This window comes from Abramis brama, assembly GCF_963993115.1.
Source record: "Abramis brama genome assembly, chromosome: 17".
In the NCBI taxonomy this organism is placed as follows: domain Eukaryota; kingdom Metazoa; phylum Chordata; class Actinopteri; order Cypriniformes; family Leuciscidae; genus Abramis; species Abramis brama.
In genome coordinates this window covers 7,063,115-7,346,477 of record NC_139979.1, presented here as the reverse complement: position 1 = coordinate 7,346,477, position 283,363 = coordinate 7,063,115, and the positions used below count along the sequence as shown (strand labels likewise).

Here is a 283,363-nt window from a genome sequence, read left to right as displayed (position 1 = left end):
AAGTATAGTTGATTCCTGCATTAAACAAAGAGAATGTTCTTCCATATATGCATCATATCACCCAGTTATATCGCCATTATATCAGTATGTATTTTTTTATATATATTTATAATGTGCGTCATATCTTAATCAGCTTTAAAGTAAAAATAATGATTTTATTGGCCACAATTCCTATGTTACTGCATCTCTAATGGTATAATGCCCTTTTCACAAGATGTAAAATAAGTCTCTGATGTCCCCAGAGTGTGTATGTGAAGTTTTAGCTCAAACTACCCCACAGATATTTTTATATAGCATGTTAAAATTGTCACTTTTTGAGGGTGAGCAAAACTGGTTTTTGTGTGTGCCCCTTTAAATGCAAATGAGCTGCTGCTCCCAGCACAGAAGGCGGAGCTTCAAGAGGTTGTGTCCTTTTACCTAACACAGACATGCACTGGAAATTTCAAAAACGTTTGGCCTTTTATGTTCAAACCGGAGTCAGACAATGATGGAGAGACTCGAGAAGAAGTTACAACATGTAGAATGTGACAGGACATTTCTGAATGGTTAGTTGATGAATTTATAGCTGATGTGGAGTTAAATCTCTTCTAGTCATTGATTAGCATATTCTGTCATGACAATCTATAAATCGCGTTCCTGGAGGAGGGGTTTATGTAAATTCTTGGGTTAGTGATGTCACTAACCCGGGAGGAATGTCTTGAAGTCCCTATTAGTCGTTTGTTGTAGTCCTTAAAAAACGATTTCTATAAAAACAAATATCTTCCTTTGCTTTGAACTTTGAGCATTGTAACTTTGCAGATGTTGTTTATCCTCAAACAGCAACATTACACACTAACTAAAGTTAGAAAAGTGAAATCATAATCAACCACTCCTTTAAGGTGAATAGATGAAACTTTTTTTTGAAATTGTGGGGTGGGGGGTGGGGACAGAATGGTCCCATGAAACACGTGTCATGTATCCCATGTTTTCTGGGGGCAACCGATAGGGTTTGGTAAACAAAACAAACCGACATTTAATGTATTATTTAAAGAAAATCCTGACCTTGGCCATTGGTCTTCTGTGCACAGCTGCATGACGTACTGGTTCGTGAGACTATTAGCACCACAGTTCACTCCGACTCGGAATACAAGTACATGAATTGTATTTCTGTTACTACAGTGTGCTAAGTTCTAGTAAGGGTGCATGAGTAGTTTAAACAGCCATCTAATATATGTTGGTGTAAGATGATGTCCCCCCCCCCACACACACACAAACTATGTCCTTGGATGAAACTACTTGATAGTGATTGTTTGAGGCAAGGAAATGACCCAGAGCAGTTAAACAGGGTTTTTCCTGTGCAGACAGGGCATAAGTTGACCGATAAGCCCATCACACAGTCGATAGAGACACCTGACTCTGCAAAAGCACAGCTATTATCTGCTAATGGCAGAATCCCACATGAACACTCCCAGAGAACGAGGAGGGCATATCTGTGAAAGACGAGCTAATGCTGTGTCACTGAGAGACACTAAGGTTTTAGAGAGGAAAAAATAATTTCTTAACCTCAGAATGGTGATCTGATTCATTAAGTGATTCACAGAGGAAAATGCTAATGAAGAGATTTGTGTCATTTAGAGCAAAGGTGAAAGGCTGAAATGTTAAAGCTCTCTTATTAATAGGAGAATGAAACCTGCTTAGTGACACAGAAGGGAGTTTATGATCCATCTACAGTTGCTTTTATCTGTCACTGCTTTGTTTTATCTGTCACAGTCATATATTATAAATCTTTATTTATGCAATCAGAAATGTCTTTAAGGTAATAGTTAGAAGTTATTTGAATATTCACATTCACTTCAGCATCACACACACACACACACACACACACACACACACACACACACACACACACATAATATATATATACTATACATTTATTAAATTATATATATATATATATATATATATATATATAATTAATAAATGTATATTGTATGTATACATTTAATTATTTTCTTAACTTTATATATATTATTTCCGAAAATAAAGTGCAAGATAAAAAATCACCGCTTGAAGTTTAGACAGATTTGTTGATTATAATGGGAGCAATAGCTTTTGATAGTTTTTTAGCGCAATTTTCCAACGGGCAAAATTGCGATTGTTAACTCATGATTTCTGTTCTGTCTGTGCGCACCAATCTTGCACTTCTATCTCCTCCTCAACCAGACCACCTAGAGACTTCGGGTTTTCGGCATTATGTTAAGGAAGGTCTAATCTCGGGAACGCACAAAAAAAAAAAAAAAAACATAAAAAGATTTACTATCTCTTAGTGTTGTGATCCCATGACGTCAGAAAATTGCGCTAAAACACTCACTGAGTTTTTATTACTTGTTTGTATATGCATCTCAAGACCTTTGTATCTGATGTTAATGATTCCTAGTTTACCTCCTAGTTTTTCCACTCCACAACTGCCTTTTCCTCTGGTAATGTGTGGAATGGTTGTCTTCTTCCGGTTGTTGAGTAATGCTTCGTCAGCTTGTCTCATGAGCATCTCACCCTTTTATTTATCGTCTTTATCCTGATGGTTTGGTCATGTTTAATATATCAACCCCATGACCTTGCGTGTTGTTGACCTCAGCAACAGGGCAGTCCTCTCATCTGATTCATTCAGACACAAACTAGAGGGGCAGTATCGTCCTGTTCACCATATGGCACATGCATCTGTCATCCGCCTCACACTGCAGCAGGGGACATGAAAACATGTCCCTCTTTGGCCTCTGTAGCGTCTCTCAGTGCTAGATGCTGCACAAAGCGATTCATAAGTTTCCAAAGTAAAAATGTTAATCCTTGCAATCATTCGTCAAAATATAGTAAATATATTTTTCAATTGATGTCAGCCCGGCTGAAAATAATTTGAAGCCAAATAACTAAGAATATACAGTATATTTACAGATAGCTTATTACAGTGTAGCTTTTCTAAAATCTTTCACAGTAAAAAAATAATAATAATTTATTTAATAAATTATATATTTAACAATAAATGTATGTTTTTTTAATAATTATATTTTTTACACTTCTGTTTTACTGTATTTTTTATCTCTAACTGACCGACCCCAGTTTGAGTTCTAACTGACCGACCCCAGATTTTGAACAGTATAGTTTATTTTATTATAATATAATAATATTATTATTGTTTATATTTATTAATAATAATACAAATTTAACAGGAATTTAATTATGGTTAATGTTAAGTTAAAAAGATTAAGGCAGTTATAGCAAATACAGATATTAATAAATTAAAAAAAAGCACTTTTGAGATACATTGAGGTGCTCCCAAATTTATTGTAGTTGTTTGTGATGCCAAACTTATTCTCTGGATATACACAAATTTAATTTGTAATTATGAAATGAAAATCTAATATTGATATATACAATTAATTGATCTTACGCGTGCCGGACAGTCAGGCTGATAGTGTTGGGGGTGGGAGATTGTCTCAGGAACACCCCACCCCCTCAACATCCTTAACACACTTTCCAAAAAAAGAAAGAAAGTGTGCCAACCCCCAACCTGCTTTCTATTCATGATCTAGTCCCCAAGAGAACACACACACACCCTCCTCTGATCCAATACAGAAAACCCCATCTTATTTTAAGCCAATACATCTGATAGGCCATCTGCGCTATACGGCTAATCCTTCACAAAATGCTGCTTCTCATACGCGAGTATATGGGGGGTGGAGCGGAACAGCCTCCACAGAAACGAGGTCTGTGTCTCCCTCATCTTTCTTATCTAGTGCACTGATACTCCCCACTGGCAGCATGCGTGCAGGAGTGTGGTGTTCCTGTAGCTCAGCTGCTAGAGAGCATGGTGCTTGCAACGACAAGGTCAGGGACTTATAAATGCCTGATAAACGTGCCTAGTAAGTCACTATGGATAGAAGTTTCTGGCAAATGCAGTGATTTAATTGTTAAATATTGGAGTTGTTGGATATTTCATGTCAGCTTTTGTTTAATGTCTTGAGACTGACTTTCCGAAGCAGCATCCTGAATTAAATGGATCCTCATAAGTGACTGATTTAAAGGGATAGTTCCTCATGTTGTTCCAAATCTGTATGAGTTTCTTTCTTCTTGAATGCAAAAGAAGATATTTTAAAGAATGTTGGAAACCATACAGTTGATGGCACTCATTGATTGCCATATTATTTTTTTGTCCTGCTATTGAAGTCAATGGGTTCCGCCAACTGCTGGTTACCAACATTCTTTAAAATATCTTCTTTAAAAAAGGTCCAATGTCTTTTTCCTAAGTCACTTTCAAATTGAGCAGCTTTCTGTTGGTCGTGGTAAATTCAAATTTTGTGTGGGTACATTTTCCACCCTCCTGTGAAAATCCTTATCGCATGGATTCCCGTTAAAATTACTGGATTTTTCCTACAAAAATTTCCCAAACAATGGTAAAATGTGACTGCACCTTTAAAACACTCTACATAGGCAGCAATGCTGCATATAAAAAAAATAGTGCTGGAGAGAAGCAACTTTCATTTGATTTCAGAAGAATTTGCATGAATTTAGTGTGTCCCTATGCTTTCGAAATTGTACTCTAAATACATAGAACACACAAATATTGGGTAAAATATTGGATACCCAATTGGTTTAACCAATATTTATTCATACAACTTTTATTGAATTATAATCAATATTTTTTGCTTGCTTTGCTTTTTTATCTTAATGTTTTTCATGTTATTTTGACAAACATATTCTAACCTCATCTTTTGAGCTTTAATAGAAATATAACATTTAAGCACAATTAAGTTTAGCTTCATCGCCATGTAAATAAATTTGTGATGCTTCTAAATTTGGGGACAAAATTACACCATGTATTAGATGAATAAATCAGCAAGTTACTAAACACTATGTCTAAATCATATTCAGTGACCTTCACTAATTATTGATTTGGACAAAAATATTTCAAACCTAGAAAACTTTGAATGTGTAATGTTTTCATGTTTATTATTGTTTGCTAATGTAATGCAGGGATTCCCAAACTTGACAAAACCTAAAATATCAAATATCAATCATTTTATTTTGATAAGTTTTTATTTTAAAATAATTTATTCACTTTAATTAAAAATTTGTATGATTTAATTAATCATTAGCTTTTCATCAACTCACAATCCCCCTATAGTTATTTCATTAACCCCAGTTTGGGAAATATTTTAAACAAGTTAGATCAAAAGTAATATAAAAGTAATATAAATGTAGTCAGAATACATTACATTAGTAATCTGCCCAGCACTGTCTACAAGTATGGTTTACCCAAGCAAAGCAATTGTGTTTTGCATTTCAGCAAATCGAAGCAGAAAATGTCATTCAATAAATTGCATTTTAATAAAAAGAGCATTCAAGACATTAGTAGTCCATATACTATGTAAAAAAAACATTAATTAAAAGTAACATTTTGCAACAGAGCTTTGCAGAAAAAGGTTTTTAAGACATTAGTGTTTTTCTCTTATTTCATTAATGGAACATGTGACTACATAACAGTAAACAAACATTACTGTGAGTTACATTGCAGTGACTTCTCTGGTGCGGGACCTTTAAAAAGCAACAACAAAAACATTTGCACTAAAAAGAAAAGACTGGAATGTAACGTGTTTCATTAAAGGTATGTTGCTCATGTAAGGCTTATTACTACACATAAATCACAAAGTGGAAGTACAGTCTTGATAAGAGTAGTTAAACTTTTCAAAGGCATCAGGCAGAGACGAGTAACATGAGTTAAACTACAAGGTTTAAACTCTTGCAAACTCTTCTTCAATGTATAAAAATACACAAAAAAAGAGTCCCTATAATGTCAGTGTTCATTTAGCATTTTGACCAAGTTTCTAGCAATTTCAAACATAATAATAAACACAGCAGGTAAAAATTATTTATCCTTCACATATTGTCATGTAACAACCACACAAAGCAAAAAAACCCCATGATGTTCAGGTATTAGAACAATAGAGCAACGTATTCTCCCCGCAAATGTGGAACTTCATGGCACTGACATTAATAATCACATTTAAATATTAGTATTCATATTCATTAAGTTAATACAGTGCTTAACATCAACAATAAGTTCAGTGTTAGTATTGAGGTTTAAAAGCATAATAAAGACATCAGGGTCAAGAAACATGAGCAAAATTATTTTCTGTGTAAATCAAACAAACCAGTCACACTAAATTGAATGCAACATACTGAACAGAGTATGAAATTATGAACAGTTTACACAGAAATGTGTTTTGCTTGTGTTTTAAGAATAAAGCACATTAAGAAAGTGATGCTCAACTTCCTAATTCCACTTGTGTTATTGCTTTTATGACCATTCTTCCCTTTTTTGGCTATTTTCAGTGCTTATAACTAAGAGGCACCTGCTAGATCCAGTGAATAAAGGCGTTTATTTCAATAATACCATTTTGTTCACTTCAAACTTACCATCACAGCTATTTTCTCATTTCTAACGAATAGAAAAACAGTAACAGATTGACCTCTTTGATTTAAAACAACTGTGAACACCCCAACTCAGTGTCAGTCTGTGAGGACAGGAATGTCAATCTCAATGCCTGACATATGGGAGCGTGTGGAATAGCGGTGCCCAGCATACCTCTGGGAGGGGGCGTAGCTCTGCGAGGGGGCGTATCCCTGAGAAGGTGCGTAGCTTTGAGAGGGGGCGTAGCTATATGCTTGTGAAGCTCCAACTTCTGAGCCATAACCGTCAGGCATAGACATCTGTTGCATATAGATGTGGGGTGGCATAGGCTGTGTCGGTACAGGTTGGTACCCCTGTGCGTGGACAAAAGCGGGGGCATCCAAAACAGCTGGAGGGAAGTTCTGGGGAGCGTATGTCATGGGAGAAGGCAAGCCGTTGGTCATGAGGGGCTGTGCGGAGGGGCTGTTGGCCATTAAGGGCACTTCAGGGAGAGGTAGCCAGAAGGGTGAAGGCAGTTTTTTACACATGCAATACCACATGAACATCAGCAGAGCAGCTAAGATCAGACCACCAGCGCTGCCGATGGCCACATACACCCCAAACTCAACGGCAAACAGATTTTCGTAGCGCTCGTTAAGGTTGCGCGTGTGGAACAGGAACCAGACGGAAGGTGGCATGGCGATGGCCCCACCTAGAAACAGAAGCATCGCAGCTACTAGGTGGCAGCCTGAACTGTTGACCAAGCAGCGCGAGTTCTTGATGTCATCAGGAGTTTTGGAGCAGCAAGCAGTTTTACACATGCCAGTGAGACAGAGCAGAAGAGCCAAGCTGGAAAACAGCAGACCTGTGCAGAGAAGAGGCTGACGTCAACATTTAAGAATAAACTTGGGGCCCTATGATTTCCACGATACAGAAAATGTGGAAGGAATTGTGGAATACAGTCATTAGTGGCAAAATTTGTCAAGCTGTACACTTGTGATATGGACTTGTAATTGTCTGTGAATATTAAATCACAAAAAGATTTAAAAATGAGGTCTGCATGTGAATGTGCGAAACTGCGGCGCTCATTCACACAGACTGTAGTTTTCTACTACTACACACACGTTTTCAGTGTCTGCCATTTAACTTTGAGGACAAGAACACCAGAGCTACTCTCGAGTCCCTGCACCTGCATTTCACCATTTCATTTGATCAAACTACTGTCACACACTTACACTCAAAGGTCTTCAACTGCAATCCACCAAAATAAGTTGTTTAACTTTGAGAAAAGTATAGAAAATTATGACAGTAATGTATTACTGTTGTACAGTAGAATGTACTTCTCACAATAATTACAATAATATTAATACAGTTAAAAAATGTTTTAAGGAATATCACAATTTTTAATTTATTTGAAAAAAAAAAAGTTAATTGTTTTAATTTAAACAGTAACCGGTTGTGCAGCAACAGTTTGCCAACATTTTTTATTTATTAACATTTTATTTGATCTTATTTATTTTAAAAGATGAATTATGCAATCATATGACTGCCACTATTTTTGATAATAAATGTGTATAAGATCATAAACAGAATCCAGAAAAATGCAGACATAGGGACATTTCATAGGGAACTATTATTGTTAAAATGTTAATAAATTATAATTTTATATATTGCTACGTTTTATGAATTAAAAAGATGAGACATCATTTTGATTAAAAAAAGTATATTAAACTATTAAAATGGAATCCAGAAAAATTAAAAGGTTTAACACACACTATAAAGTCACTGAACACATCATGAGCACCTACCAGCAGGTAAACAGAACTGTAGCAGTCTGAGGTCCAACTGATCTACTTTAGAGTACCAGTCCGCATCAAAGTAATAGCAACCCGTAGAACCATCTCGCTGCACACACTTGGTCCACAGGCCGTCGTACACGGTCACGTTTTTGGCATTGCGGTTGAAGGTAAGCAGGCGTGTGGTTCTCCACTGAGGAATGAGCGTAGCGACGGTCAACCCACCCACCGACAGCATCGCCACGATGAAGGCGAAGGCATTGGTGGCGTGAATGTCACGACAAGACATGGCTGGAGTCAGGAAAAACTGGAATCCTTGTGGGGAAGAGATAAGAAAGTTCATTGTTAATCAAGAAGAATGAAGAGAGAAAGGGTAACATGTCTTGAGTCATTTGCAAAAGTTTGCTTACAAATTGAAAATTTAATTAGGCTACCAGTGCATGGAAATACGAAAGGTGTACTGTACTGCACTGTTGTATAAGAACTGAACTGAGCTGGACGATGACATAATTTTTTGCAGAACTGCTTTATAGATGAAATTAACTAATTTAATAACTGATGATCTTTACAACAGAACTGAATCAACACTGAACTGACTTGCATTCAAAATGCATAATTTTCCTGTTACCACTGTAAAGTTGCTTTGAAACAATCTGTATTGTATAAAGCCCTATATAAATAAAGGTGACTTGATTTGACTACTGGAAATCTTACTGTAATATACCCTCCCTCACAGACATACAGTAAAGATGAGTCAAAAAGGGTTAAGTGATGATTGCATTGCTTAAACATGTGTTTAAGTACGAGTGTGTGTATATAAGTGTATGTAAGTTATGTACCTAAGAGTAGAGTGTATGTAGACTACAATAAATGTCTCTGAGTTTATGTACAATAGACGTGTACTCCGTATATGGAGAGTAAATGTATGTCTCTGTGTAAATGTCATTACAACAATAGATGTGAGACAATCGCATCTCTGTCAGGAGTTTCTTACTGAATGTATCAGTTTATCACAAACGATATATTACTTCTATTGAAGCTATTTTTTCTGTATTTCACGAGCTCAACATTGGTGTTTAGGTTTACAGTTTGTTTTGATTCCAGATATTGTTTGGTTATGATTTATTCAAGAGTATATTCGAGCGCTAACGTTAACTAGCTCATTTCAGCTAACTGCTAACTTTACGATACAACCTGTTGCTCATTAATTTAATCTTAATGACGCTGTCAGGACCAATATATCTCACACATACCTGATTAACAGTGAATTTTAAATGACTCTTTTGGTGATATAACAGTCATTTTAACACACAATCGGTGATCCTCGGCGGCCCCGTACCGTCGTAATGTGCTGTGTTGTGTTTATAAGGACTCTCAGGAGCGCGCAGAACTCACTGTGCGGGTGCGGTGCTGCATGACGTCACGTGCGCGCTCACATGTGTATATATACATAAGCTGGATAAATATCGCAAAATAACTGTGCGAATCATAGAGTGGCATTTAAAAAGGCAATTTTGTTGTTATTTTCAACGACGCAGTCTGGAGTTTCTTCTCGCTTAAATCAAATTGTATTTTGGCGCCTGCAAAAAACGGTAGTCAAAATGTTTATCTTACACTTCATTTTTATTTATTGCACCTTACTTTAAATTGTCTTGCCCATTTCTATACAATAAACTTGCTGTCAAACTTGTGAATACTTCTCAGGGTGGCTATATATTTGGTTATATTTTGATATACATTTGGGTAGGCCTACAATTTTGGATAGCCTACAAAAGGTCTTTTGGGTAAAATAATTAAACAGCAAAAATGTTACATACAATATATTATAAATATTAAGCATTTGTTTAGGCCAACAAAAATTGCAGTTAATACATTTGGAAATCTGACTGTTGCTTTATTAAATGTGCTCTCTCTCTTTCTTATACAGATTGAGCACTGTGCCTCATCAAATTCACTAAGTGTTATGTGGGAGTATTTGACACATAATCATATTTCCTCTCTGTAGGAGGAGGTTCATGTGCACATGATTTATCAGTCTCATAGTTTGGATGCCCCAGAGGACTTCATTTCTGCAGGTATGGACCATTCTCCTGTTCAGGTTTCAATCATTATATATATATATATATATATATATATATATATATATATATATATATATATATATAGCATGTATAGACTATAAATCAGGGTCCATGGGGGATCATTAATAAAGCAAAATTAGTCAGTTTAGTTTGCATACACTCTGTGTTCAACTGTCCATACTGATAGTTAATGTTTGTTTAAGTTCATCTGGCAGAGTCACCATTCCAGAACCCTCCACTGTTCAGTGCCGCCCACAGGAGGAAAAAGAGACAGGTGTGTGTACTGTGTTCAAAACACTTGTGGGACATTGTGTGTGTCTGAGTATTTATTCTGATGTGATTTCAATGCTGTTGTAAGTTCTGCTATCTCTCTCTCTCTCTCTCTCTCTCTCTCTCTCTCTCTCTTTCTGTTTCTTCTGTCTATCTTTTTCTCACCATCTCTGCTCCTCTCATGAAATATTTAGAGCAGGGCTGTATGGCAGTAATGTATAGATCAGCTGTTCCTCTGCAGTAACCATGTTTTGCATGCTGCAGGGTGATGATATGAAACATGTTTGTCACTAGGTTTGGGAGTCGAGAACAGTTCTAATTCAAATAGAAGGACGTGATGTTTATTCTGCATTCTTCTAATTATGTTGATGGAACGCTATAACAAAATCTGAATAAAATTGCAGTATGCGCATCTGTGCCACTTTAAACTTTGCTGTTGTCATGAAAATGTGTTGGTGCATGTCAGACTGAACATGTGATACATTGTTTTTTGAAATTAAAAGTTCTTTTTGAATTATTATGCTTTGTTAAGATTTCATAACAGGCTGCTAATAGTATTGAACGCATTAAGATTACTTTCCACACTTTTTAATTGTTTATGTCTTCTTCAAAACTACTCAGAATCATTCATGTAATCATAAGAGAACACAATTGATTCCAGAGCTCATCCCTTGTCACTATCTCAGAACTCATCAGAGCCTTAAACTACAGGAAAATAATGCACAATGTCAAATTTCTCACACAGATATCGCGGAATCCACGGAGTGTTGCAGATGAGACCAAATATGTAGAGCTGATGGTCATAAATGATCATTTAATGGTAAGATAAATGACAGTCCATGATTGACCTAATTATTAACCAACCTAGATAATCAAGTCCAGTGTTCTATGCTATTTATAATTGTTTCTTTTTCTTATGGCTGTAATGCATTCATTTTATTATGCATTCATGTTCATTTTCCCCCAGTACAAGAAGCATCGCCTTTCCGTTGGACAAACAAACAACTATGCCAAGTCTGTTGTAAATATGGCTGATCTGGTAAGTTGCTCATATTATATACATTTAACAGTCTTTTTTTATTTATTTTAATTATGTATGGTTTTATGCCGGGTTCAGACTACACAATCAAAATGTCAGATAGTCACTGTGTAAGATTATGGATTTGACTCTTAAATCCTTGTTTGTGTCATGGACAAGAAACATATCACAACCAGATATAATGACCAGTCATCGCTTGCCAACTTGTGTGATGTCATCGAGAAGGCGGAACTAGCAAGAATGGCTACCGAAGCGGCGTACTCACCGGGTAGCTGAAGCGCCTCCGCTATCGTTCGCCAGTATTTATCTATTTTCACTCTGTCATGGTAGTCCGTCGAGGAAACATCATAAAGGCAGGATTATTGTTGCCATTGCTTTTCCTCCATTGCATAATTCCACCTAGCAACACCAATACCATTGTCTTTCTTTCGTTTCGCCATGTTTGAAAGCTATGTACGCAAGAGCTTCTGTGCTCCTATTGGTCAATGTCACAGATGTGACTAAACCTGTTGTGGAGGACAGAATATCCATGCTTCTGTCGGGATGTTGTGAAGCATTACAGGTCGTCCACTATGATTAAATACGATAAAACGATTGGAATGAGATAAAACTATCGATTCTTGCATCCACATGCACATACGACACCCTACGTCAAATGGATCGTGCCAAAATCAGGCTGATATTGTGGTCTGAACCCAGAAGAACAAATAAACAGATAATATTATAACTGCAGAAGACTGATCCTCATCAGTTTCTCAAGACAAATAGAGCAGGCTGACACTCTTGTCATGAGCGGCTTTATCTGCTTGTTTGTCAGTCTGTCTGCCCTTGACAGTCCCATAAACATTCCTCCATCTCTCTCTCTCTCATGAGAGACAGCTGGCATTTGGCTGCTTCAGCCTGTTGTTCATTATGTCAAAATGAGCTCTAGAAAGAAAAAGATCCATCAGTCTGCAGTCGTCACATGTGTCCTTTGGATTCAGAATTACATGGAAGAGATGCAATTCTTTATTCACCTGTTGTTAATAAAGACATACTCTTTTTGTATCTTCAGTATTTCAAAGAGCAACTCAACACTAGAATTGTCTTGGTTGCAATGGAAACGTGGGCGGCTGACAACAGGTTTAACATCAACGATGACCCCATGGTGACATTACGAGAGTTTATGAAGTACCGAAGAGACTTTATTAAAGAAAAGTGTGACTCCGTTCACCTTTTCTCGTGAGTTATAAAGAAAACACACACACACACATACACACAGCAGACATTATTTTTATGATCAAGTGAAAGGACATGAGTTTTCTGTCTGCCTCCAGGGGCAACCGTTTCCATAGCAACTGGGGAGGAGCTTCATACATGGGCGGAGTCTGCTCGCTCACTAAAGGAGGCGGAGTCAATGAGGTTTGTGGTTGTGGTTATGGAAGATGCTTTTAAGTAATGAAAATTAATCTGTTAGTCAGTATCAAAGGTATTTTATTTGGGTGTTTTTTTCTGATTTGTTAGTATGGAAAGGAAATGGCCATAACTCTCGCTCAGTCACTGGGACAAAATATTGGCATCTTTTCTGATAAGAAACGCATTTTAAACGGTGAGTGTTCTCTTTTCTTATTCTAACCTTTATATTTTTCATGCGTGTACTTTGGCAGTAAACACAGGAGTACTCACACATACAGACTCTCTATTTTCCACCGTAATCCGTCTTTTCCACACAGGGGAATGCAAGTGTGAAGATAAATGGTCTGGCTGCATAATGGATGATGTTGGGTAAGTTTCTAATAAAGCAGATTTCCCAGATCTCCTAACATACAAAACTCACTTAAGTTTTGAGACCCTATTGGAAATGCATATTAGTCTTACTAAAACAGCCTGTCATGCTTTGTGCTGAGTCTGTGTTCCTGTGTTTTGTTGCTTTAATAACGTTACATTAAATGTAGTCAAAGTAACATTGTTTGAAATTTGTGCCACTCGCTGATCCATAACGCTTTCTGTCACATCAGATGTTGTTAACTGGCAGCAAGTAAGAAACTGAGACAGATTTAAATGCTATTTCTCATGAAAGTCCACTAGGTGGCAGTAAATAATTTGGCATCTCAATTTCATCTGTCTCAGTGCTTATTCATATCTGTGTCCTGTTTTCATTTTCATGGGAACCTCACAGACTGCTGATGGGTGGGCAGATTAGCAGTACAGTCTGTGAGGGTGAATCTCACAAAACCTTCCACAAAATATGCACATTTCAGAATCGCATTTCACCCTATAATCAATTCTTATTACTGTAATGCCAAAAATAACCTAATTCTTATTCCTGTTTGTGTATATATATATATATATATATATATATATATATATATATATATATATATACATATAGATATATATAATTGTTGTTGTTTTTTTTGGGGGGGGGGGGTTATATTAGGGTAAAATAAGACGTTTTTGTGAGACTGACCAATGAACACCTCTGTAAAATTAGAACACAATATCCTCAACATTTAATGAGAATGAGAAAGTGTTATTGATCATATTAGTCCAATTTTCTATTTTTGGCTATTGATTGCTATTGATGTTGATTCAGCCATGACATTTCACATGTGGACACTGACATTTCACTGTTCATGATTCAAATTCATCCTGGATCTTTTTAAGTAATCTTAATATTCACAAACCGTGTTTGTCAGTGTCAAAGTGAAAAATCGAATGATCAGATGTAGCAAAGCACAACTGATAATTAGTATTTATGCCTAAAATAGTCAAAAATGTTCACAATGGTCATGCGAGAAATGCCGTGATGTGAGGTGATCAGATAAGTGTGATGTGATAAGTGTTTGTTCATGTCACAGTGTGCGTCTGTGTGTGTTGGTTTGTCTTTATCCATGTGTTTTAATACCTTTTGCGTTTCCCCTTGTTCCCGAATGGGACAGCAGGTGAGCAGACGCTTGGCTGTGTCATGCTACTCGCTCGTGTCCTGTCGACCAGTCAGCTGCTGAGTCACTTCAGCCTCGCCCCCCTCACTCCATCTAATAGCATTATGGCCTTAATTTTATTCAGTCAAGAGTGCAATATGGCGGAAGTGCATTATGTTGGAACATTCTGCAGTTTCCTGTGTGCTCTCTTAAATTTTTTCACTGGTTTTTAATTCGACCGACAGCTCATAGTGGGACATGTTTCATTAAGAGGAGATTTTTGGGATTCTCTCATTTTAAAGGGGTCATATCATGCATTTTTAATCTTTTATTTTGTTCCTGAAAATATTAGCTAAGGTCTTTCAGTATTTTTCACCCTCTCTCTGCCCCCTAAACATTTTTGGGGGGATTTGTTGTTAGGTCCAATATAGTTTGAACTAGCCCATTATTAAATAAAAGCCTTTTTGCAAAAAATGTGCCAGAATAAAGTAGATGAACACATTGGCATCCTTGTGTGGTAATAATAACCATGGAAATTTCATAACTTGCTGTTTTTGCAGCATAGTTTAAAAATATATATTTTTGTAATGTAGAGGAGGTGTTGAGTTCCGAAACATATAGTAAGTAACTCATTTTTCGTGATATAACCCCTTTAAACAGTTTAAAACTGTCTGCAGTCATTCACACTCAGAACAGAACAATCATGATTTCACGCTAATGCCTAATGTCATAAAGCCTGCGTGAGACACACACAGTCTACCTTCAAACACAAAACTCTTTTATAATACAATTATATAATAAGAATTTTGATGACAAAAGTGACTGACACTTAATGGCTTACTGACAGGACGTTAGCTGAAATTCACACCAGCACTCTCAGTGTGTGTTCACCCTCCGTCTTGCTGTGTGCTTAGCTTCTCAAAAAAGACTTCTTCTCTTCACAAGTCATGTTTCAGAACACATTTATTAGTCATTAACTTTTTTTTTAAATCAATGCAAACATTTCCACAACTCCTTCAAACTTGAATATCATTTGTAGAAGTTCATAAACTGAGAGAAAAAGTGTTGTAATCACCACACTAAGCTAAGCTCTTTCTCACTATCAGGAGAATATGGGACTATTGGGACAAAAAGTCCAAACTTCTGAGTATGAGAAAGTCCTCTGGTTCCAACATGCACATATATATGTTGTAGTTGGGTTGTTTTTGATGTATATATCCATCATTTCCTGAAAGCTACAGCACACTCTCACGGCTCATGTTATTAACACCAGTATCAATGGCCTTTCAGACAGACACGCTCATGTTGATCTGTCTCTCCATTGATAGATGTTTTGATGAGTTTTATTTTCCGTGCAGCCTGCATGTCCGATCTGATCCACTAACTCCAGTGTTAATGTGGCAGGATATGTTGTGTTCTCTGTTTTCCCCCTTTAAGTTTGTCTTCCTGCTGTTAAAAATCCTGTGAAAATGTCTGCAACACTTTAAAATTAATTACCAATGCTCGAGCAGGTAAGAAAAGGTGCCCTGATATTCCAGGAACACACTCAGCGTCTGGTAAATGAAGAGTAACCATTTGTAGAAGGCATAATGTGAGAAATGCACTTATTGATTTGCAGCCTGCGGTTAAAGCTTCCTGAAACTGCATTGTTGCAGATTGTTACAGATTGGAATAGTGCTTACTGCTTCGCAAAGATCTCTGCAGGATATTGAGGGCAGCGACCCGGCTGATACAGGCTAAGCAGTATTCAGCGTTCTCCTGATACTGTACGATTTAACCATACAGCCACACCTGCAAGTGGAAAAAAATGTGATTTACATCAAAGGGAGGGTGTAGTGGATGGATAGCAAAAGCTATGAAAGTGTCATCAGAATCTGAGAGGATTTGGGTAATTTATTTGGACCAGAGTTTCCCAAACTAGGGTTCGGAAACTATGAAGGAACTGCAGGGGGTTTGTGAGTTAATTAAAAGATTACAAAATAATTAAATCATAAAAATAAGTCATTATGAATAAATACTTTTTTAAAGAAATCAATCAAAATTAAAGGATGAAATATTTTATTTTCCCTGCATGTACTGTGACCATTAACCGACATCAGAGAACCATGAACATGCAAACGTGTTAAATTCTTGAAATATTGATTTAAAATCTAAGGGGGACTTCAAGTAAATATTTAATTCAAAGTGGTTCGGCTGGCAAATAAATTTGGGAATCCTGGTTTTAGAGCATGGATATATATACACAGATTCTATAATTAGCAACTGTTATTTATATATAATGCAATACACAGCACATCCATCATATTTAAAAGGTCAAGATCTGCCTGTAAACACATGACAGGGAATTGACAGATTCTTCCATTTTCACCCAATTTGGTTGTTGTGGTCCTTGTGTTTGTATGGTGTGTTTTGTTTGTTAGTCTGAGTCCTGCCCTCTGCTGGTCTGAATGAAACCGAGTCAATAGCCACTGACAGCCAGACTGATGTTTACATTCAGCATGACCAGTTCATGTTAAACCTATTTTCTATCCCGAGACCATCATTTTTAGCAGTAATATGCCCCGTTAAAACTTTTCCACAACAGTGACCACGTTTACATAAACATTTTGATTTTGTGTCATGTAAACGTGTTTTAACTTGATTGCCATAAACCAATCTGCATAAGGCCCCTGTAATAATCAGAAATGGTATACTTTTTATTTGGGATTGGAATATCCATATTCATTTACATCTACACATGGCCAAAAAAAAAAAAAAAAAAAAATCCTCTACTGGTAAGCACTTCCAGTATTTCCATACGTGAGTAGTGGGAAAAGCTTGTCAATTTTTTGCACAGTAAATGTGAATTATGTGCATGTAAACGTGGTTACTAAGGTAAGAATAGTTGCTTTTCAGTATAAGCTCAATGTGAATTTGATAGTGTTACAAACACTCATTTTTATAGCCTGTAAAATATGGTTTCAGCTGCTGTATCAATCAAAGAAAATTAGGCATTATGACTCTTGTGCTTTGTGGTTCTCTGTAACAGCTTCTACTTACCTGAGAGATTTTCTGACTGTAACGTGGAAGAGTTTCATGATTTTCTGAACAGTGGAGGTGGTGCGTGTCTCTTCAACAAACCTTCAAAGGTAAACCCACTTCAGTACTGTCTGAGTTCATAGCATTTACTTTCCTTAGCACACCACTAAGCCCAGATAGAATCTGCACCCACAGAACTTCAAACAAAGTGCCACAGATTTCCACAAAATTGGAATGCTCTTTCACAAAGTTTTAATACGTACACTTTCATTCAGGAAGTTTTTTTTAAAGAAATTTGCATTATATTGATCATAAGTGACTGCAAATGCTTATATTCCAAAAATGATATTTAAAATAAATGCTGTTCTTGTGAACTTTATGTTCGAAGAATATCAAGAAAAATGTGTCATGGTTTCCACAAAAATATTAAACAGCACAACGGTTTTCAACATTGATGATAATAATATGAAATATTTCTTGAGCACCAAATCAGCATATTAGAATGATTTCTAAAGGATCATGTGACAATGAAGACGAGTTGTTCAGTTGTGTCAGTTGTATCATTATTTTAAATACACACGCATGCATGTATATAGTTAAGAGAAATTTGTTATTTATACATAATATAAATTATGTATAAATATAATATACAGTATATACATGCAAATATTTCTTAAATATATACATGCATATTTGTGTATTTATATATACAAAATAATTATAACCAGTACACACACATTTTGGATGCGATTATTCGCGATTAATCGTTGCCCAGCACTAGTATATGAAAATAAGTAATATATGTGAAATAATATTAGTGCAATAAATGGTGCAAAATAACAGAGTTCTCTTTTCTCTCTCTTTTTTTATTTTTATTTTATCTTCTGTAGCTCTTGGATCCTCCAGAGTGTGGAAATGGTTTTGTGGAGGCAGGAGAGGAGTGTGACTGTGGAAGCCCAGCCGTGAGTGATCTTACATCAATATCATGATCACAATAGTCTGACTGTGCTTATGTAATCTGTTTTTTTCTTCTTCTTCTGTCTCTATGCAGGAGTGTGCTAGAGAAGGGGAAAACTGCTGCAAGAAATGTATGTTGACGCAGGGAGCCAAATGCAGTGATGGTCTCTGTTGTAAAAACTGCCAGGTAGGCGCTGAGTCGTACAAGAAAAATCTGCAGCCTTCTGTTTGTGTGATTTTTAATGATCTTTGTGCTGTGTCTGTAGCTGGAGTTTATGGGTGTAATTTGTCGTGAGGCTGTCAATGATTGTGACATACCGGAAATGTGCACTGGGAACTCCAGCCAGGTGAGGGCACAACACATCCTACAGCAGTAGAAAATAATGGACTAATACAACAGAGTCTATCCTGGAACAACATTCCAATCAACCAATCAGATTTTAGGGAGAAGTTATGGGTAGGGGTAGGGTTAGGACTAAATTTTCAGACAGAAATGTTGTTCCAGGGTCAACAAAATATGTTGATTCAGAAACATGTCTTACTTGGCAAAATCACGGTGACCAGCAGCGCATATGACATATGAACTATATAGTGCATACTGCATACGTTTAAAAATAGCAGATAGTGTGACAATATAAACATGCTCTTTTACTTTCCTGTAGTGAAGAATGTTTAATGGTATATGTTATATTTATAGTGTAAATAACTTAATATATTTTTACATTTTACAGTGTCCTCCAAACCTGCACAAGATGGATGGGTACACATGTGAGAAAGACCAAGTGCGTTTTTAAATATGAAATATATTCTAAATATAGTTACAGTTTATATTATGTGACCTATTTTTGTTCATTTGATCTCATTTCAGGGAAGATGTTTCAATGGCAGATGCAAAACCAAGGACAGGCAGTGCAAGTACCTCTGGGGAGAGAGTGAGTGACAGTTATTTTAGTATTATTTATATACTATTAGAGTATTTATTTATATTTTGAATTTGCTTTTATTTTATATTTTTAGTTTTCATTTTAGTCTTAGTCATTTATGTCCTTTTGTCATTTTTGTTAGTTTTTTTTTAATATTTCCATTTAGCTTTCAGTTTCAGTTTGACATTGAAGTTAGCTGCCAAGGCAACATTTAGTATTTTTATCTAATTTAGTCTTTCATCTAATATATATATATATTCAATCACTAAAAACTATTTTTGTGTGGTTCTGGTGTGATTATGATCTGATGTTTATGTTTTAAAAGAAGCAACATCGGCTGATAAGTTTTGCTATGAGAAGCTCAACATTGAGGGCACAGAGAAGGGCAACTGTGGACGTGACAAAGACACCTGGATTCAGTGTAAAAAACAGTGAGTTTGACCGGCATAAGAGGTTACTCCATGATAGTAATGGGTAATGAATTTCCATGACAGGTTCATGTATATAAAATTACACTTAAAATATGATTTAATTAAAAAACAACACAAAAAAACATTTTTTGTTATACTGGTTAAAATGCTCTTCACATCCTGATAGAAATCAATAATAGAAGTGGTCTAAATAATAAAACATGTACATATATCTTCTGTGGAAGTCTCAGGACCAAAAAAATGTTCAATCATTGCATTCGGTCCGAAATGAATCTGCAGCAGTCAGGTGTTAAAGTAATATTGTTTTAAGTAAGATTATTTTAATTACTAGTAGTGATCACATTTGAGTTAAGTCATTAAAGCATGTCAAGGATGTGTAAGATCATTTAACTTGGAACAGAGATTAAAAAGTGTGCACATGTGTGTTTTCAGGGATGTAAACTGTGGATACCTGCTCTGCTCCAACATTTCTCCAGCACCCAGACTAGGAGAGTTACAGGGAGGTTTGACTTCTTTCTCTGTGGCCCAGCACAGCGCCTCACTGGACTGCAGGTACAGTCAGAGACACTCACTTCAGGTTTCTATGTGTTGATTCATTTTCATTGATTCAAGTAAGTGTGAATGTTTCAGTGGAGGGCATGTGCTGATTGACGGCGACACTGATCTGGGATACGTAGAGGACGGAACGGCATGTGGGACGGATCGCATCTGCTTTAACCACAAATGCCTGCCAGTGCAGGAGTTCAACTTCAGCACGTGCCCTGGCACCAATGAAAGGGTGATCTGCTCCGGACATGGGGTGAGAGATTATGTGTGGTGTGAACGGGGACAGTTGTGTCACCCGCTGATCCAGCTTCAGTTGAAATGATGATATGACCTGAAACATGCAATAGAACAAAGCTAAAAATACATTTTGACAAAAAAAACAAACAAAAAAAACATAAAATGTGTATAGTTAAATATATTATATAAAATATATTATGAATATATGAATAATAATAATAATAAGACATTAATAATTTATCCAAATTCAGTTAAAATAAACATTTTAAGTAACTTTTAAATAGCCTAAATCAAATTTTATTTTCTTCTCAAATCATGGTGTGGGTCGGATTGAACTCCTCTAAAGGCCGTTTTTTTGTTTAACACTAAATGTGTGTTTAATGCCCCTAATATGTATATAAACAATACACTGATTCAAGTCCCTGCATGTTCTGCAAGCAAAAGATTTAGTTGAAATGCTGCTGAACAATACTGTGGTATCTTTGTGTGTGTGTGTTGTAGGCGTGCAGTAATGAGCTCAGGTGTGTGTGTGACCTGGGCTGGGCAGGTGAGGACTGTAACTCCACCTCTCCTTTGAGTTACCTGCTGGTGCGTCCCACAGCCAAAACATCAGGTAGGCCAAACTTCCTCTTTCCCTTAGACTTCACACAGAACCAGTCAGAGTTCCACTACTCAGAGATCCTTTACCAGCACGCATTACAAAAAAGCTGATGACAGAAGACATGGTGGTTATGTGTAAATGCTCCAGCAAGTTTGAACTCTTCATTACCAAAGTTGCAAGAATCAGAAGAGGTGCCATTTCTGAACATATTTAATAGGTCATTTCTATAAAACAAATAACATATGTCAAAATGAAACTAATAAGCCATGTGATGCAGTGCATTACAGCGATTTTACCACTGATAAGATGCTTTCTTAAGCACAACATGAAACCTTGGCACCAGCAAAGGATTTTATCATTTTAATTTATTTTGTCAACAGCATAGAATTTCTTGATTATTTACTAGACATTTTACATAAGATTATTTCTTACATTAAATATTTTGGTTAGGTTTGGGTTTGGTTAGGCTAAATTTGATGGTTCCTGTTATTGAATGTGAAAAAAAGGATAGCAAGATATAATTATTTCATTTTTCATTAGTCTGTTATTCTTCTGTTCTATCATATTCATGTTCAGCAGTTCATTCACCACTCACACATTTCACACGCTTTTAATTTCTCTTTTTATTTTTCTGTTTCATGGCTTTTGTTTATACGCACTCGTTCTTTGTGGACAGGCTCATGTCTTTTGCTGGAGTGACAGTGAGTTTAGATTTGAGTTGTTGTTTCTTGTTGTTTCTTCTCTGTCGTTTTGTCATTCACTCACCCCATTGTTCCTCCGTGTTTCTGTCTGAATGAAAGCTAACAGTGTTTATCTGCTGTGCTGTGTTGTTATAAACCTCGTCATATACCCTGTTTCATGGATTTGATTTGTATGGATGCCTTTAACTTACAGCCTCCGTAAAGAGAAAGTCTTACATTTTTATCTTAATCTTTTTTCTAGTTCCTGTCTCTGTCTGTCTTGATTCTAGATTGATTTTGTCATGCGGTCAATCGGACAAAACAAACAAAATGCTAAATCAAACATAAAAATGAATCATGTTTACATCCAGATTAGTTTTGCTTTGTCCAGATGATTGCAGGTCAGTGTTGTCTGCTAGTTGCCATGGCTACAGATTAACCATTCTGTTCCTCTGACAGGCATCGGAACTACTAACATCATCATCGGGGCCATTGCTGGCTCCATCCTGGTCCTTGCTCTGATTCTAGGCATTTCTGTGTGGGGATATAAGTGAGTCACATGACTACAGATGTCTCACTAGCTGAAAACATTATTAAACTTTGCCTAAAGGGATAGTCCATCCAATAATGAAAATTCAATTATCATTTACTCACCCTCATGTTGTTCCAAATTTGACTTTCTTTCACTGAAAAATCATAACATACAGTTTTGGAACAATATGAGGGTAAGTAAATGAAGACACTGTCATTTTTGAGTGAAATATCCCTTTAAACTGGAATTGTACATACATAGATTTGTAATTTTATTATGATTTTTCTCTTGATGTTTATTTTGTTAATTGTGTTTTTTCCGCTCTCCCCATGAAGAAGCTACAGACAGCGTCAGTATGTTGAATCTGATGTACATCGAAGATTCTGTCGGTTTGTCCAGCTTTCTCTTCATTTTATGAGTGTTATTTTATGTGTTGTGTGAAGGAGTGGAAAGTTTTGAAATATTTCTAAGGCTATTATTAATGCCCATACTTTTGGATTAAGAATTTGAACAAGCACTTTACCCTGCATTTTGGCATGCAGACTACCGTTCAAAAGTTTGGGTAGATATGATTTTTTATGTTTTTGAAAGAAGTCTATTATGTTAACAAAGGCTGCATTTATTTGATCAGAAATACAGCAAAAACCGTAATATTGTGAAATATATATATTTTTAACTAACTGTTATGGCATAGCTGAATTTTCAGCATCATTACTCCAGTCTTCAGTGTCACATGATCCTTCAGAAATCATTTTAATATGCTGATTTGCTGCTCAAGAAACATTTCTTATAATTATCAGTGATGTGCTGTGCTTAATATTTTTGTGGAAACTGATGCATTGTTTTTCAGGATTCTTTGATGACAAAACAAAACAGGATTTATTTGAAACTTTTGTTACATTATAAATGTTTTTACTCTCTTTTGATCAGTTTAATGCAGCCTTGCTGAATAAAAGTATTAATTTATTTTCTTTTTTTAAACATACTGACCCCAAACATTTGATCGGTAGTGTTTATATTTTCCTAAGTGATCATATTTTTGCTGGTGGACGATATTCCCAGCCCAGTTTTCAGATCAAACTTTTTTTTGTTTGTCAGTCAAATGCCCCCGGGTGATTACGTGAAGAAGCCAGGAGACGCGGATTCTCTCTACAGTGACATGCCGCAGGGCGTGAGCTCGAACTCTGGAAGCAGCTCCAAGAAGAGGTCTGCTTACCTGTCTCACTTCCAGATCAACACCTGCTCTTTCACCCCCTCTATCCCCTCCATCAGCCAAAACATCTCTCTGTTCGGCTTCAGGTGTGCTTCATCTCCATCTTCATCTTCATCGCTATCGCTTTGCCTGCTTTGCTAACAAATAGTGGAACGTTTATTTTAAAAATAAATAGGAAAGTTTAATTTGAGAGCTCAAAAGACTTGAACTTGGAGTTTTCAATTATGTTCAATTTAAGTGTCAACTTTGTCTCAGATGTTTCTGTGAAAATAATTTCTAGGCATAAGACTTAAAACTTCTCAGAGCCAAAGTCACCATTTGTTCTGGAGTTAGTCTCATCACTGTCTATGATATACAACTGAGAGGTTAAAGTGATCTCCTAAAGAGAGATGTGTTTTTTTTTTCTTTTATTCATGCTTTTGATTGAGCTCTATTATTTAAAGTATGAAATAATTCCTGTTTTATTTGGCACAGACTTTTTTAAAGTTTATAAAGTGTGCAGTTCCTTCTACGGGATGTCATTTTTACTGAAGACTTCCAGGTTTTTATTACTTCCTTGATGAGTTCTCCGCTGCAGGTTTGTGCTATTGGCTCAAAATGCTGTAACTGTCTGTTTGTCCCTCTCTTGGTTATTGTCAAAGTCTTATCAGGCTCTAGTACCACTAATACTGAGGCAGTAAGTAAGTCAGTGTTCTTCATGGTGTGCCATCTCCATGATCTCATGCTCATCTCACTCATCTCAGTGTGTTTGTTCTGCTCATCACAGTTTTGCAAATCATTCCTGCTTCACAGTATAGCTCTGCAACTTGAATATGAATATACTGTAGTTATAATTTAAGAGAGAACTTTAAAGAAGTTCATGATGTCACTTGGATGATGGTGATGTCTTTAAGGAATTTGACTTTTATTTGAAAATATATTGCCAAGTTTTCCATATTAGAAGTTTTGCAGCACCCAGAGACATGAGAAAAATTATCCCATGTTCACTTAATTATGATATTGTGATAAAAGAAAGCCAACTTATATGAGTTCTATCATTAATAACAGTGAGTTTAACGATTTAACGTTTAACGTGAGTTTAATGTTATCCAATATATTAAGACATACACGATAGGAACATTAAAATGTACTGCTAAGTAGGAATGACCCATGTGACGTCCCAGCCATTTGTTTTCCTCATACAGAACCCTTTTAATCTCTGTAACTGCATTTGAGGAATTTAAAAGACAATTTCTCTCTTCTTTGGTCTGAAGATCTAATGGTCTGTCTCACTCTTGGAGTGAAAGAATCCCAGATGCCAAGCACATCTCTGACGTCTGTGAAAACGGACGACCCAGGAGCAACTCATGGCAAGGTAACACATCCATAAATGCATCAGCTCTAAATGACAGAGCTTGCTTCAGATTAATCTCAGCATTCATATCACATGTTTGTCTCCTCTGTCACTGCAGGAAACATCACAGGTACCCGTAAGAAGCTCAGGGGAAAGAAGTTCCGTCCTCGCTCCAACTCCACAGAGTAAGAGATTTAGTATTGAAATAGAGACATGTCTTCTTTACCGTACAATGAGTGATTAGGAAACACAGGGTGGATGTTGGACTTTGCATGGAGTCTTAAACTCTATGACATGTATCAGTACTGCAGCGTGTCCAAGATGAATTTGTTCTGTGTTTGGTGTAAATGCTGATTTGTTTTTGGTGTGCATTGATGTGTGCATTGGTTTAATCTCTGGAACGAACAGCAAGCCGAAACTGACCTGCACGTCTTCATCTGTATGAACACAATATACACTCAGATTCTGAGTTCAGCTTGACGCTTGTTTCTGCACTTAAACTCTCCTTTTTCAAACGCATGTGACAAACTGACCACAACTAAAACAAAGAACAACATTCAGCTGACCTACACAAATACTACTACTTTATTTTGTAATATTCGTTCAAGTCTCAACTCAAGCAAGACATTCAAAAATGCATTAGCAAGCGGCGTTGCACTTCTGTGATGTGCTTTAACGTTGAATAGCTTGATGGTTGTGGAAAAGTTCTTCTGCTAAATTTAAAGGAATAGTTCACTCAAAAAATAAACATTCTCTCACCTTTACTCATCTTCATGCCATTCCAAACCTGAATGACTCTTTTCTGACGCTTTTACTAAACTATTCAGTGACATGGGGCTGTTAAGCTAAAAAAAAAAAAAAAAAAAATCAAAGTAGCCCAAAATGCACTATATTTCAAGACATCTATGGCCATATGAAATGAGAAAGAGATCGAAATCCTTTATTGACTGATAACCTTCACCTCTGCCATAGCTCTTAAATCTAATGCGCACATACACATATTCAACCTGTGCCAGGTTGATGTCAGTGATACCAAACAACAATATATGCATATATTATATACATATTGTATATATTTGAATATATACGCTACTGTTTAAAGTCTTATGCTCACGAAGGCTGCATTTATTTGATCAAGACATGATCTTTCAGAAATCATTCTAATATGCGTATTTGGTGTTCAAGAAACATTTCTTTTTATTATCAATATTGTAAACAGTTAATATTTTTTGTGGAAACAGTGATTTATTTTTGTCAAGATTCTTTGATGAACAGAAATTTCAAAAGAACAGCATGTTGTTTAAAAGCCCCTTTCCCTGTTCACTTGAATTGTATGTAAAGGGACATTTTGCTTTGTGTTCCACTGAAGAAATAAAGTCATACAGGATTGCAACAACATGAGGATACGTAAATGATGACAAATTAAAAAAAAAATCTGTGAACTAAGGTCAATTGGATGCTGATGTTACAGCAGCTGTGTTTTGTAGAGTCTTCGTTTTGTTTCGTCCAAAGCGAAAAAACTTGATATGATATCTGTGTAGGTGCTGTAGTCTGAGCTGTTGTCTGATCTCTCACCTGCATCTTGGACCATAAAGAATGTCAGTGCTGCTGCTGTCTTTTACCAACTTCCTTCTTTCTCCTCTTTCTCCTATCTCTCCTGTTCTTTATCTTCTCCCCCCTCCCTTCCCTCTCTCTCTCTCTCTCTCTCTATCTCTCTGTTCACCATTGCTCCTTCCCCATCCTCCTCCTGCAGGTATTTAACCCCTTGCGTCAAATCAGAGTATTATGTAACTAAATGGGTAGAAGATGTGAATAAAAACACTGAAGGACCTTATATTAGGTACAAAAACATCAGACTGCATTATATCTGTCCCCTATCCATCAGTTTCCCTCCTCAGTTGTTTTTTCCCCTGACCAAATATCATTTTTCAGAGATGAGAGCTGAGCGTTAGGGTTTGCAGAGCACTCGCTGGCAGATCCTCTCAAAACCATTCATTTTGATGTATTTGTTTCTTTTTGATCTTCTAAACGTGTATTTTTCCATTCCAATGTGTCATGAACAGCTACAGTAGAAATTTAACTGCAATGTAACATTTTAAAGGAGTGCATGAACATTTCTAAAATTTCAAAGATGTACATCCAGTGTTTTGTAATCATGAATCTTAAAAGTTTGTCCTTAGAAATCTTCCTATCATACATCCCAATATAGTCATATAACTGACCACTTGTCTTTAAAGGAGACGGAAGGCATTTGTTATTCAGTAAATCATTTGATGTAAACATCAGTAACCATGAGATGCAAGTATCCATGCCTTTGATCATATCACAAAACCAAGATCAGATTTCACCCCAAAATCAACAGAAATAAGAAACGGCCCATTAAGGATTTTGTTGCATTGTGACATTATCTGAACATTATGAATACAAATAAAGACATTTAAAGATCATTTAAAATTAGTAATACTCAACATATTTTTTTCTTTGGATTTTGGACTGAAATATGAGATTCACCCAGGTGCTCTGTTTAGGTTTTTGTATTTGTGCATCTGTGTGTGTACATCAAAAGACCAAACCAGACTCATTGATTGTAGTTAAAGCTCTTGTGTTTGTATGAAATTTGTATTGTATTCCTCGTTCACGGTTCTGTCCCTCTCAAACTCAGTGTCCACTCTCTGCATGCCGGCTGCTGCTTAACTTGTCGCTTTTGCACTCTATGATGTCATCAACGGATGGCTGCCATGTTCTCTGTGATGATGATCACTTGTGTCTGTCCTGATCACCTCATCATGTCCGCCATGTTTGTAAGCCCACATGACGCCGGGTATGTTTGTTCGTTAAACATCCCAAAAGCACTGCATTGTGCTTGCATTATCAGCCCAGCTTCACTCTCCAGTAAGAGCCAGTGGGTATTTTTGTGGCAAGGACTGATGAAGTTAGTGATTTTGAATGATGGCTTGCCGTGGATACACTCCCTCTGACCTCTTCAAGAGGTCAAAGGTGACAGCTCCATGTTTGTTCTGGATCTTGACGCTGTTATCCAGTTCACACACTTCAGTACTAATGTCACATCTCTCTGATCCCACAGGACTCTGTCACCGGCCAAATCGCCCACCTCTTCAACGGGCTCCATCGCCTCCAGCCGGAGATACCCCTACCCCATGCCTCCCCTTCCAGATGAAGAGAGGAAGGCCAACAGACAGAGTGCCAGGGTAAGACTTATCATACGTAAGCCTCTTTTTATCGTCATTCAGCACATTGCAGGTGTTCAGGATCAAAATATTTAGACAATTCCCAGAATTATGATTTAGCTCTTTTATTTCTCAGTGATCTATCACACTACATTTTCTACACTATAATGTGGTAGAGAAGCTACAGAAGCACATGCATGAAATTTAGAGGTTTTACGATTGTCTGTCCACAGAAGCACTTAGTTGCAAGTAAACTAAATTCACAAAAACGTTGTAAGAAAGAAGTTAAAGTGCCCCTATTATGCTATTTTAAAGTTTCCTAATGTTGTTTTGGAGTCTCCTACAACAGGTTTAGGTGCATCAAAGGTAAAAAAACTGTTTCATTTTCTCATAATATACATTTGCACATCACCACATTTTCAACGATTCTCAAACGTCAGATGAATCAATCTCTCTAAATCCCTCCTTTCCGCGAGCTACTCTGCTCTGATTGGCCAGACAGCTCAGTCTGTTGTGATTGGTCTACCACATACAGCACACGTCGAAAACAAAAACGCCCATTGCCATAACAGCGTCAGCTGTCCTGAGGCTTCCTACACCGTAAACTAAACACAGTAACGAACAATGACGTCGATTTTACCATATCAATCCGAGCGCGAGTCCGATGATGAAACACTGGAAGAACTATTGAACCCGAACCTCCATCGCAAGGATGACTCGAGCAGGACGTTTCTCAGTGATAAGCTACTCAGTTTGAGGAACATTATGAGATGTTACAACTGTAATTCCTCACCATCAACATGAACAAGTGCATGTCCATCAACAAACCGATTATTTTACTTGTACTTATTTATTTACCGAGTATTTTTCTAATTTATTGCGGTGAACGTGGAAACTGTATCAATAACAGTGCATACATTAGCCGAGCTCTAGCGTGAATGACTGATGTAACATAAACGTTGGTAAAACAAATCTGGCTCCATAACTTTATATACGGTGCACTTTCAGATTTAAAACTTTGCAGATGTTTTCATTCACAGAGCTATGTTACACACTACATGAAAGGTCATTTTCAAAAATCCAAAATAGGGGCACTTTAAGACATTTTTTAGAATTCTAAGTATAGAATAAACTTCTAAGAATTCATCTTAAGTGCAATTTTTTGAAAAGTTCTCAAATATTTTCCTAGGATCATCTTATTTTTACTTTGGCAAAAAATGGCTTTGGTGTTATCTGATTGTATATTGGTTATAGCATAAGACTCGCTGATCAAAAACACCTCAAAGGCCGTCTTACGGTAATAATCATAATAAGCGAGCACACTTTTTTCATAGTGACTGGCTTGACAGGACTTCAGAGGCCGGATTTACGAAAATCTTCTTAAGAAAGAAGTTATGAAAATGAATGTAAGAACGTCTTTTTTTCTTAAGAAGAAAATGACAGGCTTTGGTGTTATCTAATTGTATAGCGGTTCTTGCCGAAGCCTGATCAACTCAATGAAAACACTCGAAAAGCCGTCTTTTAGCACTTTACCAGAATAATCATAATAAGCATGCTCACTATTTTCATCTCTACTGGCTTGACTGGAGTTCAGCAGTCTGAGTTGCGTTTTTTTAATGCTTAACAGGTAAACAGTAATTTTTAATGTGGCCATATATTTAATAAGTGTATATCTGCTATAAGTTCATGTCAGCAACACTAGCACAGAGATGTCAAACTCAGGGGCCGTTTACACGACTCCATTTTCAACTAAAAACAGAATTCTTTTTATGCGTTTTGGCTGTTCATTTACACGACAACAGCGTTTTGGTGGCCTGAAAACGCAAACTTTTGAAAACGGGTTTCAAAGTCCCAAGTTTTTGAAAACGACACCCTTATCATCTCTGTGTAAACTACAAAAACACTAATCTGTGAAAAAGGTGATGTCATCCACATGCTAGCCTATTAATTGTTTAGTCTATAGGCTTTTTTTTTTTTTTTGAAAATGAAAGGATACAGATATTAACAGTAATAAATAAGTGTGGGGGGTGGGGGTTGGGGGGGGCATACAGACATCATTACAAGTGGTTATAGGAATTACACAAATCAACACAATATAACATTTTGTCATCATGAAAAATTAAAGGTTCCTTACAACAGACTCAAGGATGATATATGTTTTCAAAGTCTTTGTGTTAAAAGGTTTTGACATTTTCTTAAAGGAAGTAAAAAGGGACTTTATATCAGAGGAGAACATTCTAAAATTGGGATTACAGTGAATGTTTCTGGCTTTGTGAAGATTAAATTCACCCTGCAGACAAAGTAATAATACAGTATTATCAAGATTAACATCCTTAGAATGAAAATCAGACAAAAGAATTATAGATTATTTAATTTGTGTCTATAGGCATGTGCACTGTAGTAAAAGGATGCTTATGTGTGCAGGCGCATAGTCTTTCTTTGCAAAGTGACATCACCAACTACTTGACTTGCATGTATAATAGTGTTTTATTCATTTTCTTGGATCTGTGTGAACGGAGATCGTTTTGATAAAGTCGCCATCTGTACACAGAAAAAACGTTTCCGTTTTTAGTACATCGTTGTCGTGTAAACGTACCCTCAGTTCCTTAAGGGCCACAATTAGCTTCAACCCTCACTAAATACACCTGAATCAGCTAATAAGGGGCTGCATCCGAGATTGCATACTTCCCTACTATATAGTAGTACTCACAAAAGAATAGGCAAAAAGTACCCGGATGACCTACTACTTCCAGCGAGATTCTGAAGTGTGCATACAATGGACACTTTACTATCCCATGAGGCCACGGGAGAGGATTTATGAATGGCAGTGAAGTGACATACAGTAACTGACGCTGGTAGGCCACATGATAATGACAACATGGCGAATGTAATATGTCCAGATTACATTCATACTACACACACTCATACTTTATAGAACATACTTTTTTTAGCAGTCGTGTAGTAATTACTTATTCAAAATAAGTACCTACTCAAGAGAGTATGCGATTTCAGACGCAGCCATGGTCTTCAGGTTTACTAGAAACTTCCAGGCAGGTGTTTTGGAGGGCAGGACAGTGGCCCTCCAGGAGCAGAGTTTGACACATGTACACTAGAATATAGATGACCTAATAGCTAAAAAACCTTAATACTTCAATTGTGTGTATAACAAATTGAATTCGTTCTGAAAAGTATATGAATAGTTGTTTTGTTAAATAATGAGTCAAATTTACTAGCATGTGTTCATTTTGTCTTTTGTCTGTTTGTTTCAGCTGTGGGAAACGTCAATATAAAAGAACTCCTCGAAACTGGTCTGCAAAACTCCGTAAGGATTTTCCTCTGCTTTTGTATGAATGAGAAAATGAAACCAGTAAGAAAATAAGGAATTCAAATGGAGAAACAAGGGACTAGTGAATGGAAGAATTGGGCGTGGTCTCCTCCGATGTCTGTTCAGTATTTGTGGCATGGAGCCGTCTTACCCTGGATGTTGAGGAGTGCGGCATCAGGATCATATTCCTGCTGTCATTCACAAACAGGACTCAGGAACATGATTTCATCACGATACAAACCCAGAATGGCAAACAACAGAGACAACAGCAGCCACTCGTGCCCTCATTAAACCCTGCCCCCTCTCGTGACCCCGCCCACACACCGCCTGGCCCGCCTCCAAACACATGCTGTCTTGTGATTGGTGCCCTTGTTGCCCCAGGTGCAAGAAGCTCATGCAGGAGCAGGAAGTAAACTATTGTTTTGAACGCACGCTGCCACTGTAGAACCTACTGCTGTATGCATGAGAAAACATGTTTATCGATTCGATTCCTTGTAGTGTAACGATGTACAAATGATTTTAGATCTTTCACTCAAGGGTGCCGCATGTATCGAAGGACAGCTCCGTAGGCTGGTAAGATTCAATCACGTTTGAAACGTCCCCCCCATGTCCGCATCACCAGAACATCATCCGGCCCCGTTCATATGGTCACCTTTTCTCAGAGAATTTTGTACATATGTCATATAATTCAGAGTGAAATGTGAGATTGTAGTATTTTTCGGTTTTAATGTTTGGTTGTGGAGAGCGTGGCAGAACTTTTCTTCTGCTTTAGAGTGTCTGTCCTGTGATCGTCTTGCTAAATTTACAGAATCCATCCCAAGCCTAGTGCACGCTACAAGACAGAAGCGCCGTTTCATGTTTTCTGTATCCGTCCCAGATCATAGCGCTCTTGTAAAGTGAGCACTTCTACTTCAGATGGGGTTGTTGAAGGTGCTATGAAAATTTTTAAAGTCGTGATGAAGCGGAAATAGCGACAGATCTTTTGTTCCGCATTTTGACATATATCCGAGCGTAATAGATTACAGAAAAAGAAAACTGTAGGGCGAGAACTTGGTTCTATCGATCGGTTGCTGATTGGATGGAGGCAGATCTGAACGTGAGCTTGCACTCAATTGTAAGAAAGGGGCGGGGTTTAAGCAGACTAAATGATTGGGAAAGTCTGGCTTACGTCACCAGAGAGAAGTCTGTCAAAGATGGAGTTATGACATTTTAAACATTAGTCAAAAATTATTTAAAAATGAAACATGCATGGAGGAATCATTCACAATAAGATCAACAACATACATTTAGAAAATCAAATTTGAGTTCGTAACAGATGTAGTTGTAAAGTGCTAGCATAACAACACAAGAGAAAATGAAATGTGCAAAGGACCATGAGCTTCTGTTTTGTAACGCGCAAGAGGCCTTAGTTTGTCCCTGTTGGTGTTTCAAATGCGTTTATTTTCCCTCATATTCACAACCGAATGTAATTCTTTCATTTACTCATTGTCATCCTCCCATGTTATATATTAATTCTCTCGTAAGCGTAAGGAATGTGATTTTAGCTGATTGTTTTGGGAACTTGGCTTCTTTGTGATACATGCTGCATTCATAAAAACGACAGGAACAGATTTGCGTATCACCTATCCACCTTATTTTTTATGTAATAGGAAAAATGAAAACTTGAATGTGCAAGCAGAAATGGCCTTGGTGCAATCCGGTCTCAACTGCTTCCAGATCTTTTAACAAAAACAGCACAGCTAACAAAATGTTTTGCTTATGATCCTATTAAGCTATGAAAACATTATTTCTGAATGTTCAAAATGTCAAGTTTTCAAAATCATTTACAGAGAACATTCCCTGTTCGCTGGTAGTCCGTTATGCTGCTTCATATGGCAAACTGGTATTTGTTATCATTTTATTTTTAATTCATTCTCGTAAACACTTGTTTGCAGTGCAAATAGTTTTACAGTTAACTGCACACTTAGTTATTCTTGTTTACCCGATGATGATTCGGCCGTCTCGCACATTCACCAAATTTTTTTTTATTTTTAATTAAATCCTTAAAAAAATATTTCTGTGTTGAAAAAATTAGGTGGATAGAACGAACGTCGGAATTAATGTCTAATTCAGAATCACAGATGAAATAAATGGCTGTCACGGGCTACACAAGTGACTGAAACTAATTTTATCAACAACAAAAAACCTGGCGATGTGTGAATGTAAGACTAAACATATTTCCTTTGATGAATTAATGAGATTTATGGAGGAATCAATGTTGAGATTTGTTTTAAACATTCTCCCTGAATAGCATTTATGTAGACTAGCTGTTGTGAACCCATAATCAGTTTTCAGATTCTTTGGTAGATGTTTGTTTACAGCATGACACTCTTCTACACACTCTCTCTGGTCACGTGACCACTCGGTCTTGATCGATTGCCTACTTCTGGTCAGTATTGTATTATTAATGGCAGTTTTCATTTGTACATAGTCTGCTGTGCGGTCGACCTGTCGGCACTGATTTTTGCACTCTGCCTGTAATCCACGAATAACGTCCCGTAACACCGCCATGATGCATATGAAGTATTTTTAAGGTAAATTTGTAAAGTCTTTCCCTCCTCCCCAGTATTAGTATGTACATATTTAACCCCAACAACGATTAAGTGCTTTAGAATGATTAATGCCGCGATAGGTTTTTGTGCAAATTAAGGTTTTATTTCATTTCAGGTCGCCTTTGTACACGTCGTGGGACGCTTGTCCTGTTTCCGTGTGATTGTATTTGCAGTTTCCGTGCAAAATTACATTATATGTAACCATCAGGACTAAACTCACACAAAGAACATTCAGTTGACAATAATTTAATGTAGTTTCTTATCGTTTGTAATAACCATCTGAAGCAATACTCTGCTCACTGTGACCCTGACCTGTCAGAAACAAATGCACATTCGTACTGGAATTAAACATCAGTCGAACCCGAGTCTGATGCCAATTGTCATAATCAATGCATCAGGCATCTCAGCGCATTGATCCCTGATTGAAGGACACAACCAAAATATCAATGAATGTATTTAAGGCAAATCATATTAAACACAAGCAGAACACCCACACACATAATGGAATCCAGGACCGCGTTAACTTTGTTGTTTTTCCGCTGTAACGTCTTTATCAAGTCAGCCGTTGTCACACCCTGTTGTTTCTCTTCTGTTCCTGACCGTGTACACAGTGTTGGTATTCATAGATTCTTCATGGCTATCATTTTCTTTCATTGTGTGCTGTACATAGACTGATAATTAAAACGATAAAAGCTCTTTTTTTCATACAGTATCCATTCAGTATTGTAATATATTTAAGATAAAAGTAAAACTTTCATTCAAATCATGTCTCCTGTGTTGTGTACAAAAAAAAAAAAGCTACAGTTTAATACCCCTTAAGTTTTAGTACCTCAAAAGAATAATTCTGAGTCTAAATTCTGATAAGGTGAGCCAAGGATATTCGCAAAAAAAGGAAAATCATATGAGGTTGATGTTGCCATCATTTTATAAAAGCAATAAATCATGAGAGGCTGTGAGTTAAAGTGATTCATTCTTCGAAAGTGTGCTAAAAAGTTGTATCAAAACATACACATATGGCATGTATTACACCAGCAGACAGACATCTGGTCAGTAACAGCTACAAAAGATCAACATGTTTAAAAATCGAAATGTTAAAAATGCTAATTACTCAATTTCATTAGTGCTTTAAGAGAAAGATGAATGATATCAAATATGATTTGACATTATGAGAGGCATGTTTACAGCACAGTCCTGAATTCATCGAAAATGAAACTCGGCACATGAGCCTCTGCCACCTGAAAAGGGGAGAAAACCAAAACTATAACTATTACTCATGATTTATGATGTGCAATATTTGTGTCTTTAAAGAAAATGAATACAACATCTCATGGCAATATGCCAATATTTCCTACCTTTCTGGGCAGTTTAGTGTAACGCACATAGTCCTCCAGAAACATTAATGCTCCGACTACATCTGAAGGCATGTCTGGAATCTTCTGACTGTAGGGAACAGACGCTGTTAGACACTTCTGTTGCTATGATGCCGAAAAGTACAGCATTTATTTAAAAAAGCTTCTCCCCTCAAAACCTGCAGATTCCACTCTAAAATCAAAAGAATAAATTATACCTTGCTTTAAATGAATATCAATATCACATTTTTATGAAAATTAAGCATATTTTTAACACCATAATACGCTAAAAAAGCAAATTACTGTAATGCCAGATAGTACGATACAAAAATAATAAATATAGTGTAAAATAATACAAAATATAGTACAGTTATAATGTAATAATTAATATATTTATTTTACCATCTATCTATCTATCTATATTTATTATTTTTATATCGTTTTACTCTATATAACTTGCCCATTTAAGCATATTTTTAATACCATAATGCAAAAAACTAATTCTCATATTTTATATTATTTTAAAATAAATATATTAATGATTACGTTATAACTGTACTATATTTTGTATAATTTTAAACTATCTATCTTTAGGTGTATTTAACTATTACATCAAAAAAATAAGTACAATGTACTTAATTGTGTTCATGTTGTATAGCAAAACACTTTTGCTGCTATTGAGCTGGGATACGGGTAAGGTTAGGGACAAGTTTGGTGGTATGGGTAGGTTTAAGGGTGGGTTAAGGTGTAATATAAAGTGTAATCAAAAAATCTTGATCACATTTTAGATTAGGGTCCAATTCTCACTATTAACTAACTATTAACTATGACTTTTGCCTCAAACTTATAATTATTGCTTATTAACAATTAGTAAGGTGGTTGTTCAGTTCAGTTATTGGGTAGGATTAAGGGATGTAGAATATGGTCATGCAGAATAAAGCATTAATTTGTGCTTTCTAAGTACTAATAAACAGCCAATATCCTAGTAATATGCATGCTAATAAGCAACTAGTTAATAGTGAGAATTGGACCTTAAACTAAAGTGTTACCAAAATCTTAATAGTCCTAAAATAGTCTTTATTTTATTCAATACAAAATATAATTTCATATTTTTCTGGACATTCTCTGGTGAGATTCACCCTTCTATCGTCACATAGTGAAGAGAGGTACCTGGTGCACTGCTCCATTATGGAGCGAATAAACTGTCCAATCAGAGCCAGGAACTGTTCTGTGTATCTGGAGTGAAACTGTTTGAGCAGCGTCAGGAGACCCAGGACCAGAGGAGCCCAATCCACGGGATCTGCAGCCTTCCTGCACGTCATCCCTGTGGAACCAGCCCAAACACAGATCAAACCCACACCAGGAGGAGCTGGAGGCTTTACATTTACATACACTACGTTCAAAAGTCTGGGTTCAGTACGATTTTTTTTTTTTTTTAAGAAAGAAATGAATAATTTGATTGATCATAAGTGACATTTTACCATTTTAAATAATTTCAAATGCTGTTCCTTTGAACTTAGAAAGAACTTAGAAAGAAAACAAAGAATAGTGAAAAAAAGAATAGCATAAGAGAAAAAAATTCTTTCAAAAACATAAAAAAATCTTACGGACCCCAAACTTTTGAACAGATGAAAAAAAAAAAAAAAAAACAGTTACAGACCTTGGGTTTTATTGTACTGCATTTTTGGCAACTGTGCGATGAGGAACAGGAAGTTCACAATGGGAAAATAAGGCAGACGCTTCGTCGTGATGTAGATCTGAAAGTATCAAATTAATAAATACAACAAAATGGTGGTTGATGTTAACAGGTCATTTGGGCCTATCTGATAAAATAATCACTGACATGGAGAAATGAATATTTCTCATATACATGACTCACTTTGTTTAGTGGGTTGTGGATTCCGGCCGCCTCCAGATAGGCGGTGATGTCGTAGAGCAGGGTGTTGTCGTCTTTGGGATACGGCAGCGATGGATCCTGGTAATGTGCTTCGATATCGGACAGCAGAGACCTGAAAATGATCACACTTCCATTGTAAGTTGTCAAAACTAATCCAAGTACAAAGGAAGGAAGAAACATCATCCCAACCCACTTGTTCAGATTATCCAGTGCCGCAGCGAGGTGTTTCGAGTCAAATTTACAGGAGTAATTCAATTCGTTGGCGATCTGCTGCCTCAAGATCTGCATCTGACCCACCTGTGAAAGTTTTTCAGCATGAATATGCAAAATCAAATAGAAATAATGGATGGAAAAACAAATGTTCAAAATGAAGTCTCAGAAATAAAAAGAAAGCAACACCTTCATGATGGCTTCCAGATAAGACGCCCAAATCTTCTGGGTTTTGGCCACAGCGTTGGCGTAAACTTTGCTTGCATTTGCTGAATATTGATGCAGAAAGATAAATATATTAAGAACATGACTGTGGGAATAAGTGTCAGGCTTAAGGCCCGGGTATACTTCATTTTCCACGTTCCGCTCCGTCTCACGCACACAGGCATTTTAAAGCATACTCCTTTGGTTGTGAGCACGGGAAGATGCGTCCGACACGTGCGCACTATCTAGTGGACTTTGTTTTCAAGTGCGCCATTCCAAACAAGTGCACCCTGCACGCAGATAGTGTGCACGGACCCTCTAGATTAGTGGTTCTCAACTCCAGTCCTCGGGACCCGCTGCTCTGCACATTTTGTATGTCTCCCTTATTTAACACACCTGAATCAGATCATCAGCTCGTTAGGAGAGACTCCATGAACTAAACTGAGTGTGTCAGATAAGAGAGACAAAATGTGCAGAGCAACGGGTCCCGAGGACTGGAGTTGAGAACCACTGCTCTAGAAGAGCAGATGGCTGAAGTATACTTTGGGCATTTTGGAAGTGCATCAAACACACATACCCACAATCCCTTTGACAGGATTGACAGCTGTCAGCAGAGCTTTAAACACGTCAACCACCGCTTTGTCTTTCAGGATGTTCTTCTGAAGGACTGTCAGGAAATTCTGCAAAGGAGAAACAAAGACAGATTTTTTATTATTTTTTAGTATTGTTTATATTATTATTATTATTTAGATGAAATTTATTGTGATGAGGGGATTTCAAGGTATTCACTAAATATTTATATAATTATTTGTACAGACATTGATTGACTTTGATTCAGTTGGCTTTTTGATTCAGTTACGACTTTTATGATTCAGTTTCTGAAAGGAAGCTTGGAAGCCTCAAAAACTCAGTTACTCTTCACTCCCATTATAAAGCTTGGAAGAGCCAGGATATTTTTTTTTATATAACTCTAATTGTGTTTGGCTGAAAGAAGAAAGTCATATACACCTAAGAAGGCTTGAGAGAGAGTAAATTATGAGATCATTTTCATTTTTGGGTGAACTAACCCTTTTAAGGCCCTGATACACTTCAAGCGAAATTGAAGAACGAACAAACTTGTGTGACGTCATTTAAAAAAAAAAGAAAAAAAAAAAGGCCAAAATGAAGTTCGTTTAGTGTTCGTCTCAGGAGTTCAACATTTTCTTTCCAGAAAACCCTTTGAACTACCATTGAACACACTGGAGAGCTGCTTTATAGTAAAAACTGAAGTTGTAATTCTAATGGAAAGAGACACTGACACTATTTTTTCATGTCTTGTATCTTTTAAACAATCTATTGTATAAAATACTGTATTAATAAATGTGCCGTGACTGATGTGAATTGCAGAGCCTGTGCAAACATATCCACATCACTACAATCAGATGCTTTCTTAAGTGCTGTTTTCTCACCGTTGTCATTTTTGTTGTGTTTATAATGTTATTGAGAGGAAAGCGCGCAGCACACGTTATATATTTCAATATACCTTGAAATCGTACATTTTTATGCAATTCGACTTGATTTGATTCGTTCAAATCATTGCATTTCAGTAGAAATTGAACACAAGTTTCACCTGCAGTTCCTTCACGATCATGAAACACAAGAGTCGGTCGAGTCCGTTCAGGCCGAAGGTCCCCAGCGTGTCTTGAATCTCAGAGAAGAGTCGGTTGTTGGTCACTTCGTGATGCGTCCTCAAATCGTACCAAGTGTTCAGCTGGTCAATGTAACACGTCATTCTGAGAGGAATAAAGACGAGGAACATGACATTTCTCCAGACTTTTGGCATCTGGCCGTCAAAGCATCAAAAGTTTGAAATAATCACTTTTGCGCCGACTTACTTTGGATCCGTGATCCTCAGGATTTCCCTGCAAAGGCGTCCAATAAACGTGGCGGATTCATCAACAGACGGATACTTAGGAATGGGAATGTGGGTGGACTGGTAGACGCTTTGCCAGTCTTGGATCTGAAAAGAACCTCTTTAAATCAACACTAGAAGTATAAGCTACCAATGAACAACAAAATCTGAAGTTTAAAAGAAGCTCGATATGAATAAGACGCTAGAAAGACCAAGACCTTCGTCCTGAGGAAACTGTTACACTCCTGCTCTACGTTGTAGTTGATGATACGAGACACTTCCTCCTGCCAGATCTTCAGTCCGTAGATGCTCACGTAATCCTGAATATATTCAAATGAGCGATAAAACCCATCCATGGTGGCGGCCATTTCCTTCAGCTTTGGCATCAGCTCACTGGGCTGAAAGAGAAACAATATGATGTTCTAAAACACAAATGACAGAAATATAATTGTTTAGCAGGGCAAGATGAAGGTTTGCTCACTTTGGCTTTGGGGTTGAAGATGAGGCCTTTGTGCAGAGCGTAAGCGACACGTTTGACCAGCTCTTTCCTGATCCCGTCCTCCAGAAGCTGCTTCGGATCCACCTGAAACAGACGTGATTTCATGGTTTCCGAGCTCTCATGGTGTAAACGTATAAAAATGTGTAATACTCCATAAACATAGAAATAAGGAGAAATAATAAAAAAATCCACCCTATTACCTGTAATTCTTAATGCAAATTTATGGTCTGCATCAGTGCAAAAAGAAAACGCTGTGATCTATCAAAAATGATCAACGTGTAACATTCAGAGAATCTTTAGAGTACCTTGATAATGCCGACAAGTGTGGTCTTCATCATCAAAATACCTTCAGTGAAGACTGAGATGGCATGAGTGAGTTTAGCCACCTGTCAAATGAAGAACGGCATCGAGTTACTTTATTTATTATCATTTATAAATAATTACACAAAATAAATCTATACAAGAACAGCAACCTGTTGACTCAGGTCTGAAACATACTCTAAGTATGTGAACACAAACACCTCCAGGTTTTTACACAGGCTTGATTTTGTGGAGAATTTTGCTGAGCAAGTTAGTTATATAGAGTAAAATAATACAAAATATAATACATATAAATATAGAGAGTAAAATAATACAAATACATAATAAATATAAATATATAGAGAGTAAAATAAATAAATAATAAAAAATTATATATATATATATATATATATATATATATATATATAAAATAGAAGAATGGAAAATATAATACATATAAATATATAGAGTAAAATAATGCAAAATATAAACATATGTAGAGTAAAATAAATACAAATATATAAAATAAAATAATACAATAGATACTACATTTATAATATAATAGTTTTTATAATCAGCATAAATCAAAAGCAGCATCAAAAAAATACTATACAACATTTATCAATAAATTATGGATGTGTGAGACTATTCGACTGGTCAATTAAACAATACCGCTGATAATCTACAGGTTTTGTGGAAAAAAAAAAAACTTAATAAAAAACAAATAAAATATTACAATTGACTAACTAAAATGTCATGTCAATATTTCATAACTTTCAGGGCAAAGGCGGCATGTTTATAGTAAGCTTCCTAGATAATATCACATCTGGTTTGATGGCAAAGACAACCGAAGGAAACACTATCGCTTATTACAGCCACATTCAAGAACTCAAATGTATCTGTCGTACCTCGTAACGGGCACTGAGTTGAGAGTAGTCCTTCAGTTTGTCTTTGTCCAGACGTGTGGGCACCTCCATAATGTCATGGATCTGCAGTTTGATGATTTTGGCCAGCGAGGTGAACATACTCTCTGGAATGATCTGCAGTACCTGGTAGGAAGCATGTTTGCATGAAACGCGTTTAAAGAGATATGGAACAAATACAGAGACATAATAAAGTGATTTCTTCTCCAAACCTTTCTAACATAAGCCACCAGCTCCCCGGAGTAAAACTGAGACACGCTGAGCAGATCTGGACTGTTGACCTGGTTGATCCGTAGAAGAGGCAGATCCAGCGCAGACGCCAGCTGTTCGTGTTCACAATGAAGAGCAGATTCAGTTAGAAGTGGATATGTTTCTGGTGTCATACATTACCAGGCCAGTCTAACTCACCTTCAGAAAAGTGGCTCTGAGTTTGGTCACCATCGAGGGGTTTGCTCTGATGCTCTCTTGCATTATTGAGGTGAAGCTGTGAGAAACACATTGGGATAAGGAACTTTAAAGTGGCACCATTGTGCTTTTTCAGATATCACCTTTCATGTAGTGTGTGATATTGTTGTTTGTGAATGCAAAAGGTCTTTAAATTTTCAAAGATCAAAGTGCCTGATAAAGAGTTATTGTCTATCAAAAGAAAGGACCGATTCTGAACCGCCTGAAACTAGTCGTCATCGATTTCAGTCTAACTTTCTGCAAGAACCTATGTTGATTTGTAACAAATTTGCATAATGGTAGCCCATGGTCTTCATTGGCTGCCAGCAAACAACATCTACTTTGACCCGCCCTCAAATACTGTAGTTGTAGCTGACGCCTGGAAGAGTTTGGTTCGTGTTGTCGACATGTCGACATGTCGCACGCAAAGCCCGGCACACACCAAGCCAACGTCAAAGAACTAGCGATGACAAAAGCTGACACATGTCTGCATCTCGGCCAAAAAGCTGTGCTTGAACACACCAAAAGGACTAAAAAGGCAACTGTCAACTAGCACATGTGTTCTGCGTCTGCGATCTGTCTATATCAGTCTATATCAATAGTCTATTTTCGTAATTCAAAAAGAGAAACCGAAACTAGGACTACAGAAATACAAACCTTAAACAAAGCAGTGATTGCTTACTATTTTGAATATCAATCACGCGGATCAATTTCTTCATTCCAGTCGGCTTATGTTATTATGAAAAGTGTGTGCATTCAAATGCTCAGGTAAGATTAGGTAACATTTTAACTACCATCTTGACTTCTTTGCTCGCTTTCACCACTTTCGCTTTTATTCACGTGCACTGACTCACCAAACTAAGCTGAACAGCCAATCAGAGTTCTCTCTCTCACCGACGGCCAGACGCCGATTCAACATGGTGAATCGGCACAAAAACCCTGACTAGAGCCAACAGTGCGGAACCCCCCCCAAAAAAACCCGAAGCTGATCGACACTGAAAAACGGCCCGACATTGCCCAATGGCCGAAAGTCAGCTTGGTGTGTTCTGGCATTAAAGCTATTGCAACAAACCTCCAAAACAAAATTATAAATCTTTAAATAGCATAATTGGGGAACTTTAACCTTAAATGTGTGAGAAAACAAAAAGAGGCCAATGTAACGCCAATACCTGTCAATGATCTGCCAGGCGTAGGACAAATCCCCCACAATCTGCATTGTGATTAGCACCTCTTCTTTGATATTGATGGTGCGGATCATCTGATGGAGGAACTTGCGTGTGTCCGCCAGGAACTGACACACCTGCAGGTTCGACTCCAGCTGGTGAAACTCTTGGACCTTCCCAGAGAAACAATTTCATGTGAAATCACTGAAGAGAATCACATCACAGCACATGTTCAGATGTGTTCGTACCTCCACAAGAGCCTGAATGAGCTGCACAGTCTTCCTGCCAGCAGCGGTCGAGTCCTCGTAGTTCAGGGACTCGATCTGTTTGGAGATCTCTCTGAACCAGGCCTGAAGATTCTCTGATAAACAAATCAATGCATGAGCAATAATGTCTACAGTGCCTTCTGCATGTTGTGGTTCTGCATGTTTACCGTTTTTCTCCACCCTGGTGAGAGGTTTGACCCCAGAAAACACCTCGGCCAGCTCCATCATTCTCTCTGATCCTTCCTTCTTATAGCTCTCCCACTTGAGCTGCTTCTCTGCCAACATCTGTTTGAACATCTGCAAATCACGCAAACCGAGAGAAATTAATAATGAGAGGCTTCTATGTGAGATCCCATATCAAAATACAGTACCATTCAAGTTTGGGGTCGGTAGTCTCTTATGCTCACCAAGGCTGCATTTGTATAATCAAAAATACAGTAAAACAGTAATATTGTGAAATATTATTACAATTTAAAATAACTATTTTCTAATTTAATATAATACAAGTAATTTATTCCTGTGATCTCAAAGCAGAATTTTCAGCATCATTACTCCAGTCTTCAGTGTCACATGATCCTTCAGAAATCATTCTAATATGCTGATTTACTGCTCAAGAAACATCTATTATTATTATCAATGTTGAGAACAGTTTTGCTTAATATTTTTGTGGAAGCTGTGATAGACTTTTACAGGATTCTTTAATGAATAGAGTTAAAAAGAACAGCATTTATTTGAAATAGAAATTTACCATTATGTCTTTAGTGTCACTTTTGATCAATTTAATGTGTCCTTGCTAAATAAAAGCATTAATTTGTCTAAAGAAAGACAAAAATAATTTACTGACCGCAAACTTTTGAACAGTAGTGTACATCTAGAAAATGTTATCTTGCATGAAAGTTAATAAAAGTCTTTACTATGGATGGCTATATTGGCCTCATGGACAGATAAATACACAAAATCTGTAAGTCCACTAGACAAAAATACAGGGTGGGCCATTTATATGGATACACCGTAATAACATGGGAATGGTTGGTGGTATTAAAGTCCTGTTTGTGGCACATTAGTATATGTGAGGGGGCAAACTCCTCAAGATGGGTGGTGTGTACTAATATATACTAATGTGCCACAAACAGGACTTTAATATCACCAACCATTCCCATGTTATTACGGTGTATCCATATAAATGGCCCACCCTGTACATTGTAATAAGTCGGAACAGGGTGAAGGTCTGAGCTGAGATTGGTAGATATGCCCTAGGATGAATTACATTTTTACCTTTTTGTCTTAGGTTACAGATCAAATAAAAAAATAAAAAGAAACAAGACTTCTAAACCAACAAAATAAGGAACAGTGACGTTTGAGCTGAGGCACATCTTTCAGATTATTTCGAGTTACCTCTTTGAGTATGAACTCAAACTGGGCCGTGTCCAGCAGCAGTTGAAACAGGATTTTGGGATTGTATTTGGAGTCATTGATAATTTGCTCTTTGATCTGACGCAGTCTCTTGTTGTTTGGATCATAAGCTTTAACAAAAAACAAAAAAAAACAACAACAATTACTCATAAAAGCATTTTAATGCATTATATCGACCAGCAAACTCTACAAAGGTATAATTCCTTTCAAATAGATTCAGTAATCAAAGCTCAAAACATTTAAACCAATGGTTCTTAGTCAGGGGTCTAGGACCCTCATGGGGGCCCTCCCCACAATTCACTCCCTCAACAACTGTCATTTTTATTTAAGCACCAGAATTCCTATGGTTTTGAAAGACCTGGATATTTAACTCTTTCCTCGCCATTGACGAAATTTTTCGTCATTTATGAGACAACGATTACTCGCCATTGACGGAATTTTCCGGCTTTCCGTGTACGTTAGGGGGCGCTATTATGCATCTTCTGAAGGAGTAGAGAATATCCAGATCAAAACACAGGCAAAAAAGCAGCAGAAACAAGCCATAAAAGCATTGCTTATGTACATTATAGTCTTTGAAAAAATACTTTTTACGAAACTTACCCACATTCAAGTGTGATAAAAAAAGAATGCATGAAGCTAGAATAAAACGTTTTTTTGTTTGTTTGTTTGTTTAAAAGCAGAGGCTCTGTTCTTTCTTTTGATATATTGCATTTTCAGATATTCATACAGCAAAATATTCTGGGGGCTATGAAATTTTTGTCAAAATTATTATTTTTTTAACTGCTGGTGGTGAAAGAGTTAAGCAAGCCTGTTATTACAAGTGTAATTTCTAAACCTGGAAATGTCATGTCCAATGTCAATGTCAATGAAACTTCCAGAATTGTGGAATATACTTCTTTTAATTATCTAGAATTATTAAATACACTGCCCGGCCCAAAAAAGTCGGGCAGTTATTTCAATCAAGAGAATCAATTTTTGGTCAAGATCTTGTATTGAAACACAAGAGTCCAGCACTCTGTAAAGTCTCCTCCAGCACATCCCAAAGACTCTCAATGAATTTAAGGTCTGGACTCAGAGGTGCCAATTCATGTGTGAAAATGATTCTTCATGCTCCTCCCAACCATTCTTTCATAATTTGAGCCTGATGAATCTTGACAATTTCATCATGGAATATGGCCATGATACGTCTTCCTACATGGTTGTTTAAGAAATGAAAAGCTACACACTCCATCAATTAGGGTTAGAAGAACTGTTGCCAAACATATAACATGCTAGAAACATAATAATCACTGCAATGATGATCCAATCATAGACTCTTAATTTGCCTATTTAAATCCAAACAGTGAAATTTTTTGCCCAGGCAGTGTATAATAAAAATATATAATTATATAATTATTTATTTCTTTAAATATATTGACACTACTAGTTTCTGTAAATAAAAAAGGTTAAAAAATATTTTGTCATTACAGCAGAAGCACCAAAAATATCTGGTCTTTGAAAATGTGGGTGTCTTAGTCAAAAAGGTTGAGAAGTGCTGGGTTGTTGGCTTTATTGGCCTCACCGGACTCTGCAGTGTGCAGCATCAGCCAGCGGATGGCAACGTTACAGTCACGGAGGCAGTTGAGCAGTTTGGGAATGTTGTCCAGGACGATTTCTTCTCTCAGGAATCCCTCCTTCAACAACTGCTGCACCTGCGGCCGCAAACTCTCCACACTGGCAGCGTATCGACCGGCCTGAGACGAGAGAACTGTGTGTGAGCCCAGAGTGACTCTGGTTTAGACCGAACATGTGTGTGAACGGGAACAACACAGGTGACTGTACCTGTTCTCTGATGTTGGCTGTCTCCAGCGTGTAGTTCAGGGCTATTTTAGCAGCTTTATATGGTTCCCACGCTTCCACCAAGTTCACAGTGATCCCCATGTATATGCTTATAACCTGAAGATTTAAGGTCGATATTGCAATATAAACATATCACGCATATAACATTTTCATAACATCAGTAGTGGTAAATGGAAGCTCAAGCATCCTTGCTAGTAATTCATTTTTGGGTGAACTATCCCTTTCATAAAGTCTTCTCACCCAGTTGTCAGGGAAGTATTTGTCCACGATCTCTCTCATCTTGGCTTGTTGTGTTTGCAGGATGGAGGGGGTGAAATATAAGCAGACACACAGCATGGCGGCCTGTGTGGCCAGCGCTGTACTCCGGTGCTCCGGCAGAGGATACGCAGAGACCTAGAACAGATGAAACATTGCACATAACATGAAGCATGATTAAACATGAGTTATCTGCCTAAATGAGGGGTTTTCAAACATACTGATCCCAAAGACCCCGATATGTGCGGGACCTCCTTCCAAAAATATAAATATAAGCCAGCATTTTTATGCATAAAGAAGACAAATGTAGAGAAAAATGCAAAATGTATTAACTAGAAAATATACTTTCTATAAAGTTTTTGTATTTTATCTGTCAAAATATTGAAATAATTTGTCATTATCAAATGTATTTAATTTTATATTATTTTATATATGTATGTATTTATTTATGTATCTATTTTTGCATTTGATGTCAATAGAAATAAAAAAATCATTATCAAACTTATTTTATTACACACACACACATAAATGTTTTTACACCTTTCCTCTGAACATTTGTCAATACAATTAAATAGTTATTATTTTCAAACTTATTTTATTATTAATAATTGTTTTTTTGCACTTTTTTTCTTTTAACTTTTAGATTAAGTAACTTTATTGAATTTTATCAGTCAAAAGAATAAAATAATTTTACATTATCAAACTTATTTTATCATTCATTTTTCTGTATGTTTAAAAAAATGTTTTATCTGAACCTTACTAATTAATTTTTTGTTTGTATGTCAATAGAATAAAATTATTAAACAATCTAATTTATTTTACAATTTATTAGTGCTATTTTACTTTACTGTTTTGTTTTTTTTTACACCATTTTTTCTGAACTTTCCCGAGGAGCCCCTAGCTCCCTCAGTTTAAATCACACCACTGTCTTGCCTGGTTGTAAATGTCGTCAGAGCGGAGGCGGCCGATCACCATACTGATGAAGGTGGTGCTTATGGGAACTCTCTGGAAGTAGCTCTCGGGGTAGTTGGGTGGCCGTTTGGCTCCCGGGTGACTGGAGTATCCCGTGCTGCGCAAGAGCTTGCAGATGTCATCCAGGTTGGAGTCGCCCGAGGAGCGGGCAGCGCTGGGCAAATGAGAAATAGTGTTTAATGTGTTCATTCAGTAGCACCTGGACGTGTTTGTCCATTTGATGAGATAAATCATCTCATCTGAGCTGCTTTCAGATGACTTGAGTAAAAAAAAAAACTCTAAAAAATGCAAGAGTGCAAGGCAAGATATTGTCTTACCTGTATCTGTAGTAGGACACCAGCATCCTTTCTCTCACCTCCCCCTCCATCTTCTGATCAATGACCAGTAACATGACTCCATACAGGTACAGAGCCTCACACTGACAGAAATCACATGCATTACTGATTTACTCCATTAACTCCTTTTTGTTTTATATTTAGTGAGTCAGAAATTTACCAGGAGCTGTTTCCCATCTTCATTCAGTAAAACAGTTTCCAGTGTTTGTTGAATGTAGACCCCTTCATTGAGATCATCCAAGTACCTTCAGAGGAAGCAATACATTTCTTTAAATTGAATAAATAATAATAATAAGATTTGATTTGGAGAGAAATCAACTAAATTATGTCAAATAAATAAATGTATATTTGCTCCAGCAAAACTAATGGTGCTGATTTGCTTGTTGAATTTTCCCCTCTTTTTGCTAAAAATGTTCACTATTTCAGATACGTTGCGTTTGAAAGCAACACACCTTATCAAGTCGACAACATATTTATGGACACTCTCAAAGGCCAGGTAGAACCGCGTCAATATTTCTATGTTGTTTTCCCGAAACTCCTCATCCAAATCCTGCAGCTCCGGCTTTGCTTCTAGTTTACCCTCATAATACTCCTGACCCTAGAACACACAGATTCACATCAGAACCAGCTGCTTACTGCAAATCTTTCTGAGCATCTTGGAAAGATCAGATCCAATTCATTTATGATGACATAATTACAGATGACAATGAGAGTACCTTAAAGTAGCCGAAATCACAGATTATGTCTCCATATTTCTGCTGGTCACTCTTGTCTTTGAGTCTGAAAACTGCAGGAATGAAGTCTGACAGTCTCAGTAATTCTGCTATGATGGCGTTTCCTCTGGACACAATCCTCAGGATGGCCTGACCACACAGGTTGTTCTCTGCCAGAAAATCCACCATGATGAGGAAGAAAACAGCAGATCTGTTCTCTGATCATTCAGTCTCTCCTCAGTGATGGCCAGATCTGATGACATTCAATAAAAAAAAAAAAACATTACTTTTCCATACTAACCACTTAAATGACTGCTTTCATTACAGATTACGGTGATTTTACATAATTCTAACCTCAAATTATTTTCCCCATAACATATTTCAATAACAATCTACTGTTTATTTCTCAATCTGCGCTCAAACGGCATGAACGCACTAAATATGGTTAACTATAAAGTGATGCACTGTAATAGCCAAATCCACATTTATACGTTTATATGACTGAATTATGTTTTTTTGATTTTAGATTCTGGTCACTCACCCTCTGCAGTACAGATCAGACACTTCCTGTTTACAAATCACGTGGGTGTCACGAGGGGAGCTCATTGGTCGCTCCGCCCAGCGCTGAGGGCTAAATGGCTGCGTACTGGTCAACTGCTTCAAAATAAAAGTCTCACGGTTGACGTTTAAACATGTTTATTTGAGTGATTCTTCAAATAGGTAAACATTTGTGTGCCCTAAGAGTAGGGCACTTTATGCATTTATAATTAAAATTAGAATAATTGTACATTTCATTGTCCTTACGCAATAATCATTTCAATTAATTTGGTATTTATCTGTAATTTCATTGAAATTTTAAAGAATCACTCCCCATTTACTGCTGTCATTATATCAATCAAAGCATTTTACTGATTTTCTTTTCAAGAAAAAGGTTTTGGTTTGAGTGGGTGAAAGAAAACCTAAATATTCAGATATTTAGAGTATTCTAAGAGTATTAGTATTAAGTGCCATTACCAGATTTATTTTAATAAAGAAAATACTAATAATTTTGCTTTTTATATAGAAATTCAAATCGAATGCTAACTTGTTTTAACAAGTCCAAAAATGTCATTCCCATACTATAAATACATAAAATAACACATTATCCTCTTGCTGCAGTGTAATTGCTTACTATATACAACAATTAGGCTAAAATATGTTCCATGTTGTTCTCCCAGAAAGTGATGCCATTAGAGCGACTTATGGAAAAGATCAACTTTGAGGAGAAAATGAAAAGCAGAGAGCATTTTTTCATCCAAATTTATTGTGTTGTCCTCAAACAAGTAGAAAATATATATTTAGTCTAAATCAAGCAAAAGCCTATTAAAACAGTTCAATTAAATTAAAAGCATTGCACAAGGCCTATGGCTCTTGGAAATAAAGCTTTTTGCCACCACAGCGGCATCTACAGATTTTAAGGCTCAAATCACAATCCATGATGGTTCCAGATCTGTATTATTATTATTATGTGTGTAAAAATCTGTGTTTTACAGAGCCTAGAAACAGACTAATCTGATAACCATTTAAGAAACACTGTCGTTATTAAACGTATTATTAGTGACTGCTGAAAGGAAGCAAAACATACAACTGTGGTTTGATTCTGCACTAATACGCATTCAAAGCAAGATCCCAGTAAGCTTCTCAAACTCTAAAAAACATGAAAGGATCAGTTGTTAACAGTGGAGAGGACACATTTTCCTAAGTTTAAATGTGCTATTTTGTTCAAACAGTACTTACCATGTTCACAGAGGCACATTTGACCTCTTGTCTATAATACACTACAGTATTCACAGGAAAATGAAGGTTGCAAGCAAGTCAATTAAATGTTCACCAGAAAAAGAAAGAAATCCAGGACGTAAAACCAAAAATAAAACATAGAACTCTTAAAATCTGAGAAATATCTCAAATCACAAAAGAATTATTTGAATGATCACCATACAAGCAACCCACTCGTGTAGAGGTGAAATTTATCACTATAAATACAAACTTATAAAAAGGCTTTAAAACTACTAGTTGAGCATAAAGGTATATGTACAAACTGAACACTTTTTTCCCCCATCCTAAATGTCGGATACATGCAGATATAATGGAGATGGTGAATGTCTTACGTGGGGGTGCGATTTTAAAAGTACCAGTAATAGTGTTGCTTTCATGCAGAAATATTAAAAAAGCAAACTCAAATTACACCCACATGGTAATTATTCATTAACAGTTCATGTTTAGTCCTATAAAAGCAAGATATTAATAGAAAACAAAAACACATTTTCCTCAAAAAAGCAAGAAATTCTGCAAAGTCATAGAAATGGAAAACATAACACTTCATGATTAGGGCAAATACACATTAAGTTCTTAACATGATCATTTGAAATTTGTCAAGCAAATGAAAGTCCCCTTTGCCTGCAGGCTTATGAACATCTCTGACAGCCCAACAGAGGAGAAAGCTGAGGGAGGTTTCACTTTAAAATTAATAAACAGCAAATGACAGCCAAAAACAAGAATTCCCCATGTTCCCATTGAATTTAAGAAAACACTTTAAAACTGTCCAGTTGAAAAGCTGCAAAACAGTCACATCTCCTGTTTATTACAACCACTGACATTTTCATGAAATATTTTTAAAATATTAGCTGTTATATTTTCAAGTCAGATGGACTACAGGAACATCTACAACGTCCTGTTGGGATGTAGTGTGCTGTATGTCAGATATACACTGCCAGTATATGGATGATAAAACACTGGGAATGAGACATAAAACACTTATGTGTCACTGAATTTTGAAATTCGATTTGAAATGTTTGGTCTTGCCCAACATAAAAAAGGTGGCTGGTTGCGTTTTAAACACCGTACATCACGGTGGTTGACAAAGTGCCTCGTGTCCATCTGATACAAAGTATTCATGCATATTCCCTCAATAAGCTATTGTGTTCATTGTAAAGGGAACCATAACATTCAATACTATACCTTTGGCACTAAGAATTCTCCAAATAACTGCAAGCGAGAAAAGCCCCATTAAAAGCCCCTACAGAGAGGCCTAGGATGTCTTTGCATGTACAAGGGATAAGGTGCATAACCAATTCTGGTAGGCATAAGTTCAGATTGTATGCATGACATGGTCAAGATTATTCAAGGGCTCTTGAGTTATCGCTGCATTTCAGAACCACAGAGAAAAAACCCTGTTCATGTGCATGATTTCTCAAGTTTTTAGTGAAACCAAACATTCTGACCAAAAAAAACAACAACATTATTCTCCTCAATGTTTATGCTAGAAAGAACTTGTCAAACCTTAATTAAAACTATGTACAATATAAGCAGAATTGGTGCAGTGGTAGAGGGCATGTAGTCGAGACCCAACACAGTCATGGTTTTACACTAAGGGCCATTGCTCAGAATAAAGCCAATTCAGACAGATCACTGACCCTCGGACATTGATAAAGTTTTTCGAACGCTCTGTGGAGGCTCCCAGGAATCGCTGTCATCAGTGTCGTCATCATCGTCACCTTCTTCATCTCCCAAGGCAGAAGGTCCTTGCTCTTCAATTGCCGTCTCATTTTCACCCAGTGACTCGTCCTCTTCCTCATCTTGTTCCTCATTTCCCGTTTTATCTTCAAATGGGTTGGTACCCATTTCCTCCTTCCGACGAATCTCAGCAAACCACTCTCTCACCTGCTCGTAGCTCATGTTAGACTTGGCGACGAGCTCATCCAAGTCCTGTTCGTTCAGAAACTTGTGCTTCAAATAATATTCCTTCAAAATATCTCGTGCAGACTTAAACCTGATAGGTAAATTCTTCTCCGATTCTGTGGGCTTCTTCGCTTTTCTATTACGGGTTCTCCCCCAACCGCGATTCCGAATCCTCCGTTTTCTGTTTTTGTTGCCATTTGTTCCTCCCACATTTCCACTTTGATAGTAAAAATACCACTTCAAGTTGCCGTTCTTCCAGGCGTAGCGTGTATCGCCAAACCAGTTGACGATGTAGGAGCGAGGCAGTCTACTCTCCTCAGCCAGCTGGTCGTATTCTTCTGCCGAGGGCCACTGGGTCCGAACGAACGCAGTTTTTAGAACATGAAGCTGCTCTGGAGTTTTTTTAGTAACCTTCTCTTTGCTTACCCTCTTCCCACCAGGTGGAGTTTGGCTCCCCTTCTTCTGGGAAGATTCACCATCTGCTTTTGACTCTGAGGAATCGGGCACAGGGGCTTTTCTCTTTTCTGTGAACCAGGCGTCAATCTCTCGTCTGGTAAGCTTTGTCTCGGCCCTTAGCCGGCTGAGCTCTTCATCAGTTGGTGTGTCACATTTCTGAAAGCTTTCCTCTAGAACCACTAACTGCTCCGGTGTCTTTTCCTTAAACTTCTGCAGGGTAAAGTCTGGGAAGGGGTTCCAGGTCTTGGCGCGCGTCTCCTTCTCTTTGACAGGTGATGGTGTTGGAGACTGTGGCGTTTCGTCACTGGAGTCGATAACAATGGTGGCACTACTACTACCCCTGGGATTGTCGTTCGGGAGGATGGTGTGGCTGTTTTTAGAATTGCGCTGGTTGTATCGGGTGTCACTGAACCACTTTTTAATCTCACCTTTAGTGAGGTTGGTCAACTTCATTAGCCTAGCTATCTCAGCATCAGTAGCAAACTGATTCTTCAGATAGCTTGCTTTCAATTCAGCCAGCTGCTCCTTGGATTTCTTCGGGCGCATGCCAAAGTGATCGGCACTGAGTGCAGAGTTCTCCTGAGGGGTCAGTGATGGGGGCTGAACCGTAGTAGCTCTCTTAGTTTCACTGAGACCTGGGCTTATTTGATTGGTTGCGATCTTGGGAGTCTGACTTTGATTGGGCATTCCGGCTACTGTCAGCGTTATCGGGGTGGACACTGGGAGGTTGTTGGCTGTTCCAACCTGTGTCAGAACCAGACCTGGTTGCCCCACAATCTGGCAGGTTTGAAGAATAGATTGCAGGCCATTAGTGGCAGAAAGATGATGGGCTGGGATGACTGTGATGGTCTGGGGAACTGTGTGGACTGTGCCATTAAATTGCTTCCTCCTGGCTTCCTCAACCTCTTCTGGGGTCCAGCTAACACCATGCTTCAAACGCTGAGCTGAAAACCAGATCTTTATCTGCTCCTCGCTGAACTTGGTCTGGGCTGCAAGTCCCATGATCTCAGACACCGACGGGTAGGGGAACTTCTTGTAAATGTTGATCAGGACTGCATTTGAGTCCATTGCAGCATTATATGTGGGAATGCTGCTTACTGGAATTAGAAGTTGAGCTTGAGCGTTCTGCTGGGCCTGCAAGGCAGAAAGCACCTGGGCCAAGCCGGCCGGAAGAACCGTCGCAGAGTTCATAACCAGCTTCTTCTGATCTGCTACCGTAGGGTTTGAAATATTGACGAGAACGCTGGGCTTTATGGACTCCGTGAGCAATGGGCTCATGTGTTCTGCTGCCATGGAAGAGCCCATCACTGATGCTTCCAATGGCTCCAGTTCCATCTCACTTTCAGCCATTGTCTCGCTTTCACTTGTGCCTTTTAGAGACATAGCTATTCTCTTGGGTTCAGACTTGCTTTTCATTTTCATTATGGGAGTCTTGCTGATAGGGATTCCAGTAACTGAGGGGTCATCACTATCCTCCATCTCTGTCTGCACAAAACCACCTTCAGTGGTCAGATCAGAAATGGGCTGCTCTAGTGATGTTTGACCTGAGCGTTTTCCTAAAGAACGACAGTCCTCGCTCGAGAAATGACTCCCCTCATATTCTGTAAGCACAGTGAAAGGATCATTTTGATTAGAGTCAGTATAAGTACATGACAGGAACAGATGCTTAGCAGATAAGTAGAACAGCACTTCTGACTTGTTAAAGTAAGTTTTTTTTGTCCTAACCAGCAGTGACTGTCAACAGCGATGTGCGACAAGAGGTTGCTTTATATTTTTTGTTGCAATGTGATAGGTAGCCCTTTCCAGTGCCCACAGTGTAAATCTCACTGGTCCAAAATCACACTCAACATAGTTGTATATTAACCATCAATAAGGTTTTGATTTTGCAGCATTTGTGCTTTCAATATGAAAAGAAAAATGACTTGCACTTGGTATGGACAGAGTGCTTTTCTGAAAGGACATAAAAAAACTGCCTTTAGAAGTGAACTTCACCTGTCTCTGTTTCCATGGGAACCACTGCTCCCTCAGTAGGACCGTCTGCCATACTCTCGGCTCCTTCATTCCCTTCCAGGGCCTCCATATCTGGATCTTGCTCTACAACATCTGACGGAAGCACCATGCAGGGGGTCGTGGACTTCCTTCTGCTCGACATTGTGCTTGTGAGTGTGAAAAATATAAGCTAGCCAGAACCTCCAGGAGGTTGAATTTATATGCTAAATGTTAGTCCCATTCCAAGATTTGAGCTCAGCATCCTGAAAGATACAGAGAAACAAAAACATACACAAGACACTGGTTATAACACAGGACAGTTGACAGTTACCCACTAGATCAAATTACTGTCAAAAATGTAGATAAGATAAAATAAACAATTCTTTTAGATTAAATGCTAAACAAACACTGCAGAATCTAGGGAGCACTTTACAGTAAGTATGTTAACACTAGATAAAACATCTGTAAATGTGAAGTTGTGAACCGTTTTATCTGTTATCTAACATTTGATATATTATTTATCTATAGCCCTATAGATTTAGTGCCACTGCAGACCTACAGCTGTCTGATATCTTTCTTTTTTTGCTAAATAATATGTAGCTTACATTAAGGCCTGGTTTCACAGACAGGGCTTAGATTATGACAGTTATTTTGGTTAATTCATATTACAATACATTATTAACATTAAAAGTTATATATATTAACATTAGTTAATGTATTAATAACTAACATTAACTAAAAATTAACAGTACAGTATTCAAAAAAATTACCAAAGTTGAATAACCATTGTTAAAATCTAAAGTCACCACTCACCAGTATGATAGGCATCATCACTGAGCATGACAAAATTGTGTGTTTAGAGTGTTCCCTTGCAAACACTGGGGCAGTACCATATCAATATACAAGCCCAAATTTCCATGGAAGCATGTTTACCAAATTGCCTTTATGTACAATGTTACATCAATATCAGCACCATAGTATATATCAAAGTACTATGGTGTCCCCAAATATCAGAACTGTACCATGATTCATTGTACATGTCTGGTACCCCAAGGTTATTAAAATTACTATGGTATTACCATGTTACAAAGTATAAAAACAAGATAATACCATGCTACTTTGTTAGTGAGGGAGCTTCAGGGATGTACTGGAACTCACCGGCCGCGGGGTTTAGTGTGAGATCGCGGCTCTGGGTGCGAGTATCCTTCGGCTCGGCTGCAGGAAGAGCGGAGGCGAGGCGGACCGAGAACCGCCGCGGGTAGAGGGGGAAAACCCTGGATGGACAGGACAGATGCCACGCTGATCGGATGCTTCTCTCTCTGATGACTCAGCTCCTCTATTATTTTGCCGGGCACGCCGCGCGGGTGTTTTATTGCTCTCTCAGTAAACACAATAATCATCTGCGCTCATTTTAATGGCAGTTTTTAATGATCATCAGGCGTCACCGCTGTCAGTGTTATACGTCGTGACATCATCGCCAGGCGACTCCTCGCCGTCACGTAAAATCGGCGATAAAACAACACGTTTGCACGTTAATTGAGTCAAGACACTCACAGAGGACTTAATAGGATCCAATTGCACATACTTGTAGACTTTAAACCTCTCTATAAACTAAGAAACCCGAGTACTGACTATAGAAACGTACAAACTCCAAACCGTCCAATCAGAGTAAACGTGCGGTCACGTGACCCTCATACATCTCTTCGCAGATTCAAATGGAATTTTCCCCATGTTTCCTATCAGCACTATTTAGATTTCATCAGACCCAGAAGAGCAGAAACCACAAGTGATTACAACACCCAACTACTTGCAGTACTTTAGGACAATAGTATATATTGTACCATTATAAAGTCATGTTTGGAATGACAACCAAAGCGAGACAATGAGACTTGTGATAAAAGCTTTAATATGCACTCAAAATGCACAACACAAAGTCAGGACTAAAAGAATTAGCAAAATATACTTTATAGACCAGTAACTTCTTGTAAGAAATATATTGTAGTTTGTTTATTAAGAAAACTAGAAAAACTCCTCAACTTCTTTTGACATCTCCTGGAAAAGAAAAGAAAATACACATTAAGTAGGCATATAAAGTAATAAGCCTTTTAAATGTGAAAAATTTTATGACTCAACTAGATAGTTTTAATCTACTACTCAATCAACAGAAGAGTAAATTAGTAAGACTGGAGGACGTGTTTCTGCATTATCAAAACATACCTGTATAAGTGCAGTTTTGTCGTAATCTTTCCTGTGTCTATAAATGCTCTGGCACAACAGAGCATACAGTTTCTCCAGTTGATTGACCTCATATCCCTCTGTCATGTCCACAACTCTCTGTAAAAGTTCCTGAATCGGGAACGAAAACCAAACAGAGTCTAAAAACACCCTTCCCAGTCTAAGAGTCGAGTCAACATGCACACTACAAGGTCATCGATTACTTATTGTAATTGTTTCTGCAGTTAGATAAAGATATGTGGCGTACTTTCAGTTTGTTGTGGTCCACGATAAGAGGCAGGGTCTTCTGCTCCAGTATCTTCATGGCAGCATCCACACTGATGAGACTCTGCTGTTCAGCCTGGTTCTTAAAGCCTCTTGTCATCCGCCTCAGTCTGAACTCTGAAAAACCCATGCAAACTCAATTATTGCTTCATGTTCATTAGGGGTGTAACAATACACGCATTCGTATTGAACCGTTCGGTACGAGGCTTTCGGTTCGGTGTTCGGTACGCATTTTCAAACCAAACGGTTCGTTGGACCATTTTTCCTGCCGACCAAAATTTCGTTATTTCAAATGTAGGCGGGTCACGCGTGGCAAGCGCGCTCTGAGACGCTGGCACGACCACAACATTGTCCAACATCAAATGGCAAACGTAAGGTAAGCGGAACGAAACTGAGCTACTCGTTATTGTGTGGTTGACGGACCGTTTATCAGTTTGGACCAGTGCAGCGCGAGCCGATCTTGATCAAGCGACACTGTTACTACACAGCGCTAAGAGATCCAGTAAAGAAATCATTTGAATTCGCCACTTAAGTAATAACATTGCTGCGAGATCTAGTGAGAAACATTCACATTTCTCCGTTATTAACAGATCAAACAGTGCGTGGAAGCCTGGAAGAAACACTGTGCCATGAATGAACTATCCAGTGTCCACAGATCTGTAACATTTACCATGGATTTACTGTAGTAACACTAACTGCAACCATGGAAGTTTGGCAGGAATAGTAGGCTATAGTAACATTATACGTCGGTTTTATTTTGACATTATGAATAAAATTGCTGCCCTCAAATGTTAATCTGAACTAAAATAGACCTTTGTTTACTACAATATTAGGTTACATTTCATTTTTTCCAAGGAGCTGTTTTGTTTTATATGCTCCTAAGAAGAGTCTAGTATAGCTCCATCATTGCTCAAAGTAAAAAAAAAAAAAAAATCATACTTTATTATGTTAGTTTTAATTACATTTTGTAAAAAAAAAAAAAAATTCTCTGGCATTTTTTTTTTTTTTGCTGAAAAAAAAAAGAAAACGTACCGAAACGTGACAAGTGTATCGTACTGAACCAAACCGTGAATTTTGTGAACAGTTACACCCTAATGTTCATACAAACACAACTGTTAGAATATGCTAAATGGTTTTGTGATTTACTGACCCATTCCACTGCTGTCCTCTGCAATTGGCTCTGTCCTCTTAGGTTCAGTGTTCTCTGATGCTTGGACATCATTTTGCACATCTGTGACATTATTCTGGACCGTCTCAACACTCACAACCTCATCCACTCTAGAGGTTGTATTGTCAATGTCCCATCTCTCGGAGATGTTATTCTGCACTACCTCCGTGGATTCTGTGGGCCCTTCTGCACGAGCACACTCATCAGCCTCCATTGACTCACATTCAACATCTTTCATCTTCTCTGGATCTTCACTCTCAGCCAGTTTTACATCATACTCTTCTTCATCCTCCTCTCCATCCCCTGATTCTGCTGTGTTAGGGTTGTCTTTAGAGTTCAAATGTGAGCAAGACTTCTTTCTGCGGATGAAGCCGTTTTTCCATCGGCTTTTCCTCTTCTTTTTCATCTGTGAAGCTGTGGATGCACAAAATATTTCACCTGTAGCCTGCATAGAAGAAAGCCTACCAATCTAACTTGATGTCAAAAGTACCGTTAAGATAAGTTAAGCATAAGCCACTGCTAAAAATGTTAATAATAAATCAAACAATATTGACAAGAAAGACAAAACCACTTTCTTGGTCTTTATTACGGGCTCTTTAAATGAATTACTAGGCAATATTTTTATAATTTATTTGAAACATACTAGAAGGCTGCATGTCATTATTTTAATGTTAATATTTCACTTTAAAATGTATTACAATAAGGCATGTAGCATTCAAGCATTTTAACAAGTATATTATCAGCTTTTAACAAGTACATTCACAGTGAACATTTGAATCTGTGTTGGTGCTGCCGCTGACCCAGAGAGAGCAGTTGTCATATGGGGTGGGCTATATACTGGTAGACACGATTAACCGGTAGAAATTTGTCAGTATTTGTCGGTAGAGATTTTGGACTATTGTCTCTATCGTGGTTAGTGTTGTCAAAAGTGACATTTTAAAAATGTGACGATACCAGCATTTCCCCCAAGCATTTTGAGCGTGTTGAACGGATTCTTAAACAACTGATTCACAGAGCGCTTACACAGATACACACGGGAGCATTTGAAAGCAGGCAGCTATCAGTGGATATATTAGGGATCTGCTGATAGACGCCTGCTTTCATTCAGAATCGTGGGAGAATAGTGATCTCTATTAAAAAAAAAAGATTTTTTTTTATTTTTTATTTAACCAGATCAATTGTGCAGCTCCAGATGAGAGTAATAAAAGACTCTCCAGCACTGATGTCTGGAATTAAAGCACTGGCAGTCACCTGTATTAATTCCTGTTTGACGTGATGCAATCACTGCTGGTGCTGCTGGCACAGGTGTAGCATCTTTACTGGGTGCTGGATCACTCATCTTCTGCTCGACTGTAGCGGACATCTTTGGCAGCACGTGGTAGTAGGCAGGAGTGAACCGTGATGAGGTGGAGCCTAAAAATAAAATATTATAAAATGTAAGTGATGCATTCACAAATATGATCATATTCAAATATGATCACTCCAATCCAAATATGATCCCACACTAAAAATCAATGCAGCATCACTGAAACCTCGTTTGATGCGAGACTCCCTGATCTCAAGACAGGTCTTCTCAAAGTCCTCATCTAATTCATCTCTGATTATGGCATGTACAGTGTCCTTGAGAGCACAGGCACGGTGTCTGATGAGCCGATCTATTACAAACACAAACATCATAGAAATTGCATAGTACACTACAGAAATCACACAAATGGCATGCAAAACACACTTGGAGAATCATAACGGATAGTTCCAACTCTGAAATTTAAATAGATATGCTTTGAAATAAAAGCCAAAGCTGACAATCCTTTGACCACACATTTATTGAGCCAAGCTGAATAGAAACTGTGTTCAACCCACATACTATTCAGTGGTTGTCACCAATGTTCAGTAGATAAACCACACACATATATGGTTCCTTGCCACTGTTGCCTTTGGCTTGCTCAGTTGGGGATATTTTGGGGATATTTAATTTTATTCTATCAATCAATAAATTCCACTAGAAACAAACCTTGTTGTATTATTTTATTTTAATTTAATACTGTGAAGCTGCTTTGATACAATCTGTATTGTGAAAAGCGCTATACAAATATACTTGATTTGATTTGATTTGATATATACATACATACAAAATATATTACCATTACAATTCCCAGCCTACCTGAGGGGTCTCTGTCTGGATTGTACTCAAGGGCGTTCTGCCAAATCAGATCCACATCATGCAGGTAAGCCGCCACGGTTTCATACTTGTGCAGATCAATTTGGGAGAGAACTGTGGACAAGTCCATGGGCTGTTTGATGACTGTAGTGTAATCAGGAACCTTTCCCAATGAAAACCACATGACTTCAGTGAGGACAGTACTGGTTCAGCAATATATAAACAGCTAGAGAGAGTTGATTCAGAAGAACTGTGGGACTGAAAACTATCTTACCTCCTCGATGTCCACAGGCTTTGTAAAAGCCTTGAAGCGTTTGTCCTGAGCCAGTCGGTTGGTGACATCTCGCAGGAAGAGGCGGAGTTCCCTGAGCGTGTTCTCTTCCTGCTCTTCTAGCTTCTGCATCTCCTGCTCAGACAGCTGGCGGGGAGGCGGCGGAGGGGCCACCGGTAACACCTCTAGTGCCTGGAGGACTGAGAAGGAGAAGGTGAGTTATCACAGGTGTGCATGAAAACACTCCACTAAGAATGTGAAAAACACCACAAAAAACTCACCTGCTTTTCTCTTAGATGCTGGGGCTTTAGCAGCTTGATTTAAAATAAGATCCTCAAAAAATCTGAGCCTCTCCTCCCGAGAAGGAAGTGGAACATTGAACACCTCACCATACTCAACATGGAAAAGGTCCTGCACCTTTAAACAGGTAAACAACAAAAACAAAAAACTGTCATACAGTAACATTACAGAAGATAAAATATTTCATTCAGTCTTTAGGCCAAACAAGCCCCAATACTGGTTTATACAGTTCATGTGGTACCTCAGGATAGAGCTTTTGGTGAGGAAAGCTGCATGTGGCGAGAAGGAGGCAGGGGAAGAATGAAGGGATGTCCTGCAGGAGACTGATGAATGTGGCCTTCAAAGTGGAGCTCACGGTGTCCCACCAGCGCTGGATATGTGGAATATACAGAATACTGGGAGTGGTTCTCCTCGCCTCACAGAAAACCTGATGTATAATACAGGTCGATAGTCATTTCATAAAACAAATTCATCGGGGTGTATCTTGAGCTTTTGTATAAATTCAGTGTGTTCACCTGGGCACAAGCCTCCTCTGCGGTGGCTGAACTGACCCCATACAACACAGCAATATCGAGTGTGTAAACAGTGAACTTCTCCAGGGCGTGAAGAATAGCAGGAGCCAAGTGTGAAGTCTGACCAGAACCTGATGTCCCACAGAGTAGCAGTCTGGGTCTGAATGAGGTGGGCTGCTGCAGGGCATTCCTGTAATACAGGTAATGAAAGAAATAAAAGCAGGTCAAAATTACTTAAATTATACCATAGGCTGAATACTATGACTAGTGAAAACGTAGTTACTGAACATGTTTTGGAGTCTGCAGCTCTGTTCAAAATACTAAGTGAGTGACCTCCCAAGACAGCATAATAAGGCATCATAGGCATGCTCCTAACATAAAGAGTCTTCCAAAAACTAAGTAGCAACACAAAGTCGCCTTCTAAGATACTATCTTTTTTTAGGGAAATCCTAGAATGCATTACAATGAAATAATCCAAGATGGCACAACGACAACAATAATAATAGTTATTATTATTTGAATAATAATCTAATTAAAATGTAACTATTTTACCCAATGTATGTGTTATTCTGCATAGGCATGTTTAAAAAAACTGTTGTTGAGGATAAACTGGATCTGGTGGGTTTTTTTAAAGAGAGAGAAATGTCTAACATTTTTAGAAAAGTTGCATCCTGTTTTTAAACAAATCTGTAACTACACAAAACTTTATGGCAATATCTTTTATTTCATAAGGCTTTCCTGAGAACTTTTATCTGTATACAGTGGATGATACCACATATAAACAGTTCAGTCAAGAAAAGGGAAATTGTGTACTTCATTTGACTCATGTTTATCCCTTAAACTGGATATCAGGAAATTATTTACTACTATAAAACATCAGGCTTATTTTTTTATATATGGGGAAGCACAAGAAACATTTGAAAAGTCAGTTTTCTGCATTTCTAACCTTTTCAGATGAAGAGCAGATGGAGCAGGCCCAGTATTCTTCTGGCCTTTATTACTAGAGCACACGGAGGACCCCTCATCTTCACTCTGCAGTAGATCCTCTAAGATGTCAGACACACCCCCTAAAACAATATTTACTTGCATTGATGGCATGATTAAGAATTTCAAAATACAAACTACATTTACAATTTCTGAAAAGAAAAAAGTTGAGTGGCGTCTGCCCGTGCAAATGTGGCATGATATAATGTGTTTTATGGTTTGAGTTCTACAGTGTTTTGCAAATACTTAAGTGTTCTTATAGCTATGTAGAAGGGAGATAAAAATAGCAAGCTATCCTTACCAGCATCTCTTTTCTTCTTGAGGCCTTGCTCTACATGAGGAAAGAGTTTCTGCAGCATCTCCATGGCGTTATTGAGGACAGAGCTCAGCAGGGGTTCAATAACAGGGGTGAGTGCTTTAGCTGGAGATGCCACTGCCCTCTGTGAAGCCGGAACGATCTTCCTCATGGCTGAGAGGAAGTCTCGGCCACTCACGCTGATGGACTCCACATCCAGCAGAAGCTTCTGGGAGGAAGCATAGATTTGGGGGTAGCACCTGCGCAGGGCGCACAGAGCTGATTCTGCACACACGGCTTTGATGTCTGCACCACAGTAACCTAGGAGCACAGGGAGACATAGTTTTGACTACTGGTATAAAAATCAAGGATGAAAGTATAGTTCATTCTAATAAAGCACTGCCCACTTAGACAGGACAAGACAGTCTGAGGTCTCACTAAACGGCAGAATTTAAAGTACTAAAGAGTGAGAGTACTAGAACAGCAGAATGTTACATAACATTGCTACCCAAAACCCAAACACAGCAATACCCAGGTCCTGGGGGTGTTGGAAAGCTCGAGCATCTGTTTTAGCACTGAGCAAGCTGAGACAAAGGCAAGCTATTATTTGAGATGCGCTCATCAGGACGTTTAACATAGTAGAACATGAGATGCTCTTACCAACACACTTGTCAGCCAACTCTTCAAGAAACGCATCAGACAGCTGTGGGTCCCACTGCCTGGTATGGATCTTTAAAATATCTTTGCGAGCCTACAAAGAAGAAACAACGTCTTGTGGGTTACCCTAAACAAAACACTCACTGCAGTCAAAAATAAACACTGAATAAGTCATTCTACAATAGAGATCCAAACTCTCACCTCTCTGTCTGGTAAGCTGAAGAGAAACTCTCTGTCGAATCGCCCAGGCCGTCTGAGCGCAGGATCGATGGAGTCCAGACGGTTAGTGGCTCCAATAACAACCACCTCACCACGGCTGTCCAGCCCGTCCATGAGAGCCAACAGGGTGGACACGATGGAGCTTTAGAAACATAACATGGAGGTTTAGACAACAATCAACACAAACAAACGATTCAACATTAACAAAAGAATAGCAAAAAGCACCTTTAAACAAGAAATATATACACACACACACAGAAACGCAGACTAACACACCTGTGTATCTGGTCCTGCCGGCTTGACCGAACAGGTGCGATGCCATCAATTTCATCAAAAAAAATAATTGATGGACGCATCTGGTATGCCTGGCAAATAAATGGCAAAGTTCCTTTAAATCACACAGAGACAAAATTAGGCATCAATGAATGACCATTTTTTAAATGAAATGTGGGGAAACCTGGTCAAACAGGAGGCGGAGCTGTCTCTCAGACTCGCCCACCCATTTGCTGAGGCAGTCTGCCCCTTTCCTCATAAAGAACGACACCTTCTTCTCGCCTTGACTGCACTCATTTGCCAGGGCTCGAGCAACCAGAGTCTTTCCTGTGCCAGGAGGGCCGTAGAACAGACAGCCTCTGGAAAAATAATTCAACATGCGTTCTGCCAAAGGTAATATTCAGCATTACCTCTCATTTTTGCAATCTGTTGGTTAGTCATCCAAATAGGCATTTTAATGTGAATATTTGTCAATATCACTTTTCAAACCTTGGAGGCTGAATCTTGAACTTCTCAAAGACTTCAGGGTAGAGTAAAGGAAACACAACCATCTCCTTCAATGCGGAGATGTGTTTGCCCAAACCCCCAATGCTGTCAAAGCGCACCTGCACATGGAAACCAGAGTCATATAAAGGTCTTTACAATTTTTGTAGTTCAAGTAAAACGGCAAGCACATACCGTTTGATCAATTTGCATTGGGTCAACATCTGCAAGACTTGCTCCAATTTTAATCCTGTCCTTATGGATTCCCAACAAATCCTCCTTCCGTAAATTCATAGGGAGGCATCTACAAGCAAAATGTGATTAAACGTTTAGTTTAATAATCGCTTTCAAATATTTAAAGACTACAAAATCTAGATAATGATAATAATAATAATAATAATATCTAAGAAACAACTATTACAGAGTAACAACAGATATAGCTTCTTTATTGTGTGCACAAGAACAGGTGTTGTATTTCAGAGCTGTTTGATTGGTCACGTTTGCTATGCAAGACTTTAAACCAAGTCTTAAGACAGGGTTTTTCCTGCATTGAATTTGTTTGGCAGCCGCCAAAGTGAGTTTTTGTCCCGCCAAAGCCTTATTTGATCGGTGAGTGATGTATGACTGCAGCGCTTGTGACAGGGCGCATGTTACTGAAAGAACGAGCAGAGAGAGAGCTCCGGATGTGAGGTGAAACCAGAAACAAAGTGCAAAGCATGTTGTTGTTAGCTAGCTAGCTGACTATTAAACTATTATAGCCTAAAACTAGACTATTAGTTGAAATAAACTTTACTGCTTCTTTTTTATTATACTTTTTAATTTTGAAATGATTATATACCAAAATAATTATCAGGTCTAGCAAAGAAGGATTTTATCTTACAAAGCTATGAAATCCAGTGGTAAAATCACACTTTTTTTTTTAAAGAGGGCAAAGAAAGGATGACAGTGTCTGTCGGCCGCCACCGAAGACCATTTTTGACCCAGGAAAAACCCTGCTTAAGCATAGCACCTCTAAAATAAAAGCTTTCAGCCAGAGCTCTTTACCTGTTTATTGACCTGCTACGACTCTTACTTCTCCGTCTCTCAAATTTCTCTTCATCAGATGATGATGATGATGATGATGTGGAGTCACTACTATGGATGGCATGTCTTCTCCTAAGATGAAAACAAAAGAACAGAAAGATTGTTTTTTAGACTATCATAAAACATTCACATCAATGAAAAGTCTAAACTTTCATAAAATACTCTACCACCTCTTATACCCTAACACTTCTTTCCAAAACAAACTAATGTGCACAAAACAGATTTGTAATTATTATATTAGTGTGACGTATTGTAAAGTGGCATTTGTTGTCTTCACTTTGAAAGCCCCTTAATTTTCCACATGGAGATCTAGTGAGGCTGTATGAATGCTTGGCTTACCCATCACTCTCACTCCTGCCTGAACTACAGCACGAGAAACACAAAGATGAGTGGGACTGAAATTATAACATGGAAAGTGCAAAGAAGGGGTGTGCATTTTGATAAGACTCTAATGCTGCGTTCACACCAAACGCGAATCTGCGTCAAAATTCGCGCCTGCCGCGTCTAGTTATACGCGTGACCACTTTGTGTGCATTCGCGCGTCAAGAGTGAAATTGACGCGGGTAAAATCAAAAGTTTGAAGCGAAATTTACGCGCGTCAAAGGCGAAGTCAGGGGGCGAAAGTTTCTAAGCTGTTGGCGGCCATCTTTTTTAGATGTTTATCGAGCATTAGCAATAGCATTAATCGAGAGAGTCACCGCTCTTATATGATCTGAAGAGCAGAAACAGCTGCGTAGGGGACATCGTTGCTGTACTCGGGTCCACCAAAACCTCCAGAGGGTTTCAGGAGTTTCACAATTTGCTCCAGGAGGTAGGTTTGGTGGACCTAACGGTGAGGACGCTGACGAGGACAGCGTAGGCCGTATAAAGCCTCGGCCTCGAGTGGTCGCTGCCTGACGAGCCTGCGCTGTAAAGCCCGGCGCGAGGTTCACCCTCTCCCGCACCTAATCTGTCATTTATTTTTGTTTTGATAATAAATGGAGGCATCCTCCAAAAGTGAAACCTGTCCTGTTATTTTTTTTGAAAAGTTTTTATACACTTAATTGTGTTTGGTGTCTTTACATTAGATTAATAAAGTTTCATATAGGCTAATCTAGAATAGATATGGAATAAATAGCATTCAATACAAATGAGTAGGCTATCTCTCATATTGAAATCGAGTTTTTATGTGAAAGATTTGCTTTGTTGTGCATTTTAGTCATATTACAAAATAATTTATTGAGGCCAAACATAAAATAACATTAAACTGTCAGTTCACCACGTGACAGCAGCAAGCAGGCAGGCTCCTGATTGGTTAACGCGGCGCGAATTGACGCAGAAGTTCAGATTTTTCAACTCGGGCGGCAGACGCGAATTCGCGTCAAACGCGTGATGCACAAAAAGCACAATTCGCGCTTAACGCGCGAAACGCGCCAGACGCTCAATTCACGTCTAGTTCGCGCGAATGAGGCGAATTCGCGTCTACCGCGCCGCGCTAAACGCCTCATTCGCGCCGCAAGACCTCCAGACGCGCGTAAACGCGTCTTACCATTGACTTAACATTGAAATCACTCGCGCCAGACGCATATTCGCGTTTGGTGTGAACGCAGCATAATACTCGAATACTTGAGATGGGATGTTGGCTGATGAAGCGAGTTCCGTCTTCTTGTTTTATTAACACAATGTCTTTGGCAATTGCACTGTGGCTTGCTGTTCCTTCAGCATCTTGCTCACATCTGTGTCTCGTTTTTTAAGACAGGGTGTCAAACATAGCGCACTTTCAAATACGAATCAAGACCCTGTCAAGCCAAGACTCAAACTGATAATGTTGAAAAAGAAATTGAAGAGAAATTGAGGACTAGTACTGACCTGGTGCTCCTCCTGTTGTTGTACAAGCCCCTGGGACTTGAGGAACTAAATTGATATCTTCGTCTAACTGGCGTGGAGTGACGTTTAAAAAAGATGCTCTGCTTTTTTGGCTCTGCAATAAAAAAAATATAGTAAAAAGGAAAATACTAAAAGGCATGAAAGGCAGAGAAAAAGATTTAAGCAAATTTAAATCAGGGATGTGTATATCTGATATGTATAGTCAGTGCATGGTCTCTTTAATGAACTATTACACACAAACCTTTAAGAGGCGCCTGGTAACGCACAACAGCTTTCCTTTGTCGGAACTCATAGCGCTTTCCGTTCTCTTCTTCATCTTCATCCTCGTCATCATCTCCCTCATCATTTTCTTCTTCTTCCTCTTCCTCACCCTCTCCATCCTCCTCTTGATCACTGTATTCTGGGAAATAATTACAGGTTCAGGCCAAGCAACATGCTAAACAAAAACCAATAATATTTTGTGGTACATATGCAGTAAATTATTACCATTATTACACCAAACATTTGTACCTTTATCACATGCCAAATAAACAGGGCAGTGATTAGACTTATTCATGTCTCATATATATATATATATATGTCGCAAAGTGTTTACTTATATTTGTGTGTGTGAGGCGCAGGTGCGATCAAACAGTGGAAACATAAAAACATACTCCGTCATTTTGTTTATACAGGACATCATTCAAACTGCAAAGTGTTTAAGTTACTGTTAATTAAATATATTAATCTGAAATGTAGCAAATTAATTTTCAATTCATTCAGGTACAATTACCAATCATATCTCAAGGTCTTTTTGTCTTTTTATTCATTTATTTAATCAACTAATTATATAAAACTATTGTCAGTGCACTACAAATAAACTGGTTCTATGCCTTTACTTTATTAATAAAACTTATTTAAAAAATACAAGGCTTAAGTAATTTATTTTCCTTTGGTGGTACAGCCTGAGACATGCACAAGCCTTCTGCATTTTTGTTTTGCTTTTCCCTCCATTGTACCGAACTCGTAGCGAATCGTGATGTCCGAACCGAGGTATGAACCGAACCGTGACTTCTGTGTACCATTCCACCCCTAATATGTATTAGGGATGGAACGGTACACAGAAGTCACATTTTGTTTCACATTCTGTTTTATAATTTGAAACCTAATAAACCTGTGTATAGCATTTTTCTTATCTTTCAATCCTTTTTTTTTTTTTTTTTTAAATATGGTAATGAGTGTCCAAATACATTTTGGAGCTAACGTAAATGTTTTTGTTGTGGGGCTATAGATCCACCATTGACGCAAAACAACTGCTAGATAAAGGTGCAGTAAACACAAATTCAGGATGAGACAATAAATAAAGCAGGATTAATGAATTCTGATCTACAATCATCACCATTCTCCTGGTTGTCTGAACTCTCCTCCTGTCCTCTGACTGAAGGTTTTGTGACCCTCTTCCTCTTTGTTCCAGAGTAAATTATCAAATTCTAAAAAGGAGCACAAAAACAGTGAGTTAAGTCCTGGCAGATCACAGAAGTACAGGAGGAGTCAGTGATGAAGATCATGATGACGCACCTCCTCCTCACTGTCTCTGCTCCTCAATCTCCGACGCATCTTCTGCATGTCATCCATCTTCTGAAGCACAGCCTCTGCAGTGCTAAAACAGACGAAAACAGCCACTGAGAACCAAGAACCACAGAAATATCCACACACAAAGCCAGTTGCACATCTGAGTCTGAATATAAAGGTCCAATGTGAAACTGGTTTATGTGAATCTACCACATGTTAGACTTCTGATCATCAAAATGGGAAAATCATAAAATGTGATTTAAATGAGTCACTGTCCTTATAAACAGAAATATAACAAGAGTTTTCTATATAAGTGCATACTTTGTGATGAGCCTGTCATAGAGGACCGACTGGTTCCTGGTGTCAAGCTTATATCTTGTGATTCTTGAGCTACGCCTCACAGCACTGTCTTCTTCTCGCCTTTGAATTTGAGCACGCAGGCTTCGAGAAGTAGGAGTTGATTCCACCTCATCTAAAGAAAGTAATGGATTCATATTTAGCAAGCAGCAAACCAACAGAACTGCTGTCTGACGTTTATCAAATACTCTAACGTTCCCACCTGTGTGCTCATCTGCCGATCGCTCCCCATCTGCCTGAAATCTTGGAGATTTCCTATGAATTAATGAATAAATAAAACAATATACAAGTTAACAAATTGTGTACCAAGTACATTCAGTATGTAAGATGATTTTTTGATTAAACAATTAGAGAATCAGAAATGAAACCATCACACAGACACACACACACCTTAAATTCCTCACACTTTTCTCATCTTTTGGAGGGGATTTTGGAGATTTGCTGTTTTGTCCATTCATATCAGCAAAGGTGACTACATGTCTTCCTCTTTGAGTTCTGCCCCTCATGCCGTTTTCCTCCTTTACAGACAAAAACCCCTAAAATAAATATATTCAATGTATCATAGCAGTGTCCAGTAGAATGACATGCTGTTCTCTATATAGAACTATTTTTAAAAGCTATATAAGTTACTGACAGGAGCTCATATATCATGATTACATTATACATTTGTAATTGTCAAAAGTGTCACACCACAGATATAACTTAAAGATTTACAGGTGATTAAAGTTTATATATTGTTCACTGTGTCACGTTAAGTTATGGATTGATATTTTTCATTGAGGTAAAACTTCATTGGCCAATAAAACGGAATTCTGATTTTGACTTGTCAACTAACGTTACCCATTTACATGTATCCTCCTGCACCATGTAAATTATTACCTGTGTATTTCTGAGGTAAACATTGATAATCACCTCATCTGTTTTTGTTTTGGAACAAGTCGCGCGCTCATGCAGTTCATTCAAGCGTCTCGCGCTCAATTTAAGCGCCAACTTTGTTTTGATAGAGCAAGAGATTTACTGTAGGTAAACAAACAAATTACTGACATATTTGTACTAGTAACGAAGAGTTATTAACTCACATTGGCCGGACTGTCCTCTGCGCTCGTTAAACTGTCATCATGGGCCTTTTTTAGCCGCGCGGACTTTCTCTGAGGCGGGTTCAGCGACAGAAACTCCGAGCTCGAGTCCATTTCACCGTTACTGCGTAACATCACCATCTTTAACGAGCCTTAAAAGACCCCCAGACCATTCACTGTCAACCTCACTTTAAGCTGTGTTTGTCAAGACTTTAATACGCCGAATGCTTTGAACTAGAACACATCGTTTTGAAAAGGCACTAGTCCGCTCCTCCTTGATTTCTGGCGCCACAAACGTCACTTACAGTCGAATGACACAACGCAAATACGAATGTGCTAGCGAGACAGAAACTAGGGCTGTTTATGCGAATGACCGCCCTACCAAATCCCTTGTTTCAAATATAACGTGTTATTCAACTGGATATGAAGAAATTATAGGAGAGAAATTGCTGGACCTTTCGATGACAAAACCTTTGAGGGTTTTATCTGTGCAAGTAATACGATTTTGCGTAGGAATACTGTTTGGAAGGTGTACCGACTCATTTTTGGCGCGCCATAAGTGACGCGAGGCTCAAGATTCTGATTGGCTGACGCAGGCCAAACCCCGTCTTAAGCTTGTTTATTAAGGACAGTCGATCACAGAAATCAGATATTTGTCGCCATATATAATCTAACTTTTATTTCAGATTAAAGTTATGATATAAAACAAAGAGTATATTCGGTTACATTTAGTTGTTGACTTTTGCACAAATCTAAAACATTCCACAGTAGTACAAATGGAAACAGACGACAGGATTTCAAAAGACTTGTTTATTTTTTTCCTTCCTAAACAATACAACTTTAACTTATTTCCATGCTTTAGATTGCTCAAACAAACAAGTAAGTACTAATGAAGTTGGACTGATGAAGACAAGATAATCAGTGCTCAATCTACAACAACTTGTAAAAGTGATATTAAACAATGGCAGCCAGATAGTCTTTCACCTCCGCTGGGGTCAGTCGCCTAAATCCTGCTTCATTGCAGATTCCCACCTCAATGTTGTCTTCTGTCATTTGACCCTCAAAGCTTTCCTGTAACAAAAGTATTCATAGATAACTTTGATGTTTGACATTTTAGAGCACTGGCAAATAAAACGTCATGCTTTGTGACAGGTGCAGTTTCAGTCAGTATCAGTATAGTTTTATTTAATGCCATGTCAGCATCTGTGGCTTTCTTCATGGCAAAAACTGAATTACAAAAATACAAGAGTGACATATACACACACAAAAAAAAAAAAACAAGCAGAAAAAATACAGCAATTAATATAACATTTTTTAACATTACAAGATTTTTAACATTAACATATGATAAAAATTCTAAAACCTTTTCTGGTAAAATCTAAACAGGTCCTTTAAAATTCTTTACCTAATATGGTGTTAATGGTCAAAACAATTACGTTAAAGAGAAAAGTGAGGTGCATCAGCTCAAATAAATGAGGAATACAGTTAATCAGTTCCAAAAAAAGATTGAATCCATTATTTGGCAATAATATCATAACAAGGGAATAAGTAATTTTTGTAAGAAGATGGTTAAAAACTAAAAAAAAATAACATACAAAAAAAGGCACAAAAATTATATTTTTTGGAGGGAGTTATGCCCTCTGCGAGCAAAGTCAGTAAGTTTTAGTCTAATGCCAGAACATTAACTAGCATTTTAGAGAAAAATAAAAATGACCAGAACACAACTTGAACAGACATAGCTGGGTTGTCAATTATTACCTTAAGAGTCAGAATAGCAGTGTGAATCGCATCTTCCAGTTCCAGATCCTCATTGTATCTGAAATAGGAAAATGAAGCAAATGAGAGGCTGTGTGTTTAGAAAGACTAAAAAGCTCTTAGACTTGGACCATGCATGTACATTCTATACCTTTTTTCAAGGAATGTTTTCCCATTCACATAGTTCTTCCCCATCGCTGTGGCTTTCCATGCAAAGTATGCTCCCTTAAACAGATCAAAGTCCATCTTATTTTGTGAATATAGTACATAATAAAGAGCTTACATTTTTAACAGATAATTTATTTAAGTTTAAACTGGATTGCAGTAATACAATAAATATAATTATAACACCAAAGGGAATAACATACTGAGGGGTCAGACTGGAAAAGGTATGGGCGGTCTTCATCCCAGCCAGCAATCAGGAGTGACACCCCAAAAGGCCGAACTCCTCTGTGTCAAAACAAAAAAGCTGCATGTTATGCCATTGTCGCTTTGGTACATGCACGTCAAGCATCTTCTCAAAATATTGTTTTACAACACTGCAAAACAATTGTTTGAAGTGCAACTTCCAGAATAATTGTAGAAGTGGCGATGTATCACGCATACCCTGATTGTGTGTACTCCTGCATAACAGAGGCCACCCTCTGAACAAGCTGGCCTGTAGGAATCGGCTCCTGATAGACCAGGAAGTACTGCTGAGCCAGCTTTCGTGCCCTTCGCACCATAACCCTGCAGATATAATTAAAATCACCATAATGAACAATTCTTGTTTTTTTTATGGAATATTGCAGCATTTTTTTTAACTGACTAATCAGTGCACATCACTTTTTTTAACTTCTTGTGACCTCTTGCAGCAACATCTCTTCTCTGATGTCATGTTTACTGGAGCCAGGGTGGGACACATGAAATCACAGCAATAGCAAAACCACAACAATCCAATCTATTCCCCATGGACATAATCAAGTCCCGCCCAAATTGTTTTCTTGTTTGAGAAGCTGTTTCCCTCGGATATATGTCACAATAGGGAAGAAAAGACTATTGCAACTTCTGTTTCATGCCAACTTTATCAACTTTTTTAAAACAAAAAATCTCATTGAGCTTCATGTGCTACATGTTAGGAATCATTATTACGTAGTGTTAGGTCATGCAGGCTCCAAATCCATACCTGTAGTCTGGACCCATGCCACTGTAGACCATACCGATGTGTTTGGTTATGGGCTCTACTTTGTGAACACTTTGCTCATCGTATAGTATAGATTTCTGCTTCTTTTCTGTAGCCAGAACAACACCGTTTGAGGCTGTGAAAGAGAAATGAGGATGAAATGAAAGTGAACATTCAGTGAATGGACACAGTTTAAAAAGCTGTGATTTTCTGTCAAGAAGGCAATTTATAATAAGCACATAATGAAACCATAAAGTTTTATAAACACCACAAATTTCAAGACACGCCTGATAAATACAAGACACGCCTGATAAATACAAATATATATATTTTTAACCTTTTATTCCAACCGAAGGAGCACCGGCTGCTACAGCTGCCAGGGCATACTCAATCTGGACCAACTTCCCTGAGGGGCTGAAAACACAAAAATAAGATTATAAAATGGTCCGTAAAATGTCACACATGATGAGTGTTCTGTTTTCAGTTATACTATATTTAAATGACTAAGGAAACTGATAATCGTTAACTGCAAGCTTACTTATGTGCATTAAAAAGTCATATAAATGTGTATATAAAATGAACAGTTTCCACGATGATACACTGAAAGTGAAAGTAAAATCAGCAAGTTCTATCACAAAGACAAAACTGAGCCCGAGTCTGTCTTTTAAGCACTCCTGAGAGTGTTGTATTTGTTGATCTGGGAAGCATTATTGTGTTTAGTTCACTCTATGCATGAACGTTGATGCTCATGAATGAAAGAAGCACCCATCACAAACACAGTGACTCTGCATCAGCGCTCAGATAATAAATTAACGCCTTTAACTGACAAAACGCTCTCCGTAAACCTCGAGATTTGCGATTCGCTAAAAACACACACTCGTTTAATATGATGAATGCAATGAATATGATAAAATCATGATGTTAATTACCTGAAAGTGGTGAGGGAGAAACTGTAGCCTCTGTCTGCCATGGCTGTGTGACTGTTGGGGAAGTGACGACACACGCTTGCTTGATCTGATTGGTTGAAAGAGGTACTAGGGTAACTCAATTAATTGTGGGTATTGTAGGCAGCTTAAATATAAGTTTAAAATAATGTTGGGAGTCACATTCTGTTTGCCACTGAGTATTTAAAACCATAATTAAAATATGTATTCGTTTTTTTGTTTTTCATTTTCCGCTCTCACCCGCTCAGAATGAAGCAGAGTTTTTATATCGTTGTACTACAGATCCCAGAATGCACGGGTGCAGAAGAACGCGCAGGCGCAGTGGTTCTTTTTGAGCTGTGACCGTGAGGATGTTTGGTCTGTACATGTTGGGTTAAATTGAAATAAAATACCGAACACAATGTCATTAACGGGTTTACTTCAGTTTGTCGGTCGTTCTCTGCAGCGTCTGGAACTTAGTTTATCGCAAGCGGCGGGATTTGACCGCTTCGGTGAGTGCATTTACTGTAGTGTGTCATGTGTGACACTACTCCACTCATATCACTGTAACGTTACGTACAGTTATATTACACTGAAGCTTAAGATCATTTAACAGTTTGTTTTTCTTTTATTTACCTGTGTGTTGTAACATAAAATATAGAGTTTGTTTTTAATGTCATAATCTCTGGTGTTGTATCAAGGAGACACATGGCACATCTGTTGTGTTTTTAAGGGAAGGATACAGTACATACGATAAAAAGTCTCTTTAATCTGAACATTACGGTGTTTAAAATATACATCTTTTTGTCTTAAAATAAATAGTATTTATTAAATGTATAATGCAAATTAAGCGCATCTTTATGTGAAATGTGGTTGGTAATTTCAGGGGGTTTTTTTAAGGTTGTTTATTTAAAAAATATATTATTTTTATAATAATTTAACATATTTAAAAAATATATTTATATCACCTTAAGTCAAATGTAAGCCCAAATCTTCTTTTTATAAATAATAAATGGACAGAGATTAGGGTAAGGTATATTTGTGAGCATGTCTTAAAAATAATTTGAGTAACTCAGTTTGATTATTTTATTAATCTATCAGTCACATAAACCTTTTCTTCAGGTCCAGCTCTGGCAGTAAATGGTCCTGGGATTTTTCCTCAATCCCATCACAGCAGTGATGATGAAAACGCTCAGCCCAGTTTCTTGGACAGTATCTTTTGGATGGCCGCCCCTAAAAAGAGACGAACCATTGAAGTAAATCGCTGCAGAAGGCGAGACCCAAGTAAACTGATAAAAGTCAAGGTAAGAACTCATTGATTCCCACTAGACTAGAGCATGGAAAAAATTAAAAGAGCTATCAAGGTAAACCTGTGTTGTAGAAAACAGATGTCTGTTTAGATGAAGAGCAACTTATCCTATTTTTTCCTTCTCTCCCAGTACAACATTGAGCCGTGTTCAGAGTGTGGCAACATGAAACTAAAGCATACTCTGTGTGGATTCTGCTATGAAAAGGTCAGGAAGGAGACGGCAATGATACGGAAGCAAATCTCCATCATGGAAGGCGGACCTCTCAACACTCCTGCTGTAGAGTCTGTTGTTTTGTATGAAAATGAAACGCCCTCTGATGCAGATAAAGACAAGAGAATAGTAGAACGCAACAGGAAACGTCCATATTGGTTTAGCATGTAAATGCAGTGAAATAAATACTTTTGTTAAATAAAGATCACAGTTTCAGATTCGTGAATGATTTTGTGATTATGCTTCAGTTCATATTTTAATAGTTCAATAATAAATTTTTCAACTTTCAACTTCAACCTTTTATTTATATAGCACATTTAATAGCAATGTTGTTGCCCAAAGTGCTTCACAGTTATAACAAAAACAATAAAACATACACGTATAAAACATTTACCGAGCCTAGCAAGTGAAGGCATCACTACACACTCTTAGACATACTCCTCACACAACTGTATAGTGAGATCAGTGTAGAGAGAAAGAAAACTAAATAAAAATTAAAGCTGCAAGCAGCGATGAAAGGGCCCTCGCACTCGTGCCATCATCACTCAGTGGCTTTAGGAAGACAGAGCATGGTTGGGCAATGTGCATTTAAGGAGGTATATATAGTAAGTAAAGAAAACTGTTGACTTTCAATCAGTTTGAGGTTGCCAGTGGGGGACTAGTTCACCACAGATGTCCAGTTATATATATATATATATATATAAATGTGTGTGTGTGTATATAAATTATATATATATAAATGTATATGAATGTGTGTGTGTATATACATTTCCAAACATTCTTTTTGCCATTAATTGTAATAATCCAGTGAGATTTGTGTATGCACAAGGAGTCTGACAACAGCCAGGATGATCTGATCTCACCATCATCGAGTCCGTCTGTGATTACATGAAGAAACAGAAAAAACTGAGACAGTCTGACTAAATCCAGAAGAACCGTGGGAACGTCTCCAAGATGCTTGAAGAAACCTTCCTGCAAAGCTACCTGAAAAACTATGCGCAAGTGTACCTTGACAAAAGCCGTTTTAAACGCAAAGGGTCGTTACACCATATATTGATTTGAATTAGTTAATAGAAGTTAAAATAAATTCAATTTGTGATTTTATTTTTGAAAGCATTCTCACTTTACAGCATTTTAACACAAGTGCCAGTACTTTTCACAGTACTGTAGCTTTGCAGGAAGGTTTCTTCAAGCATCTTGGAGACGTTCCCGCAGTTCTTCTGGATTTAGTTTGTCTCAGTTTTTTCTGTTTCTTCATGTAATCACAGACGGACTTGGGCCCTAATAATCCTTAGGAAAACAATAGGGCCTTCGCCCTTTCAGGGCTTGGGCCCTAATAAACGGAGCAATTCCAAGAGGGTCCTCACAGCATCGGTGCTCGGGCCCTAATAAGTTATTACTACAATGTACAATACCCTTTACTAAAAGCTAAGTTAAAAAGATACATTTTCAACTGAGACTTAAAAATATCTATTATTTGAACTTGCCGGATATGAAGGGGAAGATTGTTCCACAGCTTGGAAGCCACAACTGAAAAAGCTTGGTCACACTTTGACTTCTTTTTAGAATAAGGGACTGCCAAAAATTGGTTTGTTGATCTTAATGTCCTACCTGATATGTAAGATCCTAAAAGGTCAGCAATGTAATTTGAGGACATGTTATGCAGTGCTTTAAACCCCATTAATAAAATCTTAAAATTGATCCTGTACTGAACCGGCAGCCAATGAAGAGAGGATAATACTGGAGTAATGTGGTCCCTTTTTTTAGTGCCAGTCAGAAACCATTCTGCACCAGCAGCAGCTGAAGACGGCATAGTCGACATTGACAGCAATCCCTGCATAGAGAGAGTTGCAGTGGTCCAGTCTTGACATAATAAAAGCATGGACGATGACCTCCAAATCTTTAAAACTAAGAAAGGGTTTTATCTTAGAAATCAATCTAAGATGATAAAAACTATTCTTTACAACATAATTTATCTGTTTATCAAAGCTTATAGGGATGAGTCAATTATTACACCAAGATTTCTCACACTATCTTTCACTGTCATTTCTAATGGAGCAAGAGTACTAGCTATCTTCTCTTTGAATTTTGGTTATACCTTTGTTAGTTTATGTTTGATAACAGTCCTTACCTCAATTCATGAAACATTTTAGTTTAAAGATGAGATGTCATTAATATGTCATAAATATGTCATTTAAATAGTACACGGCTAAAGAGGATATTGTTCATATTACTATAGAAAATTATATAAGATAAATAAATACAATAATTGTAAACTTTTTTTTTTTTAAAGGAAAAATGCAAAAAGAATACTATGCCATATTGTGAAGTCACAGTTACCCAGTAAAGATACTAACTGAAGTATTTTCTATACAGAAGATCAATACTAACTGGTTATTATCATACACCTATTGTGGAGGGTATTAATGGTCAAATAAGGGGTGAAATGAAAATAAAATCAGAGTGTTTTGGACCAATGTGAGGCAGAGCCTGGAAGCTGATAATTATAAATACAAAAGTTCAGTCATGAAACTCTAGATGGCACAGGCTGAGAGGTCCTTAACTCAGCATGCTTGCAATCACATCATTCTCTACAGGGCACAGCTGATTGGTTCCTGCTGTATCAGTAGCCAATGAGCTCGCTGCTCAACCTTCAAATATTTGGACAGCTTTTTCTGTAGTAGTAGTCGCAGTGTACTTTCAGACTCCCTCCACCTGTATAGATCTGCTACAGGTAATTCATGTATTCTATATTGTACAGCAGTAGCATGTATGTCTTACTCTTGCTCACAGCAGCATGTCTGTGTGTGTATTGGCTGTAGAAAATCCTGTACTTGCTCTGTAGCAGCAGCAATAACAGCAGCGTTGCAACTCTATTCCACCAAGACCAAACATATCAACATTGTCATATCCATTAAACACTCAGAAAGTTGTCATGACATAAATGGCAATAAAAGGTACATGACATGAAAAAACAATGTTATCATTATCACGTTTAATATCAAAACACCATTATGTTGATAACACAAAAATCAAAGTATTTCTTAAAAAATAAAAAAAAGAAGCTTTATTACGCACAGCAAAGCTGCAGAGATCTCAGTGTAATTAAAGGAGGTTTTTGTTAGTTGAAACTATTCTGCGCATCCCCTGCGCAGTTGCGAACATCTAGAATCTCAAATACGCAGCTCTCCGGACTATACCAATATGTTGCTATATTTTAGGGGTGTTCAAAATCCAATACAGTTGTATTTCTGTAATTTTTGTAAATAAAGATGGATCTATGAACATTTTATAACACGTATATACATAAACAGTTATTTTAAAGACTACTTATACTTGTATACGATGCGTTCGATATGTATATTTTAATAATAAACGTATTCAACTCCCTTATGAAATAATAAATGGATGTTGGGTGTTTTTAATGGAACATTGCATAATCGTCCAGGCTCTCTGGATCTAGAAGCACTTCATGCACAAAAACTTTTGATTGTTCAAGGTAAGCAAATGAAACATGTTCACAATAGTAAAATGTGAACATATCTATTGTGCAATCTATTGTTAACTGCCGGAGAAATGCATTTATAATATTTTTTAGGGTTGCAGCTTTAGCAGTGTTGTGTTGTGTACTCTTTATTAGAATATAGTTTGATGTATGCAGAGCAGTGGTTTGTGTGATGTGTGGCAGATGCACGAAACTGTGACAAAGCACCTTACTTCACTTTCTGATCAGAGTTTCTCCATGAACGACCTGAATGATCCTTCTAGATGGAATATTAGACCAGAGCCAGCCGGAAATGACGGGGGCAGATGGAATTATGCCCTGCTGGTGCCCATGATCGGACTGGCAGCATTTCGTAAGGGGTCTTTACATGCTTTTCAAAGTCATTCACCCTCACAAATGTCTTGAATGTTTGTGTGCTACATTATACTGGATAATCCACTTTATAGGTTGTATCTGTAATGAAATCTGGGTTTATGAGAGGTTTGTAAAAGCAATCCATCAAGTAAATTCTACAGCTTTTCACACAGTATTACCTCTTTAGTGTATCTCATATGTTAACAATTATGTTGTATCAGATTTTTAATTAACAATTTAAAATTCACAGTCTTTCTCTTTTTTTCTGTTTTGCCTTATAAGTTTTAGTTTTAGCAATTTTTGTACTTAAACTTATTTTAGTCAGCTGCCAAGGCGACATTTCTTATTGAGTTTTCAACTAGTATTTATATTTTATTTGAGCTTTTTTTGAATTAATCATTTATTTTAATAATACTTTTTTTTCTTCTTTTTTTAACATAATGGTAATAATAATAATGAACATCAACTACCAAAACACACCCAAAAAAAGGGGGAAAAGAAAAGGTCAGTTCAGATAGCTACACATTAAGAAGAGTTGGAAATAGTCATGCATACAAGAGAAGCAAATCATATTATAAAAAGGAGTAATTTTGGAAAAACAGTAAATTATTAAATGACTAATGGTTTAGTAGTAATAATTGTGGGTGAAAATAAGTTCAAGAATCAAGCTATTTTATCTCTTTCTACCTCATTCATTATATTACTAAAATCAAAGTTTGAAATAAAGGATATATAGGGTTTCCAAATATTCTCAAAAAAGACAGTTTACCTTTCAAAATATATGTAATCTTTTTGATTGATAAACAAAAGGACATATTATTGATCCACTGTACGATAAATAGCTAGAAACCCCCAAAATAAAAATTTCTGGTTTACAATTGAACCCTTTTTAATAGTTTCAGTTAACAATAAAACTGATGTGTACTGATATATGTAATTTGTTGTAGATTTTAGATTTAGAGTCATATTCTGTTTAAATTGTTTTGGTCACTCTTATGAAAGAGTTTTTTTATTAATATATATATATATATATTAAAATCTCTGTGGGTGTTTTTTCAACTAGGTTGGATATGGACTCGAGAATCACAGAGCCAGATCCAAGGTGTGAAGAACAAGTACGATTGCGACATGGCAGCCATCAGCAGAGACCTGGAGCTGAAGTACAGGGAGACGCTGAGGGAAAACCAGCGGACGGCAGCACACCTGGAGGTGGAGCTTGAGAAGGAACGCCAGCGTGTGCAGGGCTTCAAGAAAGCCCTGATCTCTCAGAGTCAGCAGCTCATGGAGGAACGGAAGCAGCTTCAGCAGGAACGGCGGGATCTGGATGTGGAGAAGAAGCACCTGCTGGAGTCTGGCGTGGCCGGGGTGGCGCTGCGGAAAGCCCTGCAGCGAGAGGAGGACTGGCAGCGCAGGGCTCAGGCTCTGCTACAGGAACTGGAGGTTCAGCTAGTGGAGAGGCAGGACGCTTTCTGCAGCATCCTCATGCCACGGGAACATCGTCTGGAGATTGAGAAGAACCTGCTGCTGAAGGTGGCTAAAAACCCGGCGGGTGCCGAGCTGAACCTAGAGGACGATCTCAGGGACATTTTTAAGAACGACAGACACTGTGCAGATTTACTGAACATGGATAAGCGCAGGAATGGGAATTTGATGTGGCTGTATCTCAGGTACTGGCAGCTGCAGGTCACCCTGCAGAAACACAAGAGGGCAGAGGAGACGCTCAAAGGAGCATCGCCATCCTCCAGCAGACCTTGATGCAGGACAGTTGATCTTTATGAAAAGAGACAAGTACGATTTTCTTTCCATAAATGTTTTCCTAATGTTATCGTCATGATTTATTTATCAGCTATGCCAAACTTTTTCAGGAAACCTGTTGAGTCCTTGACAATCATATCATAACATGTTTTCTTTCTCCTTTTTTGATCAAGTAGAATGCAGAAGAATCAAATGGTTTCTTATTTGTTGCATTACTTATGAACTTCAGAGGATTAATTCATTCTCAATCTAAAGATGGTTCATAACTAATATGTACCACAAAAATAATAATACAATAAATGTTTTCTGAAAAGAAATATATTAGTTTATCGACTCAGGTTTCTTTTTTTATTGTGAGCCATAATTTCATAAATGCATATGAAGGAAATGTACAGTCAAGAAAGCATTTATTAATTGCATTTTTTTCCAAGAACTACTAACTGTTTTGAACAGATGTTGATCGTCCATCAGAGATGTCTGTCCTTGCAGTTCATTGTAAACCTGCTGAGAAAGAGCAACAGCTCATTAATTTATAATCAAACATATACAAATTTAATTACATTTCATTCAGACCTGTGCAGTGTTGACATTTTATTCAGGATCAAGATCATTAATGTTTCCCCAGTTTATCCTTTTTTGCGAAACTATTTAGCATAATCAATTAAATTTAGATGCTTAAAGGTGGGGTATGTGATTTGCAAAACGGCCTGCAGATTTTGAAAAAACACAACTCAAATGGTCCTACCTTCTTTCCTTTGACTCCACCCATTCAAAGAACATGGACATGGATGGGGGGAGGGGGGTATGGTACGACCGTTTGATTGACACACTTACTGTCCAATGATTCTAGGTGGTCTTGGAAATGATTGGCTGGAGTTTTTCGAGTCCTGCCCGTTCCACAGATGATTAAATTGCTTAATTTTCATTTCAGTGCTTCTAACTCAGTGGCTGTAAGTGGGTTAGGAATAGGATTTCAAGTGATTTTGAAAAAATGGACAAAAAAGAGAATTACATACCCCACCTTTAAGTCACATTTAGAAAATGTATAAATGTTACTGCATTACATATCATGCATTTACTGTAAATAAATAAACACTTCCAAATAATTTAACAATAAAATGTTTCAAATGATAAAACGGATATGATTCATAACGGGCATAATATTCATAAATTGTGGCCTGGTTTCACAGACAGGGCTTAGACTAAACCAGGATTAGTAGGCTACTTAGTTAATTTAGGGCATTTAAGTAGCTTTTATAAACATGCCCTGGAAAAAAAAGAAAAAAAACTTTACTGGTGTCAGTGTGTATCTTGAGACAAAAAAAAAAATGGCACTGACATTTAAGTAGTTGCTTTCAGTTCAAACAGCTGATTTTAGTCATGGATTATCTTAAGCCTTGTCTGTGAAAATTACTTTTTGTGGCCTCTGTATCCTCCTTCCTTAAGGTTTCTCAAGTAAATAATATTTGTGAGCATATGGAGTTAGAAGGCTTTGGAGTTAAAGTGTGTGTGAGGTCACCCACCATACTTGTCATCGTATCCATGTCCATGATGGCAGACAGCTTTCATCAGCTCATCACTCTCGTCGCTGGAAGCGAAGAGCGTCTCGTGGTGGAGAGATGAGGCTGGACGCTCTGAAGTCTGGACTCCTGGGTTGGATTACCAGAGGTTTATGTTGGGTAATGGACGAGACCTCTCTCTTCTGAAGGCAAACTCCATTTAAACTAGTCTCAGTGTTCATGGCGGGCGACGGCTCGCGGGTCACGTCAGGCTGTGTGGCGTCTCTGGGCACAAATAGTGGTATTGGGAGAATGTTTCTGTAAGGTAAACGATATTCCGACATCGGCTCCCCTTCTCTCCCCATGCGAATCCTCTGGTTTGGGAATCGTCGCACCGTGAAATGAACCACCTGCTTACGTTCGTAGCTCTCTTTTCTTATCGAGTCCTTCTCAACTAGTGTCATCCTGTGAAGGAGGACTTGTGAAAGTTAATAAGTAGTAAGTAAATTCTGAGCAATGACCAACTTAAAACATTTTGTTCACAAACTCAAAATCACACTTTAATCGTACAAAGTTCCTCAGAAGAAACAAAGAAATTCACTTCTGTTCAAATGATTGGGGTTACTACAATTTTTATGGATTTAAACAAATTTAACTATTCAGCAAGGATGCATACAATTGATCAAAAGTGACAGTAAAGACATGTATAATGTTACAAATGTTTTTTGTTGTTGTTTTTTGGTTCGTTTAAACGGTCTACATCAATGAATCTTGAAAAAATGTATCATGGTTTATGTAAAAATATTCAGCAGCACAACTGTTTTCAACATTGATAATAATAAGAAATGTTTCTTGAGCATCAAATCAGCATATCAGAATGATTTCTGAAGGATCACGTGACACTGAAGACTGGAGTAATAAGAAAGAAAGAAAGAAAGAAAGAAAGAAAGAAAGAAAGAAAGAAAGAAAAAGAAAGAAAGTCAATAGAAGTTGTGTGCTATATTCCAAGTCTTTTGAAGCTATACAATAACTTTCTGTGAGGAAAAATCTGAACTGTCACGCCAGGGTTGAAGTGATGCACTACTTTGATTTGCAGCAGAGAAAAAATATTCAATGAATAGCAACAAATGTTTGGTCTGTTCCTCACAGAAATCTTTGAATATGTAGCATGAGTGATAAGGACTTTTATGATGATTTTGCTGGGTTTTTTTTTTTTTTTTTTTTTTTTGTCCTGGATGACAGTCCTGATTACTATTAACTGTTGATAACAGCATGCAGGGTTGGAACAACAAGGGCAAGTAAATACAGATTTAGATTTTTTGGGTGAAGTATTCCCTAAAATCTGCAAAGACAAAACAAAGTCAGAGACAGAAACGCATACTTATATTCTGGTCTGGTCTCCATCAGTAGGTCTAACCAGGTGGCCTCATATGATTCTCTGGCAATCTCATCAGTCTCCTGGAAATCACTGTAGGAGTTCAGCAGATATGACCTGGGCGTCCGGCTCAGGCAATGCATCTCATCCAGTGAGCGGTCAAAACAAACAAGCCAAGATAAGAACGTTATCAGTCAGATCTTCTGATAAAGGCTCCTACTTCCCTCCTGAGTGTGTCTGTGTCTTATAAATAGGGGTTGTTACTATTTTTACACCCTGTCATCATGGCCACGGTAGTCAGCTCAGATTGGTGTAGTTTGACGAGGTGGGAAAATGACTAATACCACGACCATTTCACTGAAATGCAATACTCACATCTTCACCAGGAGGTCAACAGTGCCAACAATGTCCTATCTGAGCTCAGATTTCCTGTTGTATGTGCTTCAAAACATAACGGTTATTGCTGATAGCAACAAAACTAGATGTTGGCTGCCATGGTACCTTGCACTAAAAACAATGCATGTTGGTGCCAATGTTGCTTTTTAAAAGTATGCAATATACAGTATATGTGGTATATAGTGTACAGGTAAAAGCAAACAAACAAACAAAGCATCCCTGATATTCTGAAAAAGTAAAAATAGAAGAAGGTGCAGATATTTCTGACACTCATGTGATGTCAGAGGGTCCTTGTTGTCTGTCTCGGTTGTCAGCACCTGTGCCAAAGCCACAAGGCATTATTATCTCACATTGTGGCATTCAGAGCAGCATGCCATCTTCATACACCAGTCTGCTAGATTCTTGTGTTGTAGGTGAGACGTGTAGTCCATCACTCAGCAGTGTGAACAATACTTTCTTGAGTTACTGATGAAAGAGGACGTGAGGATTCCTGCGGGACAATGTTAAATTTGGCCTCGACGTGCATCAACCTGTTATAAGTGATGTTCATGGCCGCCGCCATGAGGGGGCAGATCTAATTTTGTGCCCCCTGCACCCCAGAAACGAGATCGATTTTAACCCTTTGACGCGTACAATTACAGTGGTGCAATTATAATATTCAGTGGGCAACAGGGCTGAAGGCGCACCGGGGTAAAAGGCGCATTTGACTTTATTCTCTTTTAAACCACTAAATGGCACAAAAATTCAGCTCAGCACTTTTCTTAATAACCGCTTTTGATGATGCACATGGAAATTTGATGATTCTGCACTAATTTGATCTAATATTTAATGTTTTTTTTTTTTTTTTATGTTGTAGATTTATGTAGCAAATGAGACTCGATAAAAATGATTGCCTATATTTTGAGACAAATGTCTTGTTTATGATTTTCAGTTATGTTCAAGGTAATTAAAGAAACCGTTTTTCAATAACGGAAGAAAATGTAAAAGTATGGTATTTTGGGTAAAAGACGCCCCTGCTGTTGGAGTTAATGGAACAATAATTAACATGATAATAAACAGCCGGCTGACTTTTCCATTTGTTGACATGACATGGTTAGATTCAGATGGTAAATATCATATATTAAGTTGGGTGTCCACCACAGAGATAATCAACATATTTATAATAAAACCATCATACTTGTTACTACTGTAAAGCTATGTTAAATTATTATTGGATCTCATTCAATGCCTTGAAATTATTTTCTGTATTTTTAAAAGGAACATATTTTAATGACAGTGTATTTATTGAGCAAAAATTACTTATTTTATTTATCAAAATAAACCAAAAATAGTACAAACTTTGCTACACTGTAAAAAATGTCTAACCCTCCCAAATCAAAAATTTCAAGTGACCGATAACATCTAAATTTTTCAATTGGCCCAAGTGAAATTCTTGTTGCAATAGTCTGTTAACATTGGCTCAATGAGAAATAATACGTCAGACTAATTGAAAAATGTAGATGTTATCGGTCACTTGAAATTTTTGACTTGGGGATGTAATTTTTTTTTACAGTGTAAAGTGATTGTTTTGAACAAGTATTAACATAAATAGCCTATATTAAAATTATTTTAGTAAAATTATTTGTATCAATACTTTGTGCCTTTTGCCCCATGCTGGTTTTACCCCGTGTGTGGGGTAAAAGGCCCCCCTTGTCACTTCATCAAACTCATTTTGACCCTAATTAATCTTTTTTTAAATCATGTCATGTAATGGGGGCAATGTTTTTTCTTTTTCAGTCAGTCACGGTTCAGACTGTTCACAGATATGAAGTGGTTAGATTTTAACACATTTATAATGCAGAACTAGCAGGCTAGGCCTAATATTAACCATTTTTTATAGCTAAAATATTTATATTTTATAAAATATTTTTTACCCTAAAATTGCTTTAAAATCAACGACATATGTCTAACCAAGTTGTGTTCCAAATTTGAAGTTGATATCACTAAAATTGATCTATTGAAGCTATGAAATCTTGTTTAAGCATAATTCCATAAATAGCCACCGGCGGGTGACACCCACATTCCTTAGAAATGTTTTATGCGTTCTCCTGTAACAAATTAATGCATTTAATAGACGCCCTCTACTGGAGAAACTAAAAACGTCCTCAATACGCTGACGGCTACAGCAGTTTGGCCACATGTAGGAATAGGAATCACTGCATTAGATAACAAGTTACCAAAACGAGTCATGCCTTCATTAGTCTTTTATATAAAATATATTTATTGTTTTGATTTTAAACCAGACAAAAATATGAACAGCAACATCTCCTATTAGGCTATATTAAACATTTATAATATAATAGGGCCTGTATAATATAGCCTAATATTTGCCTTATCTCACTGTTCTGATATTTTACTTTTATTCCATGTTTCATTTTTAAAACATACATTTTTAATATTATAGTGTATGATGGGACTGAACGATAACTAACCATTAATACAGTTTCACGAGTTCACACCACTAGCGGCGCCAGGATTTTGATTGTAGGTGGGCCTCCAGAAAACTGGATGGGCCAGTTAAAATAAGCCAAAAAAAAAAAAAAAAAGGGGGTTCCGCTTCATCTCCGTTTCAGCGCTTTTTTGCGGCACGTAGGACAGCGACTCATAGCCTACCTGAATTTAATGCGTAATACAGGTTTAAAAAAACCCAAAAAAACTTAAACAGGAATTTTTTGTTGCTTTTTTTTAATAAAATTACAATTTAATTGAATGTATTGTTTAATAAAATGATAGGCCTATTATTTTTAGTTTATTAACAGCAGCAACAGCTGTAAAGATGAAGTTGTCGATCGTCATCTCCGTGAACGCGCCTATAGAGAGAAATGCACATCATGGATTGCATAATCAGAGAGTAGGCCTAGCCTTTTTCTTTTCGTTTTAAATTGTTAAAAAGACATTTCAAGCTTTAAGATATATTTCATGTCTGTGAGGCATATGCTGAGTTTCGTTAAGTTAGGATTAGATGCGCTCCTGTTCACGAGCAATGCAAGTGACCGCGCGGGCGCCTCTATGATTATATTGTCTGTCTCCTATATTTATCCAGGCAATTGGTTGATAAAAAAAATATTAAAATTAAGATACAATTTATACAAAACGAAATTCACTTAAAAAAGGCCTTTCTAACTTAATTAAGTGGTCAAAATCATGTCTGACCCGCTCCATGTCTCTCGATATTGCGTATCCTATCTTACTCGTGCGGTTCACTTTTCATAATCAACTTAGATGAAAAAATAACATTATAATATTTTAACAAATATGAAACTAAATGAGCTTGATGGCTACAACACATATAGGCCTACAGACTCTCTATTTATACAAATTGCTGCACACTAATTTTATTCTGAATTTTGCACACAAGGCATTTGTTTGTGCATGCATAGTAAAACATATCTGCAACATTTATCAAGTTCACTGATAATTATGCGTGCATTTATTATTATCTTAATGAATAATGTAACAAGGACGAATGAAGGCTAAACTGCGTTGTTTGTTTAGAATGGAATGGATCGCAAATAGATCCGAATGAAGGAATGTACAAAACCATAGTAGAAAATGGGTGGGCCCGGACCTAAAATGGGTGGGCCCAGGCCCACCCGGGCCCAATGGTAGCGCCGCGGCTGGTTCACACTTACATACAATTAGAGGGGGTAAAGTTTAATGCGTATTTGGCGTGCTGTCCGGGGGGAGGGCTCTGAGCTCGGAGTTTGGCCCGAACCCAGAGTACTCCCCCCCGTATGTAAGTGGTTAGGACTAGAAGTGTGGAGAAGGGGTGGTGGAGGGATGCTGCTTAACTGTCAATGGATTGAGGTGAGACTGCTGAATGTATATATACCTCTTACCCTTGATTGCTGAGTGCTCTCCACTTGTGTTAATTATCTGAATGTGCTCCTCCCGAACTTTGTTAATAAAACATCATATTGAGACGCTCAAAATCGCCGTGGTTGTTTCCTATGATAGTGCGCATTCAAATAGAACACGCAGGGTTTATAAGCGCGTGGCATTCTTTCACACTTTGTGGGTTTGTTGTAGTGGTCGAGACTCGAGAGTGATTTTTCAAGCTTCCTGTTATGGTTCCTGCATGACTGCCTAGTTGTCACAGCTGCCTCAGAAGCTGTTCAAATGCCATATCTCGTCTGCCCCAGTGGCAGGGGTTCATGTCATGGCTGCCCCAGATGTTCCTGCCACAGATGTCCGGGTATCAGAGCTCCCCATTTCATCCACCCTGGTGTCGAGATCCATTTTGTTTATTCTGGTTGTCCATCCAGCCAGTAAAAGCAAAAAAAAAAAAGAAGAAGAAATTAATGTTTACATTTCATCATTTTGGAGACTCTTTAACCCAAAGCTACTTATGCAGGTAAGTAAAATCGGGAAACAGTAAGTATTTTAATAGAATTGTTTAATATTAAGTGCCTTTTGACTGTAGGCTACCTCATTGTGATGGAACCACGAGATGTAATCTCATACATTTACTTATTACTGTATTACTCGATGTAAACCATTGAAAATAGTAAATCGTAAATCTAGAAGAAACAGCTTAGGCCTATTTCTTTTTTTTTTTCCAGAGCTGTATAGTGTTCATGTGGTAACGACATAACACAGCCCACATTACAAAAAAGAGAGTTTAAATGTGTTTAATTCTCTCTATTCATTGAAATTACTGGTATAGAATAATGATAAAGACACCGCATCTAGACCACACTGAGACCACATTTCTGCTGGTTCCTCCCTGACTTGACAGAGGCATTAGGCAATTACATGCAGGTTTAGATGACTGCAATGATGCCAACATCCTTTTAAAGCCTGGAGTGGAATGTTGACAGTTTGCCGAGAAATGCCAGCGATGCACTGAACGCAAGGTGCAGCATCAGATTTCTGTGGCCTGAGCCAAGCCAAAGCACTCGCCTGCCCTGAACGCTTGCTGCAGCGAGTTTCCCCTGTAACAGGACCCTGTGGAAACTGCAGCTGCAATACCTGCACAGCATGATGGATGAGAAATGCCCCTCAAACACAAAGACACTCACACAGATCATAGGTTTATATTGAGATACAGTATACAAACACTGCATTGAGCATATAAAAGAGCATAAAAGAGCAGAGAAAGGTCCAGCTTCTCGCATGACAATAAAAAATTATTTTTGTGACCTCATTTTATCTTTTAGAACTTTAAGTGGCATCTGAGGGTAAGTATTGGAAACTGAATTGGTTGCAATGGAACATTATTGATATATGAATGCCGAGCCCCATGACCATAGTGACCCACGATCCAGTGGAACTATATGAGAGAGCATGTTTCTTGTTATTAGTCATCCGTTTACTTCACTGAAAGCGTACAAGGAGGAAACAGCTTTCTTATATCAGAGTTTGAACATGTTGAGGTTGTAATATTTAGGTAACTGACACCAGAACAGTTTGTCCTCTGGGAAGTCATTTGATTTTGACACTAGAGGATGCTGCTGCACATGGTTGTTTATTATGACAGTACAATTACTACATTAAATTAACAGAATATTAACTGATAAAACTTTTTAAAGTTTAATTTTGGGTTATTTAATAAAGATAAAAGAAAAACAATAGCAATATATAAGGTATATGCACTCATGTCTGCTAAAAGAACACAAAATGAAAGCAGTGTATGTGTGAGACTCTCCTACTGACATCATATTTAGGTTATATTGCAAATTCATGAATGGGAACATGGGGACATCAACCAGCTTGAACCAACATAAACCAGCTGGACACTTAACTATCCATACAAGTGCCATAATATACACAACAATAAAAGACAACAAGACATGATACAAAGTGCCGTAATATACACAACAATAAAAGACAGCAAGACATGATACCAAAACTGCAAAGATGCAATCTACATGAATCTATGTCCAGAGTCCCAGACTATTGTAAAGATGATTGAAGTGAATTATTACATCCCTGTTATGTTTCAAATTCAGTTTGATAAGAGTAAAGAAAGATGATAGAAATGAAACCCCAGCAGTTATAGCCTACTGTTGTCATAGACAATATTTTCTATCATTTATATAGGCTACAATATATTTTATTGTTACAACTATTGCGAATTAAATATGATTATAAATGATAGGCTACTATATATTGTTTATAAAAATGTATTTCTACAATTATGTATTAACTGTTAATAGCCTACTAATGATAATATTTATAAATAACTTGCAGTTGTAATCAAATTGTAAATTAAAAATATATATTTATTTATTTTACTTTTTATAGTCCAAGCACAATTTAAGGATAGTTTAAGACAATTTAAGACTGAAAGAGTTAACGTTTGTCAGTGGGAGGAGAAAACAGGAAGTGGCCCCAAACCCTTTAAACCCGTCCAGTAACTTCACACAAACACACACGCACCCTTGTGGGTCATGACCATAGGACATGACACCGCTTCATGATCGAGGCGAATGAGCGAGCATGTAAACCAGACTGACTGACTGTCCATTATCATCACCATCATCCAGGAATCTTCAGCATTTCCATCATCAGATGCGCGTGTGATCACTGCGGTGGAGGAACCGCAGCACACAGACTCCAGACATGAGTACAGTAAACAGTGAGGTGAGTATATTACCGAGTCTCAAAACCTACTGTTCCCCACTTACTGTAGATTTTAAGTTATTATAGTCGCGTTCCAATTTTGAGGTGTCTGTTATGCCCAAACAAGGGGTCTACGTAGGCAGCACACTAGGCTTTGAGGCACTACCTGGTCTTTAGGCTATATGTAAGTTTTGAGCTGGTTTGTCTTGCAGTGTGTTTGCGTGAAAGTTAAGAATAAGGTGTCTTTTATGCTCGACAGTAACCGCACCAGAGCTACAATAACACTGATATTATTGACATAAATGTTTTGTTTATGTCTAACACGGAAGCTGCTGTGCTGGCGTCATAACGGAGGTGAATACAGTGTACTGCATACTGCGCAGTATATGCTGCTTATTATTTAAAAAACAAAAACAAAACAGTACACACTGACACAGTATGCTACGATAAAGTTTTAATTCTCACGTTGAGAAAGTAGTTTGCTACAGTCAAATATTGTAATAAAATTTGCATAATGTATTCACTAAATGAGTCAAGATGTTCTGGGTGTTCACAGTTGAAATGATGGTTTGTCCCATCGTACCCAACGCACTGTGGGATGTCTAACATACCCTGCCTTCGAATATGCCTACTTCTCTACTAAATAGTAGTATGTGGGGGAAAAAAGTAATGAGAAGTAGGCTATGTTGAATTTGCAACCCATGCTGAAATGTACCCAGATGACAACTTCTGTTACATCCAATGCATACTTACAGTAACTATCCCATAAGGCCAAGGTAGAGGAGAAGTAGGCGTCCGAAAGCTTAGGCAGCTGACTTCGTTTGCACACAAAGGTACCTCACAAAACTAATTTCGGACAGACTTCTGAAGCAGCGTAATGGTTTAATGATCTACAACAAAAAAGAGAGTTTTGGTGATAACTAAGCGAATGATTAATTACTTCAATAGTAATTCCACACTAGAAATGACATCAAAAGTGGAAAACGTTGGTCAAAAACATATATTTACACACAAACTGACCACCAACCACAACTTTCAGATAGCTCAACTGTCACAGAATGGAAAGCAAAGGATTGTGGGATATCAAAGGCAGTGGAGGATACATCTATGCTGCCTACAAAAATCAATCAGATGAAGGTATCTCAGGAGATAGGAAGTGAAGCTAACATTGAATTCGGGCATCGCAGCCGTGAATAACAGTGATGCAGTGTAAGTGATGCCATAGGTCACATGACAATGACAACATGGCTGATGTAGTACGTCCAAATTGCATTCATAGTACACACACATGCATACTATATAGAACATACTTTCTAATTAAGTTCCTCTTTAAATGTAGTATCTACTCATTATTCGTTTTAAGACACAGCTATAGTAATCATTATTGTTTTCTGGTTAGTTATTTACTGAAATGATCAGCTGTAATATTTTCTGTTCCTCAATTGGCGAGATTTGACTTCATCATGATTTTAATCATTGATGGGGAACAGCCATGTGATTCACTTCTCTGTGCTCGAAACCTAAGGATATGTAAATAATTTTCAGTGCTGTGGTAATGCCAGGGATTTACTCAGTGACCCACTTTATGAGGTGTGACCAAGTGTGGTTTTGGGCTAATCAATAGTGATCTAGGACATTTTCATAATCCTATTCTTGCCAAACATTGATTCAGAACATTTCCTAATAATTTCTAATAATTCCTGTCACAAAGGGGTAAAAGTTTAAACAGTGAAAAACAGTGCAAACTCACTGGTGAAAAGAGAATGACATGGCAGGAAAAAAATAAAATACTGCTAGTGTCAGCGCACGTCACACGTGTCCCGCCGATCAATACTGACTGCAGAGACAGTGGACATTTAGGGCAGTGATGTTATCCTCATTGACTGTGTGACAGAGGAGACATAAATGTAAAGAGCACAAATGTGCTGTGGATGAACGTCACCATTCTTTCCACCTCACGCTTTCCTACTGTTCTCTATTTTTCTGACCTGTCTAGGCAGGCGGGGGGAGTGGGCCCTCTAATCCAGCTTGATCCTGGATTATGTTGTTATGACTTTTTCCCGTTTGAGATTTGGTCGCCCATGCGGGACGTGAATATCGACTAGAAGAATCTATAAAGCGGTGAGATCATACTGGGTGGAATCTAGATCTCTCCTGCTTCCTCCGGACCAACTTGTTTGGCGTCACACTAACAGGGCAGGTCGAGCAGGTTTTGAGTTGGTGTACACAACACAAATGAGATTAGGCAGTCGGCTAAATAGTCTCTGACTAACAGTGAGTTTTTAAATGCTTCTCTCTTGCGTCTAATTCTATTGCAAATTGACTTCGGAATGGTGATTTTACATTTCTGCACAAGCTTTTTCTTTCCATTGTTGCTCAATTGCAGTACGTATATCTGCGTGCAGCGGAAACTTTTCTGACGTTGCAAACTATCTGCCTCAGCTGTGTTTGTTCCTCTCTTGTATTCTTCAGAAGCATGGAGGACGTCACATCTCTATTTCTGAAGTTTAAGGGCTAAACAACAACATAAGGCAGGCATGGAGGCAGAAAGCACCATGATCCACTGCAAACTGTGCCTGACCGACTGCCCTGAACTGGAGACCACCACACTGCAGTCCTGTAACTGTGTGTTCTGTGTGCAGGTAAGAGAATTGCTGAATAAATCTATCTTTAGCTTTAAAACTGAGGTGTAGTTTCATGCTACAGAATAGGTAGTTGTTTGTACATAAATTACGTAAGTGCTAGTTCTATATGGAAATGATGTCTACATAGATCTCGCCATAAGCAGGAGGTTCTCTCTAGCCGTGGTCTTGGTTATTAGCACAAGGTGGTCGTGAAAGGCAGAAATACAATAAACAAAGCACAATAGTGTTCAGTCTTGCAGAGTGGGGGATGTTTTCTTTCACATGCCGTTTAAGATTAGCCAAGACTAGCCTGTTCCTCCTAACATGTTTTGTTCCTCTGAAACAAATCTTGTGGGTCAGAAATCTTTTGACTTTTTGTGGTTTAAAGCTGAAGTGTGCATTTTTTTCAGTGTTTTCTCCTAACTTTCCATTCAAAGATTGATTCCCCTAATAAAAAAAAAAAAAAAAAAAAAAAGCGCTAATACTGTAAATCAAAATATTGTTTCATCCTGAACATGGATCATTCTGACCAGGTTTATTAAAGTTAACTTAAACCTTTAAAAAATTATTACTTAAAAAATAAAAAAAGTTGAAATAAAATAAAATAACCTATTTTAAAGTCCCCCCGTAGTCAATAATCTTTGACCAAATTTTCCTGTGAAAAATGTCTTTATGCCTTAAAATAGCTTGAATGTAACTCTACACCCTTGGTTAATTTAGTATACGCGGAACCATGAATATGCTAATTCATTCCCGCCTCCACTCACTCGGCCAACTTACTGAGGTAAACGCTACACAACGGTATCGCTCTTTACAACGTCGAACACATAACGGTAATTAATATGATTAGCCTTTTGCTTGACTACTTTATCAAACAGTTAATAATGTGTTGCTAATGTTACACAAACCATGTTCCCATTCGCCATCTCAGAGTCAGACAGCTGCCTTCTAACAATCATCAGAAACACTTTGAACAACTCAGAACGTCAGTGGAGAAAGGCATATAGTTCATCATAACATCGTAATATACATCATACACCTGCTATATTGCTAAATCTACCTGATTTCCATATCCACAGAAAAATATACTGAGATAACCTGGCTTCTCTTGAGACTCCTTTGCTAGTTCGCTGTTAATGATATGCTAAATCCTGCTAAAAAGCGCTGATGACATGTGATGTCTGCGTCAGCCGGACCGAATGCAATGATTGGAGAAACATTTTATGGTCCTACGCCTTCCACAGACGATATACGTATATGCATATAAATAATGCATTTAGATCACTTGACCTCGTGATTGCTATCTGGATGTGAAGAGACTTTCAGCTAGCATAGCAAAAAATGTTTCTGGAACAAATTGCCTACCCTGCCTTTAACTTCATGTACTAAAATAACTGAAATGGAAATAATTAACAAGAAAACTATGTAGACTGTATATTTAGAAAAACTATGTATTTAAAAAGAACTAATAAAAATGACAAAAAAAATGCACAAGAAAATAACTATATCTTTAATCGAGTTTTAATATTTTTATTTTCATTTTAAAGTTTAATAAAAACTATAATAGTATATCAACCAAAATATACTATTATGATCCCAGAAATCACTGATCCTGGCACAGAAAAATTGCTAAAATGTTGCGGATCAAGACTATCTGTCCAAACAAAGGATGACAGAGGGAGTTTTTGAAAAACAATCTTTGTGTATAATATATATATATTTTTTTTGTTAAATAATATTTGGTGCCACTTCAGATAATGACCTCTTAGCAACCACAGAGAAGTCACAGCTCTCATGTCTTTGCAGTGTTTAAGACAGTATGTCCAGCTGGCTATTCGGGGAGGCGCAGGCAGTGCCATCACTTGTCCTGATCCGGCCTGCAAGAACACTGGAACTCTGCTGGACTCTGAGGTACTTCTGTCTGGCTCACTCTCTCCTTCTGTCTCAGTCAACAACAGTTTCCAGTTCTGCAGATCACGCTTCAAATATTGACTGCGCAAATGCTGCTGTTTACACTGACAACAGAAATCCTTCCTCTACCAAGCATCTATTTTAGTCAGTAGGGCTTTACAGAAGCAAACATCACAATAACTATTGTTCATACTTTGTGTGAGGGGTCTGTTCAAATCTTAAACCCCGAGTACTAAACTTCAGGGTATTGAGAAGAGGTGTTCTGTTACTTTTCTAAGCAATTAGACTTACAATTTACCTGTCAGACTGTCACTTACATTGAAGGAGGATCCTATATCTAGGAATTACACTACTATTCAAAAGTTTTAAGATTTTTTAAAAATGTTTGAAAGTCTCTTATTATTTCTTTGATCAAAAATACAGTAAAACAATAATATTGTGAAATTATTATTATTATAATTGTTTCTGGTTTAACATATTTTAAAATTTAATTAATTCCTGTTTTCAGTTTTTTTGCTCAATTTTTTGAGTGCTGCTCAAGAAACAATTCTTATTTCTTTTGATGTTGAAAACAGTTGTGCTGCTTAATATTTTTGTGAAAACCATGATACTTTTTTTTTCTTCAGTATTTTTAAATGAATAGAAAGTTACATAGAAATAACAGCATTACAAAAGAAATATCTTACAGACCCCAAAATTCTGAAAGGAAATGTAAATTAACTGAGACTAGGGAGTTGGCTCATTTGACTATGCCCTAGCAACCACCCAGAACACCCTAGCGACCATATAGCAATCTGTTAACAATGACCGGGAAGACTTTAGCAACTGCATAACAATGACATTACAACCACCAACAACGTATCTCATAAATTAAAATAGATCAAAAGTGAAGGAAAAAATCCGTCTGGGCTTGTTTAGCCTACATTTTCGTTTTGCTTTCGGTAACCACAGCATTAGTCTCAAGAACACAATGGCTTTATTTATCATGTTTGTTTCCACAAATCCCAGTATTATTTTCCCCTCATGACCTTAACCAACCTGCTCTGTGAACTTTACTTACGCATCAAAAATAAAACTACAGTGATTCAGCAGGGGTCTATGATTAAACTGGCCTCTGGAAAAATATTCATATGATTTATAATGTTGAGATATTCATATACATGCTAAAACACTTTTTTGTATTTACAGTCTCTTTCATGTTGTATATATATATATATTTTTTAACTCAAAATTAGTACTTCCTTTGCTTATTTAGTATCTTTGTCTGGTTTTTATTTTGCGATAATGACCAGCTGACATAAGACCTGATTTGCAAACATGATGTGCTGTTCACGTGCAGTCAGCTGTACGTTCCAACATCACCTGAATATAAATTCATACCTTTCTTTGTACAGCTCACCTCTTTTGCCCCCAGCGATCAGGTCGAGCTCTATCGGCGGCTCCAATTTGAAAGAGGTACGTGCTTATGTATGTATGTGCCACTTCCCATAATCCCTCTTGATGGGTAGAGTTACTGTAACCATCACTGGCAGGAACAAGCCGTTCTAGATAAGCGTTAGAGAGTGATAAAGGCATAGTAGACTGTATGTATGTCAGTCAGTGGTTCTTGTTGGTTTTAGCTTTATTCTGTTGTTTCTATTTCTACTTTAAAATATAACAAATGAAAATTAACCAACAGTGAGTTATGACCAAAATCAGATCTCTTTGACTATGACCTGTCCTGTGACAGCCGGCCTTTGCTCAGATTCAGAGGAAAAAAAGAAGTGAAGGATGCATCTTTGCTGCCTTTCAAAAACTAACCAGATGAAGGCATATTATGCGAGATATTACATTGAATTCAGACATGACTAGATGGCTTGCTATCTCAGGGTACATTTACATGACAACAGTGTACACAAAACGGGATTTTTTTTCCTTTGCGTTTTTCGCGTACAGACGACAACATTGTCAAAATGATCCCCGTTCACATGGATCAGCAAAAACTATTAAAAAACGCTGTATTATTCACACAAGGCCAGTAGTTGGCGATGTCACTTTGTAAAGAAACAGTTCTCGCCTATAGACTGAACACGTAATACGCATGCGCTTGACGTCACCGTTTTCACAAATTCACGTTTTGTTAGTTTATACAGAGATGATAACGGTATAGTTTTTAAAAACTTGCACTTTGAAACCCGCTTTCAAAAGTCTGCATTGTGTCGTAGATTTTTACCTAAACCTAACTAAGTCCCATCTCATCTGACCTAAGTCTACCGGGGCCGTCTCCAATCGACGATCTCCCTGGGCCGTCTCCAATTGACGATCCCTAACGTCTCCAATCGACGCTGGCCGTCTCCAATCGACGATCTCCCTGAGCCGTCTCCAATCGACGATCCCTAACGTCTCCAATCGACGATCCCTAACGTCTCCAATCGACGCTGGCCGTCTCCAATCGACGATCCCTAACGTCTCCAATTGACGATCCCTAACGTCTCCAATCGATGCTGGCCATCTCCAATCGACGATCCCTAACGTCTCCAATCGACGATCCCTAACGTCTCCAATCGACGCTGGCCATCTCTAATCGACGATCCCCCTGGGCCATCTCCAATCGACGATCCCTAACGTCTCCAATCGACGATCCCTAACGTCTCCAATCGACGCTGGCCATCTCTAATCGACGATCCCTAACGTCTCCAATTGACGCTGGCCATCTCCAATCGACGATCTCCCTGGGCCGTCTCCAATCAACGATCCCTAACGTCTCCAGTCAACGCTGGCCGTCTCCAATCGACAATCCCTAACGTCTCCAATCGACGCTTCAATATATAATCTATTTCTCTAAACTATCTCACCTGCTGCACAGCAGAAATTGACAGACAGACTTCAGCAAATGTCCTTTGAGTTCTTTATTTACGGCCGGGAGAGTACTCAAGCAATTCTCAGAGAATCTCACCCAAGCAAAAGAATACATCAGGTTTTATAGGACAAAGACAGACACATCAAAATAAAATCAGCACGACTAACATGTCACCTTCTATAAATATGATTGGTTCAATTGGTAAAGCAAGCCCCTCCCTTCTTTACCCTCTGTTACTGGCATAAGCAAAATCATCAAAAAAACATTGTAAAGGGTTAACAGTCAGTTGATTACTTAATATATATCATGACATAATGCAGGCAAAGAACAACGTTTTGGTGACATTGTGTTCAACCTTTATCAAAAGGTTAGTAAGACCTGACCTAAAAGAAGAAGTCAAATTTAGTTTGTCATATTGTTAGACCCAAAAGAGAAGTCAGGTTAAAAGTTTAACAGGTTGAATTAAGGTTAGAAGTTTAACACAGGTTAGCTCTAAAAAATTAGTTTACTATTCACCTTATTCCGGAAGTAGCACTGGGTGGCGCCATCCGCGTAATCTCACTTCCTGGTTTAGCTACTTAGCGCTTTGTTTGCCCTGGTCCAATCTGTTACTGTCTTGATATAAGTAGATAGACTATAATATTATAGCCAAATGCGTTGGCCTATGGTTATTAACAACTGCTGCAACGTACTAAAGTACATTTCACTTGAAGCTTTTGAAACAATGCCACAATCAAATTATTTAATAGCTGTGTCTTTCTAATAGCTATTACTTAGTTATGAAGATGTGCACAAACACTACTACATGTAAAGTTTGAAACATTATTACACCACAGTTTGTTTGCTTAACCACCAGATACATTTGCAGTGTATAGCCAACAGATGAGAAAAAAATAGCCACGAACTGGTGTAGAAAGAAAGTAGAGCCTCAACTAGATGAACAAGAGGGTAACGTTAGCTTAGCTAACTGCTAGTTGCAATTTCTTATGGTTTGATCTCTAACACAAGTAATGGCTGTAAAATAAATCCAGCGACTGAATTCTAGAGGACCATAGCTTTCAAACAAGGTATAGCATGTGTATGTGTCCTGTAGTGAGACCATTACAACATTAGATGTTTGTGGCTAATGTAGGCTAAACACTACACATCGGCCGGGCTGCGATCAGACAGGCAGACGGGTCATATAAACACCTAAAAGTCGTTTAAAAATTACCCCGAGAAACAGTGCATTGCTGTGCTGTTGGTACACACGTACATAGCACATTTGGCACAAATTAGCTTATCTTATGTGACATTTTATCAGTGAGACTTCTCTGCAGTTCTCCTCGAAATTGAATGAGGGTCCGCTAAACCGGAAGTTGGTTTACAACGGAAGTACTGGACAGAAGTAAAAGTGGGCGGGGCGGAATAAGGTGAATATTATTTATTAAAAATCCACCACAATTGTCAGGCCCCCAAAACACCGTTGTCAAAAAGCTTATGTTTTTCTTTTTTAGTTGAAAACGGTGTCATGTAAACGGCCCCTCAGACTCTCATGTCTGCAAAGGCAAACATTAAGGTTTCGAACACAAAAATGTGCTTATGGCAACTAGTTGTATATTTTACAATCAGAAGAGTCACGATTTTCTGTTTTATCATACAGTTCTAGTAAGAGAATGCCACTGCTTCTCTGAGTCTGGGTTAATGTTGCTGGTTTGTGTCTGCCAGGCTCCAGCTCGGCGTTTAGAAGAACTGTAAACAATGAGCTTATTCAGACGGCAGCTTCATGCTAGCCATCGTCTAGACGGCCTGTCATGTCGGACAGAATGTGTGAAAGTGAACTGTATTCGCAAGAGACGGCGAGAAAGCCTCTGATTTCCTGTCTATTGACAGTAAACCTCAAAGTAAAAATTGTCAATGAGGAAGTGAATTTTGCAAGCAAGTACAATGTCACTGCCAGAATGGGACGGTTTTTCCTCACTCTTTCTTTCTTTCGGTCTCATTCAGGAGTTCAGTTGGACCCCAGTAAGGCTTGGTGCCCCGTGCTGGCCTGCCAGGCCGTGTGCAGTGTGACGCCCGGTAGCGAAGGCAAACCGGTTCCTGTGCCCTGTCCCGTGTGCCATGCCGTCTTCTGCTGCGGCTGCAGAAGCGCCTGGACAGACGCTCATTCCTGCTCCCAGCACCAGCCACTGATGACATCATCAGCAGACAGGTCAGTGCGACCCATTTCCACACCAACAAACGAGTGCTTATCACTCATAGTTTGGCGTAAACATGCTCTGTCTGTGGTCTCTGCAGTGAAGTGAGCAGCGCTGACACTGATGCGATGATTAAACAGTGTCCTGTGTGTGGCGTCTACATAGAGCGCAATCAGGGCTGTGCTCAGATGCTCTGCAAGAGCTGCAAACACACCTTCTGCTGGTACTGCCTACAGAATCTGGACGTAAGTGACGACACAAAGCTTTTTGGACTCTATGACAATAGAGATAACATGGTATTCCAAACGTACCATGATTTTTACCATGATTTTTATATAACAGGACCACATTAATGTATATATATTTTGAAGATGGTACCATGATTATACCTTGATTTATTAGATTTGTTTAATTTTTTTTGCTCGTTACTATGGTACCTTGTTTTGTTGGACACTAAGATGGTGTATGATATAATAATACTAATAATATTTGTTGTATTACACTATAAATATATAAATATAAAATGATCTGTTGTTAATGATAATAACGATAATTATGATAATAATGATAATTTACAATAATAATAATTTTAATAATAATTCTAATAGTATTCCTTTTACTATCATTCAAATGAAATACATGTAAAAGTGAAAATAAAAAATGGATAGATAATAAAATAAAATAATCTGTTGTTAATAATAATAATAATAATAATAATAATAATAATACTTTTATTATTGTAATTATATATCAAATATTTGTATGAAATATTTAGTTTAATCCAATTTAATATAATAATAATAATAATAAATTATTTAAATTACATTTCAATATAATAATTTCAGTAACAATAATAAAAAATATTTATTTGTATTTTGTGTCATTTATCATTTGTAAGCACGTTTAGATAAAAGCATCTGCTGAATGAATAAATAAAAAGTCTCTATGGTTATAGGGTGATATATTCCTGAGACATTATGATAAAGGACCGTGCCGAAACAAGCTGGGACACTCCAGAGCTTCCGTCATGTGGAACAGGACACAGGTGAGCTGGGATGCCATTGGCATTGATGCTTTTTCATTATGTCAGACGTTTACCAATTTCCAAATGACTTTGATTACTAATTTTAGAAAGTACTTTTTTTTGCTGCTTTTTCGGTTGACACATTTTTATCAGCAAGATACGACTGTTATTATCATGAAATTAGATGAAAACTACTCACAAGCGGCAAGATTCTGGCTGAGTTTCCCTTTAGACTTTCCCTTTAGACTCATGTGGCTGTGATGTGTTCAGGTGGTCGGTATACTGGTGGGCGTCAGCATCATCGTGCTAGTGACGTCCCCGCTGCTGCTGCTGGCCTCTCCCTGCATCCTGTGCTGTGTGTGCAAACCCTGCCAGGCCAAGAAGAACACCAAAAAGAAGAAGAGGAAAGATAAGAAGCCATCAGATTCCACCGCATAAGAGAACTCTTCGTAACCAATCGACATGTGTAGCATCTTCCGCGTGCCAATCCCTAGTCTTTCTAACCAGGTGCACAAGTGCCTCATTCTCAGTGCCTGGTAAATTCGGTGGATTTATTGTGCCTTCAGGTGCATTATGGGACAAATGAAACTACATCCACAAAGGAATGGCCCTTTCTCCACTAAGCCAAAATATTTGTTTATGTTTGCTATAACAATTAATGGACTGTAGCATTGGGTTAAACTCTTTGTTTCCAAGTAGTGCTCCAGGCCAAAGGCCCTGCTGTTTTTCTTCTGTACTATAATATGTAAATACTGTATTTATGAGTCTGGGTACTGTTCTGTGTTCTTTTTACATTTGATTTTTCTGCATCAGATATTTTATAACTTAATTACAATAAACGAAACACCTGAAACTGAGCAGCGAACGTGACCTGCTTCTCTTTGTTCATTAGGGTTAGAGAAAACATAGCATTTCATGTTACACACACATAGTCATAATAAACGATAAAATGCAATTTTTGTGTATTTTTACATTTATTTCAGTACAGGGCAGTGCATTTTCAGGGCTCATGATATTAACAGTAGTGACATCTGGTTTGCGTGTCTGTTGTAATGAAACTGTTTACTGAACATCATGAAAAAGGAAGCGTTTCTCACACACAAGGTGTTGTAATGTACTGTATTTCATTAGCTGTGGAAATTTACAAAACCGCTCCTGCTTGAAAGTGAGTCATAGTCAATGTTCCTTGTTGTTAAAAACCAGTAGGCCTACCTGTTTACTAAACTTATTTAAATAAGGAAACATAAAACAAGATGGGAAAAAAAAGTACCATGGTAATTTCTAGGCTATTCCAGTGACAAATCCATTATATAGGCCTAAGTGAAATTGAAGTCATTCAAACTACAAAGTATTCTATGTAATACCATGACTGTACCATGGTATACCGCCACAGTACTTATTTTTAAAGGTCTCGAAATCTAAAAAAAAAATTTTTTGATCTGCGTTAGATTAAAACAGGAATTGTCGCGAAATTACAACTAAGTCACCAAATCATGAGTCAGAAATGCAGAGTAGAGAGAGAGAGCGAGAGAGCGACACCGTGTGGTTAAAGCCGGAATTGCGTTATTGCAAATTAGAAACAAATCAATGTCTGCAAAACAATAATTATTCAAAGTATGCGAGTTAGAGAACCACAGGCTTTAAAGAAGTAACTAACTAACTAACAATAAATTAAATATTTTTTATAAATAAACAAATACCAGCAATATCATGTTTTCTTGGACTAATGCAATGTAAGTCACTTTAGATGAAAATGTTACATTTGATGCCATCACTGTACCATTTTACCGCCACAATACTTTTTGTTTTTTAAGGAATGATGCCACTTTTAATGAAGCCACATGGACATAGTCATCCAAAAACTGTCAAATAATTGACATAGCTATTTTTACGGTCAAAAGCAAAATAGATAGGCTACACAATGAAATGCATCCCTAAAACTGTTTTAATACACATGCATTATCAAAATAATCAAATGCAGAAGATGTGAGGCTGGTGTGTGTGTTTGTGTGAGAAATAATTTCTGATTTCGCATTGCCTTGTTAATGTGTGCAGATTCTTTTGAACAGCTGCTGCCTTCCAAACATCCTCAGAGAACATTCAGCGTGTCAGTGAATCGTCATGATTGTGAGAGTATCTTCTTGAAAACACACTCGACTGTGAAGAGGCCAAAATTATTCAAACACACAGACAACACAGCTGTCCAGCATCTCACATGATTGCAGTGATTAGACGGGGTGGAACTGTCATTTGAAAGATTTTCATATAAATACTGTTTATTTAAAGGGATAGTTCACCCTAAAATTATACATATAAACATTGATCAGCGAATGTAAAAAGAAGCTCAACTGAACCTGCTTGACGTGCAAGAACAAACCTCATTGGTTATTGCAGAAGCTCAAACATGCTGCATAACTCAATAATGAACCTCATTGGTTCTTGCTGAAGCTCAATCGTGATGCGTAACACGAGAATGAACCTCATTGGTTCTCACACATCAAGTGAACATGCTTGAGCTTCTGTTTACCTCAACTGATGTGTGAGTGGATGATGAATGTTTATTTGTGAATAAAAGCCTAAATTCAATCTGTTCATCATAAAGCGATAAAATTTAGACTAAACCGCTCAATTCATATGGATTAGTTTTATGATCTCTTTATGAACTTTTTGAAGCGTCAAAGTGTCAGTTGTGTTGTCAATGGAGGGACAGAAGCTCTCAGATTTCATCAAAAAGATGTTAATTTGTGTTCTGAAGATGAACGAAAGTCTGTGACATGAGGGTGAGTTAAATTTCAGAATCTTGGGGGTTGAGTAATTAATTAATTGAAGTGAGTAATTAAATTTCAGAATTAAAACAGAATTTTCATTTAGGGTGAGCTGTTCCTTTAAGTTTTTGGGAGAACATTTCATGAAGAATTATATTTTGCCTAAAGAAAATGAAGCCTAATTTAAGATGTTTTTTTAATCCCGGGACATTATTTTCAAGAAAGTTTGTCCACCAACTTATGATTTATGCATCCAGTTTTTATGGTGTGAGTACAAGATTTTCTTTTGTCATCATGACATCATAATGACATCATAATGACATCATGCCACACACTCTCATTTTACATAGCCTTTATTAGTCATGAGTTAAATTCAGTTGTCTGGTCTCCCTTGTTTAGCTCAGTGCACGATATTGATCAGATTACTTTAAACAAAGGTGTCTATGTTCTGCATATACTCTTTATTTGTGCATATGTATGCTTGTACTGTCTGCATCAATTTAATACATTTATTTGAATTCATCAAGCAAAACAAAGTAACAATGTTTTGAGCCTGGAATTATGAAAGTATTATTTACTTAATGTAATTTCTGAACCAATCAACTTGTGATTGTAAATCTCTGCCTTTTAGTTTTATATATATATATATATATATATATATATCAGCTGAGGTTGTGTTTGGCAGATGTTACGAGAAAAGAGTGTCATTTAATGTAGTTGTAGTAGTCATTTAATGTATATATATGTAGTCATATTATAGCCTATGTATATATATATATATATATATATATATATAAAAGGTAAAAAAAGATAAGAAAAAAAAAATATGTAGTCATATTATAGCCTATGTATAAACAAACAAAATAACATTTTACATAAAAATGGCATTGCACTTATTAAGAGGGCTCTCTCGATTATTTATTCTCCCCAATTTATAGACATGCATGTATTTTAGTCCTTTACTACAGTCATTTATTTATACAACGTGCATATTTAGGACTACATTAAATGACGCTCTTTTCTCGTAACATCTGCCAAACACAACCTCTCTGTGACATCACATCATACTTCAGTCCATTCGCCAACCAGCAGCCTTGGATTGGCCAATGGCCAGATAGCGTGAGCTCTGCTCACCGAAGACTCGCAGCTGATTGGCTCATTATAAACAGAGGAGGCGGGACGCCGCAGTCTACAAACTGCAAGAGGATCCGCACCCTCATTATCATAAATTATTCAGCATCACCTAGAAGCATCGCACTAGCTCGAGTGCACCTGGATAATACACTTAAATTGTTATTTATGATTATTCATAAGAAGAGGCATTTGCTTAAATTAATGCCATAACTTATTCTGAAAAATAGATACTATTTTTTTCCACATTTATTGCATGGAATAATAACTCAAAAGTCTATTTTCTGATCACCTGTGCTGTTCTTTTAAGACTTTATTGACATTTTTGAACGCCTTAAAACGGTCTTATTATTTTTGTTTCTTATATTTGAAGTGATTTTCGACATGTGGACCTTTCTTGGCATTGCAAGTTTTACTTATATCTATAAGAAATGCGACGCCCTGGTGAGTTACGCGCCCAGAGAGCTGATGGTGGCCGCGGTGCTGTGCGTGTCCGTGGGTCTGATGTTCACGTGTCTCGGGTTCCGCGGACAGACACTCAAAGCGCCTCAGTTTCTCCAGATGCCTTTCAAACTCTTGACTACATTCTCTCCGACCAGAAAACTCTTCTACAGGTCTAGTACAGACAGCTGTAGTCGAACTTCTAAGAAGGTGAGCAATTGTGTTTTTGACCATAGCTACTGTGTTTTCATAGTTGAGAATTTAGTTTTCATTCAGTCAATTTCAAGCAATTAATATGAACCCTGGAAATAATTTACCACTAATAAAGAGGTTTTTTTTTTTTTTTTTTTTTTTTTACAAACAATTGAATCGAATTGTACGATCATAATTTAAATAGAGTTCATTAATTCAGGGTTAGTTCACCCAAAAAATAAAATTCTATCATTTTCTCACCCTCAAGTTCCAATCCAAACACAAAATATATTATGAAGAATGTTGGTAACCAAACAGTTGATGGGCCCCATTGACTTCCATCGTATTTTTTTCTTCTTCTCCATACTATGCAAGTCAGTGGGTTCAGAAGAAGAAAGAAACTCATACAGGTTTGGAACAACTTGAGGGCGAGTAAAGGATGAAAACATTTTGGGCAAACTATCCCTTTATTCATATATTACATTATAAGGTACTTCAAGGGGTCCACAAAAACATAAAAAATATTTTCTTTCATTTTAAAGACATTTCTAACTGATAAGTATTTTTTATAATATACAAATATTAAATTAAACAATTAAATATAAATAAATGTTAGAACGCCAGGAACGCTACCATGACAAAATACATACATTATATTTTAATTTTAAAATTATATATATATATATATATATATATATATAATATTTAAATAATACAAATAAAGAATTGATATTCTTATGATAAAGACAGCAAATGTTGCTTTCTATCTTACACTCTTCTTAACTAGAGAGATGTAAAGCGAAGGAGAGCGACTGACAGTCAGTGCGATCAGGTCGAGGATCCCGAGGTCATCATAGTGGGTGCTGGTGTTCTGGGATCAGCCATGGCTGCCGTCCTGGCCCGAGACGGCCGGAGGGTCACAGTGGTGGAGAGGGACATGAAAGAACCAGATCGGATAGTGGGAGAACTTCTGCAGCCGGGAGGATATCGGGCACTCAAAGAACTCAACCTGGAGGGTACAGATCCCCTGTTACAGTCTTTCTATTAAAAAGCATGCTTGTTCAAATCCTCTTTCATATTTTCGTTGGTTTTTTTAATATCTAATAAATAGAAATGATCGTGTTTTTATTGGATAGATCTGTAATGTACAAATTCACATTTGTAGCTTTGTATTTCATTTTCATAAACTCACAGTTTGTTACTTTGTGTTTGTCTTCTCTCAGGTACTGTTGAAGGTCTGGACGCCCATGTGGTGAATGGATATGTAATCCATGACCTTGAGAGCAGGACGGAGGTGGAGATCCCGTATCCCCAGCAGGAGAACAGCATTCAGGGTGGACGGGCCTTCCACCATGGACGCTTTATCATGGGACTGCGTCGAGCTGCCCTCGCTGAGCCCAAGTAAATACCTGATGCCGTTTGTACTTTCCATTTATTAATATAATGACACCATGCTTTATCATTACTAGTCTTATTTCAAAGAATTATTCTAATTGGAAAGCGGTTTAGAGGTAAAACCACTGTAAGGGAAAACACACATTTGCATAATGTGATTTTTGACTGTAGACCTCAAATATGGTGAGATTATACAGTACTTGTCTGTCAGTCAAGGTTCTTTATAGAGTGCAACAGCTCCCACCCGTGGCATTGGTTATGGAAGTATTTTTCCCTTCATTTATCCCATAGGGATTTAAAAAAATCTCTGTTAAAGCGTTATAAGCCATGAACCAAGCCAATCAGCTACGAGGTGAATCACAACATTACAAACTTTGATTTGAAGCAAAAAAGTATTTGAAAATCAGACAAAAATACAAAGGTACAAGACTGTGTACTTAACGGCTTTAGTGAGGAAAAGAACTACAATCCCATGAAGCATTGCGAACTGCATAATCGGTGTAAAAACGATGAAGTATAAAAATACTAATTTAAAAATGTAGATTTTTTTTATATTATATATATATATATATATTAGGGGTGTGCAAAGCAGCCGGTATTTGTATCTGTATTTGTATTTGTTGAGGGGGGAAAAGTATTTGTATTTGTATTTGTATTTGTATTCGAGTAAAATTCAAAATAGGTGTAAAAATCCATTTTTTTTGCGTTACACTTCTAATACGTTATAGTGTACTTTACGTTATAGTGTAAGTATTCTTTAATTATATCCATTATAATAATGGATATGCAATATTGGTTGATGTTTTTCCTTAAATCCAGCAATGAACATGTAACAAGGAACGTCATTGAAAAGAAAATAACATAACAGCCATTACCAACGTTAACGTTACTCTGTCAACAGCCTATTGTCTAAATTACCGAGCTAACAGAGCTACTAGTGTTGTCACGGTACCAAAATTTCAGTATTCGGTACCAATACCAGTGAAAATCCACGGTTCTCGGTACCAATTTCGGTATCAAAGCTTAATTTAGATTAAATTTACATATATTAAAGTGTATATCACGGTTACAAAGATGGAAACTGTAGTATTAAAAACACTTTACAATAAGATTAAATTTGTTAGATAACATTAGATAAAATGACCTAACAATAAACAATAGTTATATACTGTCACAATTATTCTCCTTGGGGTTCATTTAAAAATACATTTTTAAAATCAAAAGTTAACATTATTTATGTTAACATTATTTAATGCACAATGACTGAAGTGAACAAACATGACCAATCAAGTGTTTTTATTAAATAACATTCACAAACATCAATTAATGTTGTACAAATATATTGTTCCCTCAATGTGTTGATGTTAGATGCGCATTAAGTAATGTTAATGAATGGTATCTTATTGTAGTGTTACCAAATACAGGAGATAAAACGTGTTTTATTTGACTTGGCTGTACTTTTATTTAATCCAAAACTGCATTCATATTTAATTTTAAAAGGGCTTTTTAAACCTGCTAAGAGTTATCCAGCCAAGAATAAGCCTAGAACAGCTTTTCTGATGGACTGATATTAATGACATGATGACGGCTTTTTATTTCATTTCTCATATCCATAAATATATCTAAAGCTAATGCAAGGGCTAGAAATCAATTAATTCTTTGCTGATACTTCCTCGTCATCATGAAGAGCGCAGTTCGCACCGCGTCTGTCGTTGCTATGCAACCAACATAGGCGCGCCTGGAAAAACGAGCGCGCCGTTCGCTTCTATTATTATAAGCGCGCTTGCCGCGCGCCTACATTTGAAATCTGCACGCGCAAAAAACGCGCTATGTGGACGACCCCTTATGGCAACGTGACATTAGCCTAATCCAAAATATTTCCGTGTCATTTCCTCCTTTCTTATCAACAAGTGGATTTACAGCCGGAGGAAACGCAGCTTTTTGATATAAAGTTTTTCTTGTTCCCGAATACAAATATTTTTTTAAGTATTTGTTCGAAATAAGTATTCGTAAAAAACACATTATTTGTGCCTTTCCGAATACCGTATTCGGGTTCGGCTCCACCCCTAATATATATATATATATATATATACATACATACATACATACATGAATATTAAGTTTATTGCAAAAATATGCATATATATTCAAATATTTAAATATTGAGGTACACTGACTCGATTGCATAATTTGCAGTGCTTCATGGGAGTAGGCGGAGCTAATGAGATCTGACTGGTGGAATTTTCTGTACAGCTTCATGAGTAATGTAGTTTTTCACTACAAATTATGCTGTTAAACACGATTATTTGAAAGATAAGGCTTCAATAGAAGCAAATACAATAGATTAACAACGTCATATCTTACAGTAGGGCTGTCTTTAAAGATTTATAAGTTATCATTGAAAATTAATTACGCTGTGGAGAAATTGAATGGAGTTTTTACTTCCGGAACCTGATAGTTATTGGCTATAGTTATCTATGGATCCATTAAGAACCTTTAACATCCATAGAACCTTTCCATTCCACAAAAGGTTCTTTATAGTGGAAAAAGGTTCTTTAGATGATTTAAATGTTCTTCACACTGAGAAAAAAATTGTTCTTTTAAGAACTGTTCAGCCTTCACTGAAAGGTTCTTTGGGGCATCACTGCAAAAATCCCTTTTTGGAACCTTTATTTTTAAGGGTGTAGATGTTCTTTATGTGTTAATTTTATAAAGAGTCTTTGTAAGGGATATTGTTTCTCTTCACCCAAGGATTTAGAAACGGATGGGTTTAATATCATGTCATATTTGCATAGTGTGAAGTTCGTGGAGGGAACGGTGACAAGCCTGGAGGAAGAAGATGAGTGTGTGACAGGAATTCAGTACAGGGAGAAAGACTCTGGGATGATCAAGGTAATGGCACACTTGATACTCGGTTGATAAAGGGATCACCGATCACAGATATTTAGAGATGCTCTGGCAATCATCCACACAAGGTCAAATACTTCTGTAAGCCACACTTTTATTCACATGGCCAGTGTTGGGGGTAACGCGAGTTACGTAATCAGATTACTTTTCCCCCCCAAGTAACAAGTAACGCATTACTTACTTAAATGTACAACAAAATATTTAATATTTACTATTTTCAAATAAGTATACTTATGCAGAGAATTTGCATTTCCTTCAGCCTGAAGCTTATTCGTTTCACTTTTGCCTTTACATTTTCCAAAAATATAAATTTTTTGTAATTAAAAACAAACAAGCAAGCCCAGCCCAGGTGAGAAAAAGTAAGGCAAAAGTAATGTAACATTACTTTCCATAAAAAGTAATGCAGTTAGTTCCTTTTTTAGGGAGTAACACAATATTGTAATGCATTACTTTTAAAAGTAACTTTCCCCAACACTGCACATGGCATGTCAGTTTGATAAAATACACTCTTTAAAAGTGTTATTTAAGCATTTTCCTCACTGCAATTTTCCTCTTTCCCTCTCAGGAGATCCATGCTCCTCTGACTGTAGTCGCTGACGGCTGTTTCTCCAAGTTCCGGAAGAATCTGGTTTCTGGGAAAGTTAAAGTATCGTCTCATTTTGTTGGATGCATAATGAAGGTAAACACAAGGGTGACGGTTGCATACTTCTGTTAAAAATTCCCAAGCAACACAATGATTGATTGTGCGGTTATGTTCTCTTCCAGGACTCACCTCAGTTCAAGCCCAATCATGCAGAGCTGGTTCTAGCTGATCCCAGTCCGGTGCTGATCTATCAGATCTCCTCCAATGAGACTCGGGTTCTGGTGGATGTCAGAGGAGAGATGCCCCGAGACCTTAAGCAGTACATGACAGAAAAAATCTACCCCCAACTACCAGGTATCGGACTTAGACTTTAAAAAAAAAACTCATTGCTAAAATGGGTCCTTTTCATACTCATGGATTTCTAAAATACTTCTCATTTCAGTTGTATTTCTATATACAACAACACAATTGAAACATTTAGACAACAAAATGCCAACAAATTTGTATATTTTGCTTACACAGAGCATTTAAAGGAGCCGTTCATGGTGGCATTGCAGAATGATCGCTTGAGAACGATGCCAGCCAGCTTCCTGCCACCCTCACCAGTCAATAAACCAGGTAAGCCATAAGGAATGACTCTCTATATTGTATATCAAGACACACACACCCACTTCAAAAGTTTGGAATAATTAAGATTTGAAAGAAGTCTATTATGCTCACCAAGGCTGCATTTATGTGATAAAAAATGCAGTAATGTCGTGAAATGTTATTACAATTTAAAATAGCTGTTTTCACTTGAAAATATTATCAAATGTAATTTATACCTGTGATGCAAAGTTGAATTTTCAGCAGCAATTACTCCAGTCTTCAGTGTCACACGTGTCATACTGAAATGCTGATTTGCTGAAAACGGTTTCCACAAAAATATAAAAATGCAGCTTTGGTGAGCATTAAACTGGTAGTGTGTCATGAAAACCCTAAAATATAGATGTTACATTAAACTGCGACAGACCCATCAAATGGTGAAAAAACCCCCAAAAAACTACACACACATACATCACACAGTTAAAATACTCTTTCATAACATAATTTTTGTATCCCTAAAAATGAAGACCAAGTGCATAGAGTGAAATTGTGTTGCAAGTGATGACCCACCTGTCCTCCATCAGGAGTTCTGCTCTTAGGAGACGCATATAACATGCGTCATCCTCTGACCGGTGGCGGGATGAGTGTTGTGCTGAACGACGTCCGCATCTGGAGAGACCTGCTAAAGAACATCCCTGATCTCTATGACAATACAGCTGTGCTCCAGGTAACAGCTAACATCAGACCCCTTTCTGGTGCCAGTCATTGCTGATCCTCACTGCAAATCATATCAAGACAAGAACGTTTAACATCAACTTTGCTGCAAAACTTATCTCAGGTTTTTTTTCTTTTGTCAAATCAACTTGCACTGTAAAAAAAGAAAAGAAAAGATGCCTCAAATTTTTAAGTACAATCAACTTGGATGTTCAAGTCATTTCAACTTATATTACATTAAAATTAGTTAAATTGAGTTCAATCTTGTATAAATTAAGTTGAAAATTGCTGAACTTATTTTGATGTGTTAAAGTAATGTAAAAACATATGTTGTCATAAATTATTGATAATTAACATTTTTACAGTGTAGATGATTAATGTGGTTCAGATAACATATTTTGAGTGTCTGTTGATTAAATCTCATTTATTGTATTAACTCAAATTTTTAAGGCAACCAGGTAACTTTTAAGTTAAACCAACAATTTGTTTACAGTGTAGGCACAGCAATAAGTAAGTGTAATGTGTTTGTAGGCAGTGTCTTTGTAAGGCACCTCAACAGGTTTTAGAACAGATGGTATTGGATAAATGCTTAAATGCAGTGGAGATCATGATGCAACAGAGAAATGAGGCTGTTTTTGTTGTCAGGCGAAGAAGAAATTCCATTGGGAGCGGAAATCATCTCACTCGTTTGTAGTGAACGTCTTGGCTCAAGCACTGTATGAGCTGTTTGCTGCGACCGACAGTAAGTGACGAAACGAAACACATTCTTAAATATACATTTTTTGGTTTCACATTTTCAAAAATCAAACTCTCCTTTTAGAAGTAATGCGTTATCGCATTACTCCCTATAAAAGTAACTTATTATGTTACTTGGTTACTTTTTGTGGAAAGTAATGTGTTAAGTTACTTTTTCTCACCTGACTGAGACTCGCTCTCTTCCAAGCCTTTTTCATTGAAAAGCAACATGGCATACTGTAACATACACCTTATTTTTCTTTTAAAAACACATTTAGAATATTATAATATTCTAAGCATTTTGAATATTTCCTGACCCCTAGAGCTATGTATGACATACAAAAGATCTCTCAACATTACAGCTTATATTAACTCTTTATATTGAAAGTCGAAATGAGAAATGTGTTTTGTGTACTTTTGGTCAATTCTGGCTCACATGTGACTACATTATGGAGAAGAGAGAGAAATTTAATGCAGCAGTTAAAAAAATGTTTAAGCAAAGTTTAAACTGAAAAGTAATGTGCATTACTTTTAAAAAAAGTAACTAAAAGTAATTAAAAAGTTAACATTTACTGCGTTAGATTAAACTGAGAAGGGTCATAGCACTTGCATATTGTTGTCCTACTGTTAGTTTAACTGCTTCTATTGTTCTCATTTGTAAGTCGCTTTGGATAAAAGCATTTACATGTAAATGTAATGCAATAAAGTAATATATAAAGTAATGCATTACTTGTTACATCAAAAAAGTAATTGATTAGGTAATCCAAGTTACTTTTAATGCATGTAAACCTTATGTTTATTTTCAGATTCACTGTATCAGTTGAGAAAAGCCTGTTTCCACTATTTCAAACTTGGTGGAGAATGTATCAACGGACCGATCGGCCTTCTGTCGGTGTAAGTATTTACAAACACTCTGCCACTGAAAACCCATCTTGACCACTAAGCTGAAAACATCAGTGCGGTCCTCAAATCAGATCTCTTTCACTGGTTCTTGCATATACATTGTTGTCACACCACTAATCTGTTTTTTTCCCCCTTTAGATTGTCACCGAAACCCTTGACTCTAATCGGTCACTTTTTCGCGGTGGCCCTGTACGCCATTTACTTCAGCTTCAGATCTGAATCCTGGCTCACAATTCCACGAGCGCTGGTCAAGAGTGGAGCCATCCTGTACAGAGCCTGTGCCGTGATGTTTCCTCTCATTTACTCAGAGTTACAGTACCTGGTTTACTAGGAAGGAACTTTCAAACTGAAAAAGAAACTGATTTGTAATTTCTCCTGCCATTGAACGCGACACATCTGCCACTGGTGGCTTCATCCAAGTGCCTCATTATCTTTGGGGAAAAAAAAGGGATTCCTGTCAGAGGACTGCAAAAGGAACAAGCCTCAGATGAGGAAATTCTTTGCCTGTATTCACATGGTGTCTGATATTAATAGACTTATATTTTCATAATGATGTCGTGAAATTTGCCTTGACCCCTGCAATTAAATGAGGAAAAATCCTGTGCTTTATTTTAAAGTCAATATTGCTGAGTGCAAAATAAAGATTAAACCACTAGGCTACTTGACTTTTAAAACTGTGTAAATGTTTTAATTGTTTTCAAAATACTAAGGACAATCAGTGGGACTGCATCTCATTTGTAGTTAAAGCACTTGTTTTCCTCGCGTCGGTGTTTTTTTTGCAGTTTCAGATTTTTTTTCAAAATTGTGCACGTCTTGATTTTCACATGGGACTTTCATTATCATTTTTGCCTTTCTCTGTTGTTTAAAAAATTTTCAGGTCAACATTTAGTGCCGTCAGTTTTGTTTTGTTTTTAATTTGCAATGAATATGGCATTCTATTCAAAGTAAAATCATGTGTATATTTTCTGAAAGAGGACAAGAGCTTTAATGTGAAGATCGAATTAGTTTCTAATGTGAACTAATTCAACCATGAGTGTGTGGTTATGACGGTGTCACATTATGTCTGGCTTTATGTATGTAGCGAATCGACCGTTATTCAATATAATTTGCCCTCTTTGTATATATATTTTTGTTATATTTGGAGTCAAAAATAGTTTGAAATACTATAAGACTGGAATACCCAGAGACATCTGTGAACCTGTTTTAAAGGCTTTGCATTTTTAATATCTCTCATTCTTTTATAATTGGATGGAGGTTTGTGGTATAAATTACCATAGCAACATTTTAGTGCAATTTACAATATATCCACCAGGTGGCGCTCTTGCACCAGCAGGATGACAATAATGTCACTCTGACCCTGTAAACAAAATAAAAATATTTAAAAAAACCCCAAAACATACAGACTACAGCCGTATATACAGTATATATTAAGTGTTGTCAATAAGCCCCAGGCAGATGCATTTACACTTTCATCTCACAGCATCACAGCCCTGCTGTCATAGTAGTCTGGACACCTGCTCAACATCACGAGTTTGTCATTAGTGTGAACGAAGCTGAATATACTTACTGAAACAGCGGCAGACTATAGATATAAACAAAGTACAGCCAGAACTCCCACTTCAGCAGCTTCAAAAAAAATTCTCCTTTCCTACAAGCACTGACTCTTCATTTTTGACACCTGTCAATCACCCCATCATTGTACCTCGTAATCAAAACGCTACTTATATCAAGTTTTGTGACGTCGTTTGATGTGAATTCTCATCGCATTTAATTCTTGCGGTTCAAAATGTGGCAATTCATTTCGCTATTACCATCTGAAACTTTATGGAGCTGCTGTCAAAGTTTAAAAGTGGTAATAAAAACAGCAAACAAAAATCAACGACCGTGTTGTGGCGGTCACACGTAATCATCATCATCATCATCATCATCATCATCATCATCATCCCAATTAGCACATTATAATATATTCTTGGTCTTACATGTCTCAGTATTTTTTTTTTAAACATAAATAAACAAAAATGTAAATAACTTAATCTACGAAGAATTTTTTTTTTTTGCTGACGTCATGAATCCCGCATACTTTTTTCAGCCCCTCCCCTAAAACCACCATCCACTCATTACTAATGGATGAAATTGTTTTTTCTCCCCGACGAATGTTTCACGGAGAAATACGACACATTATAAAAGTGAAATAGTATTTCATGTTGACAGACTTCCCTTCTGAACCAAATTAAGCAGATTTATGGCTGTATGAACCATGGATTTTCCCCTTACACAAAAGTGCTGTGGTGATACTATTGTAAAGATATTGTTTTGGATGATAATATCATGGTGCTTTGACATACACCACAGGCCTGAATCATTAGCATATTCATTTAACATGGCATTAGCACGGAATTACTTTCCAAAACACTATGGTATTAGAACAGGTCAGCATTAAAAAAATAATAATAATCATGTAATTGCTTATTCAGTGCTGAAGAGCTCAAAGAAAGACCAAAGAAAATAAAAACCATAAAAGACCTGATTCTGTCCCAGGTTACAACAATTTATTAGTATTCATTGTTCTTTATACATCACTGTAACATTATATTCCGGTGAAATAGATGAAGGATTTGTTTGCACTTTGAAAGGACGTTTGTGCTCCTCTCGTTGTGTGCACAGTCAATCTTGACACCGAAAAAAAAAAAAAACCCTGACAAAAACCAAACAAAAAAAACTCCGGGACAGGACAAGTGAGAAGAAGAGAGTCCGTCAGATTCGACCCTGTGCTCGACCGCTGAGACGCCCGTCCGGGGCTTTCCTCTCTACAGTAGCAGCAAGCTCTTTATAAACGATTCATTTACTCTATGATCTAAAAGACAAACAAAAATATATACTGTACTGCTACTGCTAATGAGGCCTGAAGAACCTGGCTTGAAACTAGATTAATAAAGTGCGAGAAGCAACCCACCAATCCACACACTGTATATTCATTTATATATATATATTTATATATATTTATATATAGGAACAAATCTACTATCTTAACATTAATTTACAGGGTAATATACATTATATTAGTAACAGCTGAGATATCAGCACAAAAAAAGATCACTGTCACACTTAACAGCAATACATATATATAATTTTTATATATATATATATATATATATATATATATATATATATATACATATATATATATACATATATATATATATATATATATATATATATATATATATATGAATTTATGTATGTATATATATATATATATATATATATATATATATATATATATATATATATATATATATATATATAAATATAATCATATACATAAATATAGAATTGTCATTATATTCATGAAAAACAATTAAACCACGTCTCAGGCTTTTCAAATGATACCCAGAAAAGCAATTAATCCGTCAAGACGTAAAAGGTCTCTTAGAAAGAGAAACCGGGAAAACAAAAGTGCCCCGTTTGGATTATTTGAGGTCACAGGACAGGAATTTGCATATTCCACAAATCTATTGCGACACATTTCTGCCTACGAACAGTAAAAGTCGGCCCTTCCGAAGCGGAGGGGTCGGTGTTAGCCACACTCACATGTAAAACCCACTGAACAGAACATTACGACGATGGGGTTTCCGATTATGTGCTTCGACATGGTGTGCTATGATAGTGAACGACAGAAAGACTACGAGTTTCACGACACTTGAATATTTCGCCTCAAAAGAAACTACGGATGTGTTCTCGTCTTCTCGTGGACGCCACCGCGATCCAAAAAAATGCATATTCTTCCTCTGAGAGCAAGGGAATGTGTTTTCAGTTGTTTGCTTTTCTTTTTCCGTAGTTGTTTCCCCCCCCCCATCGATCCCTGTGTTGCAGTAGTGACATCCTATGGGCTAACATCATCTTTTGAACGTTCTCCTGCCGCTTCAGCTCAGGTAAATTGGACTGTGGCAGTTCTCGGGCAGCCCAAACCCGTGCCGCCACCACCATCGTTTTCATCGTCATCTCCACTCGATGCTAAAGGTTGCTCACGGGGGTCCCTTGTTACATCCTCCCGTTCGTTATTGACGCTGCACACGGCTTGAACAAAACACATATACTAAACAGCACAAAGAAGAGCTCTGTATTAAATGCAGGAGTAACATACGACAAGCGCGGTAACAGTAGCGTCCGTTACGGGCTTCCTGGGAGCCGCGGTGATGTGCAGTAAGGTTTGGGATCTGCCTGGTGTCCAATTCCTCTTTCCAACTAACAACACAAAGGTACCTCCCTGTATGCTGCTACTCGAACGACCAGATCTCAATATCCTGCACGAAGAAATCCTCCTTCATGGAGAGCATGGGATTCCCGAAGGTTTTGCATGAATGACTCCTGCCGTGATAAAGATCCCCGTCCAACCAAAGCCCGAATTCACCACTGAAAGAGAAGAAAACATTCTCGAATAAACCCTTCATGTAAATGGACATGGAGGGAATCATTTTAAAAATAAAAATAAAGGACTGTACAAAAACACTCTACACGAGTACATGGACACTATTCCTATGATGCAAATGATAACCACTGCTGAAAAGTTTGAGGTCAGTAAGATTTTGTTTCTTTTAACACTTTAAACAACAAGGATCCATTAAATTGAACAAAAGTGAGAGTAAAATAAAATACAATTTACACTGTTATAAAAGATTTCAAATTCAAATAAATGTTGTTTTTTAACGTTCTATTCATAAAAATCCATCACGGTTTCCACAAAAATATTAATTAACATTGATAATAATACTAAATGTTTCTTGAGCAGCAAATCAGCATATTAGAAAATTAAAATTCAGCTTTGCCATCAGAGGAATAAATTCATTTAAATAAAAATATATTCAAATATAAAACAGTTGTTTTAAATTGTAATCATATATTTTTGATCAAATAAATGCAGACTTGGTGAGCATAAGATACTTCTTACAAAAACATAAACAAACCTTAACCACCCCCAAATTTCACAAAAATGTAAACAGTAATGTAAGAATGAATTGCTTTCTCAAAAGTTTCTAAGTGTGCATTAACATAAACTGTCACCTACTACAACCAGTTTCAAATCAATCACTGTCAAGTTAAATTGTCAACATTTTCACAGTTAGCTATCTGAAAAATAACCGATATGCACAGACATTTGAAACAAACTATCTTACCCTTACTGAGATTTGTAGTTAAGAAAAAACTTGCATGTTTAGTTTGTGCAATGAGACAACAAGCTTGCAATGTGCTGGCCAAACGTTCAGGTTTACATTTGCATACACATTTTTTTGGTCTTACACAAACATCTCCAATGAAAATCAGTATTCAAATTATTAAAAGTGCCCTGAGTTACCGACCTTCCTCCACCAAAGGCTAAAGAGTCCATGTCTCCTTTAATGAAGAACAGATTATCACCAGTCCATTTGTACGCCTGCCAGTGAGAGAAACAGCATTTTAGAACAAGAAAACACACTTGGTCTCTCTAGTTCAGTTTAGTCAGTGTTTAAATCCTGCAATGAAGTCTTTGATTATGAAAATGCCAAATGACAACCACAATCAGAATTAATTTCAAACTGACAGCTTATTCTGCCTGTAACGAAAATGAATGGATAAACTGAGCACAAACCTCAAACTCTGGATAGAAGGTGAACAGGAAAGTCTCTCCTGTGCCGTAGAAACCCTCGCTGACTTTGAAGGGTTGGGAGGCCAAAGCCCCAAACATCTACAAGAGCACAGAGACTAGATTAGGAAACCACTGAACCAAAATCTTTACATTGCTCCTGGTCACATGACATGCGAGAACCAATGGCTTTGGTGTTTTTTTAATATTGTGTTAAGGTCTGAGACTGTCACTTGTGAGAGATAAAGAGAAGAGTCTGACCTGTCCGTCACTGTCTTTGATGACCAGTAGCATGGGCGATTCCTGATCCTGCATCGTCCGGTACAGTGTTTTAATGCTCATGCCATGTTTAGATGTGCTGAAGGTCAAATTCCAGTGGTAACCGATGGTTCTGGGTGGGAGATGTTTCGCCAACTGCATGAAAAACAGGAAATAAGATAATGCTTGGTTAGGTGTGCATTAAACTATTTTAATACATGACATGGAGGCAAAGAACCACTGCTGACCAGGGTTATTTTGGTTAACTAAAGACATTTTAAACTTTTTTAAAGCTAAAGCTTTTTTTAATAAAGCTGAAATAAAGTCAAAAAATAAATACAGGATGAAAAACTTAAGCTAAATGAAAATTTTTAAATGTTGCCTTGGCAACTATTTGATATTTAATAAGTTGAAGCACTAAAGTCACTAACTGGAAATAAATAAAAACTAACACTAAAATAAAAATAAATTAAACGTAAATAGTAATATAAAAATAATAATAAAAATGACAAAAACACATACATTTTTATTTAAAATTTAAAATACAAAAAAAGCCAATTCCAAACATTAATAAAAACAATAAGAGTTTATAAATAATAATAAAATAATACTGGACACCAAGCTGTGAATCATTCCGTTTACACGTGGTCACTTGCCAACATGGACAAGTGAAAGCACTGATGTTTGCAGAATTGGATAAAAATACTGATTTATTTTTTGTTGAGTAAAGTTTGTTTCTACAGGTAACTGGATCTAGAAGAGTAAAATAAAGTACCATGGTAAGATTCTATTTATTTGAATAAATAATGAGTTTAGTTACTTCAAAAACAGCAACATTACCACCTTTTTGCTTTTCAGTAGCGAAGCTATTTTACTGATAAAAGTCACGGGGCAGCACTGACATGTTTCTGTGCTCCTGAATGTTCCTGTTATTTTTTAAATAGTTTCTGCTGTAATCTGGAAGTAAAAATAAAGTGATAAAAAGAAAAGGTGGAAAACAGCAGAACACGAATGAATAACACAGCAACATGAAGATGTAGAACGAATAAAAGACGTGCAGGATCAGAGCAGAACCTGTGAAACATTAAGAGCCCAATTACAGTAGCACTGACCTTTCCACACCAGTAGACACAGAGAAGCTGAACACCATATTATATACAGTGCTGGTCAGAATTATTTGCCCCCTTGGTAATATGATCAAAGATGGCTGTAAAAAATAAATCTGCATTGTTTATCCTTTTGATAGATATATATATATATATATATATATATATATATATATATATATATATATATATATATATATATATATATATATATATATATATTTTTTTTTTTTTTTTAATGCAAAAATCTAACCTTTCATTGAAGTAAAAGAATTGAAAGTGAAAAACAAAAAACAAAAATCACATTGTGAAATAAATGTTTTTCTCTAAAACACATTGGAAACAATTATTTGCCCCCTTTTATTAAATACTTTTTGCAACCTGCTTTTTCCAAGATAACAGCTCTGAGTCTTCTCCTATAATGCCTGATGAGTTTGGAGAACACCTGACCTGAGATCAGAGACCATTCCTCCATACAGAATCTCTCCAGATCCTTCAGATTCCCAGATCCATGTTGGCGTTTCTTCTCTTCAGTTCAGCCCACTCATTTTCTGAAGGGTTCAGGTCAGGGACTGGGATGGCCATTGCAGATGCTTGGTTTTGTGCTCAGTGACCCATTTTTGTTTTGATAAAATTTCTAGCACAGGCTGTCAGGTTTACATTTCTGTTGGTATTTGATCGAATCCATGATGCCATGTATCTGAACAAGATGTCCAGGAAAATTAGGCCCACAGCATTAAACATACAGCAGAGTGTTTCATTCTACAGATGGGGTACTTTTTTATCCCTGTATGAACCAAACCCATATTAAGTGTTTACTGCCAAAAAAAGCTCTTTTTTGTTTTATTTCATCTGACCATAGAACGTTTGAAAAGTAACTGACACTACTGGAACTTCAAACGGGACAGGTTCTTTGGTCCATTAATCTTAAATAATATTTTAATACAGAATTTTGTCCACATCCGTGGAAGAATACAGATTATTCTGTCCCAGTAATTTTTTTAAAAAGACCATGTTATGGTGAACCAGTAGTATTATGGACTAGTAATATGTACTATTTTTATGGTGTTTTTATTTCCATTCACTGTCAGATTTTTTTCTAATCTTTAGGGGTATTACAGCTTAGATGCGCTGTAAAGATATGCACTTTGTACTTCATCTACCCCTAAAGTCCAATTTACACCGGACCAACAGACGGCAACAGATACTTTGTCGGATTTATCGGATAAGTGTGTTACTGTTGGAGTCTGTTGGAGCTTGTTTTCACCGATTGAACATGGTGAATCAGAATGTCTGAGAAGTGACATGGCAGGCTGTAATCTGGTGACTGTCTGCGTTGGTCTAATATTAGTATTAGTAGTTTTTCTTAAATGGAAAAGAGTAAGCATGAACCTTCTGTTTGTTTGTTTTTTCCCTATTCCATGAAAGAAAGAAAATCATATAGGTTTTAATGACAAGAGGGTGAGTAATAATTTTTGGCTCAAGAACAATCTCCTTCACTTAACCAATTGTTCTTATGCCCTTGGCCATAAGATGACAAGTGAATAAATCTGTCTGTTAACATGTCTGAGACCATCCTCCGGTCGAGGATCAATAACTGGTGAACAGCAGGGAGGAACGTCTATTTTTGGACCAGTGGATCGATGAAAAACTGAAGCAGCTCTTTTAGATGAAACAAACAAAAAAAAGAGCTTTTTTTGGCAGCAAACACTTAATATGGGTTTGGTTCATACAGGGATAAAAAAGTACCCCATGTGTAAAATGAAACACTCTGCTGTATCTTTAATGCTGTGGGCCTAATTTTCCTGGACATCTTGTTCAGATAACATGGCATCATGGATTCGATCAAATACCAACAGATAAAAAAATCAAAACCTGACAACCTGTGCCAGAAATCTTATAACGGGCCATGTTTGGATCTTCCAACAGGACAGTGATCCAAACACAAACATCAAAATTAAAACAAAAATGGGTCACTGAACACAAACCAAGCATCTGCAATGGCCATCCCAGTCCCTGACCTGAACCCTTCAGAAAATGAGTGGGCTGAACTGAAGAGAAGAAGCGCCAACATGGATCTGGGAATCTGAAGGATCTGGAGAGATTCTGTATGGAGGAATGGTCTCTGATCTCAGGTCAGGTGTTCTCCAAACTCATCAGGCATTATAGGAGAAGACTCAGAGCTGTTATCTTGGAAAAAGCAGGTTGCAAAAAGTATTTAATAAAAGGGGGCTAAAAAAAATTCCCAACATGTTTTGGAGAAAAACATTTATTTCATAATGTGATTTCCCCCCACTTTCAATTCTTTTACTTCAAAGAAAGGTTAGATTTTTGCTATTTTTTTAAATAAAATATCAAAAGGATCAACAATGCAGATTTATTTTTTACAGCCATCTTTGATCATATTTACCAAGGGGGCAAATAATTCTGACCAGCACTGTATATATATATATATATATATAGACACACATATATGGTGGGCGCCTGGGCGGCAGGCGTTTCCTCAACACATGTTTGTGTCCAGCGTTCTCTGTGTCCTCCGGCGGCTCCAGGCTTTCCCAGCGCTTGGAGAGCATTGAATTACTCTGCGTAATGACACAAGTTTATTTGATTTACCAACAAAATGGTCTACGTCTGAATAAAGGGGTCTGTGAGAGGCCACCTCAGGTGATCCATTCACAGAGCGCTGATGCATTTGAAAGTCGAGCAGCCGCAGGGCGCAATGACTTAAAACCTCATAACAGCACAATACCGCTGAAGCTTCACAACAAAACACATTGTAAATGGCACAGTGAGATCAGATCAAAAGATCAGGCCGTCATGTACGAATATTACAGAAATGTCCCTGGCAACTGCAACATTTATTAAACAACAGTCAAAAAGTGTCTGAACACAATCATGCTTTATTTCTGGAAGAAAGTTGAACAAAACATGATTGTTGTAACGGCAATAAAAAAATTACTTAAATTTTGTTCTGTTTCAGTGTTATTTTTTAATTATTAAAAGTAGTAATTTATACTATTATAGTATTTATTCATATTTTGAAACAGCTTTTTTGTTTAAAGTTTAGTAAATTTGTTATGTGCTACTGTCATTTTTTTTAATATACATTTTTCTATATATCTATAATTTATTTAAACTTAAAATGATCTTATTTTAGTTAGCTGCCAAAGCACGATCTCATACAATCGTATGGCTTCAGAAAACAAGTCATATGTATAAGGAATCATTTTCTGAACTCCTGATGATTAATTTAAAAAGAACCAACTCAAATGAGTCATTTGTCTATGAATCAGACTACACTGTACTGTATGCTTCTTTGCATGCATCCAGCAAAAGCAAAGAAAAGACATGCAGTCTATTCATTGTCTTTGTATTATTTTGTGCCACCCATTCTCTCTCATCACATTCAATTTTGACTGCAAGCTTACAAAACTACGGCACAGCGGCATTAATCCTAAATAATATTTTAATACAGAATTTTATCTTTAGGGGTATTACAGCTTAGATACGCTGTAAAGATATGCACTTTGTACTTCATCTACCCCTAAAGTCCAGTTTACACCGGACCAACAGACGGCAACAGATACTTTGTCGGATTTATCGGATAAGTGTGTTACTGTTGGAGTCTGTTGGAGCTTGTTTTCACCGATTGAACATGGTGAATCAGAATGTCTGAGAAGTGACATGGCAGGCTGTAATCTGGTGACTGTCTGCGTTGGTCTAATATTAGTAGTTTTTCTTAAATGGAAAAGAGTAAGCATGAACCTTCTGTTTTTTGTTTTTTTCCTATTCCATGAAAGAAAGAAAATCATATAGGTTTTAATGACAAGAGGGTGAGTAATAATTTTTGGCTCAAGAACAATCTCCTTCACTTAACCAATCGTTCTTATGCCCTTGGCCATAAGATGACAAATGAATAAATCTGTCTGTTAACATGTCTGAGACCATCCTTCGGTCGAGGATCAATAACCGGTGAACAGCAGGGAGGGACGTCTATTTTTGGACCAGTGGATCGATGAAAAACTGTAAAGCAGCTCTTTCACTGCAGCGCCACTGTGCGCTTACCTTCTCAATCTGCTCAGCCTCCAGAAGGTCACTGGGTTCGTTCAGGTTGGGCTTGAAAGTCTCCGGCTCCAGACTGGCGGAGATGGACGTGCCATGTGTGGAGTTCACGTCTTCTTTTGTGGTGATCTAAAGACAGAAGACACCATTAGCAAACCGTCTAATGCTTTATGCCACATAAATCTGAGACTATAACAAGGCATGACTCTAGATCTTCCCTTAAATTTACCCTCGCAGTAGGGATTTGGCATTCAAAACATTTGTGGAAGTAAAGCTGCATAGAATTAACATGCAAATCTGAGCAGGAGTTGAGTTGACTTGACTTGACTATCTATGGTGGAATTAACCTAAGGGGACACACTAACCTGAGGCAACAAATCTAATCTCACTGGAAAGGTTTTGGCGAGGCAGTATGGGATATTGTTTTCATATAAAAGATTTGTTGTGCATTAGGCTATTTCCCCAAAGTCAGTGGTTCTCAACCAGTGGAACTTGTCAATTTCCTTATTCAGCCTGTTATTATAATTAGGCATACTGTTGTGCCTATGCAGCTCATGGTAACATTAACAAGCTTCATTATATGAGCATAAGGATTCCTGAAACACATGAACTGATAAAATGTATACTTTAAATGCAAGTACAATTTACTTCACTTATAATAATTTTTTGTACTGTGTTGGATCACCACTTGATTTTCAATATAAAATCTGGTTCCTGAAGCATAACCAGTCGAGAAGCACTGCTCTAAAGTCTGGGACTAGTGGTGTTATTTTACAATGTAGTGCCATAGACAGTTAACATTCCCTCTAGTGGCCTAAACACACTCAGGTTACGCCGACCGTGCTTCAATTACATCAATTGTTTACAACAAATAATCGAGCAGCAGTCAGTGCAGGTCTCGACCTAAACACCCGTATGAACCTCAGAACATTCTGAACATGGAAATACAATCCACTTTCCCTTGCACAGCTTCCAGAAAATTCCTCATTTCAATCAGCTTGTGTGTTCTAAGGGCATGCAACTGCTTGGTATCTCCAAAAACGGAATGTAGCAGATCAGCAATGACATAAAGCTGCTAATTTACGCATCTAATAATTAGAAAATTCCAAATAATTTAAAATTGTATTTAATTTGTGAGTTCCACTAACAATATTTTAGCAATTTTGCAGGGACATGAAGTTCGAATTTGTGCATCTAAAAATAAAAAAAGAATCACTTAAAGTACTTTGGTATAGAAAAACAAATTTCAGGAAATTATGGAATTTTCTGCACAAACATTGTTTGGGTCACAGGCTCAAACTGGCCATCCACAGCAAGGCAAGTACAATCTACAAAACCTAGAACTACATCTGCAGGGTTCTACTGATTTTGTGCACCTGGAGGCGTTTGCATAGGGAGCGCAGATCTTCACTGTTTAACGCATCGATCCGGCAGTGGTACTCAGTCCATGAGACTACCTGCTCCAGAGACGGGGACACAACCACACCGCTGAGCAGGACAACAGGATGAGGCCAAAATATGGACAAGAATGTGCAGATTGGAACTCTTTTAATACAAGATGTTGACTACTAAAGTTTGAAAACTGCGGTCAGGAATGGTATATGGAAGAGATGAGTGTAAGATCTAGATCATGTCTATACGTTAAACTACAGCACAAATGTGAGCAGACAATACAGAGAGTGTTTTACATGATTGTGTGAACTGTTTTGCATGAAGCTCTGCAGACAGATATGAAAATCATATTCATAAGAGCTAACGTAAGCCATAGCAGAGCCACATAGAAATAACAAACACCCAATGTCCCCACTGAAACTAAATATTCTGTCATTATTTTACTCACCCTTATTCTTAAACTCAAATGTTGCATACTTGATTAGAAAGCTCTAAAATTACTCAGCTACCATACCACTTGAATAAAGACTTGCTCCTCTAAGCAAGAACACCACCTTATGCTGACCTTGAAATTTTACGGCATGTGTTATCTTCAGTAAATGTCAATTCTGAACTGTCACATAATTTAACAGCTTGTTGGTTGCCACACCTATTAACTATGTGACACATGCAATAACACATTCAACTTATGACCTACTAACAACATGAAAGAATCGTTCACCAGAAGCAAGGTTAAACTTTTGTCATTTAGGCTACCACTGCTCAGGTCATACCAAACCAGAAAGGTTATTTATGAGGAATACCCCAGCCAATACCCAATTCAGTATTATGAAAGTGAAAGGGGACTGAGGCTGTCAGTCCCCAGTCAGGCTATGATTTAAAAAAAGGCAATACATGTTTTATAAAAGTAGTCCATAAATTAAATCGAAAACAATACAAAAGTCTTCAGAAGCCATACTTTTACGTAATTAATTGAAGTAGTTAAATGGAACATCAAATCATTGAGTTGAAATAGTTACAAATCAGACTAATCAGGTTTTTTGTTTTGTGAACTGGAACAACCGATTCATTGAAAAGATCCGACTCACAAGAACGATTCACTAGACCAGTGGTTACCAAACTTTTTAGATGCCTGGGGCATTTAACATCCTTCTGCGTACCCACTCTCTTCTACTAACTTAATTATTAATATAATAAATAAAGCAATAAATTAAACTAAATTAATAGTTTCATTCAAATGAAACCATCAACAAAAGCCATCTTTGCACTCCAATGGCACAAGCTGAATCTAGATGTATTAACACTGTTTAATCCTGCTCAGAGGTGGATTGAATTCAATTACAATGGCATAAATAATGTTATGAGATAATGTTTTAAATAAAAAAATGTTCAATAGAGAAATATGAAATGATGGTAAAAATGAAGTGATGCTTTTAAATATTAAACTAAAATTGCCAGTAGCTGGTGGCAAGTCACCATCTTAATGATTAAGAAAATTGAGTCAATCGTTCATTCAGTAACGAAGAAAGTGGCTGTATTTATGAATGGGTCATTGAATCATTGACTCTCCAGATTTGTTCAAAGCTGCAAATTCGTTTACTAATGAAACACCGTTGTGTGTTGCTTGAAGACCCAAGTTTCTCTGAGGCTTTCGTTGGAACTATTATTTTGTTGCAAAATAAAGCAAACAAATGCTGCATCCTTTGACGGGCACATTCGAAGGCTGATTGTGTCACTGCTGCGCAACGAAGGCTGTCCCAATTGGAAGGCTCCTTCAAATGTGTCCTCCGTTTCCCGTGAAATGAAGGATACAACAGATGGATCCTTTGCTGCCTTGCCTACCCCAGAATTCATTGCGCGCCAGTGACGACAGGATTGAGAGAAATTACTGAATTACACTTTTAATTATTAAGTATTACAAACACATAGAGAAGCTCAACCTAACATGAATGACACGCAAGAACAAACCTCTTCCGGAGGCTCAAACGTGTTGCGTAACCAATGAGGTTAATTCTTTTGTGTTACGTTTGAGCTTCAAACAATCAATCTTCAGAAATTTTGGACTAAATCACTCAATTCATATGGATGTTTTACGATCTCTTTATGAACTTTTTGAAGCGTCAAAGCTTCAGTTGTATAGGCTGTCTATGGAGGGACAGAAAGCTCTCAGATTTTATCAAAAAGATCTTCATTTGTGTTCCGAAGATGAACGAAAGTCTTACGGTTTGGAACGACATGAGGGTGAGTGAGTAATTAATGACAGCATTTTTTATTTTCGGGTGAACTATCCCTTTAAAAAGTCCACTCCCTATTCACCTTCCTTACATAGAAAAGAGCAAGGAGGACGTTCACTTTAAATTCCTCTTTCGTGTTTCACGGAAGTCGTCACACTGGTTTGGAATTTGGAATGTCCGACGGAGAGTAAATTAAGTTTTTTTTTTTTTTGGTTAAGTATCGCTTTAAAGTGCTGCAACACGCTGACTTGCAGTGTTAATCGACAGTAAAGGAGAAATGATTAAGCCAACAGTCATTCTACTCCAAGACGGTAAATAAAAGTTTTAGCCGATAAGTTGCCACTTTACAACCCTCAATAATGTACAAGGAGGAAGGTAAACTAGAGCATTCATAAAAAATGCATCTCGTCTGAGGTGAGACATCCACTGATTCAAACACACACACACGCTCCAGCATCACAGATGAAAGACCAGTAACAGAAGCAGAATATCACATCTCACTTTCATACTGTTTGACTTTAAAAGCAGCAACACAAACCAATGAAGACAAGCCCGCGTCAATCAACTCAGCCAGACATTATACGCTAATAATTCAACAGACCACTCACACATTACTCTTCAGTAAACGCATTCACACAAAACACTTGTGATTACATACATAAGTGTATTTCGGAGTCAGTGGTTTTCCTTCCATCACCCGCTTAAAGAACACGGTATCACTATCTGTCACATGCAGCCTTCCTTCAGCCGACGCCGGACAACTTGCCATATTCAGACATAAACACAACGACAAGATATTGACGGACACCTCTGAGAGCCAATGATATCGCACGACACGGAACAATTCGGACTCTGATTGGCTCTGGTAAAATACGTTCCGCCTCGTGTACGGAAGACTTTAGTGCTTTTAAAGGGACGATCCCACCTCCATAAACGCGACCTCTAAATTATTATTATTTTTTTTCAATAATGCTTGAGAAGATTAAAATGATTAATGATATAACACGGAGGGATCCAAACTGACACTATGAAAAACATATGCTGTCGATGAGGACTCGTTCAGAGTAAAAAAAAAACACACGTTCTGTATCTAGACTAAACATGCCTGTATTTAGTACCCTTATCGTTAAACCAAACTGCTTTTTGAGCAGAGTAACTGCAACAATCTGGCCATGTTTCAAATGCCACTTACCATGCATGAACACTAAATAACCTAATGAGTTGCCGCCAACCTAGAAAGCATTTTTTTGAGCATGATGCCCACAATGACTGTTCACTATGTTTTGAGTAACAACAAAGTAGCAAAATTGAGGCTATATAATACAAGATGTCTGATATTGTTTAGTACTCATAGTAAGTACATTTATTTAGTAGGCCTACATGCTTTAACCCAAATCTTAACCGAGAGTAACCGGGGAAATTGTAAAATGTTACATTTTTTACTACTTAACATGCACGTGTGCCAACGATTATAATATTTACACTGAGAAATATTACATATGACATGAGAAGTCAGAGTATTACAACCGCCCGCAGCAAATTTAACACTTAAAAATTATACTAATCCACTCGCTGTTTATCAAATAAGAGTGCACCTCAAAGTAATAATATAACTGCTTTCTTGAATACTTTTACCAGCATTACCTTTTATCAGCATAACAAATTGAGTGTAAAGCTGGAAAGTATGCCTCTCTTTTTGCTTTAATGACAACAGCACTCAAGCAGACATAGATTCCACAAGTACTAGCAAAACCTGATGATCCATGTTATCCCAGATTGATCTTAGTGCATCCTCTGGAAACAATGTACATTATATATTTGAATGCCCCCAACTTGTTCACGTTTAACTGCTGAACAATGTTTAAATTAACAGACATCACAATTTTAGACTGCAGAGGAAAATACGGGCCATCCAAAATTTCTCACAAAAAACAACTGCACTTAAGTGTCATTAACTCTAGGTTGTTAAATGTTACAATTGACCCCTGAGTATCCCGTCACAATATACGGTTGAGTTCATGACTCACGCCATGCCACCCCTGTGGCCATGATTAGAGAAAGTTAATTTTATTTATTCATATCAAAAGATCATGTGGCTTTGCAAAGATCCTCCAGTTCTAGAATAACAAATCAGTCTATTTTGTTCCCTACATCATTAATTTAAAGTCAAATTTAAATGCTGCCATGGTCATAGTATCGGTTTCTCAGTGCCACAGATTAGTTTCAATACGGCAACCGGAACACAATAACATGCAGGGAAATCTCAGGTGGTAATGTTTCCTATTATTCAATCAGTAAAACATCCAAACTGAGCTGGACCACCACACCACGCATAATACATGAGGAAACAACACTTGCACCTGTAGGCATGATTTGCTTGTATCTCATTCTAGTCGGGTTAAACCATGCCTTTTAAACATGACCGAGGGATTCATGCATGCGTAAACTGCATACATGTTCCTCTTTCTTGAAAAATAAAACAAAACAATAATAATAAAACAATTGCACAATCATGCAAAACACCAGCTGGAAGCTCACAGTGAACAATGCATCTTGGTTTCACAAGAAGCTTATCGACCAAATGCAAAACAACCCAGTCTGAGAAACATTAAGCAAGATTGAAAACAGGAGATGTGACAACAAAGTATGACTGGTGCATGAAGGTGTATTAAGTGCGGGGAACACAATAAAGACACTTCCAGACACCTGGAACATAGAAACAAACAATAAAGGCACAAAGACAGGTGCAAATACAATAAAGAGAAAATATCTGAATCAAATATAGTGCATATCAACATAGAGAATACAGACATGGGCATAAATCACAGATATAATATCAATCCAAACATTGTAGCTGGACGGGCCATACCTCCCACTCCTTGGTTGAATTTTCTACAGTTTGCTGCTCCTCGTTTGCCTCGGACTCCTCGATTTTCTTTACCACGATGAAGCCAGGATCACGGCTGATGATTCCTAGCCCATCCCCAAAAACATCAGGGCTCCACTGGATGAAGAAAACGTACAGGTGGTCTGACCTAGAGAAACAACCGCAAATACAATGTTAAAAATGATACTGCATTTCATCTATTAATTGTATACGACTCGAGTCAGACAGAATCTGATGAATTTTTTCTGCCCTGATTTTAAGAGAAAATCTGAGGAATTCTGTGGAATGGATTTAGACGTTGTTAAACATGTTAAAGGTGCAGTAAGCGATTACTGAGAAACGTTCAAGTAAATTTGAAATCGGCACCCAAACAAACACACCGCTCCCAAAATAACGAAACGCTATGCAACACAGGCAACGACCAAGTATGGATGAATCAGCTGTGATTCAACAACATACCTCGCATATCTTGGTTCTGTGAAAAACAGCAGAAACCAACGTTACTCATGTATCGAGCAGAAACAAAGCAACTTCTGTGTCTGTTTTCAGGTCTTTCCAGCACTGGAAAGCTTTTCCTATATTAACAAGGGTCCTATTGCCTGATCTAACCCTTCTTCCAATTATATTTCCAATTATAGGTTGGCACACCTGACAACCTGTCGCTGCACAGGCGTTGGAAAACACTGATCTAAAAAATATTCACAAAATTAATCGTTTAGGTGCTGATTTACATTTTCAACAGCGGATTTCTCAGAAATCTCTTGGTGCACCTTTAAACTACATTCTTACTGGTAGGATACAGAATGATCCAAATATTGAAATGTGTTCCACTTTTATTTATTAAGGAGTTTTGGGACAAAAATGTTTTTACAAGATATTCTGGATGGGTAGAAAATAGTGGACATACTGTGAATCTTTATTTCACCTTTTTCTTCATTTATTGCATTAATATATTTTGCTAAAAAAAATCAGGTGTCTATAATATACACTACCATTCAAAAGTTTGGGTTAAAGTCGCTTATGCTTAACCATTTAACCAAAAATACAGTAAAAAGTAAACAGTAACAATGTAAAATATTATTACAATTTAAAATAACTTTTCTACTTGAATATATTATAATAATATATTTTTTGAAAATGGAATGCATTCCTGTGATGCAAAGCTGACTTTTCAGCATCATTACTCCAGTCTTCAGTGTCACATGATCCTTCAGAAATCATTCTAATATGATGATTTGCTGCTCAAGGAACATTTCTTATTTCCAGTGTTCTTTTATGAACAGAAAGTCTAAAAGAACAACATTTATTTGAATAAGAAATCTTTTGTAACATATTTCCTGGCACTTCTGATCAGTGATTAATATTTTTTATCAATGCGTCTTTGCTGAATAAAAGTACGAAAAAAATAATAAAAAATTTAAGAAAAAAATAAAAAATATTACTGACCCATAAGTTTTGAAAGGTAGTGCATGTCTGTTTTTGCTTTTTTTAATAGGCAAAGCCGTGGAAAACTCAGTGTGACTTGCATCAGGATGCGGCAGGCGGCTGACAAGTGGCGTGAGCTTCAAAGCCTCGTCTCTCGGCCCCTGCTCTCACACTATTGTCATGATACTTTACACTGATCATCCGGGTCGCCACCCAACTAGGTCACGTAGCCGAGCCCGACCATGTCTCGGTGATAACAACAGACAGCAGTTTGGCCACAGAGCTTTGCAGTGCTTCAGGAGTACAGACTCTGTTCAATACTACACCACACAACAAGCAGACTGTCAACGCTAATCTATTCTGACTCTCTCATTCTGATTTAGCCCAGAAAATGTTTCCTAAAAAATATCTGTGACACATCTCATAAAGTGATAACACAGAATAAGTTCCAGTGGGATGAAGAACACTGAGCGCTTGTGTTGAAATCACAGTGTAGAAGAAATGAGACAAAGACAGTGCTGTTTCAGTACTAGAGAGCTAATCGAGTCAAATTTACATCATTTCTCATTTAAAATAATAATGAATTCTTGCAAAATGACTTCAACTGAACTATGCTGTAATTTCATAGAGAAACATAAATAGGTCACATTTCAACTCATAATAATAATAATAGCAGTAAAAATAATGGTAACACTTTATAATAAGATTTTGTTTGGTTAGTTAACATGAACTAACAATGAACAACACTTATACAGCATTTATTAATCTTTGATTATGTTAATCTCATTTTTATCTGTAAATATTAGTTCATGCTTTGAGTCCACGTCTGACTCACCTCTCTTGGGGAACGGCAAACCAGTACTCATGCTTGCGGTCGCGCTGTGCGTACTGCTGCATTGAGGCGCTGGCGTTGGACACAAACGTCTTCTTCATGGCCTTGCCCACTCGCAGACACAGAAACTTGTGAGACTTCGGCCTCTCCTTGGACAACATGGGGCCTGAAACAGAAACAAAAGCTCATCTTAAAAGCACAGCTAAAACATCTACTACAATATAAAGAAATGACTGTGACTGAGATGTTGCTTGCAAAAACTACTAATAGTTTGAATGGCAGTCTATAAAATTCACAGTAATACATCAATCATCAAGGACATGAAGTATTCAATAGTCACTGAAATAAAAACAGTGCCTCAAATGAACTAAACCCTGCCGGGAGATCAGATCCAGTGCTGAATCAAATGCATCTTTTGTTAATAACTGATTAGAAGGTTAACACAGCGGGAGAGATGCAGAAAGAAACACCTTACACCAGTGCTGTAAGAGCCAAAGCCATTTACACAGCCAATGCAACATTAATCTACTTACACTGCAGCACACAGTGGGAGGGCATTCATTTTCAATGGGCTAATTTGGTGTGTAATTCAGATGACTTTTTAAAGTCGGACCTGAGCTGCGGTAATAACCCCTTGTGATTTGTCAGAATGGTTCGATGTTTCACAAAGGGACATTCGCTGGGACAGGAGCAAAGTTCAATCCCATGCCATTAGGCTGATTAGTATTGCTGTTGAAAAAGCGAGGGGAAAACGGAATATTGTTTAAAAGGTATATTTTAGTCTTTTTGGTAAGTTTAAGAGGTCATGTCATAATTTCTTTGTCCTCTTAAAATATTTATATTTAAAAATATAAAAAAACAATATATATATATCTGGTCAGAATTATTTGCCCCCTTGGTAAATATGATCAAAGATGGCAGTAAAAATAAATCTGCATTGTTGATCCTTTTGATATTTTATTTAAAAATTTGCAAAAATCTAACCTTTCATTGAAGTAAAATAATTGAAAGTGGGGGGAAAATCACATTATGAAATAAATGTTTTTCTCCAAAACACGTTGGGAACAATTATTTGCCCCCTTTTACTACTTTTTGCAACCTCCTTTTTCCAAGATAACAGCTCTGAGTCTTCTCCTATAATGCCTGATGAGTTTGGAGAACACCTGACCTGAGATCAGAGACCATTCCTCCATACAGAATCTCTCCAGATCCTTCAGATTCCCAGATCCATGTTGGCGCTTCTTCTCTTCAGTTCAGCCCACTCATTTTCTGAAGGGTTCAGGTCAGGGACTGGGATGGCCATTGCAGATGCTTGGTTTGTGTTCAGTGACCCATTTTTGTGTTGATTTTGATGTTTGTTGGATCCCAGTCCCTGACTTGAACCCTTCAGAAAATGAGGGGGCTGAACTGAAGAGAAGAAGCAGCTGTTATCTTGGAAAAAGGAGGTTGCAAAACGTATTTAATAAAAGGGGGAAAATAATTGTTCCCAATGTGTTTTGGAGAAAAACATTTATTTCATAATATGATTTCCCCCCACTTTCAATTATTTTACTTCAATAAAAGATTAGATTTTTGCATTAAAAAAATATATAAATATCAAAAGGATAAACAATGCAGATTTATTTTTTGTGCTTCCATGTTGTGTTGCTGTGAAGCAAAACATAGTGCACATGTCATATGGACTACTTTTATGATGTTGTTTTACAGCTTGATAATATATAAAACAGGTCAAATTTAAAAAAAGTAAAATGTCCAACCAAATGTCCATTTTCACACATTGATAATATTGCACTGATACTGCTTCATCCGAACTACCTCATCGTGACTGGAATTTCTTAACAGCAAATACGCGTTGTTGACATGTAGATAGTCACATGTTCATCTGATGTCAGTAAGCTGCAGATGTTCAGAAACAAGCCATATGTTTTCAACTTTTTTTATCCCACAAGATCTAGGAAACTGCTTTGATTTCTCATGATATCACACCTTTAACTCACTCCTGAGCTCATTCTAAAAGCCGGATCAGCCGTTAGAGTAGAATAACTATCAGTAGATGAGTCATACGCTGGGATGGAAAGCATCTTGGGGTATACAAAGAGCTTAGCATGTCTAGAGCTGAAAAGCATGGAGGAATAATGATAAAAATATACAAGTGGGAGTCTAAAAATGAACATTTCATTATCTGCTTTCCATTATAAGATTATGGAGCCTAGTGGACATACTGCTCAGCCCTGAATAATAGCGCTCTGGCATCTCAAGTGTATATCATACCATTGTATTATTTGCACCTGTACCACTCTACCCTCTAAATACCACTGAATATGAATATGATAACCATTCAGAACCTTGGTATAGGGTTATAATAAGTTCAGTACAACACAATGCAATTTTTTTTGTTTTCCTATTAAAAACAAACATCTAAACCTTTTAAAACAAGATATAGTTTACATTAAACAAAATGTCTTGTATATTTAGTTTAGAGGGAAAAGTTTTCCTTTTCCCTTTGAATTAAGTTTATTTTTCTTACTGCATTGTTGATTTATTATTATTTAAATTTTAAGCATAAAATCAAATTATTTCGAAAAAAATTATTTCGCTTTTGCTGTGAACGCATCTTGTTTTAAGCTTTAGTTTACAATTTATTCTACACTACCTTTCAAAAGTCAGTAAGATTTTTTTTTTTAAATAAATTTATTTAAAAAACGCAGTACTTTTGAACTTTCTATTAATTAAAGAAAAGTGAAATAAGTATCACAGTTTCCACAAAAATATTAAGCAGCACAACTGTTTTCAAAATTGATAATAATAAGAAATGGTACCTTGAGCATCAAATCAGCATAATAAAATGATTTCTGAAGGATCATGTGACACTGAAGACTGAAGAAAATTCAGCTTTGCATTACAGGAATAAATTACATTTTAAAATATATTCAAAAAGATTATTTTAAATTGTAATAATATTTCAAAATATTACAGATTTTCTGTATTTTTGATCAAATAAATGCAGCTTTGGTGAGCCTAAGAGACTAATGCATTAAAAAATCATACCGACCCCAAACTTTTGAATGGTAGTGTATTTTGTTTAGATATATTTACTGAAAAGACAAGACATGCTTTTTGCAGAGTATTAATACAAAATCAACACCTTAGGCAATAAATAAACAAAAAAGTAGAAAAAAATAGTTCTGCCAACACATTCAATAACTTGTGATTAAACACATTATTTGTAGATAATACATTAAAATTTTCAGCTATCTTTTTTTAAGGAAAGAACTGCCTGTTGTTTCTGATGCATGGTGGATTGAGGAGAGATCCCTTGACATGATTGTAAAGCGCTTTGTGTGTACAGTAGTACATATGAAAGCGCTATGTAAATGCCTCATTCATTCATTCATGTAATGTTAGTGTGCATGTGCAGTTGTCAGTTTTGATGGGCTTTAGCTTATCTCGCCGTCAGACAGAGGGCTGCTGGCTCAGTCGTGTCAAGAGATCAAAGCAGCGTGTAAAAGCTGCTGTAAATTGTCCCTGCGCTCCCTCAGGTGATAACAGGTGAGCCACTTTTCATTTCCCAGCACTCTCTCGTCTTGCCATCAACAAAGCCACACAACACAAGGTTATCAGCACTTCCCAGCATGCCCCATCCCAGACACCAAGACAGAAGCTGACTTTGATATTAAAATGTAAGAACGCTGTACTATAATGTCAATGCGGTTTACAATGACACTAAATGTGCACACTGGCTCAAGAGAAAGAACTTTATGTTGTTTAGAAAATTTTAGGAAATTATATATATATAAAATATATTAAAATAAAGAAAATGCCAAGATACCTTAAATATCATAAAATATTTAACAAATATATAATTAAAATTATAATATATTTATATATTTTAATTAATTTCATTTATTTAAAAAAAACAACTAAAAATGCATTAAACAAAATTGATATATTTAAGACATTCTATATAAAATTACTATATATATATTTTTTTATTAATATATATTTTTAATAACATATTATTAAATTAATGATTAATTAATTAAGTACAAAAAACAAACAAACATAAAAACAAATTCTAATCACAGATTGTTCAGAATCACAAATGGCAGAAAGACAGAGATTGGAGGACATGTTCTCGTACCCTCAGCAGAGCTCAGTGTCTGGCTGCCCATAGGTTGCTGCACATTCTCTTTCTGGGCCTGCTGGACGTTCTCTCGCTGTTCCTTGGCTTGTTGCATAGTGTGACTCTTCCACATCTTCCTCAGCTCCTCCACGTCCGTCTCTGAATCTCGAGTACCATCTCTGGTCAGTTTAGCCCCATCGGGGCTGCTTTCCTGTCCCGTGGCCTCGTCTGCTCCAGGGGCCGAGCTCTGAGAACCTGAGGAGGTCTGGCAGTGGGGTGGTTGCTGGTGGTCCTTGCTGGTGGGTGTGCTCATTGAGGTGATGGGCTGGGCAGTGTCGCTGGCTGGTTCTCCCTCCTCTGTATGACTGCCGTCGGCTGTTGAAGGTTCCCGGAGGAGGGTCTGCACGGATTGAGACGAGGCTCCTGATGACTTTTCCTCCTGCTGGAGCTCCTCCGTGGACTGCCGCTCCTCTCGGATGGGTGAGAGCTCTGACTCGGTGAAGACGTCCTCTGAGAAGGAGCCCTCGGTGCTGCGGGGGGCAGTGCTGGCGCTGTCGTAACCCTCCCGCAGACGCTGATCCGTTTGATGACAACTTCCAGAGAACATGGCTTCAAGATCCCTGTGGTACAAACAGAAACAATGTTGAACAAAACACCTTCTAAAACTAGTATTCTAATAAAACAGTAGTGGTAGAAATGAATGTTTTTCTCAATTTTATTATTATTATTTTTTAGAATCTTCAAGAATTTTAATAAAAAAAATTATACTATAAAAACTAAAAACTTGATAACAACAAAACTCTACTTCTGAACAACACGAGTGGAATTATGATCTTCAGTTGGTTTTGTACTACAGTATAATATGTGACTACGGTAACCGTTAGCGGGCTGTGCATGAGAAACTTTTGATTCTCTTATTCACTGTTTCCTACCACTCTGACGCTTCTTATCTTAAGTTTAAAATGCACAGACGTCTTATCGTGATATGTCATTTTAGATGCGGCTTCTGTACTGCAGTAAAGCAACAGCCTGAAACATCTGAAAGACAAGTGCACAATGACGTGTGTCTGTCTGGATGGTGCTTTAGTAAAAAGTACATGGGAGGTGGATGGTACTACAAAATCAAAACCATTTGGAGCAATTAATACACGTGCAAGCCAGCATAAAAGTGCGCAAACGAAAAGTAGGTCTCTCTGTCTGTACATCTGCACGATCAAAGGCGCCTGGGCTTCAGATCCACTACTGAAACCCTGCAGTGAACCTCGTCTGACTGATGAACCAACGAACACCGCTCTGAGCTGAATAAAACACATCATCATTCATAAACCAACAGAGGATATAAATATCTGGGGGTGGAAACGCAGCTAAAATCATTAACTTCTTATTACAAATCAAAATGGGTGAATAATTCAGATGTAGGCGGCTGAATTCACGCTTCATTAACCTTAGAGTAAAAATCCATTTCCTGTATAATAAAGCTGAACGCTGGATATCTAAAATAATCGTACAGCAGCGTGGTTCCTCGTGCTCACTACAGACAAAATACTGATTTGTCACATGAGAGATCTTTAATCTAGATAAGACATCTGAAGATGAATCCAATTAATAACGAGTAATGCCGCTGCAATTTTCTCTTTTCATAATCTTTCTTCATCAAAACCATTAGTCTGGTGGCTCAAGTCATTTTTATAATGTTATTTTTTGGCCTTTGTGCTACTTATAGAAGAGCAAGGACAAGAACTTAGTTTGCGTTCATAAAAAGTCACAATAAGCTTGTGGAGCGAACTTGTTTATCATCTTGATTGATGATGCAGAGGAAACTCTGACCAATAAGAGGACAGTTGTACTCGCATGTGACTTAAATAAACACAATTTAGTACGCTTTGAAATGTTACCTTGCGAATGCAAACCGAACCAAGAATAAAATGCAACATTGTAACAAATTAAGTCCCTGTTTCGAAACAAAACAAACAATCTACAGGTCTGAAAACGACCGTAGGCAAGTAATAGACCTTATTCAGAGCAGCGCCATGACAGATATGAAAGCGAGGCTTTGAGGGATAGACTTACCATGTTTTTAATGGCATTCGCTATAAAAAGCTGCATAAAGCTCCTAGATCACTAATTTTCCACAACTCATGTTCTCTGGAGTTCTTTGTCTACTGACATTTCTTGAAAAAGCTATTTTTGCAATGCAATCCAAAAACACATTAAATAACAGTACAACCCACTGAAGAGATGCATGTCTATCCCTCACAGCCTCGCTTTCATTCCTGCTAAAAATCAAAGATGGCAATGATGTGAATAAGGTCTATTGACAAACAAATAACTGGTTTAAAGGGGTCATGAACTGAGAATTCAAATTTTTCTTTGAAAAGTTCGTTATACTATAAAAATACCCAGTAAGTTTCAAAACTCAAAACTTCCTTGTTATTCCAAAAACTGCTTTTATTGAAACCAAGGCCAGAAAACGACAGGATCTCAAAAGTGGAGACTTGTGTGACGTCACAGGGCAGCGAAATACCGCCTTTGCAGAAGAATATCAATGCTTACGTCTACATCACCGTGTCTTTAGCGCCGCCCACTGGCGCGTTAGTGAATAGTTACATGAGAACGAGAAAAGATCGACACAGGATCAATACCATTACCTTCCAAAGGATCCTAATGCTAGGAAAGGTTTTTTTTTTTTTTCAACAATGTGAATGTCCTATAACTGTGGATTATTTGGTAATTCAGTCGTAGTTTCGGAGTAGGCTTTGCAAACAGACTTTTACGATATGGATCTGCCAGCAACTCCACAAACATGTAAGTAACCATGTTTATTCCAATGCCTGATCTGTAATCAGTGATTTCTGATGTGTAATCAAATTCAGAAAGATAATCTTTCTCTCAAAATCGTTCAATAATACTGTTTATGCATCAGTAAATCAAGCCAGTGATTAGATCATCAACTTAAAAATAAAAATAATCTTATTTAAACTATAAATAAAATATATACAGAAAGCGATCAAAGAACAATCGCCCAAGCTGTCAATCACACAGCGCGAGTTTATCTGGGCACTTGCCAAAACTCGTTATGAAATCAATGACGCTGTTACACTGCACAACGAAGCTCTTACTGTATTTACATCGTGTTTGCATTGTTATTTGGTGAAAGCATTCATGAGAGTGCAGAAATTGCGTTGAAATGATAAGATGTCTTCATTCACGTGATCAACAGACTGTCTGTCATCTGCTCAATGCTCATCACTGCAAACTTTCATGTGATGGAATAGATCTAAATACTTAAAAAACTTCTCACGATTCGTTAATCTCGATAGCTGTAACAGTAAAAACGTAGTAAAAGTATTTGAGAGATTTCCACATGTAATGCTAGCTATTTCATATGCAAACATGTCAGCCAATCACAGCAGCGGGCGTTTGCACTGAAGTTTCACAACAGACACGCCTCTTCAAACAGAGCGTTCAAATCAGAGGCTAAAATCAGGGTAGGAAAAATGCCTTTTATTTCTAAATTATGAATTTTTTTTATGTAAAAATCATACTAACATTATAAGGGCACCCCAGGAAACATTGTAAATGACCTTTAATCTGCTGAGGTGTGTGCCGTGCTGTGACAGTATGAAGTGAGAGGTCTTACGGGGGTACGGAGTCACGGATCTTGCTGTCGGTGATCTCTCTGTAGACGGCTGCAGACTGAACCTCGTCAAGTGGACACATGATCCCGTACTCCTCACAGCCTCTCTCCAGAACCAGAGGGTCCGTCCGGTGAGGGTCAAACATGATGTTGTTGGGCGTCACCAGCAACACCCCACTAACAGCTCCCTGTGACAGAGGCAGTTACACATCAACACACATTATATACATATATATCCAAAAAAATATATATTTTTTTTATAAAACATTTACATTTTATTAGTTATACACATATACACACATTTGATTAAATACACAATATTATTATATAAATTATTATATAACAATTAAAAATATCTTCATCACTAACGGTTTTAATAAGTCAGAGTGAGTTCATTCAGTAACGGATCCATCAAACAGATCTGGGCTGTGTTTGCCAAATGCATAAGCCTGAGTAGATCATAGAGTCCTTTGGTGCAGCTGGTTTACGATCAATTTAGGGTTACGATGCTTTTGGGAAATGCGGGCCTGAATTGCTCTTTTTGAATGATTCATTAAAAGAATTGGATCATAAGAGTTGCTTGTTTGTGAACCACACTGATCACACTGCAGCACAACTGTTCAGTGAGTTCTGTCTATAAGTGCTGGGGTGAATGTGAGGGTAGGACATTTTTGACAGTGTGAGAGAAAATCATCTCGGCACTAAAATCATTACACTCGTCTGGCATAGAGATTCGCTAAGGAGAACAGATCAGTGCTGGAGACAGCAGCTCAACTCCTACTCTATAAGCAAAACTTGGAGCTCCTTGCAGTTTTGCAGTCTTTTGTTTCCCAGAGGACAGAAGAAAAGCAGCGGTCTTATTAATGAATAACCTGAGGACTCCTCCATAAGTTAACTTTGTACAACTTTGGAAACGTTACCAATTAGAAAAGTCGAACGCTGACTTACCTTGCCATCCGTGATGTACTTGCAGTTGATTTTGAGGAACTTCTCTGTCAGCGCCTCTTCTTCCTCCGAGGTGGAGGAAACCACACGGGAGGACCGCAGTGCAGAGAAGGCTGGAGGGGCAGGAGCATCGGAGCGAGGTGGACAACTGGAGTCCTGGGAGACAGAGACGAGACAGATTAGGCTACAGCGAGAAATAAAGAAACAGCAGTCACTCACTCACATAACAAAAAAAATGACTGGAAATAGTTACAAATGTCTGTCATGACTCATGAAACTCTAGATGGCACAGGCTGATAGGTCCTTAACTCAGTCTGCTTGCAATCACATCATGCTCTATACGGCACAGCTGATTGGTTCCTGCTGTATCAGTAGCCAATGAGCTCGCTGCTCAACCTTCAAATACTGGTCAGCATTTGCTGTAACAGTTGCAGCGCACTTTCAGAAACCCTTCCCCTTCCCCAGCTCCACCTGTATAGATCTGCTACGGGTATTTCATGTATGCTATATTGTACAGATAAGCAGCATGTCTTATTTGCTCTCAGCAGCGTGTCGTGTATGTATTGGCAATAGAAAGTCTGTACTTGCTCTGCAGCAGCAGCATCTATCCCGCGAAGACCAAACATATCAACATGGTCATATCCATTTCCATGCCAAACACTCTGAGAGATGTATATACTAAAATATCAATCACAACAGCTATTGTTACTGCAGTAAAATCAAAATAACTTTATATAGGATCTCCAGAAACATTTTTTTTTGACAATAGTGCTGGTTATTGCAAAATATGCAGATATTTGCAGATATCCTAAAGTCTTCAACCAAAAGTCAGAGATCTCAATTTGAACTTGAATATTTCTCATTAAATTCTTCTTAGACCAAATGATCTGAGCCACAGTTTATGGCTCTATTTAACCCTATGTCTGTACTCTTACTTTGTCAACAACCTTTTTTATATTTTTTATTCATCAAAGAATCATGAAAAAAAGTATCACTGTTTCCACAAAAATATTAAGCAGCACAACTATTTTCAATATTGATAATAATAATTGTTTCTTGAACATCAAATCAGCATATTAGAATTTCTGAAGGATCATGTGACACTGAAGACAGTAATGATGCTGAAAAATCATCTTTGCATCACAGGAATAAATTACAATATAGTCAAAGAGAAAATGGTTGTTTTAAATTGTAATAATATTTTACAATTGAACTGTTACTATATATATATTTTTGATAAAATAAATGCAGTCTGGGTGAGCGTTTAAGAGACTTCAAAAACATCTTACCAAGACCAAACTTTTGAATGCTAGTGTATGGTGCTGTAAGAGAGAATGAATTAAGAACTGCATTAAATCATACTGATCTCAAACTGGTCTCATTCTGGGCTCTTATTGGTCTCATCTTGGACTCAACCTAAAACAGGAAGCAGCACAGGACTCTGGGTAGTGGTGTGACTGTGTGTGTGTGTGTGTGTGTGTGAATAGTCAGAGCCGACAGCAGGAGCAGAGAGTGGGCGCTGGGTCTCCTGCAAACACAACCTTCTGCCCACAGCTGTCTGCTTTCCTCCGACACACACTTCCACTCTCACCTCTACACACACACACACACACACACACACCTCTGAGCCAACTGGAGCAATGTTGGGGTAGTGACTACAGCAGAGACCACACTGACTCTTCATCTCTCCTGCTCTCACTCTCTATAAGGCAGTGAATGTGTTTACAATAGAGATTCTGTCACAGCACATAAATCTTCTGTGAAAATCTCACTACTAAAATTACAGACACAATTAGACGCTCATCATTGATGTGTATCTCAATTATAGTAATTACAGATACACGATAAGGATACTTGAGTAGAATACCGATATTTTAACACTATAATTAGCAACATTTTTCAAAGACTCCATACTTTAACAAGTATTAAAGGGATAGTTCACCCAAAAATTAAGATTCTGCCATCAATGAAAGTCAGTGGGGGTACAGTGGTATTTTTGGACCTCATTGATTTTCACTGTGTGGAGAAAAAGACTTTGCAGAAACATTCTTCAAAATATCTTATTTCGTGTTCAGCAGAAGAAAGAAAGCCATAACAAATTTGGAATGACATGAGGGTGAGTAAATAATGACAGTGTTTATTTTACACATATATATATATATATATATATACACACCATTCAAAAGTTTGGGGTCAGTAAGAGTTTTTAAAGAAATACTTTTATTCAGCAAGGTTGCATTAAATTGATCAAAACTGACAGTGAAGACATTAACTATAAGATGGTATAGTAATTTGATGTTTATTTAATATGTAGATTTTATATAGACTACCATTCAAAAGATTGAAGAGTAATGTACATAATTCATTATAATATTACAAAAGATTTCTAATTCAAATAAACATAATTTGAAAATTCTATACATCAAGGAATCCTAAAAAACAACACAACTGTTTTTTACATACAATTATTATTATTTATTTTTTTTATGATTTATTTTTGCAGGTTTTTTTTGCCTTTATTACGAGAGGACAGTTACTTGACAGGAAGCAAAGTTGGAGAGAGAGAGGGAGATGGGATCAGGAAAGGTCCACAAGCCGGGATTCCCGAAGCGCAACTCAGTGTGCTGCCCACAAGGCTAATGGCTTACCTTTATTACATTGATAATAATAAAAAATGTTTCTTGAGCACCAACTCAGCATATTAGAATGATTTCTGAAGGCTCATGTGATTGAAGAAGACTGGAGTAATGATGCTGAAAATTAATTTTAAATTGTAATATTTCACAATACTGCTGTTTTATTGTACCGACCCCAAACTTTTGAATGGAAATGGGCTTAAATTCATCCGTCTGCTGCCGTCACTGCTTATAATCAAGCACAATGTCTGCGTCAGAACTCTATGAATAATAAAGACAACATTTTATTCACACACTCAACACATTTGCAATTAATATTTATAATCAAAACCTCTCGTCTCACAAAATCTTCCCTGACAAGCACTGCGGCCGCTTTTCCCGCCCTCTGGCCTCAGCATCGCACATCCCGCGTGCCGTGACAGACCGGCCCACCCATCAGATCCCACAATAAGCAACCAGAGAGTCAAAACATGTCTTCATGAAACCCTGTTCACAGTTAACACTCTCCGCTTTTTCCAAACACAGTCTCTCCTCCTCTGGCAGCCCAGGAAGAAGGCGTTTGTCTCGCTCAGCGCCGGAAGGAAGGATCCACTGGTGTAACGTGCACCGAAACACAAATAGCTTTGTGTATTTCCAGAGCTCTGACGCCAGCTTGCTGTTTATAGATAGGTTTATTATCAAAGCCGTTATTAACCACCGGAATACAAAAGAACATCTAGTGTTCCCGGGAAGATGTTGATTAGGAACTTAGTAAAAGTTTAAAAGAACAAACAACGCTTTCCTGCATGCTGTAGAGCTTTACTCAGGATTTAGGGATGGATAAAGAGATCACTGTATCTGTGCAAGGGATCTGCAAATCGATCCGTTATCTGAACAGCTAATAGTCCACGTGTTTTAGCGATGAGGTTATATATATTCTAGTGTACTCCGTAAGTTGACGAAATTCACTTTTAGCAAAACGTTCTGTCAAGTTGCTTTGGAGGAATATGTGTAGTGCAACGTAATTTTCACGAAAAAAAAGAAAAAAAGAAAAAGAAAAAAGTATGTCCCCCCAACAAAATGACAAGTCCTGTTTACAAATAAAAATGTTATATAAATAAAAAAAGACTTTTTTTTTATTACAAAAAGATACACACATCTATTTTTATTTTTATACTATACAAACAAAAATGGTTATATTAAAATAAAATAAAAAACTGATACATTAAAAATGATATAGAAATTAAAAAATGACTAGACTCTTTTACAAAAACATTATTTAAATTTTTTTTTTGACAAGTCATTTAATTTATATAAATAAAACAAGTGAAGAAAGTGGCTCACACAATTCAGTGTGAAATCAGATTAAACCAAACTGACTTTAAAATGATTCGGAGATCGAGATCAATTGCAGGGCAACCAAAAACGTTTCTCACTTTGTCCCTTATTAAAATGGAAGACATTTATTGCACTTATTTGTACTAGTACCGGCCAATAATGTCATTCAGTCCTAACTGATTGGTCAATTCATAAACAACACTACTGCACCAGATCACAGCAAACAATGCAACTCAATTACTCTGGCACAAGGACTGACAGCATACAGGCCAACACAGACGGGTTGACGCGCACAGTGACTTTCTGCAAAGATAAAATCTAGTCTATGGGTTGAGGAACATGCATTCAGCGCTTCTTGAAGAACATCTCATGACTATTACCAAAGCACATCAAAGTCACCGTGGGAGAGAGACCAACAGTGTCCTCTGGCTGGGCGACTTTACTATCCGACATGGAGGAGGAAAAAAGTCTATGTCTTCATGTCCTCCAGGCCATCTGGAGGTTACCTACGCTGGGCTGGTTTCACACGGCCTCAGTGAATCCAGCCTGAGGGAGACCAGTGGCTTAATTTAGAACCTAATCCTGGAAAAAGGGCACTAACCCTGTTTGCAGGGCTCCGCATGTGGGTGGTTGACATCCATGACTGATCTCAACTTCACACACACACTTAGAGTAATGTTAAACTTCACACGCAACATTTCACCAGCTCATGTTAATGACTCAAGCGCTATTAGTCTGAAGCAGTAGATGAACACTCAAAATCTCCACAGCTCTGTTGTCGTCATATTAAGGCGAATACCGAGAATGCATAACACATAACAGAAGGATGCTGTCAGCTGACTCTAATATTAACTGAGATCAACAACAGCACTTTGAATTAATTGTCATCTGTGGATTTGTTCATATGCAGATGTTTGACATGAAATATTAGGACAACAACCTGCAGCTCCATCTGGTGACCAGAAACAGGTTCTGCAGGGTAAAAGTCAAAAGCACCTGACAGATATCACTGAAATAGGTATCTCCATTCTACTTGGAGCCATTCACATCCTTAGATTCAGAAACTATTCGTTTCTATGGCAACGCTAAAGATCCCAAAATGGATCCATATGTGGCTTTGTTGTTATTGAAAGCCAAATACTTCATCACTACCTTAATTTTATCTGAACAAAGAAAGTGCAAGTAACACTGGATATAGTGAAAAAGCATACAGTAAAATGTAGAGGTACACTACCATTCAAAAGTTTGGGGTCGGTAAGATTTACAATGAGCTTCTTCACGGGTTAGTGACATCACAAACCCTAAAAGTTTACATAAACCCCACCCCCGGAAACAGCAAGCAGTGTTGAGAAGATGAAGATTTGTTGTAGTAGAGCACATCCGTCTTTTCACATTTATTGCAATACAGTACATAACACAAATGCAATAGCATGTCACTCTGTAGGCATCTTACAACAGTTCAGTTCCCACACTAGCGATTTGTAGATTATCATGAAAGAATAGGCTTGTCAATGACTTAAAGATAGTTAACTCCACATCAGCAACATAAATTCATCAACTAACCATTCACAAACGTCCTGCTGCATTCTACATCGAGTCACTTCTTCTTGAGTCTCTCCATCATTGTCCGACTCCAGTTTAAATATCAAAGGCAGAACAGTTTCTGACATTTTAGTGTGTGTCTGCGTGAGGTAATCGGAGCTGCTAACACACACACATGCACACACACACACACACTGTGCCGGGAGCAGCAGCCCATTATCATTTAAAGGGACACACACAAAACAACGTGTTTTTGCTCACCCTCAAAAAGGGACAATTTTAACATGCTATAAAAAATGATCTGTGGGGTATTTCAGCTAAAACTTCACATACACACTCTGGGGACTTCAGAGACTTATTTTACATCTTGTAAAAAGGGGCATTATACCACCCCTTTATGTTTTTGTGGAATTTAATGAGTCTCACTGAATACAAATATGAATTAAAATTATATTTATTTATATATATATATATATATATATATATATATATATATATATATATATATATATATATATATATACACTGATTCCAGAGTTTTGAATTGTATACATGTCACAAAGGTCAAATAAGAGTTTCTAATGATAAAGTTTTCCTGTAACTCCAAGATAACGTGCAGTGCTAACTTAACATAACCTTGTAACCCCTGTTGATCTGTAGAGTTTCATGCTGTTATTGACTGAAGCAAAGCATCACAAGAGTTTCTGGGCATAAAATCAGACCAGTAACACTGAGACAAAGTCACCTTACCAAGTGTCAGCCAACACCAGCAGACACTTGTAATTAACACTGGCCATCTCACACACACACACACACACACACACACACACACACACACACACACACACACACACACGTTTTCTTGTGACACAGACTAAATTTAGCATACAGCAGGAAGGGAGGGTGAGATAAGGATGATACGAGACAAAAACTCCTCAGAAGCCTCAATTCAAAGTCACCAGATTTAATAGACAGCGCTGCTTGTTTAGTCAGACTTTTGATTATAGGTACACAGTAGTGTTGGGTGATACGCTCCATAGTGCAGTGCATTAATAATTATAATTTGTAATTTGTAATAAAACAACAATGTTGCTTAATTTAAATTAGAATAAATGATTATTTTTTTTTAAATGAAAGTAATTCTGTCATGACAACTCTCTGAGAGATTGGCATGGTAATAGAGATTGGCATGGTAATGAATATGGCAATGTTGATGTATAGGGTCTTGGCGGAATAGATCTGCTACGCCGCTGCTGTTGCTTCAGAGCAAGTGCCAATACATTCAAAGACACGCTGCTACTGCACATGTAACATCCATGAATTAACCCCCCATAGCAGATCTATACAGGTGGAGCTGGGGAAGGTGGAGGGTTTCTGGAAGCGTGCTGCAGACTGCTAACAGCAACACTACCAGTATTTGAATGTTGAGCCGCAGCTCATTGGCCGCTGGTGGAACAGCAACCAATCAGCTGCGCCATGTGGATAATGATGTGATTGCTACCAAATGAGTTAAGGACCTATCAGCTTGCGCCATATAGAGTTTCATGCCAGAACTAGGTAATTAATATAAATAAATAAATAAACAAACAAATGTGACCACAGTATTTACATATATTAATTAAAATTATTAAAATAGAAATATATTTAGTATTCACATATTTATCAAACTACCATGGTAGTACCTGGTATTTATTTACTAGGTAATATAACTATTGATTAAGGATACATTACAGCAGCAGTAGAGGTGAGATAATCCATCTACTTCCCCAAGCAAATAAACTGCACCCTGTGGTCAGCATTCACTATTGCTTTTAATTACACAAAAACATGCCAGGGAATCCGCTTTATTAATTAAATACAAGTTCAGTCTGTAGAATTGCAATAATGGCTTTGTAATGAAAAGATTGCTACTGCCTGGGAAAAGAGCTGTTTGCTTTACTGAAGTGCTTTCTTTACACTACTGAATCAAACCGCACCTGGCTGACCCTGCTGTGTCTCTGGAGGACTCTGTAGTGTGCAAGGAAAAGGCTCTTTGGCTGAGGGGGACAATGAGCACTGCTGCCCATGCAAGTAGGTGTTGCAATTTTCAGCATTGCCACAAGGGGCGCTCTAGCAAACTTCTTCTACAGTCAGTTTTCTCTTTCAGGTCACCTACTGTCAGGGCTAAGCACCAGTTTGAAGACAATCGCTCTGAGCAGGTTAGCTGAAGTCAATATGTTTATAGTTAGCTACCTGATTAATTATTAATAACAAATCCATTTGACATTTGAAGGTAAATCTTTTGCCCCCCTTGAGTACTGAGGCTTGTAAGCAACACAAGAACAAATATTAAAGGTAGGGTAGGCAATTTTCGGAGCAGCTAGTAATAGCTTATTAGCATAACAAAAAATGTTTCTGGAACAAATCGCCTACCCTGCTATCTACGGAAGAGGATAAGGGCCAGGCAATAATAAAAAAATAAAACCATCTCGAGATTAAAGTCATTATAATGCGAGATTAAACTCGTTAAATTTCGAGAAAAAAAGTCGAAATACAATCTTGAGAATAAACTCATTAAATATCGAGAATAAAGTCGTTGTGTTGCGAGAAAAAACTCGTTAAATTTCGAGAAAAAAGTCGAAATACAATCTTGAGAATAAACTCATTAAATATCGAGAATAAAGTCGTTGTGTTTCGAGAAAAAACTCGTTAAATTTCGAGAAAAAAAGTTGAAATACAATCTCGAGAATAAACTCATTAAATATCGAGAATAAAGTCGTTGTGTTGCGAGAAAAAACTCGTTAAATTTCGAGAAAAAAACTCGAAATACAATCTTGAGAATAAACTCATTCAATTTCGAGAATAAAGTCATTGTGTTTCGAGAAAAAAAGTCGAAATGAAATGTAAAGAATAACGCATTCGATCAGTGTTCATTGGATAGCCTACTGATATCAACCTCATCGAGGTTTCGTGGTTTCCCAGCTACCATAAGACGCATTATTAATCGTTGTTGGTTGTGTACGCCTCCATCCACAGAATGTAACGACTGTAACCATCTATACAGCCATTAATGGCAATGCTGTACGGTTTTAATTTATCATAGCTGTCCATATGCCAGAGTGTATTTGGGCCAGCGCAAGTGTACTGGCGTCTTCTCAAGCGTCTCCGTTCATTAAAATTCCACACCTTGAGGATCAACAGTTTAATAATGCGTCTTATGGTATCCTGGGAAACCACGAAACCTCGATGAATTTCATGTTGGACAAAAGCGAGTACATCGCGCAAATTGGACTGATTCTTTCTTCTAAAAACACCTAGCCGACCTAGACCATGTTCTATTCTTTGTTACTGAAAGAAAGTCAAAAATATAGATTGACTAAGTGATCTAACTCTGCCATGTCCTCTATGGAGTTTATTCTCACAATTACTTCGACTTTTTTCTCGAAATTTAATGAGTTTTTTTCTCGAAACACAACGACTTTATTCTCGAAATTTAATGAGTTTATTCTCAATATTGTATTTCGAGTTTTTTTCTCGAAATTTAACGAGTTTTTTTCTCGAAACACAACGACTTTATTCTCGAAATGTAATGAGTTTATTCTCAAGATTGTATTTCGACTTTTTTCTCGAAATTTAACGAGTTTTTTCTCGAAACACGACTTTATTCTCAATATTTAATGAGTTTATTCTCAAGATTGTATTTCGACTTTTTTTCTCGAAATTTAACGAGTTTAATCTCGCATTATAATGACTTTAATCTCGAGATGGTTTTATTTTTTTTATTATTGCCTGGCCCTAATCCTCTTCCGTAGCTATCGGTTATAAGCTCATATTAGAATTTTTTTAAATGTACAAATACCAGCTGGTATTTGATATATTTCTGTCATTATTGGATATTTAATTTTACAAAATTAAATGTACAATTTTTACCTCAAAATTTTCTTTGCCATAATCAAACGCTGAATTAAATTTATTTGTACTGTAAATAAAATCTCAAAATATATATTTTTTATACTGTAGCCTACTATATTTTGTATACTGTATAATAATGTTGTTATGCCTTTACTTTTTATGTTTATTTAATTTCTTTATGGTGAAATAATATGGTATATAATATTGGTATATAATTGAATTGATAGGTTAGTTATCCATTATCAGACATAAAATAACGATACATTTCAGTGCATTCCTACATTAAGTATTTTCAGTGATTCTAACATTATATTCATAACCTTGATTCATTACATTAGCATCTCGCAAAGCCTACAATGTGATACTCTAACAAGCATAAAAATAAACAGCAAACACACATACAGTATGGTCCATTTTACTTGTACTAAATAATTTTTTCAATACTTTTCAAAATTAAATAAATTGTAAGCATAGGCTCCCATTAACAAAATATTGCTTGCCTTCTTGAATGAATTTTGTTAAAGAGCTTCTTGAAATGCATTCTGGGATCGCCTTCTCCCTGAAGGGAGAAGAGTCTTAAATTCTTGATAAAACAAGGTCAGAAGCACGCCTACAATGTGTCTAGGTAGGCAGCTCACTGGATTTTGGAACAGGTCATTTCATTCCCAGTGCAGTACCCGTCTCAGACTGCTAGACAGATCACAGCTTTTATTTTCCCAGAGGAACGGTCTAAATAGATATGTGTGAAAAACGAAAGGGAAAGGAGCATCTCAGGCTGTCACTATGGAGACCAGGAGGCAGTGAGGTATACAGTGGCCACTTTTAAAGATGCTAAAGGTAAAGCTTTTTACTGCAAAATAGAAGTTCAACATCAACACTTCTGTTGGCACTTCTGACAGTGACTTCACAGCACAGAGATGGAATCATACAGTATACCACTAGGGCTGGATGATAAATATTCCATATATTTTCCATATAAAAATTAAAGCACATGTATAAATACAGTGGGGAAAATAATTATTTGATCCCCTGCTTATTTTGTAAGTTTGCACACTTACAAAGAAATGAAGGATCTATAATTTTCACGGTAGGTTTATTTTAACGGATAGAGACAGAATATCAACCAAAAAATACACATTATATAAAGGTTATAAATTGATTTGCATTTCAGTAATTCAAATAAGTATTTGATCCCCAAGCAAAACATGCCTTAGTACTTGGTGGAGAAACCTTTGTTGGCAAGCACAGAGGTAAGACGTTTCTTGTAGTTGGTCACCAGGTTTGTACACATCCCACTCCTCTTTACAGATACTCTCAAAATCCTTAAAGGGGTCATCGGATGCAAAATACTTTTATATGGTGTTTGCATATAAATGTGTCTTTGCAGTGTAATGAAAAAAATCCATTCACTCCTTTATTTTTTATCCAACACTCTCAATAATCAAGCCGTTTGGATTTTCTGAGCAATATGACATCATATCGCTCATGCTCCGCCCACGACCGCTGACGGACTGTTCCGAATTAGCATATTTCGGCCCTCAGCCATTTGTATACTGTCAGCCAAGGCAGGTTGCCAAGGCAGCACTTTACGTGTCTTGTGTCGACACGCCCCACGGAAGAGAGGGGTGGGGTGAGCAGTTGCTCATTATCATTTAAAGAGACATGCACCGAAATGGGTCGCTGTGGACAGAGCTGTTTTTAAAGGGATAGTTCGCCCAAAAATGATATTTAAGCCATGATTTACTCACCCTCAAGCCGTTCGAGATGCATATGTCAATCTTTTTTCAGACGAACACATTTTCAGTTATTTTAGAAAATGTCTTAGATCTTTCAGTGGTTATAATGTGAAGCAATGGGGTCCAGCTGATTCAAGTCGCAAAATGTGCATGCATCCTTCACAAAAATAATCCATCCGGCTCCAGGGGGATAAACGAAGGCCTTCTGAGGGTAATTCGTGCGGTTTTGTCGTAAAAATATACATATTTAAAACTTTATAAACGAAAATAACTGGCTTCCGGTGGCGGTCGGTGCGCGTTCATGGAGATGGTTGCTGGCATATGACGTAGGACGTAGCGCAGGAAGCGTCGTGACGTAGAACGAGCGTGACAGCGCAGCCAGAGAGCAGAGCAAAACAAAACTCTACGTTCGCTCTACGTCACGACGTCATCCATCTCCATGAACGCGCGCCGACCGCCACCGGAAGCCAGTTATTTTCGTTTATAAAGTTTTAAATATGTATATTTTTACGACAAAACTGCACGGATTACCCTCAGAAGGCCTTCGTTTATCCCCCTGGAGCCGGATGGATTATTTTTGTGAAGGATGCATGCACATTTTGCGACTTGAATCTGCTGGACCCCATTGCTTCACATTATAACCACTGAAAGATCTAAGACATTTTCTAAAATAACTGAAAATGTGTTCGTCTGAAAAAAGATTGAAATATGCATCTCGAACGGCTTGAGGGTGAGTAAATCATGGCTTAAATATCATTTTTGGGCGAACTATCCCTTTAAGGAGATAAAAAGGGTGTTGTTCTACAACCAAACACGATGAATCGAGTTGATGCCAAAGAGCCCAATTTTGGTCTCATCTGACCACGTCACTTTCTGCCAAGCCTTCTCTGAATCATTAGATGTTTATTGGCAAACTTCAGATGGGCTTGAACATGTGCCTTCTTGAGCAGGGGGACCTTGTGGGTGCTGCAGGATTTCAATCCATTGCGGTGTAGTGTGTTACCAATGGTTTGCTTAGTGACTGTGGCAGGGTCCGAAATTAACACCCACCAAGCGCCAAATGCGGGTAGATTTTCCATTTGGCGAGTAAATCTCAAAAGGCTATCTGCCACACTGGCGGGTGAATGTTCATACCAAAATATGAAATATTCTCTTCTGCCTCTTAACGCTCTCATCTGTTGACGGCGGCGGCGCTGAGGAAAAAGGATATGTGAAACTCCCGCCACTGGAAGAAGCGGTCGCCGCCCATTTCTGTCCTCCCACTGCTGGCAGTTGGAGACAGAGCAAAGGAGAGCAAAGGCCGCGTAAAGCCGTGCAGAACGTCTTCAGCACTCGCGGATCGTGTATACTCCGCCGCTGGCCTGGCTGCTTCTGCTATACACACAATGGCCGTTCTTTTCTCGAGAAAAGGAGTTTTCTCATAGCCTTCATAGCAACGCAATTCTCGTTCCCTTATTTCTCAGGGAACCGAGGTTACGCAAGTAACCGAGTACGTTCTGCCTTCCCTTCCACATGAGTCAGCTAACAAAACTGACAAAAAATGTTTTATTTCACCCCAATGATAGTAATATTTCATATATTTCTCTCATTTTGATCAATATAAAGATTTTTTTTATTATACATTTCAAATTTTGCTCTGGACAATTTTTTATGCTTGTATTCAACATAATACCTTATTATCTCAATTAAATGTACTGAAATGAATGTATATGTGACAAAAAAGGCTGTTTATTATTTTGGCCGGTAAAAAATATGCTTGGCTGGTGGATTTTTTCATCTACCAGTCCCCGTGGCAGGTGAGCCAAAAAGTTAATTTCGGACCCTGGACTGTGGTCCCAACTGCCTTGAGATCATTAACAAGCTCCTCCCGTGTAGTTCTGGGCTGATCCCTCACCTTTCTCATGATCATCCTTACCCCATGAATCGAGATCTTGCACGGAGCTGCAGACCGAGGGCGATTAATCTTTCATTTTGTATTTCTTCCATTTCCAAATAATCACACCAACAAAAGTCTCCTTCTCACCAAGCTTCTTGCTGATGGTCTTGTAGCCCATTCCCTGACGTTTGACAGCTCTTTGGTATTGCCCATGGTGGTGGAGAAGTTGGAATGGAAGATACAGATTCTGTGGACAGGTGTCCACTGACATTAGGACATTAGGAGAACTTTCTTAAAGTGACAGGACTAATCTGTGTTCCACATGGACACATAAGCAATCTGTGGGACACAGAATTCTTGTTGGTTGGTAGGGGATCAAATACTTATTTCACTCGATTAAATGGTAATCAATTTACAACCTTTATATAATGTGTTTTTCTGGATTTCTGGTTGATATTCTGTCTCTATCCGTTAAAATAAACCTACCATGAAAATGATAGACCCTTAATTTCTTTGTAAGTTGACAATAGCACTATGTTTTTTAAATGGTTTTGATATATCGTGCAGCCTTAGAAAATGGTCTAATAATACGGTTCATGGATTCTTTTCCGTGGAATGCGCCACTTCCGGTATATTGCTGATTACTCGACACGAAGTAAATTGCAATTGAGGATTTTTTTTAAATTGAGTATCCAAATTTAATCGAGGAATCATGACAGCCATAAAAGTCAGAGTAAATGCATTGAAGAACAGGGTAAAATTGCATTGCTGGCAAAACCAGCAATGCAAGTTTGAGAGGTGGTGCCCTGACAAATCTCGCGAGAATCACGACTTGCTATACGGCACGACTCTAGGGGTCGCTGTTTGAGAAAAACGGAAACTGCATAATGTGCCTTTAAGAATCAAGAGTATGTAAACCTTTAAACCTGGTAATTTTTATAAATTCAGCTATTTTTTTGTCTTGTGGACTATATGTAAACATCTTTTTATGTAAAATATCTTATTCAGGACAGTACTAAATAACAAATAACATGCATTTTTTACGATCCCTCTTATTTTATTAAAATAATTCGCATTTTGCAGATTCTGCAAGCCGTATGTAAACTTTTGACTACAACTTACAGTAGTGGCTTAAAAGTGATGTCCCCGGCATAGGAAAATTAACATCTTTACTCTTATTCAAATATTAATCAAAATTTGTTAAAGATTTTGTAAGCATATTGTATAGTTGTCCTTGGAGTCAATTATTTTGTTTGTGAAAATGCAATGAAACATGCCAAATTTTGCTGATTTAATTTTGGCAAGGCTGTCATAAAAAGAAATATGAACACATGCAAAAACAAGAGAGAACCAACGAAATATTAATAAATGATTATGTTGTAGTCAATGTATGCTTTTTCCTGTGAGCTTTGTTTTTCTATGCAATGTTTTTTGCATAGTAAAATAAAACCTGTGGCTGTAGTTTGCCTTTTCTTGCCAAATAATTTTGTCTCATAAATACTTTAAGCATGTTTAGTGTTTTGTTCATCCCTTATATTTGTATCATAGTCATACAATTGATAAGATCTATCACCCAGTTCTATTCATCAAACCAGAATGCCTTATTTCTCAGGGATTTAGATGAAGTGCTTCTAAGAATGAGGGCAAGTCAACACAGTTCATGGCAGGTATTTGATTACAGAGGGTGTGTACGTAAATATCACGTCTGACAGTGAAAAACCACAGCCTTGAGCCGCGAGATCTCAAAACCTATTCAAAAGCAAATTTACAGAAGTAAATCTATTTGCGTTGTATAAATATTTTATGTATCCCTCTGTCCTTTGGTAACTAATATTAGATCGACCGTTGAAAAGCATGCAGTTTGCCAGGTAATTACCAAACAGAATTGCAAACACAATAAATTCAAATTTTCTTCTTCAGGAAGTGTGTTTTGATAGCATCACAATCTTTACATTTTTCTTCTAGTTGTCTGCATATTATACTGGGATACAAGGAAGTATTTTAACAATTACATTCAGCTTTAAAGATGAACATGTTGTTGACATTGAGTTAATTATCTAAAGTCAACAATTCCAGCTCCTGTTCGTCTCGACAAACACATGGATACCTCGACTACCTAATAGAGAGTTTTTCTGCAAGACTGGCATTCTTCCTATCTTCCTATCAGAGAAATGCTGACTATGACCCAAGAAAAACAAAGCACAACGTTTCCTGACTAACAATGAAAAGCAGCATTTTGTGCTGTCACCATGGCATTAGGGCCCTCTCACATGATTCCTGTAAACCAATGATAAGATAACAAAAGCACACAGAGCTTCAATTCTGGAAAATTGTTCTAAAATTCCCAGAGAGCCTTCAGTATGAACGCATGCCATGCTCAGGGCATTTCTGATTGTGTGAGAGTCCTTCAACAGCACAGGTTAAATGATAAGGCTTGTGTGGTGTGAAGAGGGAAATGTCACATACCGTGGTCACTTTCTCCAGGTCAGCTTCAGAGGAGGTGGGAGAGAGTGGGCTGCTGGGACTGAAGGAGGGAGAGCTGCCCGCACTGGACGCGTACTCCGGATCAGGAACATACAGAACCTGCAAACACAACCGCAGCGTAACGCTTTATAAACACCAGCCAGCAACTGCATGCATGGACGAACAATCAATACTCACATACAGGCTGGTCAACTTATGTAAATGAGGACATACTGTATCACAGACCTCTAGTGTTTTATAAGAATACAATAACAATGACTAATGTACAACTAACCTGAAAATAAAACCGTTTGCATTTTTATACTTTATTTTTTTTAAATGTATTACGGTTACATCAGAATAATTTTATGGATGGATGCTAAATATTGCTACGTTTGTAAAATTTGAAGCTGAAAAAGAACAAATCTGTTCTGAATCTGTCATATTAAATAAATGCATTAATGGCATCACTATGGAAGCTTGTTTCCGCCACAGAATAAAAAATAAAAAGGTAATTGTGACTTTTTATCTCACAATTCTGACTTTTTTCTCTCTAACAATTGTGTGATATAAAGTCGCAATTGCGAGTTATAAAGTCAGAGTTGTGATATATACTTGCAATTGCAAGAAATAAACTCGCAATTCTGACTTTTTTCCTCAGAATTTCATGTTTATATCTCGCAATTCTGACTTTATAACACACAATTGGGAGATATAAAGTCAGAATTGTAATTGCAATTCTGAGGAAAAAAAGTCTTTTTTTTTGCTTAGAATTGGACTTTATAACTCGCAATTGCGAGTTTATATCTCAGAATTCTGAGAAAATATGTCAGAATTGTGAGATATAAGGTCGCAATTGCGTGATATAAAGTCAGAATTGCATGTTCATCTCACAATTCTGACTTTACAACACGCAATTCTGACTTTATAACACGCAACTGCGAGTTGTTTTATTCTGTGGCGGAAACAAGCTTCCATACATCACAAACAGTGTACATTTTGAAATAGAAAAAAAAAAATTAAAACACTTTCCAAAAAAAAAAAAAAAAAAAAAAAAAAAATTATATATAAATTATAGAATATAAATATAATTATAAATTATTTAAAATATAATAAAATTTTATATTATCAAGTTCTTTAAGTTCATCCTATCTTATGTGGTCTCTCTCCAGGTGCACCTCAGATCTCTGAACACCGAACAGGACTCCACTCGAGTTAGTTTGGGGGCAGTAGAGTCAGAGTGGAGGGGCTGTTCAGCAGTCCGAAACACTGGGGAGGATTACGCTAATGGAAGGAACCGCAGAGTTTGGTCACGTGATCCGTGCTGAGAGCCCTCCAGCTGTACTTTGTCAGGCGGCGGTCGCCATCTCCAGCGCCTGACTCTATCTATTACCCTCTCATTACTGTGCCCAGCGCCACATGAATATCAACCATCCGGACTTCAGCTCTGCTTAACATGTGCTTGTGAGGAGATGATGAAGCAATACTAGAGCTGTTTAGCAAGAGATCTTTCATAACCGCTCATGCACTGACTGGAAGAGAGAAGTCATTAATCACTCCATCTATCTGAGAGATATTATCTGGTTAAATGTCATTTCGGCCAATAATTGATATGCAGTTGCGCTATATTAAACAGAGATTGATTCTTTGTCTAGCGCTTGGTAGAGATCTAATGGTAAGGGAGTGAAGCGTTGTAATGACTGTCTGCAGACGAAACCCGCCATGAATTCAGTTAAGAGTGTATGATTTTTGTGACTTTATAGCCAATACGTAATGGCATTTACAACCTTTTTTACTTCTGTAACGTGACATTTCAGAGCAAACGAGATATTCAATGAGTAAAAGCTAAAAGTTGGGTTTTAACTATAGGCATTACAACATTAGCTTAAAACAATTCCTAAAAGTAAAATAAAAACCCATTTTACTTCAGAAATGCAGGTATTTACATATTTACGAGTGAAAGAGGATATTAAACGTGAAAATACATACCTGACCGGGGACCACATTTCTGGAGAAGAGTTTGTTGAGCTGAACAAGTTCATTGGGAGTGGTGTCAAACTTCAGCGAAATGCTGTTTAGAGTGTCCCGCGACTCCACCTGCACAACAAATGTACAAAAACACATAAAAACAAGGAAAAAGGAGAAGAGAAAACCATTTCTTCCTTTTTAGGGTTCCTTTAGGTCTACTCAAGGTGGATGTCCTACACTACCATTCAAAAGTTTGGGGTTGTTATTGTCTCTTATGCTCACCAAGGCTGCATTTATTTGAATACAGTAAAAACAGTAATATTGTAAAAAAAATTCTATTTGAATATATTTAAAAATTCCTGTGATACAAAGCTGAATTTTCAGCATCATTACTCCAGTCTTTAGTGTCACATGATCCTGCAGAAATCATTCTGATCATGCTGATTTTACTGCATTTATTATTATCAGTTATAAACACTTGTGCTGCTTATTATTTTTGTTCAAACCATTTTTTCAGGATTTTTTTTAGAAAGTTTAAAAGTACAGCGATTATTTGAGATAAAAATCTTTAAAAGTCTTTACTCTCACTTTTGATCAATTAAAGGAGTAGTTCACTTTCAAATGAAAATTAGCCCATAATTTACTCACCCTCAAGCCATCCTAGGTGTATATGACATTCTTCTTTCAGACGAATACAATCAGAGTTATATTAAAAAATATCCTGGTTCTTCCAAGTTTTATAATGGCAGTGGATTGCAACCAACAGATTGAAGCTCAAAAACATGTATCATCCATCATAAATGAACTCCAAACTGAAGCAAAACGATGAGTTTGTGTAAGAAAATGATATTTACACTACGCCATGACGCACTACGCTACTTCTGACGTCATAAGTTTCATAAGTTGCGCATTAGGGGCAAGTAGATTGCGTATGGCCAGTTGGCTGGAAGCTAGAAATTTACTTTGCAACGTTTTAAATATGAATATTTTTCTTACACAAACTCATCGTTCTGCTTCAGAGGGCCTGTATTAACACCCTGGAGCCGTTTGGAGTTCGTTTATGATGGATGATGCATGTTTTTGAGCTTCAATCTGTTGGTTGAAATCCACTGCCATTATAAAGCTTGGGATGCCAGGATATTTTTTAATATAACTCCGATTGTATTCGTCTGAAAGAAGAAAGTCTGATTTATACCTAATGGCTTGAGGGTGAGTTAATCATGGGATAATGTTCATTTTTAAACTGAACTAATCCTTTAAATGCGGCCTTGCTGAATTAAAGTATTAATTTCTTTCCTTCAAAACAAACAAACAAAAAAACATACTGACCCCAAACCTTTGAAGGGTAGTGTAAAACTGTCATTTCTAGTCCAATTTGATCCGGTGTGAGAGATTTGTTGAATGATAAGTTTCATAATTAACTTTATTCTAAACACCTACTACTACTATAGAATGTTAGCCAGCAGCCCAATATCCAGTAAAATAATAATAAATAATAATAAATACAAATAGACGTCCCTAACCCTAACGCAAGCAAAAAAGACAAAGAAAAAATGTTTGTGTTTGACATTGAAACAAAGTGAGAGGACAAAACCCTAGCAGCAAGGGAAATATTGCATGGTGTGAACACATTCTTCCCCTTTTGCACATATTGTGTGGAACTTATCGCTGCATGATCAATTCTACAGAGCACTGGCATGCTAAATATCTCACTCGCCATATATCCAGATTACAGTCCTCTAAACATCTGATCTTAAGACCATTACCATTACATTGTTGATAATATCTTAATGTAAATGATTCTACATAGCTCTGAGACTGTCTGTTTACTACAGTATATCAGGAGTTTCTCATGTGAGGAGGACAGTGAGATGAATTAGATCAAGGAGACACAACACACCACACTGCAGAATGTGGCCTGCAGGGAAATGTATATTAAAGCTATACATTAAAAAAAGAAAAGCCGTTCAGGTTTGGAACAACTTGAGGGTGAGTAAATAATGGCAGAATTTAAATTTGTTGGTAAACTATCCCTTTAACCGCTTCCTAATAAACAAAGACCATGTTTTGCCTCATATTAAATCACATGCCTCATTTTTTCCCAGCATCTTGCAGCATGAGTGCTGTGTTTTTGAGAAACCCCATCAAGTTAAAAGCACCTTAAAAGCAACTTTGAAAAACATGCTTCAAGATCCTTTGAACGTGTTCTGTGTGCACAGGCCGCAAGAGGACAATCCAAAAAAGCAAACAAAAACAAAAAACTAAACATAAATAAATAAACTTGCATTTTTATAACCGAACTGGTTTACAGTACATCATCACTGAGTTTCCTCCAACATCAAAAACGGCAAAAAGCGTCAGCATATCCAATGCCATTTCTACTCTGAATCAGACTTCTGTGAGTTGTTTTTCTTAGAGAATGAAAGAACACCCCACGAATTTGCACAGAAGTTTTCTGGTCGTCTCCGGATGGGAACGCCAGTAGTCGATATTCCCAATGCCCCCGCGCTAGCGGCGTCCTTTCCTCCCGTCTGTCTGGCACAGAACATTGATTCCCTGCGAGAGGCATTTGAGACCGGCTCTTCCGTGGGCTATTTATTTGTAGCTTCTGGATGCTTCATTTCAGAGCAAACACAACCTGCCTTCACTGGACACTAATGCCTCTGTTAGATGGCGAATTTATGATTTGCTCCGCAGTCTAGACGTGCTCTATCCTTCGTGTTTTCTCTTCTCCTAATTCAATAGCATGGAGTCCCGCTGAGGTCTGTCGTCCTCTTTCTAAAGGCAGCCGTGGATAAAAATATCACTTAATATCTAACACGAGCAGTGCCTGCGGAGATGTCAACCATTGCCAGTCGCTTCTGTTTGGAAAAAAGACACATGCTGCAGTAAAAGTCATCGAAACGGTCTAGACAAACTCAACATTTCCCAGACATGGGCGACACAAGTTTCCTTCTGAGAGGCAGGAACTGTGAATGGATCAAATGAAAGTCAAATGCATTCTTGTTTAAAAAATGAGGATGCATTAAAGTTTGTATTCTGTATCTCTACAGCAGAATCAACAATAAAACTATTAACAATGTAAAGAAAGTATCTGCTAAGAGAGAAGATGTACAGCTATTTAAAACACCAGAACGCATCAGTCTTCCAGGTTCCTGACACATACGATTATAAAGGTTAATAATTCTTCTGGCGAGTAGTAGAATTCTTTACCATAACTATACGCTGTTTAGCCACTTGGCACTTTAATAGAATCTGCAAGCAGAGGCACATTTTACAATTTACAAGACCTCTTAGGTCATTAGGATCAAGACTAGTAATGTCTAGGGTTGGTTCCAAACACCATGAGACAGAGTTCCAACTACACCACCCTACAGCTGGGAGCAGTTTCCACAAGTTCTCACACATGTCTCATCAGCAGTCATGTTCAAGCCCAAACTCAAAACACATCATTTGTGTGTATTATTTAATTATTATAGTGATTTATTTTTACGGCATTATTTCTCTCCTAATTTCTTTCACTGATTTGTATATCTTCTATGTATGAATGTGTGTGTGTGTGTGTGTTTTTATATGTTTTTCTTTAAGTAAAAAGAATCTTTTTATTCTGAATTATTTTCATGACAATTAAAGGAACACTCCACCGTTTTTTGAAATAGGGCTTATTCACCTTCTTTCCTACATTTAGATAGGTGGGCAAATGCATTTTTGTCTCAGTGCATGCATTGTTTTAGTTTGACAGGGTCGGCACTAGCTTAGCTTAGCATAATGAATGGAATCCTTTGTTGCCAGCTAGCATGTCCTGAGTAAAAGTGATATAAAAAATATAAAAAACCCCACCTAATTCACTAGGCGATTTCCTAGGCAGATATTGACTTGGGACTATATTAGGGGGAAGCATAGGCGAAGCACTGCTACTTGGGCGCAGAGATATCATGCCCAAGTAGCAGTGCTTCGCCTGTGCTTCCCCCTAATATAGTCCTTAATATATAAGTCAAAATCTGCCTAGGAAGTCGCCTAGTGTTAATCTGCATCGCTATTTGTACTCGTTGTGAATACGCAGGCCACAAGAAGTAATTAGGTGTTTTTTATTTATTTTTTATATCACTTTTACTCAGGACATGCTAGCTGGCAACAAAGGATTCCATTCATTATGCTAAGCTAAGCTAGCGCCGACCCTGTCAAACTAAAACAATGCATGCACGGAGACAAAAATGCATTTGCCCACCTATCTAAATGTAGGAAAGAAGGTGAATAAGCCCTATTTCAAAAAACGGTGGAGTGTTCCTTTAAGGTCTCACCTGTCAGGCTTGAGTGCTGTAGAGACGTGCACGACGGAGTTTATAAAAAAATCTTTATTCTAATTCCCAGACTAAAACACAGGAGATCAGTGGAGATTATAGTTAGTACAACCACTAAACATTGACAACACCAAACAAAGGAACTGAGAAAACACAGGCTTAAATACCAGAGGAACATAAATTACTTGATACACAACAGGAGTGAACGACTAATTAACAAACAAGGAAACTAACTAGGAAATCAGGCAGAAAAAACAGGAACAGGCTACATGTGACAGCATCTCCAGGTCATATATATATATATTTGTAATAGTAAGAAAAACAATAATATTAATTTATTTTGAATAAGAATAATAATCTTTATTGTTTGAAGTACACATCAACAAAATGGAGTTAGCAGCACAGCCCCCCCCCCCCATAAAACAATAAGTAATAATAAATAACTAGTAGAATAAAATAGATATACAAATTTTAAGATAATCTATATATAGGGTTTCTTTTTACAATGATTTTTTTTTTGCATTGGGCATTCATTTCATGACAATTAAGGACATATTTCCAGGTCATCGAATTTAAAAACAAACAAACAAATAAATTAATAAATATGATGAGGTATAAATTCTATACAATAACATTTTTTTTTTGTGCATTTTGTTAATAATAATACTAAAAATAGTTACAATGTAAAACATTTGTATTGGTCCTAAAATAAGCTTTGTTTTCATTCTGCAAAATACAACTTTTTTATTTATTTTTGGGATAAAACAAACAAACAACCCATACATGTTCTTGACTGGTTTTGTGAGATTCACAGAACACACAGCTCATCAAACTGGAAATGACGTTCCAGCAAATGGTGCAATCAGGCAGAATGTCAAATCAGACGAGCTCCATACTGCGTGGGACATCACGGCTGCCGTGGCATGAGGGTTGCCATAGTGACGCTGTCATTGCTACCCTCATGGCACACGCTGGCTAACTGCGTCGATGATCACTTAAAGAACTCATTTTATCTCAGCAGTCTTGGCAAGATGTTGACGTTCTCCATTTTACAGGACGTACAAGAGACAGCGCTTACAAAAACACCACAGAAATATCACCCATGCATTGGGCACGGTAAACCCATGGTGTTCCTTGAAAAACCTGGGAGTACTTTGTGAAAAACCATGGTGCATGATATGATAATCATTCAGTACTATAGTAAATATCAAAGAACCATCTGAAACCATTGTACCTCCACAGTACTTTTGTACCAGCTTGAGCTGCATTTAATATTCCAACATGCCTGTTCTGGAAAAGGCCAGCAGGAGGTCAAGGGGCAACTGGTGAGCCTGGCTACACACACTCACTGCATGAAGCTCTTCACATTCACGCTAAAACCATTTAAAACAGTTCAGACCTGTGATAAAATTGTATTTCAGAATTGTATTTTTAAGAGTGATTGGCTGATGTTAAATGCAAATCAATGCAATTATAAATATGCACAGAATGTCTATTGATTTTGTGCACAGTATGCATCATGCATAATGAGACTATAAGCTTTAATCACTAGCTACAAGACTTCAGTGCAGTTACAACTACTCCAGCCGACTCAGACTATAGTAGGAATCAACAGCCTCAGGAGCATCAAAGCAGATGCTGAATCCTCAGTGTTTCTCTCCGATGAGATCTCAGGGTCTCTCGCCCTTTCCAGTCCAACTGATTTAATTGGCCACAGACCAGCCAATAGTCAGGGCTCACTGACCTGCGGTGTGTTATTAGTGACTGAGCAGATGGGCTACAATAGTTTAGCTCTCCTTCAAACCCTCTTGAGGTCAAAACTGCTTCTTGAGAAAACAGCAATGCAGACATTCACCTGTAGCAGGAGGCAAGACTTTCACAATTATGGAGACAGTTTCACTGAAGATCTTGCAGGGATAGTTCACCCAAAAATTAAAGTTGTAAATGTCATCATTTCAAAATATGTTTTTTTTTTTACCATACAATGAAAGTCAAGCGGGTCCAAAACACCACTAGACCACAATGAATTTTATAGTATGGGCATGTTAACCCCCACCAACAACCACATGACACGCTGTTTATGAACGGTGACAAATTCCCCGCAGTTGTCTTGCACACTTTTCATGCTCTGCGGAGGAAAACAAAGGCCCTGTCAATCACTTTTCGGCCGACAGAGACAAATCTTCAGTGTGTGTGGGGGGAGACGGGTGTCAGACACCTGCTCAGATCCGAGGGGAGAAAAGAACCGTCTGGAAACAGAACCGTGACAGCAGCAGCAGCAACGCTGGCACTGATGAGCAGAGCACGTCAACTACACCAGCATCTGATTCCACGGCTGCCTGATGCCAGTTGATGCCCAACTAAATCTGATGCCCATTTCCCATTCGTAGGGTGCCGTGCCTGACCAGTCAGTCTAAAACTAACTTATAATATTTAAATTTCACATATGTGAACGAATTGCTCAGAATTATTATTTATTGTAATTTGTTTAAACAATGCTTGCTGCATCAAAAGCAACTCGCCAAATTAAAAAGATGGGTCACAATGGTTGACTAGTCTAAAATAAAATATTAGGCAGCACAAATGTTTTTATCATTTATAATAATAATAAATGTTTCTTAAGCAGCAAATCAGCATTTTAGAATGATTTCTGAAGGATCATGTGACACTGAAGACTGGAGTAATTCAGCTTTGCCATCATAGGAATAAAAAAAAAAAAACACACTTACTGACCCTTTTTGAATGGTAGTGTATATTTAAATGATATCAAATAATATGTAATAATTCACATTATAATTATATATTTAAATATATTTGATAAAATATATTAAAAATACACTTAATTAAATGATTTTGGAATCATATATCGAATATCAAGGTTAATTGACTTAAATTAACTTGACTTTTTCTCATATATTTATTTTCAATAGCATGCTGACAATGTGCTGCGCTTTAGACAGTTTGCACAGCAATCTTTAAATGTATCGATTAGTTGAACGATTAATTGAATGGTCATTCAGGTAACCCTGACTAGTAGACTTGACACGTCCTTCCTTTGGATGTTAAAATGTGTTTTCAAAACTTGTAAACAAAGACAGTAATCTAGTCAGTCCGTCCAAGTCAGTGGAAACGTGGGCTGTTACTGATAGACGTTATCAGATTCCCCGGCCGAGCACCATTTTTGGTGGAAAAGGGGTATGATTCCGATCTTCTGGCTAAATGACAGCTGTAGCTGCCAGCAGTTTCTTCTCCTCGGTCTCTCCACTTCCAGGCAGAACTCCAGAGCTCGGCTCAACCCACTCGCTCCTCTGTTACTAGGGAGAGAGACGAGAAGCGCTCTGCCCGCAGCTGGAATTTGAGGGTCATTTCAAGAACACAACAAGCTGTTAAGATAGACAATCGAAGCTCACACAATCTCTCTCACACAGCACACACACACACACACGCAAAATCAATAGAAATGCAAACGCAGAAAGGAAGGTCATTCACCAATACACTGCTGGAATGCATGTTGAGGACATTCACATGCAGACCGGTGAAAATAAACAGGCTGATGTAAACATTCACACGGCTTCACGCACCCTCTCCATACTAAACGCTGATGAAACCGCGCTCGGACTCAAATCATCCCTGTGGACACGCACACAGTCCTCGAGCAAACTCTCACAGAAATCTCACAGGCACATGTGGGAAAAATCCTCAGAGTAAACAGAGCTGGGACGAGCTCCGCGAGATACGACCCTACAAAACACAAAGCACATGCACAGAAATAACGAGGAAAGGGGTTGATGCTCTCACTTACGGAATACTCGATGGTGCCCTTCGGTCTCTGGAACGACATCCGCCTTCCATCCTTCTTCTCCGGCGTCTTCTTCTGCCCGGTATCTGAAAGCAAGCGAGGGAAGGTTCTCATTATGTTCATGTTCCGCTCTCCCCTCAGCTTGACACAAGCTGCCGAGCTCTCAGCCTCGACCGACGGCTCATCCGTCAACAGCGAGTGTGATCGAGCGATTCTGGTGAGCCAGAGAACGCAGCGTTTCTCTCTCTCTCTCTGTCTACCCCTCCTTTCCCCGCTGTCTCTTTCTCTCTTATTTCTCGCTCAACACAATGACAGCCGATGTGTCTTCACCTTGCAATGCCTCCTGCTGCTGCAAACACCGTAACAGACAGAGACCACCCTGACCTCTATGAGAGAGAGAAAGAGACACATTTGTGTTGTGCTCTGATTCTGTGTGTCTTTGAAGCGAATTTGAATGCTTATGTAAAGCTAATAGAGATATGTTACGTATGGCACTGACTGAATTCAATTCAATACAGACATTAGTTAAGCTGGGATTTCAAATGGCACACTCTACAAATATGGTGAAACTTTTAGAGGAATAGTTGTGAGAACTATTAGTTATGTAGGGAAAACTACCTAACATACGTTAACCTACGCTACTATTCAAATGTTTGGGATTGGTAAAGGATTGGGATTGAGCTCTTCTGCTCACTAAGGCTGCATTTATTTGATCACAAATACAGTAAAAAAAATAAAACAGTAACATTCTGAAATGTTATTACAATTTAAAATAACTGTTTTCTAAAATGTAATTTATTGCTGTGAAGGCAATCATTACTCCAGTCTTCAGTGTCACATGATCCTTCAGAAATCATTCTAATTTGCTGCTCAAGTAACATTTATTATTATTACCAATATTGATTTTTGGAAACTGATACATTTTTCAGGATTCTTTGATCAATAGAAAGAACAGGATTTATTTGAAATAGTGTTTGTTTGTTTTTTGCATCATTATAAATGTCTTTTCTGGTGATCAATTTAATGCAGCCTTACTAAATTAAATAACTAATTTCTTTAAAACAAATCTTACTGACCCCAAACCTAAGATCAAGTTAGCATAGATTAACATATTCTTCCTTCCTTAAAATGAGGATTCAGAGGTCTTGACCTCCTTGATCTAAAGCAACAATTAAAATCATACAACATTTATGTAATAAAAATCTATTATTTATTAGTAAATAATTGTATTTACCAAAACGTATACATAGTTGTATTCCACATTTTGTTTGCGGCAATGTTACAGTATGATTTTCCCTCATAGTAAAACACGTAGCATTCCTCAAATTGCGACATCTAATAAACAACATATTCTGGACCTTTTCAACAACACGATGGGTGACAAGAAAATAATCGCACAGCATTTACACCAAATTGCAGCTGATTGCATTCATCCAACTATGTCAACCCTGGTACCCATGTTACTTTAAGATATAATGGTAACACTTTATTTTAAGGTGACAGTTACAGAAGTTACATGCATTATATATATATATATAAATAAATAAAAATGAGCTAATGTTCCGGCTAATGAAAAATTTCACTCCTCTACTGAAAAGGAATGATAAGGATCATTCAAATTAAGATTGCGTTTAATCTGGAAACCAAAATTTATATCCAATACTAAAAGCTAATTAAAATAAAAAGCTAATGTTAGTATGCAGTCTCATGGGTGTGTGTGTCTCTGTGTGTATGTGTAGTGTTCAAAGTTATCACAGCAATGTTAGCAAGTCCCCCACATGTTCACTTTGCTTCAGGCGGTCGGTCGTCTCCAGAATCAGCCGACTAACAGGTTCTGCACTTGTGACAGTGTGACAGAGAGACTCTCGGCTGTGCAGCCATGAATCATAGTCGTCCTGCTATTTCTGTGCTCACACCAAAGAGACGGCAACGAAAGAAAGCAGGCCAGCGCAAGAGCCGACACGAACGCTGATCTTTTATCCAGCGCTTTCACGCCTCTGTTTGAGACTATAACCTGGCAAACAGCCACAGTGGCTGATCTCTCTTTATTTACAGTATGTCGCTTCATAGATAGAGTTTTATTACACAGAAACACATTATCATGATATTAATAAAGCTGCTCTAAACTGATTCAAATGATTATTTTGAGATTTCCACATGCAAAGACAAACTACTATATAGCGAACAGTACTATTATTATTGCCCTTTATTAGGCTTAGGAATTTGGGATGATAAGGAACTGAAAGGAATTCTGCTATTTTCTTCCCTGTGTTGACATATTTTAATGAATCAGGAAGTCTGGGCAGAGCATAACTGATGGGTTTTTCCTTTTAATAAAATAAATAAAATAAAATTGATATATAATAGCAACCATTTAGGAATGCCCTGGCAACCACCCACAAAACTCTAAATCATGGTGACGAGCTTCGCATGGGAAAGAAAAGAATAAATATATTTTACAGAAATATCAAAGCTGTTTCAAAGGATAATGCTCTGATTCCCATGTATAAAAACAAAACAAAAAATCTGTGTTAATTTAAATCTAAAATGTTTACATAAATTCATTCTAGATTTGAGGACCTTTATTAAAATGGAGGATTTGGGGTTTAATTAATATTAGAATATTTACTACACCTCCCAATAATAAATAGCAAAAAGATGCTAATGTCTATGTATTCCAGTACAACAGCATTGACTAAGGCATGAGTCAGAGACTCAGTGAGCAAACACACAGCAGAGATAAGTTCCATGAAAAGCGGCAAAATTGTATGGAATTGAACCCTCACGTGTGTGTATCGCCTGAAACAGGCTTTTCACACGCTGAGATAAGAGCTGCCACATCGAAACAAAACAAAGAGCCCAATGTGTGTCTGAAAGACACCAAATCCATCGTCTCTGTGGTTCTGGAACATTCTGTGTGCAGCCAGTGTCCATCCACCATCAACAAAATATGACAAATCTCTTGAATAAATATTCATTTGTTCTCAGTGCTTATGACACATTGGGTCTGTTCTAAAACCTAAGCTGCATTGCTGCAGCATCCTAGCTCAAATGAAACCTTATAAGTCACTGATTTGGAATTAAATAGCACTTTTGGAACAGCCTTTGCATCTATGTTGTCTAATAATGTTGCATATGTAGGCAGCTCACTATATTTTGGAGCACAGCCATTGTACAGTGGATCGCTGATTATCTAGCATTTTGTGCTCTAAATATAAAGGCCACTGCTAAAAAGAACTAGTGTTCAATGGTGGTCACATAACAAAGGTGGGAAATATGGGACAAGGCCAGATGCTGTTTTAAATTATGAAAATAATATTATTCATCAGATGCATTTGTAACATTTTCCATATTTTGTCTCTAAATGTAATACTAAATGTACGTGCACAAAACACACACGCGCGTAAATCAGTCTTGTGATTTTAAGCAGTAAAAGCTCTCAAACAAAGCCGCTCTAATGGTCTGCAGCTGTTATACAAACAGCATTAACCCAATGTTGATGATCAGTTATTGACGCATGTAAATTTGTGGATTTTAACCATGGAGATGTGATAAAACACAATGGCTTATACCTAGGACTGATGTTTGTACATGTACAGAAGATCTTAACATAGAATCACAATATGGCTTATAATGATCTAATTATAATTGTAAATTAAATTATTGTTTATTTTATTTTGGTCACACTTTAGATTAGGGTCCAATTCTCACTATTAACTAACTATTAGCTATAACTTTTGCTTCACCGCTTATTAATAGTTGGTAAGGTAGTTGTTAAGTTTAGGTATTGGGAAAGATTTAGGGATGTAGAATATGGTCATGCAGAATAAGGCATTATGTTCTTTATAAGTACTAATAAACAGCCAATATCCTAGTATTATGCATGCTAATAAGCAACTAGTTAATAGTGAGAATTGTATCCTTACCTTTACATTAATTCATTTACTTTGTAAATTTATTTACCATAATGTTTTAACACAACATAATGCACATTAATATATTATTTAAATTTGATTTTTAATTTTTTGAAAGATGTTAATACTTCTATTAAAAGGAAACAATAATATGCTAAAAAGTGACAATAAAGACTTACAGTGTTACAAAATAATTCTATTTCAAATAATTGCTGTTCTTTTGAACTTTCTATTAAACAAAGAATCCTGAAAAAAAATGTATTACGGTTTACATGAAAATATGAATTCATGTCCGTGAGGTATCAAACGGTGAATGCTGAGTTACAACATTTAACATTTAGGACCATATTTTAACGATCTAAGCGCATGGTCTAAAGCGCACGGCGCAAGTTCACTTAGAGCGAATCCACTTTTGCTAGTTTAACGACGGGAGAAACGGTCGGCGCGCCAGGCGCATGGTCTAAAAGGTTGTCCCTATTCTCTTAATGAGTAATGGGTGTGTTTTGGGATTTACGTGCGTTAAACCAATCAGTCTCATCTCCCATTCCCTTTAAATGCCAGTTGAGCTTGCGCCATGGCAGATTCGCTATTTACATGACAGAATTTGATAGTGGAAAGACCGAAGCGTCTCCAGAGTGCAAACGGATCTGCTCGTGCGCGAGGTAACAAGCCGGATTCCACCATATCTTTATGTACACAATAATAATCTTTTACATTGTAATCCTTTTATTTGGAATATTTGGCATGTTTTTGTGCTGCTGTGCGTCCCTGTGTGTTTAATAAGCAGAGTGTACGCGCGTTGTGTACCTGCCTAGAGGCGCACATTACTAATGCGCTCGTTAAATAACAAAAAAATAATAATAATTGTGCCACTGACTTGACTTCAATGGCGCAGTCTATTTCTGTTGCCTCAAAATAGCAACGCGCCAACAATGCGCCAGAACACACCTCGTTTTCAGACCAGCACGCCCATGGGCGCACAAATGGGTGCAAATGTATTTGCTATTTAAACTTGGCGCAGGACGTGAAAATGATAACTGCGTCAGACTGAAACTAGCAAAAAACACTTGCGTCGCGCTTGGCTCTGCATTGCGCCGGGTGTAAGATAGGGCCCATAGAGTTAGAGATAGTAACCCTACATATGAGCAATAATAATAATGGCTAGCAAACAGCGCTAAAAACGAATAAAGCTGCTATAAAACTGACACTGCAATCACAGTAAAATAAAATGTCCTTTTTATGTATTTGTTGTGCATTTTTTATTTGAGTGTTGTTGTCACACAAGGACGCAGAACGCATGCGACCAACTTCAGCGTGACAGAGAAAACAACCAGGCTTGTGTTAGCGGCAGCTGCAACAGCCCGGCGGATGTTATTCTTAGACCGCTCTCATTTACTGCTCAGAATGGTGCTGGAAACAAGTGCCCCATCATAATAAGCAGGTGGCACACACACACACAATCACACAAACACACACACCCCAATGTGCTGGAATGAGATGACTATGGCTGTGGGGAGACAATGAACAAGCAATCTGATTCACTATTCCATCATCAGTCTTAAAAGAATAGTTCACTCAAAAATGAGCATTCTGCATTTTATTATTTACTCACTGTCATGTCACTCCAAATCTATGCAGTTACTTTTTCCAAACACAAAAAGAGGAAATAAAACAGGACATCAGGGTGAGTAAATATTTGGCAGTATTTTTATTTTTGAGTGATATTCCTTATGTGTCAACAGAGACCTGTACCAAACAAAGCATCCTCACCGATAAAGAGACAAACAAACATTTAAATAAATACAATGGTGTGACAGCGTTCACTTCAGAGGATGACTCGACTTATATAACACTTGACAGACTCTTTAAGTAAAGCTGTGTTTGACATCCAGATACAGAACGAACACAGATTCTAGAAACTGTCGACTCCAGGCATGAAAGAGCTCTTTTGTGAATAGCTACCGGCAAACGTCACACTGTCCAGCCTATTATAAGCTATATGACACGCTTTTCTGACTGTAAAGTATACATGCATGTAATAAATTAGCATGATATTTAATGCTTTTGCTCATACTCTATGTAACTGTCAGTCTTCAGTTCATTCTTTCTCCACACAGTAATGCTAAGACGCCCCACAAAGCTCATGCATCTTATTAATATGAGGGTCCATAACAGTGTCCGTGTCGTGTATTTACATCTAAACACACTATGTAATATAATCACAGGATTAGTCTAATCTGATTTTTGACTAATGCTAATGAAAACATCTGCCCAGCGTTAAGCAGGAAACTTAACTTTTGTGCAATCACAGGGACGGCACTTTCGCATGACTGTGAGGAAAAGTTGACACATGCTTTTCATTTCATCACTGTCTTCATTCAACAAATTGATTATTATTTTCTTTCCTTTAGAGGATTTATTCGGGACTTTCAGAGTTTTTCTGCAGGAAAAAGTAATAATTTAGTTTTGAATGACCATTTTTTATTTATTTTAAGACTTCTACAGTATACTGTATATATATATATATATATATATATATATATATATATATATACAGTGCAATGCATAAGTGAATACACCCATGCTAAAGTTGACTAAAAAGAGGAATAAAAAATCATATTTTGGAAATTGAACTTAATGCCTTAATTTAAAAAATTAGGAAAAATCCAACCTTTTAGGACACCAATTTTCTTTGTGAATGAATAATGTATCGTAAATAAATAAATGTTCTTCCTTAAAATACATGGTGCTTAAGTGTGTACACCCCTATGTTAAATTCCCATAGAGGCAGGCAGATTTTTATTTTTAAGTATTTTTTATTTATTAATTTTTAGGATACTATGCATCCTGATAAAGTTCCCTTGGCCTTTGGAATTAAAATAGCCCCTAGAGATTGGCATGGTTTTATTTCAGTTAGCCTAAAAGCTAGTTTGATTTGCATTGAGAGATGATCTTATGGAAAGTACCCCATGCCAATCTCTAGGTATGGTGAAGGCTATGTGATGATGTGGGGCTATTTTAATTCCAAAGGCCAAGGGAACTTTATCAGGATGCATAGTATCCTAAAAATTAATTTAAAAAAAATACTTAAAAATAAAAATCTGCCTGCCTCTATGGGAATTTAACATAGGGGTGTACACACTTATGCACCATGTATTTTAAGGAAGAACATTTATTTATTTACAATACATTATTCATTCACAAAGAAAATTGGTGTCCTAAAAGGTTGGATTTTTCCTAATTTTTTAAATTAAGGCATTAAGTTCAATTTCCAAAATATGATTTTTTATTCCTCTTTTTAGTCAACTTTAGCATGGGTGTATTAACTTATGCATTGCACTGTATATATATATATATATATATATATATATATATATATATATAACCACCATTACTGTTAACATTCAGACTGTGGGTGCATTATTTGTAAGCCCTATTCATTTTGAATTAATCTTAAAAACAAATTAATATAAAATTAAAAAGTTGATACAACATGTATAGACCTGTATAAAGGTATACATAAATGTAATTATTTAATTATGTTTACTATATATATATATATATATATATATATATATATATATATATATATATATATATATATATATATATACACACACACACACTTTATATATAAATATTTATATTTTATTGGAACCTCCCCTTACATGCTAAATAAACACTGTCTAATTAGACTATATAAAAAAATGTCCCTCTTTTTTCATGTCTTTTTAGCTACAGCAAAAAGTACAGAATATGGGTGTAATGACTAAACGTAGCCGGTCATGTGTTACTGTTAGTTGTGATGATTCCTGAATCAGCTGTTTTTGCAGCTTAGTTTTAATGCTAGTCTGTCTGTCTGGTACATCAGACTGTTTTAGTTCAAAAGTACAATAAAACTCCTGTTTCATCATATGACCCCTTTAGCACAAGGAGAAATAACAGCCATGGGAAAAACATGGCGAAGTTGCTCACTGAACCGAACAACTCAAACACCCCGGCAGTCACGGCCCAGACTGTCACAGTAGCTGGTGTGTGTGTGTGTGTTTGCTAGATCTGCAGTTTGAATGCTGTGTCAGGGGAGATGCTGAACTCCACACGGCCTGTTCCTTTCCCTCATTAACACCCACTCCAGGTCAATTAATCAAACCCCGATCCTGTCAGTGGCTCTGTGTGAGTCACCCGCACCAGAGCCTCTCATTAGCACTCACTCCAGGGTGACTAATCGCAGCAAGATCCTTCCATCCACTCGGTTATTGCTTTAGTGAGCACTATTTAGTTTGCAAATCAAATAAAGCAGTGGCTAAAGTCTGCCTCTTTCTGTTGTTGCAAGTTCAACTCTGCTCTTAATATGAGCGCCAGAGAAATGCAGGGTTGGTAGGTTGAATAATGAATTGAACAACGAGATTTGTTGAAAGAATAATATTTAAAGTATTTTGTCAAGGAAAGATAATACTAAAACTTCAGGAAACAGGCAATGGCTTTGTTTGAAACACTTGAGTACTGTATAATACAGTATCTACTGCATAGTACATAAAACAGCATACAATGATGTTATTCATTGCTCAGCTTCAGTTTAGCTAATGGCATCAAGTTATCTTGTTTTTAATGATAAGTTTGTGTAACATGAATTGGATGATTAATTTAAATGTTCATTAAAAAAAAAAATTCAGGGATTTATTTTTTGTCCCCATGCATGTCATCTTTTCATGTGCTTTTTAAATAATATTTGTAAATTGATTTCTTATTTATTTATTTAAAGAGGGACAATGCACATTAATCAACATTTAAATGAATGTAAATGTACCTGAGCCTAAAGGCAAATGTCACCATCAGTCCCTTTGCAGAAAAACCTTATAACCTTACCTATAACCTATCGTTAACAGGAAACGTTTTCACACATTGTTTTTATTTGCAAAAATTGGCAGACCACAGGAATGTAACAACTCTTGTGTAACATTAAATGTGTGACTAATTTCTTAACTTATGTCAGGAAGTCTTATTCATCCACTGTGTGAAAAAAAACTCCTGTACACTTCTCTACACTGGAGAAAAACGTATGGATTAAAATTTCTTTAGAGAGAAGTATGTATTTTTCCTATTTTTGTGAGCATTAGTGAGTACACACATGTAATGTAATGTCTGTTTCGTTCATACTTGTAGCAGGAGGGCACCCTCGCACTGAAAGTCCACAAGTAAGACTCATAGAAGTCATAAAACTTATGACGTTCCAGGAAATCCCTGGACAAAGGCATCAAAGACTACAGATATATACAAAGACGGTACACTTCTAATGAATGAGTCAATGCAGTTGCTATTGAAAGCTTCCGTTCCCATAGAATTGGCTGTTCTAGCCTAAAAGAAAAAAAGCTTTTTAACGCTATTTGAGTCACTAAGCCAATTTTGACCGTGATTTTGGTTTCATTTTGGTTAATCGTGCAGCCCTATTAACCTCACACACAAACAAGCACACAACAAATGCTCACTTCAAACAAACAAGCAGCTCGGTCTCATTCGTAGCACATATATGTTGCACTGTATATATATATATATATTCTTCAGCACACTATAAAATGGTATAAAAGTATGATAGTAGTACATTATTTGAAACATACCCATTGTGTTCCAGATTTTCTTGTGGGAGGTATGATGCATGATTTCTAAGACATGACCTATATGACACACGAGGCACAAATAAAGAATGAGTCTAGAGTCTCAAATTTATCGGCATGACTAAAGAGCACATTGGGATGAGATGTGACGTCTAGCTCAACACTTCCCTTCAGCAGAGATGCTTTAACCATTCTTCATCTTACTGCATGTGGCAGCCTTAGTGCTAAATCCATATCCACCATCGGGAAAGCAGGACAAATAATGCAGGTCAAGGGAAAAAAAGAGACCCAGACGCAGGCTGGAGTTGAAAGATCAGCCGCTGTGCTGCAGGTAAACAGCTCCCCCTGCCTTGACACACACTGGGCCTGGATGCTTAGTCAGAATTTAAAAGGTTATTGAATAGAGGGCAAAGTTTGATACGCTAAGCGTCAACCATCCCTGCTACTTTAGCATTTAGTCTAGACAAAGAGCAAAATAAACACCACTGGGGCCGCAACGCTTTCGAGCAATCAATGAAGTTCAAAGGTAACGTCCATGGAGTCAATGCTAATGTTTCATTTTCCTTTTGGTTAGCATCCAAGATCCAAACAAAAGAAAAAATAATCAAATGAGATTACCTTTCATTTGTTACTGATTCATTGAAGTATTTAATTCACTGGATTATTAACAATACAACAAACAATATTTTTATTTTAGTTGATTTATATTTATTAATGTATTATATACATGTATAATATATATCAATTTATTAAATATATTTTAATTTACTTATACATATATATGGTCTCTTTGAATAATCCATGGTCTGTTGATTAATGCACTGCTTTCATACATTATGTAATTATTAAAAATAATTAAAAAGGCTAAAATACATCCTAATGACTATTAATAAAAATAAATAGCACTTTCATAATATAAAATACTCATATCATACCATAAAACAAGATTTTGATACTGTAAGACTGGAAAAACTGGAAGAGGGGGCAACTCTGAGAGAACAAAGAAAATTAACATTTGAACTCACTTGTGCACCATTCGAGACGCAAGTCTCACCTCAGAATCATCCTAATCTACATCTCTTCATCCCCCATTCCTTCTCTCTCATGCTGAGATCACCAAAATTCACCCTAGAATCTATATGGTTTAATGTGAATAATTATCATACAGTATTACACACGTTTGGCAGGGCTTGACATTAACTTTTTGAGGCACTTGTCCTTCGGACAAGTAAATTTATGTTTTACTTGTCCATGCACAAAAGTCACTTGTCCGGGTAAAGATTTATAATTGTATCATTTATTTTTTTGTGTTTTGCTAATGCAGAATTTAAAGATAAAACTCTATACATTCGATTTTCATGAAAACGCATCGCAGGGAACGATCGACTCGGTAACCATGTGTTAAATACCCCTAGGTTCATTTTTCACTGGAATTGTCCTTTAAGCCGATTCCGATTTATTTATTTTTCTAACCACTTTACAGCACACACAAATATTTATTTTCAATCTTTTCTTTAACCCTTTCACGCGTAAGTTTAAAATATTCTGACACCCCCACCCCCAGAGTGAGTTTTTTCACGGCGAACGTTCCCTTTAATGTTTCCATGGCGACGCGTCACGCGATACACCGCAGCCACAATAATACTGTATGATGACAGATGTGTCGCTTTTATTTCGCTTTTCCTTTTTTATTCAAAATATTCACAAATTTGCTTACCATGTCATCAACTAGCCTGTCTGATATTCCGATTCTCAAATACGTGTAAGTGAGTGGCTCTGCGACGCTGGCTCAGCGCCAGCCAACGCGCGAAAGCACAGTTTGAATCTGGCAGCTATGCGAGCGAGTGGCACATAACGTGAAGTAACATGGCATTTTATTTTGTTTGAAATTTAACTTGTCCAGTGGGACAACTAATTTTCTCTTCCACTTGTCCTACAAAAAAATCCACTTGTCCCGGACAAGCGGACAAGCCTTAATGTCGAGCCCTGCGTTTGGTATCATTTGAAATGTCTCAGTGCGACTGGTACAAAGGTCTCATTCCAAAAGTAGTAAACCAAAAGGTAATAAGGTATTTAAGAGTTTAGAGATATCTGGCACACAGAGGAGGGTGCGTCATCCAGGCAAATGGCATCCTGCTCCCAAAAGATGTAAACTCTGAATGCAAATTCCCACTGTTAGAAAATGTTTACATTTGAAAAGAGGTTTATGACTTGGTCTGAGTATTTAGGGAGATGCTGAAGAAGGCTCGGGGCGATTTGTAACTCAAATCAGCATGTGATGCTGAGTATATGCAAAACACTTCACATCATGTATTTTATAATGTCAGGTTCGCATCTTCTCTCTTTATTCCAGAGCATTTGATGTTTTGTATTATCTTTGAACTGATTATGAAATTGGCATGATACATAATAAATAATACCATAATAAATAGTTACATTTGATTTTAATCCGATTGACTCTGAAATTGTTTTCCCAAGTAGATTAAACGGATTTGTATGTTACCGAATGTTTTGCATTAGATTAGTGACGACTAATATTTGGCATCAATTTAAGTGTGGTTTTTAAGTGTGGTTTGCAAAGACAAGAAGTGAATTTCCGTTTAGAACAGCAAATGCTGCTTGACCAATCTAAATTTGGGTGTGTCTTACCTCTGTTTTAATTGAGTGTTAATATAGATAAGTGTATGTGGGAAACCACAGCATGGCCAATCCAAAACTATTATAGAGAAGTAATGTTGGTCAGCTTATATCTGTAATAGTGGCCATACCTTTACTGAAGTAAACGTTAAGTTAAATTCAAGTGTATGCAATTCCATGGGGGCTATACCAAAGTATCTTTGATTGTGTAAACGTGAATGTGACCGATCTCAGGTATATAGCTATTACCTCTGTTTGGTGACCAAAACTCATGAGCTTGTGAACATGAGAGCCGCGTTAAACAGAAGACGTGAGGACCTCTGAGCGACATAGTTTCCTACTCTGGAAAGGGTAAAATATAATTAAAGAGTTAAAAATAATAATCAAACATCCGCTCATTTTTAATGATGCTCAGATATCACTAAAACCTTTTTCATTTATGGAGTCAGATGAAATAACGAGGTAATACATATGAGAAAATGTAGGCTATTTCATTTAATCTTGTTGTGTTGCGTAAAAGGAAAGACAGTAACGAGCAAAGACCTTCACCCGTATTATTGGAAAACCGCCATTGGACTGATAAACGGGCTTACAATACCACTCTAGCCCTAGCACAGGTAGTTAGAAAGGCAGTTTTACAGATAAAGCGCTTGGCCAGCACACAAGCAGTCATGCCATGCTAGCTTTAGTTCTACCTGCTTTGGCATCCAATTATGACCTCTTGGGTTGGCACAGCATATAGACTACTGCCTAATGCACCAAGGAATTAGTCTTAACTCAGTAATGAAAACACACCCACACACCTCATTCATCTTTGGGGGTGATCTAGAGAAAAGCAGGACGTGTCTTGTGCCTCCCACGTCCTTCTAAAGCCAGTGCAGATGTATGCTAATGGACTCCCTGTGCTTCCAGCACGGCATCAGTGCGTCCCACTCATCCTTTAGACCGGTCCATCTCACGTAATGAGGGGCCAGAGGCGCATAAGAAAACGGTGCCATTATTTAATTGTTTTGGAACTGCATGCAGATTTACAAATAATTTGACTTCTGAAATTCCAACACTATTAAAAAAAAAAAAATGCAAAATGGAAGTATTTGTTTAACCCTATTGTACCTTGAGCAGTGCTTCATTTTAAGTGTTAAGCAATCCAGAAAAGTGATTTCCTACAGTTAGATGCTCTTTACACAAGGAAAAGGTAAATTTTGGCCTCTTTTAAAAAAAAATCCATTTATCCAAATAGGCTTAGTGTTGCACTGCTTTGATGAGAGTCAAATAGGAAGCAATATAGATGTCAAACAGCATTGTTTGCTGTGTCTTACAACTGAAGGTTGAGGCCAACCGATGGTGCAATGCTGTTTCCTGGACTCTGTCAACTTCACAGCAGTCAAGTCCTTGTATTTTACTCTTCTTTGTTCTAGAGATGAGTGACCTTTTTGTCCTGCCGGTGTGACAAAATTGTGTTAGAGGTCACACTGGTGCGCCCACCACGTTGCCCAACTGCCAAGAGCTGCCATTTTTATTGCAGGCTTTTTAAGATAAATTATAGAAGGCTTTTCAGTCCACAAATTGCCAACATTTACCATGGATTTAATGTAGGAACACTAACTGTAATCATGGTATTGTGGCATTAATTTCAAGGTTTGTACAACCTTTTGACAGTGAAATTCAAGTACTTTTCAAGGACTTTCAAGTGCTTCACACAACTTTATCCAGCACTTCAAAGCTCTAAATGTGAATAATTGCATTCAAGGCTTGTGCTCCTAAAATTTTCAGTAAGGGGGCTACAGTGCTCCTAGTAAGTCTGGAGCCCTGAATCTTATGTCAACAACATTCTATATATATAAGACAAGACAGTTCTAGAAATTCAACAAAAATGTGTTTACTTATATACACTACGATTCAAAAATTTGGTGTCAGTAATTAAAAAAGAAAATAAATTAATACTTTTATTCAGCAAGGACACGTGGGAGTTAGGGACTTTCACATTGTTACATAAATGCTGTTCTTTTGAACTTTCTTCACCAAAGAACCCTGAAAAAGATGCATCACGGTTTCCACAAAAATATTACGCAGCACAACAATGAGTCTTGAATTTCAGATGGATCATGTGCCACTGAAGACTGGAGTAATAATGACTGCTGAAAATTCAGCTTTGCATCACAGGAATAAATTACACTTCAAAATATAATAAAATAGAAAACAGTTATTTTAAATTGTAATAATATTTCACAATATTATTGTATGTTTATCAAATAAATGCAGCATTGCAAATGCATTTAAAAAAATATATATATATATATGGTACTGCCATACAGCACATGCCATCAGGCCTAATTAGTCCCTGCAATTAACCTAACTCCCACTGTGACACGGATACTGAACACTGAGTGAGCTGTTGATGTAGGGTTCACAGAACACAAACACAAACTATTTCTAGGTTGGAGACGTCTGAACCTATCAGTGTTGATACAATATGAGGAGTTCCCACAGTTTTTGACCAATGGATTTCCATTGATTCACCAATTGCATCATGATTATAATATATAGCCTATATTTTTTTAAATCAATGAAAATTAATCAATCTTAACGTTATTCCAAATACCTATGACTTTCTTTTATCCGTGAAACATTAAAAATGAATTTCGGCATTTCGGCAACACTTTACAATAAGGTCTCATTTGTTAACATTAGTTAATGCATAAACTAACCTGACCTAACATGAGCAATATACCTGTTAATGCTACTTGAAAATGTTCATGTTCATGCAAGTTCACAGTGCATTAACTAATGTTAACAACTTTTGATGTTAAAAATGTATTAGTAAATGTTTAGATTAACATCAAGGTTAATAAATGTTGTATGCATTGTTAATTGTTAGTTCATGTTAACTAAGACAAACATATTCATTAGACCGCTTCTGTATGTATCTCCACATTTGTATGACCACAGGAGCCCTGCATATGTCAGAGTCAAACAACACCTGAACAACAATGTAGTAATAAACTTTAAATTACAATAGTAAATGCATCTACGTGCATTGCAAGGTCGGGACATAAACTCTTAACTCTTCCTCGTAAAAGTTAAACAGTCAAATCCAATGCAAAATACACAGGAGGACAGCTGACATGTAACTCACTGTACTGCAGCCATGTTGCGCTGTCAATGTTTACAGGCGCACACCAACTGCGTTTCAACAAGTTTGTAAAACTTTTGAGAAGTACACAAAACTAATACCTGCAGAGTGTGTTTCAGGCGCGTTCTCCATTGGCGTTTCTGCATCAGAATAGTCTTTAAACTGAACTTCTCTCAGAGCTTCGGCAACAGGCCAGATTTTACCAGCGATCGCGTCTCTGAACGACTGAATATAATCCATATTCAGATCTTCCCCAAAGCATTTAAAACATTTAAAAAGTAATAAAAAAACAACGTAATAACGCCGAGCTATCTGCCCAGAGCTGACAGTAGAAACACGAGAGCAGAATCAGGAACTGAAACTGACTGACAGCCACTGCCTGCGCCTGCTGAACTTGTCGCCGTTATTAGCGCGAGCAACGTGACGCGACGCTACCAGAACGCTCATCTCTACTGTCTGCGAGTGATGGAATGCTGACGTAAACAAAGACTTTGATTGGTCGACTGGCTGCGACGTCAGGGTTTTAAGCGCGATAGACGCGTCGCGTCGGTAGCAGTATACAGTGAAACACATGAGGGGAAAAAATGAACGAAACATTTATTTGAAAAAATATCGCACAGTTTCAAGGTAATACCAAATTCGTGTTTTGAGTTTATGTCCCACTCTAAAAATACTCTAAAACTCTAATACTCTACTCTAAAATCTAATAATAATAATAAATTAAATTAAATTAAATTCAAATTTTAAACCCAACGGATGGGTTTGTCCATATTTTACCCAAACGTGTGATGAAATAACACAGCATTTTTTAGTGTTTTGTTTATTGGCTAGTTTTACGAGGATTTTTGTGTTCGTAAATTGGTCCTAAACAACAAACATAATATAAACTAGTTACTAGATAGTAGCCTGTACGGTACAAAAACACTGTATAGCCTACCCAATCGTGCATGATTGACCTGGTAATATTTTAATACAGTGGACACTAATATTGTCTTTGAAGTTACTTGTTGGAGTACCATGTAAAATAAACTGTAAAATAGATCTTATTTGAATATAGAAATAATTGATATATATCAAACTACTTCAAACTAGTTTGATATATATCAAACTATATATCAAACTAGTATATCAGACTATATCAAACTACTTTATCAGACTATATCAGACTATATCAAACTACTTCAAAACTAATATATTTTTGTGAGGTTTACATTTTTATTTATTTAAATTAATTTAAATGCTGTTTTGAAGCAGTAAATTGTGAAAAGTGTTGTGCCTTAGCCCTACTTAAAACACTTTTTTCCCAGTCCCAGATGATCATGGCATGCTGTATGATTTTACCATGCCTCAGGCACACTTTTGAAGGTGGTTACATAGCATGACACACTGCTATCACATGATCGCCTATCTCAGCATCCCAAAATAACAGTAAACCTTGAATTCAGAGGGGGTAAATTAGGCAAACATGCTGTAATTATGCAGAGAGTCACAATTATATTTTAACTTGATGAAAACAGCTTGCAGGGAAACGGATTTGTATCTCCACCTCCCCAACAACATCTATACAGCTCATCTGATGATATGAGAGCCACTGCTAATTGCAAAGATTGTTCAGTGTCTTTTTAATTCATCAAGTTAATTACATCCCAAAGGGTGACAAATGAAATGTGCCTCTCAGGCCAAATTTACACAGATCCCAAAATCCCCAAAAAAGGACATGAGTGAAACTCCATCTGCTGGTCAGCCATAATGTTGCACCCTGCTAGATTTGTGCCACGTTTAGCCCAGCTGGGTTAGCAACAAAGATGACATGCATAAAAACCACTGCTGATAAAAGTCATCATCTGAGTAACACTGAAGCCAGAAAGTTCTGACACCAAGCCAAAACAACTGTTATTAGAGGAAAACAGCACAATAAAGGTGCATCTGACGGATGAAACTTCATCATGCATCCTCACCTGGTATTTTATCATTCCTCTAATTGGTCTGTTTAGTGCAGGAACTGTGGAGTAATTAACCCTATCAGTGTTATTTTAGTAGTGTTAATATTTTGAACTAGCTTTTATTTTTTATATTTTCAGTTTTCATTTTAGTTTTTAGTAGGCTAATGTGCTTGTGTCATTTTTATTAGTTTAATTTTTTTTTTTTTTTTTTTTTTTTTGATTTTAGTTTTAGTCATTTTAGTACTTCAACTTACTTAGTTGCCAAAGCAACATTTGCTTTTTTTTTTTTTTTTTTTTTTTCATGTAATATGTATAATTTATTTCAGCTTTATTTCAATTACTGAAAACAGTTTGTTAACAGTTTTAGTGAACAATAACAACACTGCCCGAAATGAAAATTCTCTATTTACTCAGCCTCATGTCATTCTAAGTGGTTACTTTTTTCCCTGTGGATCTCTAAAAGAGAAATTTAGAATAGGCTATTATTCCATGAGTAAGAATCTAAATTTCTTTCCGTTTCTCACACAAAGCTGTTGTATGGCTTCAGAACACTTGGAATAAAGTGCTCAATTTGTATGGGCTACTCTTACAGTTTGTTTTGGTCGTCTTCTTTTTTTTTTAGTAGAAAAAAAAAATCCCCAAAAATTATATTTATATTCCACTGAAAATAGGATGTTTCATTTTTTGGTGAACTATCCCTTTAAGGGCACACAGAAGCTAGAAAAGAGCCCTTGTTATGCTGTAATTGGATGGCAGTTCAAAAACCAGCATGCCATTAATTTATTTCTTGTATAATAAGAGGTTCTGCTGGACTCAACACAGATACAGAAACATCCTATTGATTTGATGTTCTCCACAAGCTCAGCTGTAATTAAAGAACAGTTTAATTTGATCGTCCTTATGAAAGATCTATCATTCTCATTTCACAGACGAGAAATAAAATAAGCCCTATTAGTTGAGGGTGATTAAAGCAGGACTTCCCTCCCATCCGATATTCCTCTCTCATTGCACACAGTGTTCATTGGACGCCTTCTTCTATTTCAATTGAAGAGAGTCTGGGGAAATAATAAGGAGCACACTGAATTAGTTCAGTTGTTCTCCATTGGATATTTATAGTGATTCATCAAACGTTCCAAATGAGAATAAGGAAGGATTTTTCCTTATGCATGGATCCATGGTTGGGCTCAGGCTGCTGGTGGTGGTGGTGTTGTGGGAAATATTTTGTTGGCACACTTTAGGCACCTTAGTACGAATTGAGCATCGTTTAAACACCACAGCCTACCTGAGTATTTCTTCTGATCATGGCTACTTCCAGCAGAATAATGTCACAATGCTTAAATAATCTCAAACTAATTTCTTGAACATGACAATGGAGTTCATTATCCTCAAATGGCATCTAGAGTCACCAGATCTCAATCCAATAGAGCAGCTTTGGGATGGGGTGGAACAGGTGATTTGCATCATGATTGAGCAGCCGACAAATCTTCAGCAACTGCGTGATGCTCTCATGTCAATATGGACCAAAATCTCTGAGGAATGTTTCCAGCATCTTGTTGAATTTATGCCACAAAGAATTAAGGCAGTTCTGAAGGCAAAAGAGGGTCATACTAGCAAGGTGTACTGGCCGATGAGTGTGTATACGCATGCGCATCATCACTGTAACCAATAACACTTTATAGGTCCCTAATTATTGAATGCAGTCAACAAGAGTCTAAAATGAACACTCACCCAGCACCAAATGCAAGAAAAATTGCCTTTGATGAGTAAATTAAATGGAGATACTTGCCAGTCTGCCAGTAAATTCATTAGGAACTGTAACATAAGGCTTAAATTAAATTGGAAGAACAGTCTGATCCTCGCTGATGTAAGAGACGTGCAAAGACAAATATTTAAGACTCAAACATCTTCAAACTGCTTTTGTCAGGGAGCCTTCTATGGTCCTCTATGGTATTGGTACATCCTACTCATTTAAGCCTATGGGAGCAGGAACCCACCAACAACAATTTGTTCTGAGCCCTGTGAATTGAAACCGCTTTTGCTGCCACATATGTGGAATATTTTCCACATAAACCCATCAAAATAAAAATATGAAGCACAAGACGTAAAGTTGTTCATACCATATTTCTACCTCATAAGTTAACATAGTTAGGATTTCCTGTGAGATCAGGTTGGAAGAGATGATATAGATGAAAAGTACCTGAAAATCTTTTTTTGCATGTGCTGTTGTCGAGATGGATCTCATTACTAAACCACTACCAGAACTGCCATCTCTACATTGAATGTGTCCAGACACCACACACGCACACACACATGCACGCACACACAGCACATCAACACAAGGATGAACATCTGCACATTACCCTTAGCCTCACAGTTTACAGGCCCAATTAGACAGACACAAATGGAGCAAAAACTCAGTCCGGCTGGGCAGATGCAGTTAATAGAGAAGGCAGTGAAGCTCTGCTGCTGTAATGAATGAGCACTAAATACAATCAGATTACGGCAGACGGACTGTCTCCCGAACAACAGCTGTATTTGTGATAAAAGATAAAGTGAAATGTTATTTATGACACAAAATGTGGAGCAGAGGAAGGAATTGTATAGAGATTGTGAATGTGGAGATAAAATACAGGATATGGATGTATGACATTCAATGCCTGAATCATTTCTCATTTCCTTCCATGGGAATTTTTTGGATGGTAATTTGCTTTCTCCTATCCCAGTGCAGCTCCTTGGGGAATATGAGAGCACTATAATAGATATCATCATAATAGGTCTCAGTTTTAAACTTTTTTGACATTGTACAAAGTTGTTCATATGATTACATAAATTAACTTGATTAGTCACACAAAAATAGTCCAGAATATTATATTTCTTATAAATTTTACATCACAAAGTGTTTTTGTTTCAAAATGTTTTAAATCCCAAATCAAAACTGTTAAAATAATTTTAAAAAACTCCTCTCTCACACACACACACACACACACACACACACACACACACACACACACACACACACACACACACACACACACACACACACACATAGAATAAAATAAGAAAAATTGGTGCACATATAGTAAATGAAAATGAGTAAATATCAATCTATATTGTGTTCATTTTGTAGAAAATGTGTGGAAAACATGCCTTGACTATTTTTAACAAGATTTAATTGCTTTTTACTTTCAATAATATCCGTTTGGCTGAAAATTGTTTCCTCTGATTGAGAGAATGAAAAAAAAAAAGTTTATTTAATCGCAAATGCATACATATTGAGATACATAATTGAATATTACTATAAATCTGAAAAATAGGCTTTTTTTTTTTTAGCAATAATGCCATAGCCTACAGTTGCTGCCAATGGAGCAGAAATCACACACTTCACCTGAGGCACAACACACAGGTGGAAGGCTTTCATGCAGGTGGATAACTGGTCAGGTGTATGATTGCCTCAAAGACAAAAGTACCGCTTTCCCTCTCTCAGATGACAGCAGCATCTAACAGATGATTATGCTGTCCAAACTGCACAGAAACAAATGAATATTCACAAGACAAATGCAAATGACTCAGTCTGGCCTTGAATGGCATCTTAGTAGAATATCAAGAGAATTAATCATTTCACTAAAGACACAAATGCATAACGATCCATCAACTGAGGCATTAAAGTTTTAAATATGTGCAGTCATGAGAGGCATCAGTCAGATCTTTCACATCAGCAGACAGAAGTGTTTTTAATGAGGCTATTTTAACTTTTCTGCTCAATTGACCTCAGCAGTTGCTTAGCCATTGCAGTGAGAATCAGGGACTGCAATTACACACTGCATTCATCAAACACCAGTGACTGCATAGAAGCACACGGCAACCAATCAACTGCTGAACTTGTCGCAGTAACCAATCATCAGCTAGACTCTTGTCATAGCAACCAATCATCTGGTAAAATGTCATTACAGCAACCAATCGCTGGACTCAGCCAATTATCTGCTAGATCAATGAAAAATTTCATGCAGAAAACTTTGCAAACAATCATTATTTTTGCAGTTCTGTTTGGTTGAGTGATAAGTATTTTTTTGAAAGAAATTAATACTTTTATTTGACAAGGATGCATAAAATTTAATCAAATAAAATTAAAATTAAATCAAATTAAAGACTTTAAGATTGTTACAAAAAAATCTATTTCAAATTCTGTTTAAAATAAATGCTGTTCTTTTAAACTTTCTATTCATCTATTCTTATTCCTCAAAGAATCTGGCAAAAAATGTATTGCGGTTTGGTTTCCAAAAAAGTTTACAACATTGATAATAATGAAATGTTTATTGAGCACCAAATCAGTCTATAAGAATGATTTCAGGTATCATCAAAGGAAAAATATAAATAATTTCTTTGTAATATTAAAATAGAAAACCGTTATTTTAACCGCGTTCGTGTGAGGCGTGGACGATTTGCATGTGAATCTCTTTTGCGCGTGTGGGCATGGTCAAATTAAAAATAATGAGCAAGCGCTTGAGAAACTGGATATCTTGTTGGTTTTATACAAATTACTTAAGCACACCCTGTTTATTTTCTTTATTTTAAAAAAGCACAATGTTTTGATTTGATTGTAAGTGGACACATATAAAAGTAGACATCTCACAGATTCTTTTTTTAGATTTCTTTTTTCTGTATGACCATAAATGACGGAGTAATTTAAGTTTATTGTGCTACAATGTGAAGAAAATCCAGTTAAAGACAGAATTGCAAATATAATCAATCAAATAATAATGAAATATGGTTTCGGTTTAAATTTCAGTGCAAAACTGCTGAAAAATTTCAATCTGTACCTTTCAATGAATCAGTTCACTGATACAGTGATTAGTTTGCATCATCACTCAAAAGTGTTAACCAAATCTATGTGTAGGGGTTGTTCTGCAACACAATACATGTTTTAAATCACACTGTGCAAACGAAATGTATATTAAAATTAGAATCAGTTCACAAAAATCTCCCACAACACCACCTCTATCACTGGTGACCCTACATGGGTCAAGGTTGAGAACCTCATCATGTCAACGTATCATTCACTATTGGACTCTACAAAATGAAGGCATCACTGGCAGTCACATGCATTCAGTCCTGTACACAAGGGAATGGCAGGCAGCTTTAACGGCAGGCATTTCCTGATGGCATTTGGAGGCATTTGAAGGAAAAATCCCTGTACAAAGAAAGAAAATCACATCAGGAAGACAAAGCTATTTTTAGCGGATAAGCCTCTCGTCATACTGAATTGTGTTCATTTTGGCATCAGGATTTTTTTTCCATCCCGCTCTGTTTTTTTTCTGTAGCTGATATGGTTACGTCATATCTGTCCTGGTTACAGAGCACAAAGGGTTAAGCTTCAAAGTCCAAAGGAGGCATTAGAATTGTGGGACACCTGAACACCCCCAGGGAAAAGCATTGTGATTCTGAAAAGTGGGATTCTTGGCTCATCAACCTGGAAACAGAATATGCAGTTATCATGGTAATACATTAAATCTTGATTTGAAAATGGTCTCCATCTCTTACTTGCTCTTCCTGAAGATATACAGGAGAGCCGAGACCTTTAGCCTACTTATAACACACGACTGCACTGATCTGATCCACATCACAGCCTAAAGCCGGGCGTACACTTTAGGATTTTTGCTGTTGTAGGGGCTTGCAGGCCCCTAAAAAATTGCAGATTTTTTTCAGAAGTATGTCTCTCTGGAAAATCATGTGGAAATCGTTGATGTTCGTATGGTCAAGGCTCGCATTGTGGCAGAGGAATTACGAGCCAAGCTGGGAACTTTACGAGCACCGATCATTTTTAAACATGTATGGGTGGGCGTACACTGTGCAAGTTCGGACACTCGGGAGGCTGTGAGCCATTGCACACGTTACGAGTCAGTTAACCTGATAATCGTGTCAAAGCAGCTGTACACGGCACCGCACGACTGTACTGCACGGCGAGCCGGCGGCAATCGCATGAGCTTTCGTGCTAAACATGGACACTGGAGCTTTCGGTGTTGCTTCTATAGCTTCAGAAAAAAGAAAGAAAATAAAAAAGACTAGTTTGCAAATGATTTGATGAAAAGCAGATAACAGCACAGCCATTTCCTTCAACAAAACCACTAGAGAGTGTGTGTGTGTGTTTGTATGTGTATGCACACGCTGTAGGGTTGCAGCCACATGGCTATAATAATGTTCTGGAATATATGACGTGGTTGTGTATGATTTGGCAATAGGGGACAGCCTATATACTGGTCAAAATTGGGCCGACTCTACAATTTTTTTAAACATGTTTAAAAAAATGATCAGGTGGTCTTAAGGTACTCGGCTCGGCTTGTAATTCCTCTCACACAATGCGAGCTGTGACCATACAAGCATCAATGATTTCCATGCGATTTTTCCTGGGATAAAAAATTCTGGGAGTCGGCCTGATTTTGACCAGTGTCCCCTATTGGCAAATCATACATCCACATCACATAGCAACACCAGCAACATTGAATGCTCCAGTCTCGGTGTTTATCACGAAAGCTCAGATGATTGCCGCTGATACAGTCATGCCTGCTTTGATGCGGTTATCATGTTAATCGACTCGTAACGTGTGCAATGGCTCACAACCTCTCGAGTGTCCTAACTCACACAATGTACACCCACGTTAACAGCCCACTGCATGGGGTCTGCTTTAGTGTGCAGCTACAAGAGGACTATGGTCTCCAACGTTTAGGAAACTTTGCCAAGTCTTAATTTTTGTTAAATGAAAATATATTTTGTTTAAACTTGACCTTAAATGGCAAAATGTATAATAGCCTATACAAAATGTACTTCAAGGGGCAAGAAAATATTTCCAATCATAAAATACATTTTAGATAAATGCAAAATATATATAATTTTGTTTTAATTAATATACATAACATATAGCATTTATAACATTTTTTAATATTTTGAAATATATTTTGGACAATAATGAAATTTAAAATTTCAATGAAAAGTCCAAAAATATATGAGGAAATATAAGTAACTAAAATGTATTGAAAATATTTTAAAATCTATATTTGAAATATAGTTTTGCCAACTATTTGTATATTTTGAAATATATTAAAAAAATATATAGGACAATACTGGAAACAAAAAATATCCAAAAATATATAGGGAAATGAGTAACTAAAACTTATCGAAAGTATATTCATGTTAATATATTTTAAAATCTATATTTGGAATATTTTGGCTATATTTTGACATTAAATAATCTATTTGAAAATGTGAGCTCAGTAGTGGAACAGAAAGAAAGAACCGTCGGAAATGCACTAGCATCTTTATCTGGCCAATTTATTAAAACACTAAAGCCTAAGCTTCACTCATTTGTGTGGTCAAATAATAACCCAGCAGGATGTTGTGGGAGAAACACAGATATCAGGATGATGTAAACAAAACACGTTCAATCTTATGCTAACCGCTGTGTCAGTATCTTCTCCAGAACTCTGCAGGGGGAACTAATTGCTTTCACTTTCAGAAGGACATGCTCATATTTTTCATCATTATGTTAAGCGCTGGTGCATGAATTATAATGGCCTAACGCCTGTCTCCTTTCATTCCTGCACTGATTAAGAGAAAAGAAACGGACAAGTTCTTGTGATAAAGAGGATGGAGGTGGATGTTGCTGGTGAGAGGCTCAGGGTGGCAGAGGGTAATCAAGACTATGAGGCTACAATCACAAAGATGTGCCAGTGTGATTGGCACTGTGAGTCTCTCATTTCATGACCGGAAAGACACCATATAATGACCCTTCAGCTGATTTGGTCTATACGTTTTTCCACTGCTTTAAAACGCTCATATTATGAAAAAAATTGTTCTCTTTTGAAATACAAGCAACATATTTAGCGATTACTTTAGCATAATGATGCATCATCCAATATATTAGATATCCATTATAGTTCTTATAGCTAAATTAGAAAAGCATGAAAGGGTGCCATTGTCTCCCAATGATAGATGATGTAAACTTATCTCAAACATCATCTGATATAATTTTATAGTAATCAAAACATTTATGTAAAGTCTATATAAATGACTGCATGTTTGACATTTGCTTTAATAATTGAATAACGACAGACAAATCAAATAACAGAAGCGCAGTCAAGGAAATGCATCTGAATAATAATAATATAATGAAATAAATTACACATACAGTAGGTCTATATTTTTAACTGATGTAGCATAATTGCAAAAAACATGCAGAAAGAATGCAGGTTAAATTATTCCACTACGTTATGATGAATAATGAAGATGTTTAAAAAGTACATCTAATCTATAGAATCATTAAATAATAAATTCGGTCACACTTTAGATTCCGGTCCAATTCTCACTATTAACTACGACTTTTGCCTCAATAAACTCCTAATTACTGCTTATTAATAGTTGGTAGGGTAGTTGTTAAGTTTAGGTATTGGGTAAAATTAAGGGATGTAGAATATGGTCATGAAGAATAAGGCATTAATATGTGCTTTATAGGCACTCAACCAGTTAAAAGTGAGAATTGGACCCTAAACTAAAGTGTTGTGTTACCATAAATTCTTATAAAAAAAGCAACTTTCTGACAGGGGCATGTAAACCCAATGGTCTAACTTTTCACCTCAAAATAAAACAATAAAAGCTACCACACACCTTTAAATTAAAGTAATGTTCACATATATATAAAATTAATTCATAGATCACTATTATCCAATGACAATATGCAGACAAGTTTTTTTCTAACCAGCCAAAGACTATAACAAGCAAAGAGTGTTAGATATTATTCAGAAAACTTTTCTTAGTGCCTTGAATAACATTATAAATGGACTCAAGCCACAAATGCACTCAACACTGAAACCAAACAGATAATTTATGATGTATTTGAGCAGAGTCTTGGGGTGGCAACAATGAGCAAATTTCAGGCTTTAAGCTTGATTTACATTTACTTTTGGCAATAATGATGAAAAGATAAGGAAAACAATAATCTAGGAATTCAAGTTTCAGTACACAAGTACAGAAATCTGTCTGACGTGACCCTGCACAGCAAACGCACAAGGAAATTAAAACAAATATCAGCCTTTATGAGGAGTGGAAGAACTTATTTTACACAGCGAGGGGTTCAATCGATAGGAAGGCAAAACCACAGGGAAACCTGCTTGACCCTCAATTAAAATCCCCTTAATCAATAATAATCAATAAATATAGCTGCAAGCAGCAATTACTGGGGCCAAGCGCAAAGACGACAACGAAACATGCCAACATGGCTGGGAGTGTCAGACCAACTGCAACAATGAGAAATTTAAATACATTTAAAGATAATTTTAGGCAAAATGGCTGAAAAATTATATATACAGTAACTAAAAATATGATTTAATGGATTATCAAGATACATGCCGAGTTTTGTAACGGTACACTAATGCATTCGTAAAGTGTTGCATTTAATATCATGATATTATATTGTAATTAATGGCAATGCCCTTGTTTTGTTCTTTTATAGCGCCACCAAGTGGCGCAGTTCCACCACTTTTTTTTATGTGTTCTCAGAGTGAGCCCATACATGTGTGTGTCAAATTTGGTGAAAGTATCTCATTTTGTTTTGGAGTTATAGACATTTATAAGAATGAGAGCATTTAAAAATACCCAAGGGTGACTTTGATTGGATTCTTTTGCCACTTACTATCAAATAGCCAATAGCCATTTTTCGTATCTCCGGACCAGTAGGTGGCGCTGTGCCGAAACACAGCATGTAGCCTCAAGTCATGCTTGTGATGACGTACCAAGTTTGGTCTGAATACGATAAAGCGTTGAGGAGATACAGCCTTACTTTTGCTTTTGCAAGTGATACATAAAATTTGTGGTCTGAAGATGATCTGGTTCAATTTTCGTGAAAATCGGAGCAACCGTCTTGGACGAGTTTGAAAAAGTATGTTTAAAAAAAAAAAAATCAAAATGGCGGAAGGATTTTTATGACGGAAAATTACGTCGTGATGCAATCGAATCGTCTTGGGCCAATTTTGTTTCTAGCCCTTATGGTTCAAAAGTTATTTGCATAAACATGAGTGAAACTTTGGACAGTTGGGGGCGCTGGGGGGATTGAGTTAGAGACTCCAAATTTGCTATGGTGACTGTTCAGATTGTCTGCTATCAGTGTGCCAAATTTCATAACTTTCCCGCAAGCGGTTCCATGGGCTGCCATAGACTTCCAAACGGAAGAAGAAGAAACGGAAGAGGAAGAGGAAGAGGAAGAAGAAGAAGAAGAAGAAGAAGAAGAAGAAGAAGAAGAAGAAGAAGAAGGAGAGGGGAGAGAGAGAGAGAGAGAGAGAGAGAGAGAGAGAGAAAGAAAGAAAGAGAGAGAGAGAGAGAGAGAGAGAGAGAGAGAGAGAGAGAGAGAGAGAGAGAGAGAGAGAGAGAGAGAGAGAGAGAGAGAGAGAGAGAGAGAGAGAGAGGGGCGTAATTATACAGCACTGGTTATAAATCCAGCGGCACCAATCCTTCCGAGGGGAATGCAGCAGTAAATTCAGCCCTGGATGCAGAACCACCTCCAGGAAAGCAAACAGTTTTCATTCCACCCCACGGCCTAATCCATGAATCTCTGTGCCTTCGTCTGAGAGTTACTGTGACTGCCAATCTAGTTAGACATGGAGAACATTGAGAGCAGGGCAGTAACTAACAAAAAGTATGATGCTATTAACTTAACAAGAGTTTTCAAAACCGAGCACTTTATCCAATACCGACCCAGTTAAGCAAACTGAGGGAATAATCAAACATGCTATCCTAAAGTATCCACTCTATCTTTCATATTAAGCACTGGGAAAGTTTGATACATTTTAGTGATTCAGTTCATTCAGGTGATTTATTTGAGTGAACTAGCTCAATACAACTTTTCACCAAGTCCTTATACAGCATGCACACTATCGTTCAAAAGTTTGGGGTTGAAAAATGCAATAAAAAAGTTGGTTATTGTGAAATATTATTACTAATTAAAATAACTGTTTTCTATTTTAATATATTAAAATGTTATTTATTCCTGTGATGGCAATGCTGAATTGTCACTTAATCCTTCAGAATTCATTCTAATGTGGTGATTTTCTGCTCAAGAAACATTTCTTATTGTTATCAATGTTGAAAACAGCCGTGCTGCTCAATATTTTTGTGGAAACTGATCATTTTTTTCCCCAGGATTCTTTGATGTATAGATAGTTCAAAAGAACAACATTTATTTAAAATAGAAATCTTTTGCAACATTATACATGTACAGTGAGGAAAATAAGTATTTGAACACCCTGCTATTTTGCAAGTTCTCCCACTTGGAAATCATGGAGGGGTCTGAAATTGTCATCGTAGGTGCATGTCCACTGTGAGAGACATAATCTAAAAAGAAAAATCCAGAAATCACAATATATGATTTTTTTAACTATTTATTTGTATGATAAGCTGCAAATAAGTATTTGAACACCTGTCTATCAGCTAGAATTCTGACCCTCAAAGACCTGTTAGTCTGCCTTTAAAATGTCCACCTCCACTCCATTTATTATCCTAAATTAGATGCACCTGTTTGAGGTCGTTAGCTGCATAAAGACACCTGTCCATCCCATACAATCAGTAAGAATCCAACTACTAACATGGCCAAGACCAAAGAGCTGTCCAAAGACACTAGAGACAAAATTGTACACCTCCACAAGGCTGGAAAGGGCTACGGGGAAATTGCCAAGCAGCTTGGTGAAAAAAGGTCCACTGTTGGAGCAATCATTAGAAAATGGAAGAAGCTAAACATGACTGTCAATCTCCCTCGGACTGGGGCTCCATGCAAGATCTCACCTCGTGGGGTCTCAATGATCCTAAGAAAGGTGAGAAATCAGCCCAGAACTACACGGGAGGAGCTGGTCAATGACCTGAAAAGAGCTGGGACCACCGTTTCCAAGGTTACTGTTGGTAATACACTAAGACGTCATGGTTTGAAATCATGCATGGCACGGAAGGTTCCCTTGCTTAAACCAGCACATGTCAAGGCCCGTCTTAAGTTTGCCAATGACCATTTGGATGATCCAGAGGAGTCATGGGAGAAAGTCATGTGGTCAGATGAGACCAAAATATAACTTTTTAGTCATAATTCCACTAAACGTGTTTGGAGGAAGAAGAATGATGAGTACCATCCCAAGAACACCATCCCTACTGTGAAGCATGGGGGTGGTACCATCATGCTTTGGGGGTGTTTTTCTGCACATGGGACAGGGCGACTGCACTGTATTAAGGAGAGGATGACCGGAGCCATGTATTGCGAGATTTTGGGGAACAACCTCCTTCCCTCAGTTAGAGCATTGAAGATGGGTCGAGGCTGGGTCTTCCAACATGACAATGACCTGAAGCACACAGCCAGGATAACCAAGGAGTGGCTCTGTAAGAAGCATATCAAGGTTCTGGCGTGGCCTAGCCAGTCTCCAGACCTAAACCCAATAGAGAATCTTTGGAGGGAGCTCAAACTCCGTGTTTCTCAGCGACAGCCCAGAAACCTGACTGATCTAGAGAAGATCTGTGTGGAGGAATGGGCCAAAATCCCTCCTGCAGTGTGTGCAAACCTGGTGAAAAACTACAGGAAACGTTTGACCTCTGTAATTGCAAACAAAGGCTACTGTACCAAATATTAACACTGATTTTCTCAGGTGTTCAAATACTTATTTGCATCTGTATCATACAAATAAATAGTTAAAAAATCATACATTGTGATTTCTGGTTTCAGGGTGTTCAAATACTTATTTTCCTCACTGTATTTACTGTCACTTTTGATCAAATTAATGCGGCACTGCTGAACTAAAGTATTAATTTCTAAAAAAATATGACATCTACAGGAATTATAGACGTCCTCTAGATTTCATCTGTTTGGGTTAATGCGTGTCTGAGCTGTTAGGATGTTGATTTACAATCAGTTCCACCCTGTTGCTTTAATGCTTGACTTAACCTTTCTAGAGCTACTGTGATGTAGCTCATATCCTCCTCCACATGACATTAAAAGGACACCGCCATATAATTCTGCTCATTCTGTGTCAGTTATTGACCACATGTCAAGCATTTATCGCCACTTTGTAACTCCACTTTGTTAAGTCACAGAATCTTTCGGCCCTCACTTTTCACAGACCAACTCGAGAAACAGATCATTTGGTTCCAGAAGGGTAAATCTGCGGAAGAGATGCTGGTAACACTGTGGCATGACAGTAACACGCACAGATAAGTCAGAACCCTGACAAATAAAAAAAAAAAGGTGATATTTTGTGACAATAATAAACAACACAGCAAATCTGCTGTGAAGGGAAGGTTAAAGCAAACAATTAACCTTTAACCGAGATGCTGTGTTTTTCTTACACTGTTTCTGTGAAGGAGTTAATGAACACTGACTACTCAGACATATATTTCAATCTGTATTCATCAACAAAAAGGACACAGCATCTCTCTCATTCAATTCACACGTTCACATTTATTTGTATAGTGCTTTTCACAATATACATATCGTTTCAAAGCAGCATTACAGAAAATGTGTATGTCTACATTACAATTTAGAGTGATCTATTTTCAGAGGTGACTGTCCAAGTAATGTGTTTCAGTACATGTATAGTACAAATCACGCAGTTAGCTATCAATGTATTAATTTAGAGCAGAAGCAACTAGCTCATTGAAGTAATAATTAAAAGTTGTGAACATAATGATTACAATATATAGAAAATTTAGCAATGGTGCATGTTGATTCAGAGTTTGATTCAGTATGATCTTGTCATTGACTTCTATTGTTTTTAAATTGAGTAAAGAATGCTAATCTATTTTACCCATAATAACACTCACAGTTTCTGATTAGATTGTTGGTTGCTATATTTCACACTGCCTGTGCTAATCTAATGTAATATGGTGAGACATGTTTGCATGCTAATTTTCTGCAATAACTTCTTGCTTGATATCTTATCTCCGGCCCTCTTTACACCTGGTATTAAGATGCGTTTTGGTTTGATTGATTGTAAAGTGTCCTTGTGCTTTGGAAAGGCGCTATATAAATAAAATGTATTCTAATAATTATTATTATTATTATTTTTCATTCAAAAATGTGGTAGCAGCTATTGAAAATCATTGAACAGAAACAGATTTTTTTTTTTTTGCTCAAGTATCTAGTTTTTGTTTCAATAGTCAAGTTATGAGACATAACTCATTAAACAAAGCTGAATATACAATTCTACCCACGGATATATAATTTTACATGCCAAAGTTGCCTCAAACCAAACTCTGAGTTTCAGATTTACTAAATAGTTGGACCACATTAGCACATTAGCATGCATTATTTTGCGTGAAATCTTTTTCACGGAGCACTCGTAAACGATTTTATGCAGGTGCTAAATGCACTGGAATAGCACAGTGCCGTGAGCATTGTCATTCTGTTCAGCACAAACAAAGTTTATTTAAAAGGGATGCTAAAAGCCACAATTTTGTGAGGAATATTTACATCATTACCCGATGTGCATAAAGGTGAAAAGAGCACAAAACAATGCAAGATCAGCTTGTTTTTGTTTCACAGAGGACCGATAAAAACCTGTGGACAATGACTCCTGGAAACTGACTACATTAAATAGTAAATATAAAACTATGAAAAAAAAACCTAACATAAAACTATGAAATGTGACAAACAGCCTCATATAAGCGGCAGGACTCGCCTAAGTAATCCACCATCATCCCTTACCTTTTCAGCAAGTGGTTCTGGATCCTTCTTTTTATATCTGATCTCTGCATGGCCCAGAAGCCCAGGCTGTGGCCGTGAGCAGCATTAACTATGATAAGGTTCAAGACGGGTCAATGAGTTAAAACACAAAAGGTCAGTGTGAACTAGGGCGGAGATGGTAATGACATCACGAAGTGCCACTGCACCACAGCTATGACCTGAATGGAACGTGATTGATCCGAATGCAACATGGTTCACTTATTTCTGCCGTTTAACAGTCACAGGCTTGTTGATACCCACACTGAAGCCTCCGGGGGTGTCTGTCAATCCTGTCTGAGACAGACGTAGGGCTATTTTTCTGCTCAAAAGTGGTGTCTTCATTTGCTGTGGCTGTGTAAACAGAAGGATGCACAGGCACTGCTGGAGATCAGGTACATGCGAGACAGCATCAATCTGAGCAAATAAACATTAGCACTTGTGCTAAATACTGTCAAGTTCTCCTCTAGGCCTAACAGACCAGTCATAAATTCTAAATCGGTCTGCCATTGTGGCCTTCTGCATTTTATAGCACAGCAGAGTAAATGTCACAGACGTTTTCTCCTGGATAATATATACGGCTCCTTTAGCAGCCTGAGAGAAGCCTGCGGAAGCCATGCTTGAGCTCAACACTTGCTAAATCTATTGAACTGCTGCTAATTGAATTGGAGTCAGCAGGTCGGGCGCTGATGGAGCGTGCAGGTGGAGGCTGAAGGCTGGTTACAGTAACTGTACTAATCTCTGCACGCCATCATTCCACCTAACACCCAAACCAACCCATTTCAGTGTGTAAATAACATAGGGGTACACTGCTGTGTGCAAACAAACTTGATTTATGAGTGTTTTTGTGATTTTCATGCTTTCATACATACAACCAGTGAAAGATGCCAGTCAGACATAGATATTGTGAGTTAAAATGAATTAAATATATGAATATAAATCTAAACTTTAAATATATTAGAAATATATTTGAAAAATATGCATTAAAATAAAAAAATATATAATTTATGAAACGTTATGATATGAAAACATTTAAAATATTTGTATTTCTATTTATTTTGAATACTTAATATGTACTAGGGGAAAAATAAACAAGTTTGAGTAGTGTGTTGGATTTTTTTTTCTAGTTTATAGTGTACTTTCATCCCATGCACTTACGAATGACGAATGGTCATTACATATTTATTAAATATTAAACACATTTTATGAAATACAAATATTTAAAAATGCTTTATATATATATAAAGATAAATATATATAAATGCTTAACATATATATATATATACACACACACATATATATATATTTTGTTTTAATAATTTTAATATTATTATTATTATTATTATTATTATATGTATATATCAAATGTTTATATATTTATATTTGGATTATATTATGTAATTTTTTTATAAAAATAAATAATTATATTTTCCAATAATAACAAAAAAGTGGTTTGGGTTTGGGTGGTTTATGCTTACAACAAGTGAAAAACAAAACAAAATGTACTTTTCAGGTCTTAATATCAGCTAACATTACCTTTCAAAAAGTTCGGTTATTTTCAGATAGTTCTGGAATATGTGAATGCATATATACCCAGCAGACGACAGTACGAGGTCTGTAAGGGCAGCAGACAGTGGGTAATTAGAAACCCAGCTCCAGTTCCCAACAGCCTGACCGTTCTTCATCAGGATGACATTTGTTTGTTAGCATGCCGCACCCTCATCTGTTGCTTCCCTGTAAAACAGATTTTCATCCCATACAGAATCTCTCCTGACCCCACAGGTCAGCACCTTCAGAATACATTTCAGCATAACAAGGCAGTGCTTCTGAGAAGAGAGGAGACTGAGGAACAGGACAAACATTCTACCTTTCCACAACCATTAGTGCTGTTATCAGTCTTGAGCAGTCTGACAGTTCACCCCATCACACAGACAGCAAATCATACTCAGCCTCCTAATGAGAACGGAAACACAGAGGCATTACGCATGACGCCGCGTTAGATCGCATGTGGAGGAAGACGCTTACATTTAACGGCTGGAGGATGACATGAAACATCGACTGAAGGGAACTTAGAAAAACTCAAAGGAGAGGCTTTATCAAGTCCACGTGTCTAAAATCAATCGCTTGAAGTTTAACTGCAACTCTTCATCCTTCTTAAATGGCATATAATACACTGAAGAAATTCTTGGTTAAATACACTACCGTTCAAAAAGTTTGGGGTGGGTACGATTTTATAATGTTTCTTATGCTCATCAAACCTGCATTTATTTGATCAAAAATACAGAAAAAACAGTAATATTGTGAAATATTATTACAACTTAAAATAATGGTTTTCTATTTGAATATATTTTAAAATGTAAATTATTTTAGTGATGGCAAAGCAGAATTTTCTGCTTTGAAAAAAACATTTATTATTATTATCAATGTTGAAAACAGCTGTGCTCAATATTTTTGTGGAAACAAATGGATTCCTTGATGAATAGATAGATCAGCATTTATATGAAATATAAATCTTATGTAACATTATAAATCTTCACTGTCACTTCTGATCAATATGAATGCATCCTTGCTGAATAAAAATATAAATTTCCTTACAAAAAAAACCCAAACTTTTGAACAGTAGTATGTGACTACTTTAAATGTACAGTTAAAACCAACTGCTGGTTATCTTTATGTTTTAGGCACGTTTTTGTTGTTTTTTTTATTTTGTTTTTTCATGTAGCTTTTTGCAACTATGTATAATTGGTCTCCACTAAACTTGTGTATATACACGTATATACCACCATAACCAGCACCAAAGGCTGAGGCTAGATAATGTCATCCTAAGGAACTACAGGATAAAGATCAGATAGAGGAGGCTTATATAAGAGACTATCCAGTATCTTGTTAACAGAATTAGGTGAGTTAGGTATTAAGGCTAGAACAGGACCCTATGGGACCGTTGTGGACCAGACTCCTTCTCTGCTGATTACCTGAAGCGCATTTCCCACATCATCCCAAGATCTGCACTTATTTCATTATTGCAGGCTTATGTCCACATGGACGAATTTATACCCCGCTCACCCTGACCCATTTGCAGCTAACCAAAAGCACTTATTGCGGCATGTATGCTTTGCTGCTATAAAACCACTCTCATTTAAGGAGACAGAATGGTCTGTCAGGGTCATTTTCATTTACAAACATTAAAACACTCTTAACCATCGCTCACATCGAGCTGGAAATGACAGTATAATTTGGTGGGATACATGAGGGCAGGTTATTAAAATGTAGCGGGATATGTGGTGTGGTTTTAATGGTGGTTCTGACACAGGATGAAAAGATGCCCAGCGTGTGGCCATCAATAACACTTCTCTCTCCTGCGGTCGTCTCCACCAATTAGAGGCACTATGAGGAGACAAACTGTGCCGTGATTTGCAGTGATTGCCAGAGGGCACTGCCTTTAAAAGACAGGAGAAAGTCAAACAATGAGAACAGGAACATCACCAATAACCTTAAAGAGTGGGAAATTATAGTAAAATATCGTTTATTATGACACGACTCTATAACTCTATAATAACATGAATCAATAATTTTATCCTTTAAAACTCATATTTGATCACCAATATGATAAAAAAAAATCTGCTTTATTCAGATTCAAAAAAATCTTCCTGCCTTAAAATAGCCAAGCGGCAACATTCTAATCTGAAAAATGAAGCCTACCCGGAAGTGCGAAAAACTGCAATACATCGAAAATCCGCTAGGGGCAGGTTCCAAAAGGGGGCAAATGTCCATAGATCACCATGTTAAAATGTCCGTTTTCACAGCATAAATTCATGTTTTTACAGGTTGGTCGCATGGACTTTTATTGTATTTTTCGATAAGGGCGTGGTTAACTTTGATTGACTGCTTGATTGACAGCTGATAACGAGCATAGGCTGCGCCAAGGAGAATGACAACATAAAAAGCGCCATTTTTTAATATACAGTTGAAATATAATACTACTGTTTTTGTATCATGAAATGTAGTTTTAAGAGTTTTTCAGGCAAGAATGTAGTTGTTTAAAGCTCAAATCTGTGGTTTATTTATAAAGATTTATGAAAATTTTATCCAGGTTGTGAGATCCAGACGTTCACCGGGCGCTCGGCGTTCATGTACCCCGCCTGGAACAGCCTTTCCTCGGCTAGTCGTTCTGACGTTTGCCGCTGACTCTGGCGTCTCTGTAGTGGTTAAACATGAGATATAATTCGTCTTGTGTATATCTAACGGGCGATTTTTGGTCTCGTGAATCTATAATTTGTTCCCTGGCCAATCGTTTTGGCTGAGGGCTAAGTGAAGTTTCATAACTTTATAAGCTATTTAACTTTACCGTTGTATGGTTAGACTAGAGCGCTGACTTTGTATGTTTGACTGAATTGTTTGCTTTATTTGTATAGCTTCTTGTACCTTTTACTTATACTTTTATAATGGCTAATATTGATAAAACTGAAATTTAACAAAAAGAGACTGGGTTGATAAATTTTAATACAACGAAGATGATCTGTAATGTTGTTTACTGCAACATCTGTTGTTTAGTACAAATGCACATATTGCCTGGACCATATTAAAATGTTTAATATTTTTATATTATATTTAAACGAAAAGAGGCAGGGTTGTGTTTTATATTTCGTTTTGTTATAAATAGGCTAACATTATATGCAGTGAATATAATCAATACGCGTTGCCTGAACCACATTTGTGTGGCTATATTGTTTAAGATTTCTTTAAATGAAAACGAAAAGAGTTAGTGTGGTGTTTTATAACATATTTCATTTTATTGTTGCCTAAAATATACATACAGAGATAACCGGAGTAGCAGAGCGAGCTGAGTGATGCGCGCTGTTCCATTTGCAGAATAACCGGACTCACGTCCTTTACCCATATATGGATTGGCCAGAAGGTGGGCGGGGTTAGGATTTCCCAAGATTTTCCAAGATGGCGCCGCCCATACCCCCCATAAATGGCCTCAAAACCGTTCTTCAGAAAGTCTATGGGTGACGTCACAGACGCTTTGTCCATATTTTTTACAGTCTATGAAAATAGCTTGAATGTAACTCTACACCCCTGCCTCATTTAGTATACGTGGTTCTATGAATATGCAAATTAGTCCCGCCTCCGATCACTCACACCAGCACAGAGATCCACTCACATTGACGTGATTGGTTACAAGGTAGTTTGTGACGTCAGAAACACCAGAGATTTCAAACCGTGTTTGAGAGACCGTCTTTGGTTCACTGCCGTTTTAAGGAGAAAATACTCAGCAATGATGTTGACATGAATTTGCTCATGGTTTGTCTTAACGCATATTAAAAACACCACATAGAAACACCACATTTAAACAACATTAAAAGCTTGATTTTCACCACAGGGGGACTTTAAACTATAGCTGGATGCTATTCCAGGCGACACATTTTCTACATAGCTGTGCCAGTTCAATGTCTCTCGTATGGCTCGGTCTCTTTCTTCTCACTTAATGAAATCAAATTTCAACTCAGATCAATATTCCATGCTCATTTATTTAAGCAGCAGGGCATAGTCAACTGATCATTAAAGCAAAATAAACCCTTTCAGGTTAATACAAGACCCGTTCGCTTCACTTCTGCAATGGCATCAGTGGGATTACACGTCTAATTGCTTAGAAAAATCACTTTGTTGCTTGAAATTAATCTGAAATAAAATAAAATAAAATATAATATTTATATTTTATTTTATTTTATTTCAGATTAATTTCAAGCAACAAAGTGATTTGTCTAAGCAATTAGACGTGTAATCCCACTGATGCCATTGCAGAAGTGAAGCGAATGGGTCTTGAAAATTTTAAACTTAAAAAAAACTCAAATGATAATTAGAAATGTTGCATTGAAACTGAAATAAATTAAGTTTAAGCTGAAGAACTAAAAAGACTAAAACTAAAATAAAACTACATACAAATATTTAGAAATATAAACAACTAGTACAAATGACAAAAGCCAAACACAAAATTGCTAAACCTTGATGTAAAATTAAAATGAAAACTGAAAACATTAAAATAAAAGCTAATTCAAAATATTAATAAATAGACCTACTATATAAATAATACTAAAATAACACTGGTTATTGTGGGGCAAGTTAGCTATAAGTTAACTAAGTTTTTACAACAGGAGTTTGCTCAAATCCCTACCATTAAATATAGCTATACTAATAAAGATTATAGTAGCTATAGCACAACTTATGGTTTTGTAGGTTTAATGAGCATATTTTATTATCTGTTTTATACATTCGGCAAAGCAGCTTTACAAGAGCGGGCAAATTAAGTGAACACAAAGCAGGTCTATTTGCTAACCTGTGTTCTGTGAGAGGCACTGAAGGACTTCTTGATTTGAGGAAATGTCTCTTTCAATCGTCTCTTAAACTGTGCCGTTAAATCACCAGCACAATCAAACAGGCCGAGATGAAAGGAAAACAGTCTCCTGTTCTCTCTAAAGCCTCTGACCTCTCTTCACAATCCCTTCAAAACCAGCCAAAACGCACTAGCAATTGGACTTATGAGATGAGAAGGATAAGAGAATGCAGACAGAGAAGGTGGAGAACGTGAAGAGAAACTATGAAGACAGACATGAAAAAGAGGCGAGATCTAGGATGAGAGCAAAAAGAGATGGTGGAGAATGAGAGGAGAAACCATGGAGACATGATGTGAGATATATGAGTAAAAGAGGAGAAAGATGAGAATGAAGAGTGCAGAAAAAGAAAAGACAGAGAGAGAGTGGAAAATGAGAGGAGAAAGAGATGGAGATGAGAAACTATGGAGGCATGAAAAAAGAGGTGAGATTTAGGAGAAAGAGATGAGATCGAGAAGGAAGAGAGGAAAAATAGGAGACAGGGGAGAAAGAAGAGACAGAGATGAGAGCAACGAGAGAGGGGAGAATGAGAGGAGAAAGAGATTAGATCGATGAGAGCAAAAAAAGAGATGGAGACGAGAAAATATGGACTTATGGAGGCATAAAAAAGAGGTGAGATCTAGAAGAAAGAGGAGATCTAGGAGAAAGAGGAGAAAGAGATGAGATGGGAAGAAAGAGATTAGACAATAGAACAAAAAGAGGGAGAGGAGAATGAGAGGAGAAACTATTGAGACATGAAAAAGAGTTGAGATGAGATGAGAAAGAGAGGAAAATAGGAAACGGGGGAGAAAGAGAAGAGAGAAATGAGAGCAAGGAGAGAGAGTGGAGAATGTGAGGAGAAAGAGATGGATGAGAGCAAAAACAGATGGAGATGAAAAACTATGGAGACAGATATGAAAAAGAGGTGAGATATGGAGAATAGATCAGATAGATGAGAAAGGAAAAAGATGAGAAAGAGAGATGAGAGCACAAAGAGAGAGTGGAGAATGAGAGGAGATAGAATGGAGATATACATGAGATCAAGGAGAAAAAGATGAGAAGGAGAGGAACAATAGACGACAAGGAGAAAGAGAGGACAGAGAGATTAGAGCAAGGAGAAAGAGGAGGATGAGAGGAGAGAGTGATGAGAGTTGACATGAGAGTATTAGAAGAAAAAGAGGAGAAAGCGAGAGAGTTGAGAATGAGGTGAAAGAGCCGAGAAGAGAACAAGAGGAGGCAGAGAAGAGGTTAGAAGAGTAACTTTCACTCGTCTAAAGTGAACATCTTCATGCACACAAACATTTACACAGAGATGAAGCGCAAAATGAAACTTATGAGATGGAGTCACACACACAGACACAGGTGAATACTAAAGAGATGCTCATTTACCTATGGTGTATCCTCGTTTCAGTTCACTGCACCGCGGACCACGGAACTGGGAATTGGTGGTGTTGTTTTCTTGCACCTCGGATGGGGTTGTCTTGGCAACAGGTGGTGAAGATCTGTTTAAGGACAGACTTGGGATGAGCCGTGCTGGAAAACTTTGAGAGCCGATATCCACCGACTGGGACTTCTTCTTCAGTCTGAGAGGAAACAGCACAGAAGACATGAAGAACTGATACTTCAAACCACATCAAGCAGTGTTTGAACACTTAAGTCCAATTAACACAGACACAGACCAACGCCGACAGTCATCAGATTACAGCACTTCTCACTTCTCAGACATTCTAATTCTGAATCACCGTTAAATCGCCCAAAACAAGCTGATCCGACAAACCCGACGGAAAGTGTTGCCGTCTGTTGGTGCGGTGTGAATTGGCCGTTATGGATCGTTGGAGAACGTGTGCGACTGCAAATGTTTTTGTGCTGCTAAAGGCTTGTCATGATTGATTCCTAAAACAAAAAGGTCTATTATTGTAGTATCATGCATCCGTAAAAAGCCAACATATGGAGGCAACGGGTGACACTGTGAAACTGTTTCTTTCTAATGGGTTATTAGACTGGAAATGTCTGTTCTTCAGTAACACGGCTTCTTCTAATTCACGTTATGGTTCTAATATATTGTGCAGCTTAAAAAGAGAAATGTAACATGGTGCAGTAAATTTGCCTTCAGGTCCTCAAATTTAACAGCAGCTGTAAAAATGCTGCATTATTCAAGAGAGGCATTTTGGATTTCAAACACCACTGAACAAAAAGAGTTTGATTCCTTAGCTCAGGGCAAATGTTTAATCTTTAAATTGATTTGCTTTAAAACAGGTAGTGAACCTAAAGAAGGAGAGGCAGATCACTGGAGTCAAGATCCGTTTATTTTTTTATCTCACAGTCAATCATCTTCACATTTTATCTCAACCTATAAGTTGGACAAATGAAAAAGCAAATAACATTCCCAGGAATCCTGCACATCATCTTCTGGTCAATCCTGAAATGCTGCCAGCATGAAGACTCAGAGGGAATGATCAGATAAACATGTGCTGTTGTGAGTCAAAGAAGCAGACCTTTTCACATTTATGCAATACTTTTTTCTGCATTTATTATGTTTCTGTGGAATAGATTAAACATGGTAAAATGAGAATATGCTTACAGTTATTATCAGTAAATCAAATTTGCCGAAAAAAAAGAAAAAAGCAGGGTGCTGAAAGTTTAGATGTTCATTAAAATTCCAGTTTAGCAGGTGATGTAAGGGGGTCCCTAAAGCTTTAAAATTGCGCCACCTACTGGTAATAAATTGTACAAATAATAATAATAATAATCATCATCATGACCAATCTATAACCTTTAAACTACTTAGCTATAAAAAATAAAATAAAAAAAATAATACTCAAACAATATAATAGGAAACACTGAAAAAAAACAAGAATATGTTTAAAAAAAATCTGCATTTATTTATTTATTTTAGTCCATTTTTATTAACAAAACCCACTGAAGAAGTTATTAGGAAAAAAAGGGTGAAGAATGGGATCAAGACCCAATTTAATCTAAATTTAGATTTAAAGCTGTGTTTCCTGCAGAAGCACCAAAGCTCAATATGATAATTTCATAAGCATATGGTGCAGTAGCTGCTAGCATGAGAATATGTGAGAAAACAGTTTTGCTGAGCATTATGAGTGAGATATTGATCCCATGTGTCACAAATGATTATCATGGATTAGTATCATGCATTCAAAACTTTAATAATCAGTTAAAAACCTTGCATATAGACAACATTAAATGATTCTCTCTCTCAACAGAGATATGTGTGGGCATGTCATGTAGACACCTGTCTAAATAAACTGCTCACAACAGAGCCGACAGCACCTCTGACTGCATGTTGATGGCAGACTCCAGGTGTGATTCCCTCCCTCTCTCTCAAACCAACTCACCATTGCATAATACGTGCAATCAGCCAGAAGACAAACACCGGCTGGCAAGATTACACGGTTAAGGAAGCCCAACAAAAACAAGAACTAGTTGGTTAGACAACAGAGCAGCAAGTCAACCAGAAAACTGAAGCCAGTTGGCAAGACTTTAACCAAGGGTCTCTCTTAACCAGCTCAAAAACATTTAGAATACACATCCAACAAAACTGTCAAACGGTAAGCTGAATGTATAGCGATTAACTTTAAAATTTAAAAGTGAGAAGGATGTTGACAGTAAATATAATTTTGTACCAAAAAGCATTGATAAAAAAAAGTTAATTTTTTAAAAAAAATGTATCCAAATACTAAGTGTTATTTATTTTTATTGCATTGTTAGCTTAGCAACCAAATGTCAACATTTATCAGTCACATTATTACTATTATAGTTAATTAATATAATTAGCTACTATTTTCATACAGAGAGAATGATAATAAATTACATAAAAATATATAATTCACCTCATTAACAACCCATTAAGCAACAAAATCCTTCTCTGTATATATATACACAAGCACCTCTTGATGTTGTGATGTTATTTCCATCAAGAGGTACATACATTTTTGGTCAATATCTTGACAATGCAAGAGTCCAGCACTCTGTAAAGTCTCCTCCAGCACATCCCAAAGACTCTCAATGAATTTAAGGTCTGGACTCAGAGGTGCCAATTCATGTGAAAATTATTCTTCATGCTCCCTCCCAACCATTCTTTCATAATTTGAGCCTGACGAATCTTGACATTGTCATCCTGGAATATGGCCATGATGTGTCTTCCTACATGGTTGTTTAAGAAATGAACATCAATTAGGGTTAGAAGAACTGTTGCCAAACATATAACATGCTAGAAACAATAATCACTGCAATGATGATCCAATCATATGCTCTTAAGCATTTGTCTATTTAAATCCAAACAGCGACTTTTTTTGGCCGGGCAGTGTAGATCAATGAATCAACTATTCAATAGATCAATAAAGAATCAACGACACTAGGTAAGTTTGTGATTTGTTCAGTCAGACATACTGCTTATGCACATGTAATGAAACATTCTTCATTCCTCCATTTAGATGCTTCTGCTGTTATTGTAAATGCAAAACAGGCGTTTTTGAATTGAAAATGAAGGCCGAATGGGCGAGCCGTCGCAGAGGTCCTGCTCTCGCTGTGATGCGGGGTGCGTATTAACTAGCGCTCTTTCATTCCTCCACACAGATGAGATGCGGTGCCAATCATCACCGTGGCTTTATCTATTATTCACAGCTCAGAAAGACAGTGAGGGGGAGAGGAGGGTCTGGCCAGCTTTCAGCCTTTGTAACACCAGATGTAAACAATGCACCAGCCTCCTTTCAAACAATAGCAACCACAGCTGCCTCGCCACATGACTTCTGCTCTGATTAGGAGAACGTATTCATGCCGAAGCTGTATTTTAACCATCAGCATCGGCCGTCGCTGCTCGAGTGTTTATGTAAACAACATTCTCCTTCAATTAAGGGGAAGATTATGTGAGGCTGCACTGAATCGGTATAACGTCTGCCGTAAACCACTGCTCCAGTTATAATTAGAAAATCAGTTTTCTAAGTCAGATTAATCAGAACTGGGAAACCCTCCTAAGCTGCTAAGCAAAAGATGGTAGAGGTTAAGCAAGGTCATCGGATGCAATGGTATAAGGGTGAATATCACGAAAACATGTCTGGGTCATAGTTACAAAACATACACAGCAGACTGTACATCTCATTATATAACTTTAAATCTCACAATATGACTTTATATCCAACAATGTTATTTGATCTCAGTGGAAACAGGTTTCATATTTACAGAGCGCCTAGGGACATGGTGGTGGGGGAACAAAATGAGATGGGAGGAAAAATAATAAGTCAGTGCTTTTGCGTTCTTTTGCAAATGGTTTGCATTCCCCTGAGAAACTTTGTGTTCGCTCGCAAAACGTTTTGCAAAGGTTTTTCCGAGGGAACGCAGAGCTTCTTGGGGGAACGCAAAACATTTGCGAGAGAACACAAAACCATTGACAAATATTTTTTCCTCCATCTCATATTTTTTTTCCTTCATGTCCCTTTATGGGCTCCGTGGATATTTCACTTCAAAATCAAAAGAAAAATGAAGTCTATTTTAGGAGCATTATGGTTTTTGCACTGTGTATTCATTTACATGACAATTATGCATACTGTCTCACCAAACTCACATTAAAGTCGTTTTCATACACATATACACATACATATCAATTATAATCTATATATGAAGTAATTAACTACTCCATTTAAATCAGCTAGAACTAACAATTTAAACATTTCATTTAGTGTGATTATTTAAAAAAATAAAACTAGGTGTAAAAACGAAATATTATCCTGTCCCTTGACCTATTCGCAAATTCTGTAATAACTAAAAAAGGCAATTCAAATATTTTTTGGCTTTAATGAGATTTTTTGCACTGGAGTACTAAGAACTGCAGATAAAAATGCTTAATTGTCATGAACACAATGTCACAATGCACACAATCTTAATGGTTCAAAAAATTGACTATTTCATTTGAACTTCTATAAAAAAAAAGCAGCTATCTTTCTTTTTGTTTGGGGTGATATATGATCTGGTCAGGCTTCATGAGATTCACCCACACCTTTTTCTCTTGGAATGTTTTGTCGAACCCCTAGAACTGTCCCGAATCCCCCCACTCACAGGACGTAGTGCGGATCAGCCAGAAAACAGAGTGGTGGGAAATTGCAGAGAGATTAAACGCTTTGGCAGGCGGATGATGGAGACCGTGAGTGTGGCTGCTCTTTATCGTGGCCAACAGAGTACGACAGGGACATGGTGGGAGGGGAGCAGAAGGAGATCTGTGTGTGTGTGTGTGTGTGTGTTACAGTACTGCCAATACTTATCTTTCAGCTAATGAGTAAAGGAGAGAGAGAGAGGAAGAGCATTTTCTTCTCCTCTTCCTCATGTTCCACGCAGAGAGTGTTGCATTGCCAGACATTTGGAGATTAAGCGTAGTCACATGGTTTGGCAAACGACGCATAAACAACAGGGAATTTGGGCAAAGCCAGCACACGCTTATCTCAGTCAGAAAGATGGATTTGAGCCCGGGTGAAACTCAGATCTGGTGTGCACAGGGAACCAAACATCTCAGCGTGAAGGGTTGACGTCAGCGATGTGGTCGCTCGCTGCAACGCTCCTCAATAGCAAATACGGCTCTCGGGTGCCATTACCATGACCGGACTTCATGCAATGAAACTCAATGAGGACATGAGAAAGACATGTCATTTACAGGAGACAAGCAGCTCCTGTGGGTACTCTTGGCCGTTTACACATGGCTCTTATGAGAGAGAGTTATGGGACACTGGCCTTGACAGTCCTCTGCTTTTCAAACAGCTGACAGCTTAATCGAGTCAGCGAAGGACAGGGATGTGCAGAACGAGACAACGCTACATCTGAAGGAAATCATACTCATTTTATATTAATAGAAAGAGATCAACATTAATAGAAAACAGTGAGGTGAATAAGCTAGTGAAAAGCATCATAATTTAAAGTCGTTACATTAGAGTGAAGCTAGCCTTTTTAAAAGGTAGTAATGTAAAAATGTAGTAAAAAGGTAGCTAGTAACAAAAAGTAACAAAAAATAAATTCATTTAAAAAGGTTATTATTAAAATATATAAAATTATATAAATTAAAATTTTAAAATTAAGTATTTTGACAGCATTCAAATGAAATGATAATTTTACAATAAATAAAACTAAATATAAGAAAGTTTAAAACATAGTGATTACCAGAAGTGTACAGCTAATTATTTAACTATAAAAAAGATTCAGAATGCCTGGATGGAAATTAAAATTTAATTATTTTTTTTCATCAGATCCAAATGAACTTCAAATCAATCTTCATTGCTACGTACATATAAGAAAGAGGACAGTTTAGAAAAGTGCATCTGAATATTTTTAAAGATTAGCTGTAAAACATGCGCCAGACAATTGACAAGAAATATTGGACGCCGCTCACTGAAATAGATTATGTAAAATAGTGAGTCATGTGACAATTTAGTACACTTCTATTTGAAATGTTTATCAATGCATAATGCATCTTATCAAAAAGAAAAAAAAGAAGACAGCATGTAGTATATATTATGCACTAGTAGTTTGCTGTGATTCAACATTTTGTCTCACTACACCACTACTCAGCAGAAAATTCTATAAAACTTATTAGGCTACTGAAAAGTAAGTTAGTAGCCGAGCTACTGTACCTCAGAAATGCATGAAGCTGTTTAAATACGATAAAATATTAAACAAACTAGTGGGAATTGAGACAAATGCAAGGACACACACACACACACACACCTTTGTGAGGATATTAAGGGACCGTTCGGTATTTATGGAAGGGGCCACCGGAGGAAAATAGGGGAGGGTCATGTCTTTTTATTCTTTGTTGAGGGGAGGGTCATCCAACTTTTTTTAGTCTAGGGGGAGGGTCACCCAACTTTTATATTCATGAAAACAGCAACATTTCAAAGTGGCTTGTTTGGTGCAATTTTTTTCCATTTAGCTCCATGTTGATCTCGCGTTATCAGCCCCCCTTCGATATCAGATGGGTCTGACCCAACAAAAATCCAGTTTGGCGCTGTTTGACAGTGCGCGCGCACTTCAGTTCGCGCTTAGAAAAAGTGCATCATGTCAGAACAGAATGCCAAAGAAATGTTTACCCGGCAAAGCTTTAAAGCACGAGCAAATAATGAACTTTTGTGATTGCGAATAAGTGCACAGTGTCCTGTGAGTGTAACTCTACTGCTGCATTAACATGTGTGATGTGAATGTACGTCGAGTTTTACAGTATTGGGACTGAGGCGCCAGAACTGCAGCTGATAGAATACTACCATATTTTAGTTTCCATTCTTATTTTGTTTCCACGATGTGTAAGATGTAGGGCTACCACATCTTTAAATTACTAGGCTATTAGTATTATTTAAGTTAACATAATAAAATACGTAGACCTACACCACAAAAACTAGTTGAGGATAAATTCGTTAAAATTGGGCGATTCAGTGTTATGGACGTGACATTTGCAGTCAAAACTTGAAATATAAATTCTCAGAAAATGCATTTAATACCAATATTTTGAAACGTCTGAAAGGAGTCAAGATATTAGAAAAATATCAGTCTACACATGCGTTTTATATTTAATATGAGGGAAATACACGTGACGTGACACAAAAAATCTTTAACTTTTAGGTGGCAAAATATTTTTTAGTAATTCTATAAATTACACTGTGTAAACCAAAAGATATATACCCACCGGATAAATAAAGATCGGCCTCCACAGAACATAAAATATTATATTATTTTTATTTTATTTTTCGTGTTGGCATTTATGTAAAAAAACAAGAAAAGAAAAAAACAATGTTATGGGCGTGACAGTTCTCCATTATGGACATGACTGCTCTGAAAGCGACTTTAAAACTTTCACAGAGACCTCAAACAGAAAGCACAAAGCCTTTCTTTAAAGTGAATTTCGTTTTTTATTAATTGTATCTTAATTTTAATCAATGTTTCATCTGGATTTAATAAATAAGTAAATATAGTAGAAAATAATCATAATACAGAGGCGCGGGCGAGAGAACTGGACTCTTGTCTCCCAAATGAACCGAAACTCAGCGTAAGGTAGGCTATTTGCCTCACAGACCTGATAATTATATAGAAAGCTTGAAATGTCTACTTTTAAACAGAACAATTCATAACGAAGGAAAACAGACTGCTTTCTGCTTATGAAATGTGCATTTCTCTCTGGCGCGTTCTGAGAAGATCGCAACGCATCGTCAACTTCATCTTTGCAGTCGACACAGAAAACACTTGTTTATTAATAAACAATTAAAATGTCTCCTTGCTATATTTGACATATTAATAATCATTACTTATGCCGGTTCTTTGTGACAGCTTTTAGATGCTTTATTCGCAACGCCACCCACATGTTGATATGAACGAGTCACACCGCATCAGCACCGAAAACATGATTTTTTTTTTTCAAATCTAAAATAAAAAATCGTGATACGAACCGAATCGTAGGTTTGGTCTATCGTTACAGCCCTAGTAAGATGAGAAAGCAAGAGTTTATGGTTTAAAAACAAACAAACAATGGCTATCTGAACATCTTTGCCAAGCGCAGACCAGTACAGAAGTAGGCTAATCAATAAATTATCGGGGAGGGTCACGCCTTTTTTCACAATCATTTTGGAGGGTCATAGAAAAATTTATTGCTGGCGAAGGGAGGGTCATGTCTTTTTTGACAACAGATCTCAAAACTCCTCCGGTGGCCCCTTAAATAAAAAACGAACAGTCCCTAATTGACACAATCCAATCTCTAGCTCCTTACCCTAACTCTACCCATCACAACTAAGTGCCTAACCCAAACCCTTACCCTAAACCTACCCTTAATCTAATTATAACCTTCTCCCTAAAACCAAGTTCTGACCCTCAAACAGGCCTTTATGGGGGTCTCAGAAAGTTAGGACCAGCCAAAATGTCCTCACTCAGTCTAAAACTCACAAAGATTGTCCTAGTACACACACAGCATTTAAGAATCAAAATAAACATTTCTGAACCATACTGTGTTAAATGAAATTGTGTTGCTTAAAGCAGGTAAAGTGATAAAGCAGCTTCACAACAGTGTTGTGAAATAAACTGCGTCTCCATTGGAGTAAACAGCTCCAGGCTTGAACAAATGTTTGGCCAGAGTTGCATTAAAATTCAACGCGCTGAGGTTTAATACCAGAGGCTGCCGCCTGTTTTTCATATGATTTATTTGGTTCATAAGTCACTATGTTCAACCTCAGGAAAACACAAACGCTCTAAACAGCATTTTAAACAGGAAGTGACCTGATAAAGATTCCTAAACTGAAAGCATCACAGCTCATACTAGTAAAGCATCACATATATGCATGTTATGATTACTTTCAATAAAACAGACAAGAGAGAAATATCATATTGATTGATATGATAGGTTACTTCACCAGACAATCCCTCTGTTACAAAACATACTGATGCAGAACTGTCATCTTTCTATAAACTAACTGACTGTCATTCTGTACAGCACTTTGCTTGCAGGCTTCATTTCTGCCAAAATTTTCTGATGAGACATACTTTTCTTTATCCTCCATGGCTTCTTTTCTCTCCGATTTCTCAGCATCAGCTCATAAAAGAGAGAGAGAGAACTGTGACATCTTAGGACACAGAGTCTTGGAAACTGCTGTGTAAAAGCAAGCAAAAAAAAAAAAAAAACAATCAAAAAAGAGAATGGACCTCATTGGTTCTTGCGGAAGCTCAAACGTGCTGTGTGACACATGAATGAACCTCATTGGTTCTTTATATATATATATATATATATATATTTATACCAGGAATAAATATCAGAAATTTAACAAAATACACATCGACAAAAAAATAAAAATAAAAGGTAGAGAAAAGAAAGACCTTATAATTTGAAATATAAGTCCTTTGGGCGTGTTGAGTGTTTTAAGGTATTCAGTAATTTAAATTATTTTACCCTTTCTCTAGTTCCCCATTTCTCTCCTTTCCTCCCTCTCTCAACTTCATTGGTTCTTGCGGAAGCTCAATCGTGATGCGGTTGGTTCATTGGTTCTTGCACATCAAGAGAACATGCTTGAGCTTCTGTTTACCACTGATATTTGAGTTGATGAATGTTTATATGTGAATAAAAGCCTAAATTCAATCTGTTCATCATATAAAGCAGGGTTCACCAATCTCGGTCCTGGAGGGCCGCTGTCCTGCAGAGTTTAGCTCCAACCCCAATTAAACACACCTGAACCAGCTAATCAAGGTCTCACTAGGCATACTAGAAACTTTCAAACAGGTGTGTTGGAGCTGGTTGGAGCTAAACTCTGCAGGGACAGTGGCCCTCCAGGACCGAGATTGGTGAACCCTGATATACTGTAAAGCGATCGTGTCTCTTCAGAAAATTTGGACTAAACCACTCAATTCATATGGATTACTTTTATGATCTCTTTATGAACGTTTTGAAGCGTCAAAGTGTCAGTTGCGTAGCTGTCAATAAAGGGACAGAAAGCTCTCAGATTTCATTAAAATTTCTTCATTTGTGTTTCAAAAATGAATGAAAGTCTTATGGGTTTGGAATGACATGAGGGCGAGTAAATGACAGAATTGTAATTTTTGGGTGAACTAATCCCACAAAATAACCATATATAAATAGTATTATCCAGATGATAACAGGATGCAAAATAATGAGGTCATATTTGAAATATTTGTCACATTGCATAATGAAACCAAACATAGTAAAAATAGTATGGAGTATATATGCACTAATATTTTGCTATAAATCAGAAATCAGTCAATATAAGTCTAATAGTATTAAAGGTGCTCTAGGTAACTTTTTAACCTTAACTGAACAGCTTTGGAGTCAGTGGAATGGTTATATTACTTATTTCGAGTTGAATGGTGGTGGTTTCGCACCCCCCTGGTGCCCGAGAGCGGAAAAAACTCACTTGCAACTTTGGGCCGGCGAGTCGGCGTCAGGAAGTATTGCGTGATATCAGGTCTCGCGATGTAACGAATTGCTTGACGGCACTGCACACGTTCACGCCCCCATTCAAGCACCGGCTAGCTATAAGCAAAGGGCAACGATAGATTGAGTTATGGCTGAGGCTGTAAAAAAGATGCAGAAAGCTAGGAAATCTTTGTCGGAGGACCAATGAAAGAGGAAACGGGATACTGACCGAGCAAGAAGTCAGACTCGAGTAAATATCGGACCGGCTTTTTCAGAATGGTGAGAACTGAGAGAAACAGAAGCCTGCAAAACGGATGGATGTTTGCTATTGTCTGTAAAGGTTTTTATTATGATCGCTGTCTGTTACGGGATTACTAGTACGCTAGATACTATAACTTTGATGTTAGCATTGTCATTAGCAAACACGTTTGATTTCTGTAGTTGTTTGGCCGTTCCTCTGTCGGTTTTATTTGTGTAACTTACACTTTTATTTTATGTCACTAAGTCAACGCGTCTGATAATAGGCAATAAACATGTTGCACATATCATGATCGAGCTAGAAAAAACGTTCTGATGTTTTCTTAGACAAGCAAAGGTAAACCGTCATTCTACCAGATTAACTTATAGACCTTACTAATATAACTTTAGACAAATATTAGCCTCCGATATATATATATATATATATATATATATATATATATATATATATATATATATATATATATATATATATATATATATGCTCATGCCCATTCTCCCAAAAACAAACAAACACCAAAGCAGTAGTTCGCCTCGTTCATATCGTTCGTTCCCGGTAAAAATAATAGTATTCATGACAACACAATAATAATAAAAAATAAAAAAAAATCGCCATCAGTTGGAAAGAAAATATTGCTTTACTTGCCTCGGTAGACCTAACTGGTTTTGAAATAGCCTGTTCCTCTGCTCAGCTGGGTTGACAGCTGATCAGCTGGGTTGCTCATGGCGAGGGACAACAGTTCGTTTTTAGGACAGAGTGTTTGAAAGCATTTACTACCAGACACTAGGGGGAGCTATGTAGAGAAAAAACACTCAGACTTGCCTGGTGTCCCTTTAACTTTGCCAGATGCATGTTTGTTAAAATAAGGCTTTGTTATAGCCTAATAACTCTAATTACAAATGCTATTTCTGCACTAGTATGTATACTGTGCACAATATGTGCATTTTCTGTACTTGGATGACCAGTTTGACAAAATTACTTGATTTAGGCAAATTCACCACATGGAATTGAATACTGTAGGCACAATGCAATATGCTTGGCTTGACCTTCCATTTACAAGAAGATCAAGCACACTGCATTGTGAGAAATACTTGATACTAAAATGTTTTAATTACTTAATTGTTATAATTACACATTTATTTCCAATATGATAACTGGAGGTCTCATGTAACATAGTAAGATTATGTGCCAATAATATAGCATACAACTATTAAAAAGGTTTTAGTATTACATATAATACATTTATATATTTAACTGCACCAGATTTTTTGTAGCAAACTTAAAAATGCAATGAAAAGCACAGGTCTATGACTAATCAGCAAACATTACTTTACGGCTACATCTCTCTTGACACTGCCTTTATGTTTCTAACCAAATTGACTATAAAACAGAGAAAATGATGCACACAGTAGACGCAAAAACTTTATGATTCTCGCTGGGATTTAACTGTTGTCTGTTTCATTACTGAGCTAAATGTGATGACGAAACAGACTTCTCCCTCGCTGAATCAGAGCACATCTCTCAAGCTGTGTGTCACACACACACACACACACACACACACACAGACACACACACACTGTTCCTTGAGTTAACCGCAGTCTCTCAATAACTCTCCAGTTGCTAGCCACACTCCTGCTCTACTGCTCTCTCATTGGTGGAGACGGTGAGCCGAGAGCAAATATGATTGGAGGAGAACATTGATGATTTCAGCAGGAAAATGAACTGAATTACAACACAGAGGAGAGAGAATGAGAGGAAAGAAGAAGTGGTTGGACTGTGTCCCATGTGTTGTGAAGTGAGAGTGCTGTGATTCTGTCGAGCCACAGCAGAATCAGGCCAGGTTCATTTGTTTTAAGACACACTGTAATGAGTCGGAGGTCAGCGGAAAAACTCTCACTTTCACTTCAGACCACTGACCAACAAACATACACAAAGAACAAGGGTTATATTTAGCCCTGTGATGTGACACTTATGAGAAATACATTTCAACAGAATAAAAAATATCAATAAAATCAAGCACCCATCTGTAAAAATCACAATTTGTAAAAATATATTTTTTGATAAACTGAATGAAAAACCCAAAAGTTATGTTATTGTGTGACTATAAAGAGGTTGATAAATGTATTTTTAGAATTTGTCTATTGTTTTTTCCTATTATCTATTGCTCTATTATTATTTCCCCAATGAACTGCATGCCCTCCCCTTTTTTGTGAAAGAAATTAATTTCATAATTTAATGCAAGAATGCATTAAATTATTAAAATTGATACATTTATGATGACACAAAAGATTTCTATTTCAATTAAATGCTGAACTTTCTATTCATCAAAGCATCCTGAAAAAAAGCATCATGGTTTCCACAAATATATTAAACAGTTTCAACATTGGTAATAAGAAAATCAGCACATTAGAATGATTTCTGAAGGATCATGTGACACAGAAGACTGGAGTAATGATGCTGAAAATTTAGCTTTGCCATCACAAGAATAAATTACATTTTAAAATGTATTCAAATACAGCTATTTTTAAATTGGAACTGTACATTTTTACTGTATTTTTCATCAAATAAATGCAGCCTTGGCAAACATAAGAAATCCCAAACCTCTTCCAATCGCAGGAATTTTTGTACAAAGCAATAAAAGTAAAAATGAATACAAGATTAACTAAAAGTGCTTGAGCAAATATATTAGCCTTACATTTATTATAATTTTTTTTTAACCCATAGAATCAATTCAAAGAGTATTAGTGTAAACGCTGATGCCATGCTGATAATGTGTTATACATTTTCCCCCTATAATCTCCAAAAGCAAACTTTTGGACACCGCTTTATATTTAGCACTAGTTTATGTGTTGATAGGGGTCATCTTATTGTGCAGTGGCCAGTTCTACGCAGATATATACATCTGATTTATACTTCTGCGTCGGACCTACGCCGGAGCCTCTACGACGTAGCTACGGCGTGAGCTCTACACAGAAGTATAAATTGGGCTTTACACCACCGGCACTGGCCGACGAGGTCACGGGGGAGCGTGTGTTTATGAAACATTTGCTGCTTAAATGCTGTGAGCTACGGGCAACATGAGGAGTTCAGAACAGATTTACAGCATGGCCTTTAATGGCTCATATGGGTGGACTCTTGGTTCAGATGGTGGTCTGGCCTCCTGGCGCTTTTTCCTGGGTCGACCCGTGGATTTTCACACATTCCACTCCAACACCTCCCATCTACCAGTCAGTCTGCGCTGGCACAGGGCAGCTGGCATGAAAACGTCACCCTCACATCCCATCAGCTGCCACACAGAGTCAGCAGGCATCATGCTGGCATGACTATGCACAATCTGGGCTGGGAGCAATCAAGATTGCAAGAGATGTAAAGGAAAACTGGACTAGTTGTTCTTGTAATACCAAACTAAAAAATGGATTTAAAACAATCTTGTTCACCATGGATTTATTGAACAGAGACCTGATTATTTGCAGAATCAGAACAGCGCAGCTCAGCAGAAGAAGCATTAAGATTCAGTTCAATAGTTCATTCCTTCAAAACTGCAGAGAAGACCGATGTTTGACCTGAGCCGTAATCCACAAATCCATTTGAAATTCCTGTCATGTTCGGGCTCAGGTGGGACATCTGTTTGCTTCCAGAAAGTGAGCCAGGATAAAACCATCCAAGCATACGGTACCGGAGAGGAAAGTGCTGCAGATGACTGCCTCATATTAATTAGTTTCAGCCGCAATCAGGTTATTTTACCCTGAATTGTTTGTATTGAAATGTCTATAAGCACTTTGTCTGTGATTATTTTAGGAGGTAATTGTGATAGTATGGTATTATGTACATTGCCACAGTGAGCTTGAGATTTAAAACTTCTCATTCTGCAGGTGCACATCTCTATTCCAGTCCTGATCATACTAGCATTCATCACTCCGAGCATAATAGCGCTCATCTCTACGAAACTTTCTAAGAACAGCTGTCATTCCTGAGAAACAGCCTTGAGTGTTTATTTCGATGAGGAGACAAAGGAACTGTGGGAGATTCATTTGATGAAATTGTTGCTGATGGTTCTGGACTTTCATGGTAGTGCAGTCCATTGTCTACTTCTTTAAATGACTCCCTATTTGAACACGTCACGTTGTGTGACAGAAAGAAGAAATGATGAACATTGTTCCGCTTTGAAAGCTTATGATTATCGGGCCACTGAATGAGAGTGAGTGAGCACTCAGGTAGAATGAATGACTTTCTGAATCAGTCTTTTATTTCCATCCTCCTGCCTGCAGTCTGACCATATCAACCACTAGATGCAGAAGTGTCATAGGCCCAAACTCTTAACGTCACATTCACAGTGCGCAACTCTTCTTTTGGTTTTCAACTAATCTGATCCTATATATTGTGTGCGATACATACAACCACTCAGTGCAATACATATAATACACATACAGTACATATAGTATGTTGTGTTGTGTAAATCCATCCATCGAACCATCTCTATCCTAAGAGTTCTGAGTTGGTCTTTACCCTTTCACCATCACTGTCTTCATGGTCTTCCTCCATCTGGACACAACAGATGGCGGAGGAACACAAGATGGGGCCGTTAACAAGCGGTCATCTTCTCGATATTACTGTCTAAGGTGAAGTCCAAAGCTCTGTCATTATTTTAAGTCCATTTCACTTTTCAACCCAAAATCAATCAATCAATCCATCAATCAATACACCCATCCATCCATCAATCAATACACCCATCCATCCATCCATCCATCCATCCATCCATCCATCCATCCATCCATCCATCCATCCATCCATCCATCCATCCATCCATCCATTCATTCATCAATCCACCCATCCATCCATCCATCAATCAATACTCCCATCCATCCATCAATCAATCAATCAATCAATCAATCAATCAATCAATCAATCAATCCACCAACCCACCCATCCACCCACCCATCCATCCATCCATCCATCCATCCATCCATCCATCCATCCATCAATCAATCCACCCATCCATCCATCAATCAATACTCCCATCCATCAATCAATCAATCCATCCATCCAACCACAATCAATCAATCAATCAATCAATCAATCAATCAATCAATCAATCAGTCAGTCAGTCAATCAATCCATATCACAGTGATGTTGGATAATGGCTAAAGACATGTTTTGGCGTGCTGAAACATTCCAGACAGCAGCTCTAAGGGGCTTTTTCTGTCACGTAACAGCCCTGTTCTGTCTTTCTTAAGCCAAACAAACGACCACATGGCTGACCAGCCAAAGCAGTAAGAGGTTTATATCATCAGTCGACGTGCAAGATGAATCCAATAGCAACGCTCGTGTGGCTGGGCGAGCAGCATAGAGAAAGGATTACATAGCTGCCATTATTTTTGATTTACAAACTAATGCGACATCTCTGGGTTTATCTTCGATTTATTGTGGGTGTCTATGCTGGCCTGCATGGGTCAGAGATTATGGCAGTAAATACAGTAGCAGTATTAGCCACAACACTTGGACTATTTGTCAAGGTGATGACTTTTTAAGTGCGTATAAACACTTTTTGTCTTGCTGTGTGTCCTCAAAGTCATTGCGTGTCTAATTGTATATCATGCTGTTGGTCTGACAGATGCCTAGTGGTCTGCCATTGAACATTCACAGGACTGTCAATCACAAAATCACGACACAAACCCTGATATAAAGCAATACACATTATTCAATTCAACAAGCCTTCAATCTATACACGGCACGCAAAGTATTGGCAGAAACACTGAGAAAACATGAACATCTAATCACAAAGCAATTCATTTGGTTATTTTTTTACACATTTTTGTCTCAATTACAGCAAATCTCAAATATCAGGAGATTGAAGTGATCCTTAAAGGAATAGTTCACTGAAAAATGAAAATTCTGCCATCATTTACTCAAGTTGTTTCAAACCTGGATGAATGTATTTCTTCTGCTGAACACAAAAGAAGATATTTTGAGACGGACCAATAGTTTCTCTGAAGAAAAGTTCTTTATCTTTAAGTGTTTCTATGAACACACAGACATTATACTGTAGGTGTCTACAAAATGTCTGAATGCTGAGTATAATCTTTGGTTCCCCTGCTTTAGTTTCATACTAATAAACAGATCCCACCTCATTACATAAATACAAGCGCAAGCCTGGTAAAATTACAATGGCGGCTAAATACTTTATGAGAGGTTCTCTCCAGAGAGAAAGCAATCTCCTAAGTGAACCACAAATGAAATGCTGAACAACATGTTTAAATTTGACAGACACTGAGCCTGCAACAAGATCACACTGCACACAGATTCTTAAATGAAACAATTTCCCACTGTTTATGCATGCTGCATTGCAGCACACTGGCGTTGCACCTTTATGAAACACACCTTTCCTGTGCAGACAGTCGACTGGGCAGCACGGCTGTTACACTCTCAACCTTTTCTGCATTGAGTAACACATAGAAACAAAATCATGCACACGCACACACACACACGCACACACGCACGCACGCACGCACGCGCACGCACACACACAGGAAATAAATACACAGACAAACATGCATTCAGATTAGTGGAGTTAATTAATTAGCTGGACAAACTGCCAGCAATCAAATAAATCCCTACTACGAATTTACCTAACAAAACTAAATTAACAAATGTATTTTTACATTAGATTATAAATGCTAAAATAAATGTTGAAAGCCAGTATTAACTAACTGTGTAAATTATAAATGCTGGTTGTCAAGTCATGTTTGCTGGCCTTTTGATACTAATAAGTTGTTAATAAAGTTACAAATTGAATTTAAAACTTAAATTCCAATATCCAGTATATGTATATATGTATATATATATATATATATATATATATATATATATATATATATATATACACACACACATATATACATATATATATATATATATATATATATATATATATATACACACATATACATATATATATATATATATACACATATATATATACATGGCTTGGTTGAATTCTAATGTAGAATGCGGTCTGTTATTTCTTGATAACAGACCGCTGCTAAGTATAACACACCGTTGCCATGAAAAACAGAGCGTTGCTATGGACACAGGATTCTAACCGTAGAGCCGGAACGGACTATTTTCTTTAGCTGAAGCAATACAATCATTTTTAAATCAATAAACTCCTTTTTAAATCAATATTTTGTGTCTAATTATTGATTTATTTGGTAGGTAGCCATGTAATAAGCAGGATAATGTAGAGCGAGGCGGTTGTTATAGCGAATACCACCCCGACAGGCTGATCAGGACCCCGACGCGAAAACCTCATATAAACTCATACAGTGATGTCTGAATTGGGAGAAAATGAAAACTGATTTGTTATTCAAATTCTAAATTACACAGAAAGCAAGCAACACAGCAGTATTAGAACTGTCCCATTATAATCACTGACGCCGTCACTCATATTATGGTTTGATTCCTGCAGTTCTCTTACAAATGCTCCCATTATAATCAACGAACCCGAACGAATACTGCACAATAAATCTCTTATTTACACCATGTATACGCCTTATACGCCTATACGTTGATTATAATGAGTGTTCTAGTTTTGTTACATCACCCGCTTGCGGTGTGCACTGGGTGTTACACTGTCAACAGTGCATAATATCTAGTGAATCCAAAATATTTCCAAATTACCGCTGATGCATTTTATTTTGGGCCTAAAGTTTCTTCAGTAATTCTATGCTCCCCTGAACAAAAGAGAAACTTAAAACATGCATTTATGGATTCGGCAACATTAATTGAACTTATTAGGAGCGGTTTGCCATACTGATGAGTTTATAGATTAATTTAATTTATACATCTCTGATTTGCCAATATTTAGTGCTTCTCCACTGCACATAATGAATTTATTTTTTACAAGTGTGCATGCTATGAACTCCATGATGTAACAGTGTGTGTCTGAAACCAAATATATCATTGCAAATTTAGCCTAGGCCAGAGGCTAAATAGTTCTGATGAGCTTTAGATGCACTGAAAGGGAGAGATGCAGGGATAAACAGATGGATGGATGAATGAATTGAAAGATAAAAGCTGGCGGAGGACAAGGGGGTTGGCTTTCATCAGCCGGGATAACTGGGACACTGCGGTTAAAACTCTGTAAATCCACTTTTTCTGATCAAGTGGGATTATCGTGGCCATCGCTCGGCTTAAAGTGTGTCCTGGAGTGCTCACTTCACTTCAAACAATCACAGAGCCTTTAAACACAACCTAATAAGAGCATCTGCTTGCAAACATCTCATGTAAATGTTGCTCTTTTCTGCCATGCCTCACTTTAACCTGTCCTCATAGCATCTGCTAGCACGTCAACATGCTAGGGTGGTTGCCAGGGCGTTGCCATGGTGTTCTGGGGTCAGTTGCATAAACTGCTGCGACTAGTCTTACAAGTTAGTCATCAATTTTTTTAAGACTGTTCACAACTTTTTTTTTAAGTCAGTTACATAAAAACGTAGATCGATCTAATTTGATACCAAAAAGTAAGACTATTACCCTGAACTAACTGCTAGTTGGTCATACTAGTATGCAACTGGCCCCTGATGTTGTTGCTAGCACATTGTTTACAGACCCACATCAAAAATTCACCCCCCATGTTTCCCTAGAAATAGACAGGGAAAACATATCTAGCAGCAGGACTTGTTTTTACTTTATTTGATGAGCAAGACACAAGAGACTGGTCAGTATACTGGCTTTAATAATTAAAGGCACAATATTTGAACATTAAATCAACATGAAACTACCGATGATCATCCTAGACAGCTTTGCCAGCATGAATAAATTACATTGTAAATTAAATTAATAGCCTAATTATTTCAAAATATGTCTATTTTTAATTAAATAAATGCAGCCTTGGTCAGCATTAGAGACTTTTTTTTTTCAAAAAAATTAAAAAACTTGCTGACCTCAAACTTTTGAACGGTAAAGTAACATTGACATTTACTCTCCAAGTTATGCAATGCATGCTGGGAATTAGAAATCCACTGCCCGGTTTCAGTTTATGCAACAAAAACTTCCAACATTAATGGATTAAGCAAACTTCCATTTTACAAATTTTAAGCAGACTGAACCCATTGAAATTAAGTTGACAGCATGTTCAGGAAGCAAGCAGCAAAAATCTTTTTTTGATTGCATTTTAAAAAATGCAATGTGCAATGTCTTGACAATTTATACACAGAAAAAAAAAAAGATACATTACAATGCATAACAATAAAACATCTATTAAATTTCACCTGACAGATTAAAGAGATTTGAGTATCAAATATCTGATAAAACAAATAAATTCTTGGCACTCTGCCATGTACAGTCTATATTATACTGGGAAAGTGATGGCAAATAAAGTAGCTCTGTGTTTTGAAGAACTCGCAGGTAAATCCCATTCTGCAGACATACGGTTTTCCAAAGAGAGACTTCTCAATCCTTTCAAATCTCTTCACTCGCGCCTTTGTGTCGCCTAAGAGCTGTTCTTTTCCTGCAATTGATTGAAAGCCTGATTGACTTGAATTAAATGCCTATTGATTGAAGGCAAATTCCCCATTTAAGGACGATTTACAGATAAAAGCTACAATCAAAAAGCTGCAAGCCAATTCTTGTTTCCTAAAAGATTTAGGGAAAAACACTGCTCTTTGATCACCAAAATCCCACATTAATTAAATTCAATAGCCCACATTCAGAAACGTTTTTTCCAATAACAGGTGTTTGTAGTGTTAGACACAGATTTTGTTATTGGCGTGCAACTTTCACAACGTCTCCAGCAAGGCCAAGAGAACTTGAGCATGATAATTTGCAGGTTGTGTACATACCGTGGTGTGTGCAGCATGGGCTCCATTGATGGTGCGCTTCCCGAGCTGATCTGAAGACTGATGCGTTGCTGAGGTTAAGCTAAGGCAGAACCGAGATCATGTGACCGACCTTAAAGAGAGTAGGCCACCAGGCTAATGTATTTAACGAATAGATCCAAATGACCGATGAAGCAGGAAGAGCAAGTGCCAGAGAAAAGCTTGAGCCACACAAGAGGATTTGAAGCTGCTCGTCTGGCACTGCAAAGCCAGGCTAAACAAACAGGAGTAAGAGGATATTGACAACATGAAAAAAGGCAATTGGAATGAACGAGTGAAATATTACCTTGCCAAGGAGGACTAACACTAACAATTGCTCTCTATTCTTCAGCAAGGTCAAGTTTTCAATCTATATAGCTGCAGCATTTTCCCCCGTCACTGTTTGATCTCTGAAACTATTTGTTCCAAAACATTCTGACTACCTGAAATGGAACCATTTTGGAAGGCTGTTTACAGTACATCTAAGGCAAAAAACAAACACACTTTAAGTTTCTCATAATATACATTGCATAATATACAGGTGCATTCGTTTCACACAGTGTCTGAAATGGTTCGGTCTCTCTAAACCCCTCCTTTCCAAGAGCCTACTCCGCTCTGATTGGTCAAATGGCCCAGTCTGTTGTGATTAGTCTACCACTTACAGTGTGTGTCAGAAACAAAACGCTCATTACCATATCTGAATTTCAGGTGATATGTACAGAAACGAGGGCGTTGGTTTTACAGTATCAAGCCTGTGTCTTCATCCTTTGGAAATGCATGCAGAAAAGTGGAATTGCTTTCGCAACATAGAAAACAGCGGCAAATCTTCCAGGCCTCAGCTAAAACCACAGAGTTTGAGGCCAGTCAAAGTTAAACATTGTTTGTGGGCAGCCAATGAAGACCATAGGCTGGCATATGTGACAAACCTACGTAGCTTCATGCAGAAAGTAAGACTGGAATTACTGATGACTGGTTTTAGGCAGTTCAGAACTGGTTCTCTCTTTTGGGAGACAACAACTCCATTTATCAGGCACTTTGATCTTTGAAACTTTGCAGACATTTTACATGCACAAACAGCTACATAAAGCCCCTTTCATACAGAGATTCCAGAAAATACACCAATAATGTGTCCCGAGATCGTTTGATTTTGGTTCATGATTTTCTAGAATCTGTGCGTGCGTTCACAAGATGTAAAGATTCCGTAAAGACACGTGACATCAGGATATGACTTGTTTGCAGACATTTTTTTGTCCTTGATGAACACATTGTTCCTTGACGAACACAAACGTTCTTCTTTGCTAATGTGGAACATGAACGTTGATCTGCATTTAAACCCCCGGTCAAAGAGTCGCACGATAACTACGTCATTGCGACGACACGTGCGTCATCACTACGACACAACCCTACCAGCATTGGTCCTGCTTTTGTTCACACAGGGTGCATTCCGGGACTGATCCCAGCAATGTTACAAGGTCCCCATTTCGGGATCAATCCCGGGACATGTTTGCGTTCAGAAGGCATTCTATGGCAATTTTCTGGGATCAACGCTCTGTGTGAAAGGGGTTTAACATGGTACATGAAAGGTAATATCCGAAAAAAGCACAAAAGAGGGAATTTAAGGTAGTACTTTCTTCGTGAAATATGCATGCCTTAAAAATGAGCAGAATCATGCTGCCTATGTTTTGAAACAGTCGTCGCATCGGGAACAAATTCTTTAAAATACTGTCTACATGGGCAGCTTATTAGGTTTTACGACAGATTCTAGATAGTCTTTAGGTGTGGCCACTTTTGCAAAATTTCACGGACAAAATTGTTTATTGACAATAAAATGTATTGATGTATAAAGAACATCTCACACAGAAGTCACCTTTAAACCAAGCAGCTTTCTGTTGGTCAACATGTCAAATCTGCACGACCTTAAACATGTTGCAAAACCTGTGTGGATCTTTTGTGCTCATGTGAAATTGGAATCCTACTGAAATGACTGGATTTCGTCCATGAAAATGATTGCTTGCTTACTATGTGAAGGTCAACATAGATATAGATTGTGAAAGAGGAAAACACATACTGTATATACACACATATAAATGCCACCGCACAATACACACATTCTTGCCGCTGATGGCTAAACACCTGGGGTTAACAGTGACCCAGATCCCAAAAAACACAAAAATAATTACTTCAGGTGCTCACAAATACCCCTGACAGCATAAAACCATCAACACATTAGAGCTAGACCATTTTGCAGTTTATGGTGTAGTTAAAGCTACCGAAAGGAAAATAAGAACTTGTGTTGTTGTACAGGCCAAAATCCCCATTTTAATGAGTATACAGACATTATGTGTTTAAAACTTGTCATGTTTGGCAATTTTTCAAATTTATCATCTCAGTTCTCATTACAAAAAAAGTGACTAAAGCTTAAAAAAGTGTGTCATATTCATGGAAAGTGGCCTATATGAAGCTCTACAGATACATCTGAATAATAAATGGGCCGTTCGGGCACATCTGTATTCTGTCCTGTTTGCAGTGGGTGGCGCGGGATGATATTTCTAGACTGAGGTTGAAAAATAGACTCTGAGATGGCTTACCAACCGTGGTGCAGAATACTAATAATGCAGGCTTATATTTATGGCAGGGTGCTGTCTGTGGTCTGGAGCCAAAAATAAACCACACCAGAGTGAAGCAGTAATAATAAAAAACCACAACACAATTCAACTGGGACTCACAACTAATAGCGTCAAACCAATTACAATAATGAAAACAACACAGGGGCAGGACATAACTACATTTTTTTACCTAAAAGAGAAAACTGACTGTAAAAAATACAGTGGTAACGTAACATAGAGCCATGGCCAAGCTGATGACAACACGTACCTGTATTATGAATTATCGTCTGGCATTTAATAATCAGCATATTAGAATGATTTCTGAAGGATCATGTGACACTGACGACTGGAGTAATGATGCTGAAAATTCAGCTTTGCATCACTGGAATAAATTACATTTTAAAATATTTTCAGATAGAAAACAGTCATTTTAAATTTTAAAAATATATTTCACAATATTACTGTGTTTTTACTGTATTTTGATTAAATAAATGCAGGTGAGCATAGAGTATGAGAGTTTTTAAAAAACATTTAAAAAAAATAATAATTATAAACACCAAACTTTTAAATGGTAGTATAAAAGAAAATGATTAAATGTTAATTATTTTTGTAAAAAAATTAAAAATAATTCAGAGCAACATAAAAAAGCAACGTAATTTCACATATTAGTATCAAAATATATTTTGAATATCGTCAAAAAAGGCTAAAAAAAAAAAAAAAAAAAAAACAGATATAAAAGAGGTTTTTAAAAGCATAAATTAGGATCAAAGGCACACTGATGTAAAGAGTAAAAAACCTTACATGAATAGACCTGCTTTTTGTTTTTCACCATGTGTTATTGTGACATGTGTTATTCTGTCTGTCGTTGTCCTCCGGCAGAAGGTCCACCAACCTCTTTCAAGCTCCCAGTATGAGTAGATTACATTTTCACAGGCGGTAAATTGAAATTTGGTCTCACCATGAGGCTCATGGCTGTGTATTGCTGTCAGAGGCGTCCCTCTCCTATCCCGTGTCCAGGTGATGTATCGGCTGGAGCTAAAGTTAACCGGGTCTTTTTATTAAAGACGACTGGGGACCAACCGACCAGCAGGGGGTGAAAAACAGGCTTAGATAAAGGACCAAAACAAGCAAGCATGCAAAGAGGGGGTGAAAGTGTACAAATGCTCCAAAAACCCAGATAAGAATGGATTTGTTAATGATTCCATTTTCATGGCATTAGGGTCTATCAGTGGTTCTTGAACGCATTTTTATGCTTTCTGTTGCCTCCACGTGTGTATACCCAGAGGAAAAATGTATTGCTCAGTGGTTGCTTTTCCTAACCTCAGGCGACTCAGTTGTGATCTCTCATTGTTGTATCAGTAGCATTTTAGATGTTTCTCCTAAAATTTCTCAGGAGAAATAAAAATACACACAAATGAGATGTGAGAAATATTTGAGAGCAAAAGAGTCAAAAATGAGAAAGTGGTAGAAGAAACAGAGAACATCTCATGTCTTGCTGAAATCTCTTTCAAAACTCCGTTATAGGGATATTTTATTACTCAGAGGATGCTCTTTTTAAGCTCATGAGACTTAGTTGAGATACTCAGACATCTCTCATTTTAGTATCAACAGTGTCTCAGATGTTTCTCCTAAAATTTCTTAGAAATAAAAGTAGACTCAACTGAGACATGAGAAAGTTCTGAGAAAAAGGAGTCCAAAATAAAAACATAAATAAGCCATGTATGAGCTTGAGATATATTAATGTAATACTATGTTTGTATTTTATTTTTATTTTCTTGAAGTGTACCAGGGGTGGGATGGGGTGGGTTCTAGATTTGTATAGTTTGTATTTTTGTATTTCTTGACTTAAAAAAAGAAAACTCAATGAACAGTTAACAAAAAAGAGATATATTAATGTAATAAGTAAATAAATCACTCTAGACAGAAAGGAGAAGGCTGGCACGATGTTTCTGTTGAGCCAGACTTGCGATATGCATTATTAGCAATCGAGAGTAATAATCACACCTTGTTTTCACGTCATTTTGAATGTTTCATATATGAGGCTAGAGAAAAACGTGTGCGCAGTAGGTGCTAAATTATTTCTCACACATCAGAAACCATCTCGGCCACTGCAACTGACCCAGATGGAGGGTTTGGAGGTTGTTAGCCTTGAGGGGGGTGGGGACAGTGAGCTAGATTAAAAAAGACTGATCTCTCTTTCTCTCCATTCACTTTCAATCTCCGTCTCTCCCTTTCTGAACAACGGCATGCTAAGATACAGCTCAGCAAGAATCTGGCTCAGAAATCTCTTCACACAGCTGACATTAAAGACAGCTCATGCCCAGCGGCAATTCACGGGACATGGTTCACATCCTCGAGACATCTATAAGAAACGTGCATCTGCATATATCAGTGATGACAGAGCCTGTGAGGAGAGGTGCAGCAGACTCCCATGATGCTCTGTACACCACAATCACGTGAAGCTCTCATGAAGACATCACATTTACGGAGACAAAGCCGTGGATCTTCATTAGCGCGAATCACTGAACTGTCAACAGCTAATTAATAGTTTGAGGACGCCAACGGGTTATTATACAGCTTGCATCAGGGGTTAGAAAAGCATTTTAGGGAGCTGAAAGCAGGAGAGCTTGTTTTCGGGAGAACATATTGAAGATGTTTTTAGTAACGATGGAACTCATGAGGCTAATGAAGCACCTGCTGCATCAGTGTTACTCAGAAATTCTAAATGTCAGAGATGTTATTAAGCTTTAAAGGGACAGTTCATCCAAAAACTTTGTGGTTTCAAACCCGTAGGACTTTCAAGAAACACAAAAGATGACATTTTACATGATCAAGCTAAAAGCACAGAGTGCATGATCAGTCAAATTCCAAAAAGTACAAGAAAAACATCATAAATGTATAATTAAAGTGGTCTATACAACTTGTGCACTATATTTCAAGTCTTCTAAAGCAATATGATAGCTTTGTGCAATGAACAGAACAAAATAAGTCAAATCAAAGCCAACTTTCCACATATTCATAAATATGGCTCAACAAGGCTGTCCTTTTCATATTGCGTTGTTCATTTAGTATAAATTCTTGACTTCAGCCATTTGACTAATGTCAGCCATTCACTACCCACAACTTAATATATCAGCCAACCCAAAACATATTGCTAAATGTGTTATTAAGATATCTTCTAGTAAATAGTTAAAACAGCCTTTCTGGTTTTTACTTTTGTAACAGTGGTATAGCTACAAATTGTGAATACTACAAATATACAGTGGTATAAATATACATCTAGCTCACAGCTTTCAGACTAATCAGCTTGAGGTATGTAAAGCTTGCCAGCTAAAAAAATATTTTAAAGTGTCACTGTTACAGTGTAATTATATATTCAAGTACTGGGTCATATAAAACAACTACATGTACTCACTATAGGGTTAGGGTGCACATAATTATGCATAATATACTGTTATTACAATGGTAAATACAAGTAACATACTGTATGTAACAAGGACACTGTAAAATAAAGTGTTAAAGCATTGTGAACTTTTGTAAAGATACGTTTGGTCATTAAATTTAAATGCATCATTAAGCAAATTGCACACACAAGGACAGTTCTCCGCATGAAAGACCAACGACAGGCAGATCAACGTGCTAATACATTTCTCTCCGAAACGGTAGGAAATTAAATGAAATTGAATGTGGAGGATTTTAACTGTGACAAGATGATTGACAGGGCAGTTTAAACGGTGACAGGATGCACGTAACTATGCGACAGAGCTGTCTGTTAAAGACACAATTATGACTTGGTTTGTCCCAAAGCTTGCCTACTCTTCTGCTACACACTCAAAAGTATGTACTTTTTCTTCACAAAAACAGTATATACTTTTAGAGCATAGTATAAGAAAGCAAATTGGGACGCAGCAAAAATCTTTCACCAACAATACACTGCAGGTGTGGTCAGTCCTCTTTCCAAAGGTCAGATGGTCAAATGCAATGGTTATTTGTGAGGCCCACCAATAACGCTGTGGCCGAAATGTTTACTACAACCAACAATACAGTATCCTGACAAATAAAAAAAATCAGTCAGTGTGAAAGGCCCTTAACTCATTCTTCCTTTGGGCAGTTCTTGGCCAATTCTGCGGTCCAGAGGATGTGTGCTCCACAGCGCTGAATGACCTTTCATGGTAATTACAGCTGCTCTGCCGTCCTCAGGCTCCTCAACCTAAAAGTAGCTGTTATGTATTATGTAACCCAGCGATGGCAAAGGCACAAGTTTGATTTAAAGCATCAGACATGTCCTCTGACAAGGACAAGTAGTTGGCTGTGAGATTTCTATAAACATGGACAATGTCCAGATCACACACACTGATCAGCTGCCAAATGGCTGTATTATTGGTCACAGTAAGCTGGATGTTGTAAATCTGATCACAAAAAATGGGATGAATTGTTAGCATGGCTCAAATTACTTAACTATAGGCCAAAAATTTAGGAATTTGCTCTTTTTAGGTTGAGATTGTGTAGCAATGTAGGAGGCCATGCTAACCAGCCAAAATACAGTAGTCAACATCTGAAGTGGATCAAAAAAGTGAATCAAAGTTGTCCTAAGACAAGAACGGGTATTGTTCAAAAGTCATGTATAACTTACATTAACTTATAACTATATGTTTAATCTATGATAATATAGTAATTTTTGTTTTAACGATGGAGAAGCTGACATCGAATATATGTCACTCACTTTACAAAAACGAACAAAAACGGGTGTTGAGACTTCACTCTTTCACTGCATGATGTCAGAATGCCCCCAAATTCAATATGTAGGAACAAAAATGTTTTTTTGTGTTAGTTAAGCAATATCACACAAGCAAACATGCAAACATATCCCCTAATATCAGCACTATTGCAAATGTGATATTAATTTAAACAACAGTTCAATAAACAAGTTAATACTGTGTTACATTATAGAAACAATATTGTCAATATTTGCTCTATTTCACCAACGAAAATAGTTTCAAACAAAGCCGCAACAGAACAGCTGTGCATCTCTGAGAAACACACAATGGTGTTTTGTTCCTGAATGAATCAGCGTTTTTGGTCAAATCAATGATGCTTAATTCCTGAACAAATCGGATGAATGAATGACGGGCCTAAACCAGTCAAGGCACCTGCACAAAAACACACTCAGAAAACATTGTCTAATTATCGTCATCGGCAAAATCCTAGAAAATATCCAGATGCAAATTTTTCGCAATATTTTGCACACCCCAGCGACCTGGCTTCTAACTCAACCAATGGTGAGAGTTTGGGGCGGGACTACCGATATTGAAGTGGGCGGGGCAGTAGGTGTCTGAAAACAACTGTTACTTATGCAGTTCAGAAATGACAAAACAACTTGAAAGATCTCTGAATCAACAACGCTACATAATTGTGCCCATCTACCGAGGCACACAGCAGTTATAGACTAAAAATACATGGCGCAGCTGGCGGGGAAGTCTCGGCGAGTCCCTATAATGAGCTCTGTCACATCAGCATGGCACAACAGCGCCTGTGGTTGTCTCATGTCACTTTCCATTCGCCACAGCAGCCACTGAGAGCTCCAGTGAACCACCAGAAAGTCAGGACAGCTCCGCCATCTCTCGCCTGTTCTGGGTTCACTGATTCCTCGGTCCGCCTCAAGGCCTGAAAGCCTTACTGAGCTGAAGGTGAAACAGAACGCCATTTATTAAGCTTCGGCGGATGCCCAGACATCTACCTTGAGCGTAAAAGACTGCGGAATAATCGATGTAATCGTATCAAGCTGTGCGAATCATCCTTCTCATCATTTCTAATGGTTGTCTGCATCAATCTTCACTTATATAACGCTTATGCAAGCAGTGCTTACAATTCTAGAGCCAATGTTGTGTTTGGATGCAACAGCCTGCAACAGGGTTCTTTTTATTTTATCATTATTTTATGGACTTTGCCTTTAAAAGGATAGTCCACCCAAAAACAAAAATGATGTCATCCTTTACTCACCCTCATGTAGCTCCAAGCCTGTGTGCACTTTGTTTTATGGAACATAAAATAAGAACACTGAGAACCAAACAGCATTGGAGCCCATTGATTTCTGTTGAATGGGCAAACAAACAAACAAACAAACAAACAAACAAATAAATAAATAAATAAATAAATAAATGATTCTGCTCCAGAGAAAATATAACTGCACATGAAAAACATATGAAAAAAAGGGTCAATAAAATAATGTGGTCAATTGCTCATACTGTAAGTATTCATCTGTTGAAGTGGCAGAACGAGCCATTGGTAACACTTTACAATAAGGTTTCATTTGTTAACATTAGTTAATGTATTAACTAACATGAACTAACGATGAGCAATACATTTGTTACAGTATTTATTAATCTTAGTTAATGTTAGTTAATACAAATACAGATTTTTCGTTGTTTGTTCATGTTAGTTCACACATTAACTAATGTTAACAAATAAAACTTCTGATTTTAATAATGTATTAGTAAATGTTGAAATTAACATTAACTAAGATTAATAAATGCTGTAGAACATTTACATTGACATTTATGCATTTGGCAGACGCTTTTATCCAAACCGACTTACATTGTATTTCAAGGTACACATTTACATTCTTATCAGTTCTTGCTTTCCCTGGGGATCGAACCCATGACCTTGGCGCTCTTCTGTTTGAGCTACAGGAAAGCTGAATAGAATAGAAGTATTGTTGAAGTATTGTTTATTCTTAGCTCATGTTAACTAAAGTAGTTAACTAATGCAACCTTATTGTACAATGTTACAGGGCCATTTTTCCAGCAACAGTATGTTTTCAGGTTAGCCAATATATATATATCACAGTTCCCTTTATATCAAATCTATAGGATGCATTAAACATTCACCACATATTCTCACATCTAAATGCCAGAGAACACGTGGTCCAACGTATTACATAAGAGACAATTAACTACCAGCCGCGTCCTTGAAGAAGTACCAGTGAGTTAAGAAATGAAGCGGTTCGATTTTCTCAACTCATCTCTTGGCATTTCATTCTTCCCTAATCTAGGAGTCATTTTTTTTTATAGCAGACAGTGCTGACCTTGTTTTATAATACATACAAGAGAAGCGGACTGTCTGTGGACTGTTATTAAACCACCGCTGGTTAAGATCAATATTATCAGTGACATTAAAGAATGAAAAAAACTCATTAGAGCGCATTAAAAGGGCAGCACGAGCATTTAGTGCAGGTGACAAGTGCTATCTATAACTGAGACTTTCTAATTACAGAAAACAATCTCTGAGCACAGATGCAAAACATTAAAATTTCAGACCTGTATGATTGCTGTACATACAGGTCTAACTGTAAATAATGATTTATATAATGTTATGAGAATAAATACATTTATTCCCTTCCCAGAGCTTGACATTAACCAGAGCTTGATTTCAGCAGTGGCGTGTAACGCAGTCAGTCCTACTAGTAACGTTGACAGGTTGAATTGTATTTATAATAAATACAATTTTCAATTGTAGTCTTTTAAAAAGGCATCTGAAATATTAGTGCTTATCAAAAATAGAGTTTTCGATACATATCGATACTGAAATATCCGAAATGCTTCCAATACTCATTTTCCTCAGTACACATGATACCAGCTGCACTTTCTCATTCTCTCATCTCTCCGACAGCGAGTTGACACACAAACCCGCCTCCACTCACTTGTTTCATTTGCTCCGGATGAATATTGATGGTGTTACAGGGCGTGAATTTCGCTGTGGGATTGCACGTATTGCACATAATTTCGCAGATTTTGTGCTCGCACCCAAAGTGCGCACACAGAAAGCCGCATCTTAGTATCTTAGATATGGCCAGCAGCCATATCACACTGTAGCCCAAGACTGGTTGCCCACTGAACCAAGCAGGGTTGAGCCTGGTCAGTATGGGAGACCTCCTGGGAAAACCAGGTATCTGCTGGAAGAGGTGTTAGTGTGGCGCTCACCCTGTGGTCTGTGTGGGTCCTAACACCCCAGTATAATGATGGGGACACTATACTGTCAAAAAGCACTGTCTCAGATGAGACGTTAAACCGAGGTCCTGTGGTCATTAATGGTCTGTGGTCATTAAAAATCCCAGAATGTCCTTCGAAAAAGAGTAGGGGTGTAACCCCGGCATCCTGGCCAAATTAGCCCATTGGCCTCTGTCCATCCCCATATTGACTGATTGGCTTTCTCACTGTCTCCTCTCCACCAATAAGATGGTGTGTGGTGGGCGATCTGGCGCAATATGGCTGCCGTTAATGTCAAGCCTTTTTTTTTTTTGCATATGTATTCCATGGGTGGAAATTATTTAAATGAGAAATATTTTGACATGTTTGTTCCCGGAAGGAAAAATCAAGGCATTTCATGGAGTTCAGAAACAGTGCTTGCTGATATAAATAATAACTCCCTTTGAAGTGGACTTTGTGCTTTGTAACTTTGCAGACCTTTTTCATGCTCAAAAAGCAAAATTACACACTAAAGAAAGTTGAAAAATGTTTAAAAAAAAACATAATAGGATCCCTTTAATTCAGTCACTGCATTCTTCAAACGAGCTCAATGAGGTTGATTTACCTGCATTCACAAGATGGTTTTACCAGACAGCTGTGTTGTACCAGACAGAAAATAACAAATATAAATTTTTTATAGTCATAGCAGTGGGCATCTCTGTCAGGAATTATTGAGAGCTGCTTCAGTGCAGCTGGAGGACATCGTGGGGTTTCATGAGGACGGTTTGTTCCTGACGTGACACTGACATGCTGTGGACTTGTGAAGCTCCTCGGTCTGACACAAGGACATTCCAAGTGCATAAAAATTACAGTCTGACTTATTAAAGAGGTCATATCATGAGGATCACATTTTCCTTAATCTGTTTAATATCACCATGAAATTAAAATAGAAAAATTCTTGTTTTTTATGGAATATTGGAGTATTTAATATAAATTATTTATCTGTATGCATAATTTTTTTTTTTATTATTCATGTGCCCCGTAATCTAGTAATCCAAATAACCTCCCCTCCCACTTTCAGTGGTATCTCTTCTCTTCTCTGATGACGCGTTTAATGGTGTGAGGGCGGGACAGCCTTTCACAAATAGCAAACCACAACCATCCAATCAATTCTCAATGGACAAAATCAAGTCAAACATTACATTTTTTCTCGTTCGAGAAACAGCTTCACTCAGTTATACGTCACAATAGGGAAGACAAGACTATCGCAACTTCTATTTCATGCCAACTATAAATAAAAAAAGGTAATTGTACTGAAAACTTTCAGAATTGAAAACTTTCTCTCCAATCCAAAAAGAGCCCATACTGAAAGTGAACTGCAAAACAGATTCCACAACAGTATTTCCACAACTTTTTTTGTGTGTGAATCTTTCAGGATTTAAAGCTGCAGTCCGAAACTTTTTTGGGTTAAAAATTATCCAAAATAAATTGAGAAAGTACATAACCAGCCAGTGTTCAAAACTATCTGCTTGCCTTAGCTCGATTCAAAACGGTAAGCTTGTAATAATGTTTTTAATTCCAGTGGTACTGGTGGATTTCCGCGGGAAATTCGAGCATGTCTTTGCGTCATTACGTCACATCTGTACACATAAAGAAGGAGTCTCGGCTAGTAGAGGCTATATTGAGTGTGAGGATGTTGGAGGTGGAGATTTAAAGCCTTTTCTCACACTTGATATAATTAAACTTATCAATTTGATTGATCCAGAAAGGTTCAAATGACAATCACCAGTGACAACTGGAGATTCACCCGTTGTAAAATGGAAAAGACTTCAGACTTCGGAGTGGCTACAGAAAAAAAGAGACTGCAACCGGGCTCATGCGAAAACAAGGATAGATATCGGAAGGGCATTAAATGTAGTCACGCAATAATCATGTTGTTAACATTAACAATTTGAGAACTAAGTATAATTTGCACGGTTTGATGTGATATGATAAGCGATTGTTAGATTTAATCAGCGCGATTTACTGCAATGCTTTTTTTCCCTTAGTTGGTCAGAACAAAAGTGGATGTTACTTGTTCAGACGACATTTTCCGGTCAAAATTCTAATGCTGGTCATACTTCCAAAAAGTAGAATCTGTGATTGCGAATGCCAGTATCCACACCGGCGCTGTGACTGACAGCCGCACATTCTCCTCAAAACATTGGATTTTATCCGCGCCGAGGCACAACCCACATAAAGTCAATAATTCCGTGAATAACTGCAATTGCAGATTTCGAACAGATGGCGACAGTGGAAAAACTACGGACTGCAGCTTTAATAAAGCTTGCAAAGAAGCTGGTTATAATGGATAGGGCAATTAAAAACTATACTGAACTTGATATTAAACCTGCAGCCTGTGTGTGAGTGCAGAAAAATGCTGTAACTCAATTGTGTTTATGAAGAATAGAATAGACAAACAAACATCCTAATTAATTTTAAGGGTAAGAGAGGGGGTGAAAAATAAATTATGACTAAATAAATAAAAAATGACCCATTTAAACTCCAAATACAGCACTTTTAAGATACAATTACTTGTGCCCTTTTTAGCTTATAACTGTAAATCATGCTTCCCAATCTATATGCAAGTGAAAGGCTGTGCATTTACCAAGGCTTATTAGCTGTGAAAACTGTGTCTTTTTTTCACAGGACCTGAAGTGTGGGTTCAGGAAAATGAAGCAGGCGCTCTGGTCTCATGCAGAGGCTCCTGAGGTAACAGGAACCAGCCTGCCATCTCTGCTGCTCACACACACGCCTGACAGATACTCCTCATCCTCTATCCACAGCTGGAGGGATGCTCAGAGAAACACGTCGCTGCTTCAGGAACTTTCTATTCAAAGGATACTGATAAAATTATGTTTCAAGGTTTCCACAAAAATATGAAGCAGCACAACTGTTTTCAACATTGATAATAATAAGAAATGTTTCTTGAGCGACAAATCAGCATATTAGAATGATTAAGTAATGATTCTTAAGTAATGATGCTGAAAATTCAGCTTTGCTTCACAGGAATAAATTACATTTTAAAATATATTAAAATAGACAACAGTTATTTTAGATTACATATATACATACATATATACACATACAAAAGTTTTTTTATATATGTACATTTTTATTTTATATATTTTTATATTTTTTCACTTTATTTCAAGGTATATATTACTAGGTTCCAATCTAATTTCAATTTTGTCTGTCCTAAAACGGCTGCATCAGAGAGCCGAAAAACACAAATCACGTCACTTATTCAAATAAATGCGCAGTGGAGCATCACTGCCGTGCTCCGATGTGAAGTGACAGTGGCAGAACATTCCATCGTCACATTCTTTCCTCGTCAGCAAATGTTTGTGTGTAAGAGAATTGCAGTGGGAGTTCAGGTCTGTGGCAGGTTTGGGTCATTTAAAGACTTCTAATCAAGGGTCTAGTGTAAAATCTGACATGATTTGATACTGAAAGTATAAAGGGGGAAAAAACTGCTGACGCAAGCTCTGAAGAGACACATTTTAAAATGGCCTGACATGTCTGACGAAAATATATATATATAAAAAATAATAATACGGCTCACATGACTGATGTATTCTGCTGAAACTGTGGCTGAAAACACATACACACAAGAAAACGGCACAATTCTACAACTCTTTCTTATTATAGGAATAGTTCACTCAGAAATGTTTTGTCATTATTTACTCACCCTTGGAAGATAGTGCTTCCACAGAATGAAAAAAACAATCAGAGAAGGAACAACATGAGGGTAAGTAAATAAAGATAGAATAAATGACCTGCTGGTTCGAGTAGGAAATGAAATTAGACAATAAATCGGCTCATATGAAGTGTTAATGTGAGGACGCAGGGCTCCTTGGCAACCTATTTCAATACTCAGTGCATGATCATGGCAGCTTAGTAGCACCGCCTGCCACAACACCCGCTGCCATACTGTCCAGTCAGCTGCCAGAATTCAACTACAACATTCTGTCCTTGCAAAACATCAATAAAAGCTGAAGGATGAGAACTGTGTTAAAAAATCCTGTCAGAGACAACAAAAGGATCGTATGTGATAATCTAAAAGATATAGTCAAGTCAAGTCACTTTTATTCATACAGCGCTTTTTACAATACAGATTGTTTCAAAGCAGCTTTACAGAGATAACAGGAAAATAATGCAACTAAGTTTGTTTCCAGAAGAAAATAGTGTCACAGTCCAGCTTAAGTAAGTTTAGTGATGTTTCATTTTTTTAAGTTGTAAAAAAGTTATTAAGTTATATAACTACTGTAGAGGCCAAAGTACAATTCATAGTAATGTGAATAAGAATTAATGTTAAAAAGGTAAATAATTTAATTTAGAAGTTCATGTAATGGTTAAAATGTTAAATAATACTTAAAAGGTTAAAAGCATACTAGAATTCATGTGTTTATAGGATTTGGTACATATTGGTAAAATAGTGTACTGCCTCTTTAAGAAAAGGCCAACTCCGGCTACATTACGTTGATTCTCATTATGTTATTCAGATCTTTCTTGAGAGCTGTGGAAGCGAACGGTTTTCTTACCTGCTAACTTCTAGCTACTTCTATTAGGAATCTTTTATTTCATTAGCAACTAGAATAAGTGTATTAGTCAGCTCACATTTTCTTTTTTGTAAATTTGAAACCAAGGAATAAAACCGGAGATTTGCATCTTTTATTTCAACAACGTTTCTGAAGTGGATTTATTGAACTGTGTTGCTGGGCTGACAATGGACACTGCAAATGGGACTAGCTGCTTGGAATAATATTAGACAGTTATTAGTGTAAGCCATTGCATATCTCAAGATTTCAAACCTCTACAACTACTATATAATGAGAAGCAGTGTTCATTTCGTTGACGAATAATTTTCACTAACAATATTTTTTCACTGATTAAAATGAGACAACTAAATAAAAACCCATTTTGAATGACAAAAACTATGACAAAGATCTACTGACATGTTCGTCATTGAATAAAAAAAAAAAAAGATTTGGGAAGAGATCCAATCAGAATGATGTCCTGTCTGGTTGATGTGCACATTTGAATTGTAATGTGCTGATGTACCTGGAAGGATATAAGTTGGCATACATTTGCTGCATCAGCCTGCATGTCTCCTAAAACATTAAAAAATGTAAACTTGTGGGAGAAAGAGGAGACCAGACATATGGCAATTTCGGTGTGTATTCACTTAAACACAGTTGATTATTTCTTAAGTGAACGTACATTCAGCCTTAAAGTGACAGTAGCCTAATAAACCTGCTGCTGTCCATCATTTATGTAATCAAACAACAAAAGAAAAAGAGAAAAATCACTCAATGTTCTTAACTGAATAATATTAATAGCTTTCATAAGGGTGAATCTATATTTAATACAAATAAATATGTCTGCTTGAAAGAATGAAGAATATTGTAATATACAAACAAATAATGTTGCATGCAAGTTGTTATAAAGAATGCATATATCATTAATTAAAAAGATGACCATGTTCTTGTTTCTTTATGAGAAGTGGTAGTCGACTAAAACCGTATGATATTTAATTGACTAAAACAATTCAGATTACTTAAAAATGACTAAATGGCATTTTAGTCAAAATACTATGATAAAAAACGAAATAAAAATTTGCTGTCAAAAATCACAAATTGTGCACTTACTATGTTTTTGGCCATGGTAATATTGTGGTATTCTTTAAAGTACCTTGGAACACCATCTAAATTTCTCAGATTTGAGGTCAATCTGAAACACAAGCTGCATAAAAACATGTGTATTAAAAACACTTGAATCAAAATTGCAAATATTGCAATAAAATACCCAAACATTAACACAGAGATATGGAATAGTGATAAATTACAGTCAGAAAGGGAATATGTTGAAACATATTCCAATAGAAAATAGTGTTTTGGAATAACCTCCGGCAATGATCAGAGTCTCTTTGAAGTTAAAGTCGCAGCCTAAAAAAATAATCCCATAAAAATGGAGCTTCATTTACTGGGGCATAAAAACCGCTTCAGTATTTGGCTTTGGAAAAAAACGACCGTATCCCAGCACTGAAACAGAGATGGAGGGAAGCTGGAGTCATTAATAGACTGTGAACAGCATGTTGGTAAATGGAGATTGAATAACGCAAATGGCCATATAAAACGGTCCACCTAAATGAATTCAACTCACCATATAAAGAGTTTTCTTGAGTCAACAGCTCTGCCTACATAGGCAATCACAACAAACAGCGCTGCTCATGCGAAGCACACATTAGACTTGACTCACAATTCATTTCAATAGTGTTGGGCATTGACATCTTGTCATTTTTACACCAGCATAAAAACACACAGCACTCACAAATATTGAGCAAAATTGTGGACCAAACTATTTTTAAACAATATTTTTCAGTATTGTATTGATTATATTAATAATTAATTCACGTATTTCACAGAATCTGTTGCAATCCATGCAAGAATACAGATGCTATCCCGCCTTGAACGTTGGAGAAAAGAATGCATCTTAGAAGGAGGCATAATTAAGTCTAACTTTTGGGACAGTGTTCGTGCCACGAGTGGCAATGAGTCACTCTGAAAAATTTATATAAAAATGCATTTTCATAAGTAGCCAATTTACAAATATATCAGCCAATCAGAATTTCCCTATTTCTGCTCAACCCATGATGACTTTAAAATTATAGCAGCCCTCCCTCGTCTAATGTCTCCAGAGCTTTAAATAAATGTACTGTGGTCTAAGAGATTTTAATATAGGTCAGGGAATTTCAGTGGGAGCTGCGTTCATTCTACAGTGTTTAAGAATCCACCGCTCTGCCCTAAAGATGTAAATGCTCTTGTGGTTGCCAGTTAACTGTTTCATAGTAAGTAAAAAGCACTTCTGCTACTACTGATAAAAACTATGAAAAAATCTGAATGATAATCATAATAATAATAATAATAATATCAACAACAACAACAGAAAAAACAGTCATGTCCTAAATAAAGAGATTGAAATCATAAACCATAAATCATTGGATGAAAATGGTAGTAATTTTTACACAAATGACGACTATCTGATTCTTATTTTCAGTTCAGGCTTCTTTTCCATCACAAACAACAGTTTTATTAAAAGTTGGTGTACAAAAGGTAACGCAAAAAGGACTCAAGTGTGTCAGTGAAGAGCGTGCTTGATTTGATATACATGATTTATAAAGATGAAACAAAAATCAAGGTAAACATCACATGTGCACTGAATATTTTCATTGTGCGTCATTTACAATCAAGCTAAAATGGTTAAATTAGGCAAAAAGTGTGATGTCTGCGTGAGCAGGGTGTGTGCAGAGGTATGGAAATACACATGACAGGCAGGTAAGACATCATATCGTTGCATTCGGACCGAATGTAATGATTGGACGAACATTTTTTTGGTCCTAAAACTTCCACAGAAGATATATGTACATGTTTTTATATTTAGACCAATTCTATTATTGATTGCTATCAGGATGTGAAGAGAGTTTCAACCAATATAACAAAAAGCGTTTATAAAATAAATAGCTTACTCTACCTTTAATGAAAATATTGTATTTATTTAGCAAATATAACATGCTGGCTGAAATTGCAAGACAAAATAGTCTGCCATATTATAAAAAAAAAAAAGAAAAGAAAAAAGAAGTAAATTCCTGTTAAATCACTGTTATTGCCACTAAAGAATGCTATTAAAAGCAAACACATAATTTGAGATGTGGTAGAATAGACATTGTTGTGAAAATGTTCAGTTTCAAAAATGGCTTTTGTGATGCACATATATACACTGTTGGACACTGTTACTAGACAATTTAAATAAACTAGTAAAGTATAAAAGTGTGTTTTTTTAATTTATTTATTCATAGTTGAAGAAACAACCACATGTATCTATCGCCACAGCAACTAGAAACAGCCAATGGATGACTCAGTGTGCGTCAGCAAGGACACACACACATCTCTTACACGTCTCAGGGGTAGACTACAGTTCTCACAATTCAACTTAAAACAATCTAATGCGACAATTCCAAATAAAGTTATAGGCCTTTATTTTATTTACTTGTCAAAGGCAATTTTTACTTGCATGCGTCTCTTGCAGAGTGTGAATTGTGGACCCTGAGAGCACAAGTCCAAAATCAGCTCCCGATGATTGCATGTGCCTCCTGTAATCTGAAAAACACACTCGGAATAACTCACAGACCCCTCCCCTTTATGCTAATGAATCTTCCCTTGCGGAATCAAAATCACCCTCAGGAAAGGGAACTGCAGGGGATCAAACAGTAATCGGTTGAGCTTCCACACATCTCTGCGATTTCATCTCAGAACTCCAAAGCATTCCCAATGTCAGTCAGGATATCTGTGCATAACTGTACATGTAGGTCATTCTGACTTGATTAGATCATTGTGCCTTTGATGAGGACTGAATATCACTTTATGGCTTATGTTCTCCAAAAGAAGAACGTCTTCTGCCTATGCAACTAATCAAGTGTGGGCCGTTGAAGTCAGTGCCCTCTTTGGCGAGGTTAGGGAGTTTGATTTGGGCCCACATTACACATGGGAACAGCATGGTGTTGATTGCTGCTGTCAATGTCACATCTGTGATTTGTCTTAAATCAATTTTGCTTTTGACAACAACGGCAAGTCTGGAAAGAGCAGAAGCAATAAGTAAGAATTGAAGAAGATATTCAAAAGGTAAAGATTTGGAATGGACTGATATTAAAATTCTGGCTGATACCGGTAAGCTGATATTTATATTTGGATTGAAACTTAACTAAAGCAAAATTGTTTAAATGCTACACGCTGTCATGATCCAGGCTTTCATGTTATTTCCTGTTCTGCGCCATGTTTTGTAGTCCTTTGTAGTTCTTCCTGTTTATTAGTTCTGTGATTATTCCCAGGTGTGTCTTGTTTGCCTATTATTACCTCTTATGTATTTAAACCCCAGTGTTTCTTGTGTTCCTTTTCGAGTCTCGTCCTTCTTAGATGTAATGTTCTTGGTGTTAGCTTTGTTTTGTTTATTCTGTTTATAAAATTCACTCAGTTTGGATCAAGCTCTCCTTTGTTTTTTGCATTCCCCCATGGTCACACGCACTCAGTTTTGTTTGTTCTTAGTTTCGGTTTTCATGAACTTTCAGTCACATGTGTTTATTTTTTTTTAAAGATTAACTGATTATTAGATGATGGCAAAAAGTAATGCACATTTAAATATAGGAAAAATTTGCATGTTATCCAATATCCAAAATAATATCACTGTCGCAGGTGGCTGTGCTTAATGAAGCGCACAACAGGAATAGCTCAAAGAAACAGTTTTTAATAATAAATCCAACTTATTACACAACCACATTTAAATCGTAGATGAGGCAAGACAAAGGATTGAACCAAAACAGGGAGTATAAATACCAGGACTAATGAGGGAACTAATGAGCTAATTGATTAACAACAGGTAAACTGAAAAACTAGGTCGCAGGAAACAGAAACAAACAAAGCACACACCTGACAATCATATCATTATTACATTATTATATAAATTTGTGTTTCCGAGACTTTAATTTCCGAGATTTTACTATACGTCTCTGTTTTCCTCACACAACCAAAGTAAATGATGGAGCAAGTCTTCAGCTGTCATCTTTCCGTCAAGTTAACAATCATATCCAAAGTTCTCTCGAGTAACAGGCTCTCAGTGACACTACTATCTATTTCCATTCTTATGAAGTCATTCAGCCTGACAATACGACATCCTCCTGCTTTAGACAGCATCACACCGTTCGCTGTAGCTCATGAGTCCAACTCATTGATACATTAATATCAAGAGAGTTCTCACCAACAGCAATTAAAACCTTGTATGTGACAGCTCAGTCTCTGCATCCTAAGGAGGAATCTACTTCATTCTGTGCGCAGGAGTCACAGATGCACAACTAAATTAAGCTATAATGCGATTTGTCTCAAAACAGACCTGAAAAGTGAACCTTCTTTCCATTACCCAAGGTCAGATGTATATTTGCTGGATTTTAAGTGACACTGTAGCTACGGGAGGTCAAGATGATTCCGGTGACTGCAATGTGACGACTGCGTAATGAGTCCAGTGCCCGGGGCATCAGAGGAAGGGTTTAGCTCTTACTGCCCGAGCCTATTTTGAAACGCAAACATTGGTAAGTCTAATTAGAGGAAGCCTTATCTGCCACCCAGAGCGCATACGCATTACTGCAACATCAAAGAAAACTACAGCTCGTTTTTCACGAGAAGACTGATGGCAGGGCAAAATTTTTAATGAGCTGCTCCAACTGTAATGCATTTAATAAACAATCCCAGCGATGAAGGATTCAATTTAGCCGTGATCCCGTTACAGTTTAACAAGCGCGTGTAAACATGAGCCATTACATTTCTGATGAGAACCCAAACCCAAACAATAAAAGAGCTCTATACTGGATGTGGATTGGTTCAAAACGATGTGCTCATGCGCTATACCCTAATAGTGTTGGAAAGCGTTGTCATTTCAGTATTAGGGTCATTAGCCAGGTTTCCATCAACATATTATTTTAATGAAAATTATGGGATACATACTGCATAACAAAATGCTGGTTGAAAATACCAAGAGAACAAGGAATGCGATGGAAAAGAATTTAAGCAACTTTGCCCTGTTGAAGGAGGCGGAAAGAAAATAAGCTGTAAAAACCAAACATGCACCATTTAGTTACAAGCTAAAACTTATGAGCTGTTAAAATGGAAATTCTCTTATTTAAAGTTGGCATGAAATGAAAATTCACCCTATCTATTTTCTAATTGCATGTTGTTGATCTCATTGCGAACAATTCAACCATGCATGTTTTATGCTTCAACAGTCACTTTTTATGCAAATTACATTTATGCAAATTACAACAAAAACAACAAATCTACTATTGGCTATTGGAATATAAAGCAATGGGAATGTGAAAACATTCTGACCAGAAAACGGCAACAGGCTTCCACTATGCATCAAAGGAAATGTCTAGGTAAAAGATTTTCCCTTTAAAATGTATGCACAATATACACCCAACATATGTTTTTATGGATCTTTCTTAATGCTGCCAAAAGTCATCAGTCAGTCAGAATGGGTTACAGGGCTGACCAACAAAAACGTCACCATCACATCTAGAATGTCAAACGAACATCTCATAAGAAATATTTTAGGTTAAAATTGCTCTAATGACAAACATGATCAGTGTTAATTAGTAAGTAAATCTAAACTATACAGCCTGAATGAAATAAACTGCAATGGTAAAATCTCAGTATACAATGTGTTGTTTAGTATATCGTTCAGGCGGGAAAAAAAGTGGGCGATCATATGTTAACATTTCAAAGAATAAGGCGTTTTGCTGCTTAAATTCAATGAAGGATAACCTCAGACTAGAGTTTTGAGTTTTGAATCCTACAATATATTTTAGTACAAAGGCCTATGGCTTCACAAGATCTATCAAAATGGTGGAAAAAAATACATAAATTTATGGGTAAACCCTTCAATCCTACATTCAGAAAGTGACGGCAAAAATGTAACACAATCTCAAGTAAGTGCATTTTCATTAACCGGCTGCGAGTGATTTATCATGTCCCTAAGAGCGAGGTCATGATTAAATGATGCGAATAAAGTCTAGCCCTCAAAGTCACTGTACATTTTTATAAAAGATCACAAAAACAAACAACAAACCACTGTGTCGCTCTGACCTTTTGGTGCTGAACATGTTGGCAGGACGATGTCTCTGACTCAGAGGTTTCCTTCTGGGACAAACCTGAGAAAGCAACCAGAGACAGAAAGTATATTAAGAGCAGAAACGTGAAGGTGACCTGAGCCCAAAACATTCCAAAACAACACTGATTATATCCCCAAAAAACCCAAAACCATATTCAGGACAAACTCAAACACAGTTACAAGCTTTACATCTGCTAAAAAAGAAAAAGTCTGCGAGTAGGATCATTTTTTCACCTTGCAACAGAAAAATAGGATAAGGATAAAACGCAAACCCGTTGATTAATGTCTGACTGAAGTAAGTTGAGTTCAAAGATCTCAAATGCTCTCATTGAAGGTTTAGTTTATAGTTTCTCCAGGCTGATGAATAATTCATCATCCCACTGGTTGAATGTTTTGAGATGTTTGGCGAGCATAAGCTGTACTCGATCTAAAGACAGAAGGAAAAGTCTGCAGTCATCTTCATCTGTTAATTGGGGTAAATTAAGAGATTTGTCAACATCGAAAGCCGTTACAGATGGAAGACTAGCAGAAAACTGTGCAGTATATACAGTATACTGCCTAATTTTTTTAAACAGTACGTGGAACAGTATGCAGTATGTTAATATAAATATGAGAAAAAGTAATATGCCACATTATTGTCACATGATGATATAGCATGTTTAATTCTACAAGTGATGCTGGCTGAATTCAGAATAGTATATTAGTTTTTCTACTTCATCCATATATTTATATGACAGACATATAGTTTGCAAGTACACTATTCTGAATTCAACCACTGATATTACTTCTTGTTCTTCGGTACACAGGAAATGAAAGGTCAATTTGAGAGCAGTGCATTGTGGGACACATATTACACACAACAGAAACAGTATTAGTAGTATGCTATGTTATTCTAAACATTGCCCGAAACCACCTTTTTGTCTCTGACAAATGACAGACCAGAAGTCATTCATTTCCAATGGAGAGTAGTGGAAGAGAGTATGGGAGCTGGATAGATTTCAGATCGTATGCATATTTAAACTCCTCAACTTATCCATTGAAATATTTGAACTTCGTATAATGGAAAAGGAAGCTAAAGTCTATTACTCTAGAAAAATGCAAACAAAAAAGATGTGCTTCCTTCATGTTTCCCATCATCCCAAACTTTCATTTTAAAAGGTTTTCATAAGGATTTCTGTGGATAAAAGTGGCTTGTACATCTACAGAGCATAGGAAAAGCAGAATCTTTTCATCTATACACCTGAAAAGATGCTACACAGGAGTACATGCATAAGTGATGTCTCCTGCAGGCTATAACTACTCTTTAACACAAAGGTTACAGCTCTGACGGTAAAGGTCATATTTCATGCGCAGGACCTTAAACACAGAAATTTGTCATAATGAGAGGGAGTGACTGCTCTGCTTCAGCATGATAAAAACAGCTTTTAAAAAACATATTCGTGGCTGTGACAGAGAAAGAAAGACAGAGAAAATGAGGAAGACATTCACAAAAAACTAAGGTATTACATGGAGTGAAGTCAACGAGTTCAAAGATCTTTCTGACCAATGGTGGAAGAGTTCAGTTCACCTTTTTTGTAGCTAAGACTTCAAGTTATATGTGCCTTTACAAAAATAAACCTGCCATAGGAAATATTCACTTGGAAGAGTTGGTAAGTGCAGAAGTTAATGTTCTGGGAGCAGACAGAGAAAATTCATTAATTCATTAGTATGTAAGCCTTGCCGTTTCTGAGATTCTCTGACCCAGTCGCCTTGCCATTACAATTCGACACTTGTTAAAAGTGACTCAGATCTTTATTCCTGCCCATTTCCCCTGCATCCAACACATTGATTATTGTTTACTTACTAATCTACCCAGACCTTAATATATGGCCTTGTTAGAAGATGTAGTTTCTAAATAAGTTACTAAAAGGATTTCGAATTTGGAGTGCAGATCATAGCTGTATTCTTGAAGTAAATAGATTTACACACCAAACAGCAGAGGTGGACAGTAACAAAGTACATTTACTTGAGTACTGTACTTGAGTACACTTTTTGAGTATCTGTACTTTACTTGAGTATTTTTTTTCTGGAAACTTTTTACTTTAACTTCACTACATTTGAAAGACAAATATCATACTTTTTACTCCACTACAATTCTGTCAGGTCCTTGAGTAGAAAGTAGTAACGTCAGTCAGGGGATGATTTTGGTTGCAGGGACCCGCAGGGGTTGCATTTTGGCTGGAAATGAAAGTCGGATTGACTGCTGATGTTGGTTTCTGACGTCAACCCGATTTTCGTTTTCAACCACAATACAACGTCTGTCCAACGTTGGAGATTAATGTCAATCTGACATTGGATTCTGACGTCAACCTGATTTTCATTTTCAACGTTGGGTTTGGTCTTCTAAATGCGAATTTTGTCATTGTTTTGGTGCACACTAGTTTATAGATAACAGTAAGGCTAACATATTCATACTAAAAGCCAAAAAACTTTAAATAGGGCAGTATTTGAGGGAACAGCCATTTGGGTGTCCGAAACCATTGTGGACGTTATTGAGTGCACTTATTCAATCTCACATTCAATCCCTCTATTTGAACTGTGTTCTAGAAATAAATGTGAAATTGATATGAGGGTAGGCATAGATACAGAGGCATGAGGTACTGTAAGTATTACACACAACAATGCAACAATAATAAAACAATGCATTGAAATTTACTTTTGATACTTAAGTACTTTTAAAAACAAATACTTCTGTACTTTTACTTAAGTAAAAATCGGTCTTCACAACTTTTACTTGTAATGGAGTAATATTTGACCAGTAGTATCTGTACTTTCACTCAAGTAAAAGTGTGTACTTTGTCCACCTCTGCCAAACAGGATACAAGGTAAACGACTCTAACATTATCAACGCCAACATGAATCTGCAGCTGTCAGGTGGTACAGGTCAGTGCTCTTTAAGATGTTTATGTTCATGCTTTGAGCCATGAGGTAGTTTAACGCCGTCTTGTGACGCTTTTTTTGCTCCCTGCGGTACGCGTTCATTTGTTCAAAGCTAGCTTGCTATTGCTAGCCTCTCCGAAAATTGCCTATTTACTACTTATAAAAATAAAAGGTCAAAATAAAGGTACTTTTTTTATGTGTGTGCAGTTGTGTCAGTGCTTTGTTGATTTATTCCTTTTAATGTCTATTTTAAGATCCGTGGTTTGCGGAGTGCTGGGAATACACAAAGAAATGTCACTGATAAATATCAGTGAATCATGGGATTTTCTCCTGTTCGGTATTCCACTCCGACTTTCACACTCTGATCTTCACTTGCCGGTTTAATCAAGTCTATTTTTAACCTAATACATCTGAGACACGTGTGGGAGGAGATGTGAAAAAAAACAGACAGGGCATGTTTAAGACAGAAGAAACGTAATCATGAAAGCTGTGGTACCTGCAGCAGGTATTTAAAAAAATCATCTCTGCGTTCAGCGTTTCATGTCATAAACCCAGAGCACACAACAGCAACGGAAGCAGAGGTCTGTGCTGAGGGAAACATGGCATGTTCAGGAGGTTATTTCATTCACTTCTCAGTAGTGAGTCATCCCTCTGGTCTAAGCGTTCTACAGATTTAGAGTGATTTCATCAAAAAGCCTTTTATCGCTCCAAAATAAAGTGGCACAGATTGTGTGTGTGGTTTCAAAGGGCAGCGGCAAGCTTGTTGAGGAAACTAAACACTGTTGACATTGAAATATAAGGCACAGTGAACACTAAATATACTCAGGGCAAACAACTGATTTGTAAAGGCTCCTAGTTTACACAACTAATCACAGACTAGGTGCATGAATTACACGATTACTCTCCTCCCTGACCTTAAACATCACACCCAAAAGTCCCTCTGTTCTTATACAAACTGACACACAAAGCAACACAAGAGTTCTTGACAACATCAACAAACAAAATGAAGGATGGCTTCTGGTCATTTTCTTGTACAGAACAAGAAGAAAAACAATATGGATGAGACGGCCACTGGGGAGACGTGGGCAGACGCTCGCTGGCACTTTGATGGCTTGTCTTTTTTTGAGTGCTGCTTCCCATTGGGAATTGTGGTCCTCCGTATTAAGTGTAAAAATATTTGATGCGATTCCCCTACCCCACTCTAAAACTGTGGTATGACCAAAGATTCATTGTGTATTAAAAAACAAAATACATGTGTGAAATCTTCCTTTCACATGAAAAAAAAAAAAAAACACTTAAAAATGTTGGCGTCATTTTTTTGTTTTTAAAAAGCCTCTTATGCCCACCAAGGCTGCATTTACAGTATTTGATCTAAAATACAGTAAAAACAAAAAATATTGTGAAATAGTATTACAATTTAAAATAACTGTCTTCTATTTTAATATTTTTAAAATGTTATTGATGGCAAAGCAGAATTTTCAGCATCATTTCTCCAGTGTCTTCAGTGTCACACGATCCTTCAGAAATCATTAATAGCCTAAGCTAATTTGCTACTCAAGAAACATTTCTTATTATTATCAATGTTAAAAACAGTTGTGCTGCTTAAAGTTTTGTGGAAATGTGATCAATTTTGTTCAGGAATCTTTGATAAATAGAAAATTCAAAAGATCAGCATTTATTTGTAATAAAAATCTTTTGTTACATTATAAATGTCTTCACTTTTGATCAATTTAATGCATCCTTGCTTAATTAAAGCATTAATTTCTTTCAAAAATATTACTGACCCCAAACTTTTGAATGGTAGTGTTTATAAAAAAAAAATTCATTAAAAGAACATTACGGTGCAACAAAACAGAAACTATGCAATGGAGCAAACAGTGAACAGGAGAGACTGAAATGCAGGAAAATCCAGAGTGAACGGAGCAGATTTGAATGCTTTTGGGAAATTGCTGTCGATTAACTTTGCACACATACTCTGGTCATTCATCTGCATGACAAAGTAGCAGAAGAACAAAAAGTAGTAATTTTTGCATATTAGATTCAGGTTTTAGACTGGAGAGGAAGTTTAGAGTTCCCGTATGTTTCAACCATTATCTGAAAAATATCATAGAAAATCTTATTCATTGATAGTTCTATAGTAGTTTTGAAACAATAACTATTGTGTAAAGTAATCAAGATTTTGGTAATACAGCCCACCATGGTATTTACAGGTCCTCTGTCTGTCTGTTTAAAACCATGGTACTCTTATTAGAGCTGTTTGCCATCCTAAAACACGTTTTTAAATGGAACAAACAGATGTAGAATATTACAAAGCAAATTCAGACTCATCCACAATCACCCGCACATAAACAAACAAATCATCCAAGTGAATTTTTGGCTTTCTCTGGTCTTAATCACTGTGTGGCTTCAGCGAGGTGATCTATATAAATGTAGATCAGTGGTGGTGACTCATCCTCCACCGCGCTCGCGTCATCCTGATTCTCGTCATACCTGATTCTTACTGAAACTCTTTAAAGCTGACAGCATCTCCAGGGACAAACAGGGGTCAAATGAAGCCTGCAGAAAACATGGCGCAATTATGGAAATTCCCCTTGCAATTGCTGTAGACGTGTAAACAGCCCCAGTGTTGATTCTAAGAGCTGTGCTAACATTCATTCCAGAGGTTCAGTTCTCATTACAGGTTGCTGTTTTCACTGCCTGCCATCTAATCAATAAATCAAAGCACAGGGGGACGATTTGCTCATGCAGATTAACAAATAAAGACCTGCATAAACACTGCTGATTCTACAAACATTTGGAGTGTGTTCATCAGTTCATCACCTAATGACATCATACAAGACTCTTCATTAATGACCTGATAGTTTTGCCAGAAAATGCAATCATCGCTTGCACTAAATAATGGCGATGCTTAAAAATGATGTTTTGTTTGACATTTAACAGCGTACAGTATAATATACGTCTATACAGTTGAAGTGTGTAACAGCATCTTAACAGCATTGAGTGCTAAACATAACTCTGGTCAACCCATGGTGTGAGATCTGGACGGAACTACAGTGCCAGTTTGTATGGAAGACTGGACCAATGTACGTATGCGTATGTACATCGTACAATGTAATTCTGTTTGGGGTTTGGTGCCACTATGCCCTGCAAAATCAATACACAATACTAAAAATGAAAATGGCATATTTTTTTGATTAACATTTTTCATTAAATTATGATCAATTTTCAGACTTTCTAAGAGATCAATACGTGATTTCAATACAAAATGTGTATTTATTGCATTTTCCTTGCATGAATGCACTAGATGGCACAGAAATTACACTGAATCTTTGATGTCCGTCGTCTCATTTTGGGCCTTTTTGGAGCAATTTAGTTTTTTACATGCAAATGTGTGTTGACAAAGATTCAAGCATGTGAATTTTATTGATAATTACATACCCATAAAGAAAAAAAAGCATATCTAAATTTTTCTACAGCAATGGAAATCAAATGAAGAACTCTTCTTAGACATTTCCCCTGAGAAACATACTCCAGTGATCTCACATGTCTCCAGTTTCAGAAAAGATCTTAAGTTAAACAATGTCTCAATGTGTTCTCAGATTTGCCAAGCAAAAGTCAGTTCTCAGCAAGCACTCAAATTTATCTTCGAATACTATCTGAGCTACACAATCCACTTTATATTCTCACCATCAATAACAGTCTTATTCTTAGGAGAAACATCTGACATAAAGTTGATATCTCATTGAAACACAACTGAGAGTTCAGAGATACAGTATCTTCTAAGCTACTGTATGACAGAGCAACCTCAATATCTAGAACAATATCCATGTGGGTATTAACAACTGCTGCACACAAGTCGCATAATAAACGATGGGAAGCAAGTGAAATGGGATTCGAACCATGGTCTCCGGCGTTGGAGGCGGGTGCTCTAACAAGGAGGCTAAAGACCCCGTCAGTTGCTAGAGCGTCTCTTGAGATCAGGGGAGTGAGGTTTACACGCACAGCTCTTACTGGTCTATGATAGTTGCATACAGACTGTACGATTTCTGCAATCCTAAGATCATTACAAAAACGGGACACACGATATGTTTGCTAAAATATGTGGATTAAAACGATAATCTGGTTGGTAAATGGTAATTTCTCATGCCAGACAAGGATTTATCAGTAAAGTTTTACTGAGATTTGAGCTCCAGTGAAGACATTTAAGCTTGTTTCCTTCTGCACATTAAAAGTTGGCATTCAAATGGAACTTCCCTGTTGTGATGTATATCTAAGCGAAATCGCTTCTTGGAAAAAAAGAAAAAAAGAAGTAGGGTGGGACTTGATTTTGTTTGATTGGATGGTTGTGGTTTGCTATAGCTGTGATCTCATATGAGTGACAGGTTGTCCCACCCCCACGGCATCAGATAAGAGAAGAGATGTCGCTGAAAGTGGGATGGGTTATTATTAAAGATTACTAGGGCACACAAATTAAAAAAAGAAAAAGAAAAAAAAGATGTGCATGGATAAATTATTTATAACAAATACTGCAATATTCCATAAATATAAGAATTGTCAACTTTGATCTCATGGTGACTTTTAAAATTTAGATTATTGTTTTGTGTCATGTTGGTGTGTACTTTATATAACTAACACAGAGCAGGGGTGTCCAAACTTGGTCCTGGACGGCCACTGTCCTGCAGAGTTTAGCTCCAACTTGCCTCAACACACCTGCCTAGAAATTTCTAGTATGCCTAATAAGACCTTAAATAGCTGGTTCAGGTGTGTTTAATTGAAGTTGGAGCTAAACTTTGCAGGACAGTGGCCCGGAGCAGGATTGGACACTCCTGGACTAGAGATAATTCTCCTCCCCAACTGAAGTTATGATGCCCAAATTCATTCTCACATGCACATAGCTATATGCTAAAATGTATTCTTGATGTAAACCAACAACTTAAAAGAAAAGCTTTTAAGAATGTACACAGAACATGATAAAAAGCTGAAAAAATATGGACGAGACAGTGGTTGGGGAGACGTGGGCAGCAGTTTGATTTTTCAAGAAAACTACATATTAAAAACATGAAAGTGTAACTAGCTTCAGTCTTGTAGTTTGTGCTTGGCTTGAGGAATACAAAAAATATAAGGCCGACATCACAGAAAAAAAGACATTGTAAAATCACATTATTATTTTTCAGTTTACGAGGTCAAAATGCAATGCTCAATTCTTTAAATCAGTTGCACGTCCGCATGGTTATTCAGTAAGTGAAGAGTTGAAGTGAAAATTGTGTGGGTCGTGATATCTGAGACACGCTGGGATTGAGATCTGCTCAGAATATTCATTACAAGACCCTGCCACCCTTGAGCAGACACACTTGTTTTAATTAACTATTAAACTGACGAGACACAGACCTGTGGGATTTCCCATGATGCAGTTCCCTAATATGTGGTTGAGTTCTGTTGTTGTTTTCCTGGAATATTCCAGGTTATTTACGGTCTCTGTGTGACTGATTATCACTGTATTAACACAGGCAATAATTCTGCATTTCAGGAATATATTCTGTATTCTGTAGTTTCAAATGTAACATTTTTATTCACTAAGGTGCAAAATCACCTGCTAGGCTTACGTTGTTTAATGCATCACTGTAAATGCATTTCCCAATCTTTTTTTACAAACTGATGGATGAGTCCAATTTTTTGTCTGTGTTAATCAATCTCATGCCACGGATGCTGAAAATAGAATATTAAAGCCTCTTGAACTACAATGCATTTGAGATTGATCCACAACTTTTCGTAATATCAGCTCCAGTAAATATCAGATCCATATAACATAAACAGTGCTTTAACCTTCAAGAAATGTGATATGTGCTTCAGCTACATTCCCTACAATTTACATGCCGAACACAGACCTGATTGTTTGAGCTCCTGGCAAGGTGGGACTTGTCAGTCCAACTCTGGATTTATGCTGAGTCATTACACAAAATGATATTATGTTGACAGAGACAAATGCCTCAGGAGGCAGTGCTCTAAAATGACTTTGTTCCAAGGTAAATTTAATCTCGAGAGCTGGACGCATTTCAGTACAACAGAGCACCGATTCAGTCCTATAAGAGCATTTCATTCCCGCTTTGGTATCTATCATGTGCATGTGGAATTTGCCAGTTGTTTGTCATGTTTATCTCAATGAATATCAAGAGCTGGCTGTAATGCATATTTAAAGGGGAAGTGTGCCATTTATGCACCATTTTAGCACTTTTTTTTTTACACATTTAAAGTCACCATGGAATCATAATGGACAATTCTTGTTTTTTATGGAATATTGCAGTATTTACTATAAATTATTTTTTATTCATGTGCCCTCATAATTTAAAGGGGACCTATTATGCAAAATTAACTTTTATAAGGTGTTTGAACACATGTTGAGCTGAAACTTCACAGACACATTCTGAGGACATCAGATATTTATATTACATCATGTGAAAATGGGCATAATAGGTCACCTTTAAGCAAACAACAACGATATGAAGTCCCGCCCTAAATTTTTCTTGAGCCTTTTCATTCTGATATACGTCACAATAGGGAAGAAAAGACTATCGCAACCTCCGTTTCATTCCGACATTCAATCATCTGCAAGGAAAAAAAAATCCAAAATCATCTACCATTGTTCAAACAATGTCTAGTTCCATCCCAAATTTTAAATCAAATTTGTTGAATCAGAAGTAGCGAGAGTGTGATACCTGCTGCTACTGAATTCCAACTTGTAAAAAGCATTCATGTCCTTGTAGAACTTGTAATTAGAGCTTGTAAACTTGTACTTTTCTGAAAGCTCCAACTTGTAACACATGACCGCTGTACCACCGGACCACGGCAGATACATATTGGTGTTGATAATGTTGCCATAGAAGCAAAGAATTCCAAGTCTGAAAGCTCAGAGTAGAACGTCACGTGTTGTCATCTCGTAATTACGACATTGCGTGAGTGCAGCATAATTTAAAGCAAATTTCATTTTCAGAATGCTTTGCGTCAGACTTTTGAAATGAAGTAAATGTTGAAATGAAGTGTCGTTTTGTGTATTTTTGCACAAATTGAAAGGTACACTATGTAACTGTACTTGAGTCAATAGCTCATCAATCCTTCTTCCAAAACATGTTTTTGTCTAAATTACTATAAGTTTGTTAAGCGTCTATATATTAAACCCTGTGAGATGTAAATTGCATACATAAGTCACTCGCCTGTGCACATCTCGTCATATCCATAAATTGAGAAAAGTTGCTCGGGCTACTTTGACGCGTGTATGGTGTGGGAGTGGCATTGTCACAACGAGCAAGAAAGGTTGACATGGAGCAGATAAATCTCCAACCTAAAAAAAAATCCAAACAGAGGAGAGTCTGCTGGCAAAACAAGAACACGACAGAGCTTGTAATAATACAAGAACTAACATTGGCTTGGCTTTTCAGAGATGGAGAGAACTGGGTTACCATTGTGGTGAAGAGTATGAGCCTGTGGTTGGGTTGTGGATGGGCCAAAGAACATTATGTTAAGACATGCATGAGTGCTTGTGCTATTGCTAGTTAGTTTGTTAGCAAGTAACTACAAAAGATTTGAGTTAAAGGGTTAGTTCACCCAAAAATGAAAATTCTGTCAGTAATTACTCACCCTCATGTTGTTCCAACCGCGTAAGACCTTCGTTCATCTTCGGAACATAAATTAAGATATTTTTGATGAAATCTGAGTGCTGGATCACCTCTCCATAGGCTGCTAGGTGACCGAAACTTGCTGGCCCAGAAAAGTTATTAAAGAGATCGTTAATATAGTCCAAGTGACTACAGTGGCTTAATCTTAAGTATATCAAGTGACGAGAATACTTTTTGTGCGCAAAAACAAACAAAAATAACGACTTTATTCCACTATTAATTTCCTTCTCTCTGGGCCTCATAGTGTTTTTGCGCAGCGCGTCTGTGTTACACGTCATCACGCATCACACACATGACCAGCGTCGGCCAATAGTGAGCCTACGTGGTGACGTGCAACACAGACGCGCTGCGCAAAAACACTACGTGAACCAACTAGAGGCCCAGAGAGAAGGAAATGAATAGTGGAATAAAGTCGTTATTTTTGTTTGTTTGTGCGCACAAAAAGTATTTTCGTCGCTTGATATACTTAAGATTGAGCCACTGTAGTCACTTGGACTATATTAACGATCTCTTTAATAACTTTTCTGGGCCAGCAAGTTTCAGTCACCTAGCAGCCTATGGAGAAGTGATCCAGCACTCAGATTTCATCAAAAATATCTTAATTTGTGTTCCGAAGATGAACGAAGGTCTTACGCGGTTGGAACAACATGAGGGTGAGTAATTACTGACAGAATTTTAATTTTTGGGTGAACTAACCCTTTAAAGTTTATGATTTTAGTTGTTTTAAGCAACTAATGTTTTAGCAACACAAAGTATTTGAGTGGATTAAAAAATTATCTTTTTGTGGAATCTTAATTGGTTTAAGGCAATTGGTTTCCTTGAATGGTTTCAGTTAGCTTAACTCGTTGGGTTTAGCAGGGAAACATCAAAAACAGCAGATGAGCAAACTAAATGCCTCTACACCAGGGCAGGAAACTGGCCAAATGAGTCACTCATCTTTCAAATGCTGTCATGATGTGGACTGTTATACATGTAAAGCATGCAACATATGAGTAACACATGACAACCCAGGCTACAGGGGTCAGTCACTGTGTTACTAGGGCTTAAAAGAGAAAATCCCTCTCTAATCTACAGCTGGCACTTCACTTCTGTTTACAATGTGGATTCAAAGCTTTTACTGGACCTCTAGCACCATTAACCGATCATCATAACTATTAAATATTATGCAATGTGAAAACTGTGTGTTAATAGCTGTTCAAATTATAAGCTAATGACCAGAGTGCTCTTAGTATTCAAGAGATCCTCTCTTTTCAAGGCCACTCTTATGACACAAAATCCATTTTAAAACATCATTACAGACTAGTGAACTATATTACTTGAGGTCAAAGTATTTTATTTCAATTATTAATACATTTATTTATTGAATATTGTTGCAGATGTTACATAAAAGCGACATGCCTCAATGCCATATGTTTGATTTGAACACAGTTAAGGCTTCACGTCATGCTCAAGAAATAATAATTGCAATGCATGCTGTCTGATGTCTTATTGCTTTAGGTTTTAGAAAGACATCAAACCTGCACAAAAATACACAATGCAAACAAACGAGTACAGTGACACAACACAAATGTTTACTGCATTAGTTAGCAGTGCTATCACTAACAAACTGATAGTGATTAGAGCTTAGACATTTTACCCTCGTGAAAAAGAAGCATACCTACATCTGTATTCAGTCCCACACAACAACCATCTTTAAAGTCTTGATATATCAGCTTTTTCCGTCTTCCCCATAAATCATTGACTAGTTTGCGTAAGCGCACTATTAATTCATAAATGAAGTGTGGCTCTATGATACATCACAATAGACTGAAAAGCTCCAACCACCTGGAGGACTCCGACCGGCTTCTTTGGATTTCGGATTTACACTATTACGCAAGAGCATGAGCTGACTATAATGTCTCAGACACAGAAAAAAAAACAACTGTTGTTGCAGCATTCAAAACAACACAAACACATTGATTCTGTTCCAAAACCTAATGAGCTGACTGAATGCAGGCAGCATTTTAAGTCAGTTCCAAAAAGTAGGTAGCATGATTATGATGCTTAATTTTAGCCAAATTGTAAAAGGCAGCATTGTATGCATAGAGAGAGCTTTGGTAAACTAAGCAAATATTTATTTTCTACAGTAGTAATTTCACACTAGAAATGAAATCAGAAGTGGAAAACGTTGGTCAAAAACGTACATTTACACACAAACTGACCAACTTTCAGACGCCATCTATATAGCTCAACTGTCACAGAATGGAAAGCACAGGATTGTGGGATATCAAAGATAGCAAAGGATACATCTATGCTGCCTTCAAAAATCGATAAGATGAAGGTATCTCAGGAGACAGGAAGAGAAGCTAACGTTGGATTCGGATGTGCCTTGATGCCTTCCTATCTTGGAATGCATCCTCCAAAGACATCATTTTTAAGTTTTCGGACGCAGCCAATGTATCCAAGAGGGCGGAGTGAGAGAGATTTTTCTTGTTGGCACACAGCCATTGTTTTAATTAAAAATCTTTTCTTTTTATGTATGCACGTATGTATTATTTATTTAAGTGCTGTAAATTAGTGATTTGTCAAAACTGAAGTGAAACCCTTATTATAAATGAATCTGAGAGAGACAAGCTCTCAAGTTGTTTAGTCTTTCAGAGAGAATAGAGCTGAATTTTAATTTCACTAAGAGATGTGAAAAGGTCCACTGTGCAATTAGAGAAATAGAAAATAAATGGCGTGCAAGGACATGACATTTATCACAAATGAATATGAATTTCAAGCTTTTAAAGCTTTGAGCATCTGAAACCAGAACAAAAGAATGTGGATTTATTAGTCGACATTGTTCTCTTACGAGAGGTTCTCTCGTATTTGCGTAAGTTAGCTTACGCTACGGGAAAAGTCATCTTTTCTCGAGATACTGAAGCCAAAAATTATCCTTAATTTTCATATATTGTCCACGCAGTGCAGCAGGCAGCTAGCAGAGCTAGAGCGAGCAATACTGCACGCTCATTGGCTGCCGCGCGGCAACTGCTTTAGCCTACCGGTGAGCCCGGCGTGACGTCGCGCCCTCGCGCGTCACAGCCCGCCAGAATGGGCGGCGTCAGAGCGTATATAAGGAAGGCTCGGAGGCTAAAACTCTGATTTCTGTCTCTTCAGCGAAGCTCTCTGCATCGCTGTTCTCCGAGAGAAGCCGCCGCCGTCGAGAAAGCATCGAGCCAGCGTAGGACAGCGCCTGGAGAAGCCGGACAAGTTTTCGCCGCCTTCAGCCTGCCGTGCCAGCTCAGCTATCCGGCGACATATATCCTTTTCTCTTGCATTGCTTGTTTTGTGTGTGTGTTTCGCTTCACGCGACACTAAAAGAGCAGAGGCGTTTGTTGCAAAATGCCTCGTAATTCCTGCGGCTCGTGCCGCTCTCACCTCAGCGATAGAGACCGGCATGTGATCTGCGCTCTCTGCCTGGGACGTGACCACGCTGCCGTTGCCATTGCTTCGGGCGGCTGTGAATACTGCGAAGAACTGCCGATGTCGACCCTGCGGGCTCGACTCGCCTTGTTCAACGCTGACCCCGCTCCAGTCTCTGGAAGAAGAAGCGCCGCTCCCAGAGACCACCGGAGCCCGAGACGCGAGTCAGGCTTTCGCCGGAACTCCTCCCGCGAGCCTCGCTCTCTCCCTCTCCGCCTCCGCTTCCCGACGCGCAGCCGCCGGCTCTCGCCCTCGGTGCCGTCGCCTCAGGGGATGAAGCGGAGGACGACGCTCTTCTGGACAGCTGCTCTCTCCTGGCATCAGACAGTGAAGGGTGGACCGGTTCTCACCGCTCCGCCCCTTCCTCTACACGCGAGTCTGTTAGGACCCACGCCAGTGTGGACGCCGAGCTTCTCCGCCTCCTCACTTTGGCCGTTGAGAACCTGGGCCTCGAATGGTCCCAGCCTGCGGTGCCCACACCGAACAGGCTCGACGGGTTCTTCCTACCCAGCCGCAGCCACTCGCCAGCGTCCAGACCAGCGCCTTTCCTGCCTGAGCTCCACGCGGAGCTCTCCAAGTCGTGGGACGCTCCAGTTTCAGCCAGACTCCGCTCTCCAGCTTCGTCAACGCTTTCGCACGTGGATGGAGCCGAGGCGAAGGGATATAATCACATCCCTCCGGTTGAACAGGCGGTCGCAGCGCACCTTTGCCCCCCATCCGCGAGATGGCGCTCAAAGTCTGCCCTCCCGTCTAAAGCCTGCAGGACCACTTCCGCCTTTGTCGGCCACGCTTTCTCCGCCGCCGGTCAAGCCGCTTCAGCCCTGCACACTATGGCGGTGCTTCAGATCCTCCAAGCCGACCTCCTCCGCCAGCTGGACGAGAAGGGCTCGGATCAGACCGTTTTTACGGACCTGCGCAGCGCGACGGACCTCTCCCTTCGCGCCACGAAGGTTGCAGCACAGGCTATCGGGCGATCCATGGCCTCGCTCACCGTCACAGAGCGCCACCTCTGGCTCACGCTCGCTGACATGGGAGAATCTGAGCGGTCCGTTTTCCTCAACGCCCCGCTCTCCCCCACCGGCCTCTTCGGCCCTGCTGTGAGCGGCCTCGTCGACAGATTTTCGGAGGTGCAGAAGGCCTCGCAGGCCATGAATCTTTTTCTGCCTCGCCGCTCGAGCTCTGCTGCAGGCCGCTCTCAGTCTAAACAGCCTCCTGCACGCAGCTCTACTCAGCGCTCGTCTCGACCTCCGCCTTCGCAGCAGCGTCAGCGTGGCCGCCCCAGGTCACGTTCAACCAGCCAGCACAGGCCGCCTCCCCCGCGGGGCCCCCGGCCTAGGATTTCGCTGAAACCTGAGCCTGCGAAGACCTCCTAGCACGCGCCGGGAGGAAAAGACGGTTGAGTCCCGCCGAGGCCGGACCGCCGTCCAAACTCATCTGCCTTCCTCTGCCAGTCCCCTTAGTAAAGGCTACTGCAGTAGTGTTCTCCGCAGCCAACGAGCCAGTTTCAAAACTCTCTCGCCTGCCCCCAAACGCCGTTTTTACGGCGAACCAGATAAATCGCAAAATGAGCATAATGTCTGGTCACCCGGCTCTCGCCGACGGTGTTATGAGTGTAGTAAATATGCTCACTCTCAAGTGTTCATGTCTACACACAAGCACGATCTCCCCTGTGTATCCCACAGAGCACACTCACATAAAGCGCGCGCTTGCCTCTCGAGTGTTAAGTGTAGGAAATGTGCCCACTGCCCAGTGCTCACTCCCACACACTGCCCGCTCTGTTTCACACATTCAGGGTTTAGATCACATAAAGCCCCTTGCCACTGGCCGTGTTTTAATAAAGAGTTCCGTGCCCGCTCCTCAGCGCTCACACTCTCCTGTAAACACTCTCATGCCCGCCCCGCGTTCGCGCCTCGGGCTGCCCATTACAGCGCGTTCTCAGTCTCCAGAGACCGTGTCTGTGAGCACTGCTCAGCCGGTTGTCGCTATCAGCGAGCCCCCATTTCCCAGCACCGGCAGCGCGCGCGCGCGCTTTTGCCGCTTCGGGCCCCGTGCCCCGCGCAGAGCAGCGGGCGGGACCCAGAGGCCATTCGACCCCTAGCTATGAGTGCAGATGCATGGAAAGCTATCCCGGGTGTGTCGAAATGGGTACTGAATACAGTAATACGGGGCTATTCGCTACAGTTCATTCGCCGTCCGCCGCGGTTTCGAACGCGCGTTGAGACAGTGGTGAGCTCAGAAGCAGCCCATCTGCTTCACACAGAAATAGCGAAACTATTGCACAAAGGGGCCATAGAGAGAGTTCACCCTTCTTTGACCGAGGCAGGCTTTTACAACCGTTATTTCCTCGTTCCCAAGAAGGACGGAGCGCTCAGACCTATATTAGATCTGAGATATTTGAACAAAGCTCTCATGAGACGGCCGTTCAAAATGCTCATGACCAGACAAATCCTCGCGCAAATTCGCCCGAGGGACTGGTTTATTTCTCTCGATCTGAAAGACGCATACTTTCAGATTCAGATTATACCCCGTCACAGGCCATTCTTGAGATTCGCCTTCGACGGCCAGGTATATCAATACACCGTCCTTCCGTTCGGCCTGTCTCTAGCACCCCGTACCTTTACGAAGTGCATGGATGCGGCTCTCGCTCCCCTGAGATCACAGGGGATGCGAATTCTGAACTATCTGGACGATTGGCTCATTCTGGCGCAATCGGCGGAAGCGCTCGCTTCCCATGGTGCTTCTCAGTCACTTAGAAAGCCTGGGTCTTTCGGTGAACTGGTCCAAGAGCTCTCTGATCCCCAGCCAGTCGATCTCCTTTCTGGGAATAGAACTGGACTCGGTGGCCATGACAGCCAGGCTGTCAACACAGCGCGCGCGCTGTGTTCGACACCTCGCCGCGTCTTTTCGAAAAGACAGGTATTTCCCCCTGAAAACTTTCCAAAGGATGTTGGGCCATATGGCTTCAGCTGCAGCAGTTCTGCAGCTGGGTTTACTGCGGATGCGCCTGCTACAATGCTGTCTGAATTCGAAAGTGCCCCGCAGAACGTGGGCTTCAGGCCGCGTTCGGGTCAGAGTGACTCAGGGCTGTGTCTCAGCCCTGCAGCCCTGGCTGGCAGCCGAATGGTACCAAACAGGAGTTACGATGGGGGTGATTTCACACCGCAAAGTGATCTCGACAGACGCGTCCAACTCAGGTTGGGGAGCGCTTCACGAGGGCAGACCGGTCTACGGCCGTTGGTCGGACCAGGAGAAAAGCCTTCACATAAACTGTCTGGAGATGTTGGCGGTCGAGAAAGCGCTGAAGCACTTTCTCCCTTACCTGCACGGGCACCATGTGCTAGTCCGCACGGACAACATGTCAGTGGTGTCCTATGTGAACCGTCAGGGCGGAATCAAATCCAGAACCTTGCGCGCTCTGGTAGAGCGCCTTCTGGTTTGGGCTCAGGGCTCGCTGCGCTCTCTGAGAGCCGCGCACGTGCCCGGTCGCCTAAACGACGGACCGGACAGGCTGTCCAGGGACAATGTTCCCCCCGGGGAATGGGCTTTACACCGCCAAACAGTCCAGACGCTGTGGCGTCGCTTCGGCAAAGCAGAAGTCGACCTTTTCGCCACGAGCGAGAACGCTCAGTGCCAAAGGTTCTTCTCAAAAAGCGAGGACGCGTTGGCCCAAATCTGGCCCAACGTCCCATTGTACGCTTTTCCCCCGATCTCTATGCTGCCTCAGGTGATAGCGAAGATCAGGGAAACGCGCTGTGCGGTGCTCCTCATAGCCCCGCGCTGGGAAAACCAGTTTTGGTTCCCAGAGCTGACGGCGCTGTCGGGAACAGCCCCGTGGCCGATTCCAGTGAGGAGAGACCTTCTCTCTCAAGCCCGAGGCTCAATTCTGCATCCCCATCCAGAGCACTGGTCTCTGCATGCGTGGGTGATCAACGGATATTCATTGATTTGCCAGAAGGGGTAGTTAACACGATCGCGCAGTCCAGAGCTCCCTCTACGAGGCGGCTCTATGCGTCTAAATGGTCTGTGTTTAACAAATGGTGCGCGGAGAAGAGTTTGAATTCTCAATCCTGTGGGGTTCCACAGGTTTTGAACTTCCTTCAGGAGCTTTTGGACGCGGGCAGGTCCCCCTCCACGCTCAAGGTCTATGTTGCGGCGATCGCCGCGTTCGCCGATTCGGCGCGCGGCCGCACATTGGGAAGGAATGAACTCATTACCCGCTTCCTCCGAGGGGCCAGGAGGTTGAACCCTCCACGGCCACCTCTGGTACCCATATGGGATCTGTCTTTGGTCCTAAAGGCCCTAAAAGCTTATCCCTTCGAACCCCTGGGCTCTACGGAGTTGAGATACCTGACGTTTAAAACCGTTTTTCTGTTAGCTCTGGCTTCAGTAAAACGCGTGGGCGACTTGCATGCGCTATCAGTTAGCGCGGCGTGTCTTGAGTTTGGACCTAATGACTCTTTGGTCATTCTCAAACCAAGACACGGTTATGTCCCCAAAGTGTTGGGTACCCCGTTTAGAGCTCAAGTTATTTCCCTCTCAGCTCTGCCGCCCGGCAGTGGGGATGACAGTAGCCTCCTTTGCCCTGTCAGGGCTCTAAGGTGTTACGTCACGCGCTCCGCCGCTTTTCGGCGCTCGGAGCAGCTCTTTGTTTCGTTTGATGGGCGCGCCAGAGGTCTCGCCGCCTCGAAACAGACACTATCCAGATGGATAGTGGACACTATTGCCGCAGCTTATGCGTCCAAAGACCTGCAGTGCCCTTTGGGCATACGGGCTCATTCCACCAGAGGCATGGCCTCATCGTGGGCGTGGTCCAGCGGGATTTCCATTCAGGACATTTGTATGGCGGCGGGCTGGGCCTCCCCCTCTACATTTGTCAGGTTCTATAACCTGGAAGTTCCCGCCCTGCAGGCTAAACTTCTGTCAGTCTAGTCGGGTCTATGTCCTGCTTATGTGTGCGCAGGCTAGTTACTCGATTTAGGTCTCCTGGTCGAGCTGCACCTCAGGGTATGTCAGTGATATTTAGACCGGCCTCGCCGTTCTATCCTTTTTCCCTATGAGTGCTTATGGACACGTGTTGGCCCGCTCTGCTGGCCACCTGTTCTTCCACTTTTAGACCCCCCGGGTCTCCCGGGGGTTTATATGTGGATGCAAGGCGCGCACGGCGTTGACAATGGGGTTCCCGTAGCGTAAGCTAACTTACGCAAATACGAGAGAACCTCTCGTAAGAGAACGATACTGGTTACTCACGTAACCTCGGTTCTCTCTAGAAGAGGGAACGAGTATTTGCGTTCCCTGCCGTGCTCGCGCCGCGAGCTCATGTCGCTTCATTCGACAGAAACCAGAGTTTTAGCCTCCGAGCCTTCCTTATATACGCTCTGACGCCGCCCATTCTGGCGGGCTGTGACGCGCGAGGACGCGCGCGCCCTCATTGGGCGTGACGTCACGCCGGGCTCACCGGTAGGCTAAAGCAGTTGCCGCGCGGCAGCCAATGAGCGCGCAGTATTGCTCGCTCTAGCTCTGCTAGCTGCCTGCTGCACTGCGTGGACAATATATGAAAATTAAGGATCATTTTTGGCTTCAGTATCTCGAGAAAAGATGACTTTTCCCGTAGCGTAAGCTAACTTACGCAAATACTCGTTCCCTCTTCTAGAGAGAACCGAGGTTACGTGAGTAACCAGTATCGTTTTAAGTTTGGGGTCTGTAAGTTGTTTTTTTTTAAAGAAAGAAAGATTAAGCAGCACAGCTGTTTTCAATATTGATAATGAAATGTTTCTTGAGCATCAAATATGCATATTAGAATAATTTCTGTGTAAATTACATTTTAAAATAAATTAAAATAGAAAATAGTTATTTTAAATTGTAATAAAAAGCGATGTCTTTCAAAAACCTTACAAAAAAGAAAAATCCACAAATTCCTAATTCCTGCTTATTAATAGTTAGTAAGGTAGTTGGTAGGATTAAGGGATGTAGAATATGGTTACGCAAAATAAGGCATTAATATGTGCTTTATAAGTACTAATAAACAGCCAATATCCTAATAATATGCATGCACAGTAAGCAACTAGATAATAGTGAGAATTGGACCTAATTTAAAGTGCTACCATAATTCTTTTTGTTACTAATGTTGTGGGCGAACATAAAATCAAAGTGGTCTATAGCTAAATCAGATAAACGTCTTCTGTCAAATAAAGAAGGGAAACAGTGTTTTCTAGGAAATCTCAAAATTGATCTTCCAGACAGTGGAGCAAATGCCTTGAACCAATGTAGCAGCTGTCATTTTAGTGTCACGAGTAAAGGAAACAGTTGTCAAGATTTATACCTTTACATTTTGCTATAAAATGAGCACCTTTGATTGCTGTTCTACTCCAAGACCAAGGAGTGAAATATATTATCTGAAAAATGTAGCAGGAACTGAGGAATAAAGCGAAGTATATATTCATTGTAGATAAATCAAATCCTCTGGTGGGCTTGCGCTTCTCTGAATATTTAATCTGAGCTCGTATGTCAAAGAATATTAAACTGTGCTGCTTAATATTCACAGGATATACTTTACATTGATTTTACTATGTGTAAACAGGGCTCTCAACAATCTGTGATATGAAATGTGAACAATGTGTCGGGTTTCATTTCATAATGCAACACTAGGACATAATTGGCTAATTGGGCAAATTAGTTAAAGTCAGCATAAAAAAAACAGATTCATGGTCTCAGGCTGCTGTTTGATTCTCTCAGAAACTCCAAAGTTTTCTGGAGGCAAATCTATGATAGAGAGCTCCCCCTAGAGTATGAGATGAATTACATACAAGTCCTTTAACTGAGTAAAAAACTGTTTCTCATATTTAAAGGTGCTGTATGTAACTTTATAAACTAAATACAGCACCTTTAATATAAAAAATATTTCTATCCAAACTCAGCAGGCAGAACATTCAGCAATGACGTGTGCATTACACACTCATTTTAAAATAAGGATATTTTTGGGGATATTTAATTTAATTTTTGGGGATATTTAATTTAATTTTATCAATCAATAAATTCCACTAGAAACAAACCTTGTTGTATTATTTTAATTTAATACTGTGAAGCTGCTTTGATACAATATGTGTTGTGAAAAGCGCTATACAAAAAAAAAAAAGAAGAAAAAAAATGTTGAAGTCAATTTCAGGTCATTGAATTTCAAGTCATTTTGAAATATTTGCACTTTTGAACATCATTTTTAATGATTAAAGACGTTTCATGAGTCCATCAAAAAAAGCAATTCTATTCTCAACAAGGGTTGAGTCAGTGCTCATCTCTGATCACAGAGCCGCTCTCAGGGAAAATCATTCCTAGAACGAAGACATTAATATTTGAAGTGAACTACGGTCTAATTTTTTTAAATTGCTCATAAAGATGTTCTGTGTCTGTGAGAAAGATCTTAATTGTTTTGTAGCATAAATCAAGAGAAGAATCATTCAAAACAGCACAGCAAGAGCAAGAATATATACAGGGAAATGATTGTCACAGCTAATACCTTTAAAGGAGAATACCTTTACAAAAGGGGAAACAAGAGATTGAATGAATAAAAACAGTAATAATATCATAGTTTCATATTATTTATTAATCAGTTAAAAATACAGTGTTAAAGTAATTAAAGAGAAAAAAGCTCTTAACTAGCCTTAATTTACTAACTAAATGCATTTTTTATTTACTTATTACTATTATTATTATTTTTTTACTTTTACTTATCTAAATCTCTAAGTAAAATTAAATTATGTTTGCATGTCATTTGACACTGAGTTGCAACAGTAGTAAAACTTAGAAGATAAAACACAATCCCAAATATTATATTACTGTGTGTTCATATGAACATCATGTAAAACTCACAACACCCATCAGTCTCTATAAATGCCTGTCTTACCACTTTCTATATAAATATCAGCATGCATGGACTCTCGTATCATCCAGGTGTTCAAAGACTTCCCTTGTCACAGAATGCAGGTGATGCAGTGTCTTTCCCTGAACATGCAAGAGACAGAGAAGAGAAAAATGATGGGACTCACTCTTTAAACTGAAGCTCTCTCCATGACCCAGGTCTCTCGTGCTCGGATGTTTGAGATGAGTTTATGCAGCCAGTCACACGTGCATCTGTGCGCAGGATGAGACACACACGCAGAGTAATCCGACCTTCTAAATACAGACCGAACCACTGAGAAAGGGGGAGGAATGGATCATACCAAATCATTTATGTCACACACAGTGAATTAAAACATTTTCCAACCAGCAAGTTTCCTGTATAAGTAAAAAAAAAAAAAAAAAATTCCAACGTACAAAAATATTATTGCATTATATAAATATAGAATGTATATGTATATTTATATATGTTTATATCATGTATATATATAGCATATATATATATATATATGTGTGTGTGTGTGTGTGTGTGTGTCCTACATTTTTTTGGTCCCCATGAAGATAAGAGCTTGTAAATCATACTACATGATGTTTTTTGAAAATCTAAAAATGCAGAAAGTGTGAGGTTTAGGGGATAGAATTTACCGTTTGTACAGTATAAACATCATTATGTTTATGGAATGTCCCCATAAAACATGAAAACCCAACAGTCTGTCTGTGCGCGTGTGTGTGTGTGTGTAAAGTACATTGAAATGTTCTTGAAAACCCCTTGATTTCTTGCAGTGGTCCACTCACTGGCTCTATAACACAGTTATCTATTTTGTACACTGAAAACTGCAGCTTTCAAGTAGATGAATGGAGCTACTTATAGACACGACTGGTTTCAAGGGTTTTCACCTTTTCCTGACATGAATATGGCTGTTAGACGCGTTATATAATGTGTTTTAATGCAGTAATATAATCTGTTCTGGCCTTGTTCAATCCACTCGCTGATCAGATCTGGAATTGAAGATGAAACCACGTTAAATTGATAAGTGTCTAAAATTGAGATTATCTTTTAATTTTAATTATTTTTTAAGGCCAAAATTGGTTGCATTCATATATTGGTTCTGAGAGAAGTTTCATAAATGAATGAGTGTTTACATGCTGAGACATTTAAGTTTTTAAATAAAATTAAAGCAACAGATAATTGTTTTTTAATTTAAGCAAAATCAAATACAAGTTTAATTGCTGTAAATAAAGACAAATCATGAGCCTGATATCATTTGATAGCAACTGCAATATGAGATTAAATTCAAGTTTGCTCTTCTCATTTTTAAATGTCTTCCATTCTCTGTTGTCATCAGCTGTTGAAGTCAAAGACCGGGTTTTCCCAGCAGAAATAAGACTTGTTACTGATTGATGGCACGGTCCCGCCACAAGAGGTGGAAATCGATGGGCGCTGCGTGGATAGCAAGAGAGCTGTGACGGATTGATGCCTCTGATGCCTTCCCATGAACACCCTGGTGGGCTCTCATAAATAAGTCAAAGAGTCAGTGGGTAGCAAGAGAGAGAGATTTGAACCGGCAATGAATTGTGTTAGCGTCCTCCACACACACTACATGGGAAGATATTTACTTACAGTATAATTATTTTTCCATCATCCAGGTGGATGCTGCACATTGGTGGTTGAGGAGATTACCCCTTCTATGTAAAGCGCTTTGAGTGCGGAGAAAAGCGCTATATAATTGTAATGAATTATTATTATTATTATGTTAGGCGCTTCATAGAACATTTTAGGGATTTACGGTATATTTAAAGGGGACCTATTATGCCCCTTTTCACAAGATGTAACATAAGTCTGCCTGTGAAGTTTCAGCTCAAAATACTCCACAGATCATTTATTATAGCTTGTCAAATTTGCCCCTATTTGGGTGTGAGCAAAAACACTCGTTTTTGTGTGTCTCCCTTTAAATGCAAATGAGCTGCTCGGCCCCCTTTCCAGAAGAGGGCGGGGCCTTTACAGCTCGTGCTTTGGATATGGCAACAACAAAACTGGAGAATGTCATGCAGCCAAAATGTCAGAAATAGTTAGTAGCGGTGTTCAGCCTTACATGTTAGAACCAGAGTCAGACACTAATGGAGCGACTCAGGAAGAAGTTACAAATTTTAACTTCCCACTCTGCTGAGAGCGTTGTTTAGATGTTAATATGTGCTGCGAGCTTTCCTCTCAATAACAAAATAAACACACACAAAAAATTGAGAAAACAGCAAGCATTTTTTAAATAAAGCATAAGAAAAGCATTAACAGTCAAGAGCGCACATACAGTCTTAGAAATAAAGGTTCCAAAAGAGGGTTTTCACAGCGATGCCATTTCTTAAAGAACCATTTTTTCTTTGTGTGAAGAATATTTTTCCACTACTCTTTTTCCACTATAAAGAACCTTCTGTGCAGTGGAAACGTTCCATGGATGTTAAAGGTTCTTCATGGAACCATATGTTTTGTAATAAAGCTCTACAGTCCGTGTCCCCTTTTATCTGTACATGCACTGTTACCCGCCCAGGTCATCATTATCTGTATGAAAAGACTAACAGCAGAACAGCAGGGTTGAGAAGGCAGCCACAGGAACCGATGACCTTCAGCAACCGTCTTAGATGCTAGTGCCCCTTTTCACATGTCTGTCAGATACTGAGACAGTCACATGATCCTCATATCCTCATATTAGAGAAGAAAGCAAGAAAAAGCGCTATTTGCATGAGAAAGGGCAACATATTCACAAATGTCAGGATTCTCATGAATGGCTTGCTAAGAGACAATATACATTTCCTAGTCCTTGCTTTTTTCCAGATGAAGCTTTTTCCCTCCATTTTTCACATTGCTGACTTTGTTTTCTGAAGCAGATACAACACTTTAGTCCCTGAGGTGAATTTTGATAAGCTATTCTCACCTATAGATACATTACATCTATTATCAAAACGAGTCTAGGAAACTAAAGGTTTGTTTAGATGTGAATTTTGAAGCTATAATTCAAATCACAGGCTTACTTTTTACATGACAAGGCGGAGTCTTTGATAGTGATTATTAAAAATGTCTAAGATGTCAGCAGCATAGTCCAGAGAAACCACCCATTCCCGTTCAAAAGACAGCATTTTTAATTGAAACAATCAGGAATATGAGGGCGCCGGACATGTAAATGAGGGGGCCTAGCCCTCACCTCCTCATACCTTTCAGAAAGGGTCCAAATGATGTCACTTCCTGTCCTGAGTGTCACAATTTTAGGCAGGCTAATGCTAATTCTGGAAAAATCATGCAAATAGAGGACTGCATTCAAAACAAACTGTTTTTGGCAATTCAAATTTATGAATAATTACAAAAAAAATTCTTACTGCAATACATCAAATATAAATGTTCACACTATTCAGAAGATCTGAGGTGTAAAATCCCCATTTTAATATATTATATTATATATTTATATATTTATTATAGATATTTTTTTGTTAACAACCTTATATATATATCATTTAATAATTTATTGCAAATTAACAAATCATTTTCACACACACACAAAAAAAACCTAAATGTTTTTGAAAGACTCACAGTATGAATGAATCCTAATTCTTTTTTTTTTTTTTGGTGAACCTGGAAAACATCACTTAACAATAACTCTTGCACGAATAAATGAATAAATTCTTATTCCGCATTTGTGAAATTCAAGCAGTGAACGATTCAAATCACATCTGATAAACGATTTAAAAGAGAAATGATGGAGGGCTTTGAAGTTTTTCATTACATTTGAATAGAATATTTGAGACGGCGGAGTCTATATTGAGCTGAAAAGCCCCCGAGCCGTTGGATGGACATGTTGAGGGCAAAATGAATATTGGCAGGAAATCAGGTGGAGGAGATACGAGCACCAACCGTTTGCTTCGAGGCCAACGATGCCCATCAGAGATACGACTCCCTCACCGCAGATATTTTCCTGTGAACCCGGCATATCTGATCAACAGATACCACAAATGGGAAATGGGTTTTCATGAGCGCTTTTGTTATCTCAATTACAGCTACATCTCACACGGCTGCTGGAAAATGTGTGCTGAAATTCAGTTCTGGCTTCAGATTAGGCTGTTACTGAGAATAAATCTATCTCTTTTGCATGTCTTTCTTCAGGCCTAGAAATGAATAGGGGACATTTGCAGGATATATATGCAGTGTTGGATTGTGCAAAGTTGCACAAATGTTTTGGGGGAAAATGGAGTCAAGAGATGTGGAAAATAAGGCCAAGCTTGTCTGAATATGAAATTATTCTATGCTACATCATTTTGCATGTGAGTTTGTTGAGAGCAGTACACGTAGCCTAGTTCAAAATCTATTCATCACAGCAGAGCTTCCTGCTGGGAGAAACAGTGTGTCTCTGGGAAAAGAAGGGAAGAAACATCACAGAAAAATGGCTGATGATGGCTGAAGACACAGTGGAAATGTCAAGAAAGCTGTCTTAAAAGTTTTACAGAGGAGCTCTTCCATTTTGCTGTCAGAAGGTCACAGACTGCATGAATGAAGCAAGCATCTGCATAGAAAATGATTTGTGGATATCTACTTTAAGAATAAGTACCACATACTGTACACATTTGGAATAATTCAATGTTTAAATGGAATTTATTCCTGCAATGGCAAAGCTGAATTCTCAGCATCATTACTCCAGTCGTCAGTGTCACATGATCCTTCAGAAATCATTCTAATGTTACAAAAGATTTTTATTTCAAAATGCTATTCTTTTGAACTTTCTATTCAGCAACGATTCCAGAAAAAAAGTATCATGTTTTCCACAAAAATATTAAGCCAACAACATTTCACCATTGATAATAATAAGAGTCATTGTTGCATTAGTTCCAATAATAATGGATCAAATTAAGCACCGAAGCATATTAGAATGATTTCTGAAGGATGTCACTGAAGACTGGAGTAATGATGATGAAAATTCAGCATTTAAAATAAAATAAAAAACAGTTTATTTTCAGTTTATATTTTGTTCATATCAGTTTATATTTTTCAATATTATTGTTTTTTTTTATACTGTATTTATGATTAAATAAATGCAGCCTTGGTGACCTTTCAAAAACATAAAAAATCTTAATTATTACAAACTTTTGACTGGTAGTGGACAAGATGCATAAATGTTTTTATTTTTATTTTATAGCAACCACGAGAAATGATAAAGAGTATCAATGAGGCTTCTTGTTTTAACAAACTCAGTTATTTCTTAAAACAGAATGTGAAGAATAACCGCATGCTAAAATGCAAAAACAACAACAACGACAACAAATTTCCCTCCATCCCAGCCAACAGGAAACATTCTCAGAACTTTGGCTTACATTCTGGCAAGGTTGTCCTAAAGTTATGAAAGTAACATTTATGGAATGTTTGATCAAAGTTATCTGCTCTTTAATAATGTTCTCAAAACAATAGCTCAAAAATATTATTTAAACAACGTTCATGAAACGTCTTTGTTATATGGCGGTCTAATGTTTTTAAATGTTTCAGAAAAGAACAGTCAAAAGTAATGTTCCCATAATGTTTGCAACATTATCAAATGGAATGTTCCCTCGATGTTCACACAAATATATTTTCAAATATTAAAAAAAAAACTGGACGTTTTGAACGTTCAGAGAACATTCATGTTAGCTGGGAGTGGTGTCTCAACATTTGGTGTAATGCTAGCAACACATAACCAGACAGTGAGGTGAAAAGGTTATGTGTTATTACACCATATCTCTATTTATTCAATAGGAAAAAGCAATCACATTCATTGAATGCTGTATCTGAAGTCAGGGATCAGTCCTGCTTGCTGCTGAAAGCATAGGATTTGGCACTCCGACTTATTTTTCAGAGTCTGATCCACAATCTGTAGTGAGGTGATTTTTTTGATCCCCACTCAGGCAACCCAACAACAAATGACTAACTTGGACACCAGCAGCCAAGGACATCCAAGAGTCTCAATGTGCAATTGGCATTAGGGGGCCCTATTGTACCTTATATTTCCATCTTTATATGGACTATAAGTTCAGAAATGAATACACAAATCTGAATATATTTCAAAAATGTGTTTTTTCAATCAGAGCAGTGTTTATCAGGCACAAAGACAATGAAGATCTTGATAATATTATACTTTAATATAGCCTTCAATAGTAAATACACCTAATAAAACTAATAACAATCTCATTTATATAACTGGAGATGAAAACAGCGATGAACAAATATTTCAAAATACCTCAAAATAAAAAAGCCTTGCTTTTTGAACAGTCTGAAGGAACCGATTCCCTGAAATGAACCACACTACTTCACTCAGGTTAATCGCTGTTTGAACAGTCTGAAGGAGCCGATTCCCTGAAATGAACCACACTACTTCACTCAGGTTAATCGCTGTTTGAACAGTCTGAAGGAGCCGATTCACTAAAATGAATCACGCTTCCTTCAGTTGAGTCGTTTTTTTTTAACAGTCTGAAGGAACAGATTCCTTTAAATGAATCACACTTCGCACAGGTAAATCGCTTTTTGATCAGCCTGAAGGAACAGATAGATTATTGTGGGTATGAAGAAATCAGTGATTCTGTTTGGATTGTAAAAAAGAGGGAAAACATTATGATATTTACTTGCAAACTCATGCTAATGCAAATTCAACTCTACATAAGTCAAGACCTAGATAGGCCTACTCTAAAATATCTGAGTATTGCAAATATGTAGGCTATATAAATATTCCAGCTGTATCAGTATGCAGACTGACTCTTCCCACATGGTGTGTGTCTAGTCTGCCAGAGTTTATGCCTTTTAAATGGTTCATTAAAAATGCATCATGCTTCCTCAGAGAGCCAGTTAGATTTCTGTAGACAGTTGTTGGCTTTAGGATGATTGACAGGTCGCCTGACTCCTGCTTCTCTCTGTTTTATGTTGAGTCACACTATGCAATGTTTGTGAACTCTTTGAGGTGAGGAGAAATTTATATCAAAGATGATTGCACAAATTTATGACTTCAGAAGACTGAATGGCAAAACTGAAATCTTTGTGGTAACTATTCCTTTAACGTCTCATAGTTTATTGCAAGCCTCCTTCAGTACGTGTTCCTATTTTCTTGGCTAATTATTTCAAATCAATGATGATTACTCACTGAAACTGCTCATAAACAGCCTTTTCCTTAATTGCAGACAGACATGATGTGATTGCAATCGATTCTGGAATGAATGTATTAACCTATCTCAGGTGTTAACAAACCTATAAAAAATTAAAATAAATGTATATGTGAAAACCATTCCAGAAAAAGAAATAAAAATGCGAATTAGGAAAAGTATAGTGATTCGGAAACATACTCATGCATGGGTGATGCACAGGACAAATAGGATATAAATAAAGTATAATTTAGTGAAAAATAAAAAGCCTACATCAGTATAGGCTACATTATTCCATTAACATTCAGATTTTATGCTGGTAAAATCATGATTATGTATATACATATATATCTGTCTGTGCCGACAACATGGCAACTGCTGATTACGTTAATTAGAGTTCTACACAATTCTCTATACTTCCACAATACAAACAATAACATTTTCCAGCTGATTACATAATGGCTTTAGCCTCTGGATATTAATGGTCAGATTCTGTTCTGTCTTCTGTACGGTTTGAATTTAATGAGATCAGTCGTCCCGAAGTTTAATTAGGCCAGACAGAAACAGCTGAAGGAGGTTGAGCTCACGACAGCCTCTGGAAACGCAGGCCTCAACGCCGCTGTTCAAAAATATCTGGCACCCACGCTACCTGACAGTCCCTTCAATAACTGCCATTTATCATCCATATCTGCCTGCTTTATTTCATTACCGCAATGAATCTAATGCAGGGCTGCAGACTCGGACCTCCTTCATCCATTTACTCTGAGTTTCTCCATAGCTTTGGTTAGTGTTTAAAGGAACACGCCGTCTTTTTGGGACTTTAGCTTATTCACCGTATCCCCCAGAGTTAGATAAGTCCATACCCTTTTCATCTCCGTGCGTGCCGTAACTCTGTCTGACGCACCCACCGCTAGCCTAGCTTAGCACAAAGACTGGAGGTAAATGGCTCCAGCTAGCATACTGCTCCCAATAAGTGATAAAATAACGCCAACATTTTCCTATTTACATGTTGTGATTTGTATAGTCACAGCGTGTACAAATAACAAGGTCACATGAGCCATCTTCTAACCGTATACATACTGGGAACTATATTCTCAGAAGGCAAAGCACTGCTACTTCTGTGGAGTGGTTTACTCCAACTCTGAGCGAACTCTGATCCTCACCACGGGGCTTCTCAGGTGCTGCAAGCAAATCACTCCGCAGAAGTAGCAGTGCTATAATGCCAAGGTCAAGGTCAAAAGTATCTGCCAAATGCATACATGTAAATGTTAATCTGGATAAACATATCTCTTAATCTAATATGATCATGGTTCACATGACACATATCCTCATAATCCAGGTGCTGTCATAAAAATGTCTTCTGCATTGTTAAATAAAAAAAAATTCTTTTCATTTTTGTCATTTAAAATTGTATGTTAAAAGAATTTAAAGCAAAATATACAAAAAATCATCAATATAACTTTACAAATTGTATAAAGGCAATAAAATGCAAAATAAATTGAAATTATTATACAAAAGCAGCCTTGGAGGTATTAAATTTTCCTTTGAGGTCTGTCTGTAAGTTAGAATAGTTTTGTGGTACATTTTTTTAGCATCGGTTTTTTATAATCATGCAACTCAATTTGAAACATGATATTATACAATGATATTATAATGCCTTCATCTTTTATGCTACTTTTAGATTAATTTTGTTTTGTGGTTCATATTTTTAGTGTATCATTTCCAATCAAGCTGCAATTTCATCAAAATTATGGAAAATGTGTGAAATATTATGTAGCAGGCCTGGTAAATATTATGTCTGTGTTTTCCCAGTGTGCCTCAAACTTTGATGATCTGCAACAAAATTAAAAATTCTACTATTTACCTTTGTAAATGAATGTCACTTTACTCTAGTACATGCACTTACGTGTACTTACATAAGAAAGTTCTGGTTAATATAAGGTAACTACATGGGTTAAGGTTAGGTTTAGGGGAGGTCCAGGGGTAGTCCCTTCAGTTATTGCAATTACTATAATAACTACATAGTATGTACATGGGGGAACAGGACTGTAAATAAAGTGCGGTTACACCTTATTTTAAGGTGTCATTGTTACAGTGTAATTATACATTTAAGTACTGAGTAATATTAATCAACTACATGTACTTACTATAGGGTTAGGGTAGGATTAGGATTTGGTTGAGGGTTAGTTGCATGTAATTATGCATAATTTACTGTTACTATGGTAAGTACATCATGTAACATGTAACAAGGACACTGTAAAATAAAGTGTTACCTAAAGTGCTACTGAAAACATGAACATCAGTTTGCTTGAAATTGCCTTTATGCCAAATAATTCATTATCATGTCCTCTGATGATAATGAATTATTTGCCATAGATTCGTTTTGATCATAATTTAGGGTTAGTTCACCCAAAAATGAAAGTTCTGTCATCATTTACTCACCTTCATGTCGTTCCAAATCCGTAAGACTTTCATTCATCTTTGAAACACAAGATATTTTAATAAAATCTGGGAGAGCTTGGGAGAACTACTCAACTGACACTTTGACAGTTCAAAAAGTACATAAAGAGATTGTAAAAAAATGAATTGAGCAGTTTAGTCCAAAATTTCTGAAGAGACACAATCGCTTTATATGATGAACAGATTGAATTTAGGCTTTTTTTCGCATATAAAAATTCATCAACTCACTCATCAGTTGTGGTGCTTGACATTGGAGAACCAATGAGGTTCATTCTCGTGTTACGCAGCACGTTTGAGCTTCCACAAGAACCAATGAGGTTTGTTCTTACGCATTTAGCAGTTTCAGTTGAGCTTCTGTTAATGTTCGCTGATCAATGTTTGTAAGTTATGGGATAATTCTTTTTTTATTTATTTTTATTTAATATCGTTTACTTGCAAGTGGGAACATAAGAGATCTTCACATGTAAATGACTTGTGTGTCATTGTAACAATGTGTCCAGTCAACTATGTTACTTGGGTCAACAGAATGCTACTCTCATGGTCAACTAGTTTGGAAAAAAAAAACCTTCATTTTTTTTTTTTTTTTTACATTTTAAAAATCTAGAATGATGCTTCTAATATTCTTTTAGGGTAAAGTTTACATCCACATGGACTGGAGTTTTGCATAA

The 283,363-nt window shown here is 37.5% G+C and overlaps 12 protein-coding genes and 1 long non-coding RNA gene across 22 annotated transcripts in view; 5 read left to right on the top strand and 8 right to left on the bottom strand.

Annotated features, from left to right (window-relative positions):
• The window catches only part of adam22 (ADAM metallopeptidase domain 22), a 59,829-nt gene extending 26,315 nt beyond the window's left edge, over positions 1-33,514 (top strand). Inside the window, 25 exon segments of the mRNA XM_084088039.1 lie at positions 10,226-10,295; positions 10,505-10,575; positions 11,317-11,391; positions 11,539-11,610; positions 12,665-12,831; positions 12,927-13,011; positions 13,114-13,198; positions 13,323-13,374; positions 17,542-17,641; positions 18,422-18,493; positions 18,583-18,675; positions 18,755-18,835; positions 19,220-19,270; positions 19,357-19,420; positions 19,737-19,842; positions 20,275-20,394; positions 20,473-20,641; positions 21,127-21,238; positions 22,366-22,456; positions 22,774-22,827; positions 23,537-23,644; positions 24,905-25,005; positions 25,103-25,169; positions 28,070-28,193; positions 31,442-33,514. Of these exon segments, the coding sequence (XP_083944165.1) occupies positions 10,226-10,295; positions 10,505-10,575; positions 11,317-11,391; positions 11,539-11,610; positions 12,665-12,831; positions 12,927-13,011; positions 13,114-13,198; positions 13,323-13,374; positions 17,542-17,641; positions 18,422-18,493; positions 18,583-18,675; positions 18,755-18,835; positions 19,220-19,270; positions 19,357-19,420; positions 19,737-19,842; positions 20,275-20,394; positions 20,473-20,641; positions 21,127-21,238; positions 22,366-22,456; positions 22,774-22,827; positions 23,537-23,644; positions 24,905-25,005; positions 25,103-25,169; positions 28,070-28,193; positions 31,442-31,462 (2,211 nt within the window). The 3' untranslated portion in view covers positions 31,463-33,514.
• On the bottom strand, positions 5,338-9,606 carry cldn12 (claudin 12). Its single transcript, XM_084088040.1, has 3 exons — positions 9,474-9,606; positions 8,233-8,535; positions 5,338-7,289 (listed from the first exon to the last, which is right to left on the bottom strand). Exons 2-3 carry the CDS (start codon positions 8,507-8,509, stop codon positions 6,544-6,546), a joined length of 1,023 nt encoding a protein of 340 aa, XP_083944166.1. The 5' UTR covers positions 8,510-8,535; positions 9,474-9,606; the 3' UTR covers positions 5,338-6,543.
• Positions 33,515-34,995: 1,481 nt separating the features above from the next.
• washc5 (WASH complex subunit 5) lies at positions 34,996-49,352 on the bottom strand. The gene is made up of 29 exons (XM_084088038.1): positions 49,303-49,352; positions 48,765-49,014; positions 48,501-48,646; positions 48,209-48,293; positions 48,031-48,131; positions 47,675-47,867; positions 46,727-46,879; positions 46,469-46,582; positions 46,209-46,380; positions 44,630-44,757; positions 43,402-43,531; positions 43,217-43,329; positions 42,975-43,141; positions 41,770-41,845; positions 41,574-41,684; positions 41,347-41,487; positions 40,444-40,524; positions 40,121-40,222; positions 39,858-40,037; positions 39,623-39,747; positions 39,358-39,520; positions 38,326-38,428; positions 37,734-37,813; positions 37,528-37,631; positions 37,317-37,446; positions 37,098-37,194; positions 36,608-36,761; positions 35,441-35,528; positions 34,996-35,323 (listed from the first exon to the last, which is right to left on the bottom strand). The coding sequence occupies exons 2-29, from the start codon at positions 48,948-48,950 to the stop codon at positions 35,267-35,269; spliced, it is 3,480 nt and encodes a 1,159-aa protein (XP_083944164.1). The 5' UTR covers positions 48,951-49,014; positions 49,303-49,352; the 3' UTR covers positions 34,996-35,266.
• A 692-nt stretch (positions 49,353-50,044) lies between these two features.
• zhx1 (zinc fingers and homeoboxes 1) lies at positions 50,045-56,593 on the bottom strand. Its single transcript, XM_084088856.1, has 3 exons — positions 56,082-56,593; positions 54,927-55,186; positions 50,045-54,535 (listed from the first exon to the last, which is right to left on the bottom strand). The coding sequence occupies exons 2-3, from the start codon at positions 55,084-55,086 to the stop codon at positions 52,206-52,208; spliced, it is 2,490 nt and encodes an 829-aa protein (XP_083944982.1). The 5' UTR covers positions 55,087-55,186; positions 56,082-56,593; the 3' UTR covers positions 50,045-52,205.
• A 216-nt stretch (positions 56,594-56,809) lies between these two features.
• Positions 56,810-71,010, bottom strand: atad2 (ATPase family AAA domain containing 2). 2 transcript variants are annotated; one of them, XM_084089655.1, is made up of 28 exons: positions 70,679-71,010; positions 69,990-70,135; positions 69,802-69,854; positions 69,564-69,714; positions 69,249-69,330; positions 69,070-69,160; positions 67,933-68,091; positions 67,674-67,785; positions 65,787-65,897; positions 64,938-65,046; positions 64,749-64,864; positions 64,444-64,618; positions 64,263-64,351; positions 63,969-64,128; positions 63,771-63,861; positions 63,117-63,431; positions 62,778-62,898; positions 61,835-62,021; positions 61,561-61,746; positions 61,301-61,436; positions 61,023-61,219; positions 60,752-60,911; positions 60,123-60,245; positions 59,842-60,003; positions 58,573-59,004; positions 57,406-57,539; positions 57,141-57,269; positions 56,810-56,975 (listed from the first exon to the last, which is right to left on the bottom strand). In XM_084089655.1, exons 1-28 carry the CDS (start codon positions 70,814-70,816, stop codon positions 56,943-56,945), a joined length of 4,098 nt encoding a protein of 1,365 aa, XP_083945781.1. In that variant the 5' UTR covers positions 70,817-71,010; the 3' UTR covers positions 56,810-56,942. The 2 variants fall into 2 exon arrangements, with proteins under 2 accessions (XP_083945781.1, XP_083945782.1); XM_084089656.1 differs by having other exon boundaries at positions 69,990-70,117; positions 70,679-70,978.
• A 460-nt stretch (positions 71,011-71,470) lies between these two features.
• On the bottom strand, positions 71,471-74,666 carry psma2a (proteasome 20S subunit alpha 2a). Its single transcript, XM_084089133.1, has 8 exons — positions 74,522-74,666; positions 73,930-74,006; positions 73,596-73,728; positions 73,037-73,159; positions 72,799-72,880; positions 72,582-72,655; positions 72,434-72,491; positions 71,471-71,746 (listed from the first exon to the last, which is right to left on the bottom strand). The coding sequence occupies exons 1-8, from the start codon at positions 74,560-74,562 to the stop codon at positions 71,630-71,632; spliced, it is 705 nt and encodes a 234-aa protein (XP_083945259.1). The 5' UTR covers positions 74,563-74,666; the 3' UTR covers positions 71,471-71,629.
• Positions 74,667-74,836: 170 nt separating this feature from the next.
• On the top strand, positions 74,837-76,251 carry mrpl32 (mitochondrial ribosomal protein L32). The gene is made up of 3 exons (XM_084089134.1): positions 74,837-75,027; positions 75,638-75,819; positions 75,955-76,251. Exons 1-3 carry the CDS (start codon positions 74,937-74,939, stop codon positions 76,204-76,206), a joined length of 525 nt encoding a protein of 174 aa, XP_083945260.1. The 5' UTR covers positions 74,837-74,936; the 3' UTR covers positions 76,207-76,251.
• Positions 76,252-78,696: 2,445 nt separating this feature from the next.
• ccdc127a (coiled-coil domain containing 127a) lies at positions 78,697-81,976 on the top strand. Of its 2 annotated transcripts, none has more exons than XM_084088488.1 (3): positions 78,697-78,769; positions 79,769-79,892; positions 80,958-81,976. In XM_084088488.1, the coding sequence occupies exons 2-3, from the start codon at positions 79,778-79,780 to the stop codon at positions 81,647-81,649; spliced, it is 807 nt and encodes a 268-aa protein (XP_083944614.1). In that variant the 5' UTR covers positions 78,697-78,769; positions 79,769-79,777; the 3' UTR covers positions 81,650-81,976. The 2 variants fall into 2 exon arrangements, with proteins under 2 accessions (XP_083944614.1, XP_083944613.1); XM_084088487.1 differs by lacking the exon at positions 78,697-78,769 and adding an exon at positions 79,423-79,534.
• Positions 81,977-82,009: 33 nt separating this feature from the next.
• On the bottom strand, positions 82,010-88,266 carry LOC311066988 (telethonin). Of its 2 annotated transcripts, none has more exons than XM_084088490.1 (3): positions 84,530-88,266; positions 83,173-83,613; positions 82,010-82,150 (listed from the first exon to the last, which is right to left on the bottom strand). In XM_084088490.1, the coding sequence occupies exons 1-2, from the start codon at positions 84,664-84,666 to the stop codon at positions 83,226-83,228; spliced, it is 525 nt and encodes a 174-aa protein (XP_083944616.1). In that variant the 5' UTR covers positions 84,667-88,266; the 3' UTR covers positions 82,010-82,150; positions 83,173-83,225. The 2 variants fall into 2 exon arrangements, with proteins under 2 accessions (XP_083944616.1, XP_083944615.1); XM_084088489.1 differs by having other exon boundaries at positions 82,014-82,153; positions 84,530-88,265.
• A 3,051-nt stretch (positions 88,267-91,317) lies between these two features.
• Positions 91,318-102,954, top strand: rnf144b (ring finger protein 144B). The gene is made up of 8 exons (XM_084088486.1): positions 91,318-91,543; positions 93,995-94,164; positions 95,953-96,057; positions 97,452-97,512; positions 100,883-101,087; positions 101,174-101,318; positions 102,029-102,118; positions 102,368-102,954. The coding sequence occupies exons 2-8, from the start codon at positions 94,060-94,062 to the stop codon at positions 102,533-102,535; spliced, it is 879 nt and encodes a 292-aa protein (XP_083944612.1). The 5' UTR covers positions 91,318-91,543; positions 93,995-94,059; the 3' UTR covers positions 102,536-102,954.
• A 2,727-nt stretch (positions 102,955-105,681) lies between these two features.
• sqlea (squalene epoxidase a) lies at positions 105,682-117,320 on the top strand. The gene is made up of 11 exons (XM_084088236.1): positions 105,682-106,644; positions 107,414-107,642; positions 107,850-108,027; positions 110,817-110,913; positions 111,494-111,607; positions 111,694-111,865; positions 112,034-112,129; positions 112,681-112,823; positions 113,456-113,552; positions 114,352-114,439; positions 114,587-117,320. Exons 1-11 carry the CDS (start codon positions 106,378-106,380, stop codon positions 114,777-114,779), a joined length of 1,674 nt encoding a protein of 557 aa, XP_083944362.1. The 5' UTR covers positions 105,682-106,377; the 3' UTR covers positions 114,780-117,320.
• Positions 110,922-112,796, bottom strand: LOC311066843. Its single transcript, XR_014603144.1, has 4 exons — positions 112,667-112,796; positions 112,030-112,151; positions 111,701-111,789; positions 110,922-111,560 (listed from the first exon to the last, which is right to left on the bottom strand). It is a non-coding gene; the product is annotated as an uncharacterized lncRNA (long non-coding RNA).
• Positions 117,321-118,296: 976 nt separating the features above from the next.
• On the bottom strand, positions 118,297-273,350 carry oxr1a (oxidation resistance 1a; the record flags this gene model as incomplete). Of its 7 annotated transcripts, none has more annotated exons than XM_084088229.1 (17): positions 118,297-118,861; positions 119,806-119,879; positions 120,075-120,170; positions 120,330-120,482; positions 125,501-125,626; positions 126,874-126,954; positions 131,993-132,158; positions 134,271-134,433; positions 138,409-139,010; positions 142,031-142,215; positions 142,976-143,128; positions 158,437-158,553; positions 160,423-160,530; positions 168,505-168,587; positions 208,232-208,425; positions 251,151-251,215; positions 273,248-273,350. In XM_084088229.1, 16 exons carry the CDS (start codon positions 251,165-251,167, stop codon positions 118,726-118,728), a joined length of 2,454 nt encoding a protein of 817 aa, XP_083944355.1. In that variant the 3' UTR covers positions 118,297-118,725. The 7 variants fall into 7 exon arrangements, with proteins under 7 accessions (XP_083944355.1, XP_083944356.1, XP_083944359.1 ...); XM_084088230.1 differs by lacking the exon at positions 273,248-273,350 and adding an exon at positions 263,426-263,583; XM_084088233.1 differs by lacking the exon at positions 126,874-126,954.
• Positions 273,351-283,363: the final 10,013 nt, after the last annotated feature.

What these genes read in the sequence shown, in the direction of transcription:
- atad2 (XM_084089655.1), bottom strand. Translation starts at nt 70,816, where the DNA reads ATGGTGATGTTACGCAGTAACGGTGAAATGGACTCGAGCTCGGAGTTT. An exon ending in TATGACAGGCTCATCACAAA is followed by an intron (nt 69,331 to 69,563) that starts GTATGCACTTAT and finishes CGTCTGTTTTAG; the next exon opens with CACTGCAGAGGCTGTGCTTC. An exon ending in TTACCAGGCGCCTCTTAAAG is followed by an intron (nt 67,786 to 67,932) that starts GTTTGTGTGTAA and finishes TTTTTATTGCAG; the next exon opens with AGCCAAAAAAGCAGAGCATC.
- mrpl32 (XM_084089134.1), top strand. Translation starts at nt 74,937, where the DNA reads ATGTCATTAACGGGTTTACTTCAGTTTGTCGGTCGTTCTCTGCAGCGT. An exon ending in GGCGGGATTTGACCGCTTCG is followed by an intron (nt 75,028 to 75,637) that starts GTGAGTGCATTT and finishes CCTTTTCTTCAG; the next exon opens with GTCCAGCTCTGGCAGTAAAT. An exon ending in GTAAACTGATAAAAGTCAAG is followed by an intron (nt 75,820 to 75,954) that starts GTAAGAACTCAT and finishes CTTCTCTCCCAG; the next exon opens with TACAACATTGAGCCGTGTTC.
- ccdc127a (XM_084088488.1), top strand. Translation starts at nt 79,778, where the DNA reads ATGAACGACCTGAATGATCCTTCTAGATGGAATATTAGACCAGAGCCA. An exon ending in GATCGGACTGGCAGCATTTC is followed by an intron (nt 79,893 to 80,957) that starts GTAAGGGGTCTT and finishes TTTTTCAACTAG; the next exon opens with GTTGGATATGGACTCGAGAA.
- psma2a (XM_084089133.1), bottom strand. Translation starts at nt 74,562, where the DNA reads ATGGCAGACAGAGGCTACAGTTTCTCCCTCACCACTTTCAG. An exon ending in TTCTCCCTCACCACTTTCAG is followed by an intron (nt 74,007 to 74,521) that starts GTAATTAACATC and finishes TTGTGTTTTCAG; the next exon opens with CCCCTCAGGGAAGTTGGTCC. An exon ending in TCCTTCGGTTGGAATAAAAG is followed by an intron (nt 73,729 to 73,929) that starts GTTAAAAATATA and finishes TCTCTTTCACAG; the next exon opens with CCTCAAACGGTGTTGTTCTG.
- LOC311066988 (XM_084088490.1), bottom strand. Translation starts at nt 84,666, where the DNA reads ATGCATTGCCTGAGCCGGACGCCCAGGTCATATCTGCTGAACTCCTAC. An exon ending in GAGACCAGACCAGAATATAA is followed by an intron (nt 83,614 to 84,529) that starts GTATGCGTTTCT and finishes CCTCCTTCACAG; the next exon opens with GATGACACTAGTTGAGAAGG.
- rnf144b (XM_084088486.1), top strand. Translation starts at nt 94,060, where the DNA reads ATGGAGGCAGAAAGCACCATGATCCACTGCAAACTGTGCCTGACCGAC. An exon ending in GCGGCTCCAATTTGAAAGAG is followed by an intron (nt 97,513 to 100,882) that starts GTACGTGCTTAT and finishes GGTCTCATTCAG; the next exon opens with GAGTTCAGTTGGACCCCAGT. An exon ending in TCATGTGGAACAGGACACAG is followed by an intron (nt 102,119 to 102,367) that starts GTGAGCTGGGAT and finishes TGATGTGTTCAG; the next exon opens with GTGGTCGGTATACTGGTGGG.
- zhx1 (XM_084088856.1), bottom strand. Translation starts at nt 55,086, where the DNA reads ATGTCGAGCAGAAGGAAGTCCACGACCCCCTGCATGGTGCTTCCGTCA. An exon ending in TCCCATGGAAACAGAGACAG is followed by an intron (nt 54,536 to 54,926) that starts GTGAAGTTCACT and finishes CTGTGCTTACAG; the next exon opens with AATATGAGGGGAGTCATTTC.
- sqlea (XM_084088236.1), top strand. Translation starts at nt 106,378, where the DNA reads ATGTGGACCTTTCTTGGCATTGCAAGTTTTACTTATATCTATAAGAAA. An exon ending in AAGACTCTGGGATGATCAAG is followed by an intron (nt 110,914 to 111,493) that starts GTAATGGCACAC and finishes TTTCCCTCTCAG; the next exon opens with GAGATCCATGCTCCTCTGAC. An exon ending in CCGATCGGCCTTCTGTCGGT is followed by an intron (nt 114,440 to 114,586) that starts GTAAGTATTTAC and finishes TTCCCCCTTTAG; the next exon opens with ATTGTCACCGAAACCCTTGA.
- cldn12 (XM_084088040.1), bottom strand. Translation starts at nt 8,509, where the DNA reads ATGTCTTGTCGTGACATTCACGCCACCAATGCCTTCGCCTTCATCGTG. An exon ending in ACAGTTCTGTTTACCTGCTG is followed by an intron (nt 7,290 to 8,232) that starts GTAGGTGCTCAT and finishes TTCTCTGCACAG; the next exon opens with GTCTGCTGTTTTCCAGCTTG.
- washc5 (XM_084088038.1), bottom strand. Translation starts at nt 48,950, where the DNA reads ATGGTGGATTTTCTGGCAGAGAACAACCTGTGTGGTCAGGCCATCCTG. An exon ending in CACCAGGGTGGAGAAAAACG is followed by an intron (nt 43,330 to 43,401) that starts GTAAACATGCAG and finishes TTTGTTTATCAG; the next exon opens with AGAATCTTCAGGCCTGGTTC. An exon ending in TCCACAACCCACTAAACAAA is followed by an intron (nt 37,195 to 37,316) that starts GTGAGTCATGTA and finishes TGATACTTTCAG; the next exon opens with ATCTACATCACGACGAAGCG.